The sequence below is a fragment of the Dipodomys merriami genome, unplaced genomic scaffold (assembly GCF_024711535.1).
Source record: "Dipodomys merriami isolate MVZ:Mamm:240054 unplaced genomic scaffold, mDipMer1.0.p SCAF_54, whole genome shotgun sequence".
NCBI lineage: Eukaryota > Metazoa > Chordata > Mammalia > Rodentia > Heteromyidae > Dipodomys > Dipodomys merriami.
The window spans coordinates 5,511,929-5,795,928 of record NW_027206113.1 but is presented as its reverse complement, the minus strand read 5'-3'; positions in this window follow the sequence as shown (position 1 = coordinate 5,795,928).

Sequence of the window (284,000 nt, the reverse complement as noted above, 5' to 3'; positions counted from 1 at the left end):
CCTCAACCTAAACCTCACCCTAACCCTAACACTCACCCTAATCCTCACCCTAACCCTAATGCTAACCCTAAACTTCACCCTCAACCTAACCCTCACTGTAACTCTTATCCTCACACTAATCTTAATCCTAAATCTAACCCTAACCCTAACCCTCACCCTAACCCTAATCCTATCCCTGATGCTAACCTTCACCCTCACCATAACCCTAACCTTAACCCTGACCCTCACCCTAACCCTTACCCTCACCCTCACCAGAACATACACCCTCATCCTCACCCTCACCCTCACCCTAAATTTCACCCTAACCCTAACTCTAAACCTAATATTAACCCTCACCCTAACCCTAACCATTACCCTCAACCTAACCCTCAACCGAAACCTGACCCTAAACCTCACCCTCAACCTAACCCTCACCCTAACCCTAACCCTCAACCTAATCCTAATGCTAACAGTAAACCTAACGCTAAACGTAACCATCACCCTCAACCTAACCCTCAACCTAACCCTTATCCTCACACTAACCCTAAACATAACCCTAACCTAACCCTCACACTAATCCTAACCCTCACCCTAACCCTAACCCTACCCCTCACACTAATCCTCACGCTATCCCTAACCCTCAAGCTAACCCTCACTCTCACCCTAATCCTCACCATAACCCTAACCCTAATCCTTACCTAAACAAAACCCTCACCCTCACCCTAACACTCACCCTCACCCAAAACCTAACACTCAACCTCAACCTAGCCCTCAACCTAGCCCTCACCCTAACCCTAACAGTCACCCTAACCCTAACTCTAACCCTCACCCACACCCTAACCCTATCCCTCACCCTAACTCTAACCCTCAACCTAACCCTAACCCTCATCCTAGTCCTCACCATAACCCTAAATCTAATCCTTACCTAACAGGAACCCTCACCGTCACCCTCAAACTCACCCTAACACTAACCCTCACCCTCACCCTCACCCTCACCCTCAGCCTAAATATAACCCTAAGACTAATCCAAATCCTAAAACTCACCCTCACCCTCAACCTAACTCTAAACCTAACATTAAACAAAACCCTCGCCCTAAATGTAAACCTATCCCTCACCCTCACCCTAACCCTTACCCTCACCCTAACCTTAACCCAAACCCTCAGCCTAACCCTCATCCTATCCCTAAGCCTAACCCTAACCCTCAGCCTAACCTTAATCCTAACCCTAACCCTAACCCTCACCCAAACACTAAACATCACCCTCACCCTCAACCTCACCATCACCCTCACCCCAACCCTCCCCCTCACCCTCACCCTAAACCTAACCCTCACCCTCACCCTCACCATCGCCCTCAACTTAACCCTCACCCTCAAATCACCCTAATCCAAACCCTAACCCTAAACCTCTCCTGAAACCATACTCTGACCATCAACTTCACCCTCACCCTAAGACTAAACCTACACCTTAGGGTAATCCTAAACCTAACCATCACCCTCAACCTCACCCTAAACCTAAACCTCACCCTAAGCCTAACCATAATCCTAACACTCACCTTCACACTAACCCTCATCATCACCCTAACACTCACCCTAACCCTTACCCTCAACCTAACCCTAACCCTAACCTTCACACTAATCCTAAACCTCACCCTAACCTTAATCCTAACGCTCACACTAATCCTCACCATAAGCCTAACACTAACAATCACCCTAAACTTAACGCTAACCCTCACAGTCACCCTAAACCTCACCATCACCCTAAACCTCACCCTAAACCTAACCCTCTCCTACAGCCTAACGCTGAATATCACCCTCACCCTAACCCTCACCCTAAACCTCACTCTCACCCTAAACCTCAACCTAAACCTAACCCTCACCAAAACCCTAAGCCTAACACTCAACCTAACCCTAACCTTCACCCTCAACCTAATACTCACCCTAATATTATCCCTAATCCTTACCTAACCGAAACTCTCACCCCCACCCTAAACCTTAATCTCACCCTCACACTCACCCTAACCCCAACCCTAACCCTAAACCTCACCCTCAACGTCACCCACCACCTCAGCCTAACCCTAAACCTAACACCAATCCTAAACCTACCCCTCAACCCCACCCTCACCCTAAACATAACCATAACCTTAACGCTAACCCTCACCCTCACCCTCACCCTAACCCTAAGCCTAACCCTAACAGTAACCCTAAACCTAACCCGAACCGTAAGCCTTACCCTAACCCTCACCCTAACCCTAACCCTCAGCTTAAAGCTAAAACTAACCCCCACTCTAAACCTCACCCTAACGCTAATGGTAATCCTAAACCTCACCCTCAACCTAAACTTCACCCTAACCCTTATCCTCACACTAACCCTGACGGTAACGGTAACTCTGACCCTCACACTAACCCTAACCCTCAAACTAACTCTAACCAAAACCCTCACACTAACCCTCACCCTAAACCTAAACCTAATCCTAACCCTCATCCTAACTCTAACCCTAACTCTAACCCTCACCCTCACACTCACCCATACCCTAACCCCCACCCTCACCCTAAATATCACCCAAACCCCAACCCTCACCCTAAACCTAAATCTGACCCTCACCCTAACCCTTAAGCTCACCCTGACACTAACCCTTTCCCTCACCCTAACACTAACCCTAACCCTCACACTCACCCTAAACCTCATCCTAACACTTATCCTCACACTAAACCTAACCCTAACACTCAAACTAACCCTAACCCCCAACCTAACCCTAAACCTACCCCTCAACTTAAGCCTCACCCTAAACCTAACCATAACTCTAACCCTCACCGTAAAACTAAGCCTAACCCCAAACCTCACCCTCACCCCAGCCCTCACCGTCACCCTAACAATCACCCGAACCCGAAGCCAAACCCACACCCTAACCCTAACCCTTTCCTGAACCTCACCCTCACCCTCAGCCTAGCCCTAACCTACCCCTAACCCTCACCCTAACCCTAACCCTAACCCACGCCCTCACCCTCATCCTCACCCTAACACTAACCCTATCCCTTAAACTCACACTAACCCTAACCCTAACGCTAATTCTAAACCTAACCCTCACTCCAGCCTAACCATCAACCTAAAGCAAACCCTCACCCTAATCCTTAACTTAACACTAACTCACATTAAACCTAACCCTCACCCTAACCCTAACCCTCCCCCTCAGCCTAAACCTCATCCTAACACTAACCCTAAACCTAATCCTCACCCTAACCCTAACGCTAACACTAACCCTCACCCTAACCCTCACCTTAACCCTTACCCAAACCCTAATAATCACCCTATCACTAATCCTAACCCTAACCCTAACCCTAACCTCAACATCACCCTAACCCTCAAACTAACCCTCACCCTAACCCTAACCCTAGGGGGAGGGTTACCTCACCCTAATCCTAACCCTCATCCTCACTCTCACACTACGCCTAACCCTAACCTTAAACCTAATCCTAAATCTAACCCCAACACTCACCCTAACACTCACCCTAACACTTACCCTCACAATAACACTAATGCTAACCCTCACACTAACCCTCACCCTCACCCTACCCCTCACCGTCACCCTAACTCTCACCGTAACCCTAACCCTCAGGCACACGCTAAACCTCACCCTCACCCGAACCCTAAACCTCACCCTAAGCCTCACCCTAATCCTAACTATAACCCTTAACTTCAACCTTACTCTAACCCTCACTCTAACCCTTATCCTCACACTAACTCTAACCCTCACACGGACCCTAACTCTCACCCTTACCCCAACCCTACCCCTCACCCTAACCCTCACCCTAACACTAACCCTAAAACTCACACTAACCCTACCCTTCACCCTAACCCTAAACCTCACCCTAAACCTCACCCTAACCCTAACGACAACCCTAACCCTCGCCCTAAACCTAACCCTCACCCTAACCCTTATCCTCACACTAACCCTAACCCCACACTAACCCTAACACTCACCCTAAACCTAACCCTTACCCTCAACCTCAACATAAACATAAGCATAACCGTAAACCTCACACTAAACGCCACCCTCACCCTCACCCTAACCATTATCCTCACACTAAAACTAAGCCACAACTTAACCCTAACCCTCACCATAACCCTAACCCTAACCCTAAACCTAACCCTCACCCTCACACTAACCCTAACTCTCACCCTATCCCAAACGCTAAACCTATCCCGCACCCTCACCCTAAACCTCACCCTAACCCTTACCCTCACCATAACCCTAAACCTAATCCTAATCCTCACACTAACCCTAGCAATAACCCTCACCCTAACACTCACCATAAACCCACCGCTCACCCAAAACCTATCCCTCATTGTCACCTTAAACCTCACCCTAAGCCTAACCTTAACGCACACCCTAACCCTAAACATAGTCCTAACCATAACCCTCAGCCTCACCCTAAACCTCACCCTAACCCTTATTTTCACACTAACCCTAAACCTTACCCTAAACCTCACATTAACGCTAACCCTCACCCTAACCCTAACCCTACCCCTCAACCTAACCCTAAACCTAACCCTAACACTCACCCTAAAGCAAACCCTCAAAATAACCCTCAACCTCAGCCTAATCCTAACCCTAACACTAACCCTAACACTTACCTAGCTGAAAACCTCACCCTCACACTTAACCTCAACCTATACCTCACCCTCATCCTAGCCCTCACCCTAACCCTTACCCTCACCCTAACCCTAACCCTAACACTCAAGCTAACCCTACCCTAACCCTAATGCTACACCTAACCCTCACCCTCAAATAACCATCACCCTAACCCTTGCCCTCACCCTAACCCTTAACCAAACCCTAGCACTCATACTAAACCTAAACTCACCCTAAACCTAAAACTACACCTCAGCCTTAACCTCACTTTAATCCTAACCCTAAAGCTAATCCTCCCCCTATCCCTAACCCTAATCCTAACACTCACACAAACCCTCACCTTATCCCTTACCCAAAACCTGATCCTCAACCTATCACTAATCCTAACCTTAACCCTAACACTCACCCTCGCCCTAAACCTAACCCTCACCCTAACCCTTATCCTAAACCTCAACCTAAACCTAACCCTTACCGTAACCCTCACCCTAACCCTAATGCTAACCCTAACCCTCACCCTAAACTTCACCCTAACCCTTATCCTCACACTAACACTAACCCTAACCCTCACAGTAACCCTAATGCAGACCCTAACCCTAACCCTACCCCTCAAACTAACCCACACACTAACCCTAAGCCTAACCCTCACCCTAAACCTAACCCTAACCCTCACCCTCACCTTCAACCTCACCGTTACCCTAACACTCAACCGAAACTGAACGCTCACCCACACCCTAACCCTCACCCTAAACCGAACCCTTATTCTCACGCGAAACCTCAGCCTCACCCTAACCCTAACCCTAACCCTAACCCTAACCCTAACCCTAACCCTAACCCTAACCCTAACCCTCAAACTAACCCTCAACCTCACCCTAATCCTCCACCTAAACCAAACCCTAACCCTTACCAAACTGAAACCCTCACCTTCACCCTCACCCTCACCTTCAACCTAACCCTCACCATTACCCTAGCTTTCACCCTAACCCTAACCCTCACCCTCACCCTAACCCTAACCCTCACCCTGACCCACACCGTAACATTAACCCTAACCCTAACACCCTAACACTCACCCTAAGCCTAACACTAACCCTAATGTTACACCTAAACCTCACTCTCACCCTAACCATCATCCTAACCCTCACCCTCACCCTAAAACTTACCCTGACCCTAACAATCACACTAAGCCTAACCCTCACCCTAATCCTAACCCTACACCTAAACCTAACCCACACACTAACCCTAAACCTAAACCTTAACCTAAGCCTAAACCTAACCCTCCCCTTCACCTTAACCCTCGCGGTCACCCTAACACTCAACCGACCCTGAATGCTCATCCACACCCTAACCATCACCCTCACCCTCAACCTTATCCTCACCCTCACCCTAAACCTAACACTCACCCTCACCCCCAACATTATACCAACCCTAACCCTAACCCTAATGCTAACCCTAATATTAACCCTAATCTTCACCCTCACCCTAAACATCACCCTAACACTTACCCTCTCCCTAAACCTTACCCTATCCCTAACCCTCACACTACACCTAAGCCTCACCCTTACCGTCATATTCACCCTAAGACTAATCCCAACCCTAATCCTAAATCTAATCCTCACCGTCACCCTAACACTAACCCTAACCCTAACCCTCACCCTCACCCTAACCCTAAACCTAAACTTCACCCTAACCCTCACCCCAACCCTAACACTAACCCTAACACTCACCATCACACTACCCATCACCCTAACCCTTACCATCACACTAAACCTAACCCTATCGCTAACTGTAACCCTCACACTATCCCTAACGCTCACCCTAAACCTAACATTACCCCTCACCCTAACACTCACCCTAACACTCACACTAACCCTCACCCTAAACCTAACACTAAACCTCACCCTCGCCTGAACCCTAAAACTCACGTTAAAATTCACCTTCACCATAAAGATCACCTTAACCCTAACACTCAGCCTAACTCTAACACTAAACCTCACCCTAACTCTAACCCTAACCATAACCCTCACCCTCACTCTAACCCTCACCATAACCCTCACCCTAACACTAATGCTATCCCTACCCGTCACCCTAAACCGCATCCTAACCATTACCATCACCATATCCCTAACAGTAACCATAACCCTAATCCTCAACCTAACCCTAACCCTCACCCTCACCCTAAAACTCACCCTCACCCTAACCCTAACCGTAACCCTAATCCTAAACCTAACCCTCATGTTCACCCTCACCCTAACCCTAACCCTAAACCTCACCCTAACCCTCACCCTCACCCTAACGCTCACCCACACCCTAAATATCACCCTAAACCTAACCCTCACCCTAACCCAAACCATAACCCTCATCCTAGCTCTAAACCTGACCCTAACCTTTACCCTAACCCTAAGCCTTAACCGTAACCTTAACACTCACCCTACCCCTCACCTAAACACTTACCCAAACCCTAATACTCAACATATCAATAATCCTAACCCAAATCTTAACCCTAACCTTCACCCTCACCCTAACCCTGTCCCTAACCCTTACCCTCACACTAATGCTAACCCTCACGAAAACCTTAACCATAATCCTAACCCTCACCCTCACCCTAAGCCTAACCTTAACCCTAACCCTAATCCTAAATCTAGCCCTCACTGTCACCCTAACCTTAAACCTAAGCCTAAGCCTCACCTGCACCCTAACCCTCACCCTAACCCTAAACCTAACCCTCACCCTAACCCTAACCTTAACTCTCATCCCAACCCTATCCCTAACCCTCACCCTAAACCTAACCCTCAAACTAACGCTCACCCTCACATTAATCCTCAACCTAACCCTAACCCTAAATCTTACCTAAGTGAAAACCTCACCCTTACCCTCACCTCATCTAACCCTCACCCTCACCCAAGCCCTCACCCTAATCCTAACCCTCACCCTAACCCTAAACCTAACCCTCACCCTCACCATCACCCTCACCGTCACCCTAAACCTAACCCTAAACCTAAACCTAACCCTCACCCTCACCTTACCCTCACAGTTTTACTAAACATCACCCTAAACCTTACCCTCACCCTAACCCTTACACTGACCCTAACACTCACATTAACCTAACCCTCACCCTAACCCTAAACCTACCCCTCAGCCTAAACCTCACCCTAATCCTAACCCTAAACCTCACCCTACCCCTCACCTTAACCCTTACCCAAACCCTTATACTCAACCTATCACTAACCCTAACCCTAATCTTAACCCTAATCCTCACCCTCACCCTAACCCTCATCCTAACCCTTACACTCACTCTAATGCTAACCCTAAACCTAACACTCAGCCTAATCCTAACCCTCACCCTCACCCTAAGAGTAACCTTAACCCTAACCCTAATCCTAAATCTAAGCCTCATAGTCACCCTAACACTAACCCTAACCCTAACCTTCACCCTCAACATAACTCTAAACCTAACCCTCACCCTGACACTCACCCTAACCCTAATACTAACCCTAACCCTCACCCTCACCCTAACCCTCACCCTAACCCTTACCCTCACCCTGATGCTAATCCTAACCCTAACCCTCACCCTAATCCTAACCCTCCCATTACCCTAAGCCTAACCCTAACACCAATCCTAAATCTAACCCTCACCGACACACTAACCCTAACCCTAAAACTAACCCTCACCCTCAATCTAACGCTAACCCTAACCCTCACCCTAAACCTCACCCTAAACCTCACCCTAACCCTCACCCTAACCCTAACGCTAACCCTAACCCTTACCATCACACTAACCCTCACCCTAACCCTTATATCACACTGAACCTAAACCTATTCCTAACCCTAACCCTCACAGTAACACTAATGCTCACCCTAACCCTAACCATACCCCTCACCCTAACCCTTACCCTAACACTCACACTAGCCCTCACCCTAAACCTAAACCTGAACCTCACCAGAACCCGAACCCTAAACTTCACCCTAAACTCACCCTCACCATAAACATCACGCTAACACTAACACTCACCCTTACTCTAACCCTAAGCCTCACCCTAAATATAACCCTAACCAGAACACTCACACTCACTCTCACCATCAACCTAAACCTCACCCTCACCCTTACACTCACCCTCACCCTAAACATCACCCTAACCCTAACCCTCACTCTAACCCTAACCCTAAACATAATCCTAACCCTAACACTCACCCTAACCCTCAACTTAACCCGAACGATAACTCTAAACGTATCCCTCACCCAAACCCACACCCTAACCTTTATCCTCACACTAACCCTAACACTCACACTAACCCTAAACCTCACCCTATCCCTAACCCTAACCCTATGCCACACCTTAAACCTCACCCTTACCCTAAAACTAATGATAACCCTAACCCTCACCTTCACCCTAAACCTCACCATAACACTTACCCTCATCCTAACCCTAAGACTCACCCTCAAAATAAACCTCACCCTAACCCTTACCCTCACTTTAACCAGCACTCTAAGCCTAACCCTAACCCTCACCCTTACCCTCACCCTAACCCTAACCCTAACCCTCATCCTCACCCTAACCCTAAACTCACCCTCACCCTCATCCTCAACCTCAGCCTAAGCCTAAGTCTAACCCTAACCATAATCCTAAACCTAACCCTCGCCCTCAGGCTCACCCTAACCATAACCCTAACCAAAACCCTCACCCTCACCCTAAGCCTAACTCTATCCCTAACACTCACCCTAAATCTAACCATAAGTCTAACCCTAAATCTAACCCTCAACCTCACCCTAAGCCTAACCCGAACCCTAATCCTCATCCTAACCCTAACCCTAACTCTAACACTATCCCTAACCCTCACCCTCCACATAAACCTCATCCTAACCCTTACCCTCACCATAACCCTAACACTAAACCTAACCCTAATCATCACCCTAATATTAACCCTCACCCACACCCTAACACTCACCCTCACACTCACCCTAACACACAGCCAAACCCTAACCCTAACACTAATCCTAAACCTAATCCTCACGCTGACACTCACCCTAAACCTAACCCTAAACCTAACCCTAACACTCACCCTCTCCCTAAACCTCACCCTCGCCCTAAACATCACCCTAAACCTAACGCTCACCATAACCTTAACCGTAACCTTCGCCCTAACCCTAAGACTCAGCCTAACCCTAAACATCACCCTAGCCCTAACCCTCAACCTAACACTAACCCTAAACCTCACCAAAAATCAAACACTCAAACTATGCCTCACCCTCAACCTAATCCTCAAAATAACCCTAACCCTAACCCTTACCTAACTAAAACCCTAACCCTCAACCTCATCATCACTCTGAGCGTAACTCTCACCCTCACCCTAGCTCTCACCGTAAACCTAACCCTCACCCTCACCATCACCGTAACCCTAAACCTAAATCTCACCCTAACCCTAGCCCTAACCCTAATGCTTACCCTCACCCTCACTCTAACCCTAACCCTCACCCAAACCCTTACCCTCACCTAACACTTACCCTCAACCTAACCCTCACCCTAAACCTCACCTTAACCATTACACAAGCACTAATACTTACCATATCACTAATCCTAACCCTAGAACTAACTCTAATCCTAACCCTCACCCTAAACCTTACCCTCACCATAATGCTAACCCTCACCCTAGCTCTCACTGTAAACCTAACCCTCACCCTCACCATCACCGTAACCCTAACCCTAAACCTAAACCTCACCCTAACCCTAGCCCTAACCCTAATGCTTACCCTCACCCTCACCCTAACCTTAACCCTCACCCAAACCCTTACCCTCACCCTAACAATTACCCTCACCCTAACCCTCACCCTAAACCTCACCTTAACCATTACACAAGCACTAATACTTACCATATCACTAATCCTAACCCTAGAACTAACTCTAATCCTAACTCTCACCCTAAACCTTACTCTCACCATAATGCTAACCCTAAGCCTAACCCGCACCTTAATCCTAACCCTCACCCTCACCTTCACCGTCACCCTAAGCCTAACCATAACATAAATCGAAACCTCACCCTCACCATAACCCTAACCCTATCCCTCACCCAAAAATTAACCCCAACTCTAACGCTAACCCTAACCCACACCCTCACCCTAACCATAACGCTAACCCTAACCCTCACCCTCACACTAACCCTCAACCTCACCCTCACCATAACTCTAACCGAACCCTAATACTAACCCTCACCCTCACCCTCATCATCACCCTAACACTAAACATAATACAAACCCTCACCCTCAACCTCACCCCAAACCTAACCCTCACCTTGACACTCAGCCTAAACCTAACGCTAACCCTAACCCTCACCCTCACACTAAACCTCACCCTAACCCTTATCCTCCCACTAACACTAACCCTCCCACTAACCCTAACCCTCATTCTAACCCTAACCCTAAGCCTCACCCTAACCCTCACCCTAACTCTAAACCTAAACCTTATACTAATCCTCACCCTCCACCTAACCCTAACCCTCACCCTCACCCTAGCTCTCACCCTAACACTGACCCTAAACCTAAACCTTATCCTAATCCTCACCTTAACCCTAAACTTCACCCTCACCCTCACCCTCACCCTGAGTGTAACGCTAAACCTAACCCTAATCCTAACACTCACTGTCACCCTCACCCTAAAGGTAACCTTACCCAAACTCTAAAACTCACCCTCACCCTCACCATAACACTAACACTAAACCTCACCCTAAGTCTAACCCTTACCCTAACCCTAACCCTCACCCTCACCCTAATCCTAACCATAACACTAACCCTAACCCTAAACCTCACCTTACCCACATCCTAACCCTTACCCTCACACTAAAGTTAACCCTAACCCTAACCTTCACCCTCACCCTAACCCTCATTGTCACCCTAACCCTCACCCTAAGCCTAACCCTCACCCAAACCCTAACCCTCACCCTAAGCCTAACCCTAACCCTATCCCTAATCCTAAACCTAACACTCACCCTAACCGCAAACCTCACCCTAACCCTAACTCTCACCCTAACCCTAACCCTCACCGTCACAATAACACTCACCCGAACGCGAACCCTCACCCAGACCCTAACCCTCACCCTCCCCCAAACCCTCACCATCACCCTAAACATCACCCTACACCTAACGCTCACCATAAACCTAAACCTAACCCTCACCCTTAACCTAATCCTCACCGTCATCCTAACACTCACACGAATCCGAACCCTCACCCACACCCTAACCCTCACCCTCATCCTAACCCTCACCCTCACCCTAAACATCACCATACCCCTAACCCTAAACCTAACCCTCACCCTCACCCTAACCCTCAAAATAAACCTCAACCTAACCCTAACCCTAACCCTAACCCTTACCTAACTGAAAACCTAACCCTCACCCTCACCCTCAATCTAACCCTCAACCTCACCATAGCCCTCACCCTGACCCTTAAACTCACCCTAACCCCAAACCTCATCCTCACACTCAACCTCACCCTTACCCTAAACCTAACCCTAACCCTAAAACTCACCCTAATCCTAAACCTAACCCTAATGCTAAAGCTAATCCTCACCCTCACCCTAATCATCACCCTAAACTTTACCCTCACCCTAAACATTACCCTAACCCTAACACTCACTGTAAACCTAACCCTAAACCTAAACCTACCCCTCAATCTAAACCTCAACCTAACCCTAATCCTAACCCTAATCCTCAACCTATCCCTAACCCTAACACTAACCCTCACCCTAACACTCACCTTAACACTTACACAAACCCTAACTCTCACCCTATCCCTAACCCTAACTCTATCCCTCACCCTAACCCTCACGCTCACCCTAACACTATTGATAACCCTAACCCTCACCCTCACCATAACCCTTACCTCATCCTAACCCTAAGCCTCACCCTCAACCTGAACCTCACCCTAACCCTTAACCTCATCCTAACACTAACCCTAACCCTCACCCTAACCCTAACCTCACCCTCAGCCTCAGGCTCAGCCTCAGCCTAAGCATAACCCTAACCCTAACCATAATCCTAAACCTAACCCTCACCCTCAGCCTCACCCTAACTCTAACCCTCACTCTAAACCTACCAACAACCTCACCCTCACCCTAAAACTAAACCTATCCCTAACACTCACCCTAAATCTAACCCTCAGCCTAATACTAACTGTAACCCTCAGCCTAACCCTAAGCCTAACACGAATCCTAAACCTCACCCTAACCCTCATCCTAACTTTAACGCTATCCCTAACCCTCACCCTCACCCTAAAACTCATCCTAGCCCTTACCCTCACCATAACCCTAACACTAAACCTAACTCTAATCCTCACCCTAACCCTAACCCGAACCCACACCCTAACACTCACACTCACCCTCACCCTGACCCTAACACTCACCCAAACCCTAACCCTAACCCTAATCCTAAGCCTAACCCTCAAGCTCAGCCTCATCCTAAACCTAACCCTAACCCTCACCCTCACCCTAACCCTCACCCTCACCCTAAACATCACCCTAACCCTAACCCTAACCATAACCCTAACCGAAACTCTCACTGTAGCCCTAACCCTCACCCTAACCCTCAACCTAACACTAATGCTAACCCTAACCCAACCCTCACCCTAAACCTCACCCTATCACTTATCCTCACACTAACCCTAACACTAACCCTAACCCTCACACATTCCCTAACCCTCATCCTAACCCTAACCCCACCCCTCAACCTAAACCTCACCCTAAACCTAACCCTAACCCTAACCCTCACCTTAACCCTAACCATAACCCTAACCGACACCTTCACCCTAACCCTCACCGTCACCCTAACACTTACCCGAACCGGAACCCTCACCCACAAACTAACCCTCACCCTCTCCTGAACCTCACCCTCATCCGAAACCACACAGTCACCCTAACCCTCACCCTCACCCCAAACTTCACCCTAACCCTACCCCTCAACTTAACCCTAACCATCAAAGTAAGACTTACCCTCACCCTAATCCTCACCCTAACCCTTACCCTTACCTAACTGCAACCCTCACCCTCACCCACACCATCACCCTCATTCTAATTCTCACCCTCACCCTAGCCCTCACTGTAAACCTAACCAATACCATAACTCTAACGCTAACCCTAACCCACACCATCACCCTAACAATAACGCTAACCCTAACCCTCACACTAACATTACCCCTCACATTAACTCTCACACTAACCCTCACCCTAACACTAACCCTCACAATCACCCTCACACTAACTCTAACCCTAACCCTAATCCTCAGATTAACCCTCACTCTCAACCTCACCCTAACCCTAAGAATAACCCTAAAACTCACCCTAAAACTCACCCTCACCCAAACATTAATGCTAACCCAAACCCGAAACCTCACACTCACCCTTACCTTCACCATAATGCTAACCCTATCCCTAAACCTCACCATAATCCAAAACCTCATCCTCACCCTAAGCATAACCTTAACCCTAACCCTAATCCTAACTCTACCCCTCACCATCACCTTAACCCTAACCCTAACACTAACCCTCACCCTCACCCTAATCCTAAAACTAACCCTCAACCTGACCCTCACCCTAACCCTAACGCTAACCCTAATACTCACCCTCACACTAACCCTCATCCTAACCCTTATCCTCACAATAACCCTAACCCTAACCCTAAACCTAAACCTAACCCTAACCCTCACAGTAACCCTAACCCTCACCCTAACCCTAACCCTACCCCTCACCTTAATCCTCACCCTAATCCTAACTCTAACCCTCACCCTAATCCTCACCCTATCCCTAACATTTACCTAACCGAAAATCTAACTCTCACCCGCACCCTAGCTCTCACCCTAACACTAACCCTAACCCTAACAATCACCCTCAACCTCATCCTCACCATCAGTCTAAACCTAAACCACACCCTAATCCTAAACCCAACCCTCACCGTCACCCTCACATAACCGTAACCCTAACCCAAACCCTAAACCTCATCCTCACCCTCAACCTCACCCTAACACTAACCCTAACCCTAACCCTCACCCTAACCCTAAACCTGACCCTAACCCTAACCCTCACCCTCACCCTAATCCTAAACCTAACACTAACCCTAACCCTCACCCTCACCTTACCCTCATCCTAACCCTTACCCTCACACGAAAGCTAAACCCAACCCTAAACTTCACCCTAACACTTACTCTCGTCGTCTCCCTAACCCTCATCCTAAGCCTAACCCTCACAAACATACTAATCCTCACCCTAACTCTAACTTTAACCATCACCCAAACCCTAACCGCAACTCTCACCCTAACCCTGACTCTAACCTTCACCCTTACGTAAGCCTAATCCGAATCCTAACCATCACCATAACCCTCACCCTAACTCTATCGCTATCCCTAACCCTCACCCTAAGCCTCATCCTAACCTTTACCCTCACCATAACCCAAACACTAAACCTAATCCTCACCCTATCTCTAAACCTCACCCATCACCTAACACTCACTCTCATCCTCACCCTCACCCTAACACTCACCCTAACTCTAACCCTAACCCTAATGCTAAAGCTAATCCTCACGCTCACCCTCAACCTAACCATAACCCTAAACCTAAACCTAACCCTCACCCTAACCCTCACCCTCACCCTAAACATCACCCTAATCCTAACCCTCACCCTAACCCTAACCCTCACCCTAACCCTAACGCTAACCCTAAACCTTACCCTCACCCTAAACCTCACCCTAACACTTGTCCTCACATTAACCCTAACCCTAACCCTAATACTAACCCTACCCCTCAAACTAAGCCTCACCTTAAAACTAACACCAACCCTAACCCTCACTCTACCCTAAACCAAACCTTAAACCTCAAACTCAACCTAAACCTCACCATCACCCTAACACTCACCATAACCCGAACCCTCACACACACGCTAACCCTCACCCTCTCCCGAACCCTCACCCTCACCCGAAACCTCATATTCACCCTAACCCTGACCATCACTCTAAACATCACCCTAACCCTAACCCTTACCCTAACACTAACCCTCACCTGAACCCTAATCCTAAATCTCAGCTTCACCCTCAACCTAATCCTCATCCTAACCCTAACCCTTACCCTTACCTAATTGAAACCCTCACACTCAACCTCACCATCACCCTCAGGCTTACTCTCACCCTCACCCTAGCCCTGACCCAAAACCTAACCCTCACACTAACCCTAACCCTACCCCTCACCCTCACCGTCACCCTAACTCTCACCCTCACCCTAAGCCTCACAGTAACCCTTACCCTCACCCGAACCACTTCCTTAACCCTTACGCTCACATTAATTCTAAACCTAACCCTAATCCTCACCCTAATCCTAACCCTCAACATAACCCTCACCCTCACCCTCACCCTAACCCTAATCCTAAAAATAACCCTCACCATTACCCTAACCCTAACCCTAACCCTAGCCTTCACCCTCACCCTCACACTAACCCTAAACCTAACTCTCACCCTAACCCTCACCCTAACCCTAATGCTAACCCTAAACCTCACCATCACACTAACCCTCACCCTAACACCTTTCATCACACTAATCCTACCTCTATCCCTAACCCTAAACTTCACACTAAACCTAATGCTCACCCTAACCATAACCCTACCCCTCAGACTAACCCTCACACTAACACTCACAAAAACCTTCACCCTCACCCTAAACATCACCCTAATTCTAACCCGCACCCTATCCCTGACTGTAACCCTCACCCTAACCTTATCCGTAAGCCTTACCCTAACCCTAACCCTCACCATAACCCTAATGCTAATCCTAACCCTCACCCTCACCCTAAACCTCACCCTAACACTTATCCTCACACTAACCCTAACCCTAACCCTAACACTCAAACTAATCCTCACGCTAAACCCAACACTATCCCTAACTCTCACTGTAACCCTAACCCTAACCTTAACACTAACCTTCACCCTAACTCTCACCGTCAACCTAACACTCACCCGATCCCGAACCCTCCCACACACCCTAACCCTCACCCTCTCCAGAACCCTCACCCTCACCCGATACCTAACCTTCACCCTAACCCTCACACTCACCCTAAGCCTAAACCTAAACCTTACCCTCTCTCTAAACCTTAAACTAACCCTTACCCTCACACTAATGCTAACCCTAACCCTAAACCTCACCCTAATCCTAACCCTAACCCTCACCATCACCCTCACCCTAAGACTAACCATAACCCTAATCCTACATCTAACCCTCACAATCACCCTAAACGTAACCCTAAACCTAACCCTCACCCTCACCCTAAACCTAACCCTAACCCTCACTCTAACCCTCACCCTAACCCTAACGCTAACCCTAACCCTCACCATCACACTAACCCTCACCTTAACACATATCATCACACTAACCCTACCCCTATCCCTAACCCTAAACCTCACACTAAACCTAATGCTCATCCTAACCCTCACCCTAACACTCACCCTAACCCTCATCCTTACCCTAAACATCACCCTAAACCTAACCCTCACCCTAACCTTAACCGGAACCCTCACCCTAACCCTAACCCTCACCCTATCACTCACGCTAACCCTAAACCTCACCCTCACCCTAAACCTCACCCTAACACTTAGCCTCACAGTAACCCTAACCCTAACCCTAACCCTACCCCTCAAACTAAGCCTTACTCTTAACCTAACAGTAACCCTAAACCTCACTGTAACCCTAAACCTAACCTTAACCCTCACACTCATCCTAACCCTCACCATCACCCTAACACTCACGTGAACCCGAACCCTCACCCACACCTAAATATCACCCTCTCCCGAACCCTCACCCTCACCCGAAACCTCACCTTCACCCTAACCCTGACCCTCACCCTAAACATCACCCTAACCCTAACCCTTACCCTAATACTAACCCTCACTCGAACACTATCCCTGCAACTAAGCCTCACCCTCAACCTAATCCTCATCCTAACCCTAACCCTAACTCTTACCTTACTGAAACCCTCACTCTCAACATCACCATCACCCTCAGCCTAACTCTCACCCTCACCCTAGCCTTGATCCTAAACCTAACCCTCACCCTAACACTAATCCTAACCCTCAACCTAAGCCTCAGCCTAATCCTTTCCCTCACCTTAACCCTTACCCTAATCCTTACCCTCACACTAATGCTAAACCTAATCCTAACCCTCAACCTTACCCTCATTCTAAGCCTAACCCTAACCCTAATCCTAAATCTATCCCTCACCATCACCTAATCCTAACCCTAACTCTCACCATCACACTAAACCAAACCATAACCCACACCCTAACCCTCACCCTAACGCTAACGCTAACCCTAACTCTCACCATCACACTAACCCTCAACCTAACACTTATCATCACACTAACACTACCCCTATCCCTAACCCTAACCCTCACACTAAACCTAATGCTCAACCGAACCCTAACACTACCCCTCAGCTTACCCCTCACCCTAACACTCACCCTAACATTCACACTAAACCTTACCCTCACCCGAAACCTAAACCTCACCCAAAACCTCACCCGCACCATAAACATCACCCTAACCTTAACACTCACCCTAATTCTAACCTTAAACCTCACCTTAACCCTAACCCTAACCGGAACCCTCACCCTCACTCTCACCCTCACCCTAAACCTCACCCTCACCCTAACCCTAACGCTAACCCTAACCCTCACCCTCACCCGACATCTCATGGTAACACTTATCCTCACACTAACCCTAACCCTAAAACTAAACCTAAACCTAACCCTACCCTTCAAACTAAGCCTCATCCTAAACCAAACACTAACCCTAACCCTCACTGTAACCCTAACCCTAACCTTAACCCTCCACCTGACCTTAACCTCACCGTCATCCAAACACTCACCGGAACCCGAACGCTCACTCAAAACCTAACCCTCACCCTCTCCCGACACCTCACCCTCACACGAAATGTCACCTTCACCCTAACAATTACCCTCACCCTAAACATCACCTTAACCCTAACCATTACCCTAATCCTAACCCTCACCCCAACCCTAACTCTAAAACTAAGCCTCACCCTGATCCTAATCCTCATCCTAACCCTAACCCTAACCCTTACCTTATTGAAACCCACACCCTCAACCTCACCATCACCCTCAACCTAACTCTCACCCTCACCCTAGCCCTGACCCTTAACCTAACCCTCACTCTCACCCTAAACCTAACCCTCACTCTCACCCTAACCCTAACTCTCAACCTCACCCTAAGCCTTACCCTAACCCTTTCCCTCACCCTAAACGTCACCCTAACCCTTACCCTCACACTAATGCTAATCCTAACCCTAACCATCAACCTAATCGTAACCCTCACCCTCACCCTCACCCTCACCCTAAGCCTAACCCTAACTCTAATCCTAAATCTAACCCTCACCATCACCCTAAACATAACCCTCACCCTAACACTCACCCTCACCCTAACCCTAAACCTCACCCTAACCCTAACGCTAACCCTAACCCTAACACTCACACTAAACCTAATGCTAACCTGAACCCTAACCCTACCCCTCAGCCTAGCCCTCACCCTAACACTCACCCTAACCATCACCCTAAAACTAAGCCTAAACCTCACACTCACCCAAAACCTAAACCTCACCCTCACCATAAACATCACCCTAACCCTAATACTCAACCTAACTCTAAACCAAAACATCACCCTAACGCTAACCCTAACTGTAACCCTCACCCTAACTCTCACCCTCACCCTAAACCTCACCCTCACCATAACCCTCACCCTTACACTCACCCTCACCCTAAAAATCACCCTAAGCCTAATCATCACTCTAACCCTACGCCTAACCCTCACCCTAACACTAACAATAACCGTAACACTCACCCTCACTCTCATCCTCACCCTCAACATCACCCTCACCCTTACACTCACCCACACCCTAAACATCACCCTAACCCTAACCCTCACTCTAACCCTAAACCTAAACCTGACCCTAACCCTTATCCTCACACTAACCCTAACACTCACACTAACCCTATCCCTCAACCTATCCCTAAGCCTAACCCTATCCCTCACCCTAACTCTCACCCTCACACTAACACTAATGCTAACCCTAACCCTAACCCTCACCCTAACCCTCACCCTAACCCTTACGCTTATCCTAACCCTAAGCCTCACCCTAAACCTAAACCTCATCCTAACCCTTACCCTCAGCCTAACCCCCAGGCTAACCCTCACCCTAACCCTAAACCTTACCCTTACCCACACCCCAAACCTAACACTAACTTAACCCTCACCCTAACCCTAACCTCACCCTCACCCTCAGCCTCAGCCTCAGCCTAAGCTTAACCCTAAACCTAATCCTAATCCTAACCCTAACTGTCACCCTCAGCCTCAACGTAACTCTAAACCTAACCCTTAACCTAACCCACACCTTCACCCTCACCATAACCTGAACCCTACACCTAACCCTCACCTTAACTCTAACGCTATCCCTCACCCTCACCCTCACCCTAAACCTCAGCCTAACCCTTACCCTCACCATAACCCAAACCCTAAACCTAAACCTAATCCTCACCCTAACCCTAAACCTCACCCATCTTCTAACACTCACTCTCACCCTCACCCTCACCCTAAAACTCACCCTAACTCTAACCCTAACCCTAATCCTAAACCTAACCCTCACACTCACCCTCACCCTAACCCTAACCCTAAATCTAACACTAAAATTCATCCTCACCCTAACCCTCAAAGTCACGCTAAACATCGCCCTAATCCCAACCCTCACCCTAACCCTAACCGTAACCCTCACCTAACCCTATCCATAACATTCACTCTAAACCGAAACCTCACCTAGGCCCTCACCCTAACCCTAACGCTCAACCAAACCCTCACCCTCACCCTAAACCTCACCCTAACACTTATCCTCACGCTAACTCTAACCTCAACCCTAACCCTACCCCTCAAACTAAGCCTCACCCTTAACCCAACAGTAACCCTAACCCTCACTGTAACCTAACCCTTACCTTAACCCTCAACCTCACCCTAAACCTCACCGTCACCCTAACACTCACCCGAACCCGAACCCTCACACACACCCTAACACTCACCCTCTCCCGAACCCTCAAACTCACCCGATACCACACCTTTACCCTAACCCTGACCATCACCCTAAACATCACCCTAACCCTAACCCTTACACTAACCCTAACCCTCACCCGAACCCTAACCCTCAAACTAAGCCTCACCCTCAACATAATCCTCATCCTAACCCTAACTCTAACCCTAATCCTAACCCTCACCCGAAACCTAACACTCAAACTAAGCCTGAATCTCAACCTAATCCTCATCCTAATCCTAACCCTAACCCTTACTTAATTGAAACCCTCACCCTAAACCTAACTATCACTCTCAGGCTAACTCTCACCCTCACCCTAGCGCTGACCCTAAAACTAACCCTCACACTAACCCTAACCATAACCCTCACTCTCATTCTCACCCTAACCGTCACCCTCACCCTAAGCCTCACCCTAACCGTTACCCTCACCCTAAACCTTACTCTAACCCTCACCCACACACTAAAGCTCACCATCACCCTCACCCTCACCCTCAACCTAAACCTCACCCTCACCCTAACCCTAAATTTAACCCTAATTATCACCCTAACCCTAACTTTCACCCTCAACCTCATCCTCACCCTAAGCCTAGCCCTAAACCTAACCCTAATCCTAAACCTAACCCTCAACCTCACCCTCACCCTAAACCAAACCCTAAATCTCAACGTCAACCTAACCCTTAACCTAACCCTCAACGTAACCCTCACCCTAACACTAACACTCACCCTAAACCTAACCCTTAACCTCACACTCAACCTAACCCTAACGCAAACCCTCACCCTCACCCTAACCCTCACCCTAACTCTAAGGCTAACCCTAAACCTCACCATAGCCCTAACACTCACCCTAACCCTTATCCTAACACTAACCCTAAACCTAACCCTAACCCACACAGTAAGCCTAAGCCTCACCCTAGCCCTGACCCTACCCATTACCCTAAACCTCACCCCAAACCTAAACCTAACCCTAAACCACACCCTAACCCTAACCTAACCCTCACCCTCACCCTAACACTCACCGTCACCATAAACCTCAGCCTAAATCAAACCCTCACGCACAACCTAACCCTCACCCTCACCCTCATCCTCACCGTTACTCTAACCCTCATCCTTACCCTAAACATCACCATAACCCTAACCCTCACCCTCACACTAACCATAACCCTCACCCTCACCCTAACCCTAACCCTGAAACTCACCCTGACCCTGACCCTCACAATCACGCTAACCCTATCCCTCACTCTCAGCCTAACCCTCAGCCTAACCCTTACACTTACCCTAAACCTAACTCTAACGTTAACCCTAACCCTAATGCAAAGCCTAAACCTCACCCTCAGCCTCACCCTCACCCTGTCTCTCACCCTAAACTTAATTCTTAACCTAACCCTTAGACTAAACCTCACCATCACCTTCACCCTAACCGTAACCCTAAACCTAACCCTAATCCTCACACTAACCCTAAACCTAAACATAACCCTTAACCTCACATTAACCCTCCCCCTAATCCTAACCCTAACACTAACCCTCACCCTAAACTTATCCCTAAATCTAACCCTGACCTTAACCCTAATCCTCACACTAACCCTAAACCTAAACATAAACATAAACCTCAACTTAACTATCAACCTAATCCTAACCGTAAAACTAACACTAACCCATACCCACACCCTAAACCTCACGCTCACCCTCACGCTAACCCTAATCCTCACCCTCATCCTCACCCTAATCCTAACCCTAACACTAATCCTCACCCTAAACCTAACCCTCACCCTCACCCTCACCCTCATCCTTAGCCTAAACCTAACCCAAACCCTCATCCAAAACCTAACCCTCACCCTAAAACTAAACCTAAACCTAACCCTAACCCTCACCCTCATCCTCACCTCAACCTTACCCTAACCCTAACCCTAACCCTCACACTAACCCTAACCCTTACCCTAACGCTAACCCTAAACCTAACCCTATTCCTCACCCTAACACTAATGCTAACCCTAACTCTCACCGTTACCCTAACTCTCTTCCTAACCCTTACAATCACACTAACCCTAAACTTAACCCTAATCCTCACACTAACCCTAATCCTCACCCTAAACCTCAAACTCAACCTAACCCTCACCGTCACCCTAACCCTCACTCTAAACCTAACCCTCACCCACACCCTAACCCTCAACCTAACCCGAACATGAAACCTCACCCTAACCGTCACCCTCAACCTAAACATCACCCTAACCCTAACCCTCACCCTAACACTAACCATAAACCTCACCCTCACCCTAAACTTAAACCTAAACCTAACCCTAAACCTAACCCTCACCGTAACCATCACCCTAACACTCAGCCTAACCCTAACCCTCAATCTCACCCTAGCACTCACCCTAAACCGTACTCTAACCCTAAACTTAAGCCTAACCCAAAACCTCACACTAAACCTAACCCTCACCCTAACAATAATGCTAACCCTATCCCTCACCCTAACCCTAATCCTCACCCTAACCCTAACCATAAAACTAACCCTAAACCTAACTCTAACCCTCACACTCACCCTCACCATCACCCTAACCCTAATCATCACCCTCACCCTACCCTAACCCTAAACCTCAGCCTCACCCTCACCCTAACCCTAACCTTAATCCTCACACAAACCCTCACCCGAACCCTAACTCTAACCCTCCATATAAACCTCACCTTCACCCTAAACCTAATTGTAACCCTAAAACTCACCCTAATCCTAACCCTAACCCTAATGCTATCCCAAATCCTCACCCTCACCCTAACCCTCACTCTAACCCTTAACTTCACCCTAACCCTAACCCTAACCCTAACCCTAACAATAGCCCTCACCCTAACCCTTACCCTGACCATCACTCTAAACCTCATCGTAACCCTAACCCTCACATTAAGCCTAAACTTAACCCTCACCCTCACCCTAAACCTAAGCCTTATCCTAACACTCACCCTAAAAATAACCCTAAACCTAACCCTCAATATAACCCTCAAACTCACCCTCACCCTCACCCTCACCCTAAACCTAACTGTAACCATAACCCTCACCCTAAACCTACCACTAACACTAATGCTATCCCTTACCCTCACCCTCACCCTAACCCTCACTCTAACTCTTACCCTCAACCTAACCCTAACCCTAAAACTAAACCTCATCCTAACCCTCACCCTTAACCTAACCCTTACCTTAACCCTCATCCTAACCCTAACCCTCAACCTAACCCTAAACCTTTCCCTCACCCTAATCCTAAACCTTACCCTAAGCCTCAGCCAAACCGTCTTCCTAAACTTAACCATAACCCTCAACCTAACCCTAACCCTAACCCTAAACCTAACCCTCACCTAACCCTAAACCTCACCCTCACACTTACCCTCACCCCCAGCCTAACATTAACCCTAACCCTATTCCAAACACAAACCCTCACACTCACCCTCACACTAATTCTAACCCTAACCCTGACCCTGACCCTAACCCCAAACCTAGCCCTAACCCTCAAACTAACCCTAACCCTCACACTAACCCAAACCCTAACCCTCACCCTCACCCTAACCCTAACCCTAATGCTATCCCTAAACCTCACCCTCACCCTAAACCTCACTCTAAACCTTACCCTCACCCTAACCATCACCCTAACCCTAACCCTAACACTAACACTAAACCTCACCCTAACCCTAAACCTAAAGATAACCCTCACCCTAATGCTCACCCTAAACTGCAACCTAACCCTAACCCTCACCCTCACCCTAAACCTCACCCTAAACCTTATCTGCACCCTAAGCCTAACCCTAACCCTAACTCTAACCCTCATCATCACCCTAAGCCTAACCTGAACCCAAACCCTTACCCTAAACCTCACCCTAATTCTAACGCTCTCCCTAAACCTCATCCTCACCCTAAACCTCATCCTAACCCTTACCTTCATCATAACCCTAACCCTAACCTTAATTCTCACCGCAAACCTAACCCTCACCCTCACCCTAAACCTCACTTTCACATTAGCCCTCACCCTAACCCTAACCGTCAACCATACCCTAAAACTCACCCACAACTGAAACCTTACCCCCACCCTTAACTTTCCCTAAACCTCACCCTAAACCTAACCCTCACCATAAACCTAACTCTAATCCTCACCCTCATACTAAACCTAACCCTCACCTTAACCCTCACCCTTACTCTCACCCTAACTCTAATGCTAACTCAAACCCTCACTCTCACCCTAACCCTAAACCTAATCATTGTTCTCACACTATGCCTAACCCTAACCCTAACACTCACATTAACCCTAACCCTCACCGTAAACCTAACCCTAACCCTCAACCTAGCCTTCACCATAACCCTAACCCTAACCCTCACCCTAACCCTAACTCTAACCCTCAACTTCACCCTAAACTTCACTGTCACCCTAACCCTCATCCTAACCCTAAACCTCATCCACACCCTCAACCTCACCTTCACCCTCACAATCACCTTAACCCTCACCCTCACAATAAACATCACCCTAACCCTAACCGTTACCCTAACCCTAACCCTAACCTCACCTTAACCCTAACCCTCACCTTAAATCTCACCCTCACGCTAATCCTCACCCTAACCATAACCCTAAGCCTTTCCTCACCGAGACCCTCACGCTCACCCTAACCCTCACTCTCACCCTAGCCCTCACCCTAAAACTAATCCTAACTCTAACCCTCACCCTCAACATCACCCCACCCTCAACCTAAACTTAACCTAACCCTCACACTAACCCTAACACTAATGCTAACCCTACACCTCAAGCTCACACTAACCCTCACCCTAACACTCACCCTCACCCTCAGCCTCAACCTCAAACTCAACACTATCCCTAACCCTAACCCTAATTCAAACCTTAACCCTCACCCTCAACCTAACTCTAAACCTAACCTAACCATAACCCTCACGCTAACCCTAAACCTGTCCCTAAACCTCACCCTTGCCCTAACCCTAATCCTAAAATTAACCCTCACCCTCAACCTACACCTTACCCTCACCCTATCCCTAAGCCTAACCCTCAGCGTAACCCTCATCCTAACCCTAAACCTAACCCTAAACCTCACCCTAACCTTAACCCTAACCAAAACCCTAACCCTCACCCTCACCCTCAAACTCACCATCACGTTCCCCCTAACCCTCAACCTCACCCTCACCCTAAATCTAACTATAACCCTAACCCTCACCTTAAATCTTTCCCTAATCCTAATGCTCACCCTAACCCTCGACCTAAACCTAAACCTCACCCTCACCCTAACCCTCACCCTAAACCTTACCCTCACCCTAACAATAACCCTAAACCTAACCCTAACACTCACCCTCACCCTACCTCTAATGCTATCCCTAAACCTCACCCTCACCCTAAACCTCACCCTAACCCTTTAGCTCATCATGACCTTAACCCTAGCCCTAACCCTAATCCTCACTATAACCCTAACCCTCACCCTCATCCTAACCCATACTGTCAGCTTAACCCTCAATCTAAACCTAACTGCCACCAACACCCTAAAACTCACCCTCATCCGAACACTCACACTCACCCTAGCCCTAACGTAAACCTCACGCTAACCCTAAACCTCACCCTAAGCCTAACTCTAACCCTCACCCTCATACTAACCCTAACCCTAAACTTAACAGTCACCCTAACTCTCACCCTAAATTTAACGCTAACCCTAACCCTCAGTCTCACCCTAACCCTAACCCTAATTCTTATCCTCACACTATCCCTAAACCTAACCCTCAACTTCACCCTAACCCTCACTGTTACCCTAACCCTCACCCTAACTGTAAACCTCATCTACAACCTCAACCTCACCTTCCCCCTCACCCTCACCCTACACCTCACCCTCACCCTAAACATCACCCTAACACTAACGCTCACCATAACCCTAACTCTAACCTCACCTAAACCCCTACCATCACCTTAAACCTCGTCTTCACTCTAATATTCACCCTAACCCTCACCCTCACCCAAGCCCTCACCCTAAAACTAAACCCAACCCTAACCCTCACCCTCAACCTCACCCCACCCTCAACCTAACCGTAACCCTAACGCTCACACTAAACCTAACACTAACCCTAATGCTAACCCCAAACCTCAACCTCACCCTAACCCTCACCCTAACCCTTACCCACACCCTCAACCTCACCCTAAATTTAACACTAATCCTAACCCTAAGCCTTACCCTAACCCTCATTCTAACCCTAACACTAACCATCACACTAATCCTCACCCTAAAACTAAGCCTAACCCTAACCCTCAACCCCACCTTAAACCTCACACTAATTATCATCCTCCCCTGTACCCTAACCCTAACAATCAGCCTAACCCTCATCCTAAACCTAACCCTAAACTTAATCCTCAACCTAACCTTAACCCTAACCCTAATCCTAACCCTCACCCTAACCCTAACCTCACCCTCAGCATCAACCTCAACCTCAATCTAACCCTAACTCTAACCCTAATTCAAACCCTCACCCTCACCCTCACCCTAACTCTAAACCTAACCCTAAGCAAAACTCTCACTCTAACCCCAACCCTGTCCCTAAACCTCTCCCTAAACCTAAACCTAATCCTAAACCTAACCCTCACCCTAAACCTAACCTTACCCTCACGCTATCCCTAAGCCTAACCCTCAGCCTAACCCTCATCCGAACCCTAACACTAACCATAAAACTCACCTTAACCTTAAACCTAACCCTCACCCAAAACCTAACCTTCATCCTCACCCTCAACCTCACCATCACCCTCACCCTAACCATAACCCTAAATCTCACGTTAAACCTAACTCTGACCCTCACCCTCACCATCACCCCAAGCCTAACCCTATACCTAAGCCTAATCGTAAACCTAAATCTCACCCTCACCCTCACCCTAAACCTAAAGCTCACCCTAACCCTAACCATAACCCTAGCCCTCACCCTAACCCTTACCCTCACCATCATCTTATCCCTAACCCTCAACCTAACACTAACCCTAAACCTAACCCTCACCCTCACCCTCAACCTAATCCTAACCCTAACCCTAACACTCACCCTAACCCTAAACCTAAACCTAATGCTATCCCTAACCCTCACCCTCACCCTAAACTTCATTCTAACCCTTACGTTCACCCTAACCCTCACCCTAACCCTAACCCTATCACGAACACTAATCCTCACCCTCATCCTCGCCCTAAACCTAAACCTAAAACTAACCCTCACCATAACGCTCACTCTAACCCTCGACCTAAACCTAACCATCACCCTCACGCTAACCCTCACCCTAAACCTTACCCTCACCCTAACAATAACAGTAAACCTAACTCTAACCCTCACCCTCACCCTAAGCCTAATGTGAACCCAAACCCTCACCCTTACCCTCACCCTAACTCTAACGCTATCCCTAAAACTCACCCTCACTCATCCTAACCCTTACCCTCAACCTAACCCTTACCCTAATCATAACCCTAACCCTAACCATAACACTAACCCTCACCCACACCCTAACCCTTACCATCACCTCAACCCTCACTCTAAACCAAATCGCCACCCACACCCTAAAATTCACCCTCACCTGAACCCTCACCCTCACCATAGCCCTACCATAAACCTCACCCTAACCCTAAACCTCACCCTAAACCTAACTCTATCCATCAACCTCATACTAACCCTAACCCTCACCTTAACCCTCACCTTAACCCTCACCCTAACCCTAAGGCTAACCCTAAGTCTCACCCTAAACCTAACCCTTACCCTAATCCTCACTCTATCCCTAACCCTAACCCTAACCCTTACCCTAACCCTCACCTTAAACTTTACCCTCACCTTAACACTAACCCTAACATTAACTCTAACCCTCATCCTCACCCTTAGCCTAACCTGAATTCTAACCCTCACCCTAATTCTAATGCTATCTCTAAACCTCACCCTCAACTTAAACCTCATCCTAACCCATACCCTCACCATAACCAAAACCCTAACCCTAATCCTATTCCTCACAACAACCCTAACCCTTACCCTCACCCTAACCCTCACCGTCACCTTAACCCTCACCCTAACCCTAACCGTCATCCACACTCTAAAACTCACCCTCACCTAAACCCTCACACTCACCCTAACCTTACCCTAAACCTCACCTAACCCTACCCCTTACCCTAAACCTAACTCTAACCCTCACCATCATACTAACCCTAACGCTCACCAAACCCTCACCCCAACCCTCACCCTATCCCTAGGGCTAACATAACGCTCACTCTCACCCTAACCCTCACCCTAAACCTTATCCTAACTCTAACCCTAACACTATGCCTAACCCTCACATGAACCCTAACCCTCACCCTAACGGGAAGCCTACCCCTCACCCTACAACTCTCCATAAACCTAACCCAAAATCTCACCCTAACCCTAACCCTAACCCTCACCTTCATCCTAACCCTCACCTACATCCTCACCCTCACCCTCAGCCTAACCCCAACCCTAACCCTAAACCTAACCCTCACCCTAACCCTAAACCTCACCCTCACCCTCACCCTCAGCCAAAACCTAACCCTAACCCTAATACTAACCCTAACCCTCACACTCACCCTCACCATAACTCTAACCCTAACCCTAACACTGACCCTCACCCTAACCCCTACTCTGTCCCTAACCCTCAACCTAACATTAACCCTCACCCTTACCCTAACCCTCACCCTAACCCTAAACCTAACCCCAATGCAATCCCTAAACCTCTCCCTCACACTAACCCTCACTCTAAACCTTACCCTCACCCTAAGCCTCACCCTAACCCTAAACCTACAACTAACTCTCACCCTAACACTCACCCTAACCCTCAACCTAACCCTAAACCTCACCCTCAACCTAACCCTCACCCTAAACTTTACCCTTACACTAACACTTACCTTAATCCTAACTCTAACCCTCACCCTCACCCTAAGCCTAACCTGAACCCTAAACCTCACCCTAACCCTCAACCTAACTCTAATGCTATCCCTAAAACTCACCCTCACCCTAAAGCTATTCCTAACCCTTACCCTCACCGTAAGACTAACCGTAACCCTAACCCTAATCCTCATCGAACCCTAACCCTCACACTATCCCTAACCCTCACCTTCACCTTAACCCTCACCCAAACCTTAACCGTCACCCACAAACTAAATCTCACCCTCAGCCGAACCGTCACACTCACCCTAACCTTAACCTAAAACTCATCCTAACCTTAACTCTCACCGCAATTCTAACTCTACCCTTCACACACATACTAAACCTAACCCTCACCTTAACGCTCACCCTAAACATCACCCTAACCCTAACGCTAACATTAACCCTCACTCTCACCCTAAGCCTCACCTTAACGCTTATCCTCACACTAACCCAAACCCTAACCCTAAACCACACATTAATGCTAACCCTCACCCTAACCCTAAACCTACACCTCACCCTAACCCTAAACCTATCCTTCACTCTAACCCTAACCCTAACCCTCATTTTCACCCTAACCCTCACCTACACCTTCACCCTTACCCTCAGCCTAACCCTAAACGTAACCCTAAACCTAACCCTCACCCTAACCCTAAACCTCACCCTCACACTCACCCTCACCCTCAGCCTAAACCTAAACCTAACCCTAATCCTAACCCTAACCCTCACACTCACCTTCAACCTAACTCTATGCCTAACCCTAAAGCAGACTTTCATACTAACCCCAACCCTATCCCTAACCCTCAACCTAACCCTAACCCTCACCCTAAGCCTAACCCTAACCCTCACCCTCACCCTAATCCTAACCCTAATGCTATCCGTAACCCTTACCTTCACCCTTACCCTCACCCTAAACCTCACACTAACAATAACACTAAAACTAACCCTAACCCTCGCCCTAACCCTAACCCTCACCCTAAAACTTACCCTCACCCTAACATTAATCCTAACCCTAACTCTAACCCTCAACTTCACCCTAAGCGAAACCTGAACCCTAACCTTCACCCTAACCGTCACCCTAACTCTAACGCTGTCCCTAAACCTCACCCTCACCCTCAACCTCATTCTAACCCTTGCCCTCACCATAACCCTAACCCTAAGCCTAACCCTACTCCTCACCACAACCCTAACACTCACCCTCACCCTAACCCTCACTGTCACCTTAAAACTCAACCGAACCATAACTGTCACCCAAACCCTAAAACTCACCCTCACCCTCAAGCTCACCCTCACCATAATCTTAATCTAAACCTCACCCTAAACCTAACCCTCACCCTAAACCTAACTCTAACCCTCATCCTCATACTAACCCTAACCCTAACCTTAACCCACACCCTAACCCTCACTCTAACCCTAACCCTAATCCTCACCCTAACCCTAAACCTCACCTTAAACCTCACCTTCACCATAATCCTCACCCTAACCCTAACCCTAAGCCTTTCCTAAACGAAACCCTCACCCTCACCCCAACCCTCACCCTAATCTTCTCCCTCAGTCTCACCCTAAGCCGAAACCTACCTCTAAGCCTAATCCTAGCTATCCTAATCCAATCTTATCCAATGTTATCCTTAACCCTCTCCCTCAAACTAACCCTCACTCCAAACCTTACCGTCACCCTAACCCTCACCCTAAACCCTCAAACTTACCCTAACCCTCAACCTCAACCTAACCCTAAACCTAATCCTCACCCTCACCCTAAACCTCACCCTCACCCCCACCCTAACCCTAACCATAACCATAACCCTCACCCTCACCCTCACCCTATCCCTTGCCCTCATGCTAACCCTAAGCCTAACCTGAACCCTAACCCTCACCCTAACTCTAACCATATCCGTAAACCTCACCCTCACCTGAACCTCATCATAACCCTTACTGTCACCATAAACCTAAAACTAACCCTAAACCAAATCCTCACCAAAACCCTAACCCTCACCCTCACCCTAACCCTCACCATCACCTTAAACCTCTCTCTAATCCTAACCTACACACACACACTAAACCTCACCCTAATCCGAACCCTCACCCTAAAACTAACTCTAACCCTCACCCTCATACTAAACCTAGCCCTCACCTTAACCCTCACCCTAACCCTCACCCTAACCCTAAAGCTCAACTTAACCCTCAGTCTCACCCTATCCCTCACCCTAACCCTAACCCTAATCTTCACCCTAACCCTCACCCTCACCTTCACCCTCACACTCAGCCTCACTCTCACCCTAACACTCACCCTCACCGTAAACAACACCCTAACCCTAACCCTCCCCGTAACCCTAACCTTAATCCTCACATAACCCTAACCCTCACCTTAAAGCTCACCCTCACCCTAATCCTCACCCTAAACCTAACCCTAAGCATTTCCAAACAGAAACCCTGACACTGACCCTGACCCTCACCCTAATACTCACCCTCACCCTAGCTCTCACCCTAAAACTAACTCTAACCCTAACGCTCACCCTCAACCTCACCCCCAACTTCAGTCTAACCCTAACCCTAATCCTAATCCTAAAACTAACCCTAACCCTCACTCTCACCCTCACCCTCACCCTAAGCCTAACACTAATGCTAACACTAGCCCTCACCCCAACCCTAAACCTAATCCTAACCCTAATCCTCACCCTAAACCTAATGCTAACCCTAAACCTAAACCTCACACTAACGATCACCCTAACCCATACCCTCACCCTCAACTTCAAACTAACACTAATCCTAACCCTAACCCTCACCCTTACCTTTACCTGAACCCTAACCCTAGCCATCAGCCTAAACTTCACCCTCAGCCTCAACCTAAATCACAGCCTAACCCTAAACCTAACACTTATTCAAACCCTAACCCTCACCCTCACCCTAATTCTAATCCTAACCCTAACCAAAACTCTCACCCTAACCCTAAACCTAACCCTATGCCTAATCCTCACCCTAACCCTAAACTTAATCCTAAACCTATACCTCACCCTCACCCTAACCCTTACCCTCACACTAACCCTAAGCCTAACCCTCAGCCTAACCCTCATCTTAACGCTAAGCCTAACCCTATCGCTCACCCTAACCTTAACCCTAACCCTAACCCTCACACAAACCCTAACCCTCACCCTCAACCTCAAAATCACCCTTGCCCTCAACCTCACCCTCACTCCACCCTAACCCTAACCACAACCCTAACCCTCACCCTAACACTCACCCTCACCCTAAACCTAAAGCTCACCCTAACCCTCAGTCTCACCCTATCCCTCACACTAACCCTAAGCCTCATCCTCACCCTAACCCTCATGCTCACCTTCACCCTCACCGTAACACTCACCCTCACCGTAAACATCACCCTAACCCTAACCCTCACCCTCACCCTAAGCCTAACCTGAACCCTAACCCTCACCCTCACCCTCACCCTAACTGTAACGCTATCCCTAAACCTCACCCTCACCGTAAACCTCATCCTAACCCTTACCCTCACCATAACCCTAAACCTAACCCTAACCCTAATCTTCACCACAACCATAAGCCTCACCCTCACCCTAACCCTCACCGTCACCTTAACCCTGACCCTTACCCTAACCGTCACCCACACCCTAAAATTCTCGCTCACCAGAACCCTCACCTCACCCTAAACTTACCCTAAACCTCATCCTAAACATAACCCTCACCCTAAACCTAAGTCTAATGCTCACCCTCATACTAACACTAACACTCAACTTAACCCTCACCCTAACCCTCACCCTAACCTTAACGCTAACCCTAACGCTAACCTAACGCTAACCTCAAACTCACCCTAACTCTCACTCTAACCCTTACACTCAACCTAACCCTAACCCTAACCCTAACCCTCACACTAAACCTAAACCTCACCCTACCACTATTCCTAACCCTAACCCTAAACCTCAATATAAACCTCACCCTCACCCTCACCCTAACCCTAACCCTAAAACTCACCCTAACCCTAAACCTAACCCTAATGCTTAACCCTAACCCTCACCCTTACCCTAACCCTCACTCTAACCCTTACCCTCACCCCAACACTCATCCTAACCCTAACCCTAACACTAACACTAAACCTCACCCTAACCCTCAACCTAACCCTAAACCTAAAATTTACACTGTCCTTAAGGCCCACCCTAACCCTCAAACTAACCCTAACCCGTACCCTCTCCCTAACCCTCACCCTAAACCTTAACTTAACCCTAACCCTAACCCTAACCCTAACTCTAACCCTCTCCCTAAACCTAACCCTTACCAGAACCCTAACCCTCACCCTAACTCTCACCTTAACTCTAACGCTGATCCCTAAACCTCACCCTCACCCTAAACCTCATTTTATCCCTTACCCTCACCATAACCCTGACCCTAACACTAACGCCAATCCTACCGCAACCCTAACCCTGACCCTCACCTTCACTCTAACCCTCACCATCACCTTAACCCTTACCCTAACCCTAACCATCACCCACAACCTAAAACTCACCCTCACCCTCACCCTCACCCTCACCATAATCTTACACTAAACCTCACCCTAAACCTAACCCTCACCCTAAACCTAACTCTAACACTCACCCTCATACTAACCCTAAACCTCAAATTAACCCTCAACCTAACGCTCACCCTAACCCTAACGCTAAAACTAACCCTCAATCTCACCCTAACCCTCACCCTAACTCTTATCCTCACACTAACCTTAACCCTAACCCTAACCCTCACATTAACCCTAACCCTCACCCTAAACCTAACCATAGCTCTCACCCTCACCCTAACCCTAACCCTCACCTTCACCCTAACCTTCACCGTCACCCTACCCTCAACCTAATCCTAACCCTCAACTATACCCTCACCTTCACCATCACCCTCACCCTCACCCTAAGCCTTTCCTAACAGAAACCCTCACCCTCACCCTAAACCTAACCATAAAACTCACCCTAACCCTAACCCTAATCCTAATGCTATCCCTAATCTTCACCCAAACCCTAACCATCCCCGTTAACTTTACCCTCACCCTCAACCTAACGCTACCCCAACCCATCAGCCTAATGCTCACCCTAACCCTAACCCTATCCATAAGCCTCACCCTACCCCTAACACTAATCCTAAACCTAACCTTCACCCTCACACTCACGATAAACCTAACACTCACCCATAACATAACCCTAACCCTAGCCCTCACCCTAACACTTACTCTCACCCTCACCCTCACCCTAACCCTCAACCTAAACCTAAACCTCACCCTAAGCCATACCCTCACCCTAACTCTAATTCTAACCCTTACTCTAACTCTCACCCTGACCCTAAACCTATCCCTAACCCTCATCCTAACCCTAAACCTCACACTAACCCTAACCCTAACTCTCACCCTCACCCTAACCCTAAACTTCACCCTAACCTTCACCCAAACCCTAACACTAACCCTAACCCTCACCCTCACCCTAAACCTCACCCTAACCCTTCCCCTCAACATATCCATAACCCTAACCCTACCCGTAATCCTCACACTAACCCTAACCCTCACCCTCACCCTAACGCTCACCCTAACCCTAATCCTCACCCTCACCCTAATCCTTACTGTCACGTGAACCCTCACCCTAACCCTAACCGTCACCCAGAACCTAACCCTCACCTACACCCGAACCCTCACCCAAACCCTCAAACTAAACCTAACCCTATCCCTAACCCTCAACCAACCCTAACCGTCACCGTAATACTAATTCTAACCCTCACCCCCACACTAACCCTAACTCTAACCCTAACCATCACCATAACCCTCACCCTAATCCTAATGCTAACCCAAACCCTCATTATCACCCTGACCCTCAACCTAACCCTTATCCACACACTATCCCTAACCCAAACGCTAAGCCTCACACTAACCCTAACCCTCACACTAAACCTAACCCTGTCCCTCACCCTAAACCTCACCCTAACCCTCACGTTAACCCTAACCCTAACCCTCACCCTCACCATAACCCTCACCCTAACCCTCACCCTCACACTAACACTCACCCTAACCCTAACCCTTACACTAACCCTAACCCTCACCGTCACCCTAACACTCACCCTAACCCTAACCCTCACACTAACCCTAACCCTAACCATCACCGAAAACTTCACCCTAACCCTCACCATAACCCTAACCGTAACCCTTTCTTAACCAAAACCCTCACCCTCACCCTAACCCTAACCCTACCCTTCACACTGACCCTCGCCCTCACGCTAAACCTATCCCTTACCCTAACCCTCATCCGCACCCTCACCCTCACTCTCTGCCTAACCCTAACCCTAACCCTAATTCTAAACCTAACCCTCACTCTCACAGTCAACATAAGCCTAACCCTAAACTCACCCTAACCCTAATCCTATCCCTAATGCTAAACCTAACCCTCACACTCACCCTAACCACAACCATAACGCTAACCCTCAACCTAACCATAACCCTAACCCTAATGCTAACCCTAAACCTCACCCTCACACTAACCCTCACCCTAAAACTTAACCTCTACCTCACCCTCACCGTCATCCTAACACTGTCCCAAACCATAACCCTCACCCTAACTCTCACACTAACCCTAACCCTAACCCTACCCCTTAGCCTAACCCTCACCCTAAACGTAACCATAACCCTAATCCTCATCCTATCCCTAACCCAACCCTAAACCTCACCTTAACCTTCACCCTCACCCTAATAAAACTGCTAACCTAACCCTCAACCTTACCCTAACCCTCGCCCTAACCCTTACCCTGACCGTAACCCTATACCTCACCTTCACCCTAACCCTCATGCTAAACCTTACGCTCACCCTAATCCTCACCCTATCCTCAACTCTAACCCTAACCATAACCCTCACCCTAACCCCCACTCTAACCTTCACCCTAACCCTCACGCTAACCCTAACCCTCACGCAAACACTAACCCTCACTCTCAAACTAACCCTCAACCTAACCCTTATACTCACCCTAACCCTAATCCTAACCCTAACCCTCACACTAAGCCTAACCCTCACCCTAACCCTAACCCTACCTATCACCCTAATCCTCACCTTAACCCTAACTTTAAACCTCTCCCTAACCCTAACCCTAACCCTAATCATCACACTAACCATAACCCTAACCCTATACCCATCCTTCTCCCTAAACCTCACCTTAATTCGAACCGTATCCCTAACCCTCATGCTAATGCTACCCTTAACTCGAACCCTCACCCTTACCCTAACCCTCACAGACACCCTAACTCTCACCCTTACCATCATCCTCACCCGAACCCTCATCCTCACCCTCACCCTAACTCTAAAAATAATCCAAACCCTCACACTAACCCTAACCCTCACCTTCACCCTCACCCTCACACTCACACTCAACCTAACCCTAACCCTAACACTAACAATAACCCTCACCCTCACCATAACCATAACTCTAACCTAAACCTCACACTAACCCTCACACTTACACTCACGATAATCCTAACCCTCACTCTCACCCTAACCCTCACCCTAATACTTACCTTCTCCCTAACCCTAAACCTAACCCTCACACTAAACCTAACCCTCACCTCAAATCTAACCCTAAATCTAACCCTAATCCTAAACCTAATGATCACACTTACCCTCACCCTAAACCTAACCCAAAACCTCACCTTGACCCTAACCCTCACCCTCAAACTAAACATCACACTAACCCTAACCCTCACCCTAAACCCTCACACTAACCCTAACCCTCACCTAAACCTAACCCTCATCCTAACCCTAACCCTAACCCTAAACCTCAACTTCACCCTAGCTCTCATCCTAACTGTAATCCTAACAATAAACCTAAACCTAAACCTAAAGCTCACCCTAACCCTAACGCTAACACTCACCCTCACCCTAACCTTAACCTTAACCCTAACCCTCACCCTCACCCTAAGCCTTACCCTAAGCCTCACCCTCACCCTAACCCTGACCCTAACCCTTAACCTCATCCTAACAGTGACCCTAACCTTCACCCTCACCCTAACCCTAACCGTAATAATAACCCTAACCCTCACAGTAAACCTAATCCTCATCCTAACCTTAACCCTCACCCTCACCCTAAACCTGACCCTAACTGTAACCCTCACCCTCACCCTCACCCTCACCCTCAAATTAACCCTCACCCTCATCCTCACCCTAACCCTCACCCTCACCCTAAACATCACCCTAGCTCTAACCCTCACCCTCACCCTCACCCTAACCCTAACCCTCACCCTATACTTACCCTAACCCCAACGATAACCCTAACTCTCACACTCAAACTAAACCTCACCCTAACACTCAACCTAACCCTAACCCTCACCCACACCCTAACCCTCACCCAAATCCTAACCCCAACCCTCACCCTAACCCTAACACTCACACTAACCCTCAACCTCAACCTAATCCTCACCCTAAAAATAACGCTAACCCTTACATAACAGAAACCCTCAACCTCACCTTCACCCTAACCCTCACCCTCACCCTAAACCTAAACCTCAACCTAACCCTCTCCCTATCCCTAACGCTAATGCTCACCCTCACCCTCACCCTAACCCTTAAACTAACCCTATCCCTACACCTCACAATAACTCTCACCCTAACCCTAACCATAACCCTAACCCTCACCCTAACCCTAAACCTAAAACTAACCCTCAAGCACACCCTAACCCTCAACTCACCCGAACCTTCACTCTCACCCTAACACTCATCCTTACCCTAACCCTCACTCTCACAATAAATATCACCCTAGCCCTAAACCTCAGCCTAACCCTAACCCTCAACATAACCGTAACCCTCAACCTGACCCTCACCTTAAACCTAACACTAAACTTAATCCTAAACCTAACCCTTACCCTAAAGCTAACCCTCACACTAAACCTAACACTCACCCTAACCCTAACCTAAATCTTAACACTAACCCTCACCCTCACCCTAACCCTAACCCTAACCCTAACACTCACCGTAACCGTAACGCTAACCCTAAACCTCATCTTCAGTTTAAACCTCACCCTAAACCTTACCCTCACCATAACCCTAACCTTAACCCTTATCCTAATCCTCACACTAATCCTAACCCTCGCCTACACCCTAACCCTCACCATCACCCGAAACCTGATCCTCACCCTAACACTCACACTGTACATAACAATAAAGCTAATCCTAAACCTAACCCTCAACCTCACCCTCACACTAACCCTAACCCTAAACCTAAACCTCACAATCAACCTCACCCTAACCCTCACCCTAAACCTAAGCCTAACCCTCACCCTACACCTTATCCTCACCCTAACCCCCACCCTCACCCTTATCCTCACACTAACCCTAATGCTCACCCTATCCCTAACCCTAACCCTATCGCTCAACTTAACCCTAACCCTCACCCTAACTCTAATTCTAATCCTAACTCTCACCCTCACCCTAACCCTCACCCTATCCCTTACACTCACCCTAACCCTCACCCTCACCCTAACCCTCACCCTTACCCTTACCCTCACACTAACCCTAACCATAAACCTAACCGTAACCCTAACATGCAAACTAAACCTAACCCTAACCCTAAAGCTCACCCTAAACCTCACCCTCACGCTCAGCCTAATCCTAAACCTAACCCTAATCTTAACACTAACCCTTAACCTCACCCTAACCCTAACACTAACCGTAACCCTAACAATCACCCTAAACCTCATCCTACCCCTAACGCTAACCCTAACCCTCACCTTCACCCTAAAATTCACCCTAACCCTTACCCTCACCATAACCCTAACCCTAAATCTTACCCTAATCCTCACCCTAACCCTAACCCTCGCCTACACCCAACCCTCACCATGACCCGAAACCTCATCCTCACCCTAACACTCACACTAACCATAACCATAAGGCTAATCCTAAACCTAAGACTCACCCTCACCCTCACACTAACCCTAACCCTAAACCTAACCCTCACCCTCACCCTCACAATAAAACTCATCCTTACCATAAACATCACCGAAACCCTAACCCTCATCCTAAACCTAACCGTAACCCTAACCCTAAACGTAACCCTCACCCTAACACTCACCCTATCCCTAACGCTAACCCTACACCTCACCCTCACCCTAACCCTTATCCTCACACTAACCCTAAAGCTCACCATATCCCTAAACTTCACCCTCAACCTAAACCTCACCCTAACCCTTACCCTCAACCTAACCCCCAAACTAAAGCTAATCCTAAGCCTAACATTCACCCTAACCCTCACCTTCACCCTCACCCTCACCCTAACTCTAACGCTCACCTTAAACCTAACCCTCACCCTCAACCTAACCCTCAACCTTACCCTTACCCTCACACTAACCATAACTCTAACACTAACCCTATCTCCCACCAGAACACTTACCCTTACCCTAACCCTCACACTCACACTAAACATCACCCTAACCCTAACACTCACCCTAACCCTAACCATAACCTTCACCTTAACCCTAACCCTAATTGTAACCCTAAACCTCAAACTAATCCTAACCCTAACCCTCACCCTCACCATGACCCTCATCCTAAACCTCACGCTGACCCTCACACTTACCATCAACATCACCCTAACCATCAACCTAACCCTGACCCTTACCCTAACCCTCACCCTAACCCTCACCGTAATACTAACCCTCAACCTAAGCTTCACCCTAACCCTATTATGGCACCTCAACCTAACTCTCCCCCTAACCCTAACCCTAACCCTAACCCTAAACCTCACCCTAAACCTTACCCTAACCCTAACCCTCACCCTAAACGTAACCCTCACCCTATCAATATCCATCACACTAAACTTAACCCTAACACTCTCCCTCACCCTCAACCTCACCCTCACCCTAATCCTAAACCTTGGCCTAACCCTAATCCTTACCCTAATCCTAATCCTTACCCTCACCCTCACCCTAAACCTAACACTAACCCTAACCCTCACTCTAACCCTAACACTCACCTTCAACCTAACACTCACCCTAATCCTTACACCCAATCTAACCCTACCCTTGACTCTAAACCTAACCCTAACTCTCACTCGAACACTCAACCTCACCCTAACCCTCAACCTCAAACAAAAAATCACCCTAACACAAACTCTCACCCTAATCCTAACCCTAACCCTCAACCTAACCCTAACCCTCACAGTAACCCTAACCCTCACAGTAACCCTATCCCTAACCCGCACCTCACCCTCACCCTCACCCTAACCCTAAACCTCAAAAACATCCTAACCCAAACGTCACCCTCACCCTCACCCTAAACCTAACCCTAACCCACACCCTCACCCTAATCCTCACCCTAAACCTAATTCTAACCCTAACCTAACCCAAAACCTCAACCTCACCCTCAACCTCACCCTAACCTTCAACCTCACACTAGCCCTCACACTAACTCTAACCCTCACTCCAGCAATAACCCAAACCCTCACCCTCACCCTCAACCTAACACTAATACTTACCCTAACCCTCATCCTAACACTATCCCTAACCTAATGCTAACCCTAACCCTCACCCTCACCCTAAACCTCAACCTAATCCTTACCCTCACCTTAACCCTAACACTCACCCACAACCTAACCGTCACACTAACCCTAATGCTAACACTCACCCTAACTTAACCCCTAATCCTAAACTTCACCCTCACCCTAACTATCACTCTGACTTTTACCCTCACCCTAACCCCTATCCTAACCCTAAAACTAACCCTCACACTAACTCTAACCTTAACACTAACCCTCAACCTAACCCTCATCATAACTCTAATCCTAACCTTAACCCTAACCCTCACCATGCCCTAACCCTAACCCTCACAATAACCTTAAACCACACGCTTACCCTCCCCAGCAGCCTCAGCCTTACCCTAATCCTAACCCTAACCCTAACCCTAACCCTAATACTAACACTCACCCTCACCCTTACCCTCACCCTAATCCTCACACTCACCCAAACCTCACCCGAACCCTACCACTACCCCTCTCCATAAACCTCACCCTAAACCTAACCCTCAACCTAACCCTAACTCTACCCCTAACCCTCATTCTCACACTAACCCTAAACCTAACGCTAACCCTCATGCTAAGCCTAATCCTCAACCACACCCTTACCCTCACCAGAACCCACCCCTGAACCCTCATCCTCACCCTAACCCTCACCCTCACCCTAAACATCACCCAAACCCTAACCCAAACACTAACCCTAATCCTATCCCTAACCCTCACCCTCACCCTCACCCTAACTCACAACCTAACCCTTACCCTCAACTTAACCCTAACCATTAACGTAACCATAACCCTCACACTAACCGTAACCCTCACCCTCACCCTAACACTAACACTAACCTTCACCCTCACCCTGACCGTCACCCTCAGCCTAAACCTAATCCTAACCCTATTCCTAATCCTAAATCTCACCCTCACCCTCACACTCACCCTAAACCTAAGCCTAATCCTAACACTCACCCACACCCTCACCCTAAACGTCACCCTAACCCTGACACACACGCTAACCGTCATCCTGAGCCTAAACAGCCTAAACCTAACCCTCACCCTAACCCTAACCCTATCCCTCACCCTAAACCTAACCTCAGATTAACCCTCACCCTCACCTTAATCCTATCCCTAACCCTAACCCTTACCTAACCGAAACCCTCCCCCTCACCTTTACCATCAACTTCACCCTAGCCCTCACCCTAAACCTAACACTAATGCTAACAATCACCCTCAACCACACCTTCCACCTCAGGCTTACCCTAAACCTAGCCTTAATCCTAACCCTAACACTCAACACCACCCTCACCCTAACCCTAACCCTAACCCTAACACTAACCCTCACCCTCACCCTCACCCTAACCCTAACCCTAACCCTAACCCTCACCCTCCTCCTAACCCTTATCCTAACACTAAGCCTAATGCTCACCCTATCCCTAAACCTTATCCTCACCCTCACCCTGACCCTCACCATCACACTAACCATCACACTAAACCTAACCCTCACCCTAAACCTAACCCTAACGCTCACCAAAATTTTCATGCTCACCCTCAGCCTAACCCTAAACCTAACCCTAATCCTAACCCTAAACCTCACCCTCACCCTAACCCTAACCCTAACACTCACCCTTAACTTCAACCTCACCCGGACCCTCAACCAAACCGTCACCTTCACACTCACCCTCACACTAACCCTCAACCTCACCCTAAACATCACCCTTACACTAACACTCACCCTAAACCTAATCCTAACCTTCACCCTAACCCTAACGCGAAACCTAACCCTCACTTTCACCCTAACCCTCACCCTAAACTTTATCCTCACACTAAATCTAACCCTAACCCTAACCCTCACATTAACGCTAACCCACCCCCTAACCCTATCCGACACCTCACCCTAACTCTCACCCTAACCCTAACCCTAACACTAACACTCACCCTAACACTCACCCTAACCCTAACCATAAAGCTAACCCTCACCCTCACACTATTCCTCACCATCACTCTAACATTCACCCTAAACCTAACGCTCAACCACACCCTAGCCCTCACCCTCAAACTCACCGTCACCCTCACCCTAACCCTCACCCTCACCCTAACCATCACCCTCAACTTTACCCTCAACCTAACCCAAACCCTAACCCTAAACTTAACACTCACAATAAACCTCAGCCTATCACTTATCCTAAACCTAAACCTAACCCTAACTCTGACCCACACCATAACCCTAAACTTAACCCTAACCCTAACCCTAACCCTCACACTAACCCTAACCCTAACCTCGGCCTAACCCTCATCCTAACCCTAAACCTAACCCTAGCCCTCACCCTCACCCTAACCCTAACACTAACCCTAAACCTCACCCTAACCCTAACCCTCACCCTCAACTTAACCCTCACCCTAATTCTTACCCTCAACCTAACCCTATCGCTAACCCTAAACCTAGCCCTAACTCTCACCTAAAGACTCACCCTCACCCTAACCCACACCCTAACACCAAAAATCACCCTAACACTAACCCTCACAAAAACCCTAACCTCAACCGTCACCCTAACCCTACCCTCACCGTAACCCTAACCCTCAAAATAAACCTAACCCTAACCCTCACCCTCACACTCACCCTTACCCTAACCCTAAAACTAACCATCATCCTAACACTAACCATCACCCTAATCCTCACCCTAAACCTAACCCTAACCCTTACCTAACCAAAAACCTCCCCCTCACCTTGAACCTCACACTAACCCTCACATTAGCCCTCACCCTAAACCTCACCATAACCCTAACCCTAAATCTAACCCTCCCCTCACAATATACTTCACCCTAAAACTAAACCTCAGCCTAATCCTAACCCGAACACTCACCCTCACCCTCACTGTCACCCTCACCCTAAGCCTAAACCTAACCCTAACTCTCACCCTCACCCTCACCCTCAGCCTAACACTCACCTTCATCCTCACACTAACCCTAACCCTAACCCTCACCCTCACCCTCACCCTCACACTAACCCTAACCCTAAACCTCACTATAACCCTAATGCTATATCTAAACCTCACCCTCACCTTAACACTCACCATAACCCTAACCCTCACCCTAACCCTAACCCTCAACCACACCCTAACCCTCATACTCACCCGAACCCTTACCCTCACCCTAACACTGACCCTCACAATATACATCACTCTAACACTAACCCTCACCCTAACCCTAACCCTAAACCTAATCCTAACACTAACCCTCACCTTCACCTTCACCATAAACATAACCCTCTCCCTAACCCTCAACATAACCCTCATCCTAACCCTCAGCCTCACCCTAACTCTAATGCTAACCCTACCTCTCACCCTCACCCTAACCCTCACCCTAAACCTCACCCTAACCCTTACCCTCACCATAACACTAACCCTAACTCTAACCCTAATCCTCACACTAACCCTAACCCTCACTCACACCCTAACACTCATCATCACCCGAACCCTCATCCTCACCCTAACACTCACACAAACCCTAACCCTAACAATAATCCTAAACCTAACCCGCACCCTCACCCTCATGCTCAACCTAAACCTATCCCTAACCCTAACCCTAAACTTAATCCTCACCCTCACCCTCACTCTCACCCTAACACTCACTTTCACCATAAACATCACCCTAACCCTTACCCTCACTCTAAACCTAACCCTAACCCTAACCCTAAACCTAAACCTCACCCTAACGGTCACCCTATCCCTAACTCTAACCTTACACCTCACGTTGATACTAACCCTCACCCTAACACTTATCCTCACACTAACCCTAATCCTCACCCTATGCTAACCCTCACCCTAACCCACACCCTCACACTAAATCTCACCCTAATGCTTACCCTCACCCTAACCCGCAAACTAACACTAACCCTAACCCTAATGCTCACCCTAAACATCACCCTAAACCTAACACTAACCCTAACCCTCACCCTCACCCTAACCCTCAACCTAACCCTATCCCTAAACCTAACCCTAACCCTAACTCTGACCTGAAAACTCACGCTCACCCTAACCCTCACACTAAATATCACCCTACCCCTAACTTTCACCCTAATACTTAACCTAATTCTAAACCTCCCCCTAACCATAACCGTCACCGTAATCCTAACCCGCACATTAACCCTAACCCTAACCCTCTCCCTCACCCTCACCCTCACCATCACCCTAACCCTCATCCTAACACTAACCCTCACCCTCATCCTCACCCTCAACATAACCCTAACCCAAACCCTAACCCTAATAGTCACCCTAAACCTAGCTCTAACCCTTACCTAACCCACAACTTCACCCTCACCATTACCCTCCCCCTAAAAATCACCCTCACCCTAGCACTCACGCTTACACTAACCCTCACCCTAACGCTAACCCTAATCCTCGCCCTCACACAAACCTTAACAATAAACCTAACCCTAACACTCATCCAAACCCTAACCCTAAACCTAATTCTAACCCTAAACCTCACACTCACCATAACCCTCACCCTAACACTTACCGTCACCCTAACCCTAATCCAAACCCTCACACTAAACCAAAGCCTCACCGTTAACCTAACCCTACCCCTCAGCTTAATTCTAATCCTAAACCTAAACCTAACCCAAATCCTCACCCTATCCTTAACCTTAAACCAAACCCTTAACCTATCCCTCACTCTCAACCTAACCCTCACAGTTAACCTTACCCTGACCCGAACCTTAACACTCACACTCACCTTAACCCTCACCCTAAAACTTACCCACACACTAACACTCACCCTAAATCGAACCATAAACCTAACCTTCACCCTAACCCTCAATCTAACCCTTAGCCTCACCCTCACCCTAACACTCACCCTAAACTTTACCCGCACACTAACATTTACTCTAACCCTAAACCTAACCCTCACACTTACCCTAAATCTAACGCTCTGCCTAACCCTTATCATAACCCTAAACCTAACTCTAAACCTCACCCTAAACCTAATCCTAACCCTAACCCTAAACGTAACACTAAACCTAACCATAACCATTAGTCTAAACCTCACCCTAACCCTAACCATAACATTCACCCTAACCATAACCATAACCATAACCATAACCCTTAGCCCTCACCCTCAGCCTAACATGAACCCTAATCCTAACCATAACACTCACCCTCACCCTCACTCTCAACCTCACCCTAAGTCTAAACCTATACCTAACTCTCACCCTCACCCGCACCCTCAGCCTAACTCTCACCTTCTTCCTCACCCTAACACTAACCCTAACCCTAACCCTCCCCCTCACGCTCACACTAACCCTAACTTTAACCCTAAACCTGACCATAAACCTAAAGCTAACTCTAAACCTCACCCTCACCCTAACACTCACCATCACCCTAACCCTCATCCTAACCCTAACCATGAACCACACCTTAACCATCACACTCACCCGAACCCTCACCCGAACCCTAACACTCACCCTCACCCTAACCCTCAACCTCAAAATATACATCACCCTAAACCTAACCCTCAGCCTAACCCTAACCCTCACCCTAACCCTAAAACTAATCCTAACACTAACCCTCACCCTCACCCTAACCCCATCCCTAACCCTCAACCTAATCCTCATCCTAACCCTAACCCTCACCCTAACTCTAATGCTAACCCTACCTCTCACCCTCAAACTAACCCTCACACTGAACCTCAACCTACCCCTTACTCTCACCATAACCCTAACCCTAACTCTAACCCTAAGCCTCACCCTCACCCTCACCCTCACCTTAACCCTCATCCTAACCCTAACCCTCACCCTAACTCGAATGCTAACGCTACCTCTCACCCTCACACTAACCCTAACCCTAATGCTCACCCTGAAACCTCACCCTTAACCTAACCCTATCCCTATCCCTAACCCTCACCCTAAACCTAATCCTGACCCTAACCCTAACACTCACCCTAACCCTCACCTTAAACCTAACGGAAACCCTAACCCTCACACTAAACCTAACCCTCAGCATAACCCTAAACATAACCTCACCCACACCCTAAACCTAACCCTAACACTAACTCTAACCCTCACTCTCACACTCACACTAACCCTAACACTCACCCTACCACCAACCCTAACCATAATCCTCACCCTAGCCCTAACCCTCACCCTAACCCTAACACTAACACTCACCCTAACCCTCACCCTCACGCGAACCCTCACCCTAACCCTTACCCTCACCCTAAAGCTTACGTTAACAAAAACCCTCAGCCTCGCCCTCACCATCACCCTAACCCTAACCCTAAACCTCACCATAACCCTAACGATAAACCTAAACCTCACCCTCACCCTCACACTCACCATCACACTAATCCTCACCCTAAACATAACCCTCAACCACACCCTAACCCTCACATTCACCCTAACCCTAAAAGTCACCTTAACACTCACCCTAACCCTAACGCTAACCCTAACACTCAACCTCAACCTAAATCTCACCCTAACCCTTATCCTCATACTAACCCTAACCCTAACTATAACCCTCACACTAACCCTAACCCTCACCCTAATCCTAACCCTCAACCTCACCCTCACCCTCACCCAAATCCTAACCCTAACCCTAACCCTAAACTTCACCCTCAACCTAACGCTCACCCTAACCCTTACCCTCACCCTAACGCTAACGTTATCACTAACCCTCACGCTAACCCTCACCATCACACTAACCCTAAACCTAAGCCTAAACCTCACCCACATCCTAACCCTAACCCTAACGTGAACCCGCACGCTCACCCTAACCCTCACCCTAAAACTAATCCTCACACAAACCCTAACACTAACCCTCACCCTTACCCTCACCCTCAACTTAACCCTAACCCTAAACCTAACCCTCACATTAATCCTCAACCTAACCCTAACCCTATCCCTAACCCTCACCCTTACCCTAACCCTCAACCTAACCCTTTACCCTCAACCTGACCCTAACACTAACCCTAACCCTAACCCTCACACTAACCCTAACCCTACCTCTCACCCTAACCCTCACCCTCACCCTAACCCTAACCCTAACCTTAAACCTCACCCTAAATCTAACCGTAAACCTCACCCTAACCCTAACCCTCACATTAACCCTCACATTCCACCTAATCCTCACCCTAACAAGAACCATAACTCTTATCTAACCGAAACCCGCACCTTCAACCTCAGTTTCACACTAACCCTCACACTCACCCTAGCCGTCACTTTAACCCTAAACTTAACCCTAATCCTAATCTTCACCCTCACCCTCACCAGCACCCTCAGTCTAACACTAAACCTAACCCTAATCCTAAACCTAACCCTCAACTTCACCCTCACACTAATCCTAACCCTAAACTTCACCCTCACCCTCACCGTCACCCTCAGCCTTACCATAACCCTAACTCTAATCCCAACCCTTCCCCTCACCCTAAACCTAACCCTCTCCCACACCCTAAACCTCACCCTAATCTGAATCCTAAACCTCACCCTAGCCCTCACCCTCACCTTAAACATCAACCTCACCCTCACCCTCACCCTAACCCTAACCCTCAACCTAACACTAACCCTCACACTCACCCTCATCATCAGCCTAACCCACACCCTAAACCTAACCCTAACCCAAAACATAACGCTCTACGTCACCCGAACTCTCACCCTAACCGGAACCCTCACCCTCACCCTAACCCTCAGCCTCACCCTAAACATCACCCTAACACTAACCCTAACCCTCACTCTAACCCTAATCCTAACACTAACATTAAACCTAACCCAAACCCTTAGCTAACCGAAAATCTCACCCTCACCCCACACACACCCTAACCCTCATCCTCACCGTAGCCCTCACCCTAAACCTAAACCTCACCCTAACCCTAAACCTAACCCTCACCCTAACCCTCACCCTAACCCTCACCCTCACCCTCACCATAACCCTAACCCTAACCCTCACCCTCCCGCTCATCCTAAACCTTACCCTAACCATAATCTCAACCATAACCCTCACCTTAAACCTAACCATAACCGCAACATGCACCTTCACCCTCACCCTCACACTCACCCTCACACTAAACCTCACCCTCACCCTCACCCTCACACTAAACCTCACTGTCACCCTAAACATCACTCTAGCCCTAACCCTCAACCTAACCTTAACACTTACACTAAACTTAACCCTAAACCTAATCCTCACCCTAACTCTAAACCTAACCCTCACAATCAGCCTCACACTAACCCTAACCCTAACACTAAACCTCAGCCTAACCCTAACCATTACCCTAAACCTAATCCGAAACCTCACCCTAACCCTAACCCTAAACCTAACCCTAACCCTCACCCTAATCCTAATGCGAACCCTAACCCTCATCCTCACCCTAAACCTCACCCTAACCCTTATCCTCACACTAACACTAACCCTAAACCTCACCCTCACCCTCAATCTAACCCTAACAATAAATTTTACCCTCAATCTAACCTTAACACTTGCCCTAACCCTAACCTTAACCCTCACACTAACCCACACCCTAACCCTTATCCTCACACTAAACCAAACCCTAATGCTCAATCTCACTCTCACCCTCACCCTAACCTTAAACCTATCCCTCACTCTAACCCTAACCCTTACACTAACCCTAACCATAACCCTCACACTAACTCTTACCCTAACCGTAACCCTAACCCTAACCCTCACCTTCACCCTCACCCTCAACCTAAACCTAAACCTGAACCAAACCCTCACCCTAACCCTAACGCTTACCCTAACGCTAACCCTACCCCTCACGCTAACCTTCACCCTCAGCCTAACCTTAACACTAAGCTAAATCCTAATCCTCACCCCTAACCCTAATGCTAACCCTAACCCTCACCCTCACCCAAAACCTCACCCTAACCCTTATCCTCACACCAACACTAACCTTAACCCTCACCATCAGCCTCACTCTAACCCTAACACTAAACTTAACCTTCACTCTAACCTTAACACTTACCGTAACCCTAACCCTAAACCTCACACTAAACCACACACTAACCCTTATCCTCACACTAACCCTAACCCTAATGCTCAACCTCACCCTCACCCTAACCCTAACCTTAAACCTAACCCTCACCCTTACACTAACCCTCACCATAACCGTCACACAAACTCTCACCCTAACCGTAACCCTAAACCTAACCCTCACTTTTACCCTCACCCTCAACCTAAACCTAACCCTGAACCAAACCCTCACCCTAACCCTAACCCTTACCCTAACCCTACCCCACACCGTAAACCTCACCCTAACCCTAACCATAACCCTAACCCTAAACCTAACCCTAACCCTAATCCTCACACTAACACTAACCCTATCCCTCACCCTATACCATAACCTAACCCTCACCATAAACCTAACCCCAACTGAAACCTTACCCTAACCCTAACCCTAACCCTCACCCTAACCCTAACCCTTACCCTAAATTTAACCCTAACCCTAACCCTCGACCAAACCCACCCCTAACGCTAACCCTTACTCTAACCATAACCCTCACCCTAACCCTAACCCTAACCCTCACCCTGACCCTCACCCTAACCGTAACCCTAAACTAACCCTCACCCTACCCTAACCCTAATACTAACCCTAATCCTCACCCTCCCCGTCAGCCTCACCATCACCCTCCCCCTCAAACTCACCTTCACCCTAACTCTCAAACTAACCCGAACCCTCACCCTAACCCTCACCCTAACACCCACCCTCACCCTCACCCTCAGCCTAAACCTAAACCTAACCCTAATCCTAACCTTAACCCTCACCCTCACTCTAAATATAACCCTCAACGTCACCCTCACCCTCACACTCACCCTAACCCTCACCCTCAACCTCACCCTCACCCAAATATTCAACCTCACCCTAAACATCACCCTAAACCTAACCCTAACCCTCACCCTCACCCTCACCCTAACCCTAACCCTAACCCTAACCCTAACCCTCACCCTAACCCTAACGATAAACCATTCCCTCACGGTCACACTAAAACTCACCCTAAACTTTATCCTCATACTAACCCTAACTCTAACCCTAATGCTAAACATCACATTAACCCTAACCCTCTACCTAACCCTAATCCTACCCCTCAAAGTAGCAGTCACCCTAAACCTAACACTAACCATAACCCTAATCCTCACCCTAACCCTAACCCTCACCCTCACCCTAATCCTCACCGTCACCCTAACCCTCACCATGAACCTAACACTAAACCACACCTTAACCCTCACCCTCACCGTCCACCTCACCCGAACCGTCAACCTAGCCCTAACACTCAGGCTCACCCTAAACATCACCCTAACACTAATCCTCAATGTAACCCTAACCCTAACCCTCACCCTAACACTAACAGTCAAACTAAGTCTCATCCGCAACCTAATCCTCATCCTAAACTTAACAGTAATCCTTACCTAACTGAAAACCTCACCCTCACCCTCACACTCACCCTAAAACACACCATCACCGTAGCCCTCACCCTAAACCTAAACCTCACCCTAACCTTAACCCTAAACCTCACCCTCAACCTCACCCAAACCCTAACCCTAACCCTCACCCTAAACCTCACCCTCACCCTATCGCTAACCCTAACCCTAACCATAACCATAACCTTCACACTAACCCTCACATTCAACCTAATCCTCACCCTAACAATAACCCTTACTCTTTCCTTAAACAAAACCCTCACGTTCACCCTCATTCTCACCCTAACACTCACACTCACGCTAGCCCTCACTTTAACCCTAACCCTAAGCCTAACCCTAATCTTCACACTCACCCTCACCGTTACCCTCAGCCTAAGCGTAACCCTAACCCTAATCCTAAATCTAACGCTCAACCTCACCGTCACCCTAACCCTAACCCTAAACCTAACCTTCACCCTCACTCTCACCGTCATCCTCAGCCTTACCATAACCCTATCCAAAATCATAACCCTTACCCTCACCCTCAACCTCACACTCACCCTAAACCACACCCTCATCATAGCCCTCACCCTAAACATAAACCTCACCCTAAACCTAACCGTAAACCACACTCTTACCCTAACCCTAACCCTAACAATAACCCTAACCTAACCCTAAGCCTAACCCTAACCCTCACCCTAACTCAAACCCCAAACCTAAAATTCACCATAACCCTAATCCTAACCCTAACCCTCACCCTCACTGTCACCATCAACCTAACACTGACCCTCAACCTCACCCTCACCCTAACCCTCAAACTAACCCTAACCCTCACCCTAACTCTAACCTTAACTCTCACACTCACGCTAACCTAACCCTTACCCTAACAATTACGCTCACCATCATCCTCAAACTAACCCTCACTGTAACCCTAACCCTAACCCAACCCCTCACCCTAAATTTTACCCTAACACTAACCCATTCCCACACCCTAAACCTCACGCTAACCTGAACCCTAACCCTCACCCTAGCATTCACCCTCACCCAAAACATCACATTCACCCTCACCCTGATGCTAACCCTAATCCTAACCCTCAACCTAATCGTAACCCTCACCCTCACCCTCACCGTCAGCCTAACTCTAACCCTAAATCTAAACCTAACCCACAACCTAACTCGAACCGGAACCTGAAACCGAAACCTCACCTGAACCCTCACCATCACCTTAACCCTCAGCCTCACACTAAACATCACCCTACCCCTAACCCTCACTGTAAACCTAACCCTAACCCTAACACTAACCATAACCCAAATCCTTACCTAACCGAAAACCTCACCCTCACCCTCACACTCATCCTCAACCTAACCCTAGCACTACGCCTCACACTAACACTCACCCTAACCCTCACCCTCACCCTAGACCTCACTCTAATATTAACCCCCACAATAACCCTAACAGTAACCCTCACCCTCACCCTAAACCTAACTCTAACCCTAACCCTCACCCTAACACTCACCATAACCCTAACCATAACCCCAACCCTCACTCTAACCCTCACCCTAACCCTAATCCTCAACCTCACCCTAATCCTCACCAAAACCTTAATCCTCACCCTTACCTAAAGGAAACCCTCACACTCAGCCTCACCCTAACCCTCACCCTCACCCTAGACCTCACCCTAAACTTAATCCTCAACCTAAAATTAACCCTCACTCGAACCCTATTACTAACCCTCACCCTCTCCCTAACTCTGACCTTAACTCTAACCATCACCCTAACACTAACCCTAACCCTCACCATAACGCTAACATTCACCCTAACGCTCACCCGAACCCTAATGCTAACCTTAACACTCACCCTCAACCTAAACCTCAGCCTAACACTTATCCTCACACTAAACCTAACCCTAACCGTCACACTAACACTAATCCTCACCCTATCCCTAACTCTTACCCTAACCCTCACCCTAACCCTCACCCTAACCCTAATGTTAACCCTAACACTCAACTTCACCCTAACACTTACTCTCACCTTCAAACTAACCCTAACCCTAACCCTAAACCTCACCCTAACCCTAACCCTAACCATATCCCTAAACTGAACCCTAACCCTCCCCTCACCCTAACTCAAAACCTAAACCTAACCCTCATGCTAACCCTCACACTAACCCTAAAGTTATCCCTAACCCTCACTCTCACCCTCACCCTCACACTCTCCCTAACGCTCACCCTCAACCTAGCCTTCACCTAACCCTAACCTAACCCTAAACCTCCCCCTCACCTTTAGTCTAACCCTAACCCTAATCCTAAACCTACACCTCACCCCCACCATCACCTTAACCCTAAACCTATCCCTCACCCTCACCCAAACCCTCACCCTAACCCTAATCCTCAACCTAACCCCCACCTTCACCCTAATCCTCACCATAACCTTAACCCTAACCCTTACCTAACCGAAAATCTCACCCTCACCCTCAACCTAACCCTCCCCCTAACACTTATCCTCACAAGAAACCTAACCCTAACCCTCACACTAACCCTAATCCTCACCCTATACCAAACCAAAATCCTAACCCTCACTCTCACCCTGACCCTAATGCTAAACCTAAACTCAAACTCACACTAATCCTCACCCTAACCCTTACCATCACCCTAACCCTAAACGTAACCCTCCCCCTAACCTTAACTCTAAACCTCACCCAAACCCTAACATTAAACCTAACCCTAACCCTTACACTAACCCTCACCCTAATGCTTACGCTAACCCAGACCTCAACCTCACCCTAAACCTCACCCTAATATTTACCCTCACCATAACCCTAACCCTAACCCTAATCCTCACCTTAAAACTAACCCTAACCCACACCCTAAAATTCACCCTCATCCGAATCCTTACCCACACCCTAACACTCACCTTACTCTAAACAAAATCCTAAACCTAACCCTCAACATCACCCTCACCCGCACACTATCGCTAACCCTAACCCTAACCCTCAGCTTCATCCTCACTGTAACCCTCCTCCCACCCTAAACATCACCCTAACCCTAAACCTCACCCTAACCCTCACCCTCACGCTAAAGAGTACCATAACCCTAACTCTCACCCTAACCCTAAACCTAACCCTCACCCTAACTCTCACCCTAACCCTAACGATAACCCTAACCCTCACCCTCACACTAAACCTCACCCTAAACTTTAACCTCACACTAACCCTAACCCTAACTCTAACCCAAACCCTCACCCTCACCCTAACTCTCACCCTCACCCTAACCCTCACCTTAAACTTAACTCTCACCCTAAACTTAACCCTCACCCTAACCCTAACACTAACCCTCACCCTCACCCTAATCCTGACCATAACCTTAACCCTAACCCTTACCTAACCGAAACCCTCACACTCACCCTCACCCTAACCCTCACCCTCAATCTAGCCCTCACCCTAATCTTAACCCTCACCCTCTTCCTAAACCTAACCCTAACCCTCACCCTAATCCTAACCCTAACACTCAACCTAAAGCTAACTCTCATCCTTACGCTCCACCCTAACCCTAATGCTAACCCTAACCCTCACCCTCACCCTAACCGTCCACCTAACACTTATCCTCACACTAAACCTAAAGCTAACCCTCACACTAACCCTAATCCTCACCCTAACCCAAACCCTAAACCTAACCCTCACCCTATCCCTCACACTCACCCTAACCCTAATGCTAACCCTAACACTCAAACTCACCCTAACCCTCACCTAACCCTTACCATCACCCTAAACCTAAACCTAAGCCTCCCCCTATCCCTAACTCTAAACCTCACCCTCATCCTAACCCTAAACCTAACCCTAATCCTCACACTAACCCTCACCCTATCCCTAACGCTAACCCAAAACCACACCCTCCCTCTAAACGTAACCCTAATACTTTCCCTCACCATAGTCCTAACCCTAACCCTAATCCTCACCCCAAACCTAACCCTCACCCACACCCGAAAATTCACCCTCAACCGAATCCTTACCCTCACCCTAACACGCACCTTACTCTAAACCTAATCCTAAACCTAACCCTGAACATCACCCTCACCCAACCCCTAATCCTAACCTTAACCCTAACCCTCACCCTCATCCTCACCGTAACCCTCATCTCACCCTAAACATCACCCTAAACCTAACCCTCATCCTAACCCTTACTCTTACGCTAAAGAGTACCCTAACCCTAACTCTCACCCTAACCCTAAACCTAACCCTCACACTAAACCTAACCCTTACCCTAACCCTAAACCTAACCCTCACCCTAACTCTCACACTAACCCTAGCCCACAACCTAACACTAACCCTCAATATAACCCTAACCCTAACCCTCACCCTCACCTTCAACCTAATCCTAACCCTAACCCTAAACCTCACCCTAACCCTCACCCTAGCCCTAACCCTAAGCCACACCCTAAACCTCACCCGAACCCTCACCCGAACCCTCACCAGAACCCTAACACTCAGCCTCACCCTAAACTTCAACCTAACCCTAACCCTCACTCTAACCCTAACCCTAACCCTCACCCTAACGGTAACCCTCAACCTAAACCTCACCCTCACCCTAGCCCTCACAACTCTAAACCTAAACCTAACCCTAAACTTCACCCTCCCTCTCTGCCTCCCCATTAGCCGAACCATAATCCTAATCCTAAACCTACCCCTCACCCTCAACATCACCCTAAACCAAATCCTAACCCTAACGCCAACCTTCACCCCAACCCTCACCCTAACTCTAACCCTAACCCTAACAATAACCCTACCCTAAATCTAAACTTAATCCTAATCCTAACCCTTACCCTAACCATAACCCTAACCCTAAAACTCACCGTAATCCTAATCCTAATCCTAACCCTCACCCTAACACTAATCCTCACTCTAACCCTCACCCTAACCCTCACCGTAAACCTAACCCTAAACCTCACCATCAATAAACATAACCCTAACGCTCACCCTCAACCTAACCCTCACCCTAACCCTAATACTAATATTAACAATCACCCTAACATTAACGCTAAACGCAACCCTAAGTCTAACCCTAAACTTCACCCTCAACCTAAACCTCACCCTAACCCTAATCCTCACACTAACCCTAATCCTAAACCTAACCCTAACTCTAACACTAACCCTAACCCTAAACCTAATCCTAACCCTCAAACTAACCCTAACACTAACACTAAACCTAATCCTCACCCGAACCCGAACCCTCACCCTCACCTTAAACTTTAACCTCATGCTAAACATCACCCTAACACTAACCGTCACCCTAACTCTAATCCTCACCCTCACTCTTAACCTAATATTCAACCTAACCTTCACCATCACCCTAATCCTCACCATAACCATAACCCTAAAACTTACCTAACAGAAACACTCACCCTCACACTCACACTAACCCTAATCCTAAACCTAACCCTCACCCCATCCTCATTCTAACCCTAACCCTAACACTAACTCCAACCTTCACCTTCAACCTCACCCAAACCCTAATCCTAACCCTAACAATAACCTTAACCATAACCCTAACCCTATTACTAAACCTAATCCTCACACTAACCCTAAAGCTAACCCTAAGCCTCACCCTCAACCTAACCCTCACCCTAACCCTTATTCTCACACTAATCCTAACCCTAACCCTGACCCTAACCCTCACACTAACCCTAACCCTCACCCTAATCCTAACCTTACCCCTCACACTAACCCTGACCCTAACCCTCACCCTCACCCTGGACCTCACCCTAAACTAAACACCCACCCTAACCCTAACAGTAAACCTAAACCTCACCCTCACCCTCACCCTCCACCTAAGCCTAACCCTAAACCTAACACTAATCCTAAACCTACCCCTCACCCCCACCCTCACCGTAAACCTAACAATAACCTTAACGCTTACCCTCACCCTCACCCTAACCCTCACCCTCACGCTAAACAGTACCCAAACCCTAACTCTTACCCTAACCCTAAACCTAACACTCAACCTAAACCTAAGCCTCACACTAACCCGCATCCTAACCCTAACTATAACACTTACCCTCACCCTCACCCTAACCCTCACCCTAACCCTAAATCTAAACCTAACCCTCACCCTAACCCTCACCTTAACACTCAAACTCACCCTAGCTCTCAACCTAACCCTAACCCTCAAACTAACCCTAACCCTAACCCTCACCCTAAACATCAACCTAACCCTAACCCTCACTTTAATCCTAACCCTAATCCTCACCCTAAGCCTAACCCTCAACCTAAAACTCACCCTCAACCTAGCCCTCACCATAACTCTAAACCTAAACCTAACCCTAAACCTCACCCTCACCCTCTGCCTGCCGCTCATCCTAACCATATCCCTAATCCTAAACCTACCCATTACCCCCACCATGACCCTAAACCTAAGCCTAAACCTAACGCCAACCCTCAGCCTCACCCTCACCCAAACCCTAACCCTAATTATAATCCTAACCCTAAAATTAACCTTAATCCTAACCCTAACACTTACCCTAACCATAACCCTAACTTTTAACTCACCGTAACCCTAATCTTAAAACTAACCCTCACCCTAGTACTAACCTTCACTCTAAATCTCACCCTAACCCTCACCCTAAACCTAACCCTAATCCTAACCATTAACCTAAACATAATCATAACGCTCACCCTCAACCTAAACCTAACCCTAACCCTAACGCTAACCCCAATCCTAATGCTAACCCTTACCTTCACCCTCAACCTAACCCTCACCCTAACCCTAACCCTCACACTAACCCTAACCCTCACCCTAACCCTAACCGTACCCCTCACACTAACACTAACCCTAACCCTAACCCTAACCCTACCCCTCACACTAACACTAACCCTAAACCTAAACCTAATCCTAACCCTCACCCAAACCCTAACCCTAACCCTAACCCTAAACCTAAAACTCATAATAACCCTAGCCCTCACCCTAACCCTCAACTTAACCTATTCATCACCCTCACCCTAACCCTCACATTAACCTTTAATCTGACCCTAAACTGTACCTTAACCCTAAACCTAACCCTAACACTAACTCTCACCCTAAACCTCACCCTAACCCGAAGCCTAAACCTAAGCCTCAACCTCACCCTAAACGTCACCCTACCCTTACCATCTCCCGAACTCTAACCCTAAACCTCATCCTAAACCTAACCCTAAACAAAGTCCTAAACCTAACCCTCACACTCACCCTAACACTCAACCTCACTGTAAACATCACCCTAACCCTAACCCTCACCCTCACCCTAACCCTAACCCTCATTCTAACCCTAAGGCTAACCCTAACCCTCAGCCTCACCCTAAACCTCACCCTCACCCTTATCTTCACACTAACCCTAAACCTAACCCTAACCCTCACACTAACCCTAACCCTCACCCTAACCCTAACCCCACACCTCAACCTAACCCTAACCCTAACCCTAACAATCATTCTAACCCAAACCCTCAAAATAACCCTAACCCTCACCCTAATTCTAACCCTAACACTCACCCGCACCCTCACCCTCACCCTAACCCTAAGCCTAACCATCACCCTAACCCTACCCTAAACCTAATGCTACACCTAACCCTCACCTTCAGACTAACCATCACCCTAACCCTTACCCTCACCCTAATCCTTACCCTAACCCTAACACTCATACTAAACCTAACCTCACCCTAACCCTAAACATACACCTCAGCCTAAACCTCACCCTAATCCTAACCCTAAGCCTAATCCTACCCCTATCCCTAACCCTAAGCCTAACCCTCACCCAAACACTCACATTATCCCTTACCCAAAACCTGATCCTCAACCTGTCACTAATCCTAACCTTAACCGTAACCCTCACCCTCACCCTAACCCTAACCCTCACCATAACCCTTACTCTAAACCTCAACATAAACCTAACCCTTACAATAATCCTCACCTAACCCTAATGCTAACCCTAACCCTCACCCTAAACTTCACACTAACCCTTATCCTCACACTAACCCTAACCCTAACCCTCACACTAAACCTAATGCTCACCTTAACCCTAACCCTACCCCTCAACCTAACCCACACACTAACCCTAAACCTAACCCTAACCCTCACCATAACCCTAATCCTAAACCTCACCCTCATTTTCAACCTCACCATCACCCTAACACTCAACCGAACCTGAACGCTCACCCACACCCTAACCCCACCCTCACCCAAACCCTTATTCTCACCAGAAACCTCACCCTCAACCTAACCTAACACTAAAACTAAATATAAACCTAAACCTCACCCTCACCCTAACCCTAACTTTAACCCTAACCCTAACCCTCAAACTAACCCTCACCCTCAACCTAATCCACAACGTAACCGAAACCCTAACCCTTACCTAACTCAAATCCTAACCCTCACCCTCACCCTCTCCTTCAACCTAACCCTCACAATTACCCTAGCCCTCACCCTCACCCTAACCCTTACCCTCACCCTCACCCTAACACTAACCCTAACCCTAACACTCACCCTAAACCTAACCCTAACCCTAATGTTACACCTAACCCTCACCCTCACTGTAACCATCATCCTAACCCTCACCCTCAGCCTAAAACTTACCCTGACCCTAACACTCACACTAAGCCTAACCCTCAACCTAATCTTAACCCTACCACTAAACCTAACCCACACACTGACCCTAACCATCACCCTCACCTTAACCCTCACCGTCACCCTAACACTCACCCTCACCTTAATCCTCACCGTCACCCTAACACTCAAACGAACCTGAATGCTCACCCACACCCTAACCCTCACCTTCACCATCACCCTTATCCTCACCCGAAACCCCACCCTCACACTAACCCTAAACCTCACCCTCACCCCCACCATTATCCTAAACCTAACACTAACCCTAAACCTCACCCTAACCCTAACCCTAATGCTAACCCTAATGATAACCCTAATCCTCACCCTTACCCTAAACATCACCCTAACACTTACCCTCTCCCTATACCTTACCCTAACCCTAACAGTCACCTTAACCCTAAGCCTAAACCTAACCCTCACCCTCACCCTAAGACTAATCCCAACCCTAATCCTAAACAAAGCCTCACAATCACCCTAACCCTAACCCTAACCCTAACCCTCACCATCACCCTAACCCTAACCCTAACGCTCATCCTGACCCTCACCCCAACCCTAACGCTAACCCTTACCCTCACCATCACACTAACCATCACCCTAACCCTTATCATCAAACTAACCCTAACCCTATCCCTAACCGTAACTCTCACACTAACCCTAAGGCTCACCCTAAACCTAACCTTGCCCCTCACCCTAACACTCACCCTAACCCTCACACTAACCCTCACCCTAAACCTAACCCTAAACCTCACCCTCGCCCGAACCCTAAACCTCACGTTAAAATTCACCTTCACCATAAAGATCACCCTAACCCTAATACTCACCCTGACTCTAACACTAACCCTCACCCTAACCGTAACCCTAACCATAACCCTCAACCTCACTCTAACCCGAACCCTAACCCTCACCCTAACTCTAACGCTATCCTTACCCGTCACCCTAAACCTTATCTTAACCCTAATCCTCACCATACCCCCTAACTGTAACCCTAACCCTAATCCTCAACCTAACCCTAACCCTCACCCTCACCCTAACACTCACCCTCACCCTCACCCTCACCCCCACCCTAACACTCACCCTAACCCTAAATCTAAACCTAATCCTAAACCTAACCCTCATGCTCACCCTCACCCTAATGCTAACCCTAAACCTAACCCTAACCCTCACCCTCGTCTTAACGCTCAACAACACCCTAAACATCACCCTAAACCTAACCCTCACCCTAAACCTAAACCTCACCCTAACCCTCACCATAACCCTAAGCCTAAGCCTAACCCTAACCCTCACCCTACCCCTCACCTTAACCCTTACCCAAACCATAATACTCAACCTATCACTAATCCTAACCCTAACCTTAACCCTAACCCTAACTCTCACCCTAACCCTCACCCTAACCCTTACCTTCACTCTAATGCTAACCCTTACCCTAAACCTCACCCTAATCCTAACACTTACCCGCACCCTATGCCTAACCTTAACCCTAAACTTAATCCTAAATCTAACCCTCACTGTCACCCTAACCCTAAACCTAAGCCTAACCCTCACCTTTACCCTAACCCTCACCCTAACCCTAACCCTAACCCCCACCCTCACCCTAAACCTAACCCTCATCCTCACCCTCATCCTAAGCCTAACCCTAACCTTAAACCTGACACTAAATCTAACCCTAACCTTCACCCTAACCCTCACACTAACACTAATGCAAACCCTAAATCTGATCCTCTCCCTAAACCTCACCCTAACCCTTATCCTCACACTAACCCTAACACTAACATTAACCCTACCCCTCAAACTAAGCCGCATTCTAAACCTAACACTAAACCTAACCCTCACTGTAACCCTAACCCTAATCTTAACCCTCACCCTCAACCTAACCCTCACCATCACCCTAACAATCACCCTAACCCAAACGCTCACCCAAACCCTAACCCTCACCCTCTCCTGAACCCTCACCCTAGTCCTAAATCTAACTCTAACCCTCTCCCTAACCCTCACCATAACCCTAACGCAAACCCTAACCCTCAACCTCATCCTAACTGTCACCCTAACCCTTATCCTCACACTAACCCTAACCCTAACCCTAACACTGACATCACACTAACCCTAACCCTCACCGCAACCCTAACCCTCACCCTCACCCTAACCCTCACCGTCACCCTAAATCTCACACTATACCTAACACTCACCGTCACCCTAACACTCCCCCGAACCTGAACCCTCACCCACACACTAACCCCCACCCTCTCCTGAACCCTCACCCTCACCTGAAACCTCACTCTCAACCTAAAACTCACCCTAACTCTAAACATAACCCTAACGCTAACCCCCACCATAAACCTCACCCAAAACCTAACCCTCAAAATAACCCTCAACCTCGCACTAATCCTCACCATAACCCTAACCCTAACACTTACCTAACTGAAATAATCACCCGCACCACCACCCTCAACCTCAACCAAACCCTCACCCTCACCATAGCCCTCACCCTAACCCTAAACCTCACCCTAATCCTAACCTTCACCTCACCCTCACCCTCACCCTTACAATAACCCTAACCCTAAACCTAACACTCACCCTAACCCTAACGCTAAACCTAATGCTAACATAATCTTCACCCTCACCCTAACCATCACCCTAACACTTACCCTCACCCCAAACCTTACCATAACCCTAACACTCACAGTAAACCTAACCCTCACCCTAACCCTAAACCTACCCCTCAGCCTAAACCTCAAACTAACCCTAACCATAACTCTAATCCTCACCCTATCCCTAAGCCTAATCATAACCCTCACGCTAACCCTCACCTTAACAGTTACCCAAACCCTAATCCACACCCTATCACTATTCCTAACCCTAACCCTAACCCTTACGCTCAACCTCACCATAACCCTCACCCTAACCCTTACCCTCACCCTAATGCTAACCCTAACCCTAAACCTCACCCTAATCCTAAGCCTCACCCTTACCCTCACCCTCACCATAAGCCTAATCCTAACACTAATCCTAAATCTAACCCTCACTGTCACCCTAACACTAAAACTAACCCTAACCCTCGCCCTCATCCTAACCCTAATTCTAATGCTCACCCTAACCCTCACCCGAACAGTAACCCTAACGCTCACCCTAACCCTAACCCCAACTCTCACGCTAACCCTTATCCTCACCATCACACTAATCATCACCCTAACCCTTATCATCACACTAAACCTAACCCTATCCAAAACCCTTACCCTCACACTAACCCTAACGCTCACCTTAAACCTAACCCTTCCCCTCACCCTATCTCTCACCCTAACACTCACACTAACCCTCACACTAAACCTAACCCTAAACCTCACCCGAACCCGAACCCTAAACCTCACGTAAAAACCCACCCGCATCATAAACATCACCCTAACCTTAACCCTCACCCTAACTCTAACACTAACCCTCACCCTAACCCTAACCCTAACCGTAACCGTCAAACTCACTCTCACCCTCAACCTAAACCTCACCCTCACCCTCACCCTCACCCTCACCCTTACACTCACCCTCACCCTAAATATCACCCTAATCCTAACCCTCACTCTAAACTTAACCCAAACTCTCACCCTAACCCTACACTAACCCTCACCCTAAACCTTATCCTCACACAACCCTAAAACTCACACTAACCCTAAACCTCACCCTATCCCTAACCCTCCCCCTCCCCCTCCCCCTATAACAATAATGATAACCCTAACCCTCACCTTACCCTAACCCTCACCATAAACCTGAACCTCATTCTAACCCTAAGGCTCAGCCTCAAGCTAAAACTCAACCTAAACCTTACTCTCAACCTTACCCTCACACTAATCCTAACCCTAACCCTAACCCTCACCCTACCCTAAGCTCACCCTCACCCTCAGCCTCAGCCTAAGCCTAAACCTAAACCTAACCCTAATCCTAACACTAACCCTCACCCTCAGCCTCACCCTAACCCTAAACCTATCCTTACCACTTACCATAACCCTAAACCTCACCCTAACACTAACTCTAACCCTCACCCTCACCCTAAGCCTAACCCGAACCCTAACCCTTACCCTAACCCTATCCTCACACTAACACTAACACTCACACAAACACCAATCCTCACCCTATCCCTAATGCTAACCCTATTCCTCACCCTCATCCTCACCCTCACCCTACCGCTAAAGCTATCCCTATCCCTCACCCTCAACCTAAACCTCATCCTAACCCTTACCCTCCCCATAACCCTAACACTAACCCTAAACCTAATCCTCAACCTAACCCTAACCCTCACCCAGACCCTACCACTCAACTCACCCTCACCTTCACCCTCACCCTAACACTCACCCTAACGCTAACCTTAACCCTAATCCTAAACCTAACCCTCATGCTCACCCTCACCATTATATTAACCCTAAACCTTACCCTAAACCTCACCCTCACGCTAACCCTCACCCTCACCCTAAACATCACCCTAACCCTAACCCTCACTCTAACCCTAACCTTAACCCTCACCCTAACCCTAACACTCACCCCAACGCTCACCCTAACACTAAAGCTAACCCTAAACCTCACCCTAACCCTGAACCTACCTCTCAACCTAAGCCTCACCCGAAACCTAACCCTAACCTAACCCTCACCAGAACCCTAACCCTAACACTAACCCTCACCCTCATCCTAACCCTCACCGTCACCCTAACACTCACCCGAACCCGAACCCTCACCCACACCCTAACCCTCACCCTCACTTAATATCACCATAACCCTAACCCTTACCTAACTGAAACCCTCACCCTCACCCTCACCGTCAACCTAACCCTCACCCTCAGCCTAGCCCTCACAGAACCTTAACCCTCACCCTAACCCTAACCCTCACCCTCAACCTCACCCTAACCCTAACACTAACCCTAAACCTCACCCTAACACTAACCCTAACCCTAATTCTAACCCTAACCCTCATCTTCACCCTAACCCTCACCCTAACTCTAACGCTATCCCTACCCATCACCCTAAACCTCATCCTAACCCTTACCTCACCATAACGCTAACACTAAACCTAACCCTAATCCTCACCATAACCCTAAGCCTCACCCTCACCCTAACACTCACACTCATCCTCACCCTCACCCAAACCCTAACACTCACCATAACACTAACCCTAAACCTAATTAAAAACCTAACCCTCATGCTCACCCTCACCCTAACCCTAACCCTAAACCTAAACGTAACCCTCACCCTCACCCTAACCCTCACCCTCACCCTAAACATCACCCTAACCCTAACCCTCACCCTAACCCTAACCGTAACCCTCACCCTAACCCTAATCCTCACCCAAACGCCCTCACCGTAACCCTAAGCCTAACCCTAACCCTCACCCTCACCCTAAACCTCACCGTCACCCTAAACCTAACCGTAACCCTCACCCTAACCCTAACCCTTACTGGAACCCTCACCGGAACCCTAAGCCTAACCCTAACCCTCACCCTCACCCTAACCCTCACTGTCACCCTAACAATCATCCAAACCCTCACCCTCACCCACACCCTAATCCTCACCTTCTCCTGAACCTCACCCTCACCTGAAACCTCACCCTCATCCTAACCCTCACCCTCACCCTCACCCTCACCTTCACCTTAACCCTAACCCTAATTCTAACCCTAACCCTCACCTCAGCCTAACCATCACCCTAACCCTTACCCTCACCCTAATCCTTAAACTAACAATAACTCACATTAAACCTAATACTGACCTTAACCCTAACCCAACCCCTCAACCTAAAACTCACACTAACACTTACCCTAAACCTAATCCTCACCATATCCCTAACCCTAAACCTAACCCTCACATTAACCCTCACCTTCAACCTTATCCTATCCCTAATCCGCTCCCTATCACTAATCCTATCCCTTACTCTAAACCTCACCCTCACCCTAAACCTACCCTCACCCTAATGCAAACCCTAACCCTAACCCTAACCCTAACCCTAACCCTAAGCCTAAAACTAACCTTAAACCTAATCCTAAATCTAACCCTAACCCTCCACCTAACAGTCACCCTAACCCTAACACAAACCCTAAACCTCAACCTCAACCTAACCCTCAACCTATCCCTTATCCTCACACTAACCCTAACCCTAACCCTAACACTAACCCTCACACTAAACCTAACCCTCACCCCAACACTAAACCTCACCCTCACCTTAACCGTTGACGTCACCCAAACTCTCACCCTAACACTAACACTCACCTACACGTTAAACCTCATCCTCACCCTCACCCTAAACCTAACCCTCAGACTCATCATCACCGTAAACCTCACCCTAACCCTAACACTTTCCCTAAATCTAACCCTACCCTTCACCCTAAACTTAACCCTAACCATAACTCACACCCTCACTCTCACTCTCACCCTCACTCTAACCCTCACTCTCATCCTTAACATCACCATAACCCTAACACTCACTCTAAACGTAACACTAACCCTCAACCTAACCCTAACCCTCACCCTAACCCTCACCCTAAACCTAACTATAACCTTTAACTTCACCCACACTCTAACCCTTATCCTCACACTAACACTAACCCTCACAGGAACCCTAACCCTCACCCTTATCCCAAACCTACCCCTCACCCTAACCCTCAACCTAACCCCAACCCTAAAACTCACACTAACCTTCACCTTCACCCTAACCCTAACGCTCAACCTAAACCTCACCCTAACCCTAACCTTAACCCTAAACCTCACCTTCACGCTATCCCTCACCCTAACACTTATCCTCACACTAACCCTAACGCTCACCCTAACCCTAACACTCACCCTAACCCTAACACTTACCCTCAACCTAAACCTAACCATAACCCTAAACCTAAACATCACCCTCACCCTAACCCTCACCCTAACCCGTACCGTCACACTAACACTAACCCTAATACTCACACTAACCCTAACCCTCACCCTCAACCTAACACTCACCCTCACCCTCACCCTAACACTCACCCTAACATTAACCCTAACTCTAATCCTAAACCTAACCCTCATGCTCACCCTCACCCTAACCCTAAACCTAAACCTAACCCTCACCCTCACCCTCACCCTAACGCTCACCCACACCCTAAACATCAGCCTAACCTTAACCCTCACCCGAACCCTAACCCTAACCCTCACCCTAAACCTAACCCTCACCCTAACCCTCACCGTAACCCTAAGCCTAAACGTAACTCTCACCCTCACCCAACCCTCATTGTCACCCTAACACTCACCGGAACCCGAACCCTCACCCACACACTAACCCTTACGCTCTCCTGAACCTCACCCTCACCCGAAACCTCACCCTCATCCTAACCCTCACCCTCACCCTAACCTTAACTTAACCCTCACCCGCACCATAACCCTCAACCTCACCCTCACCCTCACCTTAACCCTAACCCTAACCCTAAACCTCACCATAACCATAACCCTAAACCTCATTCAAACCCTAACCCTCACCCTCAGCCTAACCATCACCTTAACCATTACCCTCACTCTAATCCTTAACCTAACACTAACTTATATTAAACCTAATTATCACCCTAACCCTAACCCAACCCCTCAGCCTAAACCTCACCCTAACACTAAACCTATACCTAATCCTCACCCGATCCCTAACCCTAAACCTAACCCTCATCATAACCCTCACCGTCACCCTAACTCTCACCCTAACCCTAACCCTCACACACACACTAAACCTCACCCTCACCCGAAACCTCAACCTCACCCTAAGCCCCACCCTCACCGTAAACATCACCCTAACCCTACCACTCACCCTAAATCTAACCCTAACACTCACACTAACCCGAACCCTAACCATAACTCACACCCTCACTCTCACTAAACCTAACCCTCACCGTAACCCTCACCCTAACACTCAGGCTAACCCTAACCCTCACTCTCACCCTAAAACTCACCCTAACTCTTACCCTCACACTAACCCTAACCGTAACCCTAACCCTCACACTAAACCTAACCCTCACCCTAATCCTAAACTTAACCCTAGAGCTCAACCTCACCCTAGCCCTCACCCAAAACCTAAACTAAAACTAACCATAACCCTAAACCTAAATCTAACTCTCACCCTCACCCTCAACCTCACCATCACCCTCACCCTAACCCTCATCCTCACCCTCACCCTCACCCTAACAATAACCCTAACCCTCACCCTAAACCTAACTCTGACCCTCAGCCTAACCCTAAACCTAAGCCTAGTCCTAAAACTAAGCCTCATTCTCACACTCAACCTAAACCTAAACCTCACCCTAACACTAACCCTAAACCTACCCCTCACACTAACCCTTACACTCACAGTCTCTCTAACACTCACCCTAACATTAACACTCACACTAACCCTAATCCTAAGCCTCAACCTCACCCTCACCCTAACCCTAACACTCACCCTATCCCTAAACCTAACCCTAACCCTACAACTCAACATAACCCTCACCCTCACCCTAACCCTAAACCTAACCCTCACCCTAATCCTAACGATAAACCTTACCCTCATGCTCACCCTAAAACTCACCCTAAGCTTTATCCTCATACTAACCCTAACTCAAACCCTAACGCTAACCGTCACACTAACCCTAACCCTTTCCCTAACCCTAATCCTACCCCTCAACCTCTGTTACTCTAAACCTAACCCTAACCCTAATCCTCACCCTAACCCTAAACCTCAACCTCACCCTAACCCTCACCGTCAAATAACCCTCACCATAAACCTAACACTAAACCACACCCTAACCCTCACCCTCAACCTCACCCGAACTGTCACCTTCCCCCTAACCCTCAGCCTCACCCTAAACGTCACCCTAACCCTAACCCTCAAACAAATCCTCACCCTCAACCTAATCCTCATCCTAACCCTAACCCTAATCCTTACCTAACTGAATAACTCACCCTCACCCTCACACTCAACCTAAATCACACCCTCACCATAGCCCTCACCCTGAACCTAAACCTCACCCTAACCCTAACCCTAAACCTCACTATTACCCTAAACCTAACACTAACCCTAACCCTTACAATAACCCTAAACTTAAACCTAATCCTAACTCTAACCCCAATATTAACACTAATCCTAACCCTAACGCTAAACCTCACTCTCACTGTCACCATCAACTTAACCCTGAACCTCAACCTCACCCTCACACTAACCCTCACCCTAACCCTAGCCCTCACCCTAAACCTAACCCTAACCATCACCCTCACACTCACCCTCACCCTAATCCTAACCCTAACCCTAACCCTCAACCAAAACCTCACCCTAACCCTAATCCTAACCCTAACCCTAACCCTAATACTCACCCTAACCCTAAACCTCACCCTAACCCTTATCCTCACTCTAACCCTAACCCTAACCCTCACCCTCACCATCGCCCTAATTCTAAACCTAAACATAAAACTCACTCTAAACCTAACTTTTACCCTAACCCTAACCCTAACCCTCACCCTAACCCTAACCCTAACCCTAACCCAAACCCTCACCCTCACCCTAACCCTAACCCTAACCCCAACCTTCACCCTAACGTCACCCTAACCCTAACGAAAAACCTTACCCTCATGCTCACTCTAAAACTCCCCCTAAGCTTTAGCCTCATACTAACTCAAAGACTAACCCTAAGGCTAACCGTCACACTAACCCTAACCCTCTCCCTAACCCTAATCCTACCCCCCAATCTAACCCTCACCCTAAACCTAACCCTAACCCTAACCCCTACCCTAACCCTAACCTTAAACCTCACTCTCAACATCACCTTCACCGTCACCCTAACCCTCACCATAAAACTAACCCTAAACCACACTCTAAACCTCACCCTCACCCTCACCCTCACCTGAACTGTCACCCTCAACCTAAACCTCAGCCTCACCCTAAACCACACCCTAATACTAACCCTCAATCTAACCCTATACCTAACCCCCACCCTAACCCTAACCCTCAAACTAACCCTCATCCACAACCTAATCCTCATCCTAACCCTAACCCTAAACCTCACCCTCACCCTAACCCAACCCTAACCCTCACCCTAAACCTCACCCTCACCCTAACCCTAACCCTAACCCTAATCCTCAACCGCACACTAACCTTCAACTTAATCCTTACTCTCAACCTGACACTAACCCTAACCCTAACCCTAACCCTCACACTAACCCAAACCTCACACTAATCCTAACCCTACCTCTCAACCTAACCCTCAACCTCAACCTAACCCTAACCCTAACCCTCACCCTAACTCTGACCCTAACACTCACCCTAAACCTAACCCTCACACTAACCCTCACACTTAACCTAATCCTCACCCTAACAATAACACTCTTACCTAACCAAAACCCTCACGATCACCCTCATTCTCACACTAACACTCACAGTCACGCTAGCCCTCACCTTAACCCTAATCCTAACCCTAAACCTAATCTTCACAATCACCCTCACCGTCACCCTCAGCCTAAACCTAATTCTAAACCTAACCCTCAACCTCACCCTCACCCTAACCTTAAACCTAAACCTAACCTTCACACTCACCCTCACCGTCACCCTCAGCCTTACAAAAACCCTAACCCAAATCGTAACCCTAACCGCACACTAACCCTCATCCTCACCATAGCCCTCACCCTGAACCTAAACCTCACCCTAACCCTAACCCTAAACCTCACTCTTACCCTAACCCTAACACTAACCCTAACCCTAACAATAACCCTAACCCTAAACCTAGTCCTAAATCTAACCCTCATCCTAACCCTAAGCCAATACCTAAAGCTCACCCTAAACCTAATCTTAACCCTAACCCTCACCCTCACTGTTACTGTCACCCTAACCCTGAACCTTAACCTCACCCTCACCCTACCCCTCACACTAACCGTAGCCCTCACCCTAACCCTAACCCTAATCCTCACACTCACCCTAATCTCAGCCTAACACTTAAACAAACCCTAATCCTAAACCTCACCCTCACACTCAACCTAACCCTTACCCTAATCCTAAACCTAAACCTCACTCTTACCCTAACCCTAACCCTAACCCTAAAACTAACCCTCACCCTAAACCTAACACTTACCCTAACCCTAAACCTAACCCTCACAATGACCCGCACCCTAACCCTAACCCTAAACCTAACTCTCACCCTCACCCTCACCCTCACCCTAACCCTAACCCTAATGCTCACCATAACCCAAACCCTTACCCTAACCCTAACCCTACCCCTCAACCTAACCCTCACACTCAGCCTAACCCTAAACCTAAACCTCACTCTAAACCTAACCCTAACCCTAACCCTTACCCTCACCCTAACCCTAACCCTAAACCTAACCCTAATCCTTACCTAACTGAAAACCTCACCCTCACCCTCAGACTCACCCTAACCCACACCCGAACCGTAGTCCTCACCCTAAACCTAAACCTCACCCTAACCCTAACCCTAAACCTCACCCTCAACCCTCACTAACCGTAACCCTAACCCTAAAATTACCCTCACCCTAACCCTCACCCTCACCCTAACCCTCATCCTAACCCTTACCCTCAACCTGACCCTAACCCTAGCCCTCACACTAATCCTAACTCTCACACTAACCCTAACCCTACCTCTCACCCTAAACCTCACTCTCACCCTAACCCTAAACCTAACCCTAACCCTAACCCTCAGACTAGCTCTGAACCTAAAACTCACCCTAACCCTAACATTCACACTAACGCTCACATTCAACCTAATACTCACACTAACAATAACGCTAACTCTTACCCAACCAAAACCCTAAGTTTCACCCTCATTCTCAACCTAACACTCACACTCACGCTAGGCGTCACCTTATCCCTAACCCTAACCCTAACCCTAATCTTCACCCTCACCCTCACCATCAACCTCAGCCTTACCATAACCCTAACCCAAATCGTAACCCTGACCCTCACACTCACCCTCACACTCACCATAAACCTCACCCTCACCATAGACCTAACCCTGAACCTAAATTTCACCCTAACCCTAAACCTAAACCTCATTCTTACCCTAACCCTAACCCTAACACTAACAATAACCGTAACCCTAACACTAATCGTAATTCAAACCCAAATCCTAACCCTAACCCTATACCTAAAACTCACCCTGACCCTAATGCAAACCCTAAGCCTTATCCTCAATATAAAAGTAAACCTAACCCTGACCCTCAACTTCACCCTCACCCTAACCCTCACACTAACCATAGCTCTCACCGTAACCCTAACCCTAACCCTCAACCTCACCCTCACACTCAGCCTAACACTTAACCAAACCCTAATCCTAAACCTAACCCTCACACTCACCCTAACCCTAATCCAACAATAAACCTCACCATCACCCTCACCCTCAACCTCACCCTCACCCCAACCCTCACCCTCACCATCACCCTAACCCTCACCATCACCCTAAACTTCACCCCAACCCTAACCCTCACCCTAAACCTAAACCTAACCCTAACCCTCACCCTCACCCTAAACCAAACACTAACCCACACCCTAACCCTATTTCTTACCCTATCCCTAACCCTAACACTAACCATCAACCTAACACTAAATCTAACCCTCACCCTAAACCTAACGCTTACCCTAACCCTAAACCTAAGCCTTACCCTCACACTAACCCTAACCCTAACCCTAACGCTCAACCTCACCCTCACCCTAAACTTAACCCTAACTCTCACACTCACCCTCACCCTAATCCTAACCCTAACCCACACCTTCACTGTCAACCTCACCCTAACACTCACCGTCAACTTCACCTTCACCCTAAACCAAAACTAACCCTAACCCTCACCCTCACCCTCACCTTTACCCTATCCCTAAAACTAACCCTAATCCTCACCATAACCCTCATCCTCACCCTAAATCTAACCCTCAAGATCACCCCCACCCTCACCCTCAACCTCACCCTCATCAAAACCTTTACCCTCGCCCTAACCCTAATCCTAAACCTAACTCAAAACCTAAACCTAACCCTAACACTCACCCTAACCCTTATCCTCACACTAACCCTAACGCTAACCATCACCCTCACCCTCACCCTAACCCTAACACTAAGCCTAACCCTCAACCTCACCCTCACCCTAACCCTAACCTGAAACCTAACCTTCACGCTAACACTAACCCTTACACTAACCCTAACCCTAAACCTCACACTAAGCTTCACCCTGACCCTAAACCTAACCCTAACGGTCACCTTCACCCTCACACTCACCCTAACACTAACCCTGAACCTTACCCTTACCCTAACCCTAACCCTAACCCTAACATTAACCCAAAACCTAACCCTAAAACTAACCCTAAACCTAAACCTAAACCTAAACCTAAAACTCACCGTAACCCTAATCCTAACCCTAAACCTCACCCTCACAGTCACTGTCACCCTAACCCTGACCCTCAAACTCACCTTCACACTAATCCTCACACTAACCCTAACCCTCACCCTAACCCTAACCCTAACCCTCACACTAACCTTAACTCTAACCCTAACCGTAACAATAACGCTCACCATCATCCTCATCCTAACCCTCACCATAACACTAACCCTAACCCTACCCCTCACCCTAAACTTCACCCTAACCCTAACCCACTCCCACACCCTAAACTTCATGCTAACCTGAACTCTAACCCTCACCTAGCACTGACCCTCACCCTAAACATCACCGTCACACTCACCCTAATCCTAACCCTAACCCTAACACTCAAACTAACCTTAACCCTCACACTCACCCTCACCCTAACTGTCAGCGTAACCCTCACCCTAAACCTAACACTAACCCACAACCTAACACTCACCCGAACCCAAACCCTCAACCTCACCTGAACCCTCAACCTCACCCTAACCCTCAGCCTCACACTAAACATCTCCCTAACCCTAACCCTCACTCTAAACCTAACCATAACCCTAACACTAACCATAACCCAAACATTTACCTAACCGAAAACCACACCCTTACCCTCACATTCACCCTAACAATCATCCTCACCGTAGCCCTCACCCTAAACCTAAACCTCAACATAACCCTAACCCTAACCCTCACCCTAACCCTAACCTTAACACTAACCCTCACCCTAAACCCCACCCTCACCCTAACACTAATGCTAACCCTAACTCTCAGACTCACCCTAACCCTAACCTTAACCCTCACCCTCACCCTAACCCTCATCCTATTCCTTACCCTAACCGTAACCATAACCCTAAACCTCACTTTCACGGTAACCCTAACCCTAACCCCAACATTCACCTTCACTTTCACCTTCACCCTCACCCTCACCCTAACACTCACCGTCATCCTAAACATCAACCTAAACTTAACCCTCAACCTAACCCTAACCCCAACACTAACTCTAACCCTAACCCTAAACCTCAACTTAACCCTAACCCTAACACTAACCTTAACCCCCACCCTAACCGTAATGCTAACCCTAACACTCACCCTCACCCTAACCATTATCCTCACACTAAACATCTCCCTATCCCGAACCCTCACTCTAAACCTAATCATAACCCTAACACTAACCATAACCCACTTACCTAACCAAAAACCACAGCCTCAACCTCACATTCACCCTAACCCTCACCCTCACCGTAGCCCTCAACCTAAACCTAAACCTCAACATAACCCTAACCCTAACCCTCACCCTAATCCTAACCCTAACCCTAACCCTCACCGAAAACCTCACCCTAATCCTAACCCTAACCGTAACCCTAACTCTCACCCTAACCCTCATCCTCACCTTAACCCTAACGCTAACCTTAACTCTCACCCTCACCCTAACCCTAACCCTAACCCTCAACCTCACCCTCACCCTCACTCTCATCCTATCCCTTACCCTAAGCGTAATCATAACCCTAACCCTCACCTTCACCGTAACCCTAAGCCTAACCCCAACATTCACCGTCACTGTCATATTCACCCTCACTGTCACCCTAAACATCACCCTAACCCTAACCCTCAACCTAACCCTAACCCATACACGAACCCTAACCCTAACCCTAACCCTCAACTAAACCCTAAACCTAACCCTAACCCGCAACTAAACCCTAAACCTAACCCTAACCCTAAACCTCACCCTAACCCTAATTCTAACCCTAACACTCACCCTCACCCTAAACCGCACCCTAAAAATTATCCTCACACTAACCCTAAACCTCACCCTCACCCTCACCCTAAACCTAACCCTAAACTTACCCTCACTCTAAACTGAACACTTACTCTAACCCAAACCCTAACCCACACAATAACACTCACCCTAACCCTTATCCTCACACTAACCCTAAGCCTAACCCTCAACATCACCCTCACACTAACCCTAACCTGAAACCTAACCCTCACCCTAAACCTAATCCTTTCACTAACCTTTAAAATATCCCTTTCACTAACCCTAACACTAACACTCACACTAAGCCTCATTCTAAACATAAACCTAACCCTAACCCTCACCTTCACCCTCACCCTGACCCTAAACCTAAACCTGAACCTAACCCTAACCATTACCCTAACCAAAACCCTACACATAACCCTATCTCTCACCCTCACCCTAACACTAACCCTAAACTCAACATTCACTGTCACCATCACGCTCACCATAACTCTCACAGTCACCCTAAACATCACCCTAACACTAACCCTCAACCTAACCCTAACACATACACTAACCCTAACCCTAAACCTAACCCTCAAACTAACCCTAACCCTAACCATAACCCTCACCCTCACCATAACACTAACCCTAACCCTATCCCTCACCCTCACCCTCCCCCTAGCCCTAACACTAACCCTAAACATCACCCTAACCCTAAACCTTATCCTAAACCTAACCCTAACCCTAACCGTCACCCTAACCCTCACTATATACCTAACCATAATCCTAAAACTAACCCTCACCCTCAACCTAATCCTCACCCTAAACCTAACCCTAACCATTACCTAATTGAAAACCTCACCATCACCCTCACACTCACCCTAAACCACACGCTCACTGTAGCCCTAAACCTAAACCTAAACCTAAACCTCACCCTAAACCTAAACCTCACTCTTACCCTAACCCTAACCCTAATAATAACACTAACCCTAACCCTAATTCTAAATATAACCCTCACCCTAACCCTACCCCTATACTTAAAACTCACCATAACGCTAATCCTAACCCTAACACTCACCCTCACTGTCACCATCACCCTAACCCTGACCCACAACCTCACCCTCACCCTAACCCTCACACTAACCCTAGCCCTCACCCTAACCCTAACCCTAAACCACACCCTCACCCTCACACTCAGCCTAACACTTAACCAAACTCTAATCCTAACTCTATCACTCACACTCACTCTAACACTAATCCTAACAATATCCCTCACCATCACACTCACCCTCACCCTCACCCTAAAACTTACCCTCAAACTCACCCACATCCTAACCCTCACCGTCACCCTAAACGTCACCCTAAACCTAACCCTCACCCTAACCCTAAACCTAACTCTAACCTTAACGCTCACCCTAACCCTAAGGATAAACTTTACCCTCACGCTCACCCTAAAACTTACCGTAAGCTTTATCCTCATGCTAAACCTAACACTAACACTAACGCTAACTGTCACACTAACCCTAACCCTCACCCTGACCCTAATCCTACCCCTCAACCTAACCCTCACCGTAAACCTAACCCTAATCCTAACCCTCACTCTAACCCTAATCCTCACCCTCACCCTCACCATAAACACTCACCATCACCCTAACCCTCACCATAAACCTAACCCTAAACCACACCCTAACACTCACCCTCACCCTCACCCGAACCGGCACACTCACCGTAACCCTCAGCCTCACCCTAAACATCACCCTAACCCCATCCCTCAATCTAACCCTAACCCTAACCCTCACCCTAAACCTAACCCTCAAACTAACCCTCACCCTCAACCTAATCCTCACCCTAACCCTAACACTAATCATTACCTAACTGAAAACATCACCCTCACCCTCACACTCACTGTAACACACACCCTCACCGTAGCCCTGAGCCTAAACCTAAACCTCACCCTAACCCTAAACCTAAACCTCACCCTCACCCTCACCCTAACCCTAACCCTAACCCTCACCCTAACCCTCACCCTCACCTCAACCTAAACCTAACCCTAATTTTAACCTTCACATAAATCGTCACCCTACCCTAACCCTAACCCTAACCCTCACACTCACCCTCACCCTAACCCTGACCCTAACCCTCACCCTAACTCTAACCCTAACCCCCACCCTAACCCTAACCCTCACACTAACCCTCACATTCAACCTAATTCTCACCCTAACAATAAGTCTAACTCTTACCTAACCAAAACACTCACCTTCACCCTCATTCTCACCCTAACACTCACACTCATGCTAGCCCTCACCGTAACCCTAATCCTCACCCTAAAAATAACCTTCACTGTGAACCTCACCGTCACGCTCAGCATAACCCTAACCCTAACCCTAATTCTAAACCAAACCATCAACCTCACCCTCAACCTAACCCTAACCCTAACCCTAACCTTCACCCTCACCCTCACCGTCACACTCAGATTTACCGTAACCCTCACCGAAATCGTAACCCTTACCCTCGCCCTCACCTTCACACTCACCATAAACCTCACCCTCACCATAGCCCTCACCCTAAACCTAAAACTCACAATAACCCTAACCCTAAACCTCACTCTTACGCTAACCCTAACCCTAAACCTAACACTAAAAATAACCCTAACCCTAACCCTAATCCTAACCCTAACCCTCACCCTAACCCTAACCCTAAACCTAAAATTCACCCTAACCCTAATCCTAACCCTAACCCTCACCCTCACCCTCACACTCAGCCTAAACCTTAACCAAACCCTAATCCTAACCCTAAACTTCACACTCACCCATACCCTATACCTAACAATAACCCTCACAATCACCCTCACCCTAACCCTCACCCTAACCCTGACCCTCAACCTCACTCTCAACTTAACCCTCACACTAACCCTAGCCCGCACCATAACCCTAACCCTAACCCTACCCGTCACCCTCACACTCAGCCTAACTCTTAACCAAACACTAATCCTAACCCTAACCCTCACACTCACCCTAAACCTATACCTAACAATAACCCTCACAATCACCCTCAACCTCACCCTCACCCTAACCCTCACCCCAACCCTCACCCTAAACCTAACAATAACTCTCATCCTAACCATAACCCTCACCCTAAATCTAACTCTAACCCTAACCCTAACCCCCACCCTAACCCTAAACCTCACCCGCAACCTCACCCACAGCCTCAGCCTAACCCTCAACCTAACCCTAACCCTAAACCTAACCCTCACCCCCTCACTCACCCTAACACTAAACATAACCCTAAAGTTAACCCTCACCCTCACCCTCAACCTAACCCGAACCCTCACCCTAACAATAACTGTAACCCTAACCCTAAACCTAATCATAAAGCTAACCCTCACACTAACCCTAAACCTAACCCTATAACTCACCCTAAACCTAAACGTAACCCTGCCCCTCACCCTAAAACTAACCCTCACCTTAACCCTACCCCTAACCCTCACCCTAAACCTAACCCTCACCCTAACCCTCATCCTAACCCTAAATCTAACCCTAACACTCACCCTCAACCTAACCCTATCCCTAAGCCTTATCCTCACACTAACCCTAAACCTAACCCTAACCCTATCCCTCACACTAACCCTAACCCTCACCCTAACACTAACCCTACCCCTCACACTAACCCTGACCCTAAACCTAACCCTAATCCTAACCCTCACCCTAATCTTAACCCTAACACAAACCCTCACCCTCACCTGAACCCTCACCCTCACCCTCACCCTAAACATCACCGTAACATTAACCCTCACCCTAACCCTAACCCTAACCCTCAACCTACCCCTCACCCTCAACCCAATCCTCACCGTAACCGAAAGCGTAACAATTTCCTACCCAAAATGCTCACCCTCACCCTCACCCTAACCTTCACCCTCACCCTAGTCCTCAACCTAAACACTCACCCTTACCCTAACACTAACCCTCACCTTCACCCTCACATTAAATCTATCCCTAAACCTAATCCTTACCATAACCCTCACCATAACCCTAAACCAAACCCTTACCCTAACCCTCACCCTAACCCTCACCCTCACCCTAACCATCACCCTAGCTCTAATCCTCACCCTAATCCTAAACCTCACCCTAACCCTAACCCTAACCCTAAACCTAAAGCTCACCCTAACCCTCACGCTGACCCTCACCCTGACCCTAACCCTCACCCTAGCCCTAACCCTACCCCTCAACCTAACACTCATCCTAACTCTAAACCTAAACCTCACCTTAAACCTAACCCTCATCCTCACCCTCACCCTCACCCTCAGACTAACGCTAATCCTAACCCTAATCTTAAACCTAAACCTCAACGCCTCCCTCATCCTAATCCTAACCATAACCCTAATGCTAACCCTCACCCTCACACTCAACATAACCCTAACCCTTACCATAACTGTAACCCTAACCATAAACCTAATACTAACCATATGAACCAAAAACCTAATACTAACCATACGAAACAAAAACCTAAACTTAACCCTCACCCTCAACTTAACCCTAAACCTAACCCTTATCCTCACACTAAAATTAAACCTAACCCTAATCCTAACCCTCACACTAACCCTCACCCTAACACTCACCCTAGCCCTCACACTAACCCTGACCCTAAACCTAACCCTAATCCAAACACTCACCTTAATGCTAAACCTAACACTAACCCTCACCCTCACCAGAACCCTCACCCTCACCCAAAACCTCACCCTAAACATCACCTTAACACTAAGCCTCACCATAACACTAACCCTAACCCTAATGCTAACCCGAACCCGAACCCGAACCCTAACCCTTATCCTCACGCTAACCCTATCCCTAACCCTAAACCTCACCCTCACCAACACCCTAAACCTAACCCTAACCCTAACCCTCACCCTAACCGTAACACTTACCCGAACCCTAACCCTCACACTAAACCTCACCCTCACCCTAACCCTAACCCTAACCCTAACCCTCACCCTAACCCAAAACCTTACCCTAACCCTAACCTTACCCCTCACCCTAACCCTCACCCTCACCCTAACCCTAACCCTAAACCTCACTCTAAACCTAACCCTCACCCTAACCCTCACCCTAACCCTTACACTTACCCTCACCCTAACCCTAAGTCTTACCCTAACCCTAACCCTCACCCTAACCCTAACACTAACCTTCACCCTAAACCTAACCCTTACCTTAACCCTAACCCTAACCCTTACCCTCACCCTAACCCTAACTCTAACCCTAACACTCAGCCTCACCCTCACCCTAAACTTAACCCTCACCCTCACCCTCACCCTAATCCTAACCCTAAACCTAACCCTCAAGCCCACCCTAAATATCATCCTAACCCTAACCCTCACCTTAAACCTAACCCTAACACTAACCCTAACCCAAACCCTCACCGTAACCCTCAGCCTAGCCCTAATGCTCACCCATACCCTCACCCTCATCCTAACCGTCATCCTCACACTAACCCTAACCCTATACCTAACCCTAACCCACACACTAACATAACCCTCACCCTAAGACTAACCCTACATCTTACCCTAAACCTCACGCTAACCCTAACACTAATCCTAACCCTAATCCTAACCCTCAACCTCACGCTAACCCTCACGGTCTCCCTAACCCTCACCTTAATCCTAAAACTCACCCTAACCCTAACCCTTACCCTAACCCTATACCTACCCCTCACCCTAACCCTCACCCTCACCCTAAATCTAACCCTCTCCCTAAACTTAACCCTAACCCTAAACCTCAACCTAACTCTAACCCTAACTCTCACCCTAACCCTAATCCTCAACCTCACTGTCACCCTCACCCTAACCCTCACACTCACACTAACCATAACACTAAACCTACCCCTCACTCTAACCCTAACCTTCACCCTAACCCGAACGTTACCCCTCACAATAACCCTCACCCAAACCCCAACCCCAACCCTCACCCCCAATCTAACCCTCATCCTCACCCTAATCCTCACCCTAATACTAACCCTCACTTAAGTGAAACCCTCACCCTCACCTTCACCCTCACCCTAACCCTAATGCTAACCCTAAACATCAAGCTCACCCTCAACCTCACCCTAACTATAATCCTAACCCTAATCCTAATTCTAACCCTCATTCTCACCCACACACTAATCCTAACCCTAACCCTATAACTAACCCTCACCCCCACCCTCACCCTAACGCTCACATTCAACCTAACCCTAATTCTAACCCTCACCCTCAACCTCACCCTTACCCATATCCTCACCCCAACCCTAAACCTCACCCTCACAAAAACCCTCACTCTTACCATTACCTTCACCCTAACGGCACACTAAAACTAACCCTAAGCCTAACCCTAACCCTCACACTAAACCTCACCCTAACCCTAACCCTAATCCTAAACCTCACCCTAACCTTAAACCTCAAACTCACCCTAACCCTCACCGTAACACTTACCCTCACCCTTACCTTAACCCTAACCCTAACCTTCACACTAACCCTAAACCTAAGCCTCAGCCTAAGGCTCGTTCTAAACCTAACCCTAACCCTAACCCTCATCCTAACCCAAATACTCATCCTCACCCTCACCCTCAGCCTAACCCTAACTTAACCTAATCCTAACCCTAACCCTCAGCCTCACCAAAACTCTAACCCTAACTCTAACTCTCACCGTCACCCTAACCTTACTGCTAACCCTAACCCTCACCCTAAACCTCACCCTAACCCTTACCCTAACCCTAATGCTAACCCTAACTGGGACCCTCACCATAACCATCACCGTAACCCTTAACCTCACCCTAACCCTAACCCTACCCCTCACCCTTACCCTAACCCTACCCCTCACCCTCAACCTCGTCCTAAGCCTAACGCTAAACCTAACCCTAATCCTATACCAAACCCTCAACCCCATCCTCACACTAACTCTAACCCTAAACCTCTCCCTAAACCTAAGCCTTACCCTAACCCTATCCTTAATCCTCTCCCTAACACTAACCCTAACGCTAACCCTTATACTCACACTAACAATAATCCTATACATAACCCTATCCTCACACTAAACTAATCCTCACCCTAAATACCACCCTAACCCTAACAATCACCCTAACCCTAACCCTAACACTCACCCTAACCCTCACCCTCATCATAAAACTCACCCTAACCCTAACGCTAACCCTAACCCTAACCCTCACCCTCAGCCTAACCATAAACCTAACCCTTATCCTTACACTAACAATAATCCTATACATAACCCTAACCCTCACACTAACCCTAACCCTAACCCTACCCCTCACCCTAACCCTCATCCTAACCCTAAACCTAATGCTAACCCTCACCCTAATCATAACCTTAACCCTAACCCTCACCCTCACCCTAACCCTGACCGTCTCCCTAAATCTCACCCGAACCCTAATCCTCACCCACAACCTAACCCTCATCCTCAACATAACCCGAACCCTCACCCTCACATTAACCCACACGCTGCACCTAAACCTCACCCTAACCCTAACCTTCACCCTAATCCCAACACTAACCCTCACCCTAAATCTAACATTCAACTTAACCCTCACCCTCACCCTTATCATCACCCTAACCCTAACCCTTACCTAACCGAAACCCTCACCATCACCCTCCCCCTCCCACTCACCATAATGCTGACCCTCACCCTAGCCCTCATGCTAACCCTTACCCTCAACCTAACCCTCACCCTGACCCTAATCCTCACCCTAACCCTATCCCTTACCTAACCGAAACCCTCACCCTCACCCTCACTCTCACCCTCACCCTAACGCTCACCCTAACCCTAACCCTAATGCCAACCCAAAACCTGACATTCACCCTAACCATCACCATAACCCTTACGCTCACCCTAACCCTAACCCTAAACCTTCCCCTCACCAAAACCCTAAACCTCACCCTCACCCTCAAACTCCACCTAAGCCTAAACCAAACCCTAACTCTAATCCTAAACCAAACCCTCAAGCCCACCCTCCTCCTAAAACTAACCCTAACCCTCACCCTCACCCTCACCCTCACGCTCACCCTAACTCTAAACCCTAACACTCATCATCAACCAAAAACTCACCCGAACCATAACCCTCACCCACACCCTAACCCTCATCCTCAACCGAACCCTCAGCCTCACCCAAAACCTCACGCTCAACGTAACACTAACCCTAACCCTCATCCTCACCCTCGCCCTCAGCCTAACAGTACACCTAACCCAAACACTAACACTCACCCTCACCCGCACCCTAAACCTAACCCTCAGCCTAAACCAAAGCCAACACCACACCCTAACCTTAAACCTCAATCTAACCCTAACTCTCACCCTAATCCTCACCCTAAACCTCACCCTAACCCTCACCCTAACCCTAATCCTCAACCTCATCCTCAGCCTCACCCTCATCCTATCCCTTAACCTAACCATAACCCTAACCTAACCCTCAGCTTCACCCTAACCCTAACCCTAACGCTAACATTCACCCTCACCCTCACCCTCACCCTAACCCTCACAGTCACCCTGAACATCACCCTATCCCTAACCCTCAACCTAAGACAAACCCTTACACTAACCCTAACCCTAACCCTAACCTCACACTCATCCTAACACTAACCCTCAGCCTAAACCTAACCCTCAGCCTAACCCTAAACCTCACCCTAACCCTAATGCTAACCCTAACCCTCCCCCTCACCCTAAACCTCACCCTAACCCATATCCTCACACTAACCCTAACACTAAACCTCACCCTCACCCTCACCCTAACCTTAAACCTAAACTTAACCCTCACTCTAACCTTAATACTTACCCTAACCCTAACCCTAACCCTCACACTAACCCTCACCCTAGCCCTTATCCTCTGACTAACCCTAACCCTAACACTCAACCTCACCCTCAACCTAACCCTAACCTGAAACCTAACCCTCACCCTAACCCTAACCCTAACCGTAACCCTCAACTTCACCGTCACCCTCACCCTAACCTTAATCCTGATCCTAAACCACACCCTAACCCTAACCCTTACCCTAAACCTAACCCAAACCCTCACTGTCTCCCTAACCCTCACCATAAACCTAACACTAAACCACAACCTAACCTTCACCCTCACCCTCACCCGAGTTGTCAACCTCACCCTAACCCTCAGCCTCACCCTTAAAATCACCCTAACACTAACCCTCAATCTAATCCTAAACCTAACCCTCACCCTTACACTCAAACTAACCCTAACAATAACTGTAAACCTAACCCTAAACCCAATCATAACGCTAACCCTCACACTAACCTTAAACCTAACCCTATAACTCACCCAAACCCTAAACCTAACGCTAACCTTCACCCTAACACTAACCCTCACCCTAACCCTACCCCAAACCCACACCTTAACCTAACCCTCACTCTAACACTCACCCTAACCCTAAAGCTAAACCTAACCCTCAACCTCAACCTAAACCTAACCCTAACGCTTATCCTCACACTAACACTAAACCTAAACCTAACCCTACCCCTCACCCTAACCCTCACCCAAACCTTAAACTTAAACCTTAACCTCACCTAACCCTAACCTAACCCTCACCCTCACCCTAAACCTCATCTAAACTCTAACCCTAAACCTAACCCTAAACCACACCCTAACCCTCACCCTCAAACTCACCTGAACCCTCAACCTCACCCTAAACCTCAGCCTCAACCTAAACCTCATACTAACCCTAACCCTCACACTAACCCTAACACTAACCCTCACCCTAAATCTTACCCTAACCCTAAACCTAACCCTAACCCTCACCCTAACCCTAACTCTAAACCTCACACTAAACCTAACCCTTCCCCTAACCCTAAACCTAAACCTTACCCTCACCCTAACCCTAACCTTAAACCTAACACTGAACCTCACCCTCACCCTAACCCTAACCCTCGAACCTAACCCTCACCCTCAACCAAAATATCACCCTAAACCTAAACCTCACCCTAACCCAAACCCTAACAATAAACCTAACCCTAACTTTCTCCGTAACCCTCAGCCTAAGCCTAACGCTAACCCAAACCCTCACCCTCTCCGTAACCCTCATCCTCCCATAACCCTAACCCTATACCTAACCCTAACCCTTAAACTAACCTAACCCTCATCCTAACACTAACCATACACGTCACCCTAAACCTCACACTAACCCTAAACCTAACGCTAAACCTCACTCTAATCCTAACCCTAACCCTAACCCTCACGGACACCCTAAACCACAGAGTCACCCTAAACCTCACCCTAAAACTAATCCTCATCCACACTGTAACCCTCACCCTAACCCTAACCCTAAACCTCACCCTCACCCTCAACCTAACCCTAAACTTAACCCTAACCCTCAACCTAACCCTTACCCTTACCCTTACTCTAACCCTAAACCTGCCCCTCACCCTCACCCTAACCTTAACCCACACCCTCACTCAAAACCTAACCCTAACCCTAAACCTTAACCTAACCCTAACCCTCACCCTCACCCTAACCCTCACCCTAACCCTAATCCTTACCCTAACCCTAAACATAACCCTCACCCTCACCATCACCCTAACCCTAAACCTAAGCCTAACCCTAATCCAAACCCTAACCCTCAACCTAATCCTCACCCTCAAACTCACCTTCACCCTAAACCTCAATGTAACCCTAACACTCACCCTAACCCTAAAACTAACCTTCACCCTCTCCCTCAACTTCAGCCTAACCCTAACCCAAACCCTAACCCTAACCCTAACCCTAACCTTCACCCTCACCCTCACGGTCACCCTCAGCCTTATCATAACCCTCACACAAATCGTAACCCTTACCCTCACCCTCACACTCATACTCACCCTAAACCTCACCGTCACCATAGACCTCACCCTAAACCTAAACCTCACATTAACCCTAACCCTAAACCTCACTCTTACCCTAACCCTAAACCTAACCCTAGCCCTAACAATAATCCTATCCCTAACCCTAATCCTAACCCTAACCCTCACCTTAAACCTAAACCTAAATCTACAACTCCCCCTAACCCTAATCCTAACCCTTAACCTCACCCTCACTGTAACCATCACCCTAACCCTGACCCTCAACCTCACCCTCAACCTAACCCTCACACTAACCATATACCTCCCCCTCACCCTAACCCTAACCCTCACCCTCACCCTCATACTCAGCCTAACCTTTAACCAAACCCTAATCCTAACCCTAACCTTTACACGCACCCTAACCCTAACCCTAACAATAACCTTCACAATCACCCTCTCCATCACCCTCACTCTCACCCTCACCCTCGAACTCACCTTACCCTAACACTCACCGTCAACCTAAACTTCGCCCTAATCCTAACCCTCACCCTAAACCTAAACCTAACCCTAACCCTAACCCTCACCCTAACCCTCACCTTAACCCTCACCCTAAACCTAACAATAACCCTCATCCTAACCATAACCCTCAACCTAACCCTCATTCTAACCCTAACCCTAACCCACACACTAACACTAACACTCACCCTCACCCTCACCCTCATCCTCAGCCTAACCCTAAACCTAACCCTAACCCTAACCCTAACCCTCACCCCTTCATTCACACTAACACTAACCATAACCCTAATGTTAACCCTAACCCTAATCCTAATCCTAACCCTAACCCTCACCCTAACTCTAAACCTAAACCTAAAACTCACCCTATCCCTAATCCTAACCCTAAACGTCACGCTCACTGTAACCATCACCCTAACCCTGACCCTCAACCTCCACCTCCCCCTAACCCTCACACTAAACCTAGCCCTCACCCTAACCATAATCCTAACCCTCACCCTCACCCTCATACTCAGTCTAACCTTTAACCAAACCCTAATCCTAACCCTAACCTTCACACTCACCCTAACACTAGCCCTAAAAATAACCCTCACAATCACCCTCACCATGACCCTCACCCTCACCCTCGCCCTCAAACTCACCTTCACCCTAACATTCACCGTCATCCTAAATTTGAACCTAAACCTATCCCTGACCGTAAACCTAAACCTAATCTTAACCCTAACCCTCAACCTAACCCAAAACGTAACCCTCACCCTAAACCTCACACTAACCCTAACCCTAATCCATAAACTCACCCTCGCCCTAAACATAACCCTCACCCTAACCCTCAACCTAACACTAATGCTAAACCTACGTCTCACCCTCACCCTATCCCTAACCCTAAAACTTACCCTCACCCTAACCCTAACCCTCATACTAACCCTAACCCTAAACCTAACCCTCACCCTCACCCTAAACCTAACCCTCACACTCACTCTCACCCTCAGCCTAAACCTAAACCTACCCCTAACCCTCACCATAACCCTAAACCTCACTTTCACCCTCACCATCAGTCTAACACTAACCCTAATCCTAATCCTAACCCTAACCCACACCCTCAACCTCACACTAAATCTAAGACTTACCCTAACCCTCAGCCTCACCCTCACCCTCACCCTAAGTCTAACTCTATCCCTAAAACTCACCCTAACTCTAACACTCACACTAACCCTTACACTAACCCTCACTCTCACACTAATCCTAACCCTAACCCTAATGTTCACCCTAACACTCACCCTAAACCTCCCCCTCACCCTCACAGTAACTCTAACCCTAACCCTAACCCTCACCCTCACCCTCACCCTAACCATAATTCTATCCCTAAACCTCACCCTAATCCTAAACCTCACCCTAACCCTAACCCTATCCCTCACACTAACCCTCACCCTAAACCTCACCCTAACACTCACGCTAACCCTAAACTTCACCCTCACCCTAACCCTTACCCTAACCCTAACCCTCACACTAAACTTAACACTCAGCTTAACCCTAACCCGAACAATAAACCTAACCCTAAGGCAAACCCTCACCCTAACCCGAACCTCCACTCTCACCCTAACCCTAACACTAACATTAAGGCTAAGACTAAACCTAACCCTCACCTTCTCCCTAGCCTTCACCGTAAACCTGAACCTAACCCTAACCCTCACCCTAATCCTAAACTTAACCCTAAACTTAACACTCACCCTAACTCTAACCCTAACCCTCATCCTTACCCTAACAATACCCCTCAGCCTAACCCTCATCCTAACCCTCACCCTAAACCTATCCCCAACCCTCACCCTTACCCTAACCTTCTCCATCACCCTCACCCTAACCCTCAGCCTCACCCTAAACATAACCTTAAAACTAACCCTCACCATAACCCTAACACTAAAACTTACCTAAAGGAAACCCTCACCTTCAACCTCACCCTCACCAAATCCCTCACCCTCACCCTAAACCTAACCCTAACACTTTCCCTAACCCTCACCCTCACCCTCATCCTCACCCTCAGCCTAATCCTAACCCTAAACCTAATACTAAATCTAACACTCACCCTCACCCTCACCACTCCGTAACACGAACACGAACCCTCACCCTAACACTAAACCTAACCCTACCATAAACCAAACACTAACCCTAACCCTAACCCTAAACCTCACCCTCACCCTAACCCTAACCCTCACCCTCACACTCAGCCTAACCCTAAACCCAACCCTAACCCTCACCCTAAACCTAAACCTCACCCTCACACTCAGCCTCAACTTTAGCCTAACCCTAACCCTAATCCTATTACTAACCCTAACCCTCACCCTCACCCTCACACTAACTCTAACCCTAACCCTAAACCTACCTTCACCAATCAACTTCACCATAACCCTAACTATCCCTAAGCCTCACCCTAACCATAACCCTCACTCTAACCCTAACTCTAACCCTCACCCTCACACTATCCCTAACCCTAACCCTAACACTCACCCTAAACCTCACCCTACCCCTAACGCTAACCCTAAACCTCAACCTAAACCTCACCCTAACCCTAAACCTCACCCTAACACTAACCCTAACCCTCACCCTAACCCTCACCCTCACCCTCACATTCAACTGCACCCTTTCCCACACATTCACCCTCACCCTATTCCTCACCCTCAACCTAGCCGTCACGCTAAACCTAACCGTCATACTAACCCTAAACTCCCTCAGCCTAACCCTAACAGTAACCCTAAACCTAACCCTTACCGTCACCCTCACCCTAAGCCTCACTCTCACCATAAACCTAACCCTAACATTCACCCTCACACTCACCCTAAGCCTAACACTAACCCCAACCCTCACGCTCACCCTCACACTCACCCTAAACCTCAATCTCACCCTCACACTAACCCTAACCCTAAACCTCACCCTAACGCAAACCCTCGCCCTAAACCTAACCCTAACTCTCACCCTCACCCTAACACTAAACATAACCCGTAACTTCACCTTAACATTAACTCTAATCTTAACACTAAAAATCACAGTAATCCTATCCCTCACCCTATCCCTAATCCTACCCCTCAGCCTAAGCCTCACCATAACCATAACCCTAATCCTAATGCCCACACAATCCCTAAAACTAACCCTAACCCTAATCCTCACCCTAGCCCTCAACCTAACCCTAACCCTAACCTTAACCACACCCTAACCCTAACTCTAACTCTAAACCTCACCCTAAGCCTAAACCTCAACCTCATATTAACCCTCAACCTCAGCCTCACCCTCAGCCTAACCCTCACCCTAACACTAACCCTAACCCTAAACCTAATCCTAACCTTCACCCTCACCCTAAACCTTACCCTCACCCACACCCTAACTCAAACCCTAACCCTATCCCTAACTCTTACCTTAAACCTAACTCTAACCCTAACCCTCACCCTAACCCTAACCTTCACCCTCACCCTAACTTTCACCCTAACCCTTACCCTCAACCTAACCCTAACCCTAAACCTAAACCTAATCCTCAAACTAACTGAAACCTAACCCTAACCCTCCACCTGACCCTCACCATAAACCTTACCCTAAACTTCACCCTAACGCTAACCCGTACCCTAACCCTCAACCTCACCCTAACCCTCACTGTAACCCTAACACTCACCCTAAACCTACACTTCACCCACAACCTAAGCCTAACGCTAACCCTTACCCTAACCCTCACCTTAACACTAACACTAAACCTCTCCCTAAACCTAACCCTCGGGCTTACCCTCACCCTAACCTAGTCCTCACCTGAACCCTAACCCTAACATTTACCATACCGAAACCCTCACCCTCACTTTCAAATTCACCCTCACCCTAACCCTAAACCTAACCCAAACCCTCACCTTAACCCTAACCCTAAGCACCACCCTAACCCTTACCCTCACCCTCAGCCTAACCCTAAACATAACCCTCACCCTCCCCGCATCCTCACCCTAATCCTAACCCTAACTATAACCCAAAACCTAAACCTCACACTCACCCTAACCCTCACCCCCACCTTACCACTCACCCTAAAACTAACCCTAACCATCAGACTAAACCTAACCATACCCCTGAGCCTAAACTTCATCCTAAACAAAACCCTCACCCGAACCCTCATCCTCACCCTAAAACTCACCCTCACCCTAACCCTCAACCTCACCCTCACCCTCCCGATAAACATCACCCTAACCATAACCCTCACCCTAACACTATCCCTAACACTTACCTAACCGAAACCCTCACCCTCACCCTCACCCTCACCCTAACCGTAACCATACCCCTCAACCTAACCTTCATCCTAACCCTAACCCTAACCCGAAACCTCATCCAATGCCAACCCTCACCCTAACCCTAACCCTAACCCTAACCCTCACTGTAACCCTAACCCTCACCCTATCACTATCCCTAACCTTCAACCTCACACTAACCTTAACCCTAACCCTAACCCTCACCCTAACCCTCACTGTAATCTTAACGCTAACACTAACACTCACCCCCAGTCTAAACCTCACCCTATCACAAACCCTCACGCACCCCTAACCCTCACCCTCACCTGAACCCTCACATTCACCTGAACCCTCACCCTCACTCTAAACATCACCCTAACCCTTACCCTCACCCTATACCTAACCCTCACCCTAATCCTAAGCTTAATACTAACCCTAACACTAATCCTAAACCTAACACTCACCCTCACCCTAACACTAAACCTATCAGTAAACCTCACCCTCACACTCACCCTAACCCTAACCCTAACCGTCACCCTCACCCTAACCCTAACACTCACCCAAAGCCTAAACCTAACACTTACCCTAAACCTAACCCTACCCCTTAACCTAAATATAACCCTCACCCTCATCCTAAACCTAAAACTAAACCTAAGCCTCACCCTAACCGTAACCCTCACCTTAATCCTAACAGTAATCCTCATCCTCACCCTAACACTTACCCTCACCCTAACTGTATACCAAACCTTCACACTCATCCTAACCCTCACCCTTACCCTTACCCTCACAGTAACCCTAACCCTAACTCTAACCTTCACACTAACACTAAGGCTCACACTAACCCTAAACATACCCAACCCCCTAACTCTCAACCTAAACCTAACCCTAAACTAACCACCACCCTAACTCTTACCCTCACCCTAACCCTCACCCTAAACCTAACCGAAACCCTCACCCTAACCTTAACCCTAACACTAATCCTAAACCTAACCCTCACCCTCACCCTAACCGTAAACCTAAGCCTCACCCTCACCCTAACCCTAAACTTTACCCTCACCCTCAACCTAAACCTGACCCTAACCCTCACCCTAACCAACACCCTAACCCTAACACTAACAGTAAACCTCATCCTCATCCTAACCCTCACCCGAACCCTTACCCTCACCCTATCCATCATCCTATCCCTAAACCTAACCCTCCCACTAACCCTAACCCTCACCCTAACGCTAACCCTACCCCTCACTCTAACCTACAACATGTCCCTAAATCTAACCCTAACACTAACCCTAACCCTAAACATTAGCTAAACAAAACTCTCAACCTCAGCTTCACCCTAAACCTAACCCTCACCCAAACCCTAACACTTACACTCAGACTAACCCTCACCCAAACCCTGATCCTCTCCCTAACCCTAAACCTAAACTTCATACTCACAGCAACCCAAACCCTAAAACTAACCCTCACCCTCACCCTAACCATCACCCTAAAACTCACCCTCACCATAGCCCTTATCCTCAACCTCACCCTAACCGTAACCCTCACCCTCAACCTCACCCTCACCCTCATCCTAACCAAAACCCAAACCCTAATCCTAACCCTAACATTCACCCTCACCCTCACAATAACACTAACCCTAATCCTAACCCTCACCGTCACAGTCAACCTCACCCTAACCCTAACCCTCACCATCACCCTAATCCTTACCCTAACCTTAACCCTTACAATCACCCTCAACCTAACCCACAACCTTACCCAAACCCTAAACCTTACCCACAACCTAATAATAACCCTAACCCTCACACTAACCCTAAACTTCACCCTAAACCTAATGATAACCCTAACCCTCACCCTCAACCTAACCCTCACCCTCAGCCTAACTCTAACCCTCACCCTGACCCTAACCCTAACCGAAACCCTAATCCTAACCTTCACCCTAACCCTAACCCTAAACTCACCCTCACCTTAACCCTAAACATAACCCTAACGCTCAAACTAACACTCATCCCAACACTCACTCTACACCTAAATCTCACTCTCACCCTAATCCTCACCCTAATCCTTACCCTCACCCTAAACCTAATCCTAAACCATATCCTCACACTAAACTTAATCCTCACCCTAACACTAACCCTAGCGGTCACCATAACCCTCACCCTAACCTTCACCCTAGCCCTAATATTCACCCTCACCATAGACCTCACCCTAACCCTAAACCTAACCTTCACCCTCACCCTAACCCTAACCCTCACAATTACCCTAACCCTCACCCTAGCCCTAAACCTAACCCTCACCATAAACCTCACACTAACCCTAACCCTAACCCATAAACTCACCCTCACCTTAACCCTAAACATAACCCTAACGCTCAAACTAACACTCACCCCAACACTCACTCTACACCTAAATCTCACTCTCACCCTAATCCTCACCCTAATCCTTACCCTCACCCTAAACCTAACCCTAAACCATATCCTCACACTAAACTTAATCCTCACCCTAACACTAACCCTAGCGGTCACCATAACCCTCACCCTAACCTTCACCCTAGCCCTAATATTCACCCTCACCATAGACCTCACCCTAACCCTAAACCTAACCTTCACCCTCACCCTAACCCTAACCCTCACAATTACCCTAACCCTCACCCTAGCCCTAAACCTAACCCTCACCATAAACCTCACACTAACCCTAACCCTAACCCATAAACTCACCCTCACCCTAAACATAACCCTCTCCCTAACCCTCAACCTAACACTAATGCCATCCCTAAGTCTCACGCTCATCCTATCCCTCACCCTAAAACTTACCCTCACCCTAACCCTAACCCTCATACTAACCCTAACCCTAAACCTAACCCTCAACCTCACCCTAAACTTAACCCTCACACTCACCCTCACCCTCAGCCTAAACCTAAACCTACCCCTAACCCTCACCATAACCCTAAACCTCACTTTCACCCTCACCATCAGTCTAACACTAACCATAATCTTAATCCTAACCCTAACCCACACCCTCACCCTCACACTAAATCTAAGGCCTACCCTAAACCTAACCCTCACCCTCACCATCAGCTTATGTCTAACTCTATCCCTAAAACTCACCCTAACTCTAACACTCACACTAACCCTAACGCTAACACTCACTCTCACACTAATCCTAACCCTAACCCTAATGCTCACCCTAACACTCACCCTAAACCTCCCCCTCACCCTCACAGTAACTCTAACCCTAACCCTAACCCTCACCCTCACCCTCACCCTAACCATAATTCTATCCCTTAACCTCACCCTAATCCTAAACCTCACCCTAAACCTAAACATATCCCTCACACTAACCCTCACCCTAAACCTCACCCTAACACTCACGCTAACCCTAAACTTCACCCTCACCCTAACCATTACCCTAACCCTAACCCTCACACTAAACTTAACCCTCACCCTAAACCTAACCCTAAAAATAACCCTAACCCTAACGCAAAACCTCACCCTAACCCGAACCTCCACTCTCTCCCTAACCCTAACACTAACACTAAGGCTAAGATTAACCTAACCCTCACCTTCTCCCTAGCCTGCACTTAAACCCTGAACCTAAACCTAACCCTCACCCTAATCCTAACCTTAACCCTAAACCTAACAATCAACCTAACTCTAACCCTAACCCTCATCCTTACCCTAACAATACACCTCAGCCTAACACTCATCCTAACCCTCACCCTAAACCTATCCCCAACCCTCACCCTTACCCTAACCTTGACCCTCACCCTCACCTTCACCCTCACCCTAACCCTCAGCCTCACCCTAAACATAAACCCCAAAACTAACCCTCACCATAACCCTAACACTAAAACTTACCTAAAGGAAACCCTCACCTTCAACCTCACCCTCACCAAATCCCTCACCCTCACCCTAAACCTAACCCTAACACTTTCCCTAACCCTCACCCTCACCCTCATCCTCACCCTCAGCCTAATCCTAACCCTAAACCTAATACTAAATCTAACACTCACCCTCACCCTCACCACTCCGTAACACGAACACGAACCCTCACCCTAACACTAAACCTAACCCTAACCATAAACCAAACACTAACCCTAACCCTAACCCTAAACCTCACCCTCACCCTAACCCTAACCCTCACCCTCACACTCAGCCTAACCCTAACACCAACCCTAACCCTCACCCTAACCCTAAACCTCACCCTCACACTCACCCTCAACCTTAGCCTAACCCTAACCCTAATCCTAATACTAACCCTAACCCTCACCCTCACCCTCACACTAATTCTAACCCTAACCCTAAACCTAATCGTCACCAATCAACTTCACCATAACCCTAACTATCCCTAAGCCTCACCCTAACCATAACCCTCACTCTAACCCTAACTCTAACCCTCACCCTCACACTATGCCTAACCCTAACACTAACACTCACCCTAAACCTCACCCTACCCCTAACGCTAACCCTAAACCTCACCCTAAACCTCACCCTAACCCTAAACCTCACCCTAACCCTAACCCTAACCCTCACCCTAACCCTCACCCTCACCCTCACCTTCAACTGCACCCTTTCCCACATATTCACCCTCACCCTATTCGTCACCCTCAACCTACCCCTCACCCTAAACCTAACCATCATACTAACCCTAACCTCCCTCAGCCTAACCCTAACAGTAACCCTAAACCTAACCCTTACCGTCACCCTCACCCTAAGCCTCACTCTCACCATAAACCTAACCCTAACATTCACCCTCACCCTCATCCTAAGCCTAACACTAACCCTAACCCTCACGCTCACCCTCACACTCACCTTAAACCTCACCCTAACGCTAACCCTCGCCCTAAACCTAACCCTAACTCTCACCCTCACCCTAACACTAACCCTAACCCTTAATTTCACCCTAACATTAACCCTAATCCTAACACTAACAATCACAGTAATCCTAACCCTCACCCTAACCCCAAGCCTACCCCTCAGCCTAAGCCTCACCATAAACATAACCCTAATCCTAATGCTCACACAATCCCTAACACTAACCCTAAACCTAATCCTCACCCTAGCCCTCAACCTAACCCTAACCCTAACCTTAACCCACACCCTAAACCTAACTCTAATCCTAACCCTCACCCTAAGCCTAAACCTCAACCTAATATTAACCCTCAACCTCAGCCTCACCCTCAGCCTAACCCTCACCCTAACACTAACCCTAACCCTAAACCTAAACCTAACCCTCATCCTCACCCTAAACCTCACCCTCACCCACACCCTAACTCAAACCCTAACCCTATCCCTAACTCTTACCCTAAACCTAACTCTAACCCTAACCCTCACCCTAACCCTAACCTTCACCCTCACCCTAAACTTCACCCTAACCCTTACCCTCACACTAACTCTAACCCTAAACCTAAACCTAATCCTCAAATCAACTGAAACCTAAACTTAACTCTCCACCTCACCCTCACCATAAACCTTACCCTAAACTTCACCCTAACGCTAACCCGAACCCTAACCCTCAACCTCACCCTAACCCTCACTGTAACCCTAACACTCACCCTAAACCTACACTTCACCCACAACCTAAGCCTAACGCTAACCCTTACCATTACCCTCACCCTAACACTAACACTAAACCTCTCCCTAAACCTAACCCTCGGGCTAACCCTCATCCTAACCTAGTCCTCACCTGAACCCTAACCCTAACATTTACCATACCGAAACCCTCACCCTCACTTTCAAATTCACCCTCACCCTAACTCTAAACCTAACCCAAACCCTCACCTTAACCCTAACCCTAAGCACCACCCTAACACTAACCCTCACCCTCAGCCTAACCCTAACCATAAACTTCACCCTCCCCGCATCCTCACCATAGCCCTAACCCTAACTATAACCCAAACCCTAAAACTCACACTCACCCTAATCCTCACCCCCACCTTACCACTCACCCTAACCCTAACCCTAACCATCAGACTAAACCTAACCATACCCCTAAGCCTAAACTTCATCCTAAACCTAACCCACACCTGAACCCTCATCCTTACCCTAAAATTCACCCTCACCCTAACCCTCAACCTCACCCTCACCCTCCTGATAAACATCACCCTAACCATAACCCTCACCTTAACACTATCCCTAACACTTACCTAACCGAAACCCTAACCCTCACCTTCACCCTCACCCTAACCGTAACCATACCCCTCAACCTAACCTTCATCCTAACCCTAACCCTAACCCGAAACCTCATCCTAACCCCAACCCTCACCCTAACCCTAACCCTAACCCTAAACATCACCGTAACCCTAACACTCACCCTATCACTATCCCTAAACTTCAACCTCACACTAACCTTAACCCTAACCCTAACCCTCACCCTATCACTCACCCTAAGCTTAACGCTAAGACTAACACTCACGCCCAGTCTAAACCTCACCCTAACACAAACCCTCACGCACCCCTAACCCTCACCCTCACCTAAACCCTCACACTCACCCGAACCCTCACCCTCACGCTAAACATCACCCTAACCCTAACCCTAACCCTAACCCTCACCCACACCCTAAACCTCACCCTAACACACAGCCACATTCTAAACCTCACCCTCACCCCAAACCTCAAACTCACCCTAACCCTCACCCTCACCCTAAACCGCACCCTAACCCTAACCTTCACACTAACCATAACCTTCACCCTAATCCTCACCCTCACCCTCATCCTCAACTTTACCCTCATTCTAAACCTCACCCTCACCCTAGCCCTCACCCTAATCCTAACCCTCACACTAAACCTAACCCTCCCACTCAGTCTAACCCTAAACCTAACCCTAACTCTAATGCTCACCCACACCCTAACCCTAACCCCAACCCTACCTATAACACTAACCATAACTCTAACCCTAACCCTCAACCTCACCCTCACCCTAACCCTCACCCTAACCCTAACCCTAACCCTAACTATAACCCTAACCCTAACTAACTCTAACCCTCACCCTTACCGTCAACATAACCCTCACCCTAACCCTAAATCTAACCCTAAACCTATCCCTCACCCTAAACCTCACACTAACCCTAACCCTAACCCATAAACTCACCCTCAGCCTGACCATACCAATCACCCTCACCCTAACCCTCAACCTAACACTAATGCTAAACCTAAGTCTCACAATCACCCTATCCCTCACCCTAAAACTTACCTTCACCCTAACCCTAACCCTCATACTAACCCTAACCCTAAAACTAACCCTCAACCTCAACCTAAACCTAACCCTCAAACTCACCCTCACCCTCAGCCTAAACCTAACCCTACCCCTAACCTACACCATAACCCTAAACCACACTCTCACCCCCACCATCAGTCTAACACTAACCCTAATCCTAATCCTAACCCTAACCCACACCCTCAACCTCACACTAACTTTAATCCTTACCCTAAATCTAACCCTCACCCTCACCCTAAATCTAACTCTAACCCTAAACCTCACCCTAACTCTAACACTTACCCTAATCCTAACCCTTACCCTCACTCCCACACTAACCCTAACACTAACCCTAACCCTGACGCTAACCCTAAGTGTAACCCTAACAATCACCCTCACGGTAAAATTCACCGTAACCCTAACCCTAACCCTCACCCTCACCCTCACCCTCAACCTCACACTAACTCTAACCCTAACCCTAACTCTCACCCTCACGCTCACCCTAAACATAATTCTATCTCTAAACCTCACCCTAACCATAAACCTCACCATAAACCTAACCTTCTCCCTCACACTTACACTCACACGAACCCTAAACCTAACACTACCCCTCAAACTAACCCTCACCCTAACACTAACCCTCACCCTAACCCTAACAAAACCTCACCTTCAACCTAGCCCTCAGCCTAAACCTAATCCTAATCCTAACCCTAACCCACACCCTAACCCTAACCCTCTCCCTCACTCTAAAACTCACCCTCACCTTAACCCTCATCCTAAACCTAACACTCAACCTCAGCCTAACCCTAAACCTAACCCTAAGCCTAACCCTCACCCTCATGCTCACTCTAACCCTAAACCTAACCCTAACTATAACCCTAACCCTAAATCTAACAATAACTCTCACCATATTCATCAACCTAACCCTCAACCTAACCCCAACCCTAACCCTCACACTCACCCTAAACCTAACCCTAACCCCAACCCTCAACCTAACCCTAACCCTAACCCTCACTCTCACACTAACCCTAAGGCCAACCCTAACGCTCACCCTAACCCTAACGCTAACCCTAACACTGACCTAACCCTAAACCTCACCGTAACCCTAACCCTCACCCACACCCTCCTCCTAAACATAACCCTAAAACTAACCCTCAACCTAACCCTCAACCTAACACTCACTCTAACCCTAAACTTCACTCTCACCCTAAACCTCACCCTAACCCTTACCCTCAGCCTAACCCAAAACCTAACCCTAACCCTCACACTAAACTTAACCCTCACCCTAACCCTAACCCTACCCCTCAAAATAAACCTCCCTCTAACCCTAACCTTAACAGTAACCATGAACCTAACCCCAACCAAAAACCCTCACCCTAACACAAACCTTCACCTTCACCCTAACCCAAACACTAACCCTCACACTAAACCTAACCCTAACCCTAACCCTCACCCTCACCCTCACCCTAACCCTCACCCTCTCGCTAAACATCACCGTAACCATAACCCTCACCCTAACCCTATCCCTAACCCTTACCTAATGGAAACCCTCACCATCAGCCCCGAGCTCACACTAATGCTAAACCTGCCCCTCAGCCTAACCTTCATCCTAACCCTAACCCTAATCCGAACCCTCATCCTAACCCTAACCCTCACCCTAACTCTAACCCTAACATTCACCCTCACACTAACCCTAACCCTAACCCTCACCCTAAACCTCACCTTAAGCTTAACGCTAACACTAACCCTCAACCTCACCCTAAACCTCACCCTAACCCTAACCCTCACACACAAACTAATCCTCACCCTCATCTGAACCATCACACTAACCAGAACCCTGACCCTCACCTTAAACATCACCCTAACCCTAACCCTCAACCTAAACAGAACCCTAAACTTCACCCTAACAGTGAGGGTGAGGGTTAGGGTGAGGCTGAGGGCTAGTGTTAGCATTAGGGTTAGGTTTAGGGTTAGGATTAGGGTGAGGGTGAGGGTGAGGGTTAGGGTTAGGGCTTGGATTAGGGTTTGGGTTAGGGTTAGGCTGAGGGTGGCGGTGAGGTTGAGGTTGAGGGTTAGGGTTAGGTTTAGTTTTAGGGTGAGGGCTAGTGTGAGGGTGAGGGTTAGGGTGAGGTTTAGGGTGAGGGTGAGGGTTTCAGTTAGGAAAGGCTTAGGGTTAAGGGTAGAGTGAGGATTAGGTTGAGGGTGAGGTTTAAGGTGAGGGTTAGGGTTAGGGTGAGGATTAGGTTTAGATTTAGAATGAGGGTTAGGGTTAGGGCGATGTTTAGGTTGAGGGTGAGGATGAGGGTGAGGACGAGTGTTAGGGTGAGGGTTAGCGTGTAGATGAGAGTTAGGTTTAGGTTGAGGGTTAGGGTTAGGGATAGGATTAGGGTTACGGTGAGGGTAAGGTTTAGGGTGAGGGTTAGGATGAGGGTGAGGTTAGGGATAGGGTTAGTATGAGGGTTAGTCTTAGGGTTAGGGTGAGGTTAAGGAGTAGGGTGAGGGTGAGGGTTTGGTTTAGGATTAGGTTTAGGGTTATAGTGAGGGTTAGGGATAGGGTTAGGTTTAGCGTGAGGGTTTTGGTTAGGGCTAGGTTTAGAGTTAGGGTGAGGGTGAGGGTTAGGGTTTGAATTAGGGTTAGAGTTAGGGTTAGGCTGAGGTTGAGGTTGAGGCTGAGGGTGAGGGTTAGGGTTAGGGTTAGGGTTAGGGTTAGGGTTAAGGTTAAGGTTAGGGTGAGAGTTAGGGTTAGGTTTAGGATGAGGGATAGGCTGACGGTTAGGTTTAGGGTTCGGTGGAGGGTAAGGGTTAGGGTCAGGGTTAGGGTGAGGTTGTGCCATAGTGTGAGGGTAAGGGTTAAGGAGAGGGTTAGGGTGAGGGTGAGGGATAGGGTTAAGGTGACGGTTAGGGTTAAGGCGAGATTTAGGGTGAGGTTGAGGGTTAATGTTAATATTAGATTTATGTTGAGGGTGACGTTTAGGGTGAGGTTTAGTGTTAGGTTTAGGGTTAGGGTGTGGGTGAGGGTGAGGGATAGCATTAGAGTTAGGGTTAGGGTGAGGGCTATTGTTAGCGTAAGGGTGAGAGTTAGTGTTAGGTTGAGGGTTAGGGATAGGTTTGGAGTTAGAGTGAGGGTCAGGATTAGGGTTAGTGTTAGAGTGAGGATGAGTGTGATCGTTAGGGTTAGGATTAGGGTTACGGTTAGGGTTAGGCTGAGGGTGAGGGTGAGGTTTAGGGTTAGGTTTAGGGTTAGTGTTAGGGTTTGGTTGACGGTTAGGGTTAGGGTTAGGTTGAGGGTTAGGGTTAGGGTTAGGTTGAGGGTTAGGTTTAGGGTTAGGAATAGGGTTTCGCTGAGGTTTATGATTAGGGTTAGGGTGAGGGTTAGGGTTAGTGTGAGGGTTAGGATTAGGGTTAGGGTTAGTATTAGCCTGAGGGAAAGGTTTAGGGTGCGTTTTAGGATGACTGTGAGGGTTAGGGTTAGGGTGAGGGTTAGCGTGAGGGTTAGGGTTACGTTTAGGGTTAGGGTGAGGGTTAGGATGAGGTTTGTTTTAGAGATAGGGTTATTGTTACGGTAAGGGTGAGGGTTAGGGTGAGGGTTAGGGTGAGGAATAGGCTTAGGATGAGGGTGATGTTTAGGGTTGGGCTTAGGTTCAGGGTTAGGTTGTGGGTGAGGTTTAGGGAGCGAGTTAGGTTTAGGGTGAGAGTAAGGATTAGAATGAGGGTTAGGGTGAGGGTGAGGGTTAGGAATAGCAGTAGGGTTAGGGTTAGCGTTAGGGTGAGGGTTAGGGTTGCGGTTAGGGTTGGGGTGAGGGTAAGGCTGAGGGATATGTTGAGGGTTATGGTTAGGGTTAGGGTGAGGTTTAGGTTTAGGATTAGGGATAGGGTGAGGGTGAGGGTTAGGGTTAGGCTGAGGGTTAGGGATAGAATTAGGTTTAGGGTTAGGTATAGGGTGAGGGTTAGGGTTAGGATGAGATTGAGGGTTATGTTGAGAGTTAGGGTTCGGGTTAGGTTTAGGGTGACTGTGAGGGTGAGGATTAGGGTTAGTGTTAGGGTTAGAGTGACGGTTTGGTTTAGTGTTAGGGTGAGGGCTAGGTTAAGGGTTAGGGTGAGAGTGAGGTTCAGGGTGTGGGTAAGGTTTAGGGTTAGGGTTAGGGATAAGGTGAGGGTTTGGGTGAGGGTGAGGGTTGGGTTATGGGTGAGGGTTAGGGTAAAGGTGAGGGTTAGATTGACTGGGAGGCTTAGAGTGAGGACGAGGGTTAAGGTTAGGTTTAGGGTGATGTTTAGGTTTTGTATTAGTGTTAGGGTGAGGTTTAGGGTAAGGGGTATATTTAGGGTTAGGATGAAGGTTAGAATTTATGTGAGGGTTAGGGTTAGAGTGAGGGTAAGGTTTAGGGTGAGATTTAAGGTGAGGTTTAGGGTTACTGTTAGCGTTAGGGTTAGGTTGAGGGTTAGGGTGAGGTTTAGAGTTACGGTGAGGAAGAGGGTTAGGGTTAGGGTGAGGGAGAGTGTTAGGGTTAGGGTGAGAGTTAGAGTAAGGGTTAGGGTGAAGGTGAGGTTTAGTGTTAGGTTTAGGGTGAGGGTTAGGGTGAGGATGAGGGTAAGGTTTATGTTGAGGGTTTGGGGGAGGGGGAGATTTAGGGTTAGGGTTAAGTTTTGGGTGAGGTTTAGGGTTAAGTTTAGGGTTTGGTTTAGGTTTAGGGTTAGGGTTAATGTTAGGGTTAGGTTTAGGGTAAGGGTTATGTTTAGGGTTAGGGTGAGGGTCACGGTTAGGTTTAGGGTGAGGTTTATGTTTAGGGTGAGGGTTAGATTTAGATTTAGGGTTAGGGTGAGGCTGAGGGTGAGGCTTAGGGTTAGGATTAGTGTTTGGGTTAGGGTGAAGTGACGGTGAGGCTTAGGGTTCGATTAGCGTTCGGCTTAGGGTTAGGCTGAGCATGAGGGTGAGGGTTAGGGTTAGCGTGAGTGTTAGGGTAAGGGTTAGGTTTAGGATGAGGGTTCCATTGAGGGTGAGGGTTAGGGTGTGCTTTAGGGTTAGGTTTATGGTGTTTGTTTGGGTAATGTTGAGTTTGAGGGTTAGATTTAGGGTTAGTGTTAGAGTTAGGGTTTGGGTGAGTGTTAGGATTAGAGTTAAGATTAGGTTGAGAGCTAGGGTGAGGGTGATGGTTAGGGTGTGAGTGAAGGTGAGGGTGAGGGTTAGGGTGTGGGTTAGGGTTAAAGTTAGGCTCAGGGTTACCGTTAGGGTGAGGGTTAGGATTAGGTTTAGGGTTAGGTTGAGGTTGAGGCTGAGGCTGAGATTTAAGGTGAGGGTGAGGGTGAGTGTGAGGGTTAGGATTAGGATTAGGTGAGTGTTATGGTTAGCGTTAGGTTTAGAATGTGGGTTAGGTTGAGCGGTAAGGTTAGGGTTAGTGTGAGGGGTAGGGTTAATGTGAGGGTTAGAGTTACGTTTAGTGTTACCGTGAGAGTAAGTGTAACGGTGAGGGTTAGGATTAGGGTTAGGGTTAGGGTTAGGGTGAGGGGTAGGGTTAGGGTGAGGGGTAGGTTTCGGTTTAGGTTTCACGTTATGGTTAGGGTAGGTTGAGGCTTAGGGTTAGGCTAAAGGTTAGTGTTAGGGTGAGGGTTAGGGTTAGTGTTAGGGTTAGGGTTTGGTTGAGTGTTAGGGTGAGTGTTTGGGTTAGGCTTAAGGTTAAGTTGAGCGTGAGGGTTAGGGTGAGGGTTAGGGTTAGTGTTAGGGTTAGGTTTGGTTTAGGCTGAGGGCTAGGGTTAGGGTGAGGGTTAGGGTGAGGGTTAGTGTTAGGCTGATAGTGAGGGTGAGGGTGATTTTTTTGGGTTAGGTTTAGGATTAGTGTGAGTGTTTGGGTTAGAGTTAGGGTTAGGATGAGGTTTAGGGTGAGGGGTAGGGTTAGGGTTAGGTTGAGGGTGAGGTTTAGGGTTAGGGTGAGTGTTAGGGTTAGGGTTAGGGTGAGGGTGAGGGTTAGGGTTAGGTTTAGGATGAAGTTTGGTGTGAGGAATTGGGTTAGTATTAGTGTGAGGGTTAGAGTTAGTGTGAGGTTTAGGGATAGGTTTAGGGTTAGGGTTAGGGTGAGGGTTAGGGTTAGGGTTAGTGTTAGGCTGAGGGCTGGAGTGAGTGTGAGGTTTAGGGTGAGGGTGAGGGTCAAGGTGATGGTGAGGGTGTCGCTGAGGGTTAGGGTAGGGTGAGGGTTAGGGTGACAGTGCGGGCTAGGGTGAGGGTGAGGGTTAGGTTTAGGGTGAGGGTCAGGGTGCGGATTAGTGTTATGGTTAGGGTTAGGATGAGGGTTAGGGTTAGGGGTAGTTTTAGGGTTAGGGTTAAGGTTATTGTGATGGTAACGTTTAAAGTGAGGGTGAGGGTTAGGTTTAGGTTTAGATTTAGGATGACGCTAATTGTTAGGGTGAGGGTTAGGAAGAGGGTGAGTGTTAGGGTTAGGGTTAGGGTTAGGGTGATGTTTAAGGTTAAGGTTTGGGTTAGGGTTAGGGTTAATTTTAGGGTGAGGGTTAGGTTAATGCTAAGGGTTAGGTTGAGGATGCGGATTAGGGTTAGGGTTAGGATTAGTGTGAGGGGTACGTTTAGGGTTAGAGTGACGGTTAGGTTTAGTGGGAGGGTTATGGTTACGAATAGGGTTAAGGTGACGGTAAGGGTTAGGATGACGGTAGAGTGAGATTGAGTTTCAGGGTTAGCATGAGTTTTAATGTGAGGGTTAGTGTGAGTGTTAGGGTTAGGGTTAGGGTGAGGGTGAGTGTGAAGGTTAGGGTTAGGCTTAGGATCTGGGTTAGGGTTAGTGTGAGAGTTAGGGTTAGGGTTAGGGTTACGGTGAGGATTTGGGTGAGGGTGAGGTTTGGGTTGTGGGTGAGGGTTAGGGTAAAGGTGAGGGTTAGATTGAGGGTGAGGGTGAGGGATAGGGTTTGGTTTAGAGTTAGGATGAGGGTTATGGTAAGGGGTATAGATAGGGTTAGGGGTGAGAATTAGGGTTAGTGTGAGGGTGAGGAATAGGGTTCGGATTAGGATTAGTGTTAGGGTTAGGCTGAGGGTCAGGGTGAGTGTTTGGGTTAGGGTTAGGGTTAGGGTGAGTATTAGGTTTAGGCTTAGGACTAGGATGAAATTTAAGGTGAGGGTAGATTTAGGATTAGGTTGAGAGTTACTGTTAGGATGAGGATAAGGGTTAGGGTGAGGGTGAGGATTAGGGTGAGGATTAGGGTTAGGATGAGGGTTAGGGTTAGAATTAGGATTAGGGTGAGGGCTAGGATGAGGGTGAGGTTTAGGGGGAGGGTGAGGGTGAGGGTGAGGGATAGGGGGTGGGTTAGGGTTGGGTTTAGGGTCAGGGTTATGGTGAGGGTGAGGGTTAGGTTAGGGTTAGGGTTAGCGTGAGGTTTAGGCTGAGGATGAGGTTTAAGGTGAGGGTGAAGGTTGGTGTGAGTGTGAGGGTTAGAGTTCGGGTTAGGGTTAGGTTGAGCTTAAGGGTGAGGATTAGTGTTTGGATTAGTGTTAGGGTTAGGGTGAGCATGAGGGTGAGTTTGAATGTTAGTGTTAGGGTTAGGGTGAGGGTTAGGTTTATTTTGAGTGTTACGGTGAGGATGAAGGTAAGGGTTAGGTTCAGGGTTAGGGTGAGGGAAAGGGTTAGTTTTAGGGTTAGTGTTAGGTTGAGGGTTAGGGTGAGGATTAGGGTGAGAGTTAGGGTTAATGTTAGCGTTATGTTTAGGGTAAGGTTTAGGGTTAGTGTGAGGGTTAGGGTTAGGGTGAGGTTTAGGTTTAGGGTGAGGGATAGGGTTAGTATTAGTGTTAGGGTGAGGGCTAGTGTGAAGGTGAGGGTTAGGATTAGGCTTTGGCTTAGGGTTAGGGTTAGGGTTAGGGTGAGTGTGAGGGTGAGGGTTATGGTTAGGGTTAGGGTCTCGGTTAGGGTTATGGTAGGGTTAGGGTTAGGTTTAGAGTGAGTTTGAGGGTGAGGGTTAGGTTTAGGGTTAGAGTTAGGGATAAGGTGAGGCTTGGGTTGTGGGTGAGGGTTAGGGTAAAGGTGAGGGTTAGGTTGAAGGGGAGGGTTATAGTGATGGCGAAGGACAAGGTTAGGTTTAGTGTGGTGGTTAGGTTTCGTATTAGTGTTAGGCTGAGTGTCAGGTTGAGTGTTAGGGTTAAGGTTATTGATTGGGTGAGTGTTAGGTGTAGGCTTAGGGTTAGGATGAGGGTTAAGGTGAGGGGTAGGGGTAGGTTTAGGGTGAGGGTTAGGGTTCGGGTGAGGTTTAGGGTTAGAGTTAGTTTTAGGGTAAGGTCTAGGCTGAGTGTGTGGGTTAGCGTGAGGTGAGTTTGAGGGTGAGGGTTAGGGTTAGGTTAAGGTTTAGGGTGAGGGGTAGGGTGAGGTTTAGGGTTAGGATTTTGCTTAGGGTTAGTGTGAGGGTGAGGGTTAGGATTAGGGTTAGGGTGAGTGTGAGGTGAGGTTTACTGATAGGTTTAGGTTTAGGGTGAGGGTGAGTGTTAGGTTTAGGATTAGTGTTAGGCTTAGGGTTTGGCTTAGGTTAAGGGTGAGGGTGATGATTAGGATTAGGTTGAGGTTTAGGGTTAGGATTAGGGTGGGGGTTAGGGTTAGGGTGATGTTTAGTGTGAGGGTGAGGTTTAGGGTGAGGATGAGAGTTCAGGTGAGGCTAAGGGTTAGGGTGTGGGTGAGAGTTAGGGTTAGGGTGAGTATTAGGGTGACCGTGAGTTTGAGGGTTAGGTTTAGGGTAAGGGTTAGGGTGAGTGTTAGGGTGAGGGTGAGGGTTAGGGTTAGTGTTAGGGTTAGGGTTTGCGTGAGTGTTAGGGGTAGGGTTAGGGTTAGGGTTAGGGTTAGGGTAAGGTGAGGGTAAGTTTTAGGGTGTGGGTTAGGTTTAGGTTGAGGGTAAGGGTGAGGGTGAGGGATAGGGTTAGGTTTAGGGTTAGGGTGAGGGTTAAGGTGAGGGGTATAGTTAGGGTTAGTGTTAGGTTTAGAATTAGGGTGAGTGTGAGCATGAGGAATAGGGTTCAGATTTGGGTTAGGGTTAGGTTTAGGCTGAGGGTCAGGGTGTATGTTAGGTTCAGGGTTAGGGTGAATGTTAAAGTTAGGCTTAGGGTTAGTGTGAGGGTCACTGTTAGGTTTAGGGAGAGGGTAATGTTTAGGGTGAGGGTTAGATTTAGGCTTAGGGTTAGGGTGAGGCTTAGGGTTAGGATTAGTGTTTGGGTTAGGGTGAGGGTGAGGGTGAGGCTTAGGCTTCGATTAGAGTTTGGCTTAGGGTTAGGCTGAGCATGAGGGTGAGGGTTAATGTTAGCGTGAGGGTTAGGTTTAGGGTTAGGTTTAGGATGAGGGTGAGGGTGAGGGTGTGGGTTAGGTTTTGGGTGAGGATTAGGGTTAGGGTGAGTGTTAGATTTAGGGTTTGGGTGAGTGTTAGGGTTAGAGTTAGGGTTAGGGTGAGGGCTAGGTTGAGGGTGAGGGTTAGTTTGAGGGTGAGGGTGAGGGTGAGGGTAAGGGTGTGGGTTAGGGTTAGGGTTAGGGTCAGGGTTACCATTAGGGTGAGGGTTATGGTTAGGGTTAAGGTTAGGTTGAGGTTGAGGCTGAGGCTGAGTTTTAAGGTGAAGGTGAGTGTGAGGGTGAGGGTGAGAGTTAGGGTTAGGATTAGTGTTAGGGTGAGTGTTAGTGTTAGTGTTAGGTTTAGTATGAGGGTTAGTGTGAGGGGTAGGGTTAGGGTTAGTTTGAGAGTTATGGTTAGTGTGAGGGTTAGAGTTCGGGTTAGGCTTACCTTGAGGGTAAGTGGAATGGTGAGGGTTAGGATGAGGGTGAGGTTTAGGTTTAGGCTGAGGCTTATGTTTAGGGTGAGGGTGAGGGTTAGGGATAGCGTGAGTGTTAGGGTTAGGATTAGTGTGCGGGTTAGGGTTAGGTGATGTTTAGTGTGAGCGTGAGGTGTAGGGTGAGTGTTCGTGTTCGGGTGAGGGTGAGGGTTATGTCGTGGGTGAGAATTAGGGTTAGGGTGAGTGTTAGTCTGACGGTGTGTTTGAGGGTTAGGTTTAGGTTTAGTGTTACTGTTAGGGTTTGGGTGAGTGTTAAAGTCAAAGTTAGGATGAGGGTGAGGAGTAGTGTAAGGGTGAGGGTTAGGGTGAGTTTGAGGGTGAGGGTGAGGGTTAGGGTGAGGGTGAGGGTTAGGATTAGGCTTAGGGTTAGGGTAAGTGTTAGGGTGAGGGTGAGGGTTGGTTAGGGTTAGGTTTAGTGTTAGGGTCTGGGTTAGGCTTAGGATGAGGGTTAGGGTTAGGGTTATTGTGAGGGTGAGGTTGAGGTTGTGGGTTAGGTTTACGGTTATGGTTAGGGATTGGGTGAGGGTTTAGGTGAGGGTGAGGGTTGGGTTGTGGGTGAGGGCTAGGGTAAGGGTGAGGGTTAGATTGACGTGGAGGGTTAGAGTGAGGGTGAGGGTTAAGGTTAGGGTTAGGGTGATGGTTAGGGTTCATATTAGTGTTAGGGTGAGGTTTAGGGTGAGGGGTATAGTTAGGGTTAGGGTGAAGGTGAGGATTGGTGTGAGGGTTAGGGTTAGGTTTAGGGTTAGAGTGAGGGTAAGGATTAGGGTGAAGTTTAGCATGAGTTTTAGGGTTTGTGTTAGAGTTATGATTAGGTTGAGGGTTAGGGTGAGGTTTAGAGTTAGGGTGAGGGTGAGGGTGAGGCTTAGGGTTCGGGTTTGGGTTCGGGTTATGGTTAGGGTAGGGTGAGGGTTAGGGTTAGGCTAAAGGTTAGTGTTAGAGTAAGGGTTAGTGTTAGTCTTAGGGTTATGGTTTGGTTGAGTGTTAGGGTGAGTGTTTGGCTTAGGCTTAGGTTTAGGGTGAGGGTGAGGGTTAGGGTGAGGGTTAGGGTTAGTGTTAGGGTTAGTGTATGGGTTAGGCTGAGGGCTAGGTTTAGGGTGAGGCTTAGGGTGAGGGTGAGGGTGAAGGTGAGGTTTAGCGTGTAGGTGAGGGTTAGGCTAGGGTGTGGGTTAGGGTGAGGTTTCGTAATAGGCTGATAGTGAGGGTGAGGGTGAGGTTTAGGGCTAGGTTTAGGATTAGTGTGAGTGTTAGGGTTAGGGTTAGGCTTAAGATGAGGTTTAGGGTAAGGGGTAGGGTTACAGTTAGGTTGAGTTTGCGGGTGAGGGTGAGGTTTAGTGTTAGGGTGAGTGTTATTTTTAGGGTAAGGGTGAGGGTGAGAGTTAGGGTTAGGTTTAGGATGAGGGTTAGTGTGAGGGGTAGTGTTAGGTTTAGTGTGAGGGTTAGGGTTATTGTGAGGGTTAGGGATAGGTTTAGGGTTAGGGTTAGGCTGAGGGCTAGGGTGAGGGTGAGGTTTATGGTGAGGGTGAGAGAGAAGGTGAGGGTGAGGGTGTCACTCAGGGTTAGGGTAGGGTGAGGTTTTGGGTGACGGTGAGGTTTAGGGTCAGGGTTAGGTTTAGGTTAAGGGTTAGGGTGAGGGGTAGGGATAGGGTTAGTGTGAGCCTTAGTGTAAGTGTGAGGGTTAGGATTAGGTTTAGGGTTAGGGTTACAGTGAGGGTAAGTGTAAAGGTGAGGGTTAGGATGAGGGTGAGGGTTAGGGATATGTTTAGGGTGAAGGTCAGTGTTCGGGTGAGAATGAAGGTTAGGGTTATGGTTAGGGTGAGGGTTAGGGTTAGGGTGAGGGTGAGGGTTAGTTTTAGGGTTAGGGTGAGGGTTAGGATTAGGGTTAGGTTGAGGGTTTGTGTAAGGGGTAGGGTGAGGTTTAGGGTTAGGGTTTAGTTTAGGGTTAGGGTGAACGTGAGGGTTAGGGTTAGGGTTAGCATGAGGTTTAGGGTGAGGGTTAGGGTTAGGGTGAGGGTTAGGTTTAGGGTGATGTTAGGGTGAGGGTGAGGGTGAGGGTTAGGGTTAGGATTACGGTTAGGGTTAGGGTTAGACTGAGGGTGAGGGTGAGGGTGAGGGTTTGGTTTAGGTTGAGGGTAAGTGTTAGGGTTAGGTTTAGGGTGAGGGTGACGGTTAGGGCTAGGGTTATGGTTAGGTTTAGGATGAGGGTTAGTGTGAAGTGTAGGGTTAGCTTAGGGTGAGGATGAGGTTGAGTGTGAGGTTTAGTGTTAGGTTTAGTATTAGTGTGCGTGTTAGGGTTAGGGTAGTGTTAGGATGAGGTTTAGGTTGAGGGGTAGGTTTAGGGTTAGGTTGAGAGTGAGGTTGATGGTGAGGTTTAGGGTTAGGGTGAGGGTTAGGGTTAGGTTTAGGATGAGAGTGAGGGTTAGGGTTAGATTTAGGATGAGGGTTAGTGTGAGGGTTAGGGTTAGCGTTAGTGTTAACCTTAGGGTTAGTGTGACGGTTAGGGTTAGGTTAAGGGTTAGGGTAATGTTTAGGATTTGGTTTACGGTTAGGCCGAGGGCTAGAGTGAGGGTGAGGGTTAGGGTGAGGGTGAGGGTGAGGGTGAGGGTGAGGGTGAGGGTTAGGGTGTCGTTGAGGTTTAGGGTAGGGTGAGGATTAGAGTGACAGTGATTTTTAGATTGAGGCTGAGGGTAAGGGTTCGGGTTAGGGTTAGGGACAGGGTGAGGATTAGGGTTACTGTTAGGGTTAGGATGAAGCTTAGGGTGAGAAGTAGTTTTATGATTGGGGTTAGGGTTACAGTGAGGTTAAGGGTTACGGTGAGGGTGAGGGTCGGGTTTAGGATTATGGTGAGGGTAATTGTTAGGGTGAGGGTTACGATGAGGATGAGGTTTAGGGTAAGGGTTAGGGTGATGTTTAAGGTTAAGTTTAGGGTTTGGATTAGGGTTAGGGTTAGGGTGAGGGTAAGGGTTAACTTGAGAGTGCAGATTAGGTTTAGGGTTAGGATTAGTGTGAGGGTTAGGTTTAGGGTTAGGGGGAGGGTTAGGTCTAGTGTAAGGGTTAAGGTTAGGGATAGGGTTAGGGTGAGGGTAAGGGTTAGGATGAGGGTAGGGTGAGAGTTAGGTTTAGGGTTAACATGAACGTTAGGGTGAGGTTTAGGTTGAGGTTTAGGGTTATGGCTAGAGTTAGCATTAGGTTGAGGCTTAGGATGAGGTTTAGAGTTAGGGTGAGGTTGAGTGTTAGGTTTAGGGTTAGGGTGAAAGTTAGGGTTAGGGTGAGAGTTAGAGTTAGGGTTAGGGTTAGGTTGAGGGCTAGGGTGAGGGTGAGGGTTAGGGTGAGTGTGAGGGTGAGGGTGAGGGTTAGGGTGTGGGTTTTGGGTTAGATTTAGGATTAGGGTTTCGCTTTTGTAAGGGTTATGGTTGGGGTTAGGGTGAGGTTGATGCTGAGGCTGAGGTTTAAGGTGAATTTGATGGTGTGTGTGAGGGTGAGGGTTAGGGTTCGGGATAGGATTAACTTGAGGGTGAGGGTGAGGATTAGTTTTTGGATTGGTGTTAGGGTTAGGGTTAGGCAGAGGGTGTGCGTGAGGGTGAGGTCGAGGGTTAAGTTTATGGTGAGGGTTAAGGTGAGTATGAGGGTAAGCGTTAGGTTGAGGGTTAGGGTGAGGGTGAGGGTTAGGGTTAGTGTGAGGGTGAGGGTTAGGGTTAAGTTTAGGTTTAGGGTGAAGGTTAGGGATAATGTTAGGGTTAGGTTTAAGGTAAGGGTTAGGGTTAGGGTTATGTTTAGGGTGAGGGTTACGGTTAGGTTTACTGTGAGGGTTAGGGTTAGGGTGAGGGGTAGGGTTAGGTTTAGGGTTAGGGTGGGGGTGAGAGTGAGGGTTAGGTTTGGGATTAGGGTTAGAGTGAGGGTGAGGGTGAGTGTGAGGCATAGGGTTAGGATTAGTGTTTCGGTTGGGTTTAGGCTGAGGGTGAGGGTGAGTTTTAGCGTGAGTGTTAGGGTTAGGGTTAAGTTTAGGTTACGGGCTAGCCTGAGGGTTAAGTTTAGGTTTAGGGTGAGGTTGATGGTGAGGGTTAGGCTGAGGTTTATGGTTAGGTTGAGGTTTAGGGTTAGGGTTACTTTTAGGTTGAGGGTTAGGGTGAGAGATAGTGTTAGGCTTAGTGTGAACCTTAGTGTTAATTTGAGGTTAGGATTAGTGTTAGGGTTACTGTGAGTGTAAGTGTAAGGATGAGGTTTAGGATGAGGGTGAGGGTTAGGGATAGGTTTAGGGTGAGGGTGAGTGTTAGGGTGAGGATGCGGGTTAGTATTAGGGTTAAGGGTAGGTTTAGGGTTAGGGTTAGACTGAGGGTGAGGGTGAGGGTGAGGTTTTGGGATAGGGGGAGGGTTAGGTTTAGGGTGAGGTTGACAGTGACTGTTAGGTTTAGGTGTAGGGTTAGGATGAGGGGTAGGGTAAGGCATAGGGTTATGGTTAGGATGAGGGTTAGGGTTAGTGTGAGGTATAGTGTTAGGGTTAAGATGAAGGTAAGGGTTACTGTGAGGGTTAGGGTGAGGGTGAGGGTAGGGTTAGGGTTAGGTTGTGGGTGCGGGTTAAGGTTAGGCTGAGTGTTAGAATGACGGTGAGTTTGAGGGTTAGGTTTAGGGTAAGGGTTAGGGTGAGGGTGAGGTTTAGGGTTAGATTTAAGGTTAGTGTGAGGTTTATGTTTTGGGTGAAATTTAGGGTTAGGGTTAGGGTTAGGATAGGGTGCAGGTAAGGTTTAGGGTGAGGGTTAGGGTTAGGCTGAGGCTGAGGGTAAGGGTGAGGCTTAGGTTAAGGTTTAGGGTTAGGCTGAGGTTTCAGGTGAGGGGTATAGTTAGGGTTAGGGTTAGAGTTAGAATTAGGGTGAGTGTGAGGGTGTGGGTTAGTTTTAGGATTAGGGTAAGGGTTAGGGTTTGGGTTAGGCTGAGGCTCAGGGTGAGTGTTAGGCTTAGGGTTAGGGTTAGGGTGAATGTTAGGTTTAGGTTTAGGGTTAGGATGAGGGTTAAGGTGAGGGGTAGGGTTAGGGGTAGTTTGAGGGTTAGGGTTAGGGTGAGTGTTAGGGTTAGGGTGAGGGTAGTGTTTAGGGTGAGCGTTAGTATGAGCATGAGGTTTTGCGTTAGGGTGAGGGTTAGTTTTAGAGTTAGGATTACTGTGAGGGCTAGGGTGAGGGTGATATTTAGGGTGAGGGTGAGAGTGAGGGTGAGGATTACGTTGTGGGTTAGGTTTAGGGTTTGGGTCAGGGTTACGTTTAGGGTTCGGGTTACGGTTCGGGTTAGGGTTAGGTTTAGGGTGAGGCTGAGGCTGAGGTTTAAGTTGAGGGTGAGGGTGAGTGTGAGGGCGAGGTTTCGGTTTCGGGATAGGGTTAGGTTGAGGGTGAGGGTGAGGGTTCCTGTTTGGATTAGGTTTAGGGTTAGTGTTAGGCTGAGGCTGAGCGTGAGTGTGAGGGTGATGGTTAGTGTTAGGGTTAGGGTGAGGGATAGGTTTACTGTGAGGGTTATGGTAAGGATGATGGTGAGTGTTAGGTTTAGGGTTAGGGTGAGGGATAGGGTGAGGGTAAGGGTGAGGGTTAGGGTGAGGGTTAGGATTAAGTTAAGTGTTAGGTTTAGGGTGAGATTTAGGGTTAATTTTAGGGTTAGGTTTAGGGTAAGGGTTAGGGTGAGGATGAGGGTTAGGGTTAGGTTGAGGTTTAGGGTTAGGGTGAGGGTTCGGGTTAGGATTAGGGTTAGGGTTAGGGCTAGGGTGAGGGTGAAGCTTAGGATTAGGATTACTGTTAGGTTGAGGTTTAGGGTTAGGATTAGGTTTAGGGTTAGTGTGAGGGGTAGGGTTAGGGTTAGGGTGAGGATTAGGTTTAGTGTGAGTGTTATGGTTAGGGATAGGGTTAGGGTTAGGGTGAGGGTGAGGTTTAGGGTTAGGGTAGGGTTAGGGTGAGTGTTAGGGTTAGGCTTAGGTTTAGGATGAGGGTTAAGGAGACGGGTAGGTTTACAGTTAGGGTGAGGTCTAGGGTTATTGTAAGAGTACGGGTTAGAGTGAGGGTTAGGATGAGGGTGAGGGTTAGAGTTAGAGTGAGGGTTAGGGTTAGGGTGAGGACCAGGATCAGGCTGATGGTTAGGGTTAGAGTTAGGGTTAGGTTGAGGGTTAGGTTGAGGTTTAGAGTTAGCGTGAGGTTTCGGGTTATGGTTCGGTTTAGGGTGAGATTGAGGCTGAAGCTGAGGTTTAATGTGAGGTTGAGGGTGAGGTTGAGGGTCAGGGTTAGGTTTCAGGTTAGGGTTAGCTTGAGGGTGAGGTTGAGGGTTAGTGTTTGGACTAGTGTTAGGGTTAGGGTTAGGCTGAGGGTGAGCATGAAGGTGAAGGTGATGTTTAGTGTTAGGATTAGTGTGAGGGTTAGGTTTCTTGTAAGGGTTAGGGTAAGGATGAAGGTAATGGTTAGGTTGAGGTTTAGGGTGAGGGGGAGAGTTAGGGTTAGGGTTAGGGTTAGGGTGAGGTTTAGGGTGAGAGTTAGGGTTAAGTTTAGTTTTAGGTTTAGGGTGAGGTTTAGGGTTAATGTTCAGGTTAGGTTTAGGGTAAGGGTTGGGTTAGGGTTAGGGTTAGGGTGATGGTTACGGTTAGGTTTAGGGTTAGGGTTAGGGTGAGGGTTAGGGTTAGCTTTAGGGTTAGGATGAGAGTTAGCATGAGGGTTAGGGTTACAGTTAGGTTTAGGGTTAGCGTTAGGGTGAGGGTGAAGGTTAGGTTTAGGCTTAGGTTTGGGGTGAGCTTTAGGGTTAGGGTTAGGTTTAGTGTCAGAGTGAGGGGTAGGGTTAGGTTTAGGGTGAGGGTTAGGTTTATTGTGAGTGTTATGCTTAGGGATAGGTTTAGGGTGAGGGTAAGGGTTAGGATGAGGGTAGGGTGAGAGTGAGGTTTAGGGTTAGCATGAATGTTAGGGTGAGGGTTAGGTTTAGGGTAAAGTTGAGGGTGAGGTTGAGGGTGAGGGTAAGGGTTAGTGTTAGGGTTAGGGATAGGGTGAGGGTTTGGGTGAGGGTGAGGGTTGGGTTGTGGGTGACAGTTAAGGTAAAGGTGAGGGTTAGGTTGGCAGGGAGGGTTAGAGTGAGGGCAAGTGTTAAGGTTAGGGTTTGGATTAGTGTGAGGTTTAGGGTCAGGTTTAGAGTGAGGGTATGGGTTTGGGTGAGGTTTAATGTGAGGTTTAATGTTAGGGGTAGAGTTAGTTTTAGGTTGATGGTTAGGGTGAGGTTTAGATTTAGGGTGAGGGTAACGGTTAGGGTTAGGTTTAGGGTGAGGTTTAGGTTTAGGGTGAGAGTTAGAGTTAGGGTTAGGGTGAGGTTGAGGGTTAAGTTTAGGGTGATGTTTAGTGTGAGGGTGATGGTTAGGTTGAGGGTGAGCATTCGCGTGAGCGTGAGGGTTAGGGTGCGGGTGAGTGTTAGGGTTAGGGTGAATGTTAGAGTGACAGTGAGTTTGAGTGTTAGGTTTAGGGTAAGTGTTAGGGTGAGTGTGATGGTGAGGGTTAGGGTTAGTGTTAGTATTAGGATTAGGGTTTGGTTGAGTGTTAGGGTTAGGTTTAAGTTTAGGGTTAGGGTAGCGTGAGGGTAAGATTTAGGGTGAGGGATAGGCTTAGGATGAGGGTGAGGGTGAGAGTGAGTGTTAGGGTTAGGTTTAGAGTTAGGGTGAGGGTTAGGGTGAGGGGTATAGCTAGGGTTAGGGTTAGGGTTAGATTTAGGGTGATTGTGAGGGTGAGGAATAGGGTTAGGATTAGGGTGAGGGTAAGGTTTAGGCTGAGGGTCAAAATGAGTGTTAGGGTTAGGGTTAGGTTTAGGGTGCGTGTTAGGGTTAGGCTTAGGGTTAGGATGAGGGTTAAGGTGAGGGGTAGGGTTAGGGTTAGGGTGAGGGTTAGGGTTAGTGTGAAGTTTAGGGTTAGGGTGAGGGTAAGTTTTAGGGTGAGGGTTAGGATGAGAGTGAAGGTTAGGGTTAGGGTGAGGGTTAGGGTTAGAGTTATGATTAGTGTGAGGGCTATGGTGAGTTTGAGGGTTAGGGTGACCGTGAGGGTTAGGGTGAGGGTTAGGGTTTGGTTTAGCATTAGGGTCAGGGTTATGGTTAGTGTGCTTGTTAGGGTTAAGTTTAGGGTTAAGTTGAGGGTGAGGCTGAGGCTGAGGTTTAAGGTGAGGGTGAGTGTCAGTGTGAGGGGAGGGTTAGGTTTTGCGTTAGCATTAGGTTTAGGGTGACTGTGAGTGTTAGTGTTTGGATTAGGGTTAGGGTTTGGGTTAGGCTGAGGGTGATGGTGAATGTGAGGGTGATGGGTAGTGTTAGGGTTAGGGTGTGGGATAGGTTTATGGTGAGGGTTTGGGTGAGGATGAGTGTAAGGGTTAGGTTTAGGGTTAGGGTGAGGGGCAGGGTTAGGGTTAGGGTTAGGGTGAGGTTGAGGGTTATGGTGAGGGTGAGGGTTAAGTTAAGAGTTAGGTTTAGGGTGAGAGTTAGGGTTAATATTAGGGTTAGGTTTAGGGTGAGGGTGAGTGTTAGGGTTAGGGTGAGGTTTAGGGTTAGGGTGAGGGTTAGGGTTAGGATTAGGGTTAGGGTGGGGGTAGGGTGAGGGTTAGGTTTAGTGTGAGTGTTATGGTTAGGGATAGGGTTACGGTGAGGGTAAGTGTTAGGATGAGGGTAGGGTGAGAGTGAGGTTTAGGGTTAGCATGAGTGTTAGGGTGAGGGTTACTGTGAGGTTTAGGGTTAGGGTTAGGTTGAGGGTGAGGGTGAGGTTGAGGGTGAGGGTCAGGGTTAGGCTTAGGGTTAGGGATAGGGTGAGGGTTTGGGTGACGGGGAGAGTTGGATTATAGGTGAGGGTTAGGATAAAGGAGAGGGTTAGGTTGACAGGGAGGGTTAGAGTGAGAGCGATGGTTAAGGTTAGGGTTACTGTGAAGGTTAGGGTTCATATTAATGTTAGGGTGAGGGTTAGGGTGAGGGGTATAGTTAGGGTTGAGGTGAGGGTGAGGATTAGTGTGAGGGTTAGGATTAGTATAAGGGTTAGGGTTGGGTTAGGGTTAGAATGAGGGTAAGGGTTAGGGTGAGGTTTAGGTTTAGGTTTAAAGTTAGGGTTAGGTTGAGGGTTAGAGTAAGGTTTAGATTTAGGGTGAGGGTGACGGTTAGGGTTAGGGTTAGTGTGAGGGTTAGGGTTAGGGTGAGAGTTAGAGTTAGGGTTAGATTGAGGGTGAGGGTTAGGGTTAGGTTTAGGGTTAGAATTAGGGTGAGAGTGATGAACAGGTATAGGTTTATTATTAGAGTTAGGGTTAGGGTTATGCTGAGGTTGAGGGAGAGTGTTAGGGTTAGGTTAGGGTTAGGGTGAATGTTAGGGTTAGGCATAGGTTTAGGATGAGGTTTAAGATGAGGGGTAGGTTTAGGGTTTGGGTGAAGGTTACGGTTTGGGTGAGGGTTAGGGTGTGAGTTATGGTTAGTGTTAGGATCAGGGTTACGGTTAGGGTGAGGGTAAGGATTAGGTTTAGATTTAGTGTGAGGGTGAGCTTTAGGGTTAGTTTAAGTGTTAGGGTGAGGGGATGGGTTATGGTTAGTGTTAGGCTGAAGCTGAGGTTAACTTGAGGATGAGTGTGAGTGTGAGGGTCAGGAGTAGGGTTCGGTTTAGGGTTAGCTTGAGGGTGAGGGTGAGGGTTAGTGTTAGGATTAGTGTTAGGTTTAGGGTTAGGGTGAGGGTGAGCGTCAAGGTGAGGGTGAGGTTTAGCATTAGGGTTAGGTTGAGGGCTAGTTTTCTTGTGAGGATTAGGTTGAGGATGAGGGTAAGGGTTAGGTTGAGGTTTAGGTGAGGGGGAGGGTTAGGGTTAGGGTTAGGGTGAGGTTTAGTGTGAGAGGGTTAAGTTTAGGTTTAGGTTTAGGGTGAGGGTTAGGGTTAATGTTAGGGTTAGGTTTAGGGTAAGGGTAAGGGTTAGGGTTAGGGTGAGGGTTACGGTTTTGTTTAGGGTGAGGTTTAGTGTTAGGGTGAGGGTTAGGGTTAGGTTTAGGGTTAGGGTGAGGGTCAGGGTGAGGTTTAGGGTTGGGGTTAATTTTAGGGTGAGGGTGAAGTTGAGGGTGAGGCTGAGGTTTAGGATTAGGGTTTGGGTTAGGTTTAGGCTGAGGGTGAGGGTGAGAGTTAACGTGAGCATTAGGGTTAGGGTTAGGTTTAGGTTGAGGTTTAGATGAGGGGTAGGGTTAGCGTTAGTGTGAGCCATAGTGTTAGTGTGAGGGTTAGGATTGGGGTTAGGGTTAGGGTTACCGTGATGGTAAGGGTTAGGCTTAGGATGAGGGTGAGGGTTAGGTATAGGTTTACGGTGAGGGTGTGTGTTAGGGTGAGGATTAGGTTTAGGGTTAGGGTTAGGTTGAGGGTTAGGGTTACGGTGAGGGTGAGGGTTAATTTTAGGGTTAGGGTGAGGGTGAGGATTAGGGGTAGGTTAAGGGTTAGGGTGAGGAGTAGGGTGAGATTTACGGTTAGGGTTTTGTTTAGGGTTAGGGTGAAGGTGAGGGTTAGGTTTAGGGTTAGCGTTAAGGGTCAGTGTGAGGGTTAGGGTTAGGGTTAGGGTTAGGATTAGGGTTTGGTTTAGGTTGAGGGTTAGGGTGATGGTGAGGATGAGGGTTAGGGTTAGGATTACGGTTAGTGTTAGGGTTAGACTGAGGGTTTGGGAGAGGGTGAGGGTGAAGATTTGGGTTAGGTTGAGGGTTAGGGTTAGGGTTAGGTTTAGGGTGAGGGTGACGGTTAGGGTTAGGGTTAGGGTTAGGATGAGGGTTAGGGTGAGGGGTAGGGTTAATGTGAAGGTTAATGTTATGGTTAGGGTGAAGGTAAGTGTTAGTGTGAGGGTTAGGTTGAGTTTGAGGGTTAGGGTTAGGGTTAGGGTGAGGGTTAGGGTGAGGTTTAGGGTTTGGTTTAGGGTTAGGATGAGGGTTATGGTGAGGGTTAGTGTTAGGATTACTTATAGGGTGAGGGTGAAGGTAAGGGTAGGGATGAGGGTTAGGGTGAGGGTGAGTGTTAGGTTTAGGGTAAGGTTTAGAGTGAGGGTTAGGTTTAGGCATAGTTTGAGAGTTAGGGTTAGGGTGCAGATTAGGGTGAGGTTTAGGGTTTGGTTTAGGGTTAGGATGAGGGTTATGGTGAGGGTTAGTGTTAGGATTCCTTATAGGGTGAGGGTGAAGGTAAGGTTAAGGATGAGGGTTAGGTTGAGGGTGAGTGTTAGGTTTAGGGTAAGGTTTAGGATGAGGGTTAGGTTTAGGCATAGTTTGAGAGTTAGGGTTAGGGTGCAGGTTAGGGTTAGGGTGATGTTTAGTGTGAGGGTGATGGTTAGGTCGAGGGTTCGCGTTTGGGTAGGGGTGAGTTTTAGGGTTAGGGTGAGTGTTAGAGTGACGGTGAGTTTGAGTGTTAGGTTTAGGGTAAGGATTAGGGTGAGTGTTAGGGTGAGTGTGAGGTTTAGTGTTAGATTTAGGTTTAGTGTTAGGATTAGGGTTTGGGTGAGAGTTAGGTTTAGGGTTAGGTTTAGGGTTAGGGTAGGGTGAGGGTAAGCTTTAGGTTGAGGGTTAGGTTTAGTCTGAGGGTGAGGGTGAGGGTGAGGGTTACGGTTAGGTTTAGGGTTAGGGTTAGAATTAGGGTGAGTGTGAGGGTGAGGAATACGGTTAGCATTAGGGTTAGCTTTAGGGTTAGGCTGAGGGTCAGAATTAGTGTTAGGGTTAGGGTTAGGGTTAGGATGAGTGTTAGGGTTAGCATGAGGTTTAAGGTGAGGAGTAGGGTTAGGGTTAGGGTGAGGGTTAGGGTTAGTTTGAAGTTTAGGATGAGGGTGAGGATAAGGTTTAGGGTGATGGTTATGATGAGGATGAAGTTTAGGGTGAGGGTTAGGGTTAGGGTGAGGGTTAGGGTTAGATTTAGGATTGGGGTGAGGGCTAGGGTGAGGTTGAGGTTTAGGGTGAGGGTGAGGGTGAGGGTGAGGGTTAGGGTGTGGTTAGGGTTAGGGTTAGGGTCAGAGTTAGGGTTAGTGGGAGTGTTAGGGTTAAGGTTAGGGTTACGTTGAGGGTGAGGCTGAGGCTGAGGTTTAAGGTGAGGGTGAGGTTGAGTGTGAGGGTAGGTTTAAGGTTTGGGTTAGGGTTAGGTTGAGAGTGAGGGTGAGGGTTAGTGTTTGGATTAGGGTTAGGCTGAGGGGTTAGGGTGAGGGTGAGGGTGATGTTTAGTGTTAGGGTTAGAGTGAGGGATAGGTTTATTGTGAGGTTTATGGTGAGGATGAGGGTAAGGGTTAAGTTTAGGGTTAGGGGGAGGGGGACGGTTAGGTTTAGGTTTAGGGTTAGGATGAAGGTTAGGTTGAGGGTTTGGGTTAAGTTTAGGGTTAGGTTTAGGGTGAGAGTTAGGGTTAATGTTAGGGTTAGGTTTAGGGTAAGGTTTAGGGTGAGGGTGAGGATTAGTGATAGGGTGAGTATTAGGGTTAGGGTGAGGGTTGGGGTAAGGATTAGGGTTAGGGTGAGGGCTAGGGTGAGGGTGAGGGTTAGGATTAGGCTTAGGGTTAGGGTGAGTTTTAGGGTTAGGTTTAGGTTTAGGGTTAGTGTGAGGGGTAGGGTTAGGGTTAGTGTGAGGGTTAGGTTTAGTGTGAGTGTTATGGTTAGGGATAGGGTTAGGGTGAGGGTAAGGTTAGGATGAGGGTAAGTTGAGAGTACGGTTTAGGGTTAGTATGAGTCTTAGGGTGAGGGCTAGTGTGAGGGTTAGGGTAAGGGTAAGGTTGAGGGTGAGGTTGAGGGTCAGGGTTAGGCTTAGGTTTAGGTTTAGGGATAGGGTGAGGGTTAGGGTGAGGGTGAGGGTTAGTTTGTGGGTGATGGTTAGGTTAAAGGTGAGGGTTAATTTGACAGGGGCGGTTAGAGTGAGGGAGAGGGTTAAGGTTACGGTTAGGTTGAAGGTTAGGGTTAGCGTTAGGATTAGGGTGAGGGTTGGGGTGAGGTTGAGGTTTAGGGAGAGTGTTAGAGTGAGGGGTATAGATAGGGTTAATGTGAGGATTAGGATTAGTGTGAGGGTTAGGGTTAAGGTTAGTGTTAGAGTGAGGGTAAGGGTTAGGTTGAGGTTTAGGGTGAGGTTTAGGGTTAGGGTTAGAGTTAGGGTTAGGTTGAGGTTAGGGTGAGGTTTAGATTTAAGGTGAGGGTGACAATTAGGGTTAGGGTTCGGTTGAGTGTTTGTGTTAGGGTGAAAGTTAGAGTTAGGGTTAGGGTGAGGTTGAGGATTAAAGTTAGGTTTAGGGTTAGAATTAGCGTGAGGGTGAGGGTGAGTTATAGGGTTAGGATTATAGTTAGGGTTAGGGTTAGGCTGAGGGTGAGGGTGAGTGTTAAGGTTAGGGTCAGGGTTAGGGAGAGTGTTAGGGTTAGGATAAGGGTTAAGGTGAGGGGTAGGGTTAGGGTTAGGTTGAGGGTTAGGGATAGGGTGAGGAATAGGGTGTGTGTTATGGTTAATGTTAGGGTCAGGGTTACGGTTAGGGTTATGTTTAGGGTTAGGGTTAGGGTGAGGTTGAAGCTGAGAATGAGGTTTAAAGTGAGTGTGAGGGTGAGTGTGAGGGTGAGGCTTAGGGTTAAGTTTATTGTGAGGGTTAGGGTGAAGATGAGGGTAAGGGTTAGGTTGAGGTTTAGGGTGAGGAGGAGGGTTAGGGTTAGGGTTAAGCTTAGGGTTAGGTTTAGTTTGAGGGTTAGGGTTAATGTTAGGGTTAGGTTTAGGGTAAGGGTTAGGGTAAGGGTTAGGGTTAGGATTAGGGTGAGGGTAATGGTTATGTTAAGGTGAGGTTAGGGTTAGGTTTATGGTTACAAGGAGGGGGTGGGGGAGGGTTATGGTTCAGGTTAGGGTTAGGGTGAGGGTGAGGGTGAGGCTTAGGCTTAGGATTAGGGTTTGGGTTAGGGTTAGGCTGATGATGAGGGTGAGGGTTAGTTTCAGGGTTAGGTTTAGGTTGAGAGTTAGGGTGAGTGGTAGGTTAAGGGTAAGGTTAAGGGTGAGAGTGAGTGGGAGGTTGAGGGTTAGGGTGAGGGTTAAGGTTAGGGTGATGGTAAGGGTTAGAGTTAGGTTTAAGTTGAGGGTTAGGTTGAGGGGTACTGTTAGGGTTAGTGTGAGCCTTAGTGTTAGTGTGAGGGTTAGGTTTAGGGTTAGGATTAGGGGTAACGTGAGGGTAAGGGTAAGGGTGAGGGTTAGGATGAGGGTGAGGGTTAGGGATAGGCTTAGGGTGAGGGTGAGTGTTAGGGTGAGGATGAAATTTAGTTTTAGGTTTGGGGTGAGTGTTAGGGTTAGGGTGATGTTTACGGTTAGGTTTAGACTTAGGGTGAGGATGAGGTTTAGGTTTAGAGTAAGTGTTAGGGTGAGGAGAAGGGTGATGGTTAGGGTTTTGTTTAGGGTTACGGTGAGGGTGAGGGTTATTGTTAGATTTAGAGTGAGTGTAAGGGTGAGGTATAGTTATAGGTTTAGGTTTAGTGTGAGAGTGTTATGTTTAGTATTAGTGTTAGGATTAGGGTTAGGCATAGAGTTAGGGTGAGGTTGAGGGTTAGGGTTAGGGTTAGGGTGAGGGTGAGGTTTAGGGTCAGGTTTAGGGTGCGGGTTAGGGTTAGGGTGATGTTTAGTGTGAGGGTGAGTTTTAGGGTGAGGGTGAGTTTTCAGGTGAGGGTTAGGGTGTGGGTGAAGGTTAGGGTTAGGGTGAGTGTTAGGGTGACAGTGAGTTTGAGGGTTAAGTTTAGGGTAAGGGTTAGGGTTAGTGTTAGGGTGAGGGTGAGGGTTAGGGTTAGTTTTAAGGTTAGTGTTACGGTTAGGGTTTTGGTGAGTGTTAGGGTTAGTGTTAGTGTTAGGGTAGGGTGAGGGTAACGTTTAGGGTTAGACTGAGGGTGAGTGTTAGTGTAAGGATTAGAGTTAGTGTGAGGGTTAGGTTTAGGGTTAGGGTTAGGGTTAACGTGAGGGTAAGGGTAAGGGGGATTGTTAGGATGAGGCTGAGGGTTAGAGTTAGGGTGAGGCTTAGGGTGAGGGTTAGGGTTAGGGTGAGGGTGAGGGTGAGGATTAGGTTTGGGGTAAGGTTTAGTGTGAGGGTAAGGTTTAGGGTTAGGTTTAGATTGAGGGTAAGGGTTATTGTGAGGGTTAGGATAAAGTTGAGAGTTTGGGTGAGGGTTAGGATTATGGTGAGTGTTAGGGTTAGGGTTAGGGTTAGGCTGATGGCTACTGTGAGAGTGAGGGTTAGGGTGAGGGTGAGGGTTAGGGTGTCGGTGAGGATTAGGGTAAGGTGAGGGTTAGAGTGTTAGGGTGAGGATGAGGGTTAGAGTTAAGGTTAGGTTTAGTGTCAGGGTGAGAATTACTGTTAAATTTAGGGTTAACATGAGGGTTAGGGTGAGGGGTTGGGTTAGGGTTAGGTTTACGGTGAGGGTAAGTGTTAGGTGAGCATGAGGGTTAGGGTTACGGTTAGGGTTAGGGGTAGGGTAATTGTAAGGCTGATGGTTATGATGAGGGTGAGGGTTAGGGTTAGGGTAATGTTTAAGTTTAGGGTTAATGTTATTGTTATGGTTAGGCTTAGCTTGAGGGTTAGGGTGAGGATAAGGGTTAGGGTGAGGGTTAGGTTGAGTTTGAGGGTTAGAAGGAGGGTGAGGGTTAGGGAGTGTGTTAGGGTTAGGTTTAGGGTGAGGGTAAGGGTTAGGGTGAGGGTAAGTGTTAGGGTGAGGGTTTGGATGAGGGTGAGTTTTAGGGTTAGGGTGAGGGTGCGGATTATGGTGATGTTTAGGGTTAGGGTTAGGGTTAGGGTTAGTGTGAGGGTTTGGGTTAGGGTTAGAGTTAGGGTTAGTGTGAGGTTTAGGGTGAGGGTAAAGTTAGGGTGAAGGTTAGGGTGAGGGTGAGGTTTAGGGTTTGGATTAGGGTTAGGGTGAGGGTTTTGGATAGGGTCAGGTTTAGGGTGAGGGTTAGGGTTAGGGTGAGAGTTAGAGTTAGGGTTAAGTTGAGGGTGAGGGTTAGGTTTTGGGCTAGAGTTAGGGTGAGGGTAAGTGTTAGGTTGAGGGTTAGCATGAGGTGAGTGTTAGGGTTAGCGTGATGTTTAAGGTTGGATTATGGTTAGGGTGAGGGTTATGGTGAGGTTTAAGGTTAGTGTTAGGGATAGGTTTAGGACGAGTGTTAGGGTGAGGGTAAGGTGAGGGTGATGGTTTGAATTAGGGTTAGGGTGAGGGGTAAGGTGAGGGTTAGGTTTACGGTTAGGGTTCGGGTAAAGTTTAGGGTGAGGTTTAGGGTTTGGGTGAGGATTAGGGTTAGGGTTAGGGTTAGGGTGAGGGTTTGGGTTAGGGTGAGGGTTAGGGTTAGGGTGAGGGTGAGGATCAGGTTGAAGTTTAGGGTTAGGATTAGTTTTAGGGTTAGGAATAGTTTCACTGTGAGTGTGAGTGTGAGGGTGAGGGTTAGGGTTAGGGTTAGGGTTAAGCTGAGGGCTACAGTGTGGGTGAGGATTAGGGTGAGAGTGAGGGTGAGGGTGAGTGTTTGGGTTAGGTAAGTGTTAGGCTTATGTTTAGATTGAGTATTAGGGTGAGTTTGAGGGTTAGAGGGAGGGTTAGCCTTAGGGATAGGGTTAGGGTTAGGGTTAGGGTGAGGGATAGGTTTAGGGTGATGTTTTGGGTGAGGGTGAGGGTTACCATGAGGTGAGGGTTCGAGTGAGTTTGAGGGTTAGGGTGAGGTTTAGGGTAAAGTTTAGGATGACGGTTAGGGTTAGGGTGATGTTTTGGGTGAGGGTGAGTGTTACCCTGAGTTGTGGGTTCAGGTGAGGATGAGGGTTAATGTGGTAAGGCTTAGGGTGTGGGTGAGGGTTAGGGTTAGGGTGATGGTGACCGTGAGGGTGCGGATGAGGGTGAGGGTTAGGGATAGCGTGAGGGTTAGGGTTAGGGTAATGGTTAGGGTTTGATTTAGGGTGAGGGTTAAGGTGAGGGGGAGGGGGAGGGTTTGGCTTTCGGTTAGGTAAGGTTTATGGTTAGGGTTATGGTGAAGGCTAGGTTAAGGGTGAGGTTTCGGGAGAGGGTGAGGGTGAGGTTGAGGGTTAGGGTGTGGGTGAGGGTTAGGTTTAGGGTGAGGGTTAGAGTGACGCTGAGGGTTATGGTGAGGTTGAGGGTTAGGTTTAGGGTTAGGTTTAGGGTGAGTATTGGGGTCAGGATGAGGGTTAGGGTGAAGGTTAGTGTTAGCTTTAGGGTTAGGCTGAGGGTAATGTTTAGGGTGAAGTTTAGGATGAGGGTGAGTGTTAGGGTTAGGGTTAGGATGAGGGTTAGGGTGAGTGGTAGGGTTAGGGTTAGTTTGAGGGTTAGGTTTAGGGTTAGGGTTAGGGTTAGGATGAGGATAAGTGTGAGGGTTTGGGTAACAGTTAGGGTTAGGTTTGGGGTGAGGGTGAGAGTTAGGGTTAGGATTAGGGTTAGGGTTTGGGTTAAGCTGAGGTTGAGGGTGAGGGTGAGGATTAGGGTTAGGGTAAGATTTAGGGTTAGGGTTAGGGTGAGGATTAGAGTGTGGGTGAAGTTTAGGGTGAGGGTTAGCATTAGGTTGAGGGTTAGCTTTAGGAATAAGGTGAGAGTTAGAATTAGGGTGATGTTTAGGGTGTGGCTGAGGGTAAGGGTAAGGGGGAGGGTTAGGTTTAGGGTTAGAGTTAGGGATAGGCTGAAGTTGAGTGTTAGTGTGAGGGTTAGAGTTAGTGTGAGGGTTAGGTTTATGGTTAGGGTTAGGTTTACCGTGAGGGTAAGGTTAAGGGTGAGGGTTAGGATGAGGTTGAGGGTTAGGGATAAGGTTAGGGTTAGAGTGAGGGTTAGGGTGAGGATGAGGGTTAGGGTTAGGGTTAGGGTTAGGGTGAGGGTTAGGGTGAGGGTTAGGGTTTGGGATAGGGTGAGGTTGAGGGTTAGGGTGAGGGTAAGGGTAAGTGTGAGGGTTAGGTTTAGGGTTAGGTTTAGGTTGAGGGTAAGGGTTATTGTGAGGGTTAGGATGAAGGTGAGGGTTAGGGTGAGGGTTAGGATTAGGGTGAGTGTTAGGGTTAGGGTTAGGATGATGGCTACTTTGAGGAAGATGTTTAGGGTGAGGGTGAGGGTTAGGGTGCCAGTGAGGATTAGGGTAGGGTGAGGGTTAGAGTGTTAGGGTGAGTGTGACGGTTAGAGTTATGGACAGGGTTAGGGTTAGGGTCAGGTTGAGCATTATTCTTAAGGTTAGGGTTAGCATGAGTATTAGGGTGAGGGGTAGGGTGAGGGTCAGGGTTAGGGTGAGGTTTAGGTTGAGTTTGAGGGTTAGAGGGAGTGTTAGGTTTAGGGAGAGTGTTAGGGTTAGGGTTAGGGTGAAGGTAAGGGTTAGGGGGATGTTTTGCGTGAGGGTGAGTGTAACCGTGAGGTGAGGGTTCGAGTGAGAGTGAGGGTTAGGTTGAGGATGAAGGTTAGGGTTAAGGTTTGTGTGAGGATTAGGATGAGGTTAAGATTTATGGTGAGGGTTAGGGTGAGGGTGAGGATTAGGGTTATTTTTAGGGTTAGGATGAGGTTTAGGGTGAGGGTTAGGGTGAAGGTTAGGGTTTGGGTGAGGGTGAGTTTTGGGGTTAGGGTTAGGGTAAGAGTTAGGGTTAAGGTTAGGGTTATCATAAGAGTTAGGTTAGGTTGAGGGTGAGGTTGAGCGTTTCGGTTAGGTAAGGGTTAGGGTTATGGTTATGGTGAGGATTAGGGTGAGTTTGAGGGTTAGAGGGAGGATTAGGGTTATGGTGATAGTTAGAGTTAGGGTTAGGGTGACGTTTAGGTTTAGGGTGATGTTTTGGGTGAGGGTGAGGGTTACCGTGACGTGAGGGTGAGTGTGATGGTGAGGGTTAGGGTGAGGGTAAGGGTTAGGGTTAGGTTGACTGTGACCGTGAGGGTGAGGGTGAGGGTGAAGGATAGGGTTAACGTGAGGGTTAGGGTGAGGGTAAGTGTTAGGGTCAGGATGAGGTTTATGATTAGGTTGAGGTCGAGGATGAGGGTGAGGGTTTCAGTTAGTTAAGGTTTAGGGTTAGGGTTACGGTAAGGGCTAATTTAAGGGTGAGGTTTATGGTGAGAGTGAGGGTGAGGTTGAGGGTTAGGGTGTGGGTGAGGGTTAGGGTTAGGGTGAGGGTTAGATTGACGGTGAGGGTTAGGGTGAGGCTGAGGGTTAGGGTTAGGGTTTGGTTTAGGGTGAGGATTAGGTTGAAGATGAGGGTTAGGGTTAGGGTGAGAGTATGGGTTTGCGTGAGGGTTAGGATGAGGGTGAGGTTTAGGGTTAGGGTGAGGGAGAGGGTTAGGGTGATGTTTATGGTTAGGGTTAGGGTTAGGGTTAGTGTGAGGGTTAGGGTTAGGGTTATAGGTAGGGTTACTGTGAGGGTTAGTGTGAGGGTAAGGGTTAGCGTGAAGGTTAGGGTGTGGGTGAGGTTTAGGGTTACGGTTAGGGTTTTGGTGAGGTTTAGACTTAGGGTGAGTGTTTGGGTTTAGGTTTAGGGTTAGGATGAGGTGAGTGTTAGGGTTAGGGTGATGTTTAAGGTTAAGATTAGGGTTAGGGGGAGGGTTAGGGTTAGTGTTAGGGATAGGTTTAGGATGAGGGTTAGGGTGAGGGTAAGGGTTAGTTTGAAGGTTAGGGTGAGGGTGAGGGGTAGGGTGAAGGTTAGGTTTACGGTTAGTGTTAGGGTAAGTGTTAGAGTGAGCATTAGGGTTAGGGTGAGGGTTAGGGTTATGTTTAGGGTGAGGGTTTGGGTCAGGGTGAAGTTTAGGGTTAGGAATAGTTTTAGGGTTAGGGATAGTCTGAGGGTGAGGGTGAGTGTGAGGGTGAGGGCTCGGGTTAGGGTTAGGCTGAGGGCTACTGTGAGGGTGAGGGTTAGGTTGATGGTGAGGGCGAGGGTGAGGATTTCGGTTAGGTAAAAGTTAGGATTATGGTTATGGTTAAGATTAGCGTGAGTTTGAGGGTTAGAGGGAGGTTTAGGTTGATGGTGAGGTTTTGGCTTAGGGTTAGGGTGATGGTTAGGTTTAGGGTGATGTTTTGGGTGTGGGGGAGGGTTTCCCTGAGGTGAGGGTTCAGGTGAGGGTGAGGGGTAGGGTGACGGTAAGGGTTAGGGTGAGGGTGAGGATTAGGGTTAGGGTGAGCGTGACCGTGAGGGTGCGGGTGAAGGTGAGTGTTAGGGTTAGGGAGAGGGTGAGGGTGAGTGTGAGGGTTTCGGTTAGGTAAGGTTTAGGGTTAGGGTTACGGTGAGGGCTAGGTTAAGGGTGAGGTTTTGGGTGAGGGTGAGGTTGAGGGTAAGGGTGTGGGTGAGGGTTAGGTTTAGGGTGAGGCTTAGAATGACGGTGAGGGTTATGGTGAGGCTGAGGGTTAGGTTTAGGGTGAGGATTAGGGTCAGGATGAGGATTAGGTTGAGGGGTTGGGTTAGGGTTAGGGTGAGGGTAAGTGTTAGGGTGAGGGTGAGGGATATGGTTAGGGTGAGGGTGAGGTTGAAGGTGAGGGTTTCATTAAGGTAAGGATTAGGGTTAGGGTTAGGGTAAGGGCTAGGTTAAGGGTGAGTTTTATGGTGAGAGTGAGGGTGAGGTTGATGGTTAGGGTGTGGGTGAGGGTTAGGGTGAGGGTTAGAGTGACAGTGATGGTTAGGGTGAGGCTGAGGTTTGGGGTTAGGGTTAGGTTTAGCGTGAGGATTAGGGTAAGGATGAGGGTTAGGATGAGGGGTAGGGTTAGGGTTAGGGTGAGGGTTATGGTTAGTGTGAGTGTTAGGGTTAGGGTGAGGGTTAGGGATAGGGTGAGGGTTAGGGTTAGGGTTAGGGTTAGGGTGAGATGAGAGTTGAGTTTAGGGTTAGGTTTAGCGTGTGGATTAGGGTCAGGATGAGGGTTAGGATGAAGGGTAGGGTTAGGGTTAGGGTTAGGGTTAAGGTTAGTGTGAGGGTTAGGGTTATGTTTAGGGTGTGGGTAAGGGTTAGGTTAGGGTTAGGATGAGGGTGAGGTTTAGGGTTGGGGTGAGGGTTAGGGTTAGGGTTAGTGTGAGGGTTAGGGTTAGGTTTAGAGTTAGGGTTAGTGTGAGGGTTAGTGTGAGGGTAAGGTTTAGGGTGTAGGTTAGGGTGAGGGTGAGGTTTAGGGTTAGTGTTAGGGTTAGAGAGGTTTAGACTTAGGGTGAGGTTTTGGGTTAGGATTAGGTTTAGGGTGACGGTTAGGGTTAGGGTGAGAGTTAGGGTTAGGGTTAGGCTGAGGGTGAGGGTTAGGTTTAGGGTTAGAGTGAGTGTGAGGGTAAATGTTAGGTTGAGGTTTAGGATGAGGTGAGTGTTAGCGTTAAGGTAATGTTTAATGTTAGGATTAGGTTTAGGGTGAGGGTTAGGGTGAGGGTTAGGGTTAGTGTTAGGGATAGGTTTAGGATGACGGTTAGGGTGACAGTAAGGGTTAGGGTGAGGGTGATGTTTAGGGTTAGGGTTAGGGTGAGGGGTAGGATGAGGGTTAGGTTTACGGTTAGGGCTCGGGTAAGGGTTAGGTTGATCGTTAGGGTTAGGGTGAGGGTTAGTGTTAGCTTTAGGGTGAGGGTGAGGGTCAGGGTCAAGTTTAGGGTTAGGATTAGTTTTTAGGTTAGGGATAGTTTCAGGGTGAGGGTGAGTGTGAGGTTGAAAGTTAGGGTTAGGGTTAGCGTTAGGCTGAGGGCTACAGGGAGGATGAGGTTTAGGGTGAGAGTGAGGGTGAGTGTGAGAGTTTCGGTTAGGTAAGTGTTATGGTTATGATTAGGGTGAGTATTAGGGTGAGTTTGAGGGTTAGAAGGAGGGTTAGCCTTAGGGATAGGTTTAGGGTTAGGGTTAGGATGAGGGATAGATTTATGGTGATGTTTTGGGTGAAGGTGAGGGTTACCGTGAGGTGAGGGTTCGAATGAGGGTGAGGGTTAGGGTGAGGATGAGGGTTAGGGTTAGGGTTTGTGTGAGGATTAGGGTGAGGTTAAGGTTTAGGGTGAGGGTTAGTTTGAAGGTGAGGTTTAGGGTTAGTTTTAGGTTTAGGGTGAGGTATAGGGATAGGATTAGCGTGATGGTTAGTGTTAGGGTGATGTTTTGAGAGAGGGAGAGGTTTACCCTGAGGTGAGGGTTCGGGTGAGGATGAGGGTTAGGGTGAGGGTAAGGGTTAGGGTGAGCTTGAGGGTTAGGGTTAGGGTGAGGGTGACTGTGAGGGTGAGGGTGTGGGTGAGGGTTAGTGTTAGCGTGAGGGTTCGGGTGAGTGTAAGTGTTAGGGTCAGGGTGAGGGTTAGGGTTAGGGTGAAGGTGAGTGTGAGGGTGAGGGTTTCGGTTAGGTATGGTTTAGGGTTAGGGATACAGTGAGGGCTAGGTTAAGGGTGAAGTTTTGGGTGAGGGTGAGGGTGATGTTGAGGGTTAGGGTGGGGTGAGGGTTAGGTTTAGGGTGAGGGTTAGAGTGAAGATGAGGATTATTGTCAGGCTGAGGGTTAAGTTTTGCGTTAGGTTTAGGGTGAGGATTAGGGTCAGGATAAGGGTACGGGTGAGGGTTAGGGTTAGGATTAGGGTGAGGGTTAGGTTTAGTGTGAGGGTTAGATTTAGGGTAAGGGTTAGGGTGAGGGTAAGGTTTAGGGTGAGGTTTTGGATGAGGGTGAGTGTTACGGTTAGGGTCAGGGTTATGTTTAGGGTGAGGGTTAGTGTTAGGGTGAGGGAAAAGGTTAGGATTAGGGTTAGGGTGAGGTTGAAGGTGAGGCTGAAGATGAGGGTTAGGGTGTGGGTGAGGGTTAGGATTAGGGTGAGGGTTAGGTTGACAGTGAGGTTTAGCGTGAGGGTGAGGCTTATTGTACGGTGAGGGTTAGCGTTAGGGTTAGGGTTAGGGTGAGGGTGAGGGATAGGATTAGGGTTATCATGAGGGTTAGGGTGAAATTTCGGGTTAGTGTGAGGTTTAGGGTTAGGGTGAGGGTGAGGGCAATGTTTAGGCTGAGGGTTAGGTTAAGGATGAGGGTTAGGATTAGGGTTAAGGTTAGGTTGAGGTCTAGGGTGTGGATTTGGGTTAGGGTTCGGATTAGGGTTAGGATGAGGGTTAGGGTGAGTCTTAGGGTTAGGGTTAGTTTGAGGGTTAGGGTTAGGCTTAGGGTTAGAGTTAGGGTAAGGATGTGGGTGAGGGTTAGGGTAAAGATTAGGGTTAGGTTTATGGTGACGGTGAGAGTTAGCGTTAGGATTAGGGTTAAGGTTTGTTTTAGGCTTAGGGTGAGGGTTAGGGTGAGGATTAGTGTTAGGGTTAGGGTAAGATCTAGGGTTAGGGTTAGGGTTAGGATTAGAGTGTGGGTGAAGTTTAGGGTGAGGGTTAACTTTAGGGTGAGGTTTAGGTTTAGGATTAGGTTGAGGGTTAGTGTTTGGGTGATGTTTAGGGTGAGGGTGAGGGTTAGGGTGAGGGTGAGGGTTAGGGTAAGGGTTAGGGTGAACGTGAGGTTGTGGGTGAGGGATAGCGTTAGGGTTAGGTATAGGGTGAGGTTTTGGTGAGGGTGAGGTTTGGGTTGTGGGTGAGGGTTAGGGTAAGTGTGAGGTTTAGGGTGACAGGGTGTGTTAGAGTGAGGTTGAGGTTTAGGGTTAGGGTTAGGGTGATAGTTTGGGTTAGTATTAGTGCTAGGGTGAGGGTCAGAGTGAGGGGTATGGTTAGGGTTAGGGTGAGGGTTAGGAATAGTGTGAGGGTTAGACATAAGGTTAGGGTTAGGGTGAGCCTAAGGGTTAGGGTGAGGTTAGGTTGAGGTTGAGGGATAGGGTTAGAGTTAGGGTTAGGTTGAGGGATAGGGTGATGTTTAGAGTTAGGGTGAGGGTGCGGGTTAGGAATAGGTTTATGGTGAGGGTTTGGGTTAGGGTGAGATTTAGAGTTAGGGTTAGGGTGAGGGTGTGGTTTAGGTTTAGGGTTACAGTGAGGGTAAGGGTGAGGTTGACTGTTAGGTTTAGACTTAGGTTGAGTGTGAGTGTTAGGTTTAGGATTAGTGTTAGGGTTAGGTTTAGGTTTAGGGTTAGTGTTAAAGATAGGGTTTGGGAGAGTGTTAGGGTTAGGGTTAGGGTTAAGGTTAGGGTTCAGTGAGCGTAAGGTTTTTGGTGAGGTTTAAGTTTAGGCTGAGGGTGACGGTCAGGGTGATTGTTAGGGTTTGGTTTAGGGTTAGGGTGAGGGTTATGATAAGGGGTAGAGTTAGGGTTAGGGTTAGGGTTAGGGTTAGGTTTAGAATTAGAGTGAGTGTGAGGGTGAAGAACAGGGTTAGGGTTAGGGTTAGGGTTTGGCTGAGGGTCAGGGTGATTGGTATGGTTAGGGTTATATTTAGGGTGAGTGTTAGGGTTAGGCTTAGGGTTAGGATGAGGGTTAATTTGAGGGTTAGGGTTAGGGTTAGGGTGAGGGTTAGCGTGAGCGTGAGGGTGAGGGTTAGGGTGTTGGTTAGGGTTAGGGTTAGGGTCAGGGTTAGGGTTAGGGTGAGGGTAAGGGTTAGGGTTAATATTAGAATTAGGGTGAGGGTGAGGGTGAGGAATAGGGTTAGGATGAGGGTTAGGGTTAGGATCAGTCTGAGGGTGAGGGTGAGTGTTAGTGTTAGGGTTAGGGTTAGGGTGTTAGTGTTAGGCTTAGGGTTAGGATGAGGGTTAAGGTGAGTGGTAGGATTAGGGTTAGGGTGAGGGTTAGGGTGAGGGTGAGGTTTAGGGTTAGGGTGAGGGCAAGGGTTAGGGTGAGTGTTACGATGAGGCTGAGGATTAGGTCGAGGGTTAGAATTAGGGTGAGGGCTAGGGTTAGGGTGAAGGTTAGGGTGAGGGTTAATGTGAGGGTGAGGCTTAGGGTGAGGATGAGGGTAAGGGTGAAGTTTAGGGTGTGAATTAGGGTTAGGGTTAGGGTCAGGGTTACAGTTAGGGTTAGGGTTATGGTTAGGTTTAGGGTGAGGTTGAGGCTGAGGCTGAGTTTTAATTTGAGGGTGAGGGTGAGTGTCAGGGTGAGGTTTAGGGTTCGGATTAGGGTTAGTTTGAGGGTGAGGGTGAGGGTTAGTGTTTGTATTAGTGTTAGGGTTAGGGTAGGCTGAGGTTGAGCATGAGTGTGATGGTGAGGGTTAGGTTTATTGTGAGGGTTAGGGTGAGGATGAGGGTAAGGGGTAGGTTGAGGGTTAGGGGGAGGGTGAGGGTTAGGGTTAGGATGAGGGTTAGGGTGAGGTTTAGCGTTAAGTTTAGAGTTAGTTTTAGTGAGAGGGTTAGGGTTAATGTTAGGGTTAGGTTTAGGGTAAGGTTTAGGGTTAGGGTTAGGGTAAGGGTGAGGGTTATGGTTAGGTTTAGGGTGAGCATTTGGGTGATGGGTAGGTTTAGGGTTAGGGTGAGGGTGAGGATGAGGCTTAGGTTTAGGATTAGGGTTTGGGTTAGGGTTAGGCTGAGGGTGAGGTGAGGGTTAAGGTTAGCGTGAGGCTTAAGGTTAGGTTTAGGTTTAGGTTGAGGGTTAGGTTGAGGGGTAGGTTTATGGTTAAGGTGAGGGTGAAGATGAGGGTGAGGGTGAGGGTGAGGGTAAGGGTTAGGGTGATGGTTAGATTTAGGGTTGTTTTAGGTTTTGGGTTAGGGTGAGTGGTAGCATTAGGGTTAGTGTGAGCCTTAGTGTTAGTGTGAGGGTTAGGGTTAGGGTTAGGGTTACCTTGAGGGTAAGGGTAACGGTGATGGTTAGGATGAGGGTGAGGGTTAGGGATAGGTTTTGGGTGAGGGTGACTGTTAGGGTGAGGATGAGGGTTAGGGTTAGGTTTAGGGCGAGGGTTTTGATTAGGGTGTGGCTTAGGGTTAGATTTAGAGTTCGGTTCAGGTTGAGGGTTAGGCTTAGGTTAAGGGTTAAGGTGAGTGGTAGGGTGCGGTTTAGGATTAGGGTTTTGTTTAGGGTTAGGGTGAGGGTGAGGGTTAGCATTAGGGTTAGGTTGAGTGTGAGGGTGAGGTTTACTGATAGGTTTAGGTTTAGGGTGAGGGTTAGGGTTAGGGTTAGAGTTAGGATTAGGGTGAGGGCTAGGGTGAGGGTGAGAGTTAGCGTGAGGGTCAGGGTGAGGCTGAGGTTTAGGGTGTGCGTTAGGGTCAGGGTTAGGGTCAAGATTACGGTTAGGGTGAGGGTTAATGTTAGGATTAGGGTTAGGGTGAGGTTCAGGCTGAGGCTGAGTTTTAAGGTGAAGGTGAGGGTGAGTGTGAGGGTGAGGGTTAGATTTCGGGTTAGGGTTAGGTTGAGGGTGAGGGTGAGGGTTAGTGTTTGGATTAGGGTTAGGTTTAGGGTTCGAGTGCGGGAAAGGGTTAGGGTGAGGTTTAGGGTGAGGTTTAGGGTTAGGGTGAAGGTGAGGGTGAGGGTTAGGGTGAGGGTGAGAGTTAGATTTAGGGATAGAGTGAGAGTGAGGGTTAGTGTTAGGGTTAGGGTGAGGATGAGGGTAAGGTTTAGGTTGAGGGTTAGGGTGAGGGGGAGGGTTAGGGTTAGGATTAGGGTTAGGGTTAGGATTAGGTTTATTGTGAGGATTATGGTTTTGATGAGATTAAGGATTAGGCCAGGGTTAGGGTTAAGGTTAGGGTTAGAATTAGGGTGAGGGTTAGGGTTAATATTAGGGTTAGTTTTAGGATAAGGTTTAGGTTTAGGGGAAGGGTTAGGGTTAGGGTGAGGGTTGGGTTTAGGGTGAGGGCTAGATTTAGGTTTGGGATTAGGGTGAGGGTGAGGGTGAGGCTAGGTTAAGGATTAGCATTTGAGTTAAGGTCTGGGTGAGGGTGAGGCTTAGAGTTAGGATTAGGGTTTGAGTTAGGGTTAGGCTGAGGGTGAGGGTGAGGGTGAAGGTGAGGTTTAGGGTTAGGTATAGGATTAGTATGAGTGTTAGGTTTAGGTTTAGGGTTAGGATGAGGTTTAGGGTGAAGGGTAGGGTTAGGTTTAGGATTAGAGTTAGGGATAGGGTTAGGCTTAGGGTGAAGGTGAGCAGAAGGGTGAGGGTTTGGGTTAGGGTTAGCGTTAGGTTGAGGTTGAGGGTTAGGGTGAGGTTAGGTTTAGGGTGTGGGGTAGGGTGAGGGTTAGTGTTAGTTTTATGATTAGGATAGTGTGAAGGTTAGGGTGAGGTTTAAGGTTAGTGTTAGGGTTAGGGTTAAGTTGAGTGTTAGGGTTAGGGTTAGGTTTCGGGTTAGGGTTAGGGTGAGGGTAAGGGTTAGGGTGAGGGTTAGAGTGAGGGTGAGGGTTAGGGTAAGTTATAGGTATAGGATTAGGGTCAGGGTATGTGTGAGGGTTAGGGTTAGTGTGAGGGTTAGGGTTAGTGTGAGGGTTAGTCTGAAAGGTAGGGTTAGGGTTAGGTGAGGGTGAGGGTGAGAGTTTGAGTTATGTAAGGGTTAAGTTTAGGGTTTGGGAGAGGATTATGGTTTTGGTGAGGGTTAGGGTTAGGGTAAATGTTAGGGTTTGGTTGAGGGTTTGGGTTAGGGTGAAGCTGAGGGTGACGGTTTTCTTTAGGTAAGGGTTAGGTTTAGGGGTAGGGTTATGGTTAGGTTTAGGGATAGAATGAGGGTTAACGTGAGGGCTAGGGTTAGGGTTAGGGTGAGGGTTAGGGTTAGTGTGAGGGTTACCGTGAAAGTGAGCTTTAGGATGAGGGTGAGGGTTAGGGTTTGTGTTAGGGTTAGGGTGAGTATAAACCTTCAGACTAACCCTCACACTAACCCTAACACTCACACTTACCCTGACCCTAATCCTAAACCTATAACTTATCCAAACCCTCACCCTCACTCTAACCCTCACCCTAACCCTTACACTCACCCTAACCCTAAACCGAAACCTAACCCTAACCCTAACACTCAAACTAACCCTAACCCTAACACTAACCTTAAACCTTAGGATTAGGGTTAGGTTTAGTGGTATGGTTAGGGTTAGGGTGAGGGTTAGGTATACGGTTAGAATTAGGGTGAAGGTAAGGGTTAGGGTGAGGTTTAGGTTGAGGGAGGGGGTTAGGATGAGGGTGAGGGTTAGGGTTAGGGTGAGGTTTAGGATGATGTTTAAGATTAGGGTTAGTGTTAGGGTTAGGTTTAGGGATAGGGTGAGGGTGAGCTTTACTTTTAGGATTAGTGTTAGGGTTAGGATTAGGCTTAGGGTGAGGCTGAGGGGTAGGGTGAGGGTTTGGGTTAGGGTTAGTTTTAGGGTTAGGCTGAGGGTTAGGGTTAGTGTTAGGGTTAGGTTTAGGGTTAGGCTGAGGGTTAGGTTTAGTTTTAGGGTTAGGGTTTTGGTGAGTGTTAAGGTGAGGGTGAGGGTTAGGGTTAGGGAAGGGTGAGGGTAAGGGTTAGGGTGAGGTTTAGTGTTAGGATGCGTGTGAGTTTGAGGGTTAGGGTTAGGTATAGGATGAGGGTTATGTTGAGCAGCAGGGTTAGGTTTAGTTTGAGGGTTAGGGTTAATGTGAGGCTTAGGGTTTGCGTTAGGGTGAGGGTTAGGTTTAGGGTTATGGTTAGGCTGAGGGAAATGTTTAGGGTGAGGATTAGGGTGATTGTGAGTGTGAGGGTGAGGTTTTGGGTGTCGGTGAGGGTTAGGGTAGGGTGAGGGTAAGGATGACAGTGAGGGTTAGGGTGAGGGTGAGGTTTATGGGTAAGTTTAGGGTTACGGTTAGGGTTAGGTTGAGGTAAGTGTTAGGGTGAAGGTGAGCGTTAGGGTTACGGTTAGGGTTAGGGTGAGTGTAATTTTTAGGGTGAGGGTTCGGATGAGATTGAGGGTTGGGTTTAGGGTGATGTTTAAGGTTAAGGTTAGGGTTAGGGTGAGCCTGAGGTTTAGGGTTAGGGTATGGGTTAGATTGAGGTTGCGGATTAGGGTTACCGATAGGGTTAGTGTGAGGGGTAGGGTTAGGGTTAGGGTAAGGGTTAGGTTTACTGTGATGGTTATGGTTAGGGATAGGGTTAAGGTGAGGGTAAAGGTTTGGATGAGGGTAGGGTGAGATTAAGTTTTAGGGTTATCATGTGTGTTAGTGTGAGTGTTAGGTTAGGTTAAGGGATAGGGTGAGGTTTGGGTGAGGGTGAGGGTTGGATTGTGGGTGAGGGTTAGTGTAATTGTGAGGGTTAGGTTGACGGGGAGGGTTAGAGTGAGGGCGAGGGTTAAGGTAAGGTTTAGGGTGATGTTTAGGGTTCGTATTAGTGTTAGTGTGAGGGTGAGGGTGAGGGGTATAATTAGGGTAGGGTGAGGGTTAGTATTATTGTGAGGGTTAGGGTTAGGGTTAGAGAGAGGGTAAGGTTTAGGGTGAGGTTTATGGTGAGTTTTAGGGTTAGGATTAGAGTTAGGATTAGGCTGAGGGTTAGGGTGAGGTTAGAATTAGGGTGAGGGTGAGGGTTAGGGTTAGGGTTAGGGTGAGGGTTAGGGTTAGCGAGAGAGTTAGAGTTAGGGTTAAGCTGAGGATGAGGGTTACTGTTAGGGTTAGGGAGAGGTTTATGGTGAGGATGAGGTAAGGTTTAGGTTGAGGATTAGGGTAAGGGTGAGGGTTAAGGTTAGGGTTAGGTTTAGGGTGAGTGTTAGGGTGAGGGTTAGGGTTAGGCTGAGGGTGAGCGTGAGGGTGAGGGTGAGGGTTAGTGTTAGGGTTAGGGTGAGGGTTAGGTTTATTGTGAGGGTTAGGGTGAGGATGAGGGTAAGGATTAGGTTGAGGGTTTGGGTGAGGGGGAGGTTTAAGGTTGGGTTAGGGTTAGGGTGTGGGTTAGGGTGAGGGTTAGTCTTAAGTTTAGGGTTAGGTTAATGGTGAGTGTTAGGGTCCATGTTAGGTTTAGGGTAAGGGTTAGGATTAGGGTAAGGGTTAGGGTTAGGGTGAGGGTTATGGTTAGGTTTAGGGGGAGGGTTAGGTTTAGGGTGAGTGTTAGGTTTAGGGTGAGGGTTAGGGTTAGGTTTAGGGTTAGGGTGAGTGTGAGTCTTAGGTTTAGGATTAGGATTTGGGTTTGGGTGAGGTTGAGGGTGAGCCTTAGGTTAGGAGTCGTGTTTGAGTTAGGGTTAGGCTGAGGGTGAGGGTGAGCATTAGAGTTAGCAAGAGGGTTAGGCTTAGGGTTAGATTTAGGTTGAGGGTTAGGGTGAGGGCTAATTGTAGGTTGAGGGTGAGGGTGAGGGTGAGGGTTATGGTGAGGGTTATGTTTATGGTGAGGGTTAGGGTTAGGGTTAGCTTTAGGTTGAGGGTTAGGGTGAGGGCTAGGGTTAGGGTTAGAGCCTTAGTGTTAGTGTGAGGATTAGGGTTAGTGTAGGGTTTAGGGTTACCTTGAGGGTAAGGGTAAGGGTGAGTGTTAGGATGAGGATGAGGGTTAGGGTGAGTGATAGGTTTAGGGTTAGGGAAGGGTGAGGGCAAGGGTTAGGGTGAGGGTTAGTGTTAGGCTGAGGGTGAGGGTGAGGGTGCGGTTTAGGGTTAGGTTTAGGTTTAGTGTGAGTGTTAGTGTTAGGGTTAGGGTTATGATGAGGGTTAGGGTGAGGGGTAGGTTAAGGGTTAGGTTGAGGGTGAGGGTGAGGGTGAGGTTTGGTGTAAGTGTGATGGTTAGCTCTTGGGTTAGGGTGAGGGTGAAGGTTAGGGTTAGGTTTAGGATGAGGGTTAGAGTGAGAATAGGGTTAGGGATAGTGTGAGGGTTAAGGTTAGTGTGAGGGTTAGGGTTAGGGTTAGGTTTAGGGTTACTATGAGGGTAAGGTTAAGCTTGAGTGTAAGGATGAGATTGAGGGTTAGGGTTACCGTGAGGGTTAGGTTTAGGATGAGGGTTAGGGTGAGGGTTATGTTTAGGGTTAGGGTTAGGGTGAGGGTGAGTTTTCGGGTGAGGGTCAGGGTTAGTGTGTGGGTTAGGTTTAGGATTAGGGTTAGTGTTAAGGTAAGGGTTAGGGTTAGGGTTAGGGTTATGGTTATGGTTATCGTTAGGGTTAGGGTTAGGGTGAGGGTTAGGCTTAGGGTTAGGGTGAGGGTTAGGGTAAGTGTGAGGGTTAGGATTAGGGATAGGATTAGGGATATGGTGAGGGTAAGGGTTAGGGTGAGGGTTAGGATGAGGGTGAGGTTTAAGGTTAGCGTTATGTTTGGGGTGTCTTTTAGGGTGAGGGTAAGGGTTAGGTTTAGGTTGAGGGTGAGGGTGACGATTAGGGTTATTGTGAGGGTGAGAGTTAGGTTTAGGTTTAGGGTGAGGGTGAGGGTTAGGTTTAGGAATAGTGGTACGGTTAGGCTTAGGGTGAGGGTGAGGGGAAGGGTGAGGGTTTGGGTTAGGGTAAGGATTAGCGTTAGGGTGAGGGTGAGGGATAGGGTTAGTGTTAGTGTTGGGGTTTGGGTGAGTGTTAGGTTGAGGGTGAGGGTTAGGGTTAGGGTTAGGGAAGGTTGAGGGTATTGGTTAGGTTGAGGGTTAGTGTTAGGCTGAGGGTGAGGGTGAGGGTGAGGTTTAGGGTTAGCTTTAGGGTTAGGATGAGGGTTAGGGTGAGGGTTTGGGTTAGGGATAGTGTGAGTGTTACGGTTAGTGTGAGGATTAGGTTTAGGTTTAGGGTTAGTTTTACCGTGAGGGTAAGGGTAATGGTGAGGTTTAGTATGAGGGTGAGGGTTAGGGTTAGTTTGAGGGTTAATGTTAGGGTGAGGGTTAGGGTGAGGATGAGGGTTATGTTTAGGGTTAGGGGTAGGGTGAGGGTTATGGTTAGTGTTAGGGTGAGGGTGAAGTTTAGGGTGAGGGTAAGGGTTAGTGTGAGGGTTAGTTTTAGGATTATGTTTAGGTTGAGGGTAAGGGTTAGGGTGAGGGTTATGATGAGGGTGAGGGTTAGGATGAGGGTTAGAGTTAAGGTGAGAGATAGGTTTAGGGTTTGAGTTAGGCTGATGGCTTATGTGAGGGTGAGGGTGAGGGTAAGGGTGAGGTTGAGGGTGAGGGTTAGAGTGTCCGTGAGGGTTAGGGTTGAGTGAGTGTTAGGGTGATGTTTAAGGTTAGGGTTAGGATGAGGGTTATGGTTAGGCTGAGGGTGAGAGTTAGGTTTAGGGATAAAATGAGGGTGAGCGTTAGGTTTAGGATTAGTTATAGGGTTAGGGTTAAGGAAGTGTGAGGGTAAGGGTTATGGTGAGGGTTAGTGTTAGTCTGAGGGTGAGGGTGAGGGTGAGGTTTAGGGTTAGGTTTAGGATTAGTGTAAGGGTTAGGGTTAGAGTTAGGGTTAGGATGAGGTTTAGGGTGGTGGGTAGGGTTAGGGTTAGGTAGCGGGTGAGGGTGAGGGTTAGGGTTAGTATGAGGGTTAGGGTAGGTTTAGTGTTAGGTTGAGGGTTAGGGTTAGGATTAGGGTTAGGCTGAGGGCTAGGGTGAGGATGAGGGTTAGGTTGAGGGTGAGGGTGAGGTTTAGGGTGTCGGTGAGTGTTAGGGTAGGGTGAGGGTTAGGGGGACAAAGAGGGTTAGGGTGAGGGTGCGGATTAGGGTTACGGTTATGGTTAGGGTTAGTTTCAGCTTGAGGATTAGGGTTATGGTTAGGGTTAGATTGAGGGTTAGGGTGAGGGGTAGGTTTAGCGTTAGGTTTAGGGTTAACATTAGGGTAAGGGTTAGGGTGAGGGTCAGGGTTAGATTTAGGGTGAAGGTGAGGGTAATTGTTAGGGTGAGGGTTAGGATGAGGGTAAGGGTTAGGGTTAGAGTGATGTTTAAGGTGAAGTTTAGGGTTAGGGTTGGGTTAGTGTGAGGGTGAGGGTTAGGGTGAGGGTAAGGTTTAGGTTGAGGGTGCAGATTAGGATTACGGTTAGGGTTAGTGTGAGGGGTAGAGTTAGGTTTAGGGTGAGGGTTAGGTTTAGTGTGAGGGTTATCGTTAGGGATAGGGTGAGGGCGAGGGTAAGGGTTAGGATTAGGGTAGGGTGAGAGTAAAGTTTAGGGAGAGCATGAGTGTTAGGGTGAGGTTTAGGGTTAGGTTAAGGGATAAGGTGAGGGTTGGGTGAGGGTGAGTGTTGGTTTGTGGGTGAGGGTTAGGGTAAAAGTGAGAGTTAGGTTGACGGGGAGCGTTAGAGTGAAGGCGAGGGTTAAGGTTAGGGTTAGGGTGATGGTTAGGGTTTGTATTAGTGTTAGGGTTAGGGTTAGGGTGAGGGGTATAATTAGGGTTAGTGTGAGGGTTAGGATTAGTGTGAGGGATAGGGTTAGGGTTAGGGTTAGAGTTAGAGTTATGGTTAGGGTGAGGGTGAAATTTAGGGTTAGGTTAGGGTTAGAATGAGGGTGAGGGTGCGGGTGAGGAATAGGTTTAGCATTAGGGTTAGGTTTAGGGTTAGGCTGAGGGTGAGGGTGAGTGTTAAGGTTAGGGTTAGGATTAGTGTTAGTGTTACATTTAGGCTTATTTTTAGGGTGAGGGTTAAGATGAGGGGTAGGGTTAGTGTTAGGGTGAGGGTTAGGGTTAGGGTAAGGGTTAGGTTTAGGGTGAGGAAAAGTGTTCGGGTGAGGTTTAGGATGAGGCTGAGGGTTAGGTTGAGAATTAGAGTTAGGGTCAGTGTTAGCGTTAGGTTTAGGGTTAGGTTTGGGCTAGGGTGAGGGTGAGGGTTAGGGTGAGAGTGAGGGTGAGGGTGAGGGTTAGGGTGAGGGTAAGGGTTAGTGTGGGGATTAGGGCTAGGTTTAGGTTTAGGTTGAGGGTTAGGGTGACGGGTATGGTTAGGATTAGTGTGAGCCTTAGCATTACTGTGAGGGTTAGGGTTAGGGTTACAGTGAGGGTAAGGGTAAGGGTGAGGTTTAGGTTGAGGGTGAGGTTTAGGAATAGGGTTAGGGTGAGGATGAGGGTTAGGGTTAGATTGAGGGTGTGGGTTAGGGTCAGAGTTAAGGTGAGGCTAAGGTTTAAGCTGAGCGTTACGATGAGGGTGAGGGTTAGGGTTAGGGTGAGGGTTAGGGTGATGTTTCAGGTTAGTGTTTGGGTTAGGCTTATGGTGAGGGTGAGGGGTAGGGTGAGGGTTTGGGTTAGGGTTAGGGTTAAGGTGAGTGTGAGTGTTAGGCTGAGGGTGAGTTTTAGGCTGATGTTTAGGGTCAGTGTTATTGTTAGGGTTTGGGTGAGTGTTAGGGTGAGGGTGAGGGTTATGATGAGGGTTAGAGTGAGGGTAGTTTTAGGGTTAGGTTGAGGTTGAGGGTGAGGGTGAGGTTTAGGGTAAGTGTGAGTGTTAGGTTTAGGGTTACGTGAGGGTTAGGGTTAGGGTGAGAGTTAGATTTAGGGTTAGGTTTAGGGTGAGGGTTAGGGTTAGGTTAGGGTTAGACTTAGGGTGAGGGTGCGGGTGAGGAATAGGTTTAGGATTAGGGTTAGGTTTAGGGTTAGGCTGAGGGTGACGGTGAGTGTTAAGGTTAGGGTTAGGGTTAGTGTTAGTGTTATATTTAGGCTTAGGTTTAGGATGAGGGTTAAGGTGAGAGGTAGGGTTAGGGTTAGGGTGAGGGTTAGGGTTAGGGTAAGGGTTAGGCTTAGGGTGAGGGTAAGGGTTAAGGTGAGGGTTAGGATGAGGCTGAGTGTTAGGTTGAGGTTTAGAGTTAGGGTGAGTGTTAGCGTTAGGGGTAGGGTTAGGGTTTGGCCTAGGGTGAGGGTGAGGGTTAGGGTGAGGGTGAGGGTGAGGGTTAGGGTGAAGTTAAGGTTTAGTGTGCGGGTTAGGGTTAGGGTTTGGTTTAGGTTGAGGTTTAGTGTGAGGGGTTTGGTTAGGGTTAGTGTGAGCCTTAGCATTAGTGTGAGGTTTAGGGTTAGGGTTACAGTGAGGGTAAGCGTAAGAGTGAGGTTTAGTTTGAGGGTAAGGGTTAGGTTGAGGGTGAGTGTTAGGGTGAGGACGAGGGTTAGGGTTAGGGTGAGGGTTAGGGTGAGGGTTAGGGTTAGATTTAGGGTGAGGGTATGGTTTAAGGTGAGGTTACGATGAGGGTGAGTGTTAGGGTTAGGTGAGGGTTAGGGTGATATTTCAGGTTAGTTTTAGGATTAGGCTTAGGGTGAGGGTGAGGGTTTGGGTTAGGGTTAGGGTTAAGGTAAGGGTGAGGGTTAGGATGAGGGTTAGGGTTAGTGTTAGGTTCAGGGTTTGGGTGATTGTTAGGATGAGGGTGAGGGTTATGATGAGGGTTAGGGTGAGGTGTAGGTTTAGGGATAGGTTGAGGTTGAGGGTGAGGGTGAGGTTTAGGGTAAGTGTGAGGGTTAGGTTTAGGGTTAGGATGAGGTTGAAGGTTAGGGTTAGGTTTAGGATGAGCGTTAGGGTGAGGGGTAGGATTAGGGATAGTGTGAGGGTTAGGGTTAGGGTTATGGTTACCATGAGGGTAAGGGTAAGCATGTCGCGTGGGATGAGGCTTAGGGTCAGGGTTAGTGTTAGGGTTAGGGAGAGGATTAATTTTAGAGTAATGGTTAGGGTAAGGGTTACATTGAGTGGTAGGGTTAGGATTAGGGTTAGGTTTAGGTTGAGGTTTAAGGTGAGGGCTAGGTTGAGGGTTAGGGTGAGGGTGAGGGGGAGGGGGAGGGTGAGGGTTAGGGTGAGGGTTAGGGTTAGTGTGGATGTAAGGGTTAGAGTTAGGGTTAAGATGAGGTTTAGGGTGAAATGTAGGATTAGGGTGAGGGTGACGGTGAGAGTGAGGGTTAAGGTTAGGGTGAGGTTTAGGCTTAGGGTTGGGGTGACTGTTAGAGTTAGTGTTAGGTTTAGGATGAGGGTTAGGGTGAGGTGTAGTATTAGAGATAGTGTGAGGGGTAGGGTTAGTGTGAGTGATAGGGTTAGGGTTAGGGTTACCGTGAGGGTAAGTGTAACCGTGAGGGTTAGGATGAGGCTGAGGGATAGGGTTAGGGTTAGGGTTAGGGTGAGGGATAGGGTGAGGGTTATTGTAAGGGTAAGATGAGGGTTAGGGTTAGGCTTAAGGGTAGTTTTAGGGTGAGTGTAAGGGTTAGTATTAGGGTTAGGGTTTGTTTGAGTGTTTGGGTGAGGGTTTGGATTAGGGATAGGGTTAGGAACGAGTGAGGGTTAGGGTGAGGGTTAGTGTTAGGTTAGGGTTAGGGTTTGGGTTAGGCTGAGGGCTAAGATTAGGGTGAGGGTTAGGGTGAGGGTGAGGGTGAGGTTTAGGGTGTCGTTGAGGGTTAGGGCAGGGTGAGGGTTAGGGTGAGGATTAGTGTTAGGCTGAGGGTGAGGGTGAGGGTGAGGTTTAGGGTTAGGTTTAGTATTAGTGTGAGTGATAGTTTTAGGGTTAGGATTAGGATGAGGTGTAGGGTGAGGGGTAGGGTTAGGGTTCGGTTGAGGGTGAGGGTGAGGGTGAAGTTTACGGTTATAGTGAGTGTTAGGTTAGGGTTAGGTTGAGGGTGAGTTTTAGGGTTAGGTTTAGGATGAGGGTTAGTGTGAGGGGTAGGGTTAGGATTTGTGTGAGGGTTAGGGTTAGTGTGAGGGTTAGGGTTAGGCTTAGGGTTAGGGTAGGGTTTAGGGTTAGGGTTAGGGTTATGCTGAGTGTAGGGTGAGGGTGAAGTTTAGGATGAGGGTAAGGGTGAGGGTGAGGGTTAGTGTGACAGTGAGGGTCAGGGTCATGTTTAGGATTAGGGTTAGGGATAGGGTTAGGCTTAGGGTGAGGCTGAGGGTTTGGGTTAGGGTTAGGGTTAGGGTGAGGGTGAGGGTTAGGGTGAGGTTTAGGGTGAGGATTAGGGTTAGGGTTAGAGTTAGGGTTAGGTTGAGGTTTAGGGTGAGGTTTAGAGTTAGGGTGAGGGTGAGGGTTAGTGTTAGGCTTAGGGTGAGTTTTAGGGTGAGGGATATGGTTAGGCTGAGTGTGAGCTTGAGGGTGAGGGTGAGGGTTAGTGTTAGGGATAGAGTGAGGGTTAGGTTTATTGTGAGGGTTAGGGTGAGGATGAGGGTAAGGATTAGGTGAGGGTTAGGGTTAAGTTTACGGTTGGATTTAGGGTGAGGTTTAGGGTTAATATTAGGGTTAGGTTTAGGGTAAGGGTTAGGTTTAGGGCAAGGGTTAGAATTAGGTTGAGGGTTAGGGTTAGATTTAGGGTGAAGTTTAGGTTTAGGGTGAGGGTTAGGTTTAGGTTTAGGGTTAGGGTGAGGCTTAGGGTGAGGCTTAGGGTTAGGATTAGGGTTTGAGTTAGGGTTAGGCTGAGGCTGAGGGTGTGGGTGAGTGTTAGGTTTGGGGTTAGGGTTAGGGTGAGGATTAGGCTTAGTGTTAGGAATGGGGTTTGGGTTAGGCTGAGGCTGAGGCTGAGGGAGAGGGTGGGGGTTAGGGTTAGCGTGAGGGATAGGTTTAGGGTTAGGTTTATTTTGAATTGTAGGGTGAGGGGTAGGTTTATGGTTAGGTTGAGGGTGAGGGTGATGGTGAGGGTAAGTGTTAGGTTGAGGGTAAGGGTTAGGCTTAGGTTTAGGATTAGGGTTTGGGTTAGGTTTAGTCTGAGGCCGAGGGTAAGGTTTAGGGTTAGCGTGAGGGATAGGTTTAGGGTTAGGTTGAGGTTGAGGGGTAGGGTGAGGGGTAGGTTTAGGTTTAGGGTGAGGGTGAGGGTAAGGGTGAGGGTTAGGGTGAGGGTGAGGGTTAAGGTGAGCGTGAGGGTTAGTGTTAGTTGGGTTAGTGTTAGGTTCAGGGTGAGGATTAGGGTCACGGTTAGGTTTAGGTTGACTGTTAGGGTGAGTGTTAGGGTTAGGGTTAGGGTGAGGTTACAGTTAGGGTGAGGGTGAGGGTTACGGTTAGGTTTAGGGTTAGGTTGAGGGTAATTGTTAGCGTGAGGAGTAGGATGTTGGTGAGGGTTAGGGTTAGGCTGAGGGTTAGGGTGATGTTTAAGGTTAAGTTTAGGGCTTGGGTTAGGGTTAGGGTCAGGGTGAGAGTTAGGGTGAGGTTAAGGGTTAGGTTGAGGGTGAGGATTAGTGTTAGGTTTAGGGTTAGGTTTGGGGTGTGGACTAGGGTGGGGGTTAAGGTTAGGTTGAGGTTGAGTTTGAGGCTTAGGTTTAGGGTATGGGTGTAGGTTAGTTTTAGGGAGAGCTTTATCGTGAAGGTGAGGGTGAGGGTTAGGTTTAGGGTTAGCGTTAGAATTAGGGTGAGGGAGAGGGGGAGGAATAGGGTTAGGATTAGGCCTAGAGTTAGGGTTAGGCTGAGGGTGAGGGCAAGTGTTATGGTTAGGGTTAGGTTGAGGGTGAGAGGGTTAGGGTTAGGGTTAGGGTTAGGCTGAGGGCTAGGGTGAGGGCTAAGGTTAGGGTTAGGGTGAGGTTGAGTGTTAGATTGTGGGTCAGGGTTAGGATTATGGTCAGGATTACGATTAGGGTGAGGGTTAGGGTTAGGTTTAGGATGTAGTTGAGGCTGAGGCTGAGTTTTAAGGTGAGGGTGAGGGTGAGTGTGAGGGTGAGGATTAGGATTCGGGTCAGGGTTAGGTTGAGGGTGAGAGTTAGTGTTTCAATTAATGTTAGGGTTAGGGTTAGGTTGAGGGTGAGCGTGAGGGTGAGGGTGAGGGTTAGTGTTAGGTTTAGGGTGAGGGTTAGGTTTATTGTGAGTGTTACGGTGAGGATGAGGGTAAGGGTTAGGTTGCAGGTTAGGGTGACGTAAAGAGTTAGGGTTAGGGTAAGGGATAGGGTGAGGGTTAGGGTGAGGTTTAGGGTTAAGTTTTGGGTTACTTTTAGGATGAGGGTTAGGGTTAATGTTAGGGTTATGTTTAGGGTAAGGTTTAGGGTTAGGGTTAGGGTTAGTGTGAGGATTACGGTTAGATTTAGGGTTATGGTTAGGTTTAGGGTGAGGGTTAGGTATAGGTTTAGGGTTAGGGTGAAGGTGAGGTTTAGGGTTGGGATTAGTGTTAGGGTGATGGTGAGGTTAGGGTTAGGATTTTGGTTTGGGCTAGGTTTAGGCTGAGGGTGAGAGTGAGGGTTATGGTTAGCGTGAGTGTTAGGTTTATGCTTAGGTTTACGTTGAAGGTTAGGGTGTAGGGTAGCTTTAGTGTTAGGATGAGGTTGAGGGTGAGGGTGAGGGTGAGGGTTAGGCTTAGGAATAGGTTTAGGGTTAGGGTTAGGCTGAGGGTGAGGTTTAGGTTGAGGGTTAATGTGAGGGGTATGGTTAGGTTTAGTGTGAGGGTTAGGGTTAGTGTGAGGGTTAGGGTTAGGCTTAGGGTTAGGGTGAGGGTTAGGGTTAGGGTTAGGGTTAGGGTTAGGCTGAGGGTGAGGTATAGGTTGAGGGTTAATGTGAGGGGTATGGTTAGGTTTAGTGTGAGGGTTAGGGTGAGTGTGAGGGTTAGGGTTAGGCTTAGGGTTAGGGTGAGGTTTAGGGTTAGGGTTAGGGTTAGGCTGAGGGTAGGGTGAGATTGAGGTTTAGGGTTAGGTTAAGCATTAGTGTGAGTGATAGGGTTTGGGTTAGCTTTAGCATGAGTGTTAGAGTGAGGGTTGGGGTTAGGGTTAGGTTGAGAGTGAGGATGAGGGTGAAGTTTAGGGTTAGGGTGAGGGTGAGGGTTAGGTTTAGTGTGATGGTGAGGATTACGGTTAGGTTTAGGATGAGGGTTATGGTAAGGGGTATTTTAGGTTGAGTGTGAGGGTTAGGGTTAGGTTTAGGGTGAGGTTTAGGGTTAGGGTTAGAGTTAGGCTAAGGGCTAGGTAAGGGTGAGGTTGAGGGTTAAGGTGTCTGTGAGAGTTAGGGTAGGGTGAGGGTTAGGGGGGAGGTGAGGGTTTGGGTGAGGTTGAGGGTTAAGTTTATGGTTAGTTAGGGTTAGGCTGAGGTTAAGGGTTAGGTTGAGGGTGAGGTTTAGTGTTAGGTTTAGTGTTAGGTTGAGGGTAATTGTTAGGGTGAGGGTTAGGATGAGGGTGATGGTTAAGGTTAGGGTAATGTTTAAGGTGAATTTTAGGGTTAGGGTTGGGTTAGTGTGAGGGTGAGGGTTAGGGTGAGGGTAAGGTTTAGGTTGAGGGTGCAGATTAGGATTACGGTTAGGTTTAGTGTGAGGGGTAGGGTTAGGGTAAGGGTGAGGGTTAGGTTTAGTGTGAGGGTTATGTTTAGGGATAGGGTTAGGTTGAGGTTAAGGGTTAGGATGAGGGTAGGGTGAGAGTAAGGTTTAGGGTTAGCATGAGTGTTAGGGTGAGGGTTAGGTTTAGGTTTAGGGATAGGTTGAGGGTTGGGTGAGGGTGAGGGTTGGGTTTTGGGAGAGAGTTCGGGTAAAGGTGAGGATTAGGTTGACGGTGATGGTTAGAGTGAGGGCGAGGGTTAAGGTAAGTGTTAGGGTGATGGTTAGGGTTCATATTAGTGTTAGGGTGAGGGTGAGGGTGAGAGGTATAGTTAGGGTTAAGGTGAGGTTTAGGATTAGTGTGAGGGTTAGGGTTAGGGTTAGGGTTAGAGTGAGGGTAAGGATTAGGGTGAGGTTTAGGGTGAGGTTTAAGGATAGGGTTAGAGTTAGGGTTAGGTTAAGGTTTAACGTGAGGTTTAGAGTTAGGATGAGGGTGAGGGTGAGGGTGAGGATTAGGCTGAGGGTTAGGGTTGGGTGAGAGTTAGAATTAGGTTTAGGGTGAGGGTGAGGGTTAGTGTTAGGGTTAGGGTGAGGGTTAGGGTGGGGATGAGAGTAAGGATTAGGTTGAGGGTTAGATGGAGGGGGAGGTTTAGGGGTTGGGTTAGGGTTAGGGCGAGGGTTAGGGTGAGGGTTAGGGTTAAGTTTAGGGTTAGGTTTAGGGTGAGGGTTCGGGTTAATGGTAGGGTTAGATTTAGGTTATGGGTTAGGGTTAGGGTAAGGGTTACGCTTATGGTGATTGTTACAGTTAGGTTTAGGGTGAGGGTTAGGGTTAGGGTGAGGCTTAATGTTAGGTTTAGGGTTTTAGTTATGTTTAGGTTGAGGTTGAGGGTGAGGTTTAGGGTTAGCGTGAGTGTTAGGGTTAGGGTAGTTTTAGGTTCAGGGTTAAGGTGAGGGCTAGGTTGAGGGTTAGGGTGAGGGTGAGGGTGAGGGTTAGGGTGAGGGTTAGGTTAAGGGTGAGTGTAAGGGTTAGGGTTAGGATGAAGGTTAGGGTGAGGTGTAGTATTAGGGTTAGTGTGAGGGTGAGGGTGAGAGTTAGGGTTAGGTTGAGGGTTAGGCTTAGTGTTAGGGTGAGTGTTAGGGTTAGTGTTAGGTTTAGGATGAGAGGTAGGGTGAGGGGTAGGGTTAGGGATAGTGTGAGGGTTAGCGTTAGTGTGAGTGATAGGATTAGGTTTAGGGTTAACTTTGAGGGTAAGTGTAACCGTGAGTGTTAGGATGAGATTGAGGGTTAGGGTTAGGGTTAGGGTGAGGGATAGGGTTAGGGTTAGTTTTAGGGTTATTGTAAGGGTAGGATGAGGGTTAGGGTTAGGCTTAAAGTTAGTGTTATAGTGAGTGTTAGGGATAGTGTTAGGGTTAGGGTTTGTTTGAGTGTTAGGGTGAGGGTTTGGGTTAGGGGTAGGGTTACATGAGGGTGAGGGTTAGGGTGAGGGTTAGAGTTTGGTTAGGGTTAGGGCGTGGGTTAGGCTGAGGGCTAGGGTGAAGGAGAGGGTTAGGGTGAGGGTGAGGTTGAGGGTGAGGTTTAGGGTGCCGTGAGGGTTAGGGTAAGGTGAGGGTTAGGGTGAGAGTTAGTGTTAGGCTGAGGGTGAGGGTGAGGGTGAGGTTTAGTGTAAGGTTTAGGATTATTGTGAGCGTTAAGGTTAGGGTTTGGGTTAGGATGAAGTTTAGGGTGAGGGGTAGGGTTAGGGTTAGGTTCAGGGTAAAAGTGAGGTTGAGGTTTAGGGTTATGGTGAGGGTTAGGGTTAGGGTTAGGTTGAGGGTGAGGGTTAGGGTTAGGTTTAGAATGAGGGTTAGTGTGAGGGGTAGGGTTAGGGTTAGTGTGAGGGTTAGGGTTAGTGTGAGGGTTAGGGTTAGTGTGAGGGTTAGGGTTAGGCTTAGGGTTCGAGTGAGGGTTACAGTTAGGGTTAGGATTAGGCTGAGGGTAGGGTAAGGGTGACGGTTAGGGTGAGGGTGAGGGTGAGGTTGAGGGTTAGGGAGACTGTGAGGGTTAGGGTGCTGGTGAGGATTAGGGTTAGGGTTAGGGTGAGCATTAGGTTTAGGGTTATTGTGAGGGTGAGGGTTAGGTTTTGGATTAGTGTTAGGGTTAGGGTTAGTCTTAGGGTGAGGGTGAGGTTTTGGGTTAGGGTTCGTGTTAGGGTCAGGGTGAGCGTTAGGGTGAGGTTTAGGGTTAGGGTTAGAGATAGGGTTAGGTTGAGGTTTAGAGTGAGGTTTAGAGTTAGGGTGAGGTTGAGGGTTAGGGTTAGGGTTAGGGTTAGGGTTAGGGTGAGAGTTAGATTTAAGGATAGAGTGAGGGTGAGTGTTAGCATTAGGGTTAGGGTGAGGGTTAGGGTGAGGGTTATGGTTAAGCTTAGGTTGAGCTTGAGGGTGAGGGTGAGGGTTAGTATTAGGATTAGAAAGAGGGTTAGGTTTATTGTGAGGGTTAGGGTGAGGATGAGGGTAAGGATTAGGTGAGGTTTAGGGTTAAGTTTAGGGTTAGATTTAGGGTGAGGATTAGGGTTTATATTAGGGTTAGGTTTAGGGTAAGGGTTAGCTTTAGGGCAAGGGTTAGTTAGGGTGAGGGTTACGGTTAGATTTAAGGTGAGGGTTTGGTTTAGGGTGAGGGTTAGGGTTAGGTTTCGGGATAAGGTGAGGGTTAGGGTGAGGGTTTTGCTTAGGGTTAGTGTGAGCCTTAGTGTTAGTTTGAGGGTTAGGGTTAGGGTTAGGGTAAGAGTTAGGATTACCATGAGGGTAAGGGTGAGTGTGAGGGTGAAGGTAAGGGTTAGGGTAAGGGTTACGGTTAGGGTGAGGTTTAGGGTTAGATTTAGCGTTAGGGTGAATGGTTAGGGTTTTGATTAGGGTTACGGTGATGGTGAGGGTTAGGGTTAGGGTTAGGGTGAGTGTGAGGGTGACGTTTACTGATAGGTTTAGGGTTAGGGTGAGGGTGAGTGTTAGGCTTAGGATTAGTGTTAGGGTTAGGGTTAGGCTTAGCGTTAGGTTGAGGGTGAGGGTTAGGGTTAGGGTGATGTTTAGGGTTAGGGTTAGGGAGCGGGTTAGGGTTAGGATGATTTTGAGTGTGAGGGTGTGGGTTAGGGTGAGGGTTAGGGTTCGAGTGAAGGTGATGGTTAGGGTGCTGGTGAGGTTAAGGGTTAGGGTGAGTGTTAGGGTGACGGTGAGTTTGAGGGTTAGGTTTAGCGTAAATGCTAGGGTGAGTTTTAGGGTGAGCATGAGGGTTAGGGTTTGGTTTTGGGTTAGTGTTAAGGTTAGACTTTGGGTGACTGTAAGGTTTAGGGTTAGGGTTAGGGCTAGGGTAGGGTGAGGGCTAGGGTTAGGTTTTGGGTTTGGCTGAGGGCAAAGGTGAGGGTGAGTGTGAAGTTGAGGGTGAGGGTTAGAGTGTTGGTGAGGGTTAGGTTAGGGTGAGGGTTAGGGTGATGGTGAGGTTTAGGGAGAGGGCGAGAGTTAAGGTTAGTGTTAGGTTGATGGTTAGGGTTCATATTAGTGTTAGGGTGTGGGGTATAGTTAGGGTTAGGGTGAGTGTTAGGGTTAGGGTGAGGGTTAGGATTAGTGTGAGGGTTAGCATTAGGGTTAGGTTTAGACTGAGGGTAATGTTTAGGGTGAGGATTAGGGTGAGGTTTGGGTTAAGGGGTAGAGTTAGGGTTAGTTTGAGACTTAGGGTGAGGTTTAGTGTTGGGTGAGGGTGAGGGTTAGGGTTAGGCTTAGAGTAAGGGTTAAGGTTAGGGTGAGAGTTAGAGTTAGGGTTAGGGTGAGGGTGAGGGTTAGGGTTAGTGTTAGGGTTAGAATTAGGGTGATGGTGAGGGTGAGGAATAGGGTTAGGATTTGGGTTAGAGTTAGGGTTAGGCTGAGGGTCAGGTTGAGTGTTAGGGTTAGTGTTAGATGAGTGTTAGGTTTAAGCTTAGGGTTAGGATGAGGGTTAAGGGGAGGGGTAGGGTTTGTGTTAGGGTGAGGGTTCAGGTTAGTGTGAGGGTTAGGGTTAGGGTGATGGTAATGATTATTGTGAGGGTTAGGATGACGCTGAGGGTTAGGGAGAGGGTTAGAGTTAGGGTTAGGGTTAGGGTTAGGTTTAGGGATAGGGTGAAGGCTAGGTTGAGGGTGAGGGTGAGGGTGAGGGTGAAGGTGAGGGTGAGGGTTAGGGTGTGGATTAGGGTTAGGGTTAGGGTCTGGGTTACGGTTAGGGTGCAGGTTAATTTTAGGGTTAGGATGAGGTTGAGGCTGATGCTTAGTTTAATGGTGAGGGTGAGGGTGAGGGTGAGGGTAAGGGATAGGGTTCGGGTTCGGGTTAGGTTGAGGGTGAGAGTGAGGGTTAGAGTTTGGATTAGTGTTAGGGTTAGGGTTAGGTTGAGTGTGAGCGTGAGGGTGAGGGTGAGGGTTAGTGTTAAGTTTAGGGTGAGGGTTAGGTACCTTGTGAGGGTTAGAGTGAGGATGATGGTAAGGTTTAGGATGAGGGTTAGGGTGAGGTGGAGGGTTAGGATTAGGGTTAGGGTTAGGGTGAGGTTTAGGGTCAAGTTTAGGGTTATTTATAGGGTGAGGGTTAGGGTTAATGTTAGGGTTAGGTTTAGGGTAAGGGTTACGGTTAGGGTTAGGATTAGGGTTTTGGTAAGGGTTACGGTTAGGTTGAGGGTTAGGGTGAGGGTTAGGGTTGGGTTTAGTGTTAGGGTGAGGTTTAGGCTTAGGGTTAGGATTAGGGTTTGGGTTAGATTTAGGCTGAGTGTGATGGAGAGGGTTAGGTTAGCGTGAGGTATAGGTTTAGACTTAGGTTTAGGTTGAGGGGTAGGGTGAGGGGTAGGTTTAGGGTTAGCGTGAGGGTGAGGGTGAGGATGAAGTTTAGGGTGATGGTAAGGGTTGGGGTGGGGGTTAGGGTTCTATTTAGGTTTAGGTTGAGGGTTAGTGTGAAGGTTATGCTTAGGGTTAGTGTGAGCCTTAGTGTTAGAGTGAGGGTTAGGGTTAGGGTTAGGGTTAGGGTTACCGTGAGTGTAAGGGTAAGGGTGAGGGTTAGGGATAGGGTTAGGGTGAGGCTGAGTGTTAGCTTGAGGATGAGGGTGAGGGTTAGGTTTAGGGTGAGGGTTAGGGTAAGGGTGAGGATTAGGGTTATGTTTAGGGTTAGGTTTAGGGGGAGGGTTAGGGTTAGGGTGAGTGTTTGTGTTAGGTTTAGCATTAGGGTGAAGGGTTAGGGTTTTGATTATGTTTAGGGTGAGGGTGAGGGTTAGGCTTAGGGTTAGGGTGAGTGTGAGTTTGACGTTTACTAATAGGTTTAGGGTTAGGGTAAGGGTGAGTGTTAGGTTTAGGATTAGTGTTAGGGTTAGGCTTAGGCTTAGGGTTATGTTGAGAGTGAGGGTTAGTGTTATGGTGAGGGTTACGGTTAGATTTAGGGAGCAGGTTAGGGTTAGAGTGATTTTTAGTGTGAGGTTGAGGGTTAGGGTGAGGGTGAAGGTGAGAGTGAGGGTTAGGGTTAGGGTGTTGGTGAGGTTTAGGGTTCGGGTGAGTGGTAGGGTGACAGTGAGCTTGAGGGTTAGGTTTAGGGTAAGTGTTAGGTTGAGTGTTAGGTTGAGCATGTGGGTTAGGTTTAGGTTTAGGGTTAGTGTTAGGGTTTTAGTGTTAGGGTTAGGGTTTGGGTGAGTGTAAGGTTTAGGGTTAGGGGTAGGGTTAGGGTTAGGGTAGGGTGAGGGTTAGGGTTAAGGTTTGGGTTAGGCTGAGGTCTAAGGTGAGGGTGAGTGTGAGGTTGAGGGTCAGAGTTAGAGTGTCGGTGAGGGTTAGGTTAGGGTGAGGATTAGGGTGACGGTGAGGGTTATGGTGAGGGTAAAGGTTAGTGTTAGGAGGGTTAGGGTTAGGATCAGGATGAGGTTTGAGTGTTAGGGTTATGGTTAGTTTTAGGATGAGTGTTAGCGTGAGGGGTAGTGTTAGGTTTAGAGTGAGGTTAAGGGTTAGGGTGAGGGTGAGGGTTAGGGTTAGGTTTAGGATTAGTGTTAGGGTTAGGGTGATGTTTAAGGTTAAGGTTAGGGTTGAGAGGTTTAGAGTCAGGGTGATGATAAGGGTGAGGCTAAGGGATGGGTTGAGGGTGAGAATTAGGGTGAGGTTTAGGGTTAGGGTGAGATTTAGGTTTAGGGTGAGGACAAGGGTGAGCGTGAGGTTTAGGGTTAGGGTGAGGGTGAGGCTTATTTTTAGGGTATGTGTGAGGGTTAGCTTTAGGGTGAGGGTTACCGGGAAGGTGAAGATTAGGATGCGGGTGAGGGTTAGGGTTAGTGTTAGGGCTAGGGTGAGGATTGGGGTTAGTGTTAGTGTTAGGATGAGAGTTAGGTTGAGTTTTAGGGTTAGGATTATTGTCAGTGTTAGGGTTAGTGTGAGGGCTAGGTTAAGGGTTAGAGTTAGGGTGAGGGTAAGGGTTAGGGTGAGGGTTAGGGTGAGGTTGAGGGTTAGGGTTAGGGTGAGGGTTAGGTTGATATTTAAGGTTAGGTTAGCTTTAGGGTTAGGGTGAGGGTGAGGGTGAGGTTTAGGGTTAGGTTTAGGGTTACGGTGAGGGTTAGGTTTAGGGAAAGGGTGAGTGTGAGTTTTAGGTTTAGGATTAGTGTTAGGGTTAGGGTTAGACTTATGGTGAAGTTGAGGGGTAGGGTGAGGGTTTTGGTTAGGGTTAGGGTTTGGGTGAGTGTTAGCTTGAGGGTGAGGGTTAGGGTTAGGTTTATGGTTAGGGAAGGGTGAGGTTCAGGCTTAGGTTGAGGGTTAGTGTTAGGCTGAGGGTGAGCTTTAGGGTTAGGTTTAGGATTAGTTTGAGTGTTAGGGTTAGGGTTAGGGTTAGCATGAGGGTTAGCATGATGGCTAGGTTTGGGGATAGGTTGAGGTTGAGGGTGAGGGAAAGGTTTAGGGTTAGTTTTAGGAAGATGGTTACGGTGAGGGATAGGGTTAGTGTGAGGGTTAGGGTTAGGGTTAGGGTTAGGTTGAGGGCTAGGTTTAGGGTGAGGGTTAGGCTGAGGGTGAGGGTGAGTGTGAGGGTTAGGCTGTCGGTGAGGATTAGCGTAGGGTGAGGGTTCGGGGGATGCTAGTGTTAGGGTGAGGGTGAAGGTTAGGGTTATGGTTAGGGTTAGGTTTAAGGTCAGGTTGAGGATTAGGGTTACGGTTAGGGTTAGGATGAGGGTTAGGGTGAGGGGAAGGTTTAGGGTTAGGTTTAGGGTTAGGGTGAGGGTAAGTTTAGGGTGAGGGTGAGGGTTTGGGTTAGGGTTAGGTTTAGGGTAAGGGTAATTTTTAGGGTGAGGGTTAGGATGAGGGTGAGTGTTAGGGTTAGGGTTATGTTTAAAGTTTAGGTTAGGGTTAGGGTTAGGGTTAGGGTGATTGTGAGGTTTAGGGTGAGTTTAAGGGGTAAGTTGAGGGTGCGGATTAGGGTTACAGTTAGGGTTAGTGTGAGGGTTAGGGTTAGGGTTAGGGTGAGGGTTAGGTTTAGTGTGAGGGTTATGGTTAGGGATAGGGTTAGGGTGAGGTTAAGGGTTACAATAAGGGTAAGGTGAGCTTGAATTTTAAGGTTACCATGAATGTTAGTTTGAGGGTTAGGTTTAGGTTGAGGGATAAGGTGATGGTTGGGTGAGGGTCAGGGTTGGGTTGTTGGTGAGGGTTGGGTTACGGTGAGAGTTAGGTTTACGCGGAGGTTTAGAGTGACGGCAATGTTTAAGTCTAGGGTTATTGTGATGGCTAGGGTTCGTATTAGTGTTAGGGTGAGGGTTAAGGTGAGGGGAAATTTTAGGGTTCAGGTGAGGGTTAGGATTAGTGTGAGGGTTAGGGTTAGGGTTAGGGTTAGAGTGAGGGTAAGGGTTAGGGTGAGGTTTAGGGTGAGGTTAAGGGTTAGGGATAGAGTTAGGTTTAGGTTGATTGTTATGGTGAGGTTTAGAGTTAGGGTGAGAGTGAGGGTTAGGGTTAGGCTGAGGGTGAGTGTTAGGGTTAGGGTGAGTGTTAGAGTTAGTTTTAGGGTGAGGGTGAGGTTTAGGGTTAGGGTTAGAATTAGGGTGAAGGAGAGGGTGAGGAATAGGGATAGGATTAGGGTTAGGGTTAGGCTTAGGCTTAGGGTTAGGGTAAGGATGAGGGTCAGCGTGGGGGTGAGGGTGAGGGTTAGTTTTCGGATTAGTGTGACTGTTAGGTTTATTGTGAGGGTTAGGGTGAGGATAAGGGTAAGGAATAGGTTGAGGAATAGGGTGAGGGGGAGGGTTAGGGTTGGGGTTAGGGTTAAGGTGAGGGTTAGCATGAGGGTTAGGTTTAAGGTTAGGGTTAGTTTAGGGTGAGGGTTAGGGTTAATGTTAGGGTTAGGTTTAGGGTAAGGGTTAGGGTTAGGGTGAGGGCCATGGTTATGTTTAGGGTGAGGGTTACGTTTTGGTGATGATTAGGGTTAGTTTTAGGGTTAGGGTGATGCTGAGGCTGAAGCTAAGGATTTGGATTAGGGTTTGGGTTACTGTGAGGTTGAGGGGGAGGCTTAGAGTTGGGATTAGGTTTTGGGTTAGCATAAAGCTGAGCATGAGGGTGAGGTTTAGGGTTAGTGTGAGAGTTAGGGTTAGGGTTAGGTTTAGGTTGAGGGTTAGGGTGAGGGCTAGGTTTAGGGTTAGGGTGAAGGTGAGGTTGAGGGTGAGGGTGAGGATTAGGGTTAGGGTGAGTGTTAGGGTTAGTGTTAGGTTTAGGTTGAGGTTTAGGGTGAGGGTTTGGGTTAGGGTTAGTGTGAGCCTTAGTGTTATTTTGAGGGATAGTGTTAGGGTTAGCATTAGGGTTACCGTGAGGGTAAGGGAAATGGTGAGGGTTAGGATGAGGGTGAGGGTTAGGGATAGGGTTAGGGGGATGGGGGAGTGATAGGGTGAGGATGAGGTTTAGGGTTAGGGTTAGGGTTAGGGTGAAGGTAAGGTTTAGGGTGAGGTTTAGGGTTATTATTAGAGTTATGGTTAGGTTGAGGATTAGGGTGAGGTTTAGATTTAGGGTGAGGGTGTAGGTTAGGGTTAAGTTTAGGGTGAGAGTTAGAGTTAGAGTGAGGGTGAGGGTGAGGTTTAGTGTTAGGTTTAGGGTGAGGGTTAGGGTGAGGATGAGGGTAAGTTTTAGGTTGAGGGTTATCAGGAGGGGGAGGGCTAGGGTAAGGGTTAGGGTTTGGGTGAGGGTTAGGGTTAAAGTTAGGGTTAGGTTTAGGGTGAGGGTTAGTGTTAATGTTAGGGTTAGTTTTAGGGTAAGGGTTAGGTTTAGGGTTAGGTTTAGGGTGAGGGTGAGGGTTTGGGTTAGGGTTCGTGTTAGGGTTAGGTTGAGGTTTAGGGTGAGGTTTAGAGTTAGGGTGGGGGTGAGGGTGAGGGTTAGGGTTAGGGTTAGGGTTAGGGTTAGGGTGAGAGTTAGAGTTAAAGATAGAGTGAGGGTGAGCGTTATTGTTAGGTTTAGGGTGAGGGTTATGGTTAGGCTTAAGGTGAGCTTGAGGGTGAGGGTGTGGGTTAGTGTTAGGATTAGAAAGAGGGTTAGGTTTATTGTGAGGGTTAGGGTGAGGATGAGGGTAAGGATTAGGTGAGGTTTAGGGTTAAGTTTAGGTTTAGATTTAGGGTGAGGGTTAGGGTTTATATTAGGGTTAGGTTTAGGGTAAGGGTTAGGTTTAGGGCAAGGGTTAGTTTGGGTGAGGGTTACGGTTAGATTTAAGGTGAGGGTTAGGTTTAGGGTGAGGTTTAGGTTTAGGGTTAGTGTTAGGGTGAGGGTTAGGGTTAGGGTGAGTGTTAGGGTGTGGGTTAGGGTTATGGTTAGGTTCAGGCTTACCGTTAGGGTGATGGTTAGGGATAGGTTTAGTGTTACGTTGAGGTTGAGGCTGAGGCTTAGGTTTAAGGTGAGTGTGAGGGTTAGTGTAAGGGTGAGGGATAGGGTTAGGATTAGGGTTAGGGTGAGTGCTAGGGTTAGCGTTAGGTTTAGGGTGAGGGTTAGGGTGAGTGGTCGGGTTAGAGTTAGTGTGAGGTGTAAGGATAGTGTAAGGGTTAGAGTTAGGGTTAGGGTATGTTGAGGCTTAGGGTTAGGCTAAATGTTAGTGTTAGGGTGAGTTTTAGGGGTAGTGTTAGGGTTAGGGTTTGGTTGAGTGTAGGGTGAGTGTTTAGGTTAGGCTTAAGGTTAGGGTGAGGGTGAGGATTAGGTGAGGGTGATGGTTAGGGTTAGTGTTAGGGTTAGGTTTTGGGTTAGGCTGAGGGCTAGGGTTAGGGTGAGGGTTAGGGTTAGGGTTAGGGTTAGGGTCAGGATGTGGATTAGGGTTACGGTTAGGGTTAGGATGAGGGATAGGGTGAGGGGTAGTTTTAGGGTTAGGGATAGGGTTAGAGTGAGGGTAACAGTTAAGGTGAGGGTGAGCGTTAGTTTTAGGGTTAGGGTTAGGATGACAATAATTGTTAGGGTGAGGGTTAGGATGAGGGTGAGGGTTAGGGTTAGGGTAAGGGTTAGAGTGATGTTTAAGGTTAAGGTTTGGGTTAGGGTTAGGGTTAATTTTAGGGAGAGGTTTAGGGTGAGGGTAAGGGTTAGGTTGAAGATGTGGATTAGGGTTAGGGTTAGGGTTATTGTGAGGGGTAGGGTTAGGGTCAGAATGACGGTTAGGTTTAGTTTGAGGGTTATGGTTAGGGATAGGGTTAGGGTGACGGTAAGGGTTAGGATGAGGGTAGAGTGAGATTGAGGTTTAGGGTTAGCATGAATGTTAATGTGAGGGTTAGGGTGAGTGTTAGGGTTAGGTTGAGGGTGAGGGTGAGGGTTAGGGTTAGGCTTAGGGTCTGGGTTAGGGTTAGTGTGAGGGTTAGGGTTAGGGTTAGGTTGAGGGTGAGGGTGAGGGTTAAGGTTAGGCTTCGTGTCTGGGTTAGGGCTAGTGTGAGGGTTAGGGTTAGGGTGAGGGTGAGGTTGAGGGTGAGGGTTAGGGTTAGTGTTAGGATGAGCGAGAAGGTGAGGGTTGGATTTAGGATTATGGTTAGCGTTAAGGTTAGGGTGAAGGTAAATTTTAGGGTGATTGTGAGTGCTAGGGTGATTGTTAGGGTGAGGTTTAGTGTGAAGGATAGGGTTAGGGTTATGGTGAGGGTTAAGGTTAGTGTGAGGGTTAGGATTAGGGTTAAAGTTAGGGTTTGGCTGAGGATAAGGGTGAGGGTTAGGTTGAGGGTTAGGCTGAGGGTTAGGGTTAGGTTTAGTGTGAGTATTAGTTTTACTCTGAGGGATAAGGTTAGGGTTAAGATTAGGGTTAGGTTGAGGGTAAGTGTTTGGGTGAAGTTTAGTGTTAGGGTTAGTGTTAGGTTGAGGTTTAGTTTTAGTGTGATGATTAGGGTTAGGGTTAGGGTTAGGTTTAGGGTTAGGGTTAGTGTGAGGGTTAGGGTGAAGGTGAGGGTAAGGGTAACAGTTAGGATTAGGTTGAGGGTGAGGGTTAGGGTTAGGGTGAGGGTGAGGGTTAGGGTAAGGGTGAGGGTTAGGTTTAGTGTGAGGGTTACGGTTACGGTTAGGGTGAGGTTGAGGGTTAGGGTTAGGGTAGGGTTAGCTTTAGGGTTAGGATTAGGGTTAGAGTGAGGTTTAGGGTTAGGTTTAGGTTTAGGCTGAGGATCAGGGTGAGGGTGAGTGTTCGGGTGGGGGTAAAGTTTAGCGTGAGAGTTAGTGCTAGGGTTAGGTTGAGGGTTAGGTTTAGTGTGATTTTTAGGGTAAGGGTTAGGATCAGGGGTAGGGTGAGTGTTCAGGTGAGGATGAGGGTTAGAGTGTGGGTGATGTTTAGGGTTAGGGTGGGGGTTAGGGTGAGATTGAGGGTAAGGGTGAGGGTGAGGTTTAGGGTTAGGGTTACGGTTAGGGTTAGGGTCAGGGTTAGAATTGGGGGTAGTGTGAGGGTTAGGGTAGGGTGAAGGTTAGCTTTAGGGAGAGGGTTAGGTTTAGGCTGAGGGTGAGGGTGAGGGTGAGGGTTAGGGTTAGGTTTAGGGTTAAGGTGAGGGTTAGGGTGAGGGGTATATTTAGGCTTAGTTTTAGGGTTAGCATTAGGGTGAGTGTGAGGGTGAGGAATATGGTTAGCATTAGGTTTAGGGTTAGGCTGAGGGTCAGAATGAGTGTTAGGTTTAGGGTTAGGGTTACAGTGAGTGTTAGGGTTAGGCTTCGGGTTAGCATGCGGTTTAAGGTGAGGGGTAGGGTTAGGGTTAGGGTGAGGGTTAGGGTTAGTGTGAAGTTTAGGATGAGGATGAGGATAAGGTTTAGGGTGATGTTTAGGATGAGGGTGAGTGTTAGGGTTAGGGTGAGGGTTAAGATTAGAGTTAGGATTAGGGTAAGGGCTAGGGTGAGGTTGAGGTTTAGGGTGAGGGTAAGGGTTAGGTTGTGGTTTAGGGTCAGGGTTAGGTTTAGTGTGCTTTTTAGGGTTACTGTTAGGGTTAGGTTGAGGGTGAGGGTGAGGCTGAGGTTTAAGTTGAGGGTGAGGGTGAGTGTGAGTGGAGGGTTAGTATTTGGGTTAGGGTTAGGTTGAGGGTGAGGGTGAGGGTTAGTGTTCGGATTAGGGTTAGGATTAGGATTAGGCTGAGGGTCTGTGTGAGGGTGCGGGTGATTCTTAGTGTTAGGGTTAGAAAGAGGGATAGGTTTATTGTGAGGGTTAGGGTGAGGATGAGGGTAAGGGTTAGGTTCAGGGTAAGGATGAGGGGGAGGGTTAGGGTTAGAGTTAGGGTGAGGGTTAGGGTGAGGGTTTGGGTTAAGTGAAGGGATAGGTTGAGGGTGAGAGTAAGGATTAATGTTAGGGTCAGGTTTAGGTAAGGGTTAGGGTGAGGGTGAGGTTTAGGGTTAGGGTGAGTTTTAGGGTTAGGGTGAGGGTTGGGGTTAGGATTTGGGTTAGGGTGAGGGCTAGGGTGATGGTGAGGGTTAGGAGTAGTCTTAGGGTTAGGGTGAGGTTTAGGGTTAGGGTTAGGTTTAGTGATAGTGTGAGGGGGAGGGGGAGGGTTAGGGTGAGGGTTAGGTTTAGTGAGAGTGTTATGGTTAGGGATAGAATTAGCGTGAGGGTCAGGGTTAGGATGAGGGTAGGATGAGAGTGAGGTTTAGGTTTAGCATGAGTGTTAGGGTGAGGGTTAGTGTGAGGGTTAGGGTAAGGGTTAGTTTGAGGGTGAGGTTGAGGGTGAGGATTAGGGTTAGGGTTAGGGTTAGGTATAGGGTGAGGGTGAGGGTTGGGTTGTGGGTGAGGATTAGGTTAAAGGTGAGGGTTAGTATGACAGGGAGTGTTAGAGTGAGGGTGAGTGTTAAGGTTAGGGTTAGGGTGAAGTTTAGGGTTCATATTAATGTTAGGGTGAGGGTTTGGATGAGGGGTATACTTAGGGTTAAAGTGAAGGTTAGGATTAGTGTGACGGTTAGGGTTAAGGTTAGGGTTAGAGTGAGGGTAAGGGTTAAGGTGAGGTTTAGGGTGAGGTTTAGGGTTAGGGTTAGGTTGCTGGTTAGGGTGAGGTTTAGATTTAGGGTGAGGGTGACGGTTAGGGTTAGGGTTCTGGTGAGGGCTAGGATTATGGTGAAAATTAGAGTTAGGGTTAGGGTGAGGTTGAGGGTTAAGGTTAGGGTTAGGGTTAAAATTAGTGTGAGGATGAGGGTGAGTTATAGGGTTAGGATTAGAGTTAGGTTTAGGGTTTGGCTGAGGGTGAGGATGAGTGTTAGGGTTAGGGTTTGGGTTAGGGTGAGTGTTAGGGTTAGGCTTAGGGTTAGGATAAGGGTTAAGGTGAGTGGTAAGTTTAGGGTTATGGGGAGGGTTAGGGTTAGGGTGAGGGATAGGGTGTGAGTTATGTTTAATGTTAGGGTCAGGGTTACGGTTAGGGTGAGGGTTAGGTTTAGGGTTAGGGTGAGTTTGAGGCTGAGGATGAGGGTTAGTGTTTAGATTAGTGTTAGGGTTAGGGTTAGGCTGAGGGTTAGCATGAGTGTGAGGGTGAGGGTTAGTGGTAGGGTTAGGGTGAGGGTTATGTTTATTGTGAGGGTTAGGGTGAGGATGAGGGTAAGTGTTAGGTTGAGGGTTAGGGGGAGGGGGAGGGTTAGCGTTATGGTTAAGCTTAGGTTTAGGTTTTGCTTGAGGGTTAGCGTTAATGTTAGGGTTAGGTTTAGGGTAAGGGTTAGGGTTAGGGTTAGGGTTAGGATTAGGGTGAGGGTAATGGTTAGGTTATGGTGAGTGTTAGGGTTAGGTTTAGGTTTTGGGTGAGGCTGACCTTGAGGGTGAGGGTTATGGTTGGGTTTAGGGTTAGGGTGAGGGTGAGGGTGAGGCTGAGGGTTAGGATTAGGATTTGGTTTAAGGTTAGGCTGAGGGTGAGGGTGAGGGTTAGGGTTAGCGTGAGGGTTGGTTTCAGGGTTAGGTTTAGGTTGAGGGTGAGGGTTAGGCATAGGTTTAGGGTGAGGGTGAGTGTTAGGGTGAGGATGAAGTTTAGGGTTAGGGTTGGGGTGAGGGTTAGGGTGAGGGTGAGGGTTAGGTTTAGGGTGAGGGATAGGATTGGGTTTTGTTTAGGGTTAGGGTGAGGGTGATGTTTAGTGTTAGGTTTAGGGTGAGTGTGAGGGTGAGTTTTAGTGATATGTTTAGGTTTAGTGTGAGGGTGAGTGTTATGTTTAGGATTAGTGTTAGGGTTAGCGTTAAGCTTAGAGTTAGGGTGAGGTTGAGTGTTAGTTTTAGGGTGAGCGTGAGGGTTAGGGTTAGGTTTAGGGTGCGGGTTAGGGTTAGGGTGAATGTTTAGTGTGAGGGTGAGGTTTAGAGTGAGGGTGAGTGTTCGGGTGAGTGTTAGGGTGTAGGTGAGGGTAAGGGTTAGGGTGAGTGTTAGGGTGACAGTGAGTTTGAGGGTTAGGTTTAGGGTAAAGTTTAGGGTTAGTGTTAGGGTGAGGGTGAGGGTTAGGGTTAGGTTTAGTGTTAGTGTTATGGTTACGGCTTTGGTCAGTGTTAGGGTTAGGGTTAGTGTTAGGGTAGGGTGACGGTAAGGTTTAGTGTAAGGGTTAGGGTTGGACTGAGGGTGAGTGTTAGTGTGAGGGTTAGAGTTAGTGTGAGGGTTAGGTTTAGCGTTAGGGTTAGGGTTAACGTGAGGGTAAGGGTAAGGGTGAGGGTTAGAATGAGGGTGAGGGTTAGGGTTAGGTTTAGTATTAGAGTGAGGCTTAGGGTGATGGTTAGGGTTAGGGTGAGGGTGAGGGTTAGGGTTGGGGTAAGGTTTAGTGTGATGGTTAGGTTTAGGGTTAGTTTTAGGTTCAGGGTAAGGGTTATTGTGAGGGTTAGGTAAAGGTGAGAGTTAGGGTTAGGGTTAGGATTATGGTGAGTGTTAGGGTTGGGGTTAGGGTTAGGCTGATGGCTAATGTGAGGGTGAGGGTTAGGGTGAGGGTGAGGGTGAGGGTTAGGGTGTCGGTGAGGATTAGGGTAGGGTGAGGGTTAGAGTGTTAGGGTGAGGTTACTGTTAAGGTTAAGGTTAGCATGAGGGTTAGGGTGAGGGGTTGGGTTAGGGTTAGGTTTACGGTGAGGATAAGTGTTTGGTGAGGGTCAGGGTTAGGGTTACGTTTAAGGATAGGGTTAGGGTAATTGTTAGGCTGAGTGTTTGGATGAGGGTGAGGGTTAGGTTTAGGGTAATGTTTATGTTTAGGGTTAGTGTTAGTGTTAGGGTTAGGCTTAGCTTGAGGTTTAGGGTGAAGATAAGTTTTAGGGTGAGGGTTAGGTTGAGTTTGAGGGTTAGAAGGAAGGTGAGGGTTAGGGAGAGTGTTAGGGTTAGGGTTAGGGTGAGGGTGAGGGTTAGGGTGATGTTTAGGGTTAGGGATAGGGTTAGGATTAGTGTGAGGGTTAGGGTTAAGGTTAGAGTTAGTGTTATTGTGAGGGTTAAGTTGAGGGTAAGTGTTTGGGTGAAAGTTAGGGTGAGGGTGAGGTTTGGGGTTTGGATTAGGGTTAGGGTGAGGTTTAGAATTAGGGTTAGGTTGAGGGTGAGGGTTAGGTTTAGTGTTAGATTTAGGGTGAGGGTAAGGTTTACGTTGAGGGATAGGATGAGGTGAGTGTTAGGGTTAGGGTGAAGTTTAAGGTTAGGATTATGGTTAGGGTGAGGGTTAGGGAGAGGGTTAGGGTTAGTGTTAGGGATAGGTTTAGGATGAGGGTTAGGGTGAGGTTTAAGTTTAGGGTGAGGGTGATGGTTAGGTTAGGGTTAGGTTTAGGAGTTGGGTGAGGGTTAGGTTTACAGTTAGTTTTAGGGTAAGGGTTAGGGTGAGGTTTAGGGTTAGGGTGAGGGTTAGGGTTTGGTTTAGGGTTAGGGTGACTGTTAGGATTAGGGTGAGGGTTAGGGTTAGGGTGGGGGTGAGGTTCAGGGTGAAGTGTAGGGTTAGGATTAGTTTTAGGGTTAGGTAGTCTGAGGGTGAGTGTGAGTGTGAGGGTGAGGTTTAGGGTTAGGGTTAGGGTTAGGCTGAGGGCTACAGTGAGGGTGAGGGTTAAGGTTAGGGTGAGGGTGAGGAAGAGAGTTTGGGTTAGGTAAGTGTTAGGGTTATGTTTAGGATGAGGATTAGGTTGAGTTTGAGGGTTAGAGGGAGGGTTAGCCTTACGGAGAGGGTTAGGGTTATGGTTAGGGTGAGGGTTAGGGTTAGGGTGATGTTTTGGGTGAGGGTGAGGGTTACCGTGAGGTGAGGGTTCGAGTGAGGGTGAGGGTTAGGGTGAGGATGAGGGTTAGGGTTAGGTTTTGTGTGAGGATTAGGTTGAGGTTAATTTTTAGAGTGAGGGTTAGGTTGAGGGTGAGGGTTAGGTTTAGTGTTAGTGTGAGGGTGAGGTTTTCGGTTAGGTAAGATTTAGGTTTAGGTTTATGGTGAGGGCTAGGTTAAGGGTGAGGTTTTGGGTGAGGGTGAGAGTGAGGTTAAGGGTTAGGGTGTGGGTGAGGGTTAGGGTTAGGGTGAGTGTTAGAGTGACGGTGAGGTTTATGGTGAGGCTGAGGGTTAGGTTAAGGGTTAGGTTTAGGGTGAGGATTAGAGTCAGGATGAGGGTTAGGGTGAGGGTTAGGGTTACGGTGAGGGTTAGGGTTAGTGTGAGGGTTAGGTTTAGGGTTATGGTTAGGGCTAGGGTAATGTTTAGGGTGAGGCTTAGGATGAGGGTGAGTGATAGGGTTAGGTTGAGGGTGAGGGTTAGGGTGAGGTTGAAGTTGAGGGTGAAGATGAGGATTAGGGTGTGGGTGAGGGTTAGGGTTAGGGTGAGGGTTAGGTTGACAGTGAGGGTTAGCGTGAGGGTGAGGCTTAGGGTATGGGTGAGGGTTAGCGTTAGGTTTAGGGTGATGGCTAGGTTTAGGGTTATCGTGAGGGCTAGGGTGATGTTTCAGGTTTGTGTGAGGGTTAGGGTTAGGGTGAGGGTGAGGGCAATTGTTAGGCTGAGGGTTAGGGTAAGGATGAGGGTTAGGATTAGTGTTAAGTTTAGGGTGAGGTCGAGCATGAAAGTTAGGGTTAGGGTTCGTGTTAGGGTTAGGATGATGGTTAGGGTGTGGGTTAGGGTTAGGGTTAGTTTGAGGGTTAGGGTTAGGGTTAGGGTTATGGTTAGGGTTAGGATGAGGATGAGGATGAGGGTTAGGGTAACGGTTAGGGTTAGGTTTAGGGTGAGGATGAGAGTTAGTGTTAGGATTAGGGTTAGGGTTTGGCTTAAGCTGAGGGTGAGGGTGAGGGTGAGGATTAGGGTTAGGGTAAGCTTTAGGGTTTGGGTTAGGGTGAGGATTAGAGTGTAGGTGAAGTTTAGGGTGAGGTTTAGCATTAGGGTGTGGTTTAGGTTTAGGATTAGGGTGTGGGTCAGAATTAGGGTGATGTTTAGGGTGAGGGTGAGGGTTAGGGTGAGGGATAGGTTTAGGGAAAGGGTGAGGGTGAGGGTAAGCGTAAGTGTGAGGGTTAGGTTTAGGGTTAGGTTGAGGTTGAGGGTAAGGGTTATTGTGAGGGTTAGGATGAAGGTGAGGGTTAGGGTGAGGGTTAGGATTAGGGTGAGTGTTAGGGTTAGGGTTAGGGTTAGGCTGAGGGCTTCTGTGAGAGTGTGGTTTAGGGTGAGGGTGGGGGTGATGGTTAGGGTGTCGGTAAGGATTAGGGTAGGGTTAGGGTTAGAGTGTTAGCTTGAGTGTGAGGGTTAGAGTTAGTGTTAGGGTTAGAGTTAGGCACAGGTTGAGGAGTACTGTTAAGGTTAGTGTTAGCATGAAGGTTAAGGTGAGGGGTAGGGTTAAGGTTAGGGTTAGGGTGAGGGTAAGGGTTAGGTGAGGGTGAGGGTTAGGGTTACAGTTAGGGTTAGGGTTAGGGTAATTGTTAGGCTGAGTGTTAGGATGAGAGTGAGGGTTAGGGTTAGGGTGATGTTTAAGGTTAGGGTTAGGGAGAGTGTTAGAGTTACGGTTAGGGTGAGGGTAATGGTTAGGTTGAGGGTTAGGGTGAGTTTGAGGGTTAGAGCGAGTGTTAGGTTTAGGGAGAGTGTTAGGGTTAGGGTTAGGGTGAGAGTAAGGGTTAGAGGGATGTTTTGGGTGAGGGTGAGGGTAACGGTGAGGTGAGCGTTCGTGTGAGAGTTAGGGTTAGGTTGAGGATGAGGGTTAGGGTTAAGGTTTGTGTGAGCATTAGGGTGAGGTTAAGGTTTAGGGTGAGGGTTATTGTGAGGGTGAGGGTTAGGGTCATTTTTAGGGTTAGGGTGAGGATTAGGGTGAGGGTTAGGTTTAGGGTTTGGGTGAGGGTGAGGTTTGGGGTTAGGGTTAGGGTTAAGGTTAGGGTTAGGAGGAGAGTTTAGGGTGAGGGTTAGGTTTTCTTTTAGGGTTAGGGTGAGGCTGACGGTGAGGCTTAGGGTTAGGATTCGGGTTTGGGTTAGGGTTAGGCTGAGCCTGAGGTGAGGTTTAGGGTTAGCATGAGAGTTAGGATTAGGGTTAGGTTTAGGTTGAGGGTTAGGGTGAGGGCTAGGTTTAGGGTTAGGGTGAGGGTGAGGTTGAGGGTTAGGGTGAGGGTTAGTGTGAGGGTTAGGTTTAGGGTGAGGGTTAGGGTTAGTGTTAGGTTTAGGTTGAGGGTTAGGGTGAGGGGTAGGGTTAGGGTTAGGGTGAACCTTATGGTTATTGTGAGGGATAAGGTTAGGTTTAGCATTAGGGTTACCATGATGGTAAAGGAAAGTGTGAGGGTTAGGATGAGGGTGAGGGTTAGCGATAGGGTTAGAGCTATGGGGGAGTGTTAGGGTGACGATGAGGTTTAGGGTTAGGGTTAGGGTTAGGGTGAGGGTCACGGTTAGGTTTAGGGTGAGGGTTATGGTTAGGTTGAGGATTAGATTTAGGTTTAGCGTTAGGGTGAGTCTGAGGGTGAGGCTTAGGGTTAGGATTAGTGTTTGGGTTAGGGTGAGGGTGAGAGTGAGGCTTAGGGTTCGATTAGAGTTTGGCTTAGGGTTAGGCTGAGCATGAGGGTGAGGTTTCGGGTTAGCGTGAGGGTCAGGGTTAGAGTTAGGTTTAGGATGAGGGTTCGGGTGAGGGTGAGGATTAGGGTGTGGTTTAGGGATAGGGTTAGGGTGAGTGTTAGGGTGACGTTGAGTTTGAGGTTAAGGTTTAGGGTTAGTGTTAGATTTAGGGTTTGGGTGAGTGTTAGGGTTAGAGTTAGGATTAGTGTGAGGGCTAGGGTGAGGGTGAGGGTGAGGGTGAGGGTGAGGGGTAGGGTTAGTGTGAGGGTTTGAGTTAGGATTAGAGTTACCGTGAGGGTAAGTGTAACGGTCAGGGTTAGTATGAGGGTGAGGGTTAGGGTTAGTGTGAGGGGTAGGGTTTGGGTTAGGTTTCGATTAAGGTTAGCGTGAGGGTGAGGGTTAGGGTGATGGTTAGGTTTAGTGCTCGGGTTAGGTTTTGGGTTAGGCTGAAGGCTAGGGTTAGGGTGAGGGTTAGGGTGAGGGTGAGGGTGTGGGTGAGGTTTAGGGTGTAGGTGAGGGTTAGGCTAGGTTGAGGGTTAGGGTGAGGTTTAGTGTTCGGCTGATAGTGAGGGTGAGGGTGAGGTTTAGGGTTTGGTTTAGGATTAGTGTGAGTGTTAGGGTTAGTCTTCGGGTTAGGATGCGGTTTAGGGTGAGGGGTAGGGTTAGGTTGAGGCTGAGGGTGAGTGTGAGGTTTAGGGTTACTGTGAGGGTTAGGGTTAGTTTTAGGGTGAGGGTGAGTGTTAATATTAGGTTTAGGATGAGGGTTAGTGTGAGGGGCAGGCTTAGTGTTAGCGTGAGGGTTAGGGTTAGTGTGAGGGTTAGGGATAGGGTTAGGGTGAGGGTGAGGGTGAGGGTTAGGGTTAGGGTTAGTGTTCGGCTGAGGGCTGGGGTGAGTGTGAGGTTTAGGGTGAGGGTGAGGGTGAAGGTGAGGGTGAGGTTGTCCCAGAAGTTTAGGGTAGGGTGAGGGTGACGGTTAGGGTTAGGGTTAGTGTTAGGGTCAGGGTGGGGATTAGGGTTATGGTTAGGGTTAGGATGAGGGTTAGGGTGAGGGGTATTTTTAGGGTTAGGGATAGGGTTAGAGTGAGGGTAACAGTTAAGGTGAGGGTTAGGGTTAGGGTTAGGGTTAGGGTTAGGATGACAATAATTGTTAGGTTGAGGGTTAGGATGAGGGTGAGGGTTAGGCTTAGGGTAAGGGTTAGGGTGATGTTTAAAGTTAAGTTTTGGGTTAGGGTTAGTGTTAATTTTAGGGTGAGGGTTAGGGTGAGGGTAAGGGTTAGGTTGAGGATGCAGATTAGGGTTAGGTTTAGGGTTAGTTTGAGGGGTAGTGTTAGGGTCAGAGTGAGGGTTAAGTTTAGTGTGAGGGTTATGGTTAGGGATAGGGTTAGGGTGACGGTAAGGGTTAGGATGAGGGTAGAGTGAGATTGAGGTTTAGGGTTAGCATGAATGTTAATGTGAGGGTTAGGGTGAGTGTTAGGGTTAGGGTTAGGTTGAGGGTGAGGGTGAGGGTTAGGGTTAGGCTTAGGGTCTGGGTTAGTGTTAGTGTGAGGGTTAGGGTTAGGGTTAGGGTGAGTTTTAGGTTGAGGGTGAGGGTTAGGGTTAGTGTTAGGGTGAACGAGAGGGTGAGGGTTGGATTTAGGATTAGGGTTATGTTTAATGTTAGGGTGAGGGTAAAGGTTAGGGTGAGTGTGAAGGCTAAGGTGAGGGTTAGGGTGAGAGTTAGTGTGAGGGATAGAGTTAGGGATATGGTGAGTGTTAAGGTTAGTGTGAGGGTTAGGATTAGGCTTAAGGTTAGGGTTAGACTGAGGATAAGGCTTAGGGTGAGGATTATGGTGAGGGTCAGTGTTAGGGTTAGCGTTAGGGTTAGGGTAAGTTTCAGGTTGAGGATAAGGGTGAGGGTGAGGGTTAGGGTTAGGGTTAGGGTGAGGGTAAGTGTGAGGGTTAAGGTGAGGATTAGGGTTAGGGTTAGGGTTAGGGTGAGAGTGAGGGTTACGATTAGGGTTAGAGTTAGGGTCAGGATTAAGGTGAGGTTAAGGGTTAGGATGAGTGTGTGGGTGCGGGGAAGTTTTAGGGTTAGTGTGAGGATAAGGGTTAGTGTGAGGTTTAGGTTAAGGGGGACCATTAGGGTTAGGGTGAAGTTGAAGTTTAGGGTTAGGGTTAGGGTGAGGGTAGGGTTAGTGTGAGGCTTAGGGTGAAGGTGAGTTTTAGGGTTAGGGTTAGAGTGAGTATGAGGGTGAGTGTGAGGGTTAGGTTGACGGTGAGGGTTAGGGTGAGGGTGAGAGTTACGGTTAGGGTTAGGTTGAAATTTAGGGTTAGGATTAGGGTTAGGATTAGTGTGCCGGTTAGGTTTAGGTTTAAGGTTATGGTGAGTGTAAGGTTTTGGGAGAGTTTTAGGGTGAGGGTGAGGATTAGAGTTAGCCTTAGGGTTAGGATGAGGGTTAATGTTAGGGTGAGCGTGAGGTTGAAGGTGAAGTTTAGGGTTAGGTTTAGGGTGAGGTTTAGGGTTAGGGTGAGTGTTATGGTTAGGGTTATAGTTAGGGTGAGAGTGATGGTGAGGCTGAGGGTTACGCTGAGGTGAGCGTGAAGCTGAGGGTTAGGTTTAGGGTTAGGGTTAGGGTGAGGGTGAGTGTTACGGTTAGGATTAGGGTTAGGGTTAGGGTTAGGCTGCGGGTGAGGGTCAGGTTGAGGGTGAGGTTGAGGGTTAGGGTGAATGTTAGGGTTAGGTTAAGGGTTAGGGTTAGGGTTAGGGTTAGGGTTAGGGTTTGTGTGAGGGTTAGGCTTAGGGTTGGGGTTAAGGTTAGCGTGAAGGTAAGGTTTAGGGGGATGGTTAGGGTTACGGAGAGGATTAGGGTTAAGGTGAGGTTAAGGGTTAGGGATAGGGTTAAGGTGAGGTTTAGGGTTAGGATTAGGGTGAGGGTAAGAGTTTGGGCGAGGGTTAGGTTTAGGGTGAGGTTAGGGTTAGAGTTAGGGTGATGTTTAGAGTGAGGGTGTGGTTTAGGGTTAAGATGAGTGTTCCGGTGAGGGTGAGAGTTAGGGTGTGGGTGAGGGTTAGGTTTAAGGTGAGAGTTAGGTGAGGGTGAGGGTTAGTGTTGTGGGTTAGGGTGAGGGTGAGGGTTAGGTTTAAGGTTAGGGTGAGGGTTAAGGTGAAGTTTAAGGTTAGGGTTATGGTTAGGGTCAGGATTAGTGTGAGGGTTAGGGTTAGGGTTAGGATAGTTTTAGGGTTAGTGTAAGGGTTAGGGAGAGGTTTAGGGTGAGGGTGAAGGTTAGAGTGAGACCTAGGATTAGGGTGATGTTTAGGGCGAGGATTAGGGTTAGGATTAGGATTAGGAGGAGGGTGAGGGTTAGGGTTAGGGTTAGGGTTAAAGGGAGTGTGAGGGTGAGGTTTGGGGTTCCGTAAGGGTTAGAGTTAGGGTCAGGTTTAGGGTTAGGTTTTTGTAAGAGTTAGAGTTAGGGTGAGGGTGAGGGTGAGGGTTAGTGTTAGGATTAAAGTTAGAGTTAGAGTTAGGATTAGGGTTAGGGTGAGGCTTAGACTGAGGGTGAGTTTGAAGGTGAGGGTTTTTGTTACAATGAGGGTTAGGGTTAGGTTTAGAGTCAGGGTGAGGGTTAGGTTAGGTTTAGGGTTACGGTTAGGATGAGAGTTAGGGTGAGGGGTAGGATTACTGTTAATGTGAGGGTTAGATTTAGTGTGAGTGATAGGTTTAATATTAGGTTTAGGGTTAGGGTGAGGTTAAGGGTTAGTGTGAGGGTTAGGGTGAAGGTGATGGTTAGGGTAATGTTTAGGGTGAGGATTAGGGTGAGGGTTAGGTTTAGGTTTAGGTTTAGGTTGAGGGTTATGGTGATGGTTAGTGTTAGGATTAGGGTTAGGGTGAGGGTGTGGGTGAAAGTAAGGGTAAGGGTGAGGGTTAGTGTTAGAATTAGGGTTAGGATTAGGGTGAGGGTTAGGGTCAGGGTGAGCTTTAGGGTTAGGGTTAGGTGAGGGTGAGGGTTAGGGTTAGGGTTACCAATAGGGTGAGAGCTAGGGTGAGGGTGAAGTTTAGGGTTAGGTTTAGGGATTAGGGTTAGGTTTAGTGTTAGGGTCAGGGTTAGGCTGAGGGGTAGGGTTAGGGTTAGGTGGAGGGTTTGGTTTAGTCTGAGTGAAAGGGTAAGGGTTAAGGTTACCCTTACAGTGAGGGTAATGGTTACAGTGAGGGATAGGGTGAGTGTGAGGTTTAGTGTTAGCATTTCGGTTACGGTGAGGGTTAGGGTGAGAGTAAGGGTTAGGTTTACGCTAAGGTTGAGGGTGAGTGTTAGGGTTAGCGTTAGGGTGAGAATTATGCTTAGGGAGAGGGTTAGGGTTAGGTATAAGGTGAGGGTCAGAGTGAGGATGAGGTTTAGGTTGAGGGTGAGACTGAGGGTGAAGTTTAGGGTTAGGGTTAGTGTTAGGGTGAGAGTGAGGTTGAGCGTTAGGGTTAGGATTAAGGTTAGGGTTAGAGTTAGGCTGAGGGTGAGGGTGAGGGTTAGGATTAGGGTTAGGGTGAGGGTATGTGTTAGAGTGAATGTTAGGATGAGAGTGAGGGTTAGGGTTAGCCTGAGTTTTAGGGTGAGGTTTAGGGTGAGGGTTAGTCTGAGGGGTCGGATTATGGTTATGATGAGGTATAGGTTTAGTCTGAGGTTTAGGGTTAGGGTTAACGTTAGAGTTAGAGTGAAGGTGAGGTTGAGATTTAGGGTTAGTTTGAGGATTAGGGTTAGGTTTAAGGTTAGGTTTACGGTTAGGGTGAGCGGTAGGGTTAGGGTTAGGTTTAGGGTTATGGTTAGTGTTAGGGTTAGGATTAGCATTGGGGTTAGGGTTAGGGTGAGTGTAAGGGTTAGGGTAAGTGTTAGGGTTAGGGTGAGCGTTAGGTTTACGGGGACAGTAAGGGTTAGGTTGAGGGTTATAGTGAGGGTTTGGGTTAGGGTGATATCTATGGTGAGGGTGAGGGTTAAGTTTAGGTTTAGGGTTAGCGTTAGAGTTAGGGTGATGGTTAGGGAGAGATTTAGGTTTAGGACTAGTGTTAGGTTTAGGCTTAGGCTTAGGGTGAGTGTGAGGATGAGGTTGAGGATGAGGGTTAGGGTTAGGTTTAAGGTGGGGGTTAGGGTTAGTGTGATGATTAAGGTGAGGGTGAGGTTTAGGGTTAGGGTGAGTGTTGGCGTGAGGGTGAGGATTAGGGTGTGGGTGAGGGTTATGGTTAGGATGAGGGTTAGGTTGAAATTTAGGGTTAGGGTAAGGGTTAGGATTAGTGTGAGGGTTATGGTTAGGGTTAGAGTGAGTGTCAGAGTTAGGGAGAGGTTTAGGTTGAGGGTGAGGGTTAGAGTTAGCCTTACGTTTAGGGTAAGGTTTAGGGTTAGCTTTAGGATTAGGGTTAGGGTGAGGGTGAGGGCTAGGGTTAGGGTTAGGGTGAATGTTAAGGTGAGGGTTAGGGTTAGGGTGAAGATTAGGGTGAGGGTGAGATTTAGGGTGAGGATGTGTGTTAGGGTTAGGGTTAGGGTTATGCTGAGGATGATGGTGAGGGTGAGGGTTAGAGTTAGGCTTAGGGGGATGGTTAGGTTTAGTGTGTGGGTTAGGGTGAGGGTTAGAGTGAGTGTGAGGGTTAGGGTTAGGGTGAGTGTTAGGATTCTGTTTAGGGTTAGGGTGAGGGTGAGAGTGAGGGTTAGGGTGAGGGTGAGGTTGAGGTTGAGGTTGAGGTTGAGGGTGAGGGTGAGGGTTAGTGTTAGGGTAGGGTTAGGGTGAGAGTGAGGGTGTGGGGTAGGGTTAGGATTAGGGTTAGGGTTAGTGTTAGGCTGAGGTTGAGGGTGACGGTGAGGTTGAGGGTTAAGTTTAGGGTTAGGGTTTAGGTTAGAGTTAGTGTGATGGTTAGGGTGAGGGTGAGTGTAATGGTTAGGTTGACAATTAGTGTGTGCGTGAGGTTTAGTATTAGTGTTAGATTGAGGGTTAGGGTGAGTGTGAGTGTAAGGGTTAGTGTGAGAGTTATTTTGAGCGTGAGTTTTAGAGTTAGGTTTAGGGTTAGAGTTAGGGTGAGGGTGAGTCTGAGGGTGAGGGTGAGTGTTAGGGTTAGGATGAGTATTAGGGATAGGATTAGGGTTAGGGTGAGGGCTAGGGTGAAGATGAGGGTTAGGGTAAGGGTTAGGGTTAAGGTTAGAGTGAGGGTAAGGGTTAGTGTGAGGATGTGTGTTAGGGTGAGGGTTAGGGTGACGTTGAGGGTGAAGTTGAGGTTGAGGGTGAGGGTTAGGGTGAGGGTTAATGTTGGGTTGAGGGTCAATGTTAGGGTTAGGGTGAAGGTGAGTTTTAGGTTGAGGGTGAGGGTGAGTGTGAGGATAATGGTTAGGATTAGGTTTCGGGTGAGGGTGAGAGTGAGGTTTAGGGTTAGGATTACGGTTAGGGTTAGGGTTAGGCTGAGGGTGAGGGTGAGGGTGAGCGTTAGGTTAAGGGTTAGGGTGATGGTTAGGTTTAGTGTGAGGGTTGGGTGAATGGGAGGGTTAGGGTTAGGGTTAGGGTGAGGGTTAGGGTTAGGTTGAGGGTGAGGGTTAGTGTGAAGGAGAGGGTTAGGGTTACGGTGAGGATTAGGGTTAGGATTAGGGTTAGGGTGAGGGCTAAGGTGAGGGTGAGGGTTAGGGTTAGGGTGAGGGTTAGGTTTAGGTTTAGGATGAGGCTTAGTTTGAGGTGTAGGGTGAGGGGTAGGGTGAGCATTAGGGTTAATTTGTGGGTTAGGGTGAGGTTTAGCGTTAGGATTAAGGTGAGGGTGAGGGTTAGGGTTAGGATAAGGTGAGGGTAAGATTTAGGGTGAGGGTTAGGGTTAGAGTGAGAGTAAGGGTTAGGGTGAGGGTGAGGGTTAGTGTTAGTATTAGGGTTAGGCTGAGGGTTAAGGTGAGTGTGAGGGTTAGTTTTAGGTGAGGGTAAGGGTTAGGGTGAGAGTGAGTGTGAGGGTAAGAGTTTTAGTTAGGAATGTGTTAGGGTTACGGTTAGGGTGAGGATTAGGGTGAGGGTGAGGGCTAGAATGAGGGTTAGGTTTACGCAGAGGTTTAGGGTTGGGGTACGGTGAGGGTTACGGTTAGGGTTATATTAAGGGTGAGGATGGGGGTTAGGGTTCGGTTTTGGGTTGGGGTTCGGGTAGGGTTAAGGTTAGGATGAGGGTGAGGGTAACGGTTAGTGTGAGGGTTAGGGTGCGGGTTAGGGAGAGGGTGAGGGTGAGGTTGAGGTTTAGGGTTAGGATTAGGGTTAGGGTTAGGGTTAGGGTTAGGCTGAGGGTGAGGGTGAGAGTGAGGGTTAGGGTTAGCGTTAGGGTGAAGGTTAGGTTTAGTGTGAGGGTTAGGGTGAAAGTGATGTTTAGGTTTAGAGTTAGGGTTAGGGTTAGGGTGAGGGTTAGGGTGAGGGTGAGGGTTAGTCTGAGGGTGAGGGTTAGGGTTAAGTGAGGATTAGGGTTAGGATTAGGTTTAGGGTGAGGGTGAGATTAGGGTTATGGTGAGGGTGAGGTTTAGGTTTAGTGTTATGGAGATGGTTAGGATGAGTGTGAGGCTTTGGTTTAGGGTTAGGGTGAGGGTTATGCTGAGGGTGAGGGTTAGGGTGAGGGCTACAGTTAGGGTTAGTGTGAGAGTAAGGCTTGGTGAGAGGGTTAGGGTTAGGGTTAGGTTTAGGGTTATTTATATGTTTAGGGTTAGGTTTAGGGTTAGGGTGAGTGTGAGGGTGAGAGTTATGTTTAGTGTTAGGGTTAGGGTCAGGGTGAGGGTTAAGGTTAGGGTTAGGGTTAGGATTAGGTTGGGGGTTAGGTTTAGGGTGAGGGTCATGTTTAGAGTTAGGATTAGTGTGAGGGTGTGGTTTAGGGTGAGGTTGAAGGTGAGTGTGAGGGTGAGTGTTAGGGTTAGGGTTAGTGTGAGCGTAAGGGTTACAGTGAGGGTTATGGTTAGGGTGAGAATAAGGGTTAGGGTGAGGGTTAGTGTGAGGGTGAGTATTAGGGTTAACATTAGGGTTAGGGTAAGGGTTAGGGTGTGTGTGAGTATAAGGGTTAGTTGAGGGGAAGGGTTAGCATGAGTATTAGGCTGTGGGTGAGGTTTAGGGATAGCATTAGTGTTAGGCTGTGGGTGAGGTTGAGCGTGAGGGTTAGGGTTAGGATTAGGGTTAGGGTTAGTGTTAGGCTGTGGGTGAGTGTGAGGGTGAATGTGAGGTTTAGGGTTAGGGTTAGGGTGAGGGTTAGGTTGAGGGTGAGGTTTAGGGTACGGGTGAGTGTTGAGTTAGGGTGAGGATTATGGTTAGGATTAGGGTTATGGTGAGGGCTAAGGTGAGTGTGAGGGTTAGAGTTAGGGTTAGGTTAGGGTGAGTTTGAGGGTGAGGGTTAGGGTGAGGGTGAATGTTTTAGTTAGGAAAGTGTTAGGGTTAGGGTTAGGGTGAGGATTATGGTGACGGTGAGGATTAGCGTGTAGGTTAGGGTTTGGTTGAGGTTTAGGGTGAGAGTTCGGGATAGGATTAGGGTTAGGGTTAAGGTGAGGGTGAGTGTGAGGGTGAGGGTTAGGGTTAAGGTTAGGGTGAGGTTGAGGGTAAGGGTTAGGTTTAGGATTAGGGTTAGGGTTAGGGTTAGCATGAGGGTAACGGTGAGGGTGAGGGTGAGGGTGAGCGTGCGGTTTAGGGTGAGGGTGAGGGTTAGGGTGAGGGTGAAATTTAGGGTGAGGTTTAGGGTGAGGGATAGGGATAGAGTTAGGGTCAGGGTTAGAGTTAGTGTGAGGGTTTGGATTAGGGTTAAGTTTAGGGTTAGGGTGAGGATAAGGGTTAGGGTGAGGGTTAGGGTGACGGTGAGGGTTAGGGTTAGCGTCAAGGTTAGGGTAAGTCTTAGGTTGAAGCTAAGTGTGAGGTGAGGCTTAGGGTTAGGGTTAGGGTGAGGGTGAGGGTGAGTGTTAGTGTGAGGGTTAAGGTTAGGGTTAGGGTTAGGTTCAGGATTAGGGTTAGGGTGAGGTTAAGGATTAGGATGAGTGTTAGGGTAAGGATGAGCTTTAGGGTTAGTGTGAGGGTAAGGGTTAGAGTGAGGGTTAGGGTGAGGGTGAACATTAGTTTTAGGGTGAGGGGGAGTTTTAGGCTTAGGGTTAGGGTTAGGGTGAGGGCTAGGGTGAGGTTGAGGGTTAGGGTTAGGTTCAGGGAGACGTTTAGGCTGAGGGTGGCGGTTAGGGTTAGAGTTAGGGTGATGGTGAGGGTGAGGGTAAGGTTTAGGGTGAGAGTTAAATTGAGGGTGAGGTTTAGGATTAGGGTTAGGGTTAGGGTGACAGCTAGGTTGAGGTTGAGCTTTAGTGTGAGGGTCAGGTTGAGGGTGAGGGTTTTGGTTAGGTAAGGGTTGGGTTAGGATTAGGGTTAGGGTTAGGGTTATGGTGAGGGGTAGGTTGAGGGGTAGGGTTAGGGTTAGTGTGAGGGTTAGGTTTAGTGTGAGGGTTAGGGTGAGGGTTAAGGTTAGTGTGAGGGTGAGGTTCTGGGTAAGGTTGAGGGTGAGGTTCTGGGTTAGTTTGAGGGTGAGGGTTAGGTTGAGGCGCAGGTTTAGGGTTAGTGTGAGCGTTTGGTTGAGGGTGAGGGTTAGGGTGAGTGTTAGGGTTAGGATTAGGTTACTGTGAGGGTGAGGGTTAGGGTTAGGATTAGGGTTAGGGTTAGGGTGACAGCTAGGTTAAGGGTGAGGTTTAGGGTGAGGGTGAGGGAGAGGCTGAGGGTTTTGGTTAGGTAAGAGTTCAGTTAGGATTAGGGTTAGGGTTAGGGTTAGGGTGAGGGGTAGGTTTAGGGTTAGGGTGAGTGTGAGATTTAGGGTGAGGGTTAGGGTGAGCGTAAAGGTTAGGGTAAGGGTGATGTTAAGGGTTAAGATGAGGGTTAGGGTGAGGGTGAGGGTTAGGTTGAGGGGTAGTTTTAGGGTTAGGTTAAGCATTAGGGTTAGGTTGAGGGTTCGGTTGAGGGTTAGGGTTAGGGTTAGTTTTAGTGTGAGGGTGATGGTTAGGGTTAGTATTAGGGTGATGGTGAGGGTTAGTGTTCGGTTTAAGCAAGGTTTAGGGTGAGGGTGAGGGTGAGGGTTAAGGTTAGGGTGAAAGTTAGTGTGAAGGTGAGTATTAGGTTGAGCCGTAGGTTTAGGGTTAGGGTTAGCGTTAGGGTTAGGGTGAGGGTTAGGATGAGTGTTAGGGTTAGGTTTAGGTTACTGTGAGGCTGAGGATTAGGGTTAGGATTAGGGTTAGGGTTAGGGTGACAGCTAGGTTGAGGGTGAGGTTTAGGGTGAAGGTGAGGTTGAGGGTGAGGGTTTTGGTTAGGTAAGGGTTGGGTTAGGATTAGTTAGGGTTAGGTTTAGGGTGAGGTTTCGGGTGAGGTTTAGGGTTAGAATTAGGGTGAGGGTGAAGATTAGTGTGAGGGTTAGCGTGAGGGTAATTGTTAGGGTAAGGGTGAGGTTAAGCATTACGGTGAAGGTTAGGGTGAGGGTGAGGTTTAGGTTGAGGGTAGTTTTAGTGTTAGGTTGAGTGTTAGGGTGAGGTTGAGGGTTTGGGTGATGGTTAGGGTTAGGGTTAGGATTAGGGTGAGGGTAAGTGTTAGGGTGAGGTTTAGGGTGAGGTTTACTCTTAGGTTTAGAAAAAGTTTAGGGAAGGGTGAGGGTGCGGGTTAGGGTTAGGGTGAAGGTTATGGTGAGGGTTAGGGTTAGGGTGAGGGTGAGGGTTATGGTTAGGTTTAGGTTTAGGGTGATGGTGAGGGCTAGTTTTAGGGTTAGCATTAGTGTGAGGGTGAGGGTTAGGGTTAGGGTGAGCATTCAGTTTAGGGTTACTGTTAGGGTGAGGGTTAGGATTAGGGTTAGGTTACTTTGAGGGTGAGGGTTAGGGTTAGGATTAGGTTTAGGGTTAGGGTGACAGCTAGATTGAGGGTGAGGATTAGGGTGAGGGTGAGGTTGATGGTGAGGGTTTTGGTTAGGTAAGAGTTGGGTTAGGTTTAGGGGTATGGTTAGGGTTAGGTTGAGTTTTAGTGTGAGGGGTAGGGTTAGGGTTAGGGTGAGGGTGAGGTTTAGTGTGAGGGTTAGGGTGAGGGTAAAGGTTAGGGTAAGGTTGAGGTTAAGGGTTAGGGTGAGGGTTAGGGTGAGGGTGAGGGTTAGGTTGAGGGGTTGTTTTAGGGTTAGGTTGAGCGTTAGGTTTAGGTTGAGTGTTTGGGTGAGGGTTAGGGTTAGGGTTAGGTTTAGTGTGAGGGCCAGGGTGAGGGTTAGGATTAGGAAAGTTTTAGGGTGAGGGTGAGGGTGAGGGTTAGTGTTAGGGTGAGGGTTAGGGTGAGGGTTAATGTTAGGGTGAGGTTTAGGGTGAGGTTTAGTGTTAGGGTTAGGGTTAGTTTGAGGGTGAGGGTTAGGGTTAGAGTGAGCTTTAGGGTTAGGGTGAGGGTTAGGGTGCGGTTTAGGATTAGGGTTAGGTTACTATGAGGGTGAGGGTTAGGGTTAGGATTAGTGTTAGGGTTAGGGTGACATCTTGGTTGAGGGTGAGGTTTAGGGTGAGGGTGAGGTTGATGGTGAGGGTTTTGTTTAGGTATGGGTTGGGTTAGGATTAGGGTTATGGTTATGGTTAGTGTGAGGTTTCGTGTGAGGGCTAGGGTGAGGGTTAAGGTTAGGATAAGGGTGAGGTTAAGGGTTAGGTTGAGGGTTAGGATGAGGGTGAGGGTTAGGTTGAGTGGTAGTTTTAGGATTAGGTTGAGCATTAGGGTTAGGTTTAGTGTGAGGGTGAGGGGTAGGGTTAGGATTAGGGTAAGAGTAAGTGTTAGGGTGAGAGATAGTGTGAGGGTTAGTGTTAGGGTTAGGAATGGTTTAGGGTGAGGGTGAGGATGAGGGTTAGTGTTAGGGTTAGGCTGAATGTGAGGGTGAGGATGAGGATTAGGCTTGGGATTAGGGTTAGGGTTAGTATTAGGCTGTGGGTGAGAGTGAGGTCGAGGGTGAGGGTTAAGATTAGTGTTAGGGTGTAGTTTAGGTTTGGTGTGATGGTAAGGTTGAGGGTGAGTGCAAGGGTTAGGGTGAGAGTTAGTGTGAGGGTGAGGTTTAGGGTTAGGGTTAGGGTGAGGGTTAGGTTGAGGGTGAGGGTTAGGGTGCGGGTGAGTGTTATGGTTAAGGTGAGGATTAGGGTTAGGATTAGGGTTAGGGTGTGGTCTAAAGTGAGGGTGTGTGTTAGGGTAAGTTTTAGGGTTAGGGTTAGATTGAGGCTTAGGGTTAGTGTGAAGGTGTGTGTTAGGGTGTGGTTTAGGGTTCGGTTTAGGTTTCGGGTTAGGATTAGTGTGAGTGTAAGCATTAGGGTTATTTTTAGGGTTAGGTTTAGGTTGAGGGTGAGTGTGGGGTTAGAGTTAGGGTTAGGTTAGGTTGAGGTTGAGGTTGAGGGTGTGTCTTATGGTAAGGGTGAGTTTTTTAGTTAGGAAAGTGTGAGGGTTAGGGTTAGTGTGAGGATTATGGTGAAGGTGAGGGTTAGGGTGAAGGTTAGGGCTTGGGTGAGGGTAAGGGTGAGAGTTTGGGATAGGATTAGGGTTAGGGTTAGGATGAGGTTCAGTGTCAGGGTGAAGGTTAGGGTTAGGGTTTGGGTGAGGTTGAGGGTAAGGGTTAGGTTTAGGATTAGGGTTAGGTTTAGGGTTAGTGTGAGGGTAAAATTAGGGTGAGGTTGAGGGTGAGCGTGAGGTTTAGGGTGAGGGTGAGGGCTAGGGTGAGGGTGAAGGTTAGGGTGAGGTTTAGGGTGAGGGATAGGGATAGGGTTAGGGTGAGGGTTAGAGTTAGTGTGAGGGTTTGGATTAGGGTTAAGTTTAGGGTTAGGATGAGGATAAGGGTTTGGGTGAGTGTTAGGGTGGGGGTTAGGGTTAGCTTCAGGGTTAGCGTAAGGGTTAGGTTGAAGGTAAGTGTGAGGGTGAGGGTTAGGGTTAGGGTAGTCTTAGGGTGAGGGTTAGGGTTAGGTTTAGGGTGAGGTGAGGGTTAGGGTGAGTGTTAAGTTTAGGGTTAGGTTTAGAATTAAGGTTAGGGTGAGGGTTAGGGTGAGGGTGACGGTTAGGATTAGGGTTAGGTTTATGGTGAGGGTTAGGGTGAGGGTTAATGTTAGGTTGAGTGTTAGGGTTAGGGTTAGGGTACTGTGAGGGTGAGGGTTAGGATTATGATTAGGGTTAGGTTTGGGGTGACAGCTAAGTTGAGGGTGAGGTTTAGGTTGAGGGGGAGTTTGAGGGTGTAGGTTTTGGTTAGGTAAGTGTTGGGTTATAATTAGGGTTAGGGTGAGGTTTAGGGTGAGGGGTTTGGGTTAGGGTTAGGGTTCGTGTGAGGGTGAGGTTTCATGTGAAGGTTAGGGTGAGGGTGAGGGTTAGGTTGACAGGTAGTTTTAGGGTTAGGTTGAGCGTTAGGGTTAGGTTGAGGGTTCGGGTGAGGGTTAGGGTTAGGGTTAGGTTTAGTGTGATGGTGAAGGTTAGAGTTAGGATTAGGGTTCTGGTAAGTTTTAGGGTGTGGGTTAGGGTGAGTGTTAGTGTTAGGTTTAGGAAAGTTTTAGGGTGAGGGTGAGAGTGATGATAAGGCTTAGGGTGAGGCTTAGGGTGAGCCTTAGGGTTAGGGTGAGTGTTAGGGTTAAGGTTAGTGTTAGGGTGATTGTTAGGGTGAGGGTTAGTGTTAGGGTTAGGAAAGGTTTAGGGTGAGGGTGAGGGTGAGGGTTAGGGATAGGGTGAGTTTTAGGGTGAGGGTTAGGGTTAGGATTAGGGTTAGTGTGAGGGTGAGGGTTATGATTAGGGTGAGCTTTAGGGTTCGGGTGAGGGTTAGGGTGAGGGTTAGGGCGATGGTTAGTTTACTGTGAGGGTGAGGGTTAGGGTTATGATTCGGGTTAGGATTAGGTTGACAGCTAGGTTCAGGGTGAGGTTTAGGGTGAGGGTGAGTTTGATGGTGAGGGTTTTGGTAAGGTAAGGTTTGGGTTAGGGTTAGGGTTATGGTGAGGATTAGGTTGAGGGATAGGTTTAGGGTTAGGGTGAGGGTGAGGTTTAATGTGAGAGTTAGGGTGAGGGTTAATGTTAGGGTGAGGGTGAGGTTAATGGTTAGGGTAAGGTATAGGGTGAGGGTGAGGGGTGGGTTGAGGGTAGTTTTAGGGTTAGGTTGAGCGTTAGAATTAGGTTGAGGATTCGGGTGAGGTTTAGGATTAGGGTTAGGTTTAGTGTGAGGGTGAGGTTTAGGATTAGGATTAGGGTGAGGGTAAGTGTTCAGGTGAGGGTTAGGGTGAGTGTTAGTGTTAGGGATAGGAAAGGTGAGGGGTGGGGTTGAGGGTAAGGGTTGGGTTAGGGTTAGGGGGAGGATTAGTTTGAGGTTGAGGTCTAGTGTGAGCGTTAGGGTGAAGGTTAGGTTTAGGCTGCTGTTTAGGGTGAGGGTGAGGGTTAGGGTTCTGTTTCAGGTGAGGGTTAAGGGGAGGGGGAGGATTAGTGTTAGGGTTAAGGTTAGGGTGACGGTGAGGGTTAGGTCGAGTGTGAGGGTTAGGGTTATGTTTAGGGTGAGAGTTAGAGTTAATGTTAGGGTTAGGGTGAGGGTTAGGGTGAGGGGTAATGTTAGGTTTAGGGTGTAGGTTAGTGTTAGTGTGAGGGTTAGGTTTTGGATTAGGGTTAGTGTGAGGATAAGGTTATGGTGAGGGTTAGTATTAGGGTGAGGGTTAGGTTTTGTCTTAGGGTTATGGTGAGGTTTAGGGTGAGGGTTAAGGTGAGGGTTAGGGTAAGGTTTAGGGTAAGGGTTAGCTTTAGGTTGTGGGTTAGGTTTAGGGTAAGGGTGAGGGTGCGGTGATTGTTTGGTTTAGGTTTAGGGTTAGAGTTAGGCTTAGGGTGAGGGTGAGGGTGAGATTGAGGGTTACGGTTAGTGTGAGGGGTAGGGTTAAGGTTATGATTAGGGTGAGGGTAATGGTTACGCTGAGGGTTAGGGTGAGGGGGAGGTTTAGGGTTAGGGTTAGGGTGAGGGTGAGGGTGATGTTGAGGGTTAGGGTTAGGTGAAGGGTTATGGTTAGGGTGAGGGTTAGATTGAGTGTGAGGGTTAGGGTTAGCATTAGGGTTAGGGTGAGGGTTAGGCTTTGGTTAGGGTTAGGGTGAGGGTGAGGGTTAGGGTTAGAGTTAGGTTGAGGGTTAGGTTTAGGGTGAGGGCTACGGTGAGGGTGAGCGTTAGGGTGGGTGTGAGAGTGAGCGTGAGGGTGAGGGTTTCGTTTAGGGAAGGGTTAGGGTTAGGGTGAGGTTTAGGGTGAGGGTGAGGGTTAGGTTGAGTTTTAGGTTTAGCATGAGGGTTAGGGTTGGATTTAGGGTGAGGGTTAGGGTTAATATGATGTTTAGGTTGAAGGTGATGGTTCGGGTGAGGGTGAGGGTTAGAGTTAGTGTGAGGGTTAGGGTTATGTATAGGGTTAGTGTTAGTGTCAGGATAAGGTTTAGGGTGAGGGTTAGGGTGATGGTGAGGGTTATGGTTAGGGTAAGGGTAAGGGTTACTGTGATGGTTAGGGTGAGGGTCAGGGTTAGGGTTAGTATTAGGGTTAATGTTAGTGTGAGGGTGAGGTTGAGGGTGAGGTTTTCAGTTATATAAGGGATAGGGTTAGTGTGTGGATTAGGGTGAGAGTGAGGATTAGATTGAGGGTGAGGGTTAGGGTTGGGGTTAGGGTGAGGGTTAGGTTTAATGTGATGTTTAGGTTGAGGGTGATGGTTAGGGTGAGGGAGACTGTTCGGGTTATGGTGAGGGTTCGGGTGGGGTGAGGGTTAGTGTGTGGGTGAGGGTTAGGTTTTAGGGTGAGGGTTAGCGTTAGGGTTAGAATTAGCGTGAGGTTTAGGGTGAGGGGTAGGGTTAGGGTTAGGGTGAGGGTTATGGTTAGTGTGAGGGTTAGGGTTTGGTATAGGGTTAGTGTTAGTGTGAGGATGGGGTTTGGGGTGAGGTTGAGTGTTAGGGTTAGCGTTAAGGTTAGGGTGAGGGTTATGGTGAGGGTTAGGGTTAGGGTGAGGTTCAGTGTTAGGGTGTGGTTGATGGTTAGGGTTAGGGTGAGGATTAGAATTAATGTTAGGGTTAGGGTTATAGTGAGCTTTAGAGTTAGAGTGAGGTTTAGGGTGAGGGTGAGGTTTAGGGTTAGCAATAGTGTTAGGTTGAGGATTAGGGTAAGGGTTAGGTTTAGGGTTAGGGTAAGAGTGAGGGTTAGGTTTAGGATTAGGGTTAGGGTTACAGTTTTGTTGAGGCTTTAGGTGAGGGTTAGGTTTAGGATTATGGTTAGTGGTAGGGTTACAGTTATTGTTAGGGTTAGGGTTAGGGTTCAGTTGAGTGTGAGTGTGAGGGTTAGCATTAGGTTTCTGGTTAGGATTAGGGTGAGGGAGAAGGTGAGGGTTAGGATTAAGATTAGGGTTAGGGTGTGGCTTAGGCTGAGAGTTAAAGTCCATGTTCACATGAGGGTTAGGTTATGGGTGAGGGTTAGGGTGAAGGTTAGGGTGACGGTGAGGATTAGGGTGAGGGTATATTTTAGCGTTATGTTCAAGGTGACGGTTAGGGTTAGGGTTAGGGTGAGGGTTAGTGTGAGGGTTAGGGTTAGTGTGAGGTTTAGGGTTAGGGTTAGTGTGAGGATAAGGGTTATGGTGAGGTTTAGGAAGAGGTTGAGGGTTAGGGTTAGCGTTAAGGTTTATTGTGAGTTTTAGGGAGAGGGTTAGTGTTAGGATTAGGGTTACGGTTAGGGTGATGTTTAGGGTGAGGTTGAGGGTTATGATGAGGGTTGAGGATGAGAGTGAGGGTTAGATTGAATGTGAGGGTGTGGGTGACGGTGAGGTTTAGGGTTAGGGTTAAGGTTAGGGTGAGGGTGAGTTTTATTGTTAGGATTACAGTTAGGGTCAGGGTTAGGCTGAGGGAGAGGCTGAGGGTTAATGTTAAGGTTAGGATTAGGGTTAGGGTTAGGGTGAGGGCTAGGGTGACGGTGAGGGTTAGGGTTAGGTGTAGGGCGAGGGTGGGGTTGAGGGTAAGTGTTAGGTTAAGGGTTAGGGTTAGGGTGAGGATTAGGTTGAAGTTGAGGTTTAGTGTGAAAGTTAGGGTGAGGGTTCGGGATAGGGTGATGTTTAGGGTGAGGGTTAGGGTGAGGGTTAGGGTTCGGTTTCAGGTGAGGGTTAGGGTGTGGGTGAGGGTTAGTGTTAGGGTTAAGGTTTGGGTGACGGTGAAGGTTAGGGTGAGAGTGAGGATTACAATTATTTTTAGGGTGAGATTTAGAGTTAATGTTAGGGTTAGGGTGAGGGGTAGGGTTAGGGTTAGGGTGAGGGTTAGGGTTAGTGTGAGGGTTAGGTTTAGGGTTAGGGTTAGTGTGAGGATAAGGATATGATGAGGGCTAGAATGAGGGTGAGTGTTAGTGTTGGCGTTAGGGTTAGGGTGAAGTTTAGGGTGAGGGTTAGGGTTAGGGTTAAGGTAAGGTTTAGGTTAAGGTTTAGGTTTAGGGTGAGGGGTAGGTTTAGGTTTAGGGTAAGGGTGAGGTTGCGGGTGAGGGTTTGGTTTAGGATTAGGGCTAGGGTTAGGGTCAGGCTTAGGGTGAGGGTGAGGGTGAGATTGAGGGTTACGGTTAGGGTGAGCAGTACGGTTAAGGTTATGATTAAGGTGAGGGTAAGGGTTAGGCTGAGGGTTAGGGTGAGGTTGAGGGTTAGGTTTAAGGTTAGGGTGAGAGAGATGGTGAGGTTGAGGGTTAGGGTTAGGTTGAGGGTTAGGGTTAGGGTGAGGGCTAGATTGAGGGTGAGGGTTAGGGTTAGCATTAGGGTTAGGGTTAGTATAAGGGTGAGGGTTAGGCTTTGGTTAGGGTTAGGGTGAGGGATAGCTTTAGGGTTAGGGTGAGGGTTAGGGTTAGAGTGAGTGTTAGGGTTAGGATTAGAGTTAGTTTTAGTGTGAGTATAAGAGTTAGGGTGAGGGTGAGGGTTAGGGTGAGGTTTAGGGTGAGGGTGAGAGTTCGGGTGAGGGTGAGGGTGAGGATTAGTGTTAGGGTTAGGGTTATATTTAGGGTGAGGGTGTGAGTGAAGGTTAGGTTTAGGATTTGGGTTACGGTTTGGCTGAAGGTGAGGGTGAGTGTGAGGGTTAGGGTTAGGGTAAGGGTTAGGTTTAGGTTTAGGGTTAGGGTTAGGGTGACGGTTAGGGTTAGGGTTTGGTTTAGGATGAGGGTTAGGCTATGGGGTAGGGTCAGGTTTAGGGTGAGGGTTAGGGTTAGTGTGAGGTTTAGGGTTATGGTTAGGGTAAGCGTTAGGTTTAGGGTTAGTGTGAGATTAGTGTGAGGGCTAGGGTGTGTGTGAGAGTCAGGGTTAGGTTTAGAGATTGGGTGAGGATTAGGATTAGGGTTAGGGTGAGGGTGAGGGTTAGCCTGAGGGGTAAGGTAAGGGTTAGGGTGAGGAATAGGTTTAGTGTGAGGGTTAGGTTTTCATTTAGGGTTAGGGTTTGTGTGAGGGTTATTGTGAGGGTGAGGGTTATGGTGATGGTGAAGGTTCGGTTGAGGATGTTGGTTAGGGTTTGGGTGAGTGTTAGGGTTAGTGTGAGGGTTAGGGTTATGGTTAGGTTTACAGTGAGGGTAAGGGTTACGATTAGGTTGAGGCTAGGCTGAGGGTTTGGGTTAGGCTAAGGTTTAGGGTGAAGGTTAGGGTTAGTGAAAGAATTAGGATTAGGGATAAGGTTAGGGTTAGGGTGAGGATGAGGGTAAGGGTTAGGGTGAGGTTTACAATGAGGGTGAAGGTTAATGTTAGTGTTAGGGTTAGGATTAGGGTGAGGGGGAGGTTGAGGGTTAGGGTTAGGGTGAGGGTTATGGTTAGGGTGAAGATTAGGGTTAGGGTGAGTCTGAGTGGGAGGGTTAGAGTTAGGGTTAGGGTTAGGATTAGGGTAAGGTTTAGGGTAAGGGTTTGGTTAAGGGTTAGGGTTAGGGTCAGGATCAGGGTCAAGGTTAGGTTTAGGTTGAGGGTTAGGGTTAGGGTGAGGGTTAGGGTTTGTGTTAGCGTGAGGGTTAGGGTTAGGTGATGTTTATTGTGAGGGTGAGGGTTAGGGTGAGGGTGAGTGTTCGGGTGAGGGTGAGGGTTAGAGTTAGGGTGAATGTTAGGGTGACAGTGAGGGTTAGCGTGAGGGTTAGGGTTAGGTTTAGAGTTAGGGTTAGGGTGATCGTTAGGGTTACAGTTAGAGTGAGGTGTCGGGATAGGGTTAGGGTGAGGGTTAGGGTTAGTGTGAGGGTTAGGGTTAAGATTAGGGTTAGTGTGAGGATAAGGATTAGGGTGAGGGTTAGGGTGAGGGTGAGGTTTAGGGTTAGCGATAGCATTAGGGTAAGGGTTAGGGTGAGGGTTAGCGTTAGGGTGAGTGTTGGGGTTAGTTTTAGGATGAGGGTTAGGGTTAGGGTGAGGTTTAGGGTGAGGTTGAGTGTTAGTGTGAGGGTGAGGGTGAGGGTGAGCTTTAAGGTGAGGGTGAGGGTGAGGGTGAGGTTGAGGGTTAGGCTTGGGCTTAGGGTTATGATGAAGGTGAGGGTGAGGAGTAGTTTAGGATTAGGGTTAGGGTTAGGGTTAGGCTGAGGGTGAGGGTGAAAGTGAAGGGTGAGGTTTAGGGTTAGGGTTAGGCTGAGGCTTAGGTTTAGTGTGAGGGTTAGTGTGATCGTGAGGGTCAGGGTGAGGATGAGAGTTAGGGTTAGAGTTAGGGTTAGGGTGAGTTTCAGGGTTAGGGTTAGGGTTAGGTTTAGGTTAGGGTTATTTTTAGGTTTAGGTTTAGGGTTAGGGTGAGGGTGAAGCTTAGTGTTAGGGTTAGGTTTAGGTTTAGAGTGAGGGTGGGGTTGAGGGTTAGGTTTGGTTGAGGGTGAGGTTTAGGGTTAGGGTGAGGGTCAGGGTGAGGGTGAGGGTGAGGGTTAGTGTTAGGGTTAGTGTGAAGGTTACTGTTAGGGTGAGGGTTAGGTTTAGGGTGAGGGACAGGGTTAGGGTAAGGGTTAGGGTAAGGGTTTGGTTAAGGTTTAGGTTTAGGGTCAGGGTCAGGGTGAGGGTTAGGTTTAGGTTGAGGGTTAGGGTTAGGGTGAATGTTAGGGTTTGTGTTATCGTGAGGGTTAGGTTTAAGTGATGTTTATTGTGAGGCTCAGGGTTAGGGTGAGGGTGAGTGTTTGGGGGAGCGTGAGGGTTAGGGTGACGGTGAGGGTTAGGGTGACGGTGAGGGTTAGGGTGAGTGTTAGGGTTAGGTTTAGAGTTAGGGATAGGGTTACAGTTAGAGTGAGGTGTCAGGATAGGGTTAGGGTGAGGGTCAGGTTTAGTGTGAGGGTTAGGGTTAAGGTTAGGGTCAGTGTGAGGATAAGGATTAGGGTAAGGTTAGGGTGAGGGTGCCGTTTAGGGTTAGCATTAGGGTTAGGGTGAGGGTTAGCGTTAGGCTGAGTGTTAGGTTTAATGTTAGGGTGAGGGTTAGGTTTAGGGTGAGGTTTAGGGTGAGGTTGAGTGTTAGTGTGAGGGTGAGGGTGAGGGTGAGGTTTCAGGTAAGTGTTTGGGTCAGGGTGAGGTTGAGGGTGAGGGTTAGGCTTAGGCTTAGGGTTAGGGTGAAGGTGAGGGTAAAGGTTAGTTTAGGATTAGGGTTAGGGTTAGGGTTAGGCTGAGGGTGAGGGTGAAAGTGAAGGGTGAGGGTTAGGGTTAGGGTTAGGGTGAGGGTTAGGTTTAGTGTGAGGGTTAGTGTGATGGTGAGGGTCAGGGTGAGGATGAGGGTTAGGGTTAGGATTAGGGTTAGGGTGAGTTTTAGGGTTAGGGTTAGGGTTAGGGTTAGGGTTATCTTTAGGTTTAGGTTTAGGGTTAGGGTGAGGGTGAAGCTTAGCGTGAGGGTTAGGGTTAGGTTTAGAGTGAGGGTGGGGTTGAGGGTTAGGTTTAGGGTTAGGGTTAGGTTTAGGGTAAGGCTGAGTGGTAAGGGGAGGTTGAGGGTGAGGGTTAGGGTTAGGGTTAGATTTAGGGTGAGGGCTAGGATGAGGGTGAGTGTTACGGTGAGTGTAACGGTGAGGGTTTCAGTTATGTAAGAGTTAGGGTAGGGTGAGGATTACGGTGATTGTAAGGTTAAGCTGAGTTTAGGTTTAGGTTGGGGGTAGCGTTAGGGTTAGGGTGAGGGTTACGTTTAGTGTGATGTTTAGAGTGAGAATGAGGTTGAGGGATAGGGTGAGGGTGAGGGTTAGGATTAGGTATAGGGTTAGGGTTAGGGTTAGGCTGAAGGTGAGGGTCAGGGTGAGGGTGAAGGTTTGGTTTAGTGTTAGGATTAGGGTTAGGGAGAGTGTTAGGGCTAGCTTGAGTTTTCGGATGAGGGTGAGGGTTATGTTGTGGGTGAGCGTTATGGTTAGGGTGAGGATTAGGGTTAGGGTTAGGGTTAAAGTTATGGTGAGGTTTATTGTTAGGGTGAGGTTTAGGGTGAAGTTTAGGGTTAGGGTTAGCGTTAGGATTAGGATGTGGGTTAGGGTGAGGGTTAGGGTGAGGGTTTAGGGTTAAAGTGAGGGTGAGGGTGAGGGTGAGGGTTAGTGTTAGGATTAGGTTTAGGGGTAGGGGTATTTTGAGGGTGATGGTGAGGGTGAGGGTTAGTGTAAGGATTAGGTTTAGTTGTAGGGGTATTGTGTGGGTGAGGGTTGAGGGTGAAGGTTAGGGTTAGCGTTAGTGTGAGGTTTAGAGTTAGGGTGAGGGTTAGGGTGAGGGTGAGGTCTAGGGTTAACATTAGGAATAGGGTGAAGTTAGGGTGAGGTTTAGGGTTAGGTTTAGGGTGAGGGTTAGGGTTAGGTTTAGGATGAGGGTTACCGTTAGGGTGATGTTTATCCTGAGGGTGAGTGTTAGGGTGAGAGTGAGGGTGATGGTTTGGTTTTGGGTTAGGGTTAGGGTCAGGGTGAGGGATAGGGTGAGGATTAGGGATAGTGTGAGGGTTACTGTTAGTGTTAGGGTGAGTGTTAGTGTGAGAATAAGGGTTAGGGTGAGGGTTAGGGTGAGGGTGAGGTGTAGGGTTAGCGTTAGGGATAGGGTGAGCGTTAGGGTGAGGATCAGGTTTAGGGTGAGGTTGAGGTTTATTTTAGCGTTAGGGTTAGTGTTAGGCTTAGGGTGAGGGTGAGGGTGAGGGTTAGGTTTAGGATAAGTGTTAGGGTTAGAGTTAGTGTGAGTGTTCGGGTGAGGGTGAGGGTTCGGGTGATGGTGAAGGTTAGGGCGTGGGCAAGGGTTAGGGTTTAGGTGAGGATTAGGGTTAGGTTTAGGGTGATGGTGAGGGTAAGGGTTAGGGTGAGGTTTAGGGTGAAGGTGAGGGTTAGGGTTAGCGTTAAGGTTAGGATGAGGGTTAGGGTGAGGGTTAGGGTTAGGTTTAGGGTTAGGGTGAGGGTGAGGGTGAGGTTCACTTTTATGATTGGGGTTAGGGTTAGGGGTATTGTGAGGGTGAGGGTGAGGGTGAAGGTTAAGGTTAGGTTTATTGTGAGGGTTAGAGTTAGGGTGAGGTTTAGGTTTAGGCTGAGGGTTAGGGTTACGGTAAGGGTTAGGTTACGGGTTAGGATTAGGGTTAGGGTGAGGGTCACGGTGATGTTTAGGGTTAGGTAGAGGATTAGGGTTAGGCTGAGGAGCAGGGTTAGGGTGATGTTAATTGTGAGGCTGAGGGTTTGGGTGAGGTTTAGGGTTAGGGTGATGTTTAGGGTGAGGTTTAGGGTTTGAGTAAGGTTTAGGGTTCGGGTGAGTGTGAGGGTTAGGGTGTGGGTAAGGGTTTGGGTTAGGTTGAGTGTTACGTTGACGGTGAGGTTTAGGGTGAGTTTGAGAGTTAGCGTGAGTGTTAGGGTTAGGGTGATGGTTAGTTTGAGGGTTAGGGTGAGGGGTAGGTTTAGGTTTAGGGTGAGGGTTAGGTTTGGGGTGAGGGTTAGGGTTAGGGTTATGGTGAGGGTCAGGTTGAGGGTGAGGTTGATGGTGAGGGTTTCGTTTAGGTAATGGTTAGGGTTAGAATTAGGGTGAAGATTAGGGGAGGGTGAGGGTTAGGTTCAGGGTTAGGGTTGGGGTGAAGGTTAGGGGTCGGGTTAGGATGAGGGTTAGGGTGATATTTAGGGTTAGTGTGAGGATAAGTGTTAGGGTGATGGTTAGGTTGAATGTGAGGTGTAGGTTTATCATTAGGGTTAGGGTGAGGGTTAGTGTTACTGTTAGGGTTTGGGTTAGGGTGAGAGTTAGGGTTAGGGTGATGTCTAGGGTGAGGGTGACGGTGAGGGTTACGGTTAGGGTTAGGGTTTGGGTGAAGGTGAGTGTTAGGGTTAGTTTGATTGTTAGGGTTATTGTTAGGGTTAGGGTTAGGGTGAGGGTGACTGTTAGGTTTAGGAAAGCATGAGGGTAAGGGTTAGGGTGAGGTTTAGGGTGAGGATAAGGGTTAGGGTTAGGCTGAGGATGGGGATGAGGATTGAGGTAAGGTTTAGGGTGAGGGTGAGTGTTAGGGTTAGGTTTAGGATTAGGGTTAGGGTGTGGGTTAGGATGAGTTTGAGGGTTTGGTTGAGGGTGAGGGTTAGGGTTAGGTTTAGGGGTGACGTTAGGGTTAGGTTTAATTTGAGGTTTAGGGTTATTGTGAGTGTTAGGGTGAGGGTGAGGTTGAGGGTGAAGGTTAGGGTGATGGTGAGGAAGAGGGTGAGGGTTAGCTTAAGGATTAGGTTTAGGGTGAATTTTAGGGTTAGGGTTTTGGTTACTGTTAGGATTAGGGTTAAGATGAGGGCTAGGCTGAAGATGAGGTTTAGGGTTAGGAATAGGATGAGGATTAAGGTTTTGGGTGAGGGTTAGTGTTAGGTTTAGGGTGAGGGTTAGGTTTAGGATGATGTTTAGTTTGAGGGTGAGTGTTAGGGTGAGAGTGAGGGTGAGGGTTAGGCTTAGGGTGAGGATGCGTGTTAGGGTTAGGTTTAGTATTAGGGTTAGGTTAAGGGTTAGAGTTAGGGTGAAGGTTAGGTTTAGTGTGAGGGTTGGGGTTAGGATTAGGGTAAGAGTAAATATTAGGGTGAGGGTTAGAGTGAGAATGAGGGTTAAGATTAGCGTGAGTGTTTGTGTGAGGGTTAGGGTGAGGGTTAGGTTTAGAGTTAGGGTTATGGTGAGGGTGAGGGTTAAGTTTAGGGTTACGTTGGGGGTTAGGGTGAGGGTTAGGGTTATGTTGGGGGTTAGGGTGAGGGTTAGGTTTAGGGTTAGTGTGAGGTTGAGGGTTAGGATGAGGGTGAATATTTGGGTGAGGGTGAGGGTTAGGTTTAGGGTTAGGGTGAGGGTCAGGGTTAGGGTTAGTGTGACGTTGAGGTTTAGGGTTAGCATTAGGATTAATGTTAGGGTTAGGATGAGAGTTAGGGTTAGGGCGAGGGTGAGGTTGAGGGTGAGGGTGAGTGTTAGGGTTAGGTTTAGTGTGAAGCTTAGTATTAGGGTGAGGGCTAGGTTTAGGGTGAGGTTTAGGGTTAGGGTAAGGGTTAGGGTGGGGGTTAGGGTTAGGGGTAGGGTGAGGGTCAGGGTGAGAGTTATTGTTAGGGTGAGGGTTAGGGTTACAGTGAGAGTTAGGGTTAGTGTTAGGGTGAGAGTTAGGGTTAGGGTGATGTTTATTGTGAGGATGAGGGTTAGGGTAAGGATGAGGGTTCGAGTGAGGGTTCGGGTGAGGGTGAGGGTTCGGATGTGGATGAGGATTAGGGTTAGGATGAAGGTTAACGTTAGGTTTAAGGTTCGTGAGAGGTTTAGGTTTAGGGTTAGGGTTAGGGTTAGGGTTAAGTTAGGGAGAGGGGTATGGGTAGGATTAGGGTGAGGTTTAGGGTGAGTGTGAGAGTTGAGGTGAGGTTGAGGGTTAGGGTTAGGGTTAGGGTTAGGGTGAGATTGATGGTGAGGGTTAGGTTTAGGATTAGGGTTATGGTTAGGGTTAGTTTGAGTGTTAGTGTGAGCGTTAGGTTTAGGTTTGGGTTAGTGTGAGGGTAAGAGTGAGGCTTACGGTTAGGTTGAGGGTTAGTTTTAGGGTGAGGGTTAGTGTTTACGTTAGGGTGAGATTTAAGGTGAGGTGTCGGGATAGGGTTAGGGTGAGGTTTATTGTTAGTGTGAGGGTTAGGGTTAGGGTTACGGTAAATGTGAGGATAAAGGTTAGGGTGAAGGTTAGGGTGAAGGTGAGAGTTAGGGTTAGCGTTAGGATTAGGGTGAGGGTTAGGGTTAGGGTGAGTGTTAGGGTTAGGGTTAGGGTGAGGGTTAGGTTTGCGGTGAAGTTTAGGGTGATGTTGAGGGTTAGTGTAAGGGTGAGTGTGAGAGTATGGGTTAGGGTGAGGGTGCGGTTGAGGGTGAGGTTGAGGGTGAGGGTTAGGGTTAGTGTTAGGGTGAGGTGAGGTTAGGGTTAGGATTAGGGTTAGGGTTAGTGTTAGGTTAAGGGTGAGGGTGAAAGTGAGGGTGAGGGTTAGGATTATGGTTAGGATGAGGGTTAGTGTTAATGTGAAGGTTAGTGTGATGGTGAGGGTCAGGTGAGGGTGAGGGTTAGAATGAGGGTGAGGGTTAGGGTTAGGATTAGGTTTAGGGTGACTTTTATGGTTAGGGTTAGGGTTAGAGTTAGGGTTTTTGTTAGGGTTGCAGTTATTGTTAGGGTGACGGTGAGGGCGAGGGTTTGCGTTAGGATTATGGTTAGGGTTAGGGTGCGGGTGGGGTTGAGTGTTAGGGTTACGATTAGGGTTAAGGTTAGGGTAAGACTGAGGGGAAAGCGGAGGTTGAGGGGTAGGGTTAGGGTTAGGGTTAGGGTGATGTTTAGGGTGAGGTTGAGGTTTAGGGTGAGGGTGAGGGTTAGGGTGAGGGTGAGGGTGCAGGAGAGGGTTAGGGTTAGTGTGAGGATGAGGGTGAGGGTTAGGAATAGGAATAGGGTTAGGGTTAGGGTTAGGCTGAGGTTGAGGGTCAGAGTGAGGTTGAAGTTTAGGCTTAGGGTTAGGGTTAGGCTTAGTGTGAGATTAAAGGTTAGTGTATGGGTTATGGTTAGGGTTAGTGTATGGGTTAGGGTGAGGATAAGTGTTAGGGTGAGGGTTAGGTTGAGTGTGAGGTTTAGGGTTAGGGTTAGGGTTAGGGTGAAGGTTAGGGTTTGGGTGACCTTTAGGGTGAGGATTAGGGTGAGGATGAGCTTTTGGTTGAGGGTGAGTGTTCGGGTGAATGTGTGGGTTAGGTTGTGGGTGAGGATTAGTGTTAGGGTTACGGTTAGTGTTAGGTTTAGGGTTAGTATGAGGGTGACGGTTAGAGGTAGGATTATGGATACGGTTAGGGGTAGGTTTAGCGTGAGGGTTAGGGAGAGGTGTAGAGGTAGTGTTAGGGTGAGGTTTAAGGTGAGTTTGAGGATTAGGGTGAGTGTGAGTGAGAAGGTTAGGGTTAGGGTTAGTTTTAGGGTTAGTTTGAGGGTGAGGGCTGGTTTAGGATTAGTGTTAGGTTTAGGGTTAGGGTGAGTGATAGGGTGAGGATTAGGGTTAGGGATGCGCTAGGGTGAAGGTCAGCGTGAGGGTTACGGTTAGGTTGAGGGTTAGTTTTAGGGTGAGGGTTAGGGTTAGCGTTAGGGTGAGAGTTAGGGTTAGGGTGATGTTTATTGTGAGGGTGAGGGTTAGGGTGAGGGTAAGGGTGAGGGTGAGGTTTAGGATTAGGGTTAGGGTTAGGTTTAGTGTGAGGGTGAGGGTTAGGATTAGGAGTAGGGTTAGCGTAAGGGTTAGGCTGAGGTTGAGGGTCAGGTAGTGCTTGAAGTTTAGGGTTAGGTTTAGGGGTAGTGTTACGGTTAGGGTGAGGGTTACGGTTAGTCTGACGGTTATGTTTAGGGTTAGGTTTAGGGTGAGGGTGAGGGTAAGTGTAAAGGTTTGGGTTAGGGTGAGGGTTAGGGTTTGGGTGATGTTTAGGGTGAGGGTGAGAGTTATGGTGAGGATTAGGGTTCAGGTGAGGGTGAGGGTTTGAATGAGGGTGAGGTTTAAGGTGTGGGTAAGGATTAGGGTTAGGGTGAGGGTTAGCGTTAGGTTTAGGGTTAGTGTGAGGGTGAGGGTTAGGGGAAGTGTTAGGGATAGATTGAGGGTTAGCCTTAGGGTTAGGTTTAGTGTGAGGTTTAGGGAGAGGGGTAGGGTTAGGTTTAGGGTGAGGGTAAGGGTTAGGGTGAGGGTTAGGGTTAGGATTAGGGTGAGGGCTAGGGTGAGTGTGAGGGTTAGGTTGAGGGTGAGGGTGAGGGTGAGGGTTTCGGTTAGATAAGGGTAAGGGTTAGGGTTAGGATGAGGTTTAGGGGAGTGTGAGGGTTAGGTTGAGGGTTAGGGTTAGGGTGAGAGTTATGGTTAGGGTTAGGGTGAGGGTTATCGATAGGGTGAGATTTCCATGAGGGTGAGGGTTTCTGTTAGAGGTACCCTTCAGGAAAGTGTTAAGGTTAGCGTTAGGTTTAGGTTGAGGTTTAGAGTGATGGGTAGGATTAGCATTAGGGTGAGGGTGAGGGTTAGGGTAAGGGTGAGGGTTATGGTTAGGGTTAGGGTGAGTGTAAGGTTTAGGGTGATGATTAGGGTGAGGTTGAGGGTTAGTGTGAGGGTGAGGGTGAGGGTGAGGGTTTGGGTTAGGGGTGGGTGAGGGTGAGGTTGAGGATGAGGGTTACGGTTAGGGTTCGAGTGAGGGTGAGGGTTAGGGTTAGGATTAGGGTTAGGGTTAGGGTTAGGCTGAAGTTGAGGGAGAAAGTGAGGGTGAGGTACAGCGTTAGTATTAGGTGAGGGTTAGGGTTATTGTGAGGGTAATTGTGATTGTGAGGGTCATGATGAGATTGAGAGTTAGAATGAGGGTGAGGGTGATGGTGAGGGTTAGGTTTAGGATTAAGGTTAGGCTGAGTTTTAGGGTTAGGGTTAGGATTAGGGTTAGGGTTATTGTTAAGGTTAGGGTTAGGGTGAATATGAGGGTGAGGGTTAGCATTTGGGTTAGTGTTAGTGTTAGGATGAGGGTGGGGTTGAGGGTTAGAGTTAGGATTAGGGTTAGGTTTAGGGTAAGGCTGAGGGGGAAGGGGAGGTTGAGGGTGACGGTTAGGGTTTCGGTTAGGGTTATTGCTAGGATCAGGGTGAGTGTAAGTGTGAGTGTGAGGATGAGGGTTTCAATTAGATAAGGGTTAGTGTTAGATTGAGGTTGAGGGTGAGGGTTAGTGTTTGGGTGAGGGTTATGATTCGCTTGAGAGTGAGATTGAGAGTGAGGTTTAGGGTTAGGGTTAATGTGAGGGTTAGGGTTATGGTGAGGGTTAGGGTTAGGGCATGGATTAGGATGAGGGTAAGGGTTAGGGTGAGGGTTAGGGTTTGGGTGATGTTTAGTGTGAGGGTTCAGGTGAGTGTGAGTGTTCATTTCAGAGTTAGGGTTAGCATTAGGTTTAGGGATAGGTTTAGGGTGAGGGTAAGGGTGAGGGTGAGGATTAGGGTTAGGGTTAGGTTTAGGGTTAGGGTGACGTTTAGGGGGAGCGTTAGGGTTAGGGTTGGAGTTAGTTTGCGGGTTAGGGTGAGGATAAGGGTTAGTGTGAAGTTTAGGGTGAGGGTTAGGAGGAGGGTGAGAGGTAGGGTTAGCATTGCAGTTAGGGTGAGGGTGAGGGTTAGGGTGAGGATTAGGGATAGGGTGAGGATAAGGTTTAGGGTGAGGGTTAGTGTGAGGGTGAGGTGTAGGGTTAGCGTTAGGGATACTGACCGTTAGGGTGAGGGTTAGGTTTAGGGTGAGTGTTAGGGTTAGGTTTAGCATGAGGGTTAGGGTGATGTTTATGGTGAGGGTGAGTTTTAGGGTGAGGGTGAGGGTGAGGGTGAGGGTTAGTTTAAGGGTTAGGGTAGGGTTATGGTTAGGTTGAGGGTGAGGGTGAGTGTTAGGTTTAGGATTAGAGTTAGGGTGAGGGTTAGAGTGAGTGTTAGGGTGAGGATGAGGTTTTGGGTGATGGTGAGTTTTAGAGTGTGGCCGAGGGATAGGGTTAGGGTGAGGATTAGGGTTAGAGTTAATGTTAGGGTTATGGTTAGAGTAAGGGTTCGGGTGAGGTTTAGGGTGAGGTTTAGGGTGAGGGTGAGAGGTAGGGTTAGCATTAGAGTTAGGGTGAGGTTGAGGGATAGGATGAGTGTAAGGGTGAGGGTTAGGTTTAGGGTTAGTGTTAGGGTGAGGGTGAGGGTGAGGAAGAGAGTTAGTGTTAGGATTAGGGTTAGGGTTAGGGTTATGGTTAAGGTTAGGCTGAGTGTTAGGCTTTTTGTAATGTATACTGTGAGGGTGAGGGTTAGGGTGAGGGTGAGTGTTAGGGTGAGTGTGAGGGTTCGGGTGAGAGTGAGTGTTAGGGTGTGGTTGAGGGTTAGGGTTAGGGTGAGGGTTAGGGTGATGGTGAGGGTTTGGTTGATGGTGAGGGTTAGATATTGGGTTATGGTAAGGTTTAGGGTTAAGGTTAGGGTTAGGGTGAGAGTTACAGTGAGGTGTAGGGTTAGGGTCAATGTGAGGGTTAGGGTGAGGGTGAGGGTTAGGGTTATAGTTAGGGATAGGGTGAGGGTTAGGTTGAGGGTGAGGGTTAGGGTGAGTGTGAGTGTGAGGGTTTCGGTTAGGTAAGGGTTAGGGTTATTTTTAGTTTGAGGATTAGGTTGAGGTTGAGGGTTAGTGTGAGTGTTAGTTTTAGGGTGAGGGTTAAGGTCAGGATTTGGGTGACTATTAGGGTTAGGGTGATGTTTAGGGCGAGGTTTAGTGTTAGGGTGAGGGTTCCGGTTCGGGTGATGGTGAGTATTAGGGTGTGGGGGAGGGTTATGGTTAAGTTGAGTGTTAGGGTGAATGTGAGGTTTAGGGTGCGGGTGAGGGTTATGGTTAGGTTTTGTTTGAGGGTTAGGGTTAGGGTGAGATTTAGGGAGAGGATTAGTGGGAGGGATATGGTTAGGGTTAAAGTGAGGGTTAGAATAAGTGTGAGTTTTAGGGTTAGGTTTAGTGAGAAGGTGCGGGGGAGGGTGAGGTTTAGGCTGAGGTATAGGGTTAGGGTTAGGTTCAGTGTGAGGGTTAGGTTGAGGGTGAGGGTGAGGGTGATGGTTTCCGTTAGGTAAGGGTTAGGGTTAGGTTTAGGCTGAGCTTTAGGGAAGTGTGAGGGTTAGGTTGAGGGTTAAGGTTACAGTGAGGTTTAGAGTTAGGGTTAATGTGAGGGTTAGCGTTAGGGTGATGTTTAGTATGAGGGTGAGGGTTACTGTTAGGGTTAGCCTTATGGAAAGTGTTAGGGTTCGCGTTAGGGTTAAGGTGAGGGTTTGAGTGATGGGTACGCTTAGCGTTAGTGTTAGGGTGAGGGCTAGCGTGAGGTTTAGGTTGAGGGTGAGGTTAAGGTTGAGGGTGAGTGTGAGGTTTTTGTTTAGGTAAGGTTTAGGGTCAGCTTCAGGGTGAGAATTAGGGTGAGGGTGAGGGTTAGGGTTACGGTGAGGGTTAAGGTGAGGGTGAGGGTGAGTGTTAGGATTAGGGTTAGGGTTAGGGTAAGGGTTAGGTGGAGGGTTAAGGTGAGGGGTAGGATTAGGGTTAGGGTGAGGTTTAGGTTTAGTGTGGGGGTAGGGTTAGGGTTAGAGGTAGGGTTAGTGTGAGGATAAGGGTTAATGTGAGGATTAATTTGAGGGTGAGGTTTAGGGTTATGGTTAGGGCTAGTGTGAGGGTTAGGGTTAGGGTTAGTGTTAGGGTGAGGGTTAGGGTTAGGGTGATATTTAGGGTGAAGGTGAGGGTTAGGTTGAGGGTGAGGTTGAGGTTTAGGTTGAGGGTGAGTGTTAGGGTTAGGGTTAGATTTAGGTTGAGGGTGAGTGTTAGGGTTAGGGTTAGGATGAGGGTAAGGTTTAGGGTAAGGGTTAAGGTGAGGGTGAATTTTAGGATTAGGCTTAGGTTTATGGTGAGGGTGAGGGTGAGGGTGAGGTTTAAGTTTAGGGTTAGGGAGAGGGTGAGTGTTAGGTTTAGGTTTAGGTTTAGGGTTAGGATTTGGTTAGGCTGAGGTTGAGTGTTTGGGTGAGGGTGAGGGTTAGGGTTAGGTTTAGTGGTGAGGGATAGTGGTAGGTTTAGGGTGAGGTTTAGGGTTAGTGTGAGGGTTAGGGTGAGGGTGAGGTTGAAAGTGAAAGTTAGGGTGACGGTGAGGAAGAGGGTGAGGTATTTCGTTAGGATTAGTGTTAGGGTGAGTTTTAGGGTTAGGGTTATGATTATTGTTATGATTAGGGTTAGGATGAGGGCTAGGGTGAAGGTGAGGGTTAGGGTTAGGTTTAGGGTGAGGTTTTGGGTTAGCTTGATGTTTAGGTTGAGAGTGAGATTTATGGTGACGGTTAGGCTTAGGGTGAGGGTGAGTGTGAGTGTTAGGTTTAGGATTAGGGTTAGGTTTATGGTTAGAGTTAGGGTGAGGGTTAGGTTTAGTGTGAGGGTTACGGTTAGGGCTAGGGTGAGGGTAAGTGTTAGGTTGAGGTTTAGGGTGAGAGTGAGGGTTAGGATTAGCGTGGGTGTTAGTGTGAGGATTAGGGTGAGGGGTAGTGTTAGAGGTAGGTTTAGGTTGAGGTTGAGGACAAGGGTTAGGGTTAGTGTGAGGGTTAGGGTTTCGGTGAGGGTTAGGGTGAGGGTTAGGATTAGGGTTAGGGTAAGGGTGGGGGTGAGGGTGAGGGTTAGTGATAGGATTAAGGTTCGGGTTAGGGTTAGGGTGAGGGTGAGGGTGAGGGTGAGGGTTAGGATTAGAGTAAGTGTGAAGGCTAGGTTTAGGGTGTGGGTTAGTGTTAGGGTAAGGGTTAAGGTGAGGTTTACGCTTAGGGTTAGGGTTAGGGTGAGGGTCAGGGTGAGAGTTAGGGTTAGGGTGAGTGTTAGGGTTAGGGTTAGCGTTAGGTTGAGGGTTAGGGTTAGGGTGATGTTTATTGTGAGGGTGAGGTTTAGGGTTGGGGTGATTGTTTGGGTGATGATGATGGTTAGGATGAGGGTGAGGGTTAAGGTTAGAGTTAGGGTTAGTGTAAGGGGTATGGTGAGCGTTAGGGTTAGGTTTAGGGTTAGGGTTAGTTTTAGGTTTAGGGTGAGGGTAAGGTTTAGGGTGAGGGTGAGATTGACGGTTAGGGTGTGGTTGAAGGTTATGTTTATTTTGAGGGTTAGGTTTATGGTTAGGGTTAGGGTTAGGGTGAGGGTAAGGGTTAGGGTTAGGGTGATGGTGAGGGTGAATGTAAGATTTAGGGTGAGGGTTAGGGTGAGGGTGAGAGTTTGGGTTATTGTTAGCGTTTGGATTAATGTGAGGGTGAGGGAGTGTGTTAGGGTTAGGGTGAGCGTTAGGGTTAGGATGAGTGTTATTTTTATGGTTTTGGTTAGGTTTAGGTTTAGGTTGAGGGTGAGTTGAGGGTGAGGGTGGGGGTTAGTGTTAGGGTTAGGTTTAGGGTGAGGTTGCATGTGTGGGTTAGTATTAGGAATTGGGTTAGGGTTAGGTTTAGGCTGAGGGTAAGGGTCAGGGTGAGGGTGCAGTTTAGGTTTAGGGTTAGGGTTAGGGTTACAGTGTGGGTTACGGTTAGTGTGAGGATCATGATTAGTGTTAGAGTTAGGGTTAGGGTGAGGGTAAGGGATAGGGTGAGGTTAAGGTGAGGGTGAGTGTTAGGGCTAGAGATAGGTTTAGGTTGAGGGCTAATTTTAGGGAGAGGCTTAGTGTGAGGGTTAGGGTGAGGGATTCTTTTAGGCAAGGGTTAGGGTTATGGTGAGGATTAGCGTGAGGTTGAGGGTTAGGTTGAGGGTTATGATTAGGGTGAGGTATAGGGTTAGGTTTAGGGTAAGGGTTACAGTTTGGGTGATGTTTAGGATGAGGGTGAGGGTTAGGGTGAGGGTTAGTGTTAGGTTTAGGGTAAATGGGAGGGTGAGGTTTTGGAATAGGGTTCACATTAGGTTGACGGTTAGGGTTAGGGTTAGTGTTAGGGTGAGGGATAGGATGAGGGTGAGGTTTATTGTGAGGGTGAGGGTTAGGGTTAGGGTTAGGCTGAGTTTGATGGTGAGGGTTAGGTTTAGGATTAGGGTTAGGGTTAGGGGTAGGTTGAGTGTAAGGGTGAGGGTTCGGGTTCGGGTTCGTGTTCAGGTTAGGTTGTGGGTGAGTATTAGTGTTAGGATGAGAATTAGGGTTAGGGTGAGGGAGAGTGTTAGGTTTAGTGTTAGGGTGAGGGTGAGGGTTAGGACTAGGAAAAGGATTAGGTTTAGGCTGAGGGTGAAGGTGATATTAAGGATGAGGGTTAGGTTTAGTGTGAGGGTTAGGGTTGGGGTTAGGGTTAGGGTGAGGGTGAGGGTGAGGGTTAGGGTTACCGTTAGGTTTAGGGTGAGGGTTAGTCTGAGGGTTAGGTTTAGGGTTAGTGTGAGGGTTAGAGTTAAGGTTAGGGATTGTGTTAGAGTGAAGGTTAGGGTTAGTTTTAGGGTTAGGGTAAGGGTTAGGCTGAGGGTTAGTGTTAGAGTTAGTGTGAGTGTTAGGTTTAGGGTTAGGGTTTGGGTTAGGTTGAGCGTAAAGGCAAGGGTGAGGGTTACGGTGAGGTTGAGGGTGAGGGTCAGGGTGAGGATTAGAGTGACAGTTAGGTTTAGGGTTAGGCTTAGGGTTAGGGTGAGGGTTAGGCTTAGCATGAGGGTTAGGTTGTAGGTGAGGGTTAGGGTGAGGGTTAGGGTTAAGTTTAGGGATAGGGTGAGGATTAGGGTTAGAGTTAGTTTTAGGGTGTGGGTTAGGCTGAGGGGTAGGTTTAGTGTTAAGGTGAGGGTGACGGTGAGGGTTACGATTAGGATTAGGGTGAGCGTTAGTGCTAGGATGAGGGCTAAGGTTAGGGTGAGGGTTAGGGTGATGGTGAGGGTGAGGTTTTAGGTTAGGTATGGGTTACGGTTAGGGTTAGGGTGATGATTAGGGTGAGGGTGTTTGTTAGGTTTAGGGTTAGTGTTAGGGTGAGGGTGAGGGTTAGGGTTAGGGTTAGTGTGAGGGTTAGGTTTACGGTGAGGTTTGGGTTAGGATGAGGGTTAGCTTGAGTGTGAGGGTTAGTGTTAGGGTTATGTTTAGGGTTAGGATAAGGGTTAGGCTGAGGGTTAGGGTTAGGGTTAGTGTGTGTATTAGGTTTAGGGTTAGGGTTTGGGTTAGGTTGAGGTAAAGGTTAGGGTAAGGATGAGCTTTAGGGTTAGCATTAGGTTTAACGTTAGGGTTACGATGAGGGTTAGTGTTAGGTGAGGGTGAGGGTGAGGGTGAGGGTGAGGGTTAGTGTTAAGGTTAGTGTAACGGTTACAGTTAGGGTGAGGGTTAGGGTTAGGGTAAGGGTTAGGGTAAGGTTTTGGGTTAGTGTTAGGGTGAGGGATAGATTGAGGGTGATGGTTAGGGTTAGGGTGAGGGTAAGGGTTAGGGTGAGGGTGAGATTTAGTTTTAGGGTGATGTTTATTGTGATCGTAAGGGTTAGGGTAAGGGTGAGAGTTCACGTGAGGGTGAGGGTGAGGGTTAGGGTGTGGTTGAGGGTTAGGGTTAGGGTGAGGGATCGGGTGAATTTGAGGGTTAGGGTGAGGGTCAGGTTTAGGTTTAGAGTTAGGGTAAAGGTGAACATTAGAGTTAGCTTTAGGGTTAGGGTGAGAATTAGGTTGAGGTGTCGGGATAGGTTTAGGGTGAGAGTTAGTGTTAATGTGAGGGTTAGGGTTAGGTTAGGGTTAGTGTGAGGATAAGGGTTAGGGTGAGGGTGAGGTTTAGGGTTAGCGTTAGGGTTAGGGTAAGGGTTAGGGTGACGGTTAGTGTTAGGGTGAGTGTTAGGGTTAGTGTTAGGGTGAGGATTAGGGTTAGGGTTAGGGTGAGGGTTAGGATGAGTGTTAGGAGTAGTGTTATGTTTAGTGTTAGGGTAAGGTTTAGGGTGAGCGGTAGGGTTAGGGTGAGGGTTAGGGTTAGGGTGATGTTTAGGGTGAGGATGAGGGTTAGTGTGAGGGTGAAGGTTAGGGTGAGGGTCAGGGTGAGGGCCAGGGTTAGGTTGAAGCTTACGGTTAGGGTGAGGGTTAGGGTTAGTGTTAGGCTGAGAGTTAGGGTTACAGTGATGTTTATTGTGAGGGTGAGGGTTAGGGTAAGGGTGAGTGTTCAATTCAGGATGAGGGTTAGTGTGTGGTTGAGGCTTAAGATTAGGGTGAGTGTTAGGGTGACGGGGAGGGTTAGGGTGAGGGTGAGGGTTAGGGTTAGGTTTAGGTTTATGGTGAGAGTTAGGTTGAGGTTTCGGGATAGGGTTAGGGTGAGGGTTAGGGTTAGATTGAGGGTTACGGTTATGGTTAGGATTAGTGTGAGGAAAAGGGTTAGGGTGAGGGTGATGGTTAGGCTTAGCATTAGGTTTAGGGTGAGGGTTAGGGTTAGGGTGAGGGCGAGGGTTAGGTTTACGGTGATGTTTAGGGTGAGGTTGAGGTTTAGTGTGAGGGTGAGGTTTAGGTTTAGGGTGAGGGTTAGGATGAGGGTTATGAGTAGGGTTATGTTTAGGGTTAGGGTAAGGTTTAGGGTGAGCGTTAGGTTTAGGGTTAGGGGTAGGGTGAGGTTTAGGATGTGGGTAAGTGTTAGGGTGACCGTTAGGGTGAAGATGAGGGTAAGGGTTAGGTTTAGGGTTAGGGTGAGGGTGAGGGTTAGGGTTAGCATTAGGGATAGGTTGAGGGTGATGGTTAGGCTTAGTGTTAGGGTTAGGGTGAGGGTTAGGGATAGGGTGAGGTTGAGAGTTAGGGTTAGGTTGATATTTAGGGTGAAGTTGAGGGTTAGTGTGAGGGTGAGGGTTAGGGTGAGGGTCAGGGTGAGGGTTAGGGTTAAGCTGAGGCTTAGGATTAGGGTGAGGGTAAGGGTTAGTGTTAGGGTGTGAGTTAGGGTTATGGAGATGTTTATAGTGAAGGTGAGGGTTAGGATAAGGGTGAGTGTTCGAGTGAGGGTGAGGGTTCGGTTGAGTGTGAGGGTTAGGGTGTGGTTGAGGGTTAGGATTAGGGTGAGGGTTAGGGTGACGAGGAGGGTTAGGGTGATGGTGAGGGTTAGGTTTACGGTTAGGGTGAGGGTGAGGTTTAGGGTGAGGGTGAGGGTTAGGTTTAGGGTTAGGTTTAGGTTGAGGGTGGGGTTTAGGGTGAGGGTGAGGGTCATGGTGATTGTTAGAGTTAGGGTTAGTGTTAGGGTGAGGGTCAGGTGAGTGTTAGGGTTAGGGTGAGTGTTAGGGTTAGGTGTTGGGATAGGGTTAGGGTGAAGGTTAGGGTTAGATTGAGGCTTAGGGTTAGGGTTAGGTTTAGTGTGAAGGTAAGGTATAGGGTGAGGGTTACGGTGAGGTTGACGGTTAGGCTTAGCGTTAGGTTTAGGGTGAGGGTTAGGGTTAGGGTGAGGGTTAGGGTGAGGGTACGGGTGCAAGTGAGGTTGAGGATGAGGGTTAGGGTTATTGTTAAGGAGAGGGTGAGGGAGAAAATGAGAGTGAGGGGTAGGGTTAGGGCGATGTTTAGGATAAGTGTGAGGGTTAATGTGATGGTGAAGGTCAGGTTGAGAGTGAGTGTTAGAATGAGGGTGAGGATGAGAGTGAGGGTTAGGGTTAGGATTAGGTTTAGGGTGAGTTTTAGGGTTAGGGTTAGGTTTAGAGTTAGGGTTATGGTTAGGGTTAAGGTTAGGGCGAAGATGAGGGTGATGGTGAGGGTTTCGGTTAGGTAACGGTAGGTTTAGGGTGAGTATTAGGGTGAGGGTGAGGGTTATGCTGAGGTTAGGTTTAGGGTGAGGGTTAGGGTTAGGGTTAGGGTTAGTGTAGGGAGCCGAGGTGAGACTCCGCCCACTCCCTTGCAGTTTTGAGGATTACCACTCCAGACGGTGCTTGGCGGGACGCCTGGGCTGTGCGCGTGCGCGAGCAAGGTAGTGTCCCCAGCCAATCCCATGACACCTGGTGACGGTAAAAGGCAGGCGACCAACAATAGAAAAGACCCGTGTTCGAATTCCCTATATAAGCGGCTGTATTTCGGGTGCACGCTCTCTCGCGCCCAAGCTCTCCTACAACTAAAAGGCTCTCCAATAAAGCGTGATCTGAGAAGACTCCTGGAGTGGTGGTCGTTTTTCCTCGCTGGTCGAGTAGGCGGTCACTACAACTGGTGCCGAAACCCGGGAACGAACCTGGGACGGGACCCGCGCGAGAGGCTGAATTGGAGCCAGAACTCAACACGCGGAGAGGAGACGTTGGTAAACATCCCCCGGTATGCTGTTCACTGTAGATTTAGATATTTATTGGTTGCTTGCATTGCTTCTTCCCTTGTGGCTTGTCTTTTTGATGGTGCGCACTTGCCTCGAGGAGGGAGGGTTTGATTTAATCCAGGAAGGAAGCAAAGTACTAACGCAGCATCAGGATAGTCTATCAGAGTCAGTATACAGTAATGGGGAGGAAAAGAGGCCTAAAAGAAAAAGGGAAAAAAGACAGAAGGATCCTAAAGAATTGAAGCGAGAGGGGCTGCAGCCCTCACAAAAGGAGAAGGGTTTTAGGGAGGGGGTCTCAAGGAGACCTCCGTGCCCTTCTTTAAAAGCAAACCGGTTCTCAGCCCTACATGTGGAAGGGCGGGACCAAGAATATAGTAATCTTGTGAGTGACTCAGAGGAAGAAATGTTAGAGGAGGAGGGAGAGCAGCTCGATCCAGCTGATAGTGAAGAGTTAGAAGAGGCTGCGGCGGAGCACGTGGCAGACAGATATGGAGGGTGGCGCCCCCTGGGGGTGGGAGTACCGCAGCAGCCAGGAAGAGGAAAAGGAGCTGGCCCTCACCCGTCGGCCCCCCCGCCGTGCCCGCCGGCAGGGAAGAGTCACTTTATAAAAGGCAGCACCTGGTCGCCCTTAGCGGCCGCTTTTCCAGTTTTTGAAAATCCCATTACTAATGAGAGAATTCTTGAGCCGGTTTCCTACTTCCAGCTTAAGGATTTAGTTGAGGCAGTCAGGACTTATGGAGTGACGGCCAATTATACCACTGCCTTGCTTCAAAGGCTAACTATTAATGCTATGATTCTGTGGGAGCAAAAACTGTTCAATATTTTCCTGAATTAGTGGCTAAACAGGCAATTTTGATCTGAAAAAAAAAAATAAAAATAAAAAAAATAAAAATAAAAAATAAAATAATAAAAATAAAAAAAAGCAGGCAATTTTGGGTATAAAGTATTGTTTAATGCATTTTGCAAAAATTCCAGATAAATTAATTATTCCATATACCCGTGAGCAAGTTGAAATTTTAGGTTTTAAGTTTTTCCTTTTTTGTTTTGTGTTGTGTATTCTACTACTGACTAAATGGTTCTAAAATACTGGGCATATCTATGCTAAAATTTTCATCACATCTAATGAGTTTTGTCATTTCAGAATATTTGTTGGTCAATTCTTGATAAGAACCAGGTAAGCTCTACTTATTCTACTTGATCTCCATGTTGCTTTAATTGAAAATAATAAAGGGCTTTTGTGGCAAAGATTTCAGTTCAAAGCCAGCTCGGGCTAAAAAATCCCTAAGACTCCATCTCCCAGCTAAACTCTGCAAGTGGTACTATAACTCAGTGTGGTAGAGTGCTAGCCTTGAGCGGAAGCGCTCAGGGACAGTGCCCAGGCCTTGAGTTCAAATCTTGAATACCAACTGGGACAAGCCATCCCAGCAACGAGCACCTAGACTCAGCCAGTCTAGGGAACAAGGGAACGTGGAAAGGAATAAGAGGAGATGATGTCACATCAGCTACTTTGTGCCTGCCCTTTCAAAATTAACCTGAGCCGGGAGGTCAGTAGAAGTAAGAAGCCTGCCCATCCAATGTCTATACCTGTCTACCTATTAACTGAACAGGGATTTATATTCTTGCCTTTGTCACCTGAATTCTCTACCTAGTCGCCAGATGTCAGAAGTAACTAGGGACATTTCTACCAACATTTTCAGCCCCAAGTCCTTCCTCTTGCCATTTATTTGCTCTCTAGTATTTTTTTTTTTTCCAGCCCCTCAATGCTCATGAGACTTCTCCAGATTTCATCTAAGGACTATCCTAAGCATCCTCTGCTTGCCATAGTTAACAAAAATTTAGTGTATTTTCCTGTTGTCACTTCAAAGGAGCCCTTGGCTGATACTCTAACCATCTTTACGGATGGATCAAAATCTGGACAAGGTGCCTTTTTTGTTCAAGGACACAAACAGCCGGTAGTTTTTAATTTTCGGCCGAATGTCCCACAGGCTGTTGAATGTTTAATTGTGCTTGAAGTTTTTAAAAGATTTGATCAACCTTTTAACTTATTTTCTGATTCATTATATGTTGTAAATGCCGTTGCTTCTCTTAAAGTTGCTGCTTCAGTTAAGCAGGCCAGTACAATTTCTAATGTTTTGTTACAGATTCAATCCCTTATCTTAAACAGAAAACATCCTTTTTATATTGGACATATTCGTGCCCACTCTATGTTGCCGGGCCCGATGGCAAAGTGTAATGATTTGGTGGACCAGGCAACTCGGGCTATGGCTCTGGTCGCTGCTGATCCTGTAGAATTGGCAAAAGACTTTCATAGATTGTATCATGTACCTGCTAATACCCTTAGGAAAAGATATAATTTGTCCAGGCATGTGGCAAGAGATATTGTTAAAGCCTGTAAATCTTGTGTTACCTTTCTTCATCCTCCCCATGTGGGGGTAAACCCCAGGGGGTTGAGACCAAATGCCCTATGGCAAATGGATGTTACTCATCTGACGGAATTTGGTAAGTTGAAATATTTACATGTGTCTGTGGACACCTTTTCCGGTGTCATTCATGCCACACCTTTGGCAGGAGAAAAGGTGTCTCACGTCAGAATACACTGCTTAGAAGCTTGGGCAGCTTGGGGAAAGCCCCTTAGACTCAAGACGGATAATGGCCCTGCTTATACTTCCCATGGTTTTCGGGCCTTTTGCGCACAAATGCAGGTTGCCCACACCACCGGATTGCCCTACAATCCTCAAGGACAAGGTATAGTGGAAAGAGCTAATAGAAGCATAAAAGAAATGCTTCAAAAACAAAAAGGGGGAGTTGCTGAGTCCGCGTCCCCCAGGGAAAGACTTTCTCTTGCGCTCTTTACCCTTAATTTTTTAATTCTAAATGACAACGATCAGTCTGCCGCAGATCGGCATATGACAAGAGACTCCATGGATACTAAAGACATGGTTATGTGGAAGGATGTTATTAATAATAAATGGTATGGACCGGATCCGGTAATAACGAGATCCAGGGGAGCTGTTTGTGTTTTTCCACAGAGTCAAGAAGTACCTCACTGGGTGCCAACGAGACTGACCAGGCCAGTGGAGACTGCAGAAAAACCCCCTCTTGAAGATGCAGCTGATCTTCTTGCTGTTAGCAACAGTGCTAATAGCAATCCCTGTGATAGCTAAACCAATGATGCTGTGGGCTGTTACAATTTACTGACTGGATTGCCTCTGTGGTGTCCTTTGTCAAAGAGCGGGTGGGAGTCGGAATGTTTTTAGCCTGCTGCTTGGGAGGATGCGTGGTCTGCCTATGGTTGGTCTGTCGCCTTCGAGCCCAAACCAGAAGGGACAAGGTTGTTATCTTGCAAGCATTAGCCGCTTTGGAGAGTGGATCCTCACCCCAGATTTGGCTATCGGCCCTGAGAGGCAGTTAAGCCTTACCATCCTGCATAGCCTTAGCACCCCGAGGGATCAGGGGATCCCATTGCACCGGGACAGGTATGCAATTTGCAATTTGGGACAGGGTGCCAGGCAAGTGCACTGCACTTGAGGAGATGGTTCTCATCTCCTCAAGAAGAGCATGCTGGGTTGCTTAGACAGAGGCCCAACCTCTACTCTTACCTGTTGCCATAAAACAAAGAAGGGGGAACTGTAGGGAGCCGAGGCGAGACTCCGCCCACTCCCTTGCAGTTTTGAGGATTACCACTCCAGACGGTGCTTGGCGGGAGGCCTGGGCTGTGCGCGTGCGCGAGCAAGGTAGTGTCCCCAGCCAATCCCATGACACCTGGTGACGGTAAAAGGCAGGCGACCAACAATAGAAAAGACCCGTGTTCGAATTCCCTATATAAGCGGCTGTATTTCGGGTGCACGCTCTCTCGCGCCCAAGCTCTCCTACAACTAAAAGGCTCTCCAATAAAGCGTGATCTGAGAAGACTCCTGGAGTGGTGGTCGTTTTTCCTCGCTGGTCGAGTAGGCGGTCACTACAATGTCTATACCTGTCTACCTATTAACTGAACAGGGATTTATATTCTTGCCTTTGTCACCTGAATTCTCTACCTAGTCGCCAGATGTCAGAAGTAACTAGGGACATTTCTACCAACATTTTCAGCCCCAAGTCCTTCCTCTTGCCATTTATTTGCTCTCTAGTATTTTTTTTTTTTCCAGCCCCTCAATGCTCATGAGACTTCTCCAGATTTCATCTAAGGACTCACGCAACCAAGGGACAGCTGCTGTTCACTACCTTCTCTGGGAGGAGACCAAATTCCAGCCTTTTACCCCTATTGTCGACGCCCCTTGTCAGCAGGAAGTAGCCAGAGAGAATCCTCGCCCTATTTCATGATTATTAAAAGGCTGGAATGTAAGGTCCGCTCCTGGATGGCGAGCAAGTTGAAATTTTAGCAGCCACAATGGATATGTGGGCAATTCTTGTTTGCTCATTTCCAAATGTAATTGATAATCATTATCCTAAGCATCCTCTGCTTGCCATAGTTAACAAAAATTTAGTGTATTTTCCTGTTGTCACTTCAAAGGAGCCCTTGGTTGATGCTCTAACCATCTTTACGGATGGATCAAAATCTGGACAAGGTGCCTTTTTTGTTCAAGGACACAAACAGCCGGTAGTTTTTAATTTTCGGCCGAATGTCCCACAGGCTGTTGAATGTTTAATTGTGCTTGAAGTTTTTAAAAGATTTGATCAACCTTTTAACTTATTTTCTGATTCATTATATGTTGTAAATGCCGTTGCTTCTCTTAAAGTTGCTGCTTCAGTTAAGCAGGCCAGTACAATTTCTAATGTTTTGTTACAGATTCAATCCCTTATCTTAAACAGAAAACATCCTTTTTATATTGGACATATTCGTGCCCACTCTATGTTGCCGGGCCCGATGGCAAAGTGTAATGATTTGGTGGACCAGGCAACTCGGGCTGTGGCTCTGGTCGCTGCTGATCCTGTAGAATTGACAAAAGACTTTCATAGATTGTATCATGTACCTGCTAATACCCTTAGGAAAAGATATAATTTGTCCAGGCATGTGGCAAGAGATATTGTTAAAGCCTGTAAATCTTGTGTTACCTTTCTTCATCCTCCCCATGTGGGGGTAAACCCCAGGGGGTTGAGACCAAATGCCCTATGGCAAATGGATGTTACTCATCTGACGGAATTTGGTAAGTTGAAATATTTACATGTGTCTGTGGACACCTTTTCCGGTGTCATTCATGCCACACCTTTGGCAGGAGAAAAGGTGTCTCACGTCAGAATACACTGCTTAGAAGCTTGGGCAGCTTGGGGAAAGCCCCTTAGACTCAAGACGGATAATGGCCCTGCTTATACTTCCCATGGTTTTTGGGCCTTTTGCGCACAAATGCAGGTTGCCCACACCACCGGATTGCCCTACAATCCTCAAGGACAAGGTATAGTGGAAAGAGCTAATAGAAGCATAAAAGAAATGCTTCAAAAACAAAAAGGGGGAGTTGCTGAGTCCGCGTCCCCCAGGGAAAGACTTTCTCTTGCGCTCTTTACCCTTAATTTTTTAATTCTAAATGACAACGATCAGTCTGCCGCAGATCGGCATATGACAAGAGACTCCATGGATACTAAAGACATGGTTATGTGGAAGGATGTTATTAATAATAAATGGTATGGACCGGATCCGGTAATAACGAGATCCAGGGGAGCTGTTTGTGTTTTTCCACAGAGTCAAGAAGTACCTCACTGGGTGCCAACGAGACTGACCAGGCCGGTGGAGACTGCAGAAAAACCCCCTCTTGAAGATGCAGCTGATCTTCTTGCTGTTAGCAACAGTGCTAATAGCAATCCCTGTGATAGCTAAACCAATGATGCTGTGGGCTGTCACAATTTACTGACTGGATTGCCTCTGCGGTGTCCTTTGTCAAAGAGCGGGTGGGAGTCGGAATGTTTTTAGCCTGCTGCTTGGGAGGATGCGTGGTCTGCCTATGGTTGGTCTGTCGCCTTCGAGCCCAAACCAGAAGGGACAAGGTTGTTATCTTGCAAGCATTAGCCGCTTTGGAGAGTGGATCCTCACCCCAGATTTGGCTGTCGGCCCTGAGAGGCAGTTAAGCCTTACCATCCTGCATAGCCTTAGCACCCCGAGGGATCAGGGGATCCCATTGCACCGGGACAGGTATGCAATTTGCAATTTGGGACAGGGTGCAAGGCAAGTGCACTGCATTTGAGGAGATGGTTCTCATCTCCTCAAGAAGAGCATGCTGGGTTGCAAGTGGGTTGATGCCCAAGATCCCACCTCTGCAAAAAAGGCATCGGACGGGCCTGGTCATCACTGGGGAAGGCGCCCCTCAGGCGAAGGCCAGTGCAAGGTCCTCTCATTAATGTCTTAGACAGAGGCCCAACCTCTACTCTTACCTGTTGCCATAAAACAAAGAAGGGGGAACTGTAGGGAGCCGAGGTGAGACTCCGCCCACTCCCTTGCAGTTTTGAGGATTACCACTCCAGACGGTGCTTGGCGGGACGCCTGGGCTGTGCGCGTTCTCGAGCAAGGTAGTGTCCCCAGCCAATCCCATGACACCTGGTGACGGTAAAAGGCAGGCGACCAACAATAGAAAAGACCCGTGTTCGAATTCCCTATATAAGCGGCTGTATTTCGGGTGCACGCTCTCTCGCGCCCAAGCTCTCCTACAACTAAAAGGCTCTCCAATAAAGCGTGATCTGAGAAGACTCCTGGAGTGGTGGTCGTTTTTCCTCGCTGGTCGAGTAGGCGGTCACTACAGGTTAGGGTGAATTTTAGGTTGAGGGTGAGATTTAGGGTGAGGGTGAGGGTCATGGTGAGGGTTAGAGTAAGGGTTAGTGTTAGGGTGAGGGTCAGGTGAGTGTTAGGGTTAGGGTGAGTGTTAGGGTTCGGGTGAGGGTTAGGGTTAGCGTTAGTTTGAGGGTTAGGTTTAGGGTGATGTTTATTGTGAGGGTGAGCGTTAGGGTTTGGGTGATTTTTCTTGTGAGGGTGAGGGTTAGGATGAGGGTGAGGGTTAGGGTTAGAGTTAGGGTTAGGCTGAGGGGTATGGTGAGCATTAGGTTTAGGATTAGGGTTAGGGTTAGTGTTAAGATTAGGGTTAGTGTTAGGGTTAGGTTTAGGGTAAAGGTAAGGTTTAGGGTGAGAGTGAGGGTGAGAGCGACAGTTAGGGTGTGGGTGAAGGTTAGGATTAGTGTGAGGGTTAGGTTCAGGGTTAGGGTGAGGGTAAGGGTTAGGGTTAGGGTGATAGTGAGGGTGAGGTTTTCGGTAAGGGTGAGGGTGAGTGTAAGAGTTAGGGTGAGGGTTATGGTGAGGGTGAGGTTTAGGGTTATTGTTAGGGTTTGGATTAGGGTGAGGGTGAGGGAGTGGGTTAGTGGTTAGGGTTAGGGTAAGGGTGAGTGTGAGGGTTAGGGTGAAGTTTTGGGTGATGGTGAGGTTTAGGGTTATGGTTATGGTTAGGGTTAGGGTCAGGCTGAGGGGGAAGGGGTGGGGGAGTTTGAGGGTAAGGGTTAGGTTTAGGGTTAGGGTGTGGGCTAGGGTGAGTTTGAGGGTTAGTGTGAGGGTGGGGGTGAGGGTTTCATTTACCTAGGGTTAGGGTTAGGGTGAAGTTTAGGTAGAGGGTAAGGGTTAAGCTGAGGTTAAGGTTAGAGTGAGGGTTAGGGTTAGGCTTAGGGTTAGGGTTAGGGTTAGGGTGATGTTTAGGGTGAGGGTGAGCGTTCAGTGAGGTTGAGGGTGACGGTGAGCGTGAGGGTTAATGTTAGGGTTATGTTTAGGGTGAGGGTGCGTGTGAGGGATAGGATTAGGAATAGGGTTAGGGTTAGTGTTAAGCTGAGGGTAAGGGTCAGGGTGAGTGTGAAGTTTAGTGTTAAGGTTAGGGTTAGGGTGAGGGTGAGGGTTACTGTTAGTGTGAGGATTATGATTAGTGTTAGGGTTAGGGTTAGGGTGAGGGTAAGGGTTAGGTTGAGGATAAGGGTGAGGGAGAGGGATAGGGTTGGGGATAGGTTTAGGCTGAGGGCTAGGGTGAGGGATAGGTTTAGTTTAAGGGTTAGGGTGAGGGATTCTTTTAGGAAAGGGTTAGGGTTATGGAGAGGATTAGCGTGAAGTTGAGGGTTAGGTTGAGGGTTACGGTTAGGGTGAGGGTTAGGGTTAGGTTTAGGGTAAGCGTTAGGGTTTGGGTGATGTTTAGGGTGAGGGTGAGGGTTGGGGTGAGGATGAGTGTTCGTGGAAGTGTGAGGGTTTGGGTGAGGGAGAGGGTTAAGTTATGGTTGAGGATTAGGGTTAGGTTGAGGGTTAGTGTTAGGGTTGGGGTTAGTGGGAGGGTGAGGGTTAGGGATAGGGTTAGCATTAGGTTGAGGGTTAGGGTTAGGGTTAGTGTTAGGGTGAGAGTTAGGGTTAGGGTGCGGGTTATTGTGATGGTGAGTGTGAAGGTTAGGGTTAGGGTTAGGTTGAGTTTGATGGTGAGGGATAGGTTTAGGATTAGTGTTTGGGTTAGGGTTAGGTTAAGTGTTAGGGTGAGGGTGAGGGTCAAGGTGAGGGTGAGGGTTAGGGTATGGGTGAGGGTTAGGGTTAGGGTGAGAATTAGGGTTAGGGTTAGGGTTATGGTGAAGGTAAGGGTTAGTGTGAGGTATAGTGTGAGGATGAGGGTTAGGATTAGTTTTAGGGTTAGGGTGAGGCTTAGGGTTAGGATTAGGATTAGGGTGAGGTTGATGTATAGGGTGAGGGTTAGCGCTATGGTGAAGGTTACGGATAGGGTTAGGGTGATGGTGAGGTTGAGTGTTATGTTTGCAGTTAGGGTGAGGGTGAGGGTGAGGGTTAGGTTTAGGGTAAGGATTAGGGTTAGGCTGAGTGTGAGGGTGACAGTAAGGGTATGGGTTAGGGTTAGGGTGAGGGTTAGGTTTAGGGTTAGGGTTAGGGTGAGGGTGAGGGTTAGGTTTAGGGTTAGGGGTAGGGAGAGGTTTAGGCTGAGGGTTAGGATTAGGGTTAGTGTGAGGGTTAGGTTTAGCGTTAGGGTTTGGGTTAGGGTGAAGGTTAGGTTTAGCGTGAGGTTGAGGGTTAGGGTTAGGGTGAGGATTAGGGTGAGGGTTACGGTGTAGGTAAGGGTTAGGGTGAGGGTTAGGATGAGGGTGAGGTTTAGGGTTAGAGTGAGGGTTAGGGTTAGCATGAGGGTTAAGGTGAGGGTGAGGGTTAGGTTTAAGTTTATGGATAGGGTGAGGATCAGGGTTAGGGTTAGGGTTAGTGTGAGGGTTAGGCTGAGGGGTAGGTTTAGGGTTAGTTTGTGTGTTAGGTTTAGTGTGAGGGTTAGGGTTAGGGTGAGGGTGAGGGTAAGGATTAGGGTGAGGGTGAGGGTGAGGGTGAGTGTGAGGGTTAAGTGTTAGGATTAATGTGACGGTTACTGTTATGGTGAGGGTTAGGTTTAGGGTGAGGGTTAGGTTTAGTGTAACGGTTTGGGATAGGATTAGGGTTAGGGTGAGGGTCAGGGTGAGGGTTAGGTTTAGGTTGAGGTTTAAGGTTAAGGTGAGGGTTAGGGATAGAGTTAGGTTGAGGGTAAGTGTTAGGATGAGGTTAGGGTGAGGGTGAGGTTTAGGTTTATGGTGATGGTTAGGGTTAGGGTTAGGGTTAAGTTGAGTGTGAGGGTTAGTGTTAGGGTTAGGTTTAGGGTTAGGGTAAGGGATAGGCTGAGGGTTAGGGTTAAGATTATTGTGAGTGTTAGGTTTAGGCTTAGCGTTTGGGTTAGATTGAAGGTAATGTTTAGGGTGAGTGTGAAGGTTAGGGTTAGGGTGAGGGATAGGGTGAGGTTTATATTTAGGGTTAGGGTTAGGGTGAGGTTTAGGTTGTGGGTAACTTTTAGGGTGAGGGTTAATTTTAGGGTGAGGGTTAGGGTGAGGGATAGGGTTAGGTTGACGGTTAGGGTGGTGTGGATTGTTAGGGTTAGCATTAGGTTTAGGGTGAGGGTGAGGGTTAAGGTTATGGTTAAGGTTACGGATACGGTGAGGATTAGGGTTTGGGTTAGGTGTAGGGTGAGGGTTAGGATGAGGGGTAGGGTTACGATTAGGGTGATTGTTAGGTTTAGTGTGAGGTTTTGGGTTAGGTTAAGGGTGAGGGATAGGTTTAGTCTGAGGGTTAGCGTTAGTGTGAGGGTAAGGGTTAGGTTGAGCGTTAGGCTGAGGGTGAGTTTTAGGGTTAGCATTAGGTTTAGGGTTAGGGTTAGGATGAGGGTAAGGGTTAGGGTGAGGGGGAGGTAGAAGGTGAGGATGAGTGTTAGGTTTAGGTATAGTGTGAGGGTTAGTGTTAGGGTGAGTGGTAGTTTCAGGGTGAGTGTTATGGTTAGGGTAAGTTTTAGGGTGAGGGTTAGGGTTAGGGTTGGGTTAGCGTGAGTGTCAGGGTGAGGGTAAGGGTTAGGTTGAGGCTTAGGTTTAGGGTGAGGTTTAGGGTTAGTGTTAGGGTGAGAGTTAGGGTTAGGGTGATGTTTATTGTGAGGGTGTGTTCGGGTGAGGGTGAGGGTTCAGGTGAGGGTGAGGGTTACTGTGTTGTTGAAGCTTAGGTTTAGGGTGACCGTGAGGGTTACGGTGAGGGTTAGGGTTAGGGTGAGGGTTAGTGTTATAGCTAGGGTTAGGGTGTTAGTTAGGGTGAGGTGTTGGGATAGGGTTAGGGTGAGGGTCAGGTTTAGTGTTAGGGTTAGGGTTAGGGTGAGGGTTAGGGTGAGGTTGAGTGTTAGTGTGAGGGTGAGGGTGAGGGTGAGGTTGAGGATGAGGGTTAGGGTTAGGGTTAGGGTTAGGGTGAGGGTGAGGGTGAACCTGAAGGTGAGGTTTAGCGTTAGGTTGAGGGTTAAGGTTAGGGTTAGGGTTAGGATGAGATTTAGGCTGAGTGTTAAGGTTATCGTTAGTGTGAGCGTTAGGGTGATGGTGCGGGAAGGGTGAAGTTTAGAGTTAGGTTTAGGGTGAGTTTTAGGGTTAGGGTTAGGGTTAGATTTAGGGTTATTGTTAGGGTTAGGGTTATGGTGAGGGTGAGGGTGAGGGTTTCGTTTAGGTAAGGGTTAGGTTTAGGGTGAGGATTAGGGTGAGGGTGAGGGTTATGCTGAGGTTAGGTTTAGGGTGAGGGTTAGGGTGAGGGTTAGGGTTAGGGTGAAGTTTAGGGTGAGGGTGAGGTTTAGGGTGAGGGTGAGGGGTGGGGTGAGGGTGAGTGTGTGGTTGAGGGTTAGTGTTAGGGTTAGGTTTAGGTTGAATGTGAGGGTAAGTTTTAGGATTAGGAATAGGTTTAGGTTTAGGGTTAGGCTGAGGTTGAGGGTCAGGGTGAGGGTGAAGTTTAGGGCTAGGGTTAGGGTTAGGGTAAAGTTTAGCTTGAGTGTGAGGATTAGGGCAAATTTGAGAGTGAGGGTTAGGGTTAGTGTTCGGGTTAGAGTTAGGGTGAGTTTGAAGGTAGGGGTTAGGTTTAGGATTAGGGTTAAAATTAGGGTTAGGTTGTGTGTTAAGTTGAGGGCTCGGGTGAGGGTTCGGGTGAGGGTTAGGTCTGCATGAGGGTTAGGGTTATGGTGAGGATTAGGGTTAGGATTAGGGTTAGGGTTATGGTGAGTTTAAGGATTAGGGTGAGGTTTCCTGTGAGGATGAGGGTTAGGGATAGTGTTAGGGATAGGTTGAGTGTTACTGTGAGTGTTAGGGTTAGGGTTAGATTTAGGATGACGGTTGGGCTGAGGGTTCGGGTTAGGGTTCGGGTGAGGGTAAATGTTAGGGTCAGGGTTAGGCTGAGGGTGAGGGTTAGGGTTCGGCTTAGGGTTAGTGTGAATTTTAGGGTGAGTGTTAGTGTTAGGGTTAGTGTTGGGGTTAGGGTTAGGGATAGGGTGAGGGTTAGGGTGAGGGTTATGGTTAGGGTGAGGGTTAGGGTGAGGTTGAAGTTGAGGGTGAGGTTAGGTTTAGGTTAGCATTTGTTTAGGGTTAGGGTGAGGGTGAGGGTTAGGATTAGGGTTAGGTTTAAGGGTGAGATTGAGGGTGAGGGTTAGGGTTAGGGTGAGGTTGAGGCTTAGGGTTAGGATGAGGGTTAGGGTTAGAGTGAGGGTTAGGGTTAGGGTGACAGTGAGGGTAAGGGTTAGTGTGAGGGCTAGGGTTAGGTTAAGGGTTAGGGTGAATTTTAGGATTAGTGTGAGGGTGAGTGTTAAGTTTAGGATTAGGCTTAGCTGTAGGGTTAGGCTAAGGGTGAAGGTAAGGGTGAGGGTCAGAGTTAGGTTTAGGGTGAGTGTTAGGGTTATGCTTAGGGTTAGGGTGAGCATGATGGTGAGGGTTAGGTTGAGGTTGATGATGAGAGTGAGGGTGAGTGTGAGGGTTAGGGTTTGGTAAAGATTAGGGTGAGGTTTAGGGTGAGGTTAAGGGTGAGGTTGAGGTTTAGGGTTAGCATTAGTGTTAAGGTGAGGGTGAGGGTTAGGGTGAGGCTTAGGGTTAGGGTTAGGGATAGGGTGAGGATTAGTGTTAGGGTTAGGTTTAGGTTGAGGATTAGGCTGAGGGATAGGGTTAGGGTTAGGGATAGGGTGAGGGTTAGGGTGAGGGTTATGGTTAGGGTTAGTGTTAGGGTGAGGTTGAGGGTGAGGGTAAAGATTAGGGTGAGGTTTAGGGTGAGGTTAAGGGTGAGGTTGAGGTTTAGGGTTAGCATTAGTGTTAGGGATAGGTTTAGGGTGAGGGTTAGGTTTAGGGTTAGGGTTAGGGTGAGGGTTAGGTTTATGGTTAGGGTGAGGGGTAGGTTGAGGGGTTATGGTCAGGGTTAGGGTTAATGTGAGGGTTAGGGTTAGCGTTAGTGTGAGGATAAGGGTTAGGGTGTGGGTTCTGCTAAGAGTGAGGGTTAAGGTTAGCGTTAGTGTTAGGGTGAGGTTTAGGGTGAATGTTAAGTTGAGGGTAAGGGTTAGTATGAGGGTCAGGGTTAGAGTTAGGTTTACGGTGAGGGTTAGATTTAGGATGAGGTTTACGGTAGGGTTAGGGTGAGTGTGAGGGTTGTGGTGAAGGTGAGTTTTAGGGTGTGGGTGATGGTTAGTGTTAGGGTGACGGTTAAGGTGATGGTGAGGGTTATTGCGAGGGTGAAGGTAAAGGTTACAGTGAGTATTAGGGTTAGGGTTAAGGTTAGGTTTATGGTGAAGTTAAGGGTTAGGAGGAGGTTTAGGGTGAGGGTGAGGTTTAGGGGTAGGGTTAGAGTTAGGGTGAGGGTTAGGGTTCGGGTTAGGCTTAGGGTGAGTGTGACGGTTAGAATTTGTGTTAGGTATAGGTTTAGGGTGAGGGTAAGTTTTAGGTTGAGGGTTAGGGTAAGGGTGAGGTTTAGGGTTAGGTTGAGGGTTAGGGTGAACGTTAGGGTGAGCGTTAGATGTAGGTTTAGTGTTAGGGTGAGGGGTAGGGTGAGGTTTAGTGTTAGTGTTAGGGTTAGGGTTAGGCTGAGTGTTAGGCTGAGGGTAAGGGTTAGAGTGAGGGTTAGGGTGAGGGTGAGTGTTAGGGATAGCATTAGGTTTAAGGTTAGGGTTTGGGTGAAGTTTAGGGTTAGGTTTAGGGTGATTGTGAGTGTTAGGGTTAGCTTTAGGGTTAGGGTTAAGGTGAGGGTGAGGGTTAGGGTTAGGGTTAGGGTTAGGGTTAAGTGACGATTAGGTTAAGGGTTAGGGTAAGGGCTAGGGTTAGGGTTAGGTTTAGGGTGACGTTTAGCTTTACTGTGAGGGTGAGGGTGAGGTTTAGGTTTAGGATTAGGCTTCGGTGTAGAGTTAGGCTTAGGGTGAGGGTTAGGGTGAGGGTCATAGGTTTAGGGTGAGGGTTATGTTTATGGTTAGGTTTAGGGTAAGGGTGAGGGTGAGGGTTAGGGTGAGGTTGATTGTGAGGGTGAGGGTGAGGTTGAGGATTACATTTATGGTGAACGTTAGGTTTAGGTTTAGGGTTAGGGTGGGGGTGATTGTGAGGGTTAGGGTGAGGGTGATGGTGAAGTTGATGGTGAGGGTGAGTGTTAGGGTTTGGATGAGTGTTAGGTTTAGGGTTAGGGTGAGAGTGAGGGTGAGGGTTAGGGTTAGGGTTAGGGTGAGTGTTAGGGTTAGGGTGAGGGTTAGGTTTAGGTTGAGGGTTATGGTTAGGATATGTGTGAGGATTAGGGTTAGGGTTAGGGTTATGGTGAGGTTAAGGGTTAGGGTTAGGTTTATGGTGAGGGTGAAGTTTAGGGTTAGCATTAGGGTTAGAGTGATGGTTAGGATGAGGGTTAGGATTAGGGTGAGGGTGAGGTTTAGGGTTAGGTTTACGGTGAGGCTTAGGGTTAGGGTGAGTGTCAGGGATAGGTTTAGCTTTAGGGTGAGGTTCAGGGTTCGGGTTAGGGTTAGAGTTAGGGTGAGGTTGAGGGTGAGGGTTAGGTTTAGGATTAGGGTTAGGGTTAATATTAATGCTGAGAGTGAGGGTGAGGTTGAGGGTTAGGTTAGGGTGAGGGTTAGGTTTAGGTTGAGGGTTAGGGTTAGGGTTAGGATGAGGTTTAGGCTGAGGTTTAGGGTTTGGGTTAGGGTGAGTGTTAGGTTTAGTGTGAGGGTTAGTGTTAGGATTAGGGTTTAGGTTAGGGTGAGGGTTAGGTTGAGGGTGAGGATTAGGGTTAGGGTTAGGGTGAGAGTGAACCTCAGGTTGAGGGTTAGGGTTAGGTTTAGGTTTAGGGTGATGGTTAGGTTGAGGGTTAGTGTTAGGGTTAGGGTTAGGGTTATGGTGAGGGTTAGGGTTAGGGTTAGAATTAGGGTGAGGTTAAGGGTGAGGGTTAGGGTTAATGTTAAGTTTAGGGTGAGGGCTGTCGGGAGGGGGAGGTTAAGGGGGAGATTTATGGTGAGGGTGAGGGTTTCAGATAGGATAGGCATAGGATTAGGGTTAGGGTGAGGGTGAAGTTTAAGGTAAGGGTTATGGTGAGGGTTAGGGTGAGGCTGTGGCTTTCAGTTAGGAAAGGCTTAGGGTTAGGGTTAGTGTGAGGATTAGGGTGAGGGTGAGTTTTAAGGTTAGGGATAGGTTTAGGGTTAGTTTGGGGGTGAGGGTTAGGCTTAGGGATAGGGTTAGGATGAGGGTTACGCTGTGGGTTCGGTTTAGGGATCGGGTGAAGATAAGGGTTAGGGTGAGGGTAAGGTGAGGATAAGGGTTAGGGTTCGCCTTAGGGTTAGGGTGAGGGTTAGGGTGAGACTTAGTGTTAGGTTTAGGGTTAGGGTTAGGGTGAGGGTTAGGGTGAGGGTAAGGGTTAGGGTGGGGGTTAGGTTTCGAGTGAGGGATAGGGTTATGGTGAGGATAAGTGTTAGGTCGCGGTTTAGGGTGAGGTTGAGGGTTAATGTTAGCATTAGGTTTATGGTGAGGGAGAGGCTTAGGGTGAGGGTTAGAGTTATGATTAGGGATAGGATGAGGATTAGGGTTAGGGTTACACTGAAGGTGTGGGTGGGGCTGATGGGTAGGGTTAGGGTGAGGGTTAGGGTTAGGGTTAGGTTGAGAATTAGGGTAAGGTTTAGGGTGAGGGTTAGGGTGAGTTTGTGGTTTAGGGTAAGTGTTAGGGTGCGGGTTAGGTTGAGGTTGAGGTTTAGTGTTAGCATTAGGGTTAGAGTTAGGGTTAGGGTGAGGGTTAGTTTTAGGGTTAGGTTTAGGGTGAGGGTTAGGGCTAGTGTGAGCATTAGGGTTAGGGTTAGGGTTAGAGTTAAGGTTAGGCTGAGAGTGAGGTTTGAGGTTAGGGTTAGGATTAAGTTTAGGGTTAGGTTTAGTCTAAGGTTGAGGGTGAGGGTGAGGGTGAGGGTTAGGGTTTAGGTTAGGTTTAGGGTGAAGGCTAGGGGGAGGGTGCGGGTTAGAGTGAGGATTAGGGTGAGGGTGAGGGTTTCGGTTAGGAAAGGCTTAGGGTTAGGGTTGGGGTGAGGTTTAGGTTGAGGTTGAGGTTTAAGGTGCGGGTTAGGGTTAGGGTGAGGATTAGGGTTAGGGTTAGGGTGAGGGTTAGGTTTAGGGTTATGTTTAGAGTGAGGGTGAGAGTGAGGGTGAGGGTGAGAGTGAGGTTTAGGATGTAGGTGAGGGTTAGGTTCAGGGTTAGGGTGAGGGTTAGGTTTTGGTTGATATTTAGGGTGAGCGTGAGCGTTTGGGTTAGCGTTCGGGTTATGGTGAGGGTTAGGGTTAGGGTGAGGGTGAGAGTCAAGGTTAAAGTGAAGGTTGGGGTTAAGGTAAGGGTCAGGGTAGTATCAGGGTTAGAGTTAGGGTGAAGATGAGGGTTAGGGTTAGGATTACGTTTATGTTGAGGTTTAGGTTGAGGATGAGAGTGAGGGTTAGGGATCCGGTGAGGGTTAGGTTTAGGGTTAAGGTTAGGGTTAGATTGAGGGTTAGGGTTAGGGTTAGGTTTAGGGTTATGGTGAGGGTAAGGTTTAGGGTGAGGGTTAGGGAAAGGGTGATGTTTAGTGTTAGGTTGAGGGTTAGGGTGAGCATTAGGGTGAGGGTTAGGTTTAGGTTTAGGGTTAGGATGAGGGTTAGGGTGAGGTTTAGTGTTAGTGTTAGGGTGAGGGTAAGAGTTAGAGTGAGGGTTAGGGTGAGGGAGAGGTTTAGGGTTAGCATTACAGTTAGGTTTAGGTTGAGGGTGAGGGTTAGGCTTAGTGTTAGGTTTAGGGTGAGGGTGTGGTTTAGTGTTAGCATTAGCGTTAGGGTGTGGGTTAGGTTGAGGGTTACGGTTAGGGTTAGGGTTAGTGTGAGGGTGAGCTTAATGTTAGGGTTATGTTTAGGGTGAGGTTTATGGTTAGGGTGAGTTTTAGGTTTAGGTTGAGGGTGAGGGTTAGGTTCAGGATTAGGCTTAGGTGTAGGTTTAGGCTTAGGTTGAGGGTGAGGGTGAGGTTCAGAGTTACGTTTAGGGTTAGGGTCAGGGTTATGGTTAGGGTTAGGGGGAGGTTGCGGGTGATTGTTAGGATAAGGGTGATGGTGAGTGTGAGGGTGAGGGTTAGCGTTTGGGTGTGGGTTAGTGTTAGGGTTAGGGTTTGGATGAGAGTTAAGCTGAGGGTTAGTGTTAGGGTTAGGGTGATGGTAAGGGTTAGGGTAAGTTTTAAAGTGAAGATGAGGGTTAGGGTTAGGGTTAGGGTTAGGGTTAGGGTCAGGTATTGGATTTGGATAAGTTTTAGGGTGAGGGTAACACATAGGGTTAGGGTTAGAGTGAGAGTTTTGTTTAGGGTTAGGTTTAGAGTTAGGGTGAGGTTTAGGTTTAGGGTTTGGATTACGGTTAGGGTTAGGTTATGCTGAGGGTAAGTGTGAGGGTGAGGGTGAAGATTAGTGTTAGGGTTAGAGTTAGGGTTTGTGTTAGGGCTAAGGTCAGTGTGATGGTTGGTTTAGGGTTAGGTTTAGATGAGGGTTAGGCAGAGAGTTAGGGTTAATGTTCCTGTGAGGGTAAGGGTTAGCGTGAGTCTTAGGGTTAGGTTTAGGCTTAGGTTTCGGGTGAGGGTTAGGTTGAAGGGTAGTGTTAGGGTTAGGGATAGGGTTAGCATGAGGGTTAGGGTGAGCATAAGGGTTAGAATGAGGGTTAGGGAGAGGGTGAGGGATACGGTTAAGGTGAAGGTAAGGGTTAGGGCAAAGTTTAGGGTGAGGCTGAGGGTTAATGTTAGCATTAGTGTTAAGGTGAGGATGAGGGTTAGGGTGAGGGTTAGGGTTAGGTTTAGGGATAGGGTGAGGATTAGTGTTAGGGTTAGGTTTAGGTTGAGGATTAGGCTGATGGGTAGGGTTAGGGTTAGGATAGGGTGAGGGTTAGGTTGAGGGTTATGGTTATGGTTAGGGTTAGGGTGAGGTTGAGGGTGAGGGTAAAGATTAGGGTGAGGTTTAGGGTGAGGTTGAGGTTTAGGGTTAGCATTAGTGTTAGGGTTAGGTTTAGGGTGAGGGTTAGGTTTAGGGTTAGGGTTAGGTTGAGGGTTAGGTTTAGGGTAGGGTGAGGGTTAGGGTGAGGGGTTATGGGCAGGGTTAGGGTTAATGTGAGGGTTAGGATTAGCGTTAGTATGAGGATAAGGGTACCGGTGTGGGTTAGGCTGAGAGTGTGAGTTCTGGTTAGCGTTAGTGTTAGGGTGAGGTTTAGGGTGAATGTAAAGGTGAGGGTAAGGGTTAGTATGAGGGTCAGGGTTAGAGTTAGGTTTAGGGTGAGGTTTAGATTTAGGGTGAGGTTTAGGCTAGGGTTATGGTGAGTTTGAGGGTTCTGGTGAGGGTGAATTTTAGGATGTGGGTGATGGTTAGTGTTAGAGTGGCGGTTAAGATGAGGGTGAGGATTATGGTGAGGGTGAAGGTAAGGATTACGGTGAGTATTAGGGTTAGGGTTAAGGTTAGGTTTATGGTTAAGGTAAGGGTTAGGATGAGGTTTAGGGTGAGGGTGAAGTTTAGGGGTAGCATTAGTGTTAGGGTGAGGGTTAGGGTGAGAGTTAGGGTTCGGGTTGGGCTTAGGTTGAAGGTGAGGGTTAGAATTAGGGTTAGGTATAAGGTTAGGGTGAGGGTAAGGTTTATGGTGAGGGTTAGGGTGAGGGTGAAGTTTAGGGTTAGGTTGAGGGTTAGCGTGAGCATTAGGGTGAGGGTTACATGTAGGTTTAGGGTTTGGGTGAGGGTTAGGATGAGGTTTAGTGTTAGTCTTATGGTTAGGGTTAGGCTGAGTGTTAGGCTGAGGGTAAGGGTTAGAGTGAGGGTTAGGGTGAGGGTGAGTGTTAGAGATATCATTAGGATTAGGGTTAGGGTATGGGTGAGGGTTAGGGTTAGGTTTAGGGTGATTGTGAGTGTTAGGGTTAGCTTTAGGGTTAGGGTTAGGGTGAGGGTGAGGGTTAGGTTAGGGTTAGGCTTAGGGTTAAGTGACGATGAGGTTAAGGGTTACGGTGAAGGCTACGGTTAGGGTTAGGGTTAGGGTGAGGGTAAGGTTAGGGTGAGGGTTAGGGTTAGGGTGAGGGAAAGGATTAGGTTGAGAGTGAGGGTTAGGATTTTGATTAGGGTTAGGGATACAGTTAGGGTTAGGGTGAGGGTTTTGGTTAGAATTAGGTTTCTAGTTAGGGTGAGGGTGAGGGTGAAGTTTAGGGTTTGGATTAGGGTTAGGGTTAGGCTGAGGCTGAGGTTGAGGGTGAGGGTGAGGGTTATGGTTAGGGTGAGGGTGAGAGTTAGGTTTAGTATTGGCTTTACATTTAGTGTGAGGGTTAGGTTTAGGATGAGGGTTAGGCTGAAGGTTAGGGTCTGGGTTCGATTGAGGTTAAAGGTTAGGGTGAGGTTTAGGGTGAGGGTGAGGGTGAGGGTTACGCTTAGGGTTAGGGTGAGGTTAAGGTGAAGGTAAGCTTTAGGGTGAGGGTTAGGGTGAGGGTGAGGGCAGGTTTAAGGTCAGGGTAAGGAAAGGGCGAGTTTTAGGTTGAGGTTGAGAGTTATTGTTAGCATTAGGGTTACCGTAAGTGTGAGGGTTAGGGAGAGGGTTAGGGTTAGGGTTAGGGATAAGGTGAGGATTAGTGTTGTTTTTAGGTGTAGGGTGAGGGTTAGTCAGAGAGGTAGGGTTAGGGTTAGTGTTAGGGTGAGGGTTCAGTTGGGTTTTTGGGTTAGGTTTAGTGTTAGGGTTAGGGTTAATCTGACGGTGAGGGTGAGGACTAAGTTTAGGGTTAGGATTAGGGTTAGGTTTAGGGTTAGACTGAGGTTAAGGGTGAGGTTGAGGGTGAGGGTTAGGGTTAGGGTTAGATTTACGGTGCGGGCTAGGGTGAGGGTGATGGTTAGGGTCAGGGTGAGTATTTTGGTTAGAAAAGCCTTAAGTTTAGGGTTAGGGTGAGGATTAGGGTGAGGGTGATGTTTAAGGTGAGGGTTAGAGTTATGGTTAAGGTGAGGATAAGGGTAAGGGTTAGTATGAGTGTGAGAGTTAGAGTTAGGTTTACGGTGAGGGTTAGGGTTAAGGTGAGGTTTAGTGTAGGGTTAGGGTTCGGGTGAGGGTTCGGTTGAGGGTGAGTTTTAGGGAGTGGGTGATGGTTAGTGTTAGGATGTGGGTTAAGGTGAAGGTGAGGGTTAGGGTGAGGGTGAGGCTTAGGATTACGGTGAGGATTAGGGTTAGGGTTTGGGTTAGGCTTATATTGAGGGTAAGGGTTAGGATGAGGTGTAGGGTGAGGGTGAGGTTTAGGGATATAGTTAGAGTTAGGGTTAGTGTTTGGGTGAGGGTTAGGTTTCTGGTTTGGCTTAGGGTGATGGTGAGGGTAAGAGTTAAGGTTAGGGTTAGTGTTAGAGTGAGGGTAAGGTTTAGGTTGAGGGTTAGGTTGAGGGTGAGGGTTAGGGTTAGGTTGAGGGTTAAGGTGAGCGTTAGGGTAAGGTTTAGGTTTAGGTTTAGGGTTAGGGTGAGGGTTAGTGTGAGGTTTAGTGTTAGGGTTAGGGTTAGGGTAAGGGTGAGGGTTAGGGTGAGGGTAAGGGATAGACTGAGGTTTAGGGTGACGCTGAGTGTTAGGGATAGCATTAGGGTTAGGGTTAGGTTTAGGTTTAGGGTTAGGGTTAGGATTAGGTTTAGGGTGAATGTGAGGGTTAGGATTAGGGTTAGGGTTAGGGTGAGAATGAGGGTAAGGGTTAGGGTTAGGGTTAGGGTGAGGGTTAGGGTTAGGGTGAGGGTTAGGGTTAGGGTGAGGGTTAGGGTTAGGGTGACGGTGAGGTAAGGGTTAGGGTGATGGTTTTTATTAGGATTAGGGTTAGGGTGAGTTTTAGAATTAGGGTGAGGGTGAGTGTTAGGTTTAGGAGTAGGGTTAGGTGTAGGGTTAGGCTAAGGGTGAAGGTGAGGGTGAGGGTCAGAGTTAGCATTAGGGTTAAGGTTATGGTGAGTTGAGGGTTAGGATTAGGCTTAGGGTTAGGGTGAGAGTGTAGGTGAGGTTAAGAGTTAGGGTTAGGTTTAGGGTTAGGGTGAGGGTGAGGCTGAGGGTTAGGGTTAGGGTTAGGGTGAGTGAAAGTGTTAGGTTGAGGGTTAGGATGAGGGTTAGATTTAGGCTTAGGTTTCGGGTGAGGGTTAGTGTGAGGGTTAGTGTTAGGGTTAGGGTTAAGGTTAGTTTGAGAGTTAGGCTGAGGGTAACGGTTAGGGTGAGTGTTATGGTGAGGGTGAGGAATAGGGTTAAGTTGAAGGAAGGTTTAGGGCGAGGTTTAGGGTGTGGATGAGGGTTAACGTTTGCATTAGTTTTACAGTGAGGGTGAGGGTTAGGGTGAGGTTGAGGGCACGGGTTAGGGTGAGGACTAGGGTTAGGGTGATGGTTAGGGTGAGGGTTCATGTTAGGGTTAGTGTTAGGGTTAGGGTGAGGGTTAGGGTTAGGATTAGTGTTATGGTGAGTGTAAGGGTTAAGGTGAGGTTTAATTTGAGGGTGAGGGTTAGGGCTAGCATTAGGGTTAGAGTGATGGTTAGGGTGAGGGTGATGGTGAGGGTGAGGGTGAGGGTGATAGTTAGGTTTAGGGTTATTTTTATGGTTAGTGTTAGGTTTAGGGTTAGGGTGAGGGCTAGGGTGAGGCTGAGGGCTAGGGTTAAATTTAGGATTATGGTGAGGGTTAGGGTTATCTTTATTTTTAGTGTGAGGGTTAGGTTTAGTGTGAGGGTTAGGGTTAGTGTTAGGGTTAGGGTTCAGGTTAGGTTGAGGTTGAGGTTTAATGTTAGCATTAGGATTACGGTGAGGAGTTTTAGGGTGAGGGTTAGGGTTAGGGTTATGGATAGGGTGAGGATTAGGGTTAGGTTTAGGTTCAGGGTAAGGGTTAGGGTTAGGATTAGGGATAAGATGCGGATTAGAGTTAGGGTTAGGTTTAGGATGAGGTTAGGCTGAGGTGTAGGGTTAGGGTTAGGTTTATGGTGAGGGTTAGGGTGAGATTTAGCGTTAGGGTTAGAGTTAGGGTTAGGGTGAGGGCTAGTGTTAGCATTAGAGTTAGGGTAAGTTTAGGGTGAGAGTTTGGGTGATGGTGAGGGTTAGGGTCACGGTGAGCATTACGGTGAGCTTTAGGATGAGGGTTAGGGTTAGGTTTAGGGTGAGGGTGAGGGTTAGGGTGAGGTTTAGTTTTAGGGATAGGGTTAGGGTTAGGGTGAGGGTGAGGGTAAAGATTAGAGTGAGGGTAGGCTGAGGGTGAGGTTTAGAAATAGCATTAGGGTTTGGATTAGGTTTAGGGTGAGGGTTAGGGTTGCAGTTAGGTTTAGCTTGAGGGTAAATGTGAGGGTTATGTAGAGGGTTAGGGTTAGGGTTAAGGTAAGGTTTAGGGTTAGGGTTAGGGTTAGTGTGAGGGTGAGGGTGAGGGTTAGGTTTAGTGTTAGGGTGAGAGTGAGGTTTAGAGTGACGGTGAGGGAAAGGTTTAGGGTGAAGGCTAGGGTTAGTGTTAGGGTAAAGGTTAGGTTTAGGTTTAAAGTGAGGGTGAGTGTGAGGGTTAGGTTTAGGATTAGGCTTAGATTTAGGGTTAGGCTTAGGGTGAGGGAGAGGGTGAGCGTCAGATTTAGTTTTAAGATGAGGGTTAGGGTTATGCTTATGTATAGGGTGAAGGTGATGGTCAGGTTGAGTGTGAGGGTGATGGTGAGGATGAGGGTGAGTGTGAAGATTAGGGTTAGTGTTAGGTTTAGTGTGAGGGTTAGGCTGAGTGGTAGGGTTAGGGTGAGGGTTAGGGTGAGGTTTAGGGTTAAGGTTAGAGTTAGGGTTAGTGTGAGTTTTAGGGTGATGTTAAGGTATAGGGTAAGGTTAGGGTGAGGTTGAGGTTTAGGGTTAGTATTAGAGTTAGAGTGAGGGTTAGGGTTAGGATTAGGGTGTAGGTGAGGGTGAGGGCTTGTGTTACCATTAGAGTTATGGTTAGGGTTAAGTTTAGGTTTAGGGTTAGGGTTAGGCTGAAGTTGGGGGTGAGGTTGAGGGTGAGGGTTAGGCTTAGGGTTAGGGTAAGGGTGTGGGTTTCGGTTAGGAAAGTCTTAGGGATAGGGTTAGGATAAGGATTAGGGTAAGGCTGAGGTTTAAGGTGAGGGTTAGGGTTATGTGAGGATTAAGGTTAGGGTTAGGATGAGGGTTAGGGTGAGTGTGAGGTTGAGGGTGAGGGTGTCGATGAGGGATAGGCTTAAGGTGAGGGTGAGGCTTAGAGTTTGGTTTAGGGTTATTGTTAGGGTGAGGTTAAGGTTTAGGGTGAGGGATAGGGTGAGGGTGAGGTTTAGGGTTAGGTTGAGGTTTAGGGTGAGCTTTAGGGTGAGGGTTAGGTTTAGGTTTAGATTTAGGGCCATGGTTAGTTTGAGGTATAATGTTAGTCTTAGGGTTAGGGTTAGGGTGAGGGTTAGGGTGAAGGTAAGGGTTAGAATGTGGGTTAGGGTGAGTTTGAGGGTTAGGGATAGCGTTTGGGTTAGGCTTAGGCTTAGGGTGAGGGTTAGGTTTAGGGTAAGGGTTATGGTGAGTGTGAGGGTTAGGGTTAGCGTTAGGGTTAAGTTTAGGGTTTAGAGTGAGGGTTAGTGTTAGGCTTAGGGTTAGAGTGAGGGTGAGGGTAAGGGTTAGGTTTAGGGTTAGGGTTAGGTTGAGGGTTAGGGTTAAGGTGACGGTGAGGGTAAGGGCTAGGGTGAGGGCTAGTGTTAGGGTTAGGGTTAGTGTGAGTTTTAGGTTTAGGGTTAGGGTGAGGGTGAGAGTTAGGTTTAGGATTAGGCTTAGGTTTAGAGTTAGGCTTAAGGTGAGGGTGAGGGTGAGGGTTAGAATTAGTTTTAAGGTGAGGGTTAATGTTATGTTTTGGGTTAGGGTGAAGGTGACGGTGATGGTTAGGTTTAGGTGAGGGTGAGGGTGAGGGTTAGGTTTAGGGTGAGGGTTAGGGTTATAGTTAGGGTTAGGGTGAGGGTGAGGGTTAGGGTGAGGGTGATGGTGAGGTTGAGGATGAGGGTGTGGGGTAGGGTTTGGGTGAGGGTTAGGGATAGTGTTAGAGTTAAGGTTAGGGTGAGGGTTAGTGTTAGGGTTAGGGTTAGGATGAGTGTTAGGCTGAGGGATAGGCTTAGGGATAGGGTGAGGGTAAGGGTTAGGGTGAGTGTGTGGATTAGGGTTAAGTTTAGGGTGATGTTAGGGATAGGGTGAGGGTTAGGGTGAGGTTTTTGTTTAGTGTTAGGTTTAGAGTTAGCGTGAGGGTTAGGGTTAGGGTTAGGGTTAGGGTTACGGTTAGGGTAAGGGTGAGGGTTAGGGTGAGGGTGATGGTGAGGTTGAGGTTGAGGGTGAGGGTTAGGGTTTGGGTGAGGGTCAGGGTTAGTGTTAGAGGTAAGGTTAGGGTGAGTGTTAGGGTTAGGGTTCAGTTTAGGATGAGTGGTAGGCTGAGGGTTAGGCTTAGGGATAGGGTGAGGGTAAGGGTTAGGGTGAGTGTGTGGATTAGGGTTAAGGTTAGGGTGAAGTTAGGGTTAGGGTTATGGTTAGGGTGAGCGTTTTGTTTAGTGTTAAGTTTAGAGTTAGTGTGAGGATGAGGGTTAGGGTTTCAATTAGTGTTAGGGTTAGGGTTATACTGAGATTGAGGTTTAGGCTCAGTGTGAGGGTTAGGTTTAGGGTGAGGGTTAGGATTAGGTTTAGGGTTACGTTTAGGGTGAAGGTTAGGGTTAGGGCTAGGTTTAGGATGAGGGTTATGCTGACGATTAGGGTTAGGGTTCAGGGGAGGATAAGGGTTAGGGTGAGAATTAAGGTGTGGGCGAGGGTTAGGTTTAGGCTTAGGGTTAGGGTTAGAGTGTGGGTTAGGGTGAGGATAAGGGTTAGGGTGAGGGTTAGGGTGAGGGTGAGGGGTAGGGTTAAGGTGAGGGTACGTGTTAGTGCGAAGTTTAGGGTGAGGTTGAGAGTTAGTGTTAGCATTAGGTTTATGGTGAGTGTAAGGGTTAGGGTGAGGTTAGGGTTAGGGTTAGGTATAGGGTGAAGATTAGGCTTAGGGTTAGGTTTAGGGTGAGGGTTATGCTGAGGGTTAGGGTTAGGGTGAGTGTTAGGGTGAGGATTAGGGTTAGGTTTAGTGTTAAGGTTAAGGTGAGGTTGAGGTTGAGGGTAAGGGTTAGGGTGAGGGTTAGGGTGAGTTTGAGGTTTAGGTTTAGCATTAGGGTTAGGTTTAGGGTTAGGGTTAGGGTTAGGGTTTTGTGGAGCGTGGGGTGAGTTTGAGGATGGGGGTTAGGGTTAGGTTCAGTTTTAGGGTGAGGGCTAGGGTGAGGGTGAGGGTTAGGTTTAGGGTTAGGGTGAGGGTGAGGATTTCGTTTAGGAAAGGCTTAGGGTTAGGATTAGGGTGAAGATTAGGGTTAGGGTGAGGTTTAAGGTGAGGGTTAGGGTTAAGGTGAGGATTAGGGTTAGGGTTAGGGTGAGTGTTAGTGTTAGGGTGATATTTAGTGTGAGGGTGAGTGTTTGGGTGAGGGTGAGGGTGATGTTGAGGAAGAGGGTGTAGATAAGGGTTAGGGTTAGGGTGAGGTTTAGGGTGACAGGGAGGGTTAGGTTGAACTTGAGGGTTAGGGTTAGGGTTAGGGTGAGGATTAGGTTATAGAGTAGGGTGAGGCGTAGGGTGAGGGGTAAGGTTAGGGTTAGGGTGAGGGTTAGGGTTAATGTGAGTGTTAGGGTTAGGATTAGGGATAGTATGAGGATAAGGATTAGGGTTAGGGTTAGGGTGATAGTGAGGGTTAGGGTTAGCTTTAGAGTTAGAGTGAGAGTTAGGGTGAGGGTTAAGGTGAGGTTTAGGGTTAATATGAGGGTGAGGGTTAGAATTAGGTTTAGGGTGAGGGTTAGTGTTAGGGTGAGGTTTAGGGAAAGGTAAGGGTGGTGGTGAGGGTTCGGGTGAAGATGAGTTTTAGGTTGTGAGTGACAGGGTTAGGGTGAGGGTTAAGGTGACGTTGAGGGTTAGGGTGAGGGAGAGGGTTAGGGTTAGTGTTAGGTTTAGAGTTAGGGTGGGGGTGAGGGTTAGGGTTTGAATTAGGGTCAGGGTTAGGGTTATACTGAGGGTTATACTGATTGAGGTTTAGGCTGAGTGTGAGGGTTAGGGTTAGGGTGAGGGTTAGGATTCGGGTTAGGATTAACGTTAGGGTTAGCGTTAGGTTTAGGATGAGGGTTAGGCTGACAGTTAGGGTTAGGGTTTGGGGGAGGATAAGGGTTAGGGTGACGATTAAGGTGTGGGTGAGGGTTAGGGTTAAGCTTAGGGTTAGGGTGAGTGTTAGGGGGAGGGTTAGTGTTAGGTTTAGGGTTAGGGTTAGGGTGAGGGTTAGGGTGAGTCTAATTGTTAGGGTGAGGGTTAGGTGAGGGTGAGGGATAGGGTTAAGGTGAGGGTACGTGTTAGGGCGAGGTTTAGGGTGAGGTTGAAGTTTAGTGTTAGCATTAGGTTTATGATGAGTGTGATGGTTAGGGTGAGGTTAGGGTTAGGGTTATGTATAGGGTGAAAATTAGGGTTAGGGTTAGCTTTAGGGTGAGGGTTAGGCTGAGGGTTAGGGTTAGGGTTAGGTTTATTGTGAGTGTTTTGGTGAGGGTTAGGGTTAGGGTAATGTTAACGTTAGGGTGAGGTTGAGGGTGAGGTAAGGTTTAGGGTGAGGGTCAGGGTGGGGTTGACGTTTAGGTTTAGCATTAGGGATAGGTTAAGGGTTAGGCTGAGGTTTAGTGTTAGGGTTAGGTGGAGGGTGGGGTGAGTTTGAGGATGGGGGTTAGGGTTAGGTTCAGTTTTAGGGTGAGGGCTAGGGTGAGGGTGAGGGTTAGGGTTAGGCTTAGGGTGAGGGTGAGGGTTTCGGTTAGGGAAGGCTTAAGTTTAGTTTTAGGGTGAGGTTTAAGGTGAGAGTTAGGGTTAAGGTGAGGATTAGGGTTAGGGTTAGCGTGAGGGTTAGTGTTAGGGTGATGTTTAGGGTGAGGGTGAGAGTTAGGGTGAGGGTGAAGGTGAGGGTGAGGGTGTAGGTAAGGTTTAGGGTTAGGGTGACAGTGAGGGTTAGGGTGAAGTTGAGGGCTAGGGTTAGGGTTAGGGTATGGGTAGGATGAGGTGTAGGGTGAGGGGTAGGGTTAGGGTAAGGGGGAGGGTTAAGGGTTAATGTGAGTGTTAGGATTAGGATTAGGGATAGTGTGAGGATAAGAATTAGGGTTAGGGTTAGTGTGAGAGTGAGGGTTAGGGTTAGCTTTAGAGTTAGAGTGAGAGTTAGAGTGAGGGTTAAGGTGAGGTTTAGGGTTAGTATGAGGGTGAGGGTTAGAGTTAGGTTTAGGATGAGGGTTAGGGTTAGGGTGAGGTTTAGGGAAAGATAAGTGTGGGGGTGAGGTTTCGTGTGAAACTGAGTTTTAGGGTGTGGGTGACAGTTAGTGTTTGGGTGAGGGTTAATGTGACGGTCAGGGTTAGGGTGAGGGTGAAAGTTAGGGTTGCGGCGAGGATTAGGTTTAGAGTTAGGGTTAGGGTTATGATGTGGGTAAGGTTTAGGATGGGGTTTAGGGTCAGGGTGTGGTTTAGGGATAGCATTAGAATAAGGGTGAGGATTAGGGTGAGGGTTAGGGTTCAGGTTAGGCTTAGGGTGATGGTGAGGTATAGAGTTATGGTTAGGATTAGGGTTAGGGTTAGGCTGAGGGTGAGGGTGAGGGTGAGGGTGAGGTTTAAGTTTAGGGTGAGGGTTATGTTTAGGGTTAGGGTTAGAGTTAGGTTGAGGGTTATGGTTAGGGTTAGGGAGACGGTTTGGCTGAGGCTTAGGGTTAAGTTTAGGATTACAGTGAGGGAAAGGTGAGGGTTAGGGTTAGTGTTAGGTTTAGAGTTAGGGTGAGGGGGAGGGTTAGGGTTTGAATTAGGGTTAGGGTTAGGGTTATACTGAGATTGAGGTTTAGGCTGAGTGTGAGGGTTAGGGTTAGGGTGAGGGTTAGGATTAGGGTTAGGGTTAAGGTTAGGGTGAGGGTTAGGGTTAGCGTTAGGTTTAAGATGAGGTTTAGGCTGACAGTTAGGGTTAGGGTTCAGGGGAGGATAAGTTTTTGGGTGAGGATTAAGTTGTGGGTGAGGATTAGGGTTAAGATTACGTGTTAGGGTGAGGGTTAGGGTGAGGGTTAGTGTTAGGTTTAGGGTTAGGGTTAGGGTGAAGGTTAGGGTGAGGATAAGGGTTAGGGTGAGAGTTAGGTTGAGGGTGAGGGATAGGATTAAGGTGAGGGTACGTGTTAGGGCGAGGTTTAGGGTGAGGTTGAAGTTTAGTGTTAGCAGTAGGTTTATGATGAGTGTGAGGCTTAGGGTGAGGTTAGGGTTAGGGTTATGTATAGGGTGAAAATTAGGGTTAGGGTTAGCTTTAGGTTGAGGGTTAGGCTGAGGTTTAGGGTTACAGTTAGGTTTATTGTGAGTGTTAGGGTGAGGGTTAGGGTTAGGGTTAGTGTTAAGGTTAGGGTGAGGTTGAGGGTTAGGGTAAGGTTTAGGGTGAGTGTTAGGGTGAGGTTGAGGTTTAGGGTTAGCATTAGGGTTAGGTGAAGGGTTAGGGTGAGGTTTAGGGTTAGGGTTGAGGGTGGCGTTTGGTTGAGGGTGAGTGTTAGGGTTAGGTTCAGTTTCAGGGTGAGGACTAGGATGAGGGTGAGTTTTAAGGTTAGGGTTAGGGTGAGGGTGAGGTTTAAAGTGAGGGTTAGGTTTAAGGTGAGGATTAGGGTTAGGGTTAGAGTGAGGGTTAATGTTAGGGTGATGTTTAGGGTGAGGGTGAGATTTAGGGTGAATGTGAGGGTGAGGGTGAGGGTGAGGGTGTAGATAAGGGTTAGGGATATGGTGAGGGTTAGGGTGACAGTGGGGGTTAGGATAAAATTTGAGGGTTAGGGTTAGGGTTAGGGTATGGGCTAGATTGAGCGGTAGGGTGAGGGGTAGGGTTAGGGTAAGGGGGAGGGTTAGGGTTAATGTGAGTGTTAGGGTTAGGATTAGGGATAGTGTGAGGATAAGGATTAGGGTTAGGGTTAGGGTTAGCGTGAGAGTGAAGGTTAGGGTTAGCATTAGAGTTAGGGTGAGAGTTAGGGTGAGGGTTAAGGTGAGGTTTAGGATTAGTATGAGGGTGAAGGTTAGAATTAGGTTTAGGGTGAGCGTTAGGATTAGGGTGAGGTTTAGGGAAAGGTAAGGGTGGGGGTGAGGGTTGGGGTGAAGGTGAGTTTTAGGGTGTGGGTGACAGTTAGGATTTGTGTGAGGGGTAATGTGACGGTGAGTGTTAGGGTTAGGGTGAAAGTTAGGGTTGCGGTGAGGAATAGGTTTAGAGTTAGGGTTAGGGTTATGATGAGGGTAAGGTTTAGGATGGGGTTTAGGGTCAGTGTGAGGTTTAGGGATAGCGTTAGAATTAGGGTGAGATTTAGGGTTAGTGTTATGGTTCAGGTTTGGCTTAGGGTGATGGTGAGGTATAGAGTTAGGGTTAGGATTAGGGTTATTGTTAGGCTGAGGGTGAGGGTGAGGGTGAGGGTGAGGTTTAGGGTTAGGGTGAGGGTTATGTTTAGGGTTAGGGTTAGAGTTAGGTTGAGGGTTATGGTTAGGGTTAGGGAGACGCTTTCGATGAGGCTTAGGGGTAAGTTTAGGATTAGGGTGAGGGAAAGGTTTAGGGTTAGGGTGTGGGTTAGGGTTAGGTTTAGGGTTAGGGTTAGGGTTAGGTTGAGGTTTACTTTTAGGGTTAGGGTTAGGTTGAGGGTAAGAGTTGGAGTGAGGGTTAGGGTGAGGGTGAGGGTTAGGGCTAGGGTTAGGGTTAGGGTTAGGTTCAGGGTGAGTGTTAGGGTTAGGATTAGGGTTAGGGTGAGTGTGAGGGTTAGGGTTAGTATGAGGGTTATGGTTACGGTGAGATTTAGAGTGACAGTGAAGGTAAGTGTTAGGGTGAGGGCTAGTGTTAGTTTTAGGTTTAGAGTGAGGTTTAGGATTAGGATTAGGTTTAGGGTTAGGGTGAGGGTAAGGATTAGAGTGAGTGTTAAGGTTTGGGTGAGGTTTTGGGATAGCATTAGGGTTAGGGATAGGCTTAGGGTGAGGGTAGGGTTACGGTTAGGTTTGGGGTGAGGGTGAGGGTTAGGATTAGCGTTAGTCTTAGGGTGAGGGTTAGGGTTAGGGTGAGGGTTAGGATTAGCGTTAGTCTTAGGGTGAGGGTTAGGGTTAGGCTTAGGTTTAGGGTGAGGGTTAGAGTTAGGGTTAGTGTGCGTGTTAGGGTTAGGTTTAGGGTGAGGGTTAGGGTTAGGGTTAAGGTTAGGGTGTGGGTGAGGGTTATGGTTAGTGTTAGGGTGAGGGTTAGGGTTAGGGTGATGTTTAAGTTGAGGGTGAAGGTTAGGGTGAGTGTTAGGGTGTGGGTGAGGTTTAGGTTTAGAGTGAGGGTTAGGGTTATGGTGAGGGTTAGGGTGAGTTTGAGATTTAGGGTTAGAATTAGGGTTAGTGTGAGGATTAGGGTTAGGTTTAGGTTTAGTGTGAGAGTAAGATTTAGGGAGAGGGTTAGGTTAAGGGTGAGGGTTAGGATTAGCGTTAATGTTAGGGTGATGGTTAGGGTTAGGTTTAGGGTTAGCATTAGAGTAAGGGTTAGTGTTAGGGTTAGGGTGTGTGTTAGGGTTAGGGTGAGGGTTAGGGTTAGGGTAAGGTTGAGGGTGAGGGTGAGGGTGAGGGCGAGGTTTAGGATAAGTTTAGGTTTCGGAGAGGTTGAGGGTTAGGTTTAGGATTAGGGTTATGGTTAGGGTTAGGCTAAGGATGAGGGTGAAGGTGAGAGTGAGGGTTAGGGTTAGTGTGAAGTTTAGTGTTAGGGTTAGGATTAGGGTCAGGGTGAGTGTGAGGGTTAGGGTGAGTGTTAGGTTTCGAGTTCGGGTGAGGGTTAGGGTGTGGGTGAGGTTAGGGTTAGGTTTAGGGTGAGGGTTAGGGTGAAGGTGAGGGTTAGGGTAAGGGTGAGGGTTAGGGTTAGGGTTAGATTTAGGATGAGGGTTAGTGTTAAGGTTAGGATTAGGGTAAGGTTAAGGTGAGGGTTATGGTTATGGTTAGGTTTGGGTTAGTGTGAGGATTAGGGTTATGGTGAGGGTTAGGTTTAGGGTTAAGGTTAGGGTGAAGGTGAAGGTGAGGTTTAGGTTTAGGTTTAGCTTGAGGGTAAAGGCTAGGGTGAGGTTTAAGGTGAGGGTGAAGGTGAGGGTAAGGGTTAGGATGAGGGTTAGGGTGAGGGTGAGGGTTAGACTTTGCATTAGGGTTAGGGTTAGGGTGAGGGTTAGGTTTAGGGTTAGTGTTTGGGTGAGGGTGAGGTTGACATTTAGGGTTTGGTTAAGGGTTTGGTTTAGGGTTAGGTTTTGGATTAGGGTTAGGTTGAGGGCTAAGGTGAGGGTGAGGTTGAGGGTAAGGGTTAAGGTGCAGGTTAGGTTTAGGGTGCGTTTTATGGTGAGGGTTAGGGTTAGGGTTAGGGTTAGGGTGAGGGTTGTGTTTAGTGTGAGGGTTAGGGTTAGGGTTAGAGTTAGGTTTAGGGTAATTGTAAGGGTTAGGCTGATTGTTAGACTGAGAGAGAGGGATAAGGTCAGGGTAAGTGTTACGGTGAGCGTTAGGGTGAGTTTCAGAGTTAGGGTTAGGGTGAGAGTGAGGGTTATGGTGAGGGTCAGGGTGAGGGTTATGGTTAGGGTGATGTTTAGGGTAAGGGTGAGGGTTAGAGTGACAGTGAGTGTTCCGGTGAGGGTGAGGATTAGGTTGTCCGTGAGGGTTAGATTTAGAGTGAGGTTTACGATGAAGGTGAGTGTTAGGGTTAGGGTGAGGATTAGGGTTAGGTTTAGGTTTAGGGTGTGGTTTAGGATTAGGGTTAGGTTAAGGGTGAGGTTTAGGATGAGGGGTATCGTCCAGGTTAGTGTTAGTGTGAGGGTTAGGGTTAGGGTTAGGGTTAGGATAAATGTTAGGTGAGGGTTAGGGTTAGCATTAGGGTTAGGGTGAGGTTAAGGTATAGGGTTAGGGTGAGGGTTAGGGTTAGGGTGTGGGTTAGGGTTAGGGTTAGGGTAAGGGTGAGGATGACGGTGAGGTTTTGGTTTAGGTATAGGGTGAGGGTGAGGGTGAGGGTTAGCTTTAGGATTAGGGTTCGGGTTAGGGTTAGGATTAGGGTGAGGGTGAGGGTTCGGGTTCGGGTTAAGTTTAGGTTGAGGGTGAGGATGAGGTTTAGGGTAAGGTTTAGGGTTAGAGTTAGGCTGAGGGTGTGGGTGATCGTTAAGGTTTTAAGCGGGTTAGGTTTAGGATTATGCTGAGGGTGAGTGTGAGGTTGACATTGATGTATAGGGTTCGGATGAGGGTTAGTTTTAGGGTTAGGGTGAGCGTTATGTTTCAGTTTAGGGTTAGGATGAGGGTTAGGCTGAGGAGTAGGGTTAAGTTTATGGCGAAGGTTTGAGTTAGTGTGAGGGTTAGGGTTATGGTTAGGCTTAAGGTTAGGGTGAGGATAACGGTTAGGGTGAGTGTTAGTGTGAGCATGTGGTTTAGGGTTAGGGTTAGGGTTAGTGTCAAGTTTAGGCTGAGTGATAGGGTTTGGGTGAGGGTGAGGTTTATGGTTAGGGTTAGGGTTCGAGTTCGTTTTAGGATTAGGGTTAGGTTTATGGTTAGGCTGAGGGTGAATGTACAGGTGAGATTGAGGCTTAGTGTTAGGGTTAAATTTGGGGTTAGTGTGAGGGTTAGGGTTAGGGTTAGGGTTAAGATGAGGTTAAGGGTTAGGGTGACAGTTGGCATGAGGGTGAATGTTAGGTTTAGGGTGATGGTTAGGGTTAGGGTGTGGGTTAGGTTTAGTGTTAGGGTGAGGGTGAATGTTAGGGTTAGAGTGAGGGTTAGGGTTAGCGTTAGGGAGAGAGTTAGGTTCAGTGTGAGGGTTAGGGTTTGGGTTAGAGTTAGAGTTAGTGTGAGGATAAGGGTTAGGGTGAGGATTAGGGTAAGGGTGAGGGTTAGGGTTAATGTGAAGGTTAGGGTCAGTGTTAGGTTTAAGTTTAGGGTTAGAGTGATGGTGACTGTTAGAGTAAGTGTTAGGGTGAGGGTTAATGTTATGGTTATGGTGAGGGTTAGGGTTAGGGTTCGGGTTATGGTTAGCCTGAGGGTAAGGGTGAGGGTTAGCTTTAGATTTAAGGTTTGGGTGAGGGTGAGGGTGATGGTTAGGTTTTAGGATTAGGGTTAGTGTTAGGGTTAGGCTTCGGGTGTCTGTGAGGTTAAGGTTTAGGTTAGGGTTAGGGTGAGGGTTAGGTTTAGCCTTACGGTGAGGGTGAGGGTGAGGTTTAGGGATAGGTTTAGGGTTATAGTTAGGGTAGGGTGTTGGTGAGGGTTAGGTGCAGGATTAGGGTTAGTGTTAGGGTTAGGTTGAGGGTGAGGTTAGGATAAGGTTTAGGGTGAGGGTTAGGGTTAGGGTTAGGGTTGGGGTGAGGGTTAGGGTTAGGATTACGGTTCGGATGAGGTTTAGGGTTAGAGTGAGTGTTAGGGTGAGGGTTCGAGTTCGGATGATGGTGCGATTTAGTGTGTGGGTGAACGTTAGGGTTAGGTTAAGTTTTAGGGTGACTATGAGGGTTACGGTGAGGGTGTGGGTTAGGGTTAGCAATAGTGTGAGGGTTAGGTTTAGGGTTCGGATTAGGGTCAGGGTTAAGGTGAGGGTTAGGGTTAGTGTTAGGGTTAGGGTTGGTTGAGGTTTAGGGTGAGGTTGAGGGTTAGGGTTAGCTTTAGTTTTAGGGTGAGGGTTAGCTTGAGTGTTAATGTTAGGGTTATTTTAGGATTAGGGTGAGGGTTAGAGTGAGGGTTAAGATTAAAGGTTAGGGTTAGTGTGAGGATTAGGGTTAGGGTTAGGGTGAGGTAAGGTTTAGGGTGAGATTTATAATGAGGGTTAGGGTTAGCGTTAGGGTTACGTTGAGGGTTAGGGTGAGGGTGAGGGTTAGGGTTAGGGTTAGGGTGAGGGTGAGGTTTAGGGCTATTGTGAGGGTGAGATTTAGTGTTAGGGTGAGGGTTAGTGATAGGGTTAGGGTTAAATTTAGGGTGAGGGTGAGGGTGAGGGTTAGGGTTAGATTTAGGGTTAGAGTTAGCCTGAGGGGGTGGGTGATAGTTAGGGTTAGGATGATGGTTAGGTTTAGGGTTAGGCTGAGGGTGAGGGTTAGGTTGAGGGTGAGTGTTAGGGTCCGGGTTCGGGTTACGCTTAGGGTTAGGGTGAGGGTGACGTTCAGGTTATGTTTAGGGTTAGGATGATGGTTAGGCCGTGGAGTATGGTTAGATTTAGGCTGATGGTTAGCGTTAGTGTGAGTGTTAGGGTTAGGGTTAGGGTTAGGGTGAGGGTAATGGTTAGTTTGAGTGTTAGGGTGAGGGTGTGGTTTAGGGTTAGGGTTATGGGTAGTGTGAAAGTTAGGGTCAGGTTGTGGGTTATGGTTAGGGTGAGGGTGATGGTGTTGGTTAAGGTTAGGGTGGTATTTAGGGTAAGCGTTAGGGTTAGAGTGACGGTGAGGTTTCGGCTCAGGGTGAGGGTTAGGTTGTGTGTGAGTGTTAGATTTAGGGTGAGGGTTAGGGTGAGGGTGAGTGTTAGGGTGAGGGTGAGTGTTAAGGTGAGGGTGAGGTTTAGGGTGAGTTTGAGGGTGAGGGTGATGGTAAGGTTTAGTGTGTGGTTGAGGGTTAGGTTTAGATTGAGGGTCAGGGTGACAGTGAGGGTTAGGGTGAGGGTGTGGTTTAGGGTTAGGGTTAGCGTTAGTGTGAGGGTAAGGGTTAGGGTTCGAATTTGGGTGAGGATAAAGTTGGGTGTTAGGGTTAGGTTTAGGGTTAGGGTTAGTATGAGGATTAGGGTTAGGTTTAGGGTTAGGGTTAGGGTGAGGTTTAGGGTGAGGGTGAGGGTTAGGATTAGCTTTAAAATTAGGGTGAGGGTTAGTGTGATGGTTAGGGTTAGGGTTAGGGTTAGGATGAGGTTTAGGGTTAGGGTGAGGATTAGGCTTAGGGTGAGGGTGAGGGTGAGGATTAGTTTTAGCGTGAGGGTTAAGGTCACATTTAGGGTGAGGGTTAGTGTTAGGGTGATGTTTATGGTTCGGGTTCCGGTTCGGGTGAGGGTGACAGTTATTGTGAGGGTGAGGTTTAGGGTGATGGTGAGGGTGAGGATTAGTGTTAGTGTTAGGGTGAGGGTGAGGGTTAGTGTTAGGGGTAGGTTTAGGGTTATGGTGAGGGTTAGGTTTACTCTGAGGTTTAGGGTTATGGTTAGTTTTAGGATTAGTGTGGGGATAAGTGTTAGGGTGTGGGTTATGATTGGGGTGAGGGCTAGGTTTAGCGTAAATTTTAAGGTGAAGGTTAGGTTGAGGGTTAGGGTTAGGGTAAGTGTTAGGGTGAGGATGAGGGTTAGGGTTAGGTTTAGGGTGAGGGTTAAGTTTAGGGTGGAGATGTGGGTTAGATTTAGGGTTAGGGTGAGGTAAGGTTGAGGATTAGGTGAAGGGTTAGGGTTAGGGTTAGGTTGAGGGTGAGGGTGAGGGTTAGGTTTAGGATTAGGTTTAGAGTTAGCGTTAGAGTGAGGGTGAGGTTAAGGGTTAGGGTTAGGGTGAGGGTTAGGTTTAGGGTTAGGGTTAGGGTGAGGGTATGTGTGAGGATTAGGATTACGGTTAGGTTTAGGGTCAGGGTGAGGTTTAGGATGAGGGTGAGTGTTCAGTTGAGGGTGAGGGTTAGGTTGTGGGTGAGGGTTAGGTTTAGGTTCAGGGTTAGAGTGAAGGTGAGGGTTAGGGTGAGGATGATGTTTGTGGTTAAGTTTAGCTTTAGGGTGAGTGTTAGGATTCGGTTTAGTATTAGGGTGAGGGTGAGGGTGAGGTTAAAGGTTAGGGTTACGGTTAGGGTTGGTGTGAGGATTAGGGTTAGGGTTAAGGTTAGGTTATGGCTAAGGTTTATGGTGCGGTTTAGGATGAGGGTTAGGTTTAGCGTTAGGGTTACCGTGAGGGTGAGGGTAAGGGTTAGGGATATGGTGAGGGTGAGGTTTAGGGCTATGTTTAGGTTGAGAGTTAGGGTTAAGGTGAGGGTTAGGGATAGGGTTAGGGTTAAGTTTAGTGTGAGGGTTAGGGTGAGGGTTAGGGTTAGGTTTAGGTTTAAAGTTAGCCTGAGGGTGTGGGTGATGGTTGGGGTTAGGATGAGGGTTAGGTTTAGCGTTAGGCTGAGGTTGAGGGTGAGGGTTAGGTTTCAGATGAGGATTAGGGTTAGGGTGAGGGTTAGTGTTAGCTTTAGGGTTTGGGTTAGGGTTAGGTTTAGGGTGAGGGATAGGGTGAGGATTAGTGTTAGGGTTAGGGTTAGGGTGAGGGTTAGGCTGAGGGGTAGGGTTATGGTTAGGGTGAGCGTAATGTTTAGGGTGCGTGTTAGGGTGAGGGTGTTGTTTAGGGTTAGGGTTAGTGTGAAGGTTAGGGTGAATGTTAGAGTTAAGGTGAGGGTGAGGGTTATGTTTAGGGTTAGTGTTCGGGTTAAGGTTAGGATTAGGGTTAGTGTTAGGATTACTGTGAGGTTTAGGGTTAGAGTTAGGATGAGGGTAAGGGTTAGCGTGAGAGTTTGTGCGAGGTTGAGGTTTAGGTTAAGGGTGATGATTCGGGTTAGGGTGAGGGTTAGGTTTAGTTTTAGTATTAGGGTGAGGGTGAGGTTGAGGATTAGGGTTAGGGTTAGGTTTAGGATGAGGGTGAGGGTGAGGGTTATTGTTAGGATTAGGGTTAGTATTAGGGTTAGCCTGAGAGTGAGGATGAGTCTGAGGGTTAGGGTTAGGATAAGGGTGAGTACTAGGGTGAGGGTGAATTTTAGGGTGACGGTGAGTGTTAGGGTGAGGGTGAGGTTTTCCTTTTGTTAAGGGTTATGTTTAGGGTTGTGGTGTGGATTAGGTTGAGGCTGAGGGTTAAGGTGAGGTTTGGGGTTAGGGTGAGGGTTAGGGTTATTGTGAGGGTGAGGGTTAGGGTTATGGTTATGGTGAGAGTTAGGCTTAGTGTGAGGGTTAGGGTTTGGGTTACAGTTAAAGTTAGTGTGAGGATAAGGGTTAGGGTGAGGATTAGAATGAGGGTTAGGTTTAGGGTTAAGGTGAAGGTTAGGGTGAGTGTTAGGGTTAAGTTTATGGTTAGGTTGAGGTGAGTGTTAGGGTTACGGTTAAGGTGAGTGTTAGGGTTAGGGTGAGGGTAAGGGTTAGGGTTTGGGTTATGGTTAGTGTGAGGTTAAGGGTGAGGGTTAAGGTTAGGGTTAGGTTTAGGGTGAGGGTGAGGGTGAGGGTGATGGTTAGGTTTTAGGATTAGTGTAAGGGTTATGGTTAGGCTTCAGGTGAGTTTGAAGTTGATGTTTAGGTTAGAATTAGGGTGAGGGTTAGGGTTTGGCTTAGGGTGAAGGTGAGGGTGAGGGTGAGGGTGAGGTTTAGGGATAGGTTTAGGGTTATAGATAGGGTGAGGGTGTTGGTGAGGCTTAGGTGCAGGATTAGGGTTAGTGTTAGGTTTAGGCTGAGGATGAGGGTTAGTATAAGATTTAGGGTGAGGGTTTGGGTTAGGGTTAGGGTTGGGGTGAGGGTTAGGGTTAGGATTACTGCTAGGATTAGGGTTAGGTTTAGGGTTAGAGTGTGGGTTAGGGTGAGGATTTGGGTTCGGATGATGGTGAGGTTTAGTGTGTGGGTGAAGGTTAGGTTTAGGTTGAGGTTTAGGGTGACGGTCAGGGTTACGATGAGGTTGTGTGTTAGGATTAGCGATAGTGTGAGGTTTAGGTTTAGGGTTCAGATTAGGGTGAAGGTTAACGTGAGGGCTAGGTTTAGGTTGAGGGTTATGGTGAGGGTGAGGGTGAGGGTTAGGGTTAGGGTGAGGGTTAGGGATAGGGTTATGGTTAGGGTTAGGGTGAGCGTAATGGTTAGGGTGAGTGTTAGGGAGAGGGTTTGGTTTAGGGTCAGGGTTAGGGTTAGTTTGAGGGCTAGGGTTAGGTTTAGGGTTAGGGTGATGTTTAGGGTGAGTGTGAGGTTTCAGGTCAGGGTGAGGGTTAGGGTGTGTGTGAGGATTAGGGTTGGGTGAGGGTTAGTGTTAGGGTTAGGTTGAGGTTTAGGGTTAGGATGAGGGTTAGGCTGAGGAGTAGGGTTAGGTTTAAGGTGAGGGTTAGAGTAGTGTGAGGGTTAGGTTTAGGGTTAGGTTTAGCGATAGGGTGAGCGTAATGATTAGGGTGAATGTTAGGTTGAGGGTGTGGTTTAGGGTCAGGGTTAGGGTTAGTGTGAGGGCTATGGTTAGGGTTAGGGTTAGGGTGATGTTTAGGGTGAGGGTGATTGGTAGGGTGAGGTTGAGGTTTCAGGTAAGGGTGAGGGTTAGTGTTTGTGTGAGGGTTAGTTTTAGGGTGAGGGTTAGGATGAGGGTGGAGTTTAGGGTGAGGGTGAGGGTTAGGGTTAGGGTTCGGGTTAGTGTGAAGGGTAGGGTGAGGGGAGGGTTAGGGTTAGGGTGAGTGTTAGATTTAGTGTGAGGGTATGGGTGAGGTTTAGGAATTGGCGATGTTGAGGGTAAGGGTTAGGGTGAGGTTAGGATTTGGTTTAACGTTAGGGTCATGGTGAGGATAAGGGTTAGTGTGAGGTTTAGCGTGCGGGTGAGGGTTAGGTTACCCTTAGGTTTATGGTGAGGCTTAGGGTCAGGGTTACGGTTAGGGTTAGGGTTAGTGTTAGGTTGAAGTGGAGGGTTAGGATTAGGGTGAGGTTTAGGTTTAGGGTTAGGGATAGGGTGAGGGTTAGGGTTAGGCTTAGGGTGAGGGTGAGTGTGAGGGTGAGATTTAGGGTTAGGCTTAGGGTGAGGGTTAGCGTTAGGTTGATGTTTAGGGTGTGGGTCAGGTTAAGTGTGAGTGTTCGGGTTCTGGTGAGGGTGAGGGTTAAGGTGTGAGTGCTGCTTAGGTTTAGGTTGAGTGTTAGGGTGTGAATGAGGCTTAGGGTTATGGTGAGGGTTAGGGCTAGGGTGAGGTTGAGGGTGAGGGTTATTGTGAGGGTTAGGGTGAGGGATAAGTGCAGGTTTAGGGTGAGGGTTAGTGTTAGTGTGTGGGTTAGGATTAGAGTTAAGGTTAGGTTTAGGGTGAGGATAACGATTATAGTGAGGGTCAGGGTGAGGGCTAGGGTGAGGGTGAGGATCAGGGTGAGGATGAGGGCTGGGGTGAGGTTTAGGATTAGGGTTAGCGTTAATGTTAGAGTTAAGGTTAGGGTGAGGGTGAGGGGAAGTGTTATGCTGAGGGTTAGCGTTAGGTTTAGGGTTACCTTTAGTGTTAATGTGAGGGTGAGGGTTAGGGTGAGGGTGAGTTTTAGGGTTAGGGTGAGGGTTAGGGAGAGTGTGAGTGTTAGGGTAAGGTTGAGTGTTAGGTTTAGGATTAGGGTTAGGTTGAGGGTTAGCGTTAGGGTTAGGGTTACCGTTAGTGTTAATGTGAGGGTGAGGGTTAGGGTGAGGGTGAGGGTTAGGGTTAGGGTGAGGATTAGGGAGAGTGTGAGGGTTAGGGTAAGTTTGAGTGTTAGGTTTGGGATTAGGTTTAGGTTGAGGGTTACGGTTAGGGTTTGGGTTAGGGTGACGTTTAGGTTGAAGGTTAGGTTTAGGCTTAGGGTTATTGTGAGGGTTACAATGAAGGTTAGGGTGAGGGTTAGGTTGAGGGTAAGTGTTAGTGTGAGGGTTAGGGTGAGGTTGAGGGTTAGGTTGAGTTGTAGGGTGAGATTTAGGGTTAGGGTTAGGGTTAGGGTTATTGTGAGGGTTAGGCTGATGTTGAGGGTGAGGGTGAGGGTGCAAGATAGGGACAGGGTTAGGGTGAGGATTAGGGTTAGTGTGATGGTTAGGGTGTAGGTGAGGTTAAGGTTTAGGGTGAGGTATAGGGTGAGGTTGAGTGTTAGGGTTGGGGTAATGGTTAGGTTGAGGTTTAGGGTGAGGGCTAGGTTTAGTGTTAGGGTGTGGGTGTGTGTGAGGTAAAGGGTGAGGGTTAGGGTGAGTGTTAGGGTTAGGGTTAGGTTTATGTTGAGGGTTAGGGTGAGGGGTAGGGTTAGGGTTAGTGTAAGCCTTAGTGTTAGTGTGAGGGTTATGGTTAGGCTTAGGTTTAGGGTAGCCGTGAGCTAAGGGTAAGGGTGAGGTTTAAGATGAGGGTGAGGATTAGGGATAGGGTTAGGGTGAGGGTGAGAGTTAGGGTTAGGGTGAGGATGAGGGGGAGGGTTAGGGTGAGGGTTAGCGTTAGGGTTAGGGTTACCGTTAGTGTTAATATGAGGGTGAGGGCTAGGGTGAGGGTGAGGGTTAGGCTTAGGGTGAGGGTTAGGGTGAGGGTGAGGGTGAGGGTTAGGGTAAGATTGAGGGTTACGGTTAGGTTTTGGGTTAGGGTGAGGTATACTTTGAGGGGAAGTTTCAGCTTGGAGTTATTGTGAGGGTTACAATGAGGGTTAGGGTTAGTGTTAGGTTTAGGTTTTGGGTTAGGTTGAGGGTAAGTGTTAGGTTGAGGGTTCGGATGAGGTTGAGGGTGAGGGTTAGGGTTATGGTGTGTTGTAGGGTGAGATTTAGGGTTAGGGTTAGGGTTATTGTGAGGGTTAGGCTGAGGTTGAGGGTGGGGTGAGGTTGCGAGATAGGGATAGGTTAGGGTGAGGGTTAGGGTTAGTGTGTTGGTTAGGGTGAAGGTGAGGTTAAGGTTTAGGATAAGTTATACAGTGAGGTTGAGTGTTAGGGTGGGGGTAACGGTTAGGTTGAGGGTTAGGGTGAGGGCTAGGTTTAGGGTTAGGGTGAGGATGAGGGTGAGAGTGAGGGTGAGGGTTACAGTGAGGGTTAGGGTTAGGGTGGGGGTTAGGGTTAAGGTTAGGTTTAGGTTGAGGGTTAGGGTGAGTGGTAGGGTTAGGGTTAGTGTGAGCTTTAGTGATAGTTTGAAGGTTAGGGTTAGGGTTAGGTTTAGGGTTACCGTGAGATAAAGGTAAGGGTGAGGGTTAGGATGAGGGTGAGGTTAGGGATAGGGTTAGGGTGAGGGTGAGGGTTAGGGTTAGGGTGAGGATGAGGGTTAGGGTTATGGTGACGGTTAGGTTGAGGGTGAGAGTTAGGGCGAGTTTGAGGGTTAGGTTTAGGATTAGGGTTATGTTGAGGGTTACAGTTAGTGTTTGTGTTAGGGTGACATTTAGGTTGAGGGTTAGGTTTAGGCTTAGGGTTATTGTGAGGGTTAGAGTGAGGGTTAGGGTTATTGTTAGGGTTACGGTGAGGGTTAGGTTGAGGTTAAGTTTTAGGGTGAGGGTTAGGGTGAGGTTAAGGTTTAGGGTTAGGGTTAGGAGTAGGGTGAGTTGTAGGGTGAGATTTAGGGTTAGGGTTAGGGTTAGAGTTATTGTGAGGTTTAGGCTGAGGTTGAGGTTGAGGGTGAGGATGCAGGATAGGGATAGGGTTAGGATGAGGGTTTGTATTAGTTTGATGATTAGTGTGAAGTTGAGGTTAAGGGTTAGGGGAGGGATAGGGTGAGGTTGAGTGTTAGGTTTGGGGTAACGGTTAGGTTGAGGGATAGGGTGATGGAGAGGGTTAGGGTTAGGGATAGGGTGAGGGTGAAGGTGATTGTTAGGGGGAGGGTGAGGTTCAGGGTGAAGTTGAGGTTTAAGCTTAGTTTTAATGTAGGATGAGGTTGAGGGTCAGGGATACGATTAGGGTTAGGGTTAGTATTAGGCTGAGGGTGAAGGTGAGGGTGAGGGTTAGAGTTAGGGTTAGGGTGTAGGTTAGGGTTAGTTTGAAAGTTAGGGTGAGGGTGAGTGTAAGGGTTAGGGTGAGACTTAGTGTGACGGTGAGGTTTAGGGTTAGGGTTAGGGTGAGGGTGAGGGTTAGGGTGAGGTTTAGGGTGAGGGTGAATGTTAGCGTTAGGATGAGGATTAGGGTTAGGATTACGGTTAGGGTGAGGACTAGGTTCAGGGTGAAGCTTAGGGTTAGGGTGAGGGTTAGGTTTAGTGTGAGGGTTAGGGTTAGGTGAGGGTAAGGTTAAGAGTGAGGGCTAGGGTGAGGGTGAGGGTTAGGGTGAGGGTGAGGTTGAGGGTGATTGTTAGGGTGATCGTAAGGGTTATTGTGACGGTTAGGTTTGGGGTTATGCTGAGGTTGATGGTGATGATGAGGGTGAGAGTTTGGGTTGGCGTTAGGGTGAGGGCCATGGTGAGGGTGCGGGTTAGCATGAGCGTGAGGGTGAAACTGAGGATTTCGTTTAGGTAAGTGTTAGGGTTAGGGTTAGGGTGAGGATTAGGTTGAGGGTGAGGGTTAGGGTGAGGGTGAGAGTTAGGCTTAGAGTGAGTGTTAGGGTTAGGGTTAGGTTGTGGATTAGGGTTAGGGTGATGTTTTGGGTGAGGCTGAGGGTTAGGGTGAGGTTGAGGTTTGGGGTGAGGGTGAGTCGTAGTGTGTGGGTGAGGGTTAGGGTTAGGGTGAGCATTAGGGTGACGGTGAGGTTTGGGTTAGGGTTAGGGTTAGGGTGAGTGTTAGGGTTAGGGTTAGGGTGAGGTGTAGTGTAAGATGTAGGGTTAGGGTTAGTGTGAGGGTTATGCTTAGGGTTAGGGTGAGGGTAACGTTTAGGGTGAGTGTTAGGGTGAGGATAAGGTTTAGGGATAGCATTAGGATTAGGGTGAGGGTTAGGGTGAGAGTTAGGTTTAGGGTTAGAATTAGGATGAGAGTGAGGGTTAGGGTTAGGTTTAATGTGATGTTTAGTGTTAGGGTGAGGGTTAGTGTTAGGTTTATGGTTAGGGTGAGGGTGAGGGTGAGGGTTAGATTTTAGGTTAGGGTTAGGGTGATGGTGAAGGTGAGGGTTAGGTTTCGGTTAGGATTAGGGTGAGGGTGAGGGTTAATGTGAGGAGTAGCTTTAGGTTTAGCGTGAGGGTTAGGTTTAGTGTGAGGGTTAGGGGGAGCGTTATGGATAGGACGAGGCTGAGTATAAGGGTTAGGGTGAGGGTTAGGGTGAGGGTGAGTTTTAGGGTGAGGGTTAGGATTTGGGTTAAAGTTAGGGTTAGGGTGAGGATAAGGGTTAGGGTGAGGATTAGGGTGCCAGTTAGGGTTCGGGTTACCGTTAGGGTTAGGGTGAGGTTTAGGGTGAGGGTTAGGGTTAGGGATAGCGTTAGGTTGAGGTTGAGATTTAGGGATAGGCTTAGTGCGACAGTTAGTGTTAGGGTGAGGTTTAGGTTTAGGGTTAGGGTTATGTTTAGGTGAGGGTGCGGTATAGGGATAGTGTTAGGGTGAGAATAGGGTTAGTGTGAGTGTTAGGGTGAAGGTGAGGTTAAGGGTTAGTGTGAGGGATAGGGTGAGGTTGAGTGTTAGGGTAAGAGTGACGGTTAGGGTTGGGGTTAGGGTTACGGTTAGGGGGAGGGTTAGGTCTAGTGTGAGGGTTAGGGTTAGTGTTAGAATTTGGGTAAGGGTAAAGATTAGGGTTCAAGTTAGGGTGAGAGTGAGGGTTAGGGTTAGCATGAGTGTTAGGTTGAGTGTTAGGGTGAGGGTTAGGGTTAGGATTAGGATTAGGGTTAGGGTAAAGCTAAGGGTGAGGGTGAGGTTTAGGGTTAGGGTTTGGGTTAGGGTTCGCATTTGTGTGAGGTTTAGGAATAGGGTTAGGGTTAAGTTGAGGGCAAGGGTTAGGGTGAGGGTTAGGGTAAAGTTGAGCTTTAGGGATTGGGTTAGGGTTAGGATAATGGTGCGTGTGGGTCTGAGTGTTAGAGTTAGGGTTAGTGTTCTGGTGAGGTTTAGGGTTAGGGTTAGGGTTAGAGTAAGGGTGATGGTTAGGGTTAGTATTAGGGTTAGGGTGAGGGTGAGGATTAGGATTAGGGTTAGGGTTTGGGTTAAGCTGAGGGTGAGATTGAGTGTGAAGGTGAGGGTGAGGTTTAGGTTTAGGCTTTGGGTTAGGGTTAGGGTGAGGGCAAGTGTGAGGGTGAGTGTTAGTGTGTGATTGAGGTTGAGTGTGAGGTTTTAGGTTAGTTTAGGTTTAGGTTTGGGTTAGTGTTAGGGTTAAGGTGAGGTTTAGGGTGAGGGTCAGTGTTAGTGTGAGGGTTAGGGTAAGTTTGAGCGTTAGGGTTAGGGTTATGGTTACCTCTAGGGTGAGATTTAGGGTTAGGGTTAGGTTTAGGGTTATTGTGAGTGTTAGGCTGAAGTTGAGGGTGAGGGTGAAGGTGCGGTAAAGGGTTAGGGTTAGGGTAAGGGTTAGGGTTAGTGTGAGGGTTAAGGTGAATGTGAGGTTAAGGGTTAGGCTGAGGGATAGGGTTATGGTAAGGGTTAGGTTGAGGGTTAGTGTGACGGTTAGGGTTAGGGTTAGGGTTAGGGGGTGACGGTTAGGGTTAGGGTTAGGGAGAGGGTTAGGTTTAGTGTGAGGATTAGGTTTAGGGTTAGGTTTAGGATTAATGTGAGGGTAAGTGTTAGGTTTAAGGTTAGGGTGAGAGTGTGGGTTAGGGTTAGGGTTAGAATGAGTGTTAGGGTGAGGGTTAGGGTGAGGGTTATGGTGAGGATTAATGTGAGGGTTACGTTTAGGGTTAGGTTTAGGGTGAGGGTGAGGGATAGGGTGAGGGTTAGTTTAGGGTTAGGGTTAGGGTGAGGGTGAGGGTGAGGTTTAGGGTTAAGTTTCGGTTGAGGTTTAGGTTTAGGGTGAGGGCTAAGGTGAGGGTGTGGGTTAGGGTGAGTGTGAGGGTGAGGGTGAGGTTTTCAGTTAGGTAAGGATTAGGGTTAGGGTTAGGATTAGGGTGAGGGTCAGGTTTAGGGTTGGGGTTAGGTTTGGGTTTAGAGTGAGGTTTAGGTTTAGGGTTAGACTGAGGGTGAGGGTTAGGGTGAGGGTTAGGATTACGGTTAGGGTAAGGGTTTGTTTTAGGGTGAGGGTTAGGGTTAGGTTGAGGGTGAGGTTTAGGGTTAGGGTTAGGGTTAGAGTGAGGGTTAGTGTGAGGGTTAGGGTTAGGGTTAGGGTGAGGGTGAGGGTGAGGGTGAGGGTTAAGGTTAAGGTTAGGGTGAGGGTTAGTGTGAGGTTTAGGGTTAGGGTTAGGGTGAGGGTTTGGGTTAGGGTGAGGGTTAGGGTTAGGTTTAGGGTTAGGGTTAGGGTGATGGTTAGGATGAGGGTTAGGGTTAGGGTTAGTGTTAGTGTTAGGATAAAGGTTAATGTGAGGGTTAGGGTGAGGGTGAGGGTTAGGTTTAGTGTTACGTTTAGGGTGAGGATTAATGCGAGGGTGAGATTTAGGGTTATGGTTAGGTTGAGGGTGAGGGTTAGGGTTAGGGTTAGGGTGATGGTGAGGGTGAGGGCTAGGGTTAGTGTTAGGGTGAGAGTGAGGGTGAGGGTTTGCCTTAAGGTTAGGGTTAGTGTGAGGATAAGGGTTAGGTTGAGGGTTAGGTTGAGGGTGAGGGTTAGGGTTAGTGTTAGGTTTATGGTGAGGGTTAGTGTTAGGGTTAATGTTAAGCTGAGGTTTAGTGTGAGGGACAGGGTTTGGGTTAGGGTGAGATTTAGGGTTAGGCTTAGGGTTCGGGTAAGTGTTAGAGTTAGGGTGAGGGTTATGTTTAGGGTTATGGTTAGGGTTAGGGTGTGGGTTAGAGTGAGGGTTAGTGTTAGGGTTAGGATTAGGGTGAAGGTTAGGGTGAGGGTTAGTGTGACGTTTAGGTTTAGGCTGAGGGCTACGGTGATGGTGAGTGTTAGGGTGTGTGTGAGTGTGAGGGGGAGGGTTTACTGTTGCTAAAGGTTAGGGTTAAGCTTAGGTTGAGGTTTAGGTTTAGGGTGAGGGCTATGGTGAGGGTGTGGATTAGCGTGAGTGTGAGGGTGAGGGTGAGGCTTTCAGTTACGTAAGGAATAGGGTTAGGGTTAGGGTTAGGATTAGGGTGAGGGTATGGGTTAGGGTTAGGTTTAGGGTTATGTTTAGAGTGAGGTTTAGGTTTAGGGTTAGGCTGAGGGTGAGGGTTAGGTTGAGGTTAGGGTTAGGCTTAGGGTAAGGGTTTGGGTTAGGATGAGTATTAGGGTTAGGGTTAGGGTGAGATGTAGGGTTAGGGTTAGTGTGAGGGTTAGGGTTAGTGTGAGGGTTAGGGTTAGGGTCAGGTTGAGGGTAAGGTTTAGGTTGTGGTTAGTGTGAGGCTGAGGGTTAGGGTTAGCTTTAGGGTTAAGGTGAGGATTAATGTGAGGTTTAGGTTTAGGGTTAGGGTTAGGGTGAGGGTGCGGGTTACGGTGAGAGATAGGGTTAGGGTTAGTGTGAGTATTAGGGTTAGTGTGAGGGTTAGGGTTTGGGTTAGGCTTAGGTCAGTTTGAGGTTAAGGGTTAGGTTGAGGGTTAGGGTGAGGGTGAGCTTTTGGGTTAGCGTTAGGGTTAGGGTGAGGATTAATGTGAGGGTTAGGTTTAGGGTTAGTGTTATGGTGAGGGTGAGGATTAGGGTGAGGGTTAGGTTGGGGTTAGGGTTAGGTTTACGGTGAGGGTGAGGGTGAGGTTTAGCATTAGGGTGAGGGTGAGGTTTAGGTTTAGGGTGAGGGCTACGGTGAGGGTGTGGGTTAGGGTGAGACTGAGGGTGAGTCTGAGGTTTTCAGTTAGGTAAGTATTAGGTTTAGGGTTAGGGTTAGGGTGCGGGTAAGGGTTAGGGTTAGTGTTAGGTTTAGGATGAGGTTTAGGTTTAGGGTTAGGCTGAGGGTGAGATTTAGGGTGACTGGTAGGGTTAGGGTTAGGGTAAAGTTTTGGGTTAGTGTGAGGGTTAGGGTTATGGTGAGTGTGAGTGTGAGGGTGAGGGTGAAGGTTAGTGTTAATGTTAGGGTGAGGCTGAGGGTTAGTGTGAGTGTTAGTGTTAGGGTTAGGGTAAGTGTTAGGGTTAGGGTGAGGGTTAGTGTTAGGGTTAGGGTTAGGGTGATGGTTAGGGTTAGGGTTTGGGTGATGATGAGGGTGAGGATTAGGGTTAGTGTTAGGGTGATGGTGAGAATGAGGGTTAGCCTTAGGGTTAGGTTTAGTGTGAGGATAAGGGTTAGGGTGAGTATTATGTTGAGGTTGAGGGTTAGGGTTAGTGTTAGGTTTAGGGTGAGGGTTAGTGTTAGGGTTAGTGTTAAGGTGAGGGTTAGGGTGAGGGTGAGGGTTTGTGTTAGGGTTAGCGTTAGGTTGAGGGTTAGAGTGATGGTTAGGGTTAGGGTTAGGGTGAAGTTTAGGGTGAGGGTTAGTTTGATGTTTAGGTTTAGGGTGAGGGCTACGGTGATGGTGAGTGTTAGGGTGTGTGTGAGTTTGAGGGGGAGGGTTTCCTTTAGGTAGAGGTTAGGGTTATGGTTAGGGTGAGGATTAGGTTGAGGGTGAGGGTTAGTTTCAGTGTTAGGGTTAGTGTGAGAGGTAGGGTTAGGGTAAGTGTGAGGATTAGGGTTAGGGTGAGGGTTAAGTTTAGGGTAAGGGTCAGTTTGAAGGTAAGGGTTAGGTTGAGGGTTAGTGTGAGGCTGAGGGTTAGGGTTAGCTTTAGGGTTATGGAGAGGATTAATGTGAGGGTTAGGTTTAGGGTTAGGGTGAGGAAGAGGATGAGGTTTAGGGTTAGGGTTAGGGTGAGGTTTAGGTTTAGGATGAGGGCTACAGTGAGGGTGTGATTTAGGGTGAGTGTGAGGGTGAAGGTGAGGGTTAGGGTTTGGTTTAGGTTTAGGGTGAGGCTTAGTGTGAGGGTTAGGGTTAGGGTTAGTGTAAGGGTTAGGGTTAGGTTGAAGGTTAGGTTTCAGGTTAGGGTTAGTGTGAGGGTGAGGTTGAGGGTTAGGCTTAGGATTAGTGTGAGGATAAGGGATCGGGTGAGGTTTAGTGTGAGGGTTAGGATTAGGGTTAGAGTATGTGTTAAGTTTAGAGTGAGGTTTAAGTTTAGGGTTAGGGTTAGGGTGAAAGTGAAGGTGAGTGCTAGTGTTAGGGTTATTGTGAGGATAACATTTTGGGTGAGGGTTAGGTTTAGGTTTAGGTTTACAGTTAGGTTTAGGTTTAGGGTTAAGGTGAGTGTGAGGGTTAGGGACAAGTTTAGGGTTAGGGTGAGGGTTAGGGTTAGGGTGAAGTTTTAGGTGACGGTGAGTGTTAGGGTTAGGCTGAGTTTGAGTATGAGTGTTAAGGTGAGGGTGAGGGTGAGGGTGATGGTGAGGGTTATTGTTAGGATTAGTGTGAGGTTTAGGTTTAGAATTAGGGTTTGGTTATGTGTTAGGGTGACGGTGACAGTGAGGGTGAGTGTTAGGGTTAGGATTAGTGTTAGGGTGAGTTTCAGGTATAGGATTAGGGTTAGGATGAGGGTTAGATTTAGAATTAGGTTTAGGGTTAGGGTTATTGTTAGGTTTAGGGTTAGGGTTAGGGTAAGAGTGATGTTTAGGGTTAGGTTAGGGTGAGGTTTAGGTTCAGGGTGTGGGCTATGGTGAGGGTGAGGTTTAGGGTGAGTTTGAGTGTGAGGGTGAGGGTAAGGGTTACGATTTGGGTTAGGATTATGGTAAGGCTGAGGGTGACAGTGAGTGTGAGGATGAAGGTTAGGGTTAGTGTTAGGGTTAGGGTGAGGGTGAGGTTGAGGGTTAGGTTTAGAACTAGGGTTAGGGTTAGAGTTAGGCTGAGGGTGATGGTGAGGGTGAGGGTGAAGATTAGATTTAGGTTTAGGGTTAGGGTTAAGGTGATGGCTAGGGTGAGTGTGAGGGTTATGGTGAGAATGAGGGTGAAGGTGAGGGTTTCGGTTAGGGAAGAGTTAGGTTTAATGTTAGGGTGAGGATTAGGTTGAATGTGAGGGTTAGTGTGAGGGTGAGGGTTAGGGTGAAGGTTAGGATTAGAGTTAGGGTGAGGGTTAGGGTTAGGGTTAGGGTGAAGGTGAGGGAGAGGGTGAGAGGTAGGGTTAGGGTTAGTGTGAGGGTTAAGGTTAATGTTAGGGTTAGGGTTAGGGTTAGGGTCAGGAAAAAGGGTAAGGTTTAGGTTGAGGGTTAGTGTGAGGGTGAGGGTTAGGGTTAGCTTTAGGGTTAGGGTGAGGATTAATGTGAGGGTTATGTTTAGGGTTATGGTTAGGGTGAGAGTGAGGTTTAGGGTGAGGTTTTGTGTTAGGGTTAGGGTGAGGGTGAGGGTGAGGTTTAGGGTTAGGTTTAGGGTGAGGTTTCGGTTTAGGTTGAGCTCTATGGTAAGCGTGTGGGTTAGGGTGAGTGTGAGGGTGAGGGTGAAGTTTTCAGTTAGGAAAGGATTAGGGTTATGGTTAGGGTGCGGATTAGGTTGAGGGTGAGGGTTAGTTTTAGGGTTAGGGTTAGGGAAAGGGTTAGGGGTAGGGCTTTATTGAGGGTTAGGGTGATGTTTAGGGTGAGGCTGAGTGTTATTGTGAGCGTGAAGGTTCGGGTTAGGGTGAGTGTGAGGGTTAGGGTTAGGATTAGGGTTTGGTTAAGACTTAGGCTGAGTGTGAGGGTGGTGGTGAGGGTTAGGGTTAGGGTTAGGGTTAGTGTTAGGGTTAGGGTTAGGGTGAGTGTTAGGGTTAGGATTAGGGTTCGGGTGAGTTTTAGATATAGGGTTAGGTTTAGGATGAGGTTTAGATTTAGAATTAGGGTTAGGTTTATTTTTGGGTTTGGGTTAGGCTTAGGGTAAGAGTGAGTTTTAGGTTTAGTTTTAGGGTGAGGTTTAGGTTCAGGGTGAGGGCTATGGTGAGGGTGAGGTTTAGGGTGAGTGTGAGTGTGAAGGTGAGGGTAAGTGTTACGATTTGGGTTAGGGTTATGGTAAGGCTGAGGGTGACAGTGAGGGTGAGGGTGAAGGTTAGGTTTAGGTTTAGGGGTAGGGTGAGGATGAGGTTGAGTGTTAGGTTTAGGACTAGGGTTAGGGTTAGAGTTATGCTGAGGGTGATGGTGTGGCTGAGGGTGAAGATTAGGGTTAGGGTAAAGTTGAGGTTTAGGATTAGGGTTAGGGTTAGTGTAACGGTTAGGGTTAGGTTGAGGGTTAGGATTAGGGTGCTGTTTAGGGTGATGGTGAGTGTGAGTGTGAGGGTGAGGGTGAAGGTGATTGTGACGGTGAATGTTGGGTTAGGTTTACGGTGAAGGTGAGGTTTTTGGTTATGGTTACGGTTAGGGTAAGGGATATTATGAGAGTGAGGGTGAGGATGAGGGTGAGGGTTAGGGTTAGGGTTAGGGTGAGGTTGAGAGTTTGTGTTAGCGTTAGTGTTAGGGTTAGGGTGAGGTTTAGGGTGAGGGTTAGGGTTATGGTTAGGGTTAGGGTGAGGTTTAGGGTGAGGTTTATGTTTAGGATTTGGGTTAGAGTGAGGGTTAGGGTTAGGGTTATGTTGAGTTTAGGTTTAGGTTGAGGGATATCGTGAGGATGAGCGTTAGGGTGAATGTGAGGGTGAGGGTGTGGTTTCAGTTAGGTAAGGGTTTGGATTATGGTTAGTGTTAGGGTTATGGTTAGGTTTAGAGTGAGGGTTAGTGTTAGGGAGATGTTTAGTGTGAGGCTGTAGGTTAGGGTGAGGGTGAGGGTTCAGGTGAGGGTTCAGGTTCGGGTGAGGGTTAGGTTGTGGATTATTGTTAGGCTTAGGGTGAGGTTTAGGCTGACGGTGAGGGTGAGGGTTACGTTTAGGTTGAGGGTTAGGGTTAGGGTTAGGATTAGGGTGAGGGTGAGGGTGATGTTTAGGGTGAGGGAGAGGGCTAGGTTAGGGTTAGGCTTGAGGTTAGCATGAGGTTTAGGTTGTGGGAGTGGGTTAAAGTTAGGGTGAATTTTAGGGTGAGGGGTACGGTTAGGGTTAGGGTTACGATGAGGGTTCGGGTAAGGATGAGGGTGAGCGTTATTCTTAGGGTTAGGGTTAGGGTTAGGGTGTGTGAGGGTTAGGGTTAGGTTTAGGGTGAGAATTAGGGTTAGTGTGAGGGTTAGGGTGAGGGTTAGGGTTAGGGTTAGGGTTAGGGTGATGGTGACAGTGAGGGTGAGGGTTAGGGTTAGGATTAGGGTTATGGTGACTTTTAGGTTTAGGGTTAGGGTGAGGTTTAGGGTTATTATTAGGGTTAGGGTTTGGTTTATTGTTAGGTATAGGGTTAGGGTAAGAGTGAGGTTTAGAGTTAGGTTTAGGGTGAGGTTTACGTTTAGGGTGAGGGCTATGGTGATGGTGTGGTTTAGGGTGAGTGTGAGGGTGAGGGTGAGGGTAAGGGTTATGATTTGGATTAGGGTTATGGTAAGTCTGAGGATGACGGTGAGAGTGAGTGTGAAGTTTAGGATTAGGGTTAGTGTTAGGGTGAGGGTGAGGTTGAGGGTTAGGTTTAGGATTAGGGTAAGGTTTAGGGTTAGCTTGAGGGTGATGGTGAGGGTTTCGGTTAGGGAAGAGTTTAATGTTAGGGTGAGGATTAGTTTGAATATGAGGGTTAGTGTGAGGGTGAGGGTTAGGGTGAGTGTTAGGATCAGAGTTAGGGTGAGGGTTAGGGATAGTGTGTGGGTTAGGGTTAGGGTTAGGTTTAGGGTCAGGTTGAGGGTAAGGGTTAGGTTGAGTGTTAGGGTGAGGGTGAGGGCTAGCGTTAGGGTTAGAGTGAGGTTTAATGTGAGGGTTAGGTTTAGGTTTAGAGTCAGGGTGAGGGTGAGGGTTAGGGTGAGGGTTAGGTTAGGGTTAGGGTTAGGGTTAGGGTTAAGGTGAGGTTGAGGGTGAGGTTTAGGTTTAGGGTGAGGGCTACGGTGAGGGTGTGTGTTAGGGTGAGTTTGAGAGTGAGGGTGAGGTTTTCAGTTAGGTAAGGATTACGGTTAGGGTTAGGGATAGGGTGAGGATAAGGGTTAGGGATAGGTTTAGGGTTAGATTTAGAATGAGGTTTAGGTTTAGGGTTAGGCTGAGGGTGAGGGTTGGGGTGAGGGTTAGGTTTAGAGTTAGGGTAAGGTTTTGGGTTAGGATGATGGTTTGGGTTAGGTTTCGGTTTAGTGTGAAGGTGAGTGTGAGGGTTAGGGTTAGGGTTAGAATTAGGGTGAGGGTTAGTGTGAGGGTTAGGATTAGGTTTAGGGTAAGACTTAGGGTTAGGGTGAGGGTTAGGTTTAGGGTTAGGGTTAGGGTGAAGGTGAGGGTGAGGGTGAGTGTGACGTTTAGGTTTAGGGTGAGGGCTACGGTGATGGTGAGTGTTAGGGTGAGTGTGAGTGTGATGGGGAGGGTTTCCGTTAGGTAAAGTTTAGGGTTATGGTTAGGGTGAAGATTAGGTTGAGGGTCAGGGTTAGTTTGAGTGTTAGGGGTAGGGTGAGAGTTAGGGTTAGGATTAGTGTGCGGGTTAGGGTTAGTGTGAGTGTTAGGGTTAGCGTTAGGATCAGGTTGAGGGTAAGGGTTAGGTTGAGGGTTAGTGTGAGGGTGAGGGTTAGGGTTAGCTTTAGAGTTAGGGTGAGGATTAATGTGAGGGTTAGGGTTAGGTTTAGGGTGAGGGTTAGTCTGATGGTGAGGGTGAGGGTGAGGTTTAGGGTTAGGTTGAGGGTTAGGATTACAGTTAGAATTAGGGTGAGTGTGAGGGTGATATTTAGGGTGAGGGTGAATCCTAGGTTGTGGGTAAGGGTTCAGGTTAGCATGAGGTTTAGGGTGTGGGAGTCGGTTAGGGTTAGGGTTAAGTTTAGGGTGAGGGGGAGGGTTAGGGTTAGTGTTACGGTGAGGGTTAGGGTGAGGATGATGGTGAGCGTTATTGTTAGGGTTAGGGTTAGGGTTAGGGTGAGTGTGAGGGTTTGGATTAGTGTTAGGGTAAGCGTTAGGGTTACTGTGAGGGTTAAGGTGAGGGTGAGGTTGAGGGTGAGGGTTAGGGTGACGGTGACAGTGAGGGTGAGGGATAGGGTTAGGATTAGGGTTACAGTGAGTTTTAGGTTTATGGTTAGGGTTAGGGTTAGGATTAGGCTTAGGGTTTGAGTTATTGTTAGGGTTAGGGTAAGCGTGAGGTTTAGGGTTAGGTTTAGGGTGAGATTTAGGTTTAGGGTGAGGGCTATGGTGAGGGTGTGGTTTATGGTGAGTGTGAGGGTGAGGGTGAGGGCAAGTGTTAAGATTTGGGTTAGGGTTATGGTAAGGCTGAGGATGACGGTGAGAGTGAGGGTGAAGTTTAGATTTACGGTTAGGGTTAGGGTGAGTGTGAGGTTGAGGGTTAGGTTTAGGATTAGGGTTAGGGTTAGGGTTAGGCTGAGTTTGACGGTGAGGGTGAGGCTGAAGATTAGGGTTAGGATTAGGGTTAGGGTTATGGTTAGGACTAGCGTGAGTGTTAGTGTTAGGGTGAGAATGAGGGTAGACCTGAGGGCTTCGGTTAGGTAAGAGTTAGGGTTATTGTTACGGTGAGGATTAGGTTGAATATGAGGGTTAGTGTGAGGGTGAGTGTTAGGGTGAGTGTTAGGGTCAGAGTTAGGGTTAGGGTGTGGGTTAGGGTGAGGTTTATGGTTAGGGTGAGGGTGAGGGTTACGTTGAGAGGTAGGGTTAGGGTTAGTGTGAGGGTTAGGGTTAGGGTTAGGGTTAGGATTAGGGTGAGGGTAAGGGTTAGGTTTAGGATTAGGGTTAGGTTTAGAGTGAAGTTTAGGGTTATGGTTACAGTAAGGGTTTGGTTTAGGGTGAGGGTTAGGTTTAGGGTGAGGGTGAGGATGAGGGTGAGGGTGAGGTTTAGGGTGTGGGTTAGATTTAGGGTTAGGGTGAGGGTGAGGGTTACGGTGTGAGGTAGTGTTAGGGTTAGTGTGAGGTTTAGGGTTAGTGTGAGGGTTAGGGTTAGGATTAGGGTGAGGGTAATGGTTAGGGTTAGGGTTAGGGTTAGGTTTAGACTGAGATTTAAGTTTAGGTTTAGGCTGAGGGTGAGGGTTAGTGTGAGCGGTAGGGTTAAGGTTAGGGTAAGGGTTTGGGTTAGGGTGAGTGTTAGGGTTAGGGTTAGTGTTAGGGTGAGAGGTTGAGGGTAAGGTTTAGGTGGAGGGTTAGGGTGAGGGTAAGGTTTAGTGTTAGCGTTAGGTTTAGGGTGAGGATTAATGTGAGGGTTAGGGTTAGGGTTAGGTTTAGGGTGAGGGTGAGGTTTAGGGTGAGGGTTAGGTTAGGTTTAGGGTTAGGGTGAGGGTGAGGGTGAGGTTTAGGGTTAGTCTGAGGGTGAGTGTGTGGGCTTCAGTTAGGTAAGGATTAGGGTTAGGGTTAGGGTTAGGGTTAGGGTGAGGTTAAGGTTTAGGGTTAGGTTTAGAATGAGGTTTAGGGTTAGGCTGAGGGTGAGGGGTAGGGGTAGGGTTAGGGTAAGGGTTTGGGTTAGGGTGAGGGTTAGGGTAAGGGTGAGTGTTAGGTTCAGAATTATTGTGAGGGTTAGGGTTAGGGTTAGGTTTAGGGTTAGGGTGAGGGTGAGGGTTATGGTGTGAGGTAGGGTTAGGGTTAGTGTGAGGGTTAGGCTTAGTGTGAGGATAAGGGTTAGGGTGAGCATTATTGTGTGGGTTAGGGTTAGGGTTAGAGTAATTGTTAAAGTTAGAATGAGGGTTAAGTTTAGGGTTAGGGTTAGGGTGATGGTGAGTGTGAGGGATAGGTTTAGGGTTAGTGTGAGGATAAGGGTTAGGTTGAGGTTTAGGGGGAGGGTGAGTGTTAGGGTTTGCATTAGGGTTAGGGTGAGGGTTAGGGTTAGGGTTAGGGTTAGTGTTACGTTGAGGGTTAGGGTTAGGGTTAGGGTTAGTGTGAGGGTTAGGGTTAGGTTGATGGTTAGGATTAGGGTGATGTTTAGCATGATGGTGAGGGTGAAGGTGACTGTGACGGTGAATGTTGCGGTTAGGGTTAGGGTTAAGGTGAATGTGAGGATTAGGTTTATGGTTACGGTTAGGGTAAGGGATAGGATGAGAGTGAGGGTGAGGGTGAGGGTGAAGTTTAGGGTTAGGGTTAGGGTGAGGGTGAGAGTCAGGGTTAGCATTAGGGTTAGGGTGAGGATGAGGGTTAGCGTGAGGGTTAGGGTTACAGTTAGGGTTAGGAATAGGGTGAGTTTTAGGGTGAGGGTTTGGGTTAGGGTTAGGGTTAGGGTCAGGGTTATGATTAAGGTTATGTTGAGGTTTAGGTTTAGGGTGAGGGCTATGGTGAGGGTGAGTGTTAGAGTGAGTGTGAGGGTGAGGGTGTGGTTTTCGGTTAGGTAAGGGTTTGGGTTATGGTTAGCGTTAGAGTTATGGTTTGGTTTAGAGTGAGGGTTAAGGTTAGGAAGATGTTTAGTGTGAGGCTGAGGGTTAGATTGAGGGTGAGGATTCAGGTGAGGTTGAGGGTTCGGTTTCGGTGAGGGTTAGGTTGTTGGTTAGGGTAAGGTTCAGTGTGAGGGTTAGGCTGATGGTGAGGGTGAGGCTTAAGATTAGGGTTGGGGTTAGGGTGAGGGTAAAGGTGAGGGCTAGCGTGAGTGTGAGTGTTAGGGTGAGAATGAGGGTGAATGTGAGGGTTTCGGTTAGGTAAGAGTTAGGGTTATTGTTAGGGTGAGGATTAGGTTGAATGTGAGGGTTAGTGTGAGGGTGAGGTTTAGGGTGAGTGTTAGGGTCAGAGTTAGGTTGAGGGTTAGGATTAGGGTTAGGTTTAGGGTTAGGGTGAGGGGGAGGGTTACCGTGAGAAGTAGGGTTAGAGTTAGTGTGAGGGTTAAGGTTAGTGTGAGGGTTAGGGTTAGGGTTAGAGTTAGGGTGAGGTTGAGGGTAAGGGTTAGGTTGAGGGTTAGTGTGAGGGTTAGGGTAAGCGTTAGGGTTAGCGTGAGGATTAATGTGAGGGTTAGGTTTAGGGTTAAGGTTACGGTGAGGGTGAGGGTTAGGGTGAGTGTTAGGTTAGGATTAGGGTTAGGGTTAGGGTAAGGGTGAGGGTGAGGTTTCGGTTAGGGTTAGGGTGAGGTGTAGGTTTAGGGTGAGGGCTACAGTCAGGGTGTGGTTTAGGGTGAATCTGATGGTGAGGGTGAGGTTTTCAGTTAGGTAAGGTTTAGGGTTAGGGTTAGGGTTAGGGTTAGGGTGAGGGTAAGGTTTATGGTTAGGATTGGGTTTAGTTTTAGGGTGAGGTTTAGGTTTAGGTTTAGGCTGAGGGTGAGGGTTAGGGTAAGGAGTAGAGTTAGGGTTAGGGTAAGGGTTTGCGTTAGGGTGAGGGTTAGGGTGAGGGATAGGTTTAGGGTTAGTGTAAGGGTTAGGGTGAGGGTGAGGTTGAGGGTTAGGCTTAGGGTTAGTGTGAGGATAAGGGTTAGGGTGAGCGTTAATGTGAGGTTTAGGGTTAGAGTAAATGTTAAGGTTAGATTGAGGGTTAAGTTTAGGGTTAGGGTTAGGGTCAGGGTGAGGGTGAGGGTTAGGTTTAGGGTTAGTGTGAGTATAAGGATTAGGATGAGGTTTAGGTGAGGGTGAGTATTAGGGTTAGCATTACGGTTAGGGTGAGCATTAAGGTTAGTGTTAGGGTTAGGATTAAGTTGAGGGTTAGGGTTAGGGTTAGGGTTATGGTAGGGATTAGGGTTAGGTTGAGGGTTAGGGTTAGGATGATGTTTAGGGTGACGGTGACTGTTAGGGTGAGGGTGAGGGTGAAGGTGACGGTGACAGTGAATGTTGTGTTTAGGGTTAGTATTAAGGTGAAGCTGAGGGTTAGGGTAATGGTTACGGTTAGGGTAAGGAATAGGATGAGGGTGAGTGTGAGTGTGAGTGTGAGGGTTAGTGTTAGGGATAGGGTGAGGCTGAGAGTTAGGGTTAGTGTTAGTGTTAGGGTGAAGGTGAGGGTGAAGGTGATTGTGACGGTGAATGTTGTTGTTAGGTTTAGGTTTACGGTGAAGGTGAGGGTTAGGGTTATGGTTATGGATAGGGTAAGGGATATTATGAGGGAGAGGGTGAGGGTGAGGGTTAGGGTTAGGATTAGGGTGAGGTTGAGAGTTTGTGTTAGCGTTAGTGTTAGGGTGTGGGTGAGGGTTAGGGTGAGGGTTAGTGTTACGGTTAGGGTTAGGGTTAGGTTGAGGTTTAGGGTGAGGCTTAGGGTTAGGGTTAGGGTTAGGGTGAGGGTTAGGGTTAGGGTTATGTTGAGGTTTAGGTTTAGGGTGAGGGCTACGGTGAGGGTGAGTGTGAGGGTTAGTGTGAGGGTGAGGGTGTGGTTTTTGGTTAGGTAAGGGTTTGGGTTATGGTTAGTGTTAGGGTTATGTTTAGACTTAGAGTGAGGGTTAGGGTTAGGGAGATGTTTAGTGTGAGGCTGAGGGTTAGGGTGAGGGTGAGGGTTCAGGTGAGGGTAAGGGTTCGGGTTCGAGTTAGGTGGTGGGTTAGTGTAAGGTTTAGGGTGAGGGTTAGGATGATGGTGAGGGTGAGGGTGAGGGTTACGGTTAGTTTGAGTGTTAGGGTTAGGGTGAGGATTAGGGTGAGGGTGAAGGTGATGTTTAGGGTGAGGTTGAGTGCTAGGGTGAGAGTTAGGGTCCAGGTTAGCATGAGGTTTAGGGTGTGGGAGTGGGTTAGGGTTAGGGTGAAGTTTAGGGTGAGGGGTAGGGTTAGGGTTAGTGTTACGGTGAGGGTTAGGGTGAGGATGATGGTGAGATTTATTGTTAGGGTTAGGGTTAGGGTTAGGGTGAGTGTGAGGGTTAGGGTGAGGGTGAGGTTGAGGGTCAGGGTTTGGGTGACAGTGACAGTGAGAGTGAGGTTTAGGGTTAGGATTACGTTTACGGTGAGTTTTAGGTTTAGGTTAGGGTTAGTGTGAGGGTAAGGATCAGGGTTAGGGTTAAGGTCAGTGTGAGGGTAGGGGTGAGGGTTAGGTTTAGGTTGAGGCTTAGTGTGAGGTTTAGGGTTAGGGTTAGAGTAAGGTTTAGTGTTAGGGTGAGGGTTAGATTTCAGGTTACGGTTAGGGTGCGGGTGAGGTTGAGGGTTAGGCTTAAGGTTAGTGTGAGGATAAGGGTTAGGATGAGGGTTAATATGAGGGTTAGGGTTAGGGTTAGATTAAGTGTTGTGAGGCTTAACTTTAGGGTTAGGGTTAGGGTGAGGGTGAGGGTAACGGTTAACTTTAGGGTTAGTGTGAGGATAAGGGTTAGGGTGAGGGTTAGGGTTAGGTTTAGGTTTTGAGTTAGGTTTAGGTTTAGCGTTAGGGTGAGGGTAAGGGTTAGGATGAGTGTGAGGGTGAGGGTGATGGTAGGAGTGATCTTGAGGGTTAGGTTTAGGTTGAGGATGAGGGTTAAGGTGAGGATTAGGGTTAGTTTTAGGGTTAGGGTTAAGGTGAGGGTGAGGGTGAGGGTTAGGGTTAGTTTTGGGTTAGGGTGAAGGTGAGGTTGACGTTGAGTGTTAGGGTGATGTTGACAGTGATGCTGGGGGTTAGGGTTAGGATTAGGGTTAGGGTGAGTGTGAGAGTTAGGGTTAAATTTAGGATGAGGGTGAGGTTGAGGGTTAGGGTTAAGGTTAGGGTTAGGGTGAGGGTAAGGGTTAGGTTTAGGGTTAGGGTAAGCGTTATGTTTAGGGTGAGGGTTAGAGTTAGTGTTACCTTGAGGGTTAGTGTTAGGGTTAGGGTTAGGGTAAGAGATAGGGTTAGGGTGAGGGTTAGTGTTTGGGTTAGGGTGAGGGTTAGGTTCAGGGTTAGGTTTAGAGTGAGGTTTAGGGTTAGGGTTAAGGTGTGGCTGAGGGTTAGGGTTAGCTTTAGGTTTAGGGTGAGGGTTAGGGTTGGGGTGAAGTTTAGGGTGATGGTAAGGGTTAGGGTGAGGGTGAGGTTTCGGGTTAGTGTTAGGGTTAGGGCTAGGTTTAGTGTGAGGGTTAGGTTGAGGGTGAGGTTTAGGGTCAGCGTTAGGGTGACTGTGATATTGTGGGTGAAGTTTAGGGTTTGGATTAGGGTCAGGGTGAGTTTTAGGTATAGGGTTAGGGTTAGGATTTGGTTTACAATTAGGATTAGGGTTAGGGTTAGGGTTATTGTTATTGTTAGGGTTAGGTTTAGGGTAAGAATGATCTTTAGGGTTAGGGTTAGGGTGAAGTTTAGGTTCAGGGTGAGGTCTATGGTGAGGGTGAGGTTTAGGGTGAGTGTGAGGGTGAGTGTGAGGGTAAGGGTTAAGATTTGGGTTAGGGTTATATTAAAGCTGAGGTTGACGGTGAGGGTGAGGGTGAAGATTAGGGTTAGGGTTAGGGTTAGGTTTAAGGTGATGGGTAGCGTGAGTGTGAGTGTTAGTTTGAGAATGAGGGTGAACGTGAGGGTTTCGGTTAGGTAAGAGTTAGGGTTATTGTTACTGTGAGGATTTGGTTGAATGTGAGGGTTAGTGTGAATGTTAGGGTTGGGGTGAGTTTTAGGGTCAGAGTTAGGGTGAGGGTTAGGGTTAGGGTTAGGTTTAGGGTTAGGGTGAGAATGAGGGTTAGGGTGAGAGGTAGGGTTAGGATTAGGGTGAGAGTTAGGATTAGTGTGAGGGTTAGGGTTAGGGTTAGGGTTAGGGTCAGGTTGAGGGTAAGGATTAGGTTGAGGGTTAGGGTGAGGGTGAGGGTTAGTGTTATCATTAGGTTTATTGTGAGGATTAATATGAGGGTTACGTTTAGGGTTAGGGTTAGGATGAGGGTGAGGGTTAGGGTGAGGTTTAGGGTTAGGATTAGGGTTAGGGTTAGAGTGAGGGTGAGGTTTAGGGTTTGGGTTAGGGTGAGGTATAGGTTTAGGGTGAGGACTACGGTTCAGTTGTGGGTTAGGGTGAGTCTGAGGGTGAGGGTGAGGTTTTGAGTTAAGTAAGGATTAGGGTTAGGGTTAAAGTTAGGGTTAGGGTGAGGGTAAGGCTTAGGGTTAGGGTTAGGCTTAGAGTGAGGTTTAGGTTTAGGGTTAGGCTGAGGGTGAGTGTTAGGCTGAGGGGTAGAGTTAGGGTTAGGGTAAGGGTTTGGGTTATGGTGAGGGTTAGGGTTAGGGTTAGGGTGAGGGTGAGGGTGAGGGTGAGGGTTAGGTTTAGGGTTAGGGTTAGGGAGCGGGTTATTGTGCCGGTTAGTGTTAGGGTTAGGGTAAGTGTTAGGGCTAGTGTGAGGGTTAGGTTTAGGGTTAGAGTTAGGGTTATGGTGAGGGTGAGGGAAAGGGTTAGGGTTAGGGTGATGGTGAGGGGGAGGGTTAGGGTTTGGGTTAGGGTTAGTGTGAGGATATGGGTTAGGGTGAGTTTTAGGGTGAGGGTTAGAATTTGGGTGAGGATAATGGTAATGGTCAGGGTTAGGGTTAGGTTGAGGATTAGAGTGAGGGTTAGGTTTAGGGTTAGGTTTAGGGTGAAGATGAGGGTGAGGGTTATTGTGACGTTTAGGTTTAGGGTGAGGGCTAAGATGATGGTGAGTGTTAGTTTGAGTGTGAGGGTTGCCATTAGGTAAGGGTTAGGGTTATGGTTAGGGTGATGATTAGGTTGAGGGTGAGGGTTAGTTTGACTGTTAGGGTTAGGGTGAGGGTTAGGATTAGGGTTAGATTGAGGGTTAGGGTTAGGGTGATGTTTAGGTTGAGGCTGAGGGTTACGGTGAGGGTGAGGGTTCGCGTGAGGGTGAGGGTAAGGGTTAGGGTGTGGTTTAGGTTTAGGGTTAGCGTGAGGGTTAGGGTGACGGTGAGGGTTAGGGTGAGGGTGAGGGTTAGGTTTAGTTTTAGGGTGAGGGCTAGGGTTAGGGATAGCTTTTCGATGAGGGTTAGACTGAGGGGTAGGATTAGGGTTAGGATTAGTGTGACAGTGGTTAGCATTATGGTTACAGTTAGGTTTAGTATGAGGATAAAGCTTATGGTGAGTTTTACGGTGAGCATGAGGGTAAATTTTATCGTTTGGGTTAGGGTGAGGATTAGGGTTAGGCTTAGGTTTAGGGTCAGGGTTAGGGTTCGTGTCATGTTTTCAGTGAGGGTGAGGGTTAGGATGAGGGTGAGGGGGAGGGTGATCTTGAGGATTAGGTTTAGGGTGAGAATGAGGGTTAGGGTGAGGATTATTGTTAGTTTTAGGTAAGGGTTAGGGTGTGGGTGAGGGTGAGTGTTAGGGTTAGTTTGAGGGTTAGGTTGAAGGTGAGGTTGACGGTGAGGGTTAGGGTGAGGGTGACAGTGAGTGTGAGAGTTAGGGTTAAGTTTAGGGTGAGGGTGAGGTTGAGTTTTAGGTTTAGGGTTAGGGTTAGGGTGAAGGTAATGGTTAGTTTTAGGGTTATGGTCAGCGTTGAGGGTGAGCTTTAGAATTAGGGTTAGGTTGAGGGTTAGGGATAGGGTTAGGGTTAGCGTAAGAGTTAGGGTTTGGGTGAGGTTTACTGTTAGGGTTAGGGTGAGGGTTAGGGTTAGGGTTAGGGTTAGAGTGAGGTTTAGGTTTAGGGTGAGAGAGAGGGTTAAGGTTAGGTTTACGGTTAGGGTGAGGGTTAGGTTTAGGGTGAAGTTTAGGGTGATTGTGAGGGTTAGGGTGAAGGTGAGGTTGAGGATGAGGGTTAGGGTGAGGGTGAGGTTTAGGGTTAGGTTTAGGGTTAGTGTGAGGTTTAGGGTTGGGGTGAAGTTTAGGGTGATGGTGAAGGTTAGGGTGAGGGTGACGTTGAGGGTGAGGGTTAGGGTGAGGGTGAGGGTAAGGGTGATGATGAGAGTTATTGTTAGGATTAGGGTGACAGTTAGTGCGAGGGTTAGGGTTAGGTTTAGGTGTTGGTTAAGTGTTAGGCTGAGTGTGAGGGTGAGGGTGAGGGTTAGGGTTAGGGATAGGGTGAGGACTAGGGTTAGTTTGAGGGTTAGGGTGAGGGTGAGGTTGAGGTTCAGGGTTAGGGTGACGGTGACAGTGAGGGTGAGGGTTAGGGTTAGGATTAGGGTTAGGGTGAGTTTTAGGTATAGTTTTAGGGTTAGGATAAGGGTTAGAGTTAGGATTAGGTTTAGGGTTAGGTTTATTTTTAGGGTTAGGGTTAGGGTAAGAGTGAGGTTTAGGGTTAGGGTTAGGGTGAGGTGTAGTTTCAGGGTGAGGGCTATAGTGAGGGTGAGGTTAACGTGAGTGTGAGGGTGAGTGTGAGGGTAAGGGTTATGTTTTGGGTTAGGGTTATGGTAAGGCTGCGGGTGACGGTGAGGTTGAGGGTGAAGGTTAGGGTTAGGTTTAGGGTTAGGGTGAGGGTGAGGGTGAGGATTAGGTTTAGGATTAGTTTTAGGGTTAAGGTTAGGCTGAGGGTGACGGTGAGGGTGAGGGTGAAGATCAGGGTTAGGGTTAGGTTTATGGTTAGAGCTAGGGTGAGTGTGAGTGTTAGGGTGAGAATGAGGGTGAACGTGAGGGTTTTGTTTAGGTAAGAATTAGGGTTATTTTTAGGGTGAGGATTATTTTGAATGTGAGTGTTAGTGTGAGGGTTAGGTTTAGGGTGAGTGTTAGGGTCAGAGTTAGGGTGAGGGTGAGGGTTAGGGTTAGGTTTAGGGTTAGGGTGAGGGTGAGGGTTACGGTGAGAGGTAGGGTTAGGGTTAGTGTGAGGGTTAGGGTTAGGGTTAGGGTTAGGGTCAGGTTGAGGTTAAGGGTTAGGTTGAGCGTTAGTGTGAGGGTGAGGGTTAGGGGTAGGGTTAGGGTTAGGGTTAGGGTGGGGGTGAGGTTTAGTGTGAGGGTTAGGGTTAGGGTTAGGATGAGGGTGAGATTGAGTTTTAGGGTAAGGGTTAGGGTGAGGTTTAGGTTTAGGGTGAGGGCTACGGTGATGGTGTGGTTTAGGCTGAGTCTGAGGGTGAGGGTGAGGTTTTCAGTAAGGTAAGGATTAGGGTTAAGTTCAGGATGAGGATTAGGTTGAGGATGAGGTTTAATTTGAGGGTTAGGGTTAGGGTGGTGGTTAGGGTTAGGGTTAGATTGACAGTTATGGTGAGGGTGACGTTTAGGGTGAGGCTGAGGGTTAGGGTGAAGGTGACGGTTCGGGTTAGGTTGAGGATGAGGGTGAGGGTTAGGGTGTGGTTTAGTGTTAGGATTATGGTGAGGGTTAGGGAGACGGTGAGGGTTAGGGTGAGGGTGAGGGTTACGTTTAGGGTGAGGATTTGCGTTCAGTTTAGGTTTAGGGTGAAGGTTAGTTTGAGGGGTAGGATTAGGGTTAGGGAGAGGGTTAGGTTTAGTGTGATGGTTAGCGTTAGGGTTAGAGTTAGGGTTAGTATGAGGATAAAGCTTAGGGTGAGTTTTAGGGTGAGCGTAATGGTAAGGTTTATCGTTAGTTTTAGTGTGAGTGTTAGGTTTAGGGTTAGGGTGAGGGTGGGGTTTAGGTTAGGGTGATGTTTATGGTGAGGGTGAGGGTTAAGGTGAGGGTGAAGTTAAGAGTGAGGGTTAGGGTGAGGGTGAGGGTGATAGTGATGTTGAGGGTAAGGTTTAGGGTGAGGGTGAGTGTTAGGGTGAGGATTAGTATTAGTTTTAGGGTTAGGGTTATGGTGACGGTGAGGGTTAGGGTTAGGGTTAGGTGTAGGGTCAGTGTTAGGGTTAGTTTGAGGGTTAGGGTGAAGGTGAGGTTGATGGTGAGCATTAGGGTAAGGATGACAGTGGGGGTGTGGGTTAGGGTTAGGATTAGATTTAGGGTGAGTGTGAGGGTTAGGGTTAAGTTTAGGGTGAGGGTGATGTTGAGAGTTATGGTTAATGTTAGGGTTATGGTGAATGTAAGTGTTAGGGTTAGGCTTAGGGTTAGATGTAGAGTGAGGTTTAGGTTTAGGCTGAGGGTGAGGGTTAGGATGGGGGATAGGTTTAGGGCTGGGTAAGGGTTTGGGTTAGGGTGAGGGTTAGGATTAGGATTATGGTGAGGGTGAGGGTGAGGGTGAGGGTTAGGATTAGGGTTAGGTTAAGTGTTAGTGTTAGGGTGAGGGAGGGTTAGGGTTAGGGTTAGTGTTAGGGTGATGGTGAGGGTGAGGGTTAGGTTTAGGTTTAGGATTAGTGTGAGGATAAGGTTTGGGTGAGGGTTAGAGTAAGGGTTAGGGTTAGGATTAGTGTTAGGTTTAGTGTGCGGGTTAGTGTTACGGTTAAAGTTAAGGTGAGGGTTAGGGTGAGGGTGAGGTTTTGGGTTAGGTTTAGGGTTAGGGTGAAATTTAGGGTTAGGGTTAGGGTTATGGTAAGGATTAGAGATGGGGTGAGGGTTATTGTTAGGGTTAGGGTTATGTTTATGTTGAGGATTACGGTTAGGGTGAGGGTTAGGGTGAGGGTTAGGATTAGGGTTATGGTGAGGGTGAGGGTGAGGGTGAGGGTTAGGATTAGGGTTAGGTTGAGGGTGAGGGTTAGTGTGAGGGTTAGGATTAGGGTTAGGTTAAGTGTTAGTGTTAGGGTGAGGGTTAGTTTTAGGGTTAGTGTTAGGGTGATGGTGAGGGTGAGGGTTAGGTTTAGGTTTAGGATTAGTGTGAGGATAAGTTTTGGGTGAGGGTTTGAGTAAGGGTGAGGGTTAGGATTAGTGTTAGGTTTAGTGTGAGGGTTAGTGTTAGGGTTAGGGTTTAGGTGAGGGTTAGGGTGAGGGTGAGGTTTTGGGTTAGGGTTAGGGCTAGGGTGAAATTTAGGGTTAGGGTTAGGGTTAGGTTAAGGATTAGAGTTAGGGTGAGGGTTATTGTTAGGGTTAGGGTTATGTTTATGTTGAGGATTACGGTTAGGGTGAGGGTTAGGGTTAGGGTTAGGGTTAGGGTGAAGTTGAGTGTAAGGGTTATTGTGAAGTTGAGGCTTAGGGTGAGGGCTACGGTGATGGTGAGTGTTAGGGTGAGTGTAAGGGTGAGGGTTTCCTTTAGGTAAGGGTTAGGGTTATGGTTAGGGTGAGGATTAGGTTTAGGGTGATGTTTAGGTTGAGGTTTAGTGTTAGGGTGAGGGTTACGTTGAGGGTAAGTGTTAGAGTCAGGGTTAGGGTTAGGGTTAGGGTGAGGGTGATTGTGAGGTGTAGGGTTAGGGTTAGGGTGAGGTTTAGGTGTAGGGTGAGGGCTACAGTGAGGGTGTGGGTTAGGGTGAATGTGAGGGTAAGGGCGAGGTTTTCAGTTAGGTAAGGATTAGGTTGAGGTTTAGGGTGAGAGTTAGGTTGAGGGTGAGGGTTCGTTTGAGTGTTAGGGTTAGGGTGAGGGTTATGGTAATGGTTAGATTGAGGGTTAGGATTAGGGTGAGTTTTAGGGTGAGGCTGAGGGTTAGGGTGAGGGTGACAGTTCGGGTGAGGGTGACGGTGAAGCTGAAGTTTAGGGTGTGGTTTAGGGTTAGGTTTATGGTGAGGGTTAGGTTCACGGTTAGCGTCAGGGTTAGACTTAGGGTTCGTATGAGGATAAAGCTTAGGGGGAGTCTTAGAGTGAGCATGAGGATAAGGTTTATCGTTAGGGTTAGGGTGAGCGTGAGGGTGAGGTTTAGGGTTAGGGTTAGGGTTAGGGTGAGGGTTAGGGTTAGGGTTAGGGTAAGAGTTAGGTTTAGAGAGAGGGTTAAGTTTAGGGTTAGAATTAGGGTGATGGTGAGGGTGAGTGTTAGGGTTAGGGTTGGAGTGAGGATAAGGGTTAGGGTGAGGTTTAGGGTGAGGGTGAGTGCTAGGGTTAGGATTAGGGATATTGTAATGGTTAAGATTAGGATTAGGGTTAGGGTGAGGGTGAGGGTTAGGGTTAGGGTGAGGGTGAGGGTGAGGTTTAGGGTTAAGGTTAGGGTAAGGTTTAGGTTTAGGGTTAGGGTTAGGTTTAGGTTGAGTGTTTCCCTTAGGTAAGGGTTAGGTTTATGGTTAGGGTGAGGATTAGGGTTAGGGTGAGGTTTAAGTTGAGGGTTAGGGTCACGGTAAGGGAAAGGTTGAAGCTAAGGATTAAGGTGAGGGTGAGGGTTCAGGTGAGGGGGAGGGTTCCGGTGAGGGGGAGTGTTAGGGTGTGGGTTAGGATTAGATTTTGAGTTAGGGTGAGTGTTAGGGTGAGGGGTAGGGTTAGGGTTAGGGAGAGGGTTAGGTTTAGTGTGAGGGTTAGGGTTAGCTTTAGAGGAAGGGTTAGTCTGAAGATAAAGATTAGGGTGAGGGTTAGGGTTAGAGTTAGGGTAAAGGTTAGGGTTAGGTTGAGGTTTAGGGTTAGGGTGATGTTTAGGTTGAGGTTGAATATTAGGGTGAGGGTGAAGTTGAGCGTGAGGGTTTGGGTGAGTGTGAGGGTGAGGGTGATGTTGAGGGTTATGTTTAAGTTGAGGGTGAGGGTTAGGGTTAGGATTAGTGTTAGGTTTAGGGTTAGGCTGAGGGTGAGGGTGAGGGTGTGGGTTAGTATTAGGGTTAGGGTGAGGGTTAGGGTTCGTTTGAGGGTTAAGGTGAAGGTGAGTATGAGGGTGATAGGGTGAGGGTGATGGTGAGGGTGAGAATTAGGTTTAGGATTAGGGTTAGGGTAGGGTGAGGGTTAGGGTTAGGGTTAGGGTTAGGATGAGGGTGAGGTTGAGGGTTAGGGTTAGGGTTAGGTTTAGGGTGAGGGTTGGGTTAGGTTTAGGTTTAGGGTAAGGGTTAGGGTGAGGGTTAGGGTTAGGTTTAGGATTAGTGTGAGGATGAGCGTTAGGGTTAGTTTTAGGGTTAGGGTTAGGGTTAGGGTGATATTTAGGTTTACGGTGAGGTTTAGGGTTAGCGTTAGGGTTAGGGTGATGGTGAGGGTGAGGGTTAGGTGTAGGGTTAATGTTAGGGTTAGGGTTAGAGTGAGAGTGAGCGTGAGGGTGACGGTGAGGGTAAGGTTGAGATTTAGGTTGTGGTTGAGGGTTAGGGTTAGGGTGACGATTAGGGCTAGGGTTAGGGTTAGGGTTATACTGAGGTTTAGAGTAAGAGTGAGGTTTAGGGTGAGGGTGAGGTTTAGGGTTAGCAATAGGGTTAGGGTGAGATTTAGTGCAAGGGTAAGGTTTAGGGTTGGGGTGAGGGTGAGGGTTAGGATTAGGATTAGGGTTAGGCTTAGAGTTTTGGTGAGGCTGAGTTTGAGGGTTAGGGTTAGGATTAGGATAAAGTTAGGGTTAGGCTGAGGGTTAGTGTTAGGGCGAGGGTTAGGTTTAGGGTGATGGCAAGGGTTAGGTTGAGGCTTAGGGTGAGTTTGAGTGTTAGTGTTAGGGTGAGTGTTAGTTTGAGTTTTAGGGTTAATGTTAGGGTTAATGTTAGGGTGAGGGTTAGGGTTACAGTGAGGGTTAGGGTTAGGGTGACATTTAGGGTGAGGGTGAGGGTTAGGGTTAGGGTTAGGCTGAGGGTGAGGCTGACAATCAGTGTGAGGTTTGGAGTAAGTGTGAGGGTTAGGTTTAGGGTTAGAGTTAGGGTTAGGGTTAGCATGAGGATTAGGGATAGGGTTAGGGTGAGGGTTAGGGTGAATGTGAGGTTGAGGGTGAGGATTAGGGTGAGCGAGAGAGTGTGGGTGATGGTGAGGGTTATTGATAGGCTTAGGGTTAGCGCGAGTGTGAGGGTTAGGGATAGGATTAGGGTTTGGTTAAGGGTTCTGCTGAGTGTGAGGGTGAGGGTGCGGGTAAGGCTTAGGTCTAGTGTGAGGGTGAGGTTTAGTGTGAGGGTTAGGGTGAGGGTGAGGGTTAGGTTTAGTGTTAGTGTGAGGATAAGGGTTAGGGTCAGGTTTAGGGTTATGCTGAGGTTTAGGGTTAGTGTGAGATTTCGGGTTACCGTTAGGTTTAAGGTGAGGGTTAGGGTGAGGGTTAGGGTTAGGGTTAGTGTTAGTGTGAGGTGAGGGTGAGGGTTAGCGTTAGGGTTAGGCTTAGTATTAGGGTGAGGATGAGGGAGAGAGTTAGTCTGAGGGTGAGGGTGAGGGTGAGGATTAGGGTTAGAGTTAGGGTTAGGGTTATGGTGAGGGTAAGGGTAAGGGTGAGGTTTAGGGTGAGGGTTAGGTTGAGTGTGAGAGATTGGGTTAGCATTAGGGTTAGGGTGAGGTTGTGGGTTAGGATGAAGGTTAGGGTGAGGGTTAGGCATAGGGTTAGGGTGAGTGTGAGGGTTAGTGTTAGGATTAGGTTTAGGGTTAGGATGAGGTTTAGGGTTAGGCTGAGTGTTAGGGTTAGGGTGATGTATATTGTGAGGGTGAGGGTTAGGGTGACAGTCAGTGTTAGGGTGAGGGTGATGGTTCGGGTGAGTGTGAGGGTTAGGGTGTGGTTGAGGGTTAGGGTTAGGGTGAGGGTTAGGGTGATGGTGATTGTTAGGGTGAGGGTGAGTTTTAGATTTAGCGTTAGGGTTATGGTGAGGTTTAGGGTTAGGTTTAGGGTTAGTTTGAGGGTTAGGGTTAGGGTTAGTGTTAGGGTGAGGATGAAGGTGAGAGTTAGGCTGAGGGTGAGGGTGAGGGTGAGAGTTAGGGTTAATTTTAGGCTTAGGGTGAGGGTGAGGGTGAGTGTTAGGGTGAGTGTTAGGGTTAGGATTAGGGGTAGGGTTAATCTGAGGGTGAGGGTTAGCCTTAGGATTAGGTTTAGGGTTAGGTTGAGAGTGGGGTTGAATGTTAGGGTTAGAATTAGGGTTAGGGTTAGGGTAAGGCTGAGGGGGAAGGGTAGGTTGACGGTTATAGTTAGGATTAGGGTTAGGGTTATGGTTAGGGTTAGCATGAGGTTTAGACTGATCGTTATGGTAAGGTTTAGTGTGAGGGTTTGGGTGAGGGTTAGGATTAGGTTTAGGGTGAGTTTTAGGGTTAGGTTTAGGGTTATGATAAGGGTTAGGCAGAGGGTTAGAGTTAGGGTTAGTTTGAGGGTTAGGTTTTGGGTTAGGGTAAGTGTTAGGGTGAGGGTAAAGTTTAGGGTGAGGGTGAGCCTAAGGGTTAGATTGAGGGTTAGGGTGAAGGTTAGGATTATGGTTAGATTTAGGGTAAGTGTTAGGGTGTGGGTAAGTGTTAGGGTGAGGGTTAGGGTGAGGGTGAGTGTTAGGGTTCGGGTGAGGGTAAGGGTAAGTGTAAGGGTGAGGGTTAGGTTTAGAGTGAGGGATAGGGTGAGTGTTTGGTTTAAGGTAATGGATAGGGTGAGGATTTGAGTTAGGGTTAGGTTTAGGGTTAGAGTTAGGCTGAGGGGTAGGGTTAGGTTAAGTATGAGGTTTAGGTTTAGTGTGAGTTTTTGGGTTAGAGTTAGGGTGACAGTAAGGGTTAGGGTGAGGGATAGGGTTAGTGTGAAGGTTATGGTTACAGTTAGGGTTAGTATGACGATAAGGGTTAGGGTAAGAGTTAGGTTGAAGGTGAGGGTTAGGGTTAGCGTTAGGGTTAGCGTGAGGGTTAGGGTTAATTTTAGGGTTAGGGTGAGTGTTAGGGTTAAGGTTAGGGTGAGGGTTAGGGCTAGGGTGAGGATTAGGGTTAGGATTGGTGCTAGGGTGAGTTTTAGGGTTAGGTTTAGTGTTAGTGTGAGGGTTAGGGTTAGGGTTATAGTTAGGGTTAGAGTTAGGTTTACGGTGAGGTTGAGGTCATGTTTAGGTTTATGCTGAGGGTTAGGGTTAGTGTGAGGTTTAGGGTTACCGTTAGGTTTAAGGTGAGGGTTAGGGTCAGGGTTAGGGTTATGATCACGGTTAGGGTTAGGTTGAGGGTTAGGGTTAGGGATAGGGTTAGCTTGAGGGTGAGGGTGAGGGTTAGGGTTAGAGTTAGGGTTAGGGTTATGGTGAGGGTAAGGGTTAGGGTGAGGTTTAGGGTGAGGGTTAGTGTGAGGGTGAGAAGTAGGGTTAGCATTAGAGTAAGGGTGAGTTTGATGGTTAGGGTGAAGGTTAGGGTGAGGGTTAGGGATAGGGTTAGGGTGAGTGTGAGGGTTAGTGTTAGGATTAGGTTTAGGTTTAGGATGAGGGTAAGGATTAGGCTGAGGGTTAGGGTTAGGGTGTTGTGAGGGTGAGGGTTAGGGTGAAAGTGAGTGTTAGGGTTCAGGTGAGTGTGAAGGTTAGGGTGTGGTTGAGGGTTAGGGTTAGGGTGAGGGTTAGGGTGATGGTGAGTGTTAGGGTGAGGATGAGCTTGAGGTTCAGGTTTAGGGTGACGGTGACAGTGAGGGTGAGGGTTAGGTTTAGGATTAGTGTTAGGGAGAGTTTTAGGTATAGGGTTAGGGTTAGGATGAGGGTTAGAGTTAGGATTAGGTTTAGGGTTTGGGTTATTGTCAGGGTTCGGTTTATGTTTAGGGTTAGGGTAAAAGTGAGGTTTAGGGTTAGGGTTAGTTTGAGGTTTAGGTTCAGGGTGAGTGTGAGGGTGAGTGTGAGGTTAAGGGTTACGATTTGGGTTAGGGTTATGTTAAGGCTGAGGGTGAGGATGAGGGTGAGGGTGAAGCTTAGTTTTAGGTTTAGGGTTAGGGTGAGGGTGAGGTTGAAGGTTAGGTTTAGGATTAGGGTTAGGGTTAGGGTTAAGCTGAGGGTGACGGTGAGGGTGAGGGTGAAGATTAGGGTTAGAGTTAGGGTTAGGTTTAAGGTGAGGGCTAGGGTGAGTGTGAGTGTTAGGGTGAGAATGAGGGTGAACGTGATGGTTTTGGTTAGGTAAGTGTTAGGGTTATTGTTAGGGTGAGGATTAGGTTTAATGTGAGGGTTAGTGTGAGGGTTAGGTTTAGGGTGAGTGTTAGGGTGAGAGTTAATGTGAAGGTTAGGGTTAGGTTTACGTTTAGGGTTAGGGTGAGGGTGAGGGTTACGGTGAGAGTAGGGTTAGGGTTAGTGTGAGGGTTAGGGTTAGTGTGAGGTTTAGGGTTAGGGTTAGGTTTAGGGTCAGGTTGAGGGTAAGGGTTAGGTTGAGGGTTAGTGTGAGGTTGAGGGTTATGCTTACGGTTAGGATTAGAGTTAGGCTGAGGTTTTGGGTTAGGGTTAGGGTGAGGGTGAGGGTGAGGGTGAGGGTGAGGTTTAGGGTAAGGGTTAGGGTGAGGTTTAGGCTTAGGGTTAGGGTTAGTTTTAGGGTGAGTGTTTCCCTTAGTAATGGTTAGGTTTATGTTTAGGGTGAGCATTAGGGTTAGGGTGAGGATTAGGTTGAGGGTTAGGGTTAGGGTAAGGGTTAGGGTGAGGCTGAGGGTTATGGTGAGGGTGAGGGTTTAGGTGAAGGTGAGGTTTCCGGTGAGGGTGAGTGTTAGGGTGTGGGTTATTGTTCCGTTTAGGGTGAGGGTTAGAGTGACGATGAGGGTTAGGGTGACGGTGAGGGTTAGGGATAGGGTTAGGGTGAGATTAAGGGTTAGGGTGAGCGTTATTGTGTGAGTTAGGGTTAGGGTTAGAGTAATTGTTAAAGTTAGAGTGAGGGTTAAGTTTAGGGTTAGGGTTAGGGTGAGGGTGAGCGTGAGGGATAGGTTTAGGGTTAGTGTGAGGATAAGGGTTAGGTTGAGGTTTAGGGGGAGGGTGAGTGTTAGGGTTTGCATTAGGGTTAGGGTGAGGGTTAGGGTTAGGGTTAGGGTTAGTGTAAGGGTTAGGGTTAGGTTGAGGGTTAGGGTTAGGGTGATGTTTAGCATGATGGTGAGTGTGAAGGTGACTGTGACGGTGAATGTTGCGGTTAGGGTTAGGGTTAAGGTGAATGTGAGGATTAGGTTTATGGTTACGGTTAGGGTAAGGGATAGGATGAGAGTGAGGGTGAGGGTGAGGGTGAAGTTTAGGGTTAGGGTTAGGGTGAGGGTGAGAGTCAGGGTTAGCATTAGGGTTAGGGTGAGGATGAGGGTTAGCGTGAGGGTTAGGGTTACAGTTAGGGTTAGGAATAGGGTGAGTTTTAGGGTGAGGGTTTGGGTTAGGGTTAGGGTTAGGGTCAGGGTTATGATTAAGGTTATGTTGAGGTTTAGGTTTAGGGTGAGGGCTATGGTGAGGGTGAGTGTTAGAGTGAGTGTGAGGGTGAGGGTGTGGTTTTCGGTTAGGTAAGGGTTTGGGTTATGGTTAGCGTTAGAGTTATGGTTTGGTTTAGAGTGAGGGTTAAGGTTAGGAAGATGTTTAGTGTGAGGCTGAGGGTTAGATTGAGGGTGAGGATTCAGGTGAGGTTGAGGGTTCGGTTTCGGTGAGGGTTAGGTTGTTGGTTAGGGTAAGGTTCAGTGTGAGGGTTAGGCTGATGGTGAGGGTGAGGCTTAAGATTAGGGTTGGGGTTAGGGTGAGTGTAAAGGTGAGGGCTAGCATGAGTGTGAGTGTTAGGGTGAGAATGAGGGTGAACGTGAGGGTTTCGGTTAGGTAAGAGTTAGGGTTATTGTTAGGGTGAGGATTAGGTTGAATGTGAGGGTTAGTGTGAGGGTGAGGTTTAGGGTGAGTGTTAGGGTCAGAGTTAGGTTGAGGGTTAGGATTAGGGTTAGGTTTAGGGTTAGGGTGAGGGTGAGGGTTACCGTGAGAAGTAGGGTTAGGGTTAGTGTGAGGGTTAAGGTTAGTGTGAGGGTTAGGGTTAGGGTTAGAGTTAGGGTTACGGTTAGCATGAGGGTTAGGGTTAGGGTTTGGGTGAGGGTTAGGGTGAATGTGAGGTTGAGGATGAGGATTAGGGTATGGGTGAGAGTGAGGGTGATGGTGAGGGTTATTGTTAGGGTTAGTTTTAGCACGAGTGTGAGGGTTAGGGTTAGGATTATGGTTTGGTTTAGGGTTCGGCTGAGTGTGAGGGTGAGCGTGTGGGTAAGGCTTAAGTCTAGGGTGAGAGTTAGGTTTAGTGTGAGGTTTAGGGTGAGGGTGAGGGTTAGGTTTTGTGTTAGTGTTAGGGTTAGGTGAGGGGTAGGTTTAGGGTTAGGGTGAGGGTTAGGGTGAGGGTTAGGGTTAGGGTTAATTTGGGATTAGGGTGAGGGTTAGGGTTAGGGTGAAGTGTATGGTGACAGTGAGGGTTAGAATGAGGGTTAGGTTTAGGTTTAGGGTTAGTGTTATGGTGAGGGTTAGGGTGAGGGTTAGGTTTAGAATAAGGGTTAGGTTGAGGTTTAGGTTTAGGTTTAGGTTTAGGGTGAGGGAGAGTGTTAGGGTTAGGGTTTGGGTGAGGGTTAGGCTTAGGGTGAGGGTTAGGCATAGGGTTAGGTTTGGGGTGAGGGTGAGGGTGAGTGTTAGGTTTAGGGTTAGAGTTATTGTGAGGGTGAGAGTGAGGTTGAGGGTGAGGGTTAGGGTTAGGTTAAGGGTTAGGTCTAGGTTGAGGGTGAGAGTGAGGGTGAGGGTGAGAGTTAGGGTTAGGGTTATTGTTATGGTCAGGGCTAGGATGAGGGTGAGGGTAAGGGTGAGGGTGAGGGTGAGGGTTTCGGTTAGGTAAGTGTTAGCTTAGGGTGCAGATTAGGGTGAGGGTGAGGGTTAGGTTTAGGCTGAGTGTTAAGTTCTGGGTTAGGGTGAGGTTTAGGGTTACGCTGATGGGTAGGGTGAGGCTGAGGTTGAGGGTTAGGGTTAGGGTTAATGTTAGGATAAGGGTTAGGGTGAGGGTTAGTGTGAGGGTTAGGGTTAGGGTAAGAATTAGGGTTAGAGTGAGGGTTAAGTTTAGGGTTAGGGATAGGTTGAGGGTGAGGGTTAGGATTAGACTTAGTGTGAGGATAAGGGTTAGGGTGAGGTTTAGGGTGAGGGTGTGGGTTAGGGTAAGGATTAGGTTTAGGGTAAGTGTTAGTATGAGGGTGAGGGTGAATTTTAGGGTTAGGTTTAGGGTTAGGGTGAGGGTTAGTGTTTGGATTAGGGTTAGGGTTAGGGTTAGGCTTAGGTTGAGAGTGAGGGTGAGGGATAGGTTTAGGATTAGTGTTATTTTAGGGTTAGGCTTAGTGGTAGGGTGAGGGTGAGAGTTTGGTTTAGGATGAGGATTAGGCTTAGGTTTAGGGTGAGGGTTTGGGTTAAGGTGAGGGAAAGGGTTAGGGTGAGGATTAGGATGAGGTTAAGTTTAGGGTTAGGCTGAGGTTTAGGGTTATTGTGAGGGTTAGGATTAGTGTTAGGTTTTGGGTTAGTGTGAGGATAAGGGTTAGGGTGAGGGTTAGGGTGAGGGTGAGGGTTAGCTTGAGGTTGAGGGTTAGTATTAGCGTTAGTGTGAGGATGAGGATGAGGATTAGGTTTAGGATTAGGGTTAGGGTTAGGTAAGGGTGAGGATTAGGATGAGGGTGAGTGTTCCGTTGAGGGTGAGGTTTTCGGTGTGGCTGAGTTTTAGGGTTATTGTGAGGCTTAGGGTGATGGTGAGGCTTAGGGTGAGGGTGAGGGTTAAGGTTAGGGTTACAGTTTGGGTTAGTGTGAGGATTAGGTTAGGGTTCAGTTTAGGGATATGGTGAAGGTAAGGATTAGGATGAGATTTAGGGTGAAGTTGAGGGTGAGGGTTCGTTTTAGGTTTAGAGTAAGGGTTAGGTTGAGGGTTAAGTTTAGGTTTATGGTTAGGGTGAGGGTGAGTGTTAGGGTTAGGTTTTGGGTGAGGGTTAGGCTTAGGGTGAGGGTTAGGGATAGGGTTAAGTTTAGGATGAGGGTGAGGGTGAGAGTTAGGGTTAAGGTTAGAGTTATGGTGAGGGTGAGAGTGAGCGTGAGGGTGAGGATTAGGGATAGGTTAAGGGTGAGGGTTAGGCTGAGGGTGAGTGTGAGATTGAGGTTGAGAGTTAGGGTTAGGGTTAGGGTTATGGTCAGGACTAGGGTGAGGGTGAGGGTTAGGATGAGGGTGAGGAAGATGGTTTGGGTTAAGAAAGGGTTAGTGTTAGTGTTAGGCTGAGGATTAGGGTGAGGTTGAAGGTTAGGGTGAGGTTTAGGATAAGGGTGAGGGTTAGGGTTAGGGTGATGTTTAGGGTGAGGGTGAGGATTAGGGTGACAGTGAGGGTTCACGTGAGGGTTAGGGTTAGGGTGTGGATGAGCTTTAGTCTTAGGTTGAGGGTTAGGGTGATGGAGAGGGTTAGCGTGAGGGTTAGGATGAGATTGAAGTTTAGGTTTAGGGTTAGGGTTAGGATTAGGGTGAGGGTTAGAGTTAGGGTTAGGGTAAGGGTAAGGCTTATATTGAGAGTTAGGGTGAGGGTGAGGTTTAGGGTTAAGGTGAGGGTTAGGTTTAGCATTAAGGATAGGGTGAGGGTAAGGTTAGGGTGAGGTTTTGGGTTAGGGTTAGGGATAGGGTGAGGAATAGGGTTATGGTCATGTTTAGGGTGAGGTTTAGGCTGAGGGGTAGTGTTAAGGTTAGTGTGAGGGTTAGGTTTACTGTTAGGGTTAGTGTGAGGTTAGGGTTAGGATGAGGGTTAGGGTTAGGGTGATGTTGAGGTTGAGGGTGAGGGTTTCGGTTAGGTAAGTGTTAGGATTAGGGTGCAGATTACGGTGAGGGTGAGGATTAGGTTTAGGCTGAGGGTTAAGTTTAGGGTTAGGGTGAGGTATAGGGTTAGGGTGAGGTTTAGGTTGTGGGTGAAGGTGAGGGTTAGGGTGTGGGTGAGGGTTAGGGTGAGGGTGAGGGTTAGGGTTTGGTTTATGTTGAGGATCAGGATTAGGTTTAGGGTTAGGGTGAGGGTTAGGGTGAGTGGTAATGTTAAGGTTAGGGTGACAGTTAGGGTTAGTGTGAGGGTTAGGGTTAAGGTTAGGATTAGTTTTAGGATAAGTGTTAGGGTGAGTGTTAGCGTGAGGGTGAGGTTTAGGGTTAGGATTAGGATTAGGGTAAGGGTTAGGGTTAGGATAGCATAAGGTTTAGGGTTAGGATGAGGGTTATGGTTAGGGTTAGGATTAGGCTGATGGTGAGGGTGAGGGCGAGGGTGACGGTTCAGGGTAGGTTGAGGGTTAGTTTGAGGCTGAGGGTGAGGGTTAAGTTTAGGATTAGGGTTGGGGTTAGGTTTAGTCTTAGGGTGAGGGTGAGGGTGAGGGTGAGGGTTAGGTTTACCCTGAAGGTTAGGGTTAGGGTTAGGGTGATTGTTAGGGTTATGCTGATGTTTAGTTTGAGGGTGAGGGTTAGCGTTAAGTTGAGGGTTCACGTGATGTTTAGGATTATGGTGTGGTTGAGAGTTCGGCTTAGGGTGAGGGTTAGGGTGATGGTGAATGTTAGGTTGAGGATTAGTCTTAGGGTGAGTTTTAGGGTTAGGATTAGGTTGAGGGTGAGAATTAGGGTTAGGGTGAGGTTTCAGGTTAGGATGAGTGTTAGAATTAAGGTGCCTATTAGGGTGAGCGTGAGAGTTAGGGTGAGGGTTAGGGTTAGGGTGAGGGATACGATTATGTTGAAGATCAGGGCTGGGTGAAGGTTAGGGTGAGGTTGAGGGTTACGGTTAGCATTGTGTTTAGGGTGAAGGTGAGGGTTAGGGTGAGGATTCGGTTTTAGATAGGGATAGGGTGAGGATTAGTGTTAGGGTGAAGGTTAGGGTGAGGGTGAGGGTTTCGTTAAGGTAAGGGATAGGGTTAGATTTATCGTGAGGATAAGGGTAAGGTTAAGGGTTAGGGTGAGGGTTAGGGTTAGGGTTAGGCTGAGGGTTCGGGTTAGGATGATGTTTAGGGTGAGAGTGAGCGTTAGCGTGAGGGTCAGGCTGAGGGTTAGTGTTAGAGTTAGGGTGAGGGTGAGGGTAAGAGTTAGGGTGAGGGTTAAGGTTACGGTTAGGGTGAGGGTGAGGGTTAGGGTTAGCGTTAGGGTTAAAGTGAGGTTTAGTGTCAGGGTGAGTGTTAGGATTGGGGTTAGGGTTAAGGTGAGGGTTAGGGATAAGTTTAGGGTGAGGGTTATGGTGAAGTTTAGGGTTAGGGTTAGGGTTTGGTTTAGGGTCAGGGTTAGGGTGAGTGTAAGGGTTAGGGTGAGGTTTTGGGTGAGAGTGAGTTATAGGGTCATGGTGACGGTAAGGTAAGGCTGAAGGTTAGGGTGAGGGTGCGGGTTAGGTTGAGGGTTAGGCTGAGTGGTAGTGTGAGTTTTTTAGTTACGGTTAGGGATCGGGTGAGGATTAGGGTTAGGGTTAGAGTGAGCTTTAGGCTGTGGAGAACGGTTATGGTTACGGTGAAAGTTCGGGTGAGGATGTGGGTTAGGGTTTTGGTGAGGTTTAGGGTTCGTGTGAGGGTTAGGGTTATGGTTAGGTTTACGGTAAGGGTAAAGTTTAGGGTTAGGGTGAGGCTAGGCTGAGGGTTTGGGTTAGGGTTAGGTTTAGGTTGAAGGTTAGGGTTAGTGTGAGAATTAGCATTTGGGTTATGGTTAGGTTTAGGATGAGGATAAGGGTAGGGTTTGGGTTAAGGTGAGAGTGAGGTTTTACGTTACTGTTAGGGCTAGGTTTAGGGTGAGGGTGAGGTTGAAGTTTAGGTTTAGGATGAGGGTTAAGATTAGGGTGAGGGTTAGTGTTAGGGTTAGGGTTAGGGTGAGGGTTAAGTTGAGGGTGAGGATTAGGGTTAGTGTTAGTGTTAGGATTAGAGTGAGGGTGAGGGTGAACTTTAGGGTTAGGGTTAGGGTAAGGATTAGGGTTAAGTTTAGGATTAGGGTGAGGGTGAGGTTGAAGTTTAGGTTTAGGATGAGGGTTAAGATTAGGGTGAGGGTTAGTGTTAGGGTTAGGGTTAGGGTGAAGGTTAAGTTGAGGGTGAGGATTAGGGTTAGTGTTAGTGTTAGGATTAGAGTGAGGGTGAGGGTGAACTTTAGGGTTAGGGTTAGGGTAAGGATTAGGGTTAAGTTTAGGATTAGGGTGAGGGTGAGGTTTAGGGTGAGGGTGAATGTGAGGGTAATGGTGAGTTTTAGTGTGTGGGTGAGGGTTAGAGTAAGGTTTAGGGTTAGGGTAAGGGTTAGGGTGAGGCTTAGGGTGAGGGTGAGGGTGAGAGTGAGGGTAAGGTTTAGGGTTAGTGTGAGGGTTAGGTTTAGGGTCAGGGCTAGGGTGAGGGTGATAGGCTGAGAGTGATGGTGAGGTTGAGGGTGAGGATTTCAATTAAGTAAAGCTTAGGGTTAGGGTTAGGATGAGGATTAGGTTGAGGGTGAGGCTTAGTTTGAGGGTTAGGGTTCAGATGAGGGTTAGGGCTAGGGTAAGGGTTAGGGTTAGGGTGATATTTAGGGTGATGGTCAGGGTTAGGGTGATGGTGAGGTATCCGGTGAAGGTGAGGGTTTGGGAGAGGGTGAGTGTTAGTGTGTGTGTGAGGGTTTGGCTTCCGGTGAGTGCTCGGGTGACGGTGAGGTTTAGGGTGAGGGTGAGGGTTAAGGTTAGGGTTAGGGTTACAGTGAGGGTTAGTGTTAGTGTTGGGTTTAGGGTGAGGCTTAGTTTGAGGGTGAGGGTTAGGGATAGGGTTAGGGTTAGTGTGAGGATAAGTGTTAGAGTGAGGTTTAGGGTGAGGGTGTGGGTTAGGGTTATCATTAGGGTTAGGGTGAGGGCTAGGGTGAGGGTTAGGGTTAGGGTGAGGTTTACGGATAGGGTTAGGGTGAGGGTTACGGTTAGGGTTACCGTGAGGGTTAGGATGAGGGTGATGTTTAGGGTGAGGTTGAGGGTTAGGGTGAGGGTGAGGGTGAGTATTAGTGTTAGATTTAGGGTTAGGTTGAGGGTGAGGTTGAGTTTGAGGGTTAGGTTAGGATTAGGGTTAGGGTTACAGTTAGGCTGAGTGTTAGGGTGAGGGTGAGGGTGAGGGTGAGTGTTAGGAGATGGGTGAGGGTTAGGGTTAGGGTGAGGATTAGGTTTAGGGTTAGGGTTAGCATTAGGTTTATTGTGAAGGTTAGGGTTAGAGATAGGGGTAGGGTTAGTGTGATGGTGAGGGTTAGGTTTAGCCTTTGGGTTAGGGTGAGAGTTAGTTTTAGGGTTAGGCTGAGGGTGAGGGTAAAGTTTAGGGTTAGGGTTAGGGTTAGGGTGATGGTGAGAATTAGATTTAGGATTAGGGTTAGGGTGAGGGTGAGGGTGAGGGTGAGGGTTATGTTGAGGGTTAGGACTAGGGTGAGGGTTAGGGTTAGTTTTAGCATTATTGTGAGGGTAAGGGTTAAGGTAAGGTTTAGGTTGAGGGTAAGGGTTACTGTGAGGCTGAGGGTGAGGGTGAGGTTTAGGGTGAGGGTGAGGGTGAGGGTGAGGGTTAGGGTTAGGTAGAGGGTTAGGTTTTGGGTCAGGGCTAGGGTGAGGGTGAGAGTAAGGCTGAGGGTGATGCTGAGGTTGAGAATGAGGGTTTCAATTAGGTAAGGGTTAGGGTTATGGTTAGGATAAGGATTAGGTTGAGTGTGAAGCTTGGTTTTAGGGATAGGGTTCGGGTGAGGGTTAGTGTTAGGGTAAGGGTTAGGGTTAGGGTGATGTTTAGAGTGATGGTCAGGGTTAGGGTGAAGGTGAGGTTTTGGGTGAGGGTGAGGGTTCGGGAGAGGGTGAGGGTTAGGGTGTGGGTGAGATTCGGGTTCGGGTGAGTGTTAGGGTGATGGAGAGTTTTAGGTTGAGGGTGAGGTTTAAGGTTTGGTTTAGGGTTACAGTGAGGGTTAGGGTTGGTGTTAGGTTTAGGTTGAGGCTTAGTTTGAGGGGTAGGGTTAGCATTAGGTTTAGGGTTAGGGTTAGTGTGAGGATAAGTGTTAGGGTAAGTTTTAGGGTGAGGGTGAGGGTTAGGGTTAGCGTTAGGGTTAGGGTGAGGGTTAGGGTTAGGGTGAGTGTTACGGTTAGGTTTAGAGTGAGGGTTAGGTTGAGGTTTAGGTTTAGGGTGAGGGTTATGGTTAGGGTTAGGGTGAGGGTTAGGGTTAGGGTGAGGGTTAGGGTGAGGATGAGGGTTACGGTTAGGGTTAGGGTGAGGGTTAGGATTAGGGTGATGTTTAGGGTGAGGGTGAGGGTGAGGGTTAGGGTTAGGTTTAGGGTTAGGTTTAGGTTGAGGGTGAGCGTGAGGGTTAGGTTTAGGATTAGAGTTATGGATAGAGTTAGGGTGAGTGTTAGGGTGAGGGTGAGGATGAGGGTGACTGTTAGGTGATGGGTGAGGTTTAGGGATAGGGTGAGGATTAGGTTTAGGCTTTGGGATATGGTGAGGGTAAGGGTTAGGATGAGGCTTAGGGTGAGGGTTAAGGATAGCGATAGAGTTAGGGTTCGGGTTCGGGTGATGGTTAGGTTTCGGATTAGGCTTACATTGAGGGTGAGGGTTAGAGTCAGGGTTAGGGTGAGAGTTACGGTTAGGGTTAGGGTGAGGGTTAAAGTTAGATTTAGGGTGAGGATTAGCATGTTTGTGAGGGTTAGGCTTAGGATGAGTGTTAGTGAGACGACGAGATTAAGGGTGAGGGTGAAGTTTAGGGTTAGGTTTAGCGTTAGTGTAAGGGTAAGGGGTAGGATGAGGGTAAGGTGAGGGTGAGGGTTAGGGTTACTGTTAGGTTTAGGATTGGGTGAGGGTGAGGGTTAGGGTTAGGGTCAGGTTTAGGGTTGGGGGAGGCTTAGGGTTAGGGTTAGTGCTAGGGTGAGGTTGAGAGTGAGGATGAGGTTTAGGGTTTGGGTTAGGTTTACGGTTAGGGTGAGGGTGACGGTGAAGCTTGGGGTTAGGATTAGGGTGAGGTTTAGGTTTAGACTGAGGGTGAGGGTGAGGGTGAGGGTTAGGGTTAGTGTTAGGTTTAGGATTAGGGTGAGGGTGAGGCTTAGGTTTAGGGTCAGGTTTAGGGTTAGGGGGAGGTTTAGGGTTAGGGTTAGTGTTAGGGTGAGGTTGAGGGTGAGGATGAGGTTTAGGGTTTGGGTTAGGGTTACGGTTAGGGTGAGGGTGACAGTGAAGCTTGGGGTTAGGATTAGGGTGAGGTTTAGGTTTAGACTGAGGGTGAGGGTGTGGGTGATTGTTATGGTTATGGTTAGTGTTAGGGTGAGAGCTAGGGTGGGGGTGAGAGTGAGGGTTTCGGTTAGGTAAATGTTAGGGATAGGGTGAGGATTAGGGTGAGGGTTAGGGTTAGGATTAGGGTGAGGGTTAGGGTGAGGGGTATTGTTAAGGTTAGGGTGTGGGTTAGGGTGTGAGGGTTAGGGTTAGGTTTAGGTTTAGGGTTAGTGTTAGGGTTAGTGTGAGGATAAGGGTTAGGATGAGTGTTAGTGTGAGGGTGAGGATTAGGGTTAGCGTTAGGGTTAGGGCGAGGGTCAGGGTGAGGGTTAGGTTTAGGATTAGGGTGAAGGTGAGTGTTAGTGTTAGGGTTAGGGTTAAGGTGATAGTGAGGGGTAGAGTTAGGATTAGGGTTAGGGTTAAGTTTATGCTTAGGGTGAGGATGAGGTTTAGGAT